The sequence below is a fragment of the Acipenser ruthenus genome, chromosome 1 (genome assembly GCF_902713425.1).
Source record: "Acipenser ruthenus chromosome 1, fAciRut3.2 maternal haplotype, whole genome shotgun sequence".
NCBI lineage: Eukaryota > Metazoa > Chordata > Actinopteri > Acipenseriformes > Acipenseridae > Acipenser > Acipenser ruthenus.
Genome location: NC_081189.1, coordinates 12,221,414 through 12,469,765, shown reverse-complemented (window position 1 = coordinate 12,469,765; position 248,352 = coordinate 12,221,414). Strand labels below are relative to the sequence as shown.

Sequence of the window (248,352 nt, the reverse complement as noted above, 5' to 3'; positions counted from 1 at the left end):
TTATATGCAGTACTGGTAGCATTCTGCCTGTGGAGTTAATGACTGTGTTGGAAAACACAGACTGAGATCTGGTGTCAAGTGCAAATGGAAGTTCCCCTACTTATCGATCAACACCAGTCCCCATATTATTCAGGCAGCTTCTCTAAACTGTCATTTCTGTTTGTTAGCCATGCATCTTGTGAGAATAAGTGAAGTGAAAACACAAAACAATTCCATTTCAGTTTTCATCTAAAAGCAAAATACTGTTATATACCTGAAAATGGCACCATGCATCAGATTCCCCTTTTATTTGTGATAAAGGATTAAAGGGTTGCAAAAACATTACTCTGTTTCTATTTCAACATATATACAAGGGGTATCCATGTATTATAAAAAATAATAGATGGGCCTCTTCAGTGAGTTACAGGAAAACAATTCCATCTCGGGTTTCTGTGACAGTTTAAATTACTTGACCTTCGGTCTCGTAATTTATGACGTCACAGAAACTCTAGATGAATTACTTTCCTCTAACTCACTGAAGCCCATCTATATATATATATATATATAGTGTATATACAGTGCCTTGCAAAAGTATTCAGACCCCTGACCAATTCTCTCATATTACTGAATTACAAATGGTACATTGAAATTTCGTTCTGTTTGATATTTTATTTTAAAACACTGAAACTCAAAATCAATTATTGAAAGGTGACATTGGTTTTATGTTGGGAAATATTTTTAAGAAAAATAAAAAACTGAAATATCTTGCTTGCATAAGTATTCAACCCCCACACATTAATATTTGGTAGAGCCACCTTTCGCTGCAATAACAGCTTTAAGTCTTTTGGGGTAAGTATGTACCAGCTTTGCACACAGTGTCGGAGTGATTTTGGCCCATTCTTCTTGGCAGATTTGCTCCAGCTTGTTCAGGTTGGTTGGACGACGCATGTGGACCGCAATTTTCAAATAGTGCCACAGATTCTCAATGGGATTGAGATCAGGACTTTGACTGGGCCACTGTAGGACATTCACCTTTTTGTTCTTGAGCCACTCCAATGTTGCTTTGGCCTTGTGCTTGGGATCATTGTCCTGCTGAAAGGTGAATTTCCTCCTAAGCTTCAGTTTTTTAGCAGACTGAAACAGGTTCTCTTGCAGTATTTCCCTGTATTTTGCTCCATCCATTCTTCCTTCAATTTTAACAAGATGCCCAGTCACTGCTGATGAGAAGCATCCCCACAGCATGATGCTGCCACCACCATACTTCACTGTAGGGATGGTGTGTCTTGAGAAAGGGCAGTGTTAGGTTTGCGCCACACATAGCGCTTTGAGTTTTGGCCAAAAAGCTCTATCTTGGTCTCATCTGACCACAAAACCTTTTCCCACATCGCAGCTGGGTCACTCTCATGCTTTCTGGCAAACTCCAGACGTGCTTTCAGATGGTACTTTTTGAGTAACGGCTTCTTTCTTGCCACCCTCCCATACAGGCCAGTGTTATGCAGAGCTCTTGATATGGTTGACTGGTGCACCATTACTCCACTCCCAGCCAATGAACTCTGTAGCTCCTTCAAAATGATTGTTGGCCTCTCTGTGGCTTCTCTCACAAGTCTCCTTCTTGTTTGAGCGCTGAGTTTTGAGGGACGGCCTTTTCTTGGCAATGCCTGGGTGGTGTGATGTAGCTTCCACTTCCTGATTATTGATCCAACTGTGCTGCCTGGGATATCCAAACACTTGATATTATTTTGTACCCTTTCCCTAATCTATGCATTTATATTGCTTTATCTCTAACTTCTGTAGAATGCTCTTTGGTCTTCATTTTCCTTCAGATTCACAGCCTGACCAATGACCCTTCAACAGTGGGGTTTTTATCCAGAAAATGTGACAGCAACTTTAATGGTTCACAGGTGGAGGTTGTAAGGTAATTGTGTCCTCGTTAGGGCAATTTCTTTCATCGGTGTAAACTGGGAGCTTCCACAGCACAGGGGTTGAATACTTATGCAAGCAAGATATTTCAGTTTTTTATTTTTCTTAAAAATATTTCCCAACATAAAACCAGTGTCACCTTACAATAATTGATTTTGAGTTTCAGTGTTTTAAAATAAAATAGCAAACAGAATGAAATTTCAATGTACCATTTGTAATTCAGTAATATGAGAGAATTGGTCAGGGGTCTGAATACTTTTGCAAGGCACTGTATATATATATATATATAGTGTATTGCCAATACAGATTTTCAATATGTACTTTTTCTGTAATGAACAATCTAATGATATTGCAAAACACTAAAACATAAGTTTGATAGTTTAAATGTTATTATTAATAAATATACTATGGCTCCTCCAACATTGAACCCATATCCAGCTACTCAACCTGCTCATGCATGACCAATCACTTGCTTGATAACCTCTACACCTTATGTAATACCATGTAATTTAACATTAAAAGGGCTATTTAGGTTTAGGTCAGGATTGTGTTGAGTTTACTGAACTTTGAGGGGAAGATTTGACGAATCCTGCCAGCCTTTGTCCAGTAACTTGCAGGAGTATTCATTTCAGTAAAAAAGAAAGAAAGAAATCGATCTCTTGATACATTATTCAAAACTTCCATCGCAGAAATGGAAAGACACTGCAGTCTAATGACTTGACCATGATGCGGGTGAGTGTTAAAGAGTAAATGAAACGCTTGCTTCTCACTCCCAGCTGGTACGTTGGTTGTGGCCCCGAGCTATGTGAATAACAATCACATGACAATAATCCACAGGTCTGAAGTATTAATGTGTTATAAATATACAAGCAATATAATGACTCTCTTGCTCAAAAAATGAAAAATGTTAAATTAGAAAAAAGGGCTTTCAAACTGGAGCAGGAAAAAGAAAGGACTTTATAAATAGTAATTTGGTGGCTTGAAGTCTTATCTGTATAAGCTGCAGTAAGCTGCTTACTATCTACTTTCAGTCATTCAAATCTGTTAGCAGTGGAAGTAATGTATAATAGGTACGACTAACACATCAATCGTTTTGCTTTTTACACTGGAAGTATCCTACCGACTTGACCTGAATAAAACGTTTGTTTTGGCATTGCTATAAAAACAGCACATTTCCAGTCAGTTTATCAAATGATACGTAATAAAGAGACTTGCCAAACTTACCACAACATGATCTTTATTGTCCATTTTGCAAAAGACAATAACACATATTAACAAATGTTTTAGGTACATAAAACACTTATTTACATTTTTAAACATATATTAAAAATTGTTTTCAATAAATGCTCACAACGGGCGGGGGGACTGCTGATTTCTCACAACGGGTATTTAAATATTTCATGCAACACAGGTCGGATTTGCACCCATTCTTTCTGGACTTGACATAATAAACCAAGGTGACAACAGGTGTGTGGTGGCAATTGAAATTTTCCTCCATAAGCTGATCACCGCCTATTTTCCTGCACCTAAGAAACAACCACTGTATATCCAAAAGTCTGGGAACCACTGGTAAGATATTTAACATTGCTGACACTACCCAGCCTCCACGTCTAAAGGATGCACCTTATGTTGGCCAGCTTAAACATTTGCACAGCTGTTAGCTAAATAGCAATAGAGATTTTAGTTTTAATCATAATGCCTGACTGGTTAACTGGTGCACTATGCATTACATAAAGTGACAGCTGAATGGATCCTTCACATCATCTATAATGATTTGCTGCAGTTACTATGTATACATGAGTGTATATGAATTATTAAATCTACTGCGCTACAAAGTCTGGGGCACATACATTGCCCATACCTGGGGATCTTGTTGTGTAAGTCAGCTGTTATCATTTTTGTCAGAACATATTCATAGTAAGCGTGACATAACTTCATAATTCCAGTAGGATACTACTTCTCACAAGATGCTTGGATATATTGTGAGAAGTGATTAATTTAAATCAAGGGAAGTAATGTTAAAACTCTACAATGCTTTAGTAAGACCTCACCTAGAATATTGTGTTCAGTTCTGGTCACCTCGTCACAAAAAGGATATTGCTGCTCTAGAAAGAGTGCAAAGAAGAGCAACCAGAATTATCCCGGGTTTAAAAGGCATGTCGTATGCAGACAGGCTAAAATAATTGAATCTATTCAGTCTTGAACAAAGAAGACTACGCGGTGATCTGATTCAAACATTCAAAATCCTAAAAGGTATAGACAGTGTCAACCCAGGGGACTTCTTTGATCTGAAAAAAAGAAACAAGGACCAGGGGTCACAAATGGAGATTAGATAAAGGGGCATTCAGAACAGAAAATAGGAGGCACTTTTTTACACAGAGAATTGTGAGGGTCTGGAACCAACTCCCCAGTAATGTTGTTGAAGCTGACACCTTGGGATCCTTCAGGAAGCTGCTTGATGAGATTCTGGGATCAATAAGCTACTAACAACCAAACGAACAAGATGGGATGAATGGCCTCCTCTCATTTGTAAACTTTCTTATGTTCTTATGTTATAGGTCACAACGCTCATTGTCAGATTTTATTCAAAAGTTGAGTTTAGAGCTGTAATAAGAGGTGCAGCCACTTGTTGCACAGCAGTTGGAACCATTCCATATTTCACTATGAGCTAAATTAATTAGGTAATAGCCAGATTGCTTTAAATGTGTTTTTTCTGAAATTTGAATGTTGTCTTAAATAAATGATGTGTTAACATTTTTTGAACATTGACTTTGCATGCTCGGGGGCCACCGGTATATCCAATATAAACATAAGTCTGATTTGCATTGTTTAAAGACATGTATGTGAAGTGAGATCACATCCCACCATCACTCTTGGTTTTGGTGCAAGGGAGAAGTTATGAACTGTATGACTGAAAATGCTAAAAGTCGCAGTCGGCAGCATGTTTATTTCTGGACAATATAGTGGTTTGCCTCTGATCTGTGAATGAATTATACACACTCCATCTGCCAACACTCAGAATTGACTTAAAGAGCTGCAGTCTTTCAGATAGGACTTACCAATTGACATCAAAAAGATACTTTTAATGCCAGACGAGAAATGCATCAACCCTCTCAGCACTACAGATAGTCTAATGCTTGGGAGGTATTTCAGAACTGACTAATAAAAGTCTGGCACCAAAATGCAGCTTCTGTCTTGTTGATATCAAACTCCACATCAAACCCTGGTATACTGGCCAAATGAACTGGAATATATTTTTGTGTGCAACCTAGCATGAAGACAATCTTTTACAGAGCTAGCCTGTGCAATAAATCTGTACCTTGTATTATCACGCAGCTATTCATACTTGAATACTATAAAGATTCAGCTGTTTGCTTTAACTGTGTTTAGGTTTCCCATGTCTGGATCTGAGGTTGGTCTGGCTCTAGTCTAGAGCAGTTCAGGTTCTCATTTTTCTTGCAGAAGAAAAAATAAACCCTGGTGAACAGCTGGTGAGAAATCAAAGCGCACAGAAGCCTGCATTTCCACAAAGAGTGGGTGGGGTGGAGTTTGCTTTGATCCCATCACCTCCCGCTCCATCTGACTAAGCAGCCAGCCTGGATTGTCTTTGCTAGACTGACATCTTCTGGCTCATTTGAATAAGCCATAAAAACTGCTAATGTGCTGCTCAACCAAAACAAATTGGTCTATGAAGCCTTTGAGAGCCTCCTGGATCTGTTGCACAGCCTGAGCTACTTTTCATGTGAGGTGCTAACTTTCCTAAATAAAAAGAGTTGGTTCTACCTGAGGAATGTGAAATAGTATAGTTAGACCTTCAGGCCATCAGGACAGCTTTGAAAATAAGATTTACTTCATTCATTCTATTTTGTTTATTTAATAAAAGGTGCAAAATAAATTGGCATCAAATTATCAGGGGAGATACTTCATGTATGCAACATGTATTTAACATGTCTAGGCATTATGTTAGCTATGATCATTGTTTTAAAACACTGTGTTTTGGTATTGGCAGAAAGTCTGAAAATATTGAAATACTTCAGTGTAAATCAGATACGCCCTTGTATTCTGTGCCATTTTTCAACAAAAAACTAAGTTATGGTGGAATCAATGAGCTGGTCATATGTCATATCATGTCATATAGAACACTAAAGCCACCATAAGTTTAAATGAACTCTACTTCGTCTCCTGTGTTGTGCATTCTTGCATGCTTCGTCCCCCTGCTGTCAAACATAGCAGGTGAGTCTTGGAATACTATTTGGCACCTGTTTGACCTTGAATGCAGCATGAATTACTGAACTGCGTTGTCAGTCTTCATTACATTCCACACAGCCTGATTGATTAACAGTTAGGTCTAACTTCTTTGAAGTTCATTTAGAAGTCCATAGCCACAAGTGTGCTAAGAGTATTTTTTCATTTTGTGGTTCTTAAAACACATGACTTCTGGGTTCCATAATAGCACGTCTGTGTTCACTTGAATTCTATAATCATGCTTGGCGAAAGACAGGCTCACATACGAAACACATCTGGATAAGCTATAGCCATAAAGACCAAAATCATAACAGCAGTTTAGGAACTAACAGTTCTTTGCCCATGGGGTTGAATTCTTGCCAGAGCGGAGGATGCATAGAAGCAAATCTGTACAGCCATGACTAGGTTATTTTAGAGTGATTTTTAAAAAAGCTGACATATAAAAGGTGAATCGAAGTGGAGTAGGATGAAAGGCATCTTTGCAGCTTTCAAAAAAAAAAAAAAAAAACACATGGTAGAGCATTCAGTTATAGGGCCCCAAAACTCTGGAATGGTCTGCCTAGCTCTGTAAGGGAAGCACCAAGTGTCACTGCTTCTAAAACAAGATCCAAAACACACTTTTATAATGTAGTGTCGTTATGCTAACATGATGTTCCTTTTATTCTCTGCCTTGTTTTACTATTCTATGTGTTTCTTTTGCTTTTCTTGCATTCTTTTATTAATATTTGTCAATGTTTGTATTCAGGTGAAGCACTTTTGCGGCAATTTTTATTGTGAAAGGTGCTATATTAAAAATAAAAAACAAAGATTAAAAAAAAAAAACATTCAGGGATGCCTTAGATGCCTCAGAGCTCCAACTCCAAAGCTGTGCTGAACAGTAGAGGCTATGAGGGACAGTGATTTAAAATTGCATTGGGATACTATTTTAATACCAGTGTATTGTATAAACTGAAGAAACACAGGAGCAAAGGCAACACAATGCATTTGGAATAGTGCTGTCACATTTATATTTAAATTTAAACAATGGGTGAGGCCTTCTAAACAACAACAACAAAAATTCATCCCTTAACAGCGGGGAATAAACAATGCTTACATTTACTACAAAATTGTACCCAATACACTATTCCAGTAAGGGAGAACACAATGAATCAGTTACTTATTTGGTGCTTCAGCAGTGTACCGTGTATTGGAAAAGCACATGACTAATCTGCATAGAACACAACGTTAAACACAAACCAACTGCTGTTTTTGCTTTCATCAATACTTCCACACTGCATCACTGTTTGGGTTTTTTACTGAATATTATTATGCGATTGTGTAATGGAGGTAGACATATACCATAATTTAACAATAACTCTTAATTAAATTTTTCATTTTTTTCTATAGTGTCTCCTTCAAATAAAGAGGGACAAGTTATATTTCTGCATCATTAAAGATAAGCAAGACAAATTTACATTCCACACATGTGTCCCATAGTATTAATTTGGCAGGAAGTTCCAGGAGCCCAGTCAGGTGCATTGTGGGTTCTAAAGTTTCTTAACAGGCGCTTGTGCATTTGATATACTGATGTTTATAATCAGTGTAGTATTAGTCAGAGTCATTTACAGTGTGTAATATTATCAGCATATACTGTATAGTGCCATGATCAGTATCTAGTCCATGCTTAACAGACTCGCTTTGACAGCTGGCAAAATAATACATCATCGTAAACAATTTTAATTTTACGCAGAATATATTCACATTTTTGGATTCCTGGTTTGTTATGTATCAAGCCGCAATCTTGAGAAACCTTGTATATCACACTTCTTATTGGCGGGAGATGAGTGTATGCCATCATTGGGTCACTATTGCAGCATAGGAGCAGTGCCTGAAGAAAGCATCAGTCAATTTCTAGAACAATATGGCAGGGTGATCAGGGGTAAAGTACACAATGTAAACAGATGTAAGTGCCACAACATACCCGGTGTTTGGAGGTTTGCTTCAGGCCTATGTGAGGCTGACTTCTGGACTGCGGGAGAGAAGAGGAGGAGACGTTAGTCAACACACTTCAAATATAGCCTTTGGAAAATGAAACTACAAAGCTGAGGTCTCTTGAAATACACAGTTGTCTTTTTATTTTCAAAACACATGCAAGCTGCTTACAGTATTTGTGGTCTTGCCTAGGCCACACATGCCTGCACTGGGCCTTTAATCACAGTACTGCAGAATTGAACACACATGATAACAATATAATGTATCCCAGAAGTCCTTGCTTCAGTGAAGCATTAATAACAAGCAGCTTTGATGCTTAGATACTGTCATCTACTCAATTAAAACAGTGTAGCATACAAGGATAAGAAAATGATATGGGGCACAAGAGGAATTCTAATTGAGCACCCATGCTTTGAGACATAATGATACATCTATTTAAGGATGCTGACTGAAAGAGTCGAAGCCTAGCAGTGATTACTGAGGTCTAGAAAGCTATGACAGTCAACTGTGGTTACTGATGAGAAGAAAAAAGTTGCTTAACGCTGAAATAGGACTAGTGTATAAGGCTTTTTATATTAAATGCAATTATTTCATTGTCATGTTGACAAACTTATAGTGATTAGCTGGTTTAAAATACTGGAACGCATTCTCTGTGAAACTGCCAGCAGCTGGACTAGATGGCCTTTTAGTTTGTACTGTACTTGTATGGTGTGCATTTGGTGTCCAGGACTTTTTGTGAAATGTCAGCGTTTGCAGCTCCGACAGGCCGGGGTCAGAGCTCAGGATCATAATGAGTTCCATATACCCAATGTGAATAACCAAGAGGCAAGAAGAGCCTTCCCATGAGACTTCATCATCATGATGCACCTGTGAATGAGGGCCAGTAGTAAGTGTGTTATTATTGGCAATGTGCAATGGGTTAGGGTTAGGGTTAGGGTTAGGGTTAGGGTTTCGTACATCATTACAAGACCTCGGTGTAACATACACAAATCAGCTCGGGAACCTCGACAGGAGCAATGCTATATACAATGGTAAATCGTTTTAGCTGTTATTTTAGCAATGCTATTTTCCATAGATTTCAGCTCAGTAGAGTGAATCTCAGTATTACAGTACGTTGTTAGCATGTATATTTTACCTCATGTGTGAGGCAAGTTGTAACAAGGGGTAAGCTCCCTGAGATCATGCTGCCAGTGCATCCCTTTTTTCCTCATCCACAAAAGCAAAACTTTTGCTACAAAAGATTTTTCCTAAAATTCTTTTGTTTTCGAGAAATTTGTAGAAATTATACATTTCCATTGGGGAATGTAAACTTTTGACTACAACTGTGTATATATATTATACTTAAAGGACCCCACGACCAGGATACAGTATTTGTCAATGATTCACTCAAAGAGTCAACTTCCCAATGTTTCGGTATCTTTAACATTGAAAATAAACATTGGATGTATTTATAGGCTTCTGATGCCATGGTAACCACACATATAATTAAAGGATATTGAATGATTGTTTGTGCTATATGGTTTTATTCACCGCAGGAGGATGTCCCAGCAAACCTCAAGCTCCGACAATCAGATCAGGGATTATTTTACCTGCCAGATCTTTACTGTCATTGTCAAGCCTGTTTATGGCTTCTTCACAACCGTCTTTTTACAGAGAATCCTGTGCTCAGTCTGTCAATTTGCAGTCTCTCTGGTGTTAATGAAGGGGCTGCAGACTGTTCGGATAAGTCAGACTCAGGCAGGTCGGTAACTGATATTTCTTGACTAAATTCATTCTCAAGGAAATTGGGGTCCAAATCAAAACAACAATAGAAACCTGAAATGATTTCAGATATTTTAAAGTGGTGATATCGGTGGTAGTATTGTTTGAACTACCAAAGCACAGCTCAGTCCTGAATTTCAGCAGAACCAGTACACCACTGGATTGGAATGTAAGCAAAGACACATTTGAAACTAGTCTTTGTAAGCATGTTATTCCACTTATGTTATCCCACTTAAGTGGAATAACAGTAATGCATCCCATGCTAAATATACCCCGTGTGTGGTATATACATATACATATATACACCAAGTGGTGCTGCATCGATAATTTCACAGTGGCCAATTAGCACCTACTCTCAAATAGATGGTCTTATCCAAAAAACCGCCCAGGTAAAGAGAAGATTGAGAAAATAAGCACCCAGTGCTATTTCGAGCAAATACGGTAATATCCAAAATTCAAATAAGGACAGTACAATTGCAAAATGGACATACTGTATCTGGTCAGTTATCACTTTAGTGATATTGGAACAATTTGTTTTTCTTAGAGATTTTATCACTGTGCCATCACTGTCACAAATGCATATTTTTAAATTTCAACACATAAAACTGTTGGCATGACAGCAACCAAAACATTTATTTGTTTGTCTCCTAGCCAGGGACCAGTCTAGTTAATTGACACAGAAACTAACAAACAAACACGCAGACAGAGTGTGAAGGTCTGCATGCGGCTTGTAGCTGTGTGACAATCTGCACCCCTGAAGTGTAAAGAGAAACGCTTGTGTAATTTCTCAACACCAGGGGAACACAAACAAAAATTTGGGGACTGCAGCTGAGCTCATTTAAGAAGGCGACAGATTTGACACCAGCTGCATCAACACTCCCACAAGGAGAGCGTCGCAGGGATACAAAGGACAGGCAGGCTTTTGCAGCTGTGTGGCTACTTGCACCCACCCAGCAGAATGCCAGTAACCCCAGATGTATAATTCATTATCATCTATTAAATGACTCCTCTTGAGACGGGTTCGATTTTAAAAACAATAATACGACCCCCCCCCAAAAATAGTTAGAGCTCAGCAGAGGTCCGCTTGACACGTGAAGGCCACTGCTTCCCATTGAAGAAAAACAAAAAGGATTGTTGTGTTTTATTAGCAGTAATCTGGTTTCAGTTTAATTATCTTTTTCTGAGCAAAGAGCCAATCAAGATGCCATGCAATAGCCTGTCCAGTCATTTAAAATTACAGAATGGTGTTTGGAAAGGCAACGGATACTGTTTATACTATGTTAATAATATACGTACAAACTCCAGCTCATAACTGCATATAAAACACCACGTAATGTGATACTGACACAACAAAAAAAATATCTTTAGTATGTGATACTTGTATTTCTTTTACTTGCAATACATCAAATAATCATGAGTTAGTTGCACCATGTGCCTACAGCCAAGCTTTAGACTGCGTAATTACTGAAAATGTGCTGATTGCGTCTTCAATCCGCAGCAGAGGAAAAACCCACACTGACAGCCTTTGGCATCTCACCCTACCTAATGTGCCTGTGCCACCTAGTGGACACAGAAAATACAGTTCTCAACACACTGTAAACTCATTAGTCAAATTTCTCACTCACTGGCAGTGCACTGTAAACAAAATGGCAGTTATATCAGGTGTATAGCGCGGTCACACAAGCATTGTCCTGGTAACAGTACAGTGAGGCGCTTCTGAGACAGCAATGGCAAAAAAAAATACAGCAACTAAAAGTACTACATTTAAAAAAAATATATATTGTGTGAAGATAAGCCATCTTGTATGGTCAGTCTTAGAAGAAAATAACCTCATCTACAGTGTCAACAGTGGGGGAGTAGGGTATTGTGTCTCAATGTCTTGAGAGCACCTTTTCAGAAAGGGATTTACTGTAGCATCTTGCTACCTGACTTTTTCCCCATTCGGTTTTCTCCATCAACAATGTATACATGAGAAGGTAATGCCAAAATCATACCAAGACAATGGGTTCCTTGTATTGGTAGCAATTCAATCGTTTCTCAGTTTGTTCTGTTCACAGCAGGCAAACAGAGAAAGAAATGGAATGCGTAAGAAATGGACATACTGTGTTTGTCTGCTCAGTGAAATGACTGTTGGCACTCACGTGCAGGGTAATAGAAGTCACATGAAACACACAAAGAAAAGAGTAGATCTCATCTATATTCAACCAAACAAAACAATCAAGCAAACAAAATCCCATGTTACTCAAAAATCACAACTGGGGTCATCAAAGGGACACAACCCCACTTTCTCTGATGTGAGAGGGAAAATCCAGGTCACATAAGGTTGTATCCTACAGTAAGTGTGGTGCTCCATTGTACTACAGCTCCTTTCTCATTGGTCATAGATATTTCCCAATGTAATGGGAGACTTCTGCGATAATATTTGTTGTGTACTCATGTACAGTCAGGTATAAGTGATCACCCTGAAATGAAGTATTTCTGAGCACAGGAAGCAATCCCATCCCTGTAGCATGGGATGACCCAGTTACAGGCATATTACCATGTGGTTGGGTGTGAGATACTCTTACTGACTGGAGCTGATATACAGTAATACGCTGGTACTGAATCTCTTTCACCCACTGTGCTCCTGCAAGACCATAACGCAGGGACAATTAGGGCAGGAGATGGAAACAGAGAAAACAAATGCCATTGCTGTGTCTCATTCAATAATTAATTCAGGGAGCACTGAAATAGAATCCCATCAGTCTCAGAAGTGAAGGAAAATAACCAAGAAAAGAAGGTTTCCTAATAATTTGAGTCATTTATTCTCTATGATAGGTACTGTATGAAGTAATGTACCTTTATTACTCTGAGTATCTATCCATCATTTTAATCATTTCTCTAAAAAGAGAAAAAACGATCCATTAAAAAGAATGACTGTGTTCACATTACAAACATAACAGTTATTAGTATCATTCTTTTTAAATGTCCAATCTCATTTTTTTTCTTCACTGCATGTCCCTGCAACACTGCCCATAATTTAACTGCATGAGCTGTGTAATGCATCTGAAGTCATTACCGGCACAGCAGGGACGCCAAAGGTCTGGTAGCAGAAGAGAAAGGGGAAATGCAGTCATTACTCTTCGCACAGTTATCCCTGTGAGCGGGGCTCCCTGGGGGGAAGATGAGAGGAAGAGGATGCCTCGTAGCTGTGGGATTCAATGGGGGAATGCACCTCCACAAGTGCCTGCCTGCACTGGTGCAGCAGCTCCAGATAAATGATCCTTGTAATAATCAAACCAAAGGGCATAGGGGCAGCAAGACAAATAGCTGCTGCCAAGGATGTTGTTGTTTGCTTTACAGCGTGGAACATTGAAACACTTTTACCGGAACAGGATATGTTCACTTTAAGTGCATCAATACTCATATATATATAGCATGCTCTGATGCTCTTATGAGTATTGATGCACTTAAAGTGAAAATAGTCTTACAACAATGTGGTTCAGTGCAATGGAACTACACATAGCAGGCCACTTTGAAAGGGTAGAACACTGTACACATTGATATTGTATATACTGAACTACTGGATCATTGATATTGTATATACTGGACTACTGGGTCATTAATATTGTATATAATGGACTACTGGGTCATTAATATTGTATATACTGGACTACTGTGTAACGATCACTCTGCACAACTGAGAAGCAGTTGCACTGTCCTCCCTAAGGAGAGACTACTGGCCCTATTCCTATAGCTAAATAAGTCAGCAAGAGTGACAGACAGCAAAAGCAGGGACGTCAGAGGTGTCAATTTCAAGAACAATCGGTTTATTATTGTGAACAATAATGTCAACAAATGAAAAAATGAACAAATGAATGAAATGAATAATGATAAGAAAGTAATTCAAATAATTGCAGGTAACAGGTAAGAAATAAGATGGTACAGATAAGTATGTAGGGACAAACAGAAGGCTAAACAGTATCACCAAACAGAAATTAATGTAGTGTCCGGAGGGTCTCCAATAAACCCACACTCACAAACACAACACACACAGATAGACAAAAGATGGTGGGTGAATGACAGGTAGGCCCAACAAGTCCAGTAAAGCAGGGTAATTGAAATCCATACAAAGTAACAAAATAACAAAAAATACAGGAAACAAAGTATCAAATTAAAGTAGAAAAAATCCAAACAAAAAAGAAATGATCTCACCCACAAATAAGGCAGTCCAGCAAAGTGTCCCGAAATGATGGTGATTGTAGAAGGTTGAAACCATTGAGTACGTTGAAATTGTTGAGACTGTCCAGTAGTGTTGAGTTGAATGGTGAACAGTTGTTTGGAAAAAATCAGGAGGATCAGGAAAAATTGGAGACTGTCACACATAAAACAACAAACACTAAACAGACCTAGAAAAACAGCTAAACTTAAACAAGTAACAGTGAAAACAAAAAGAGCAGCTTAGACAAAGCGCAGCGACAAAAGAAAATGAACGGATGCACTGGAATTATCTAAGGATGGTAATGGATTCACTGAAATTTAAGTAAAGAAAATGCTGTAGTTTAATGGATTCCGCTGAGAAAGGGAGTCTCCCTCAGGCCTGATTAGCCAGCTTTAATACAACTGCTGGCTACTAAGGAGCTCTGAGATTGGAGGGGTGGAAATCTGAATGAGCCAATGGGGAGAGAGGATGAACAGAGGGTGGTTGCAAGGAACTAAGGGAAATGAAGTTTTGACCTGGCCAGGCTACTGACCCTAATTAAAGGGACAGGTGGGTGAGACTTACACCCACATTATGTAGCATGGGAATTGCTACAACTGGATCATTGATATTGTATATACTGGACTACTGGGTCATTGATATTGTATATACTGTATTACTGGATCAGGAAAATAAGCTGTTGATATTATTGTCCTCGATACGGACCAGTATGAAAGAGTTACACTGTGTATCTGTAGCTGTTGGGTATTAGTCAATGAGATTATGATGTGGATTAGAATCAAAAGCAGTCTGCTGAAGTGCAGATCTGTCACAATAAAAAAGAAGGGTCTATCAAATACAATGTCAACCACATTTAGACTTTACCAGAATGTATTTGTTTATTTATTTCTGTGTTTGTTTGTTTTTAAACAGTGATGCCAGCCTTTTCCTTCATGCTGTTTGTCACGTAGTCATCGTACTTCTTTATTAATCATTCACATTTTGAAAGCCAGCGTCTCAGCTCGTTGGATTGTTCTATTGATTTATTGGTGGCAAACCTAAATCATTAAAAGAGGTCCCTTCTTGGCATTTTAAAGAAATGAAACACAATTAAATGCAATGTTAAAGATATAGGTTATCACAACCCTGCTATATAATGACAAAACCTGAATACATGTAGGGGTTACATCCTGCATGTGCATTTCTTATGAGAAGCTAGTCTGCATTGCTGGATATAGCTTATAGTGATTCCGGGTTCAATGGGATACCGGTATGTGTTATTTATATGGAGGGTTCGTATGTTGCTGGCATATCTTGTTTCTATAGGGAAGCTGATCTTTGTTGGAACATCTTCTAAATAATTAGAGGCACATGTGTCTTGTGTTACTTTCTAGCGAGGAGCCATGTATAATAAATAGGACGGGGTCATGGTGCTTTTATTCATTCTGCTGTTTCATTGCAGAGGATGGTAAGTGTTCCAAGGACACAGTTAATGACCTACAGAAAGTGTATTTTGATGAAACAAACATGAATACCTTTCTTCACACAATTACCAATCAACATGCATTGAAACTATGTGATTGCCATTCACTTCACTCACAGTCACGTTTTCAAAACATGAGCATCATCATCATCACCATCATCATCATCATCATCATCATAATAATAATAATAATTTAGGTAGTGTCACTAAGACACATATCACATTGCTGCTGTTGGTCTAAAACTGTGTTTAAAGAAAATTAAGCAAGCATAAGGTTTGTCACATTTTATAGCACTATTGATTTTTTAAAAAAGTGACAACAAGACAGTTCCATTCAAACACTTCCCACAATCTGACGGCTATAATATACAGTAATACAGAAGATTGCAAGCATCTGCTAATCCAGAATGACTTTGGCTAGGACCCTAACCTCTTGACCCATACACTTCAATCTGATTACACGGCTGCTAACCAATCTTGCAATGGTTCGATGGGTGGTGTGAAGGATAGGTCACAAGGACACCTTGTTTCATTTAAGTTCAATTTCCAGCAGTTCTGAATAAAGACCCATAGGGATAGGGCTTGCAACCAGGCGGTCCCCGGTTCAAATCCCGGCTAAAGGCATCTGCTAAATAATAATAATAATATAGGAAAACTGTTTGAACTGTTTATTCACTAATATCGTTTTAGTCCATTCACTTTTCACTTACTGTGTTCACAATAGGGAAATGAATCCAGAATGCATAGTGCAGTAAAGAAATATTTTCTTCCACACTAAATTAACATGATACTACATTACATTGGACATGGCCTGGACTAGGTATATACAGGATTGCTGAAGTCCTGTACACTTTTCAATGAATTCTTCTTTATTTCCCTTACAACAGTTTCCCATAGGAAATGCATAGCAATGTGTAATGAAGCGGAGTGAAAGCATGGTTATGATGAAGTGAATTTTCATTTAGATTTACATACGTTCAAACCAAACCATAACCTCAAGCACATTAGCTCTGAGTAAAGGTGGCTTCAATGGTATTTTTATAATTGAAAAATGGCAAGACAGGGAGACTATATTAATAGTGGTCTTTATTTTAAATTAAAAAAAAAAAAAAAAAAAAGTTTGACCGCAGGAAAAAATGTGGCCCCAAACATATTTCAATCAGCTATAAAACACCTCACATTGCCAGCAATCTGCTATGACGTCCCACACTGTTGCACTTTTTGAATAAAATGGATACAAATGAAACATATCTGATTCTTGCTCTCTTCTTCAGCAAAAGATACAAAAAATGGTATGATGAGGTGAGCTAAAGATTTGTTACATTTTGTTTTACCAACAGTCTGCAGTATGGCTAAAAGTTTAGCGTCACTGAGAATTTTAATGATTAAGACATCTTTTTTTTAAACTATATGAACATAATTTAGGTATTTTAGTCAACATCATGTAATCAAAGAAACTACTAAGTGATATCTCAATAGTATACTGGAAGCCATAATAGTGTACAGCATTTCATGTCACATGTTTCGTTAAGTATATGGGACACTACAAACCGTTATATAGTTCGATATGTTAACGTAACATTAATCAGCAGGTTTCATTCAACTTTATGAAGCAACATTTGTTAATTCTATAGGTTGATGCAAAACCTTTGGCCATAGCTGTAGGTGACAATACATATATAACCTCTTACTGGCAGCCAATTCTGTGAAATCACTGAACTTCTTTTTAATAAAGCGAATCTTCCACAAAGGTTGCATACCATTATTATACCAGTACTGGTCATCCCATTTTAAAAGTTGACATGCAGAATACATACTGCAGCCTGCAACATCACAAAATTAAAAAAAAAACTGCCATGTGACACAACGTGGCATTTCCATGGTCACTGAGGTCAGACCAGTAAGTTCAACTTCAATCTCTTGGTGGCTGGTCATTTTATTAATCAATTATCCCCAGTGACACAAATCAGCCTGGCACTACCCTGTTCACAAAATGCATTGTTCAAGCCTAATGTGTGTGTAAAAGAGTGACATTAAAAACATCCAGTTTCAATTTTGTCTCCTTCTTCAGTTGTGTCCTTGAACAGCACTGCTGTCATTCCACAAGGAAAAGCAATTCAGGTGCAGGTATACAGAGCGTCTAAATTGGAATGTATGACTGAGATTAATGGATTGTGACTCACTCGTAGTCATCTAGACTGAATAAAGGTCCCGTGCTTACCAAGGGTACTGCACTTCCTAATTGTCTTTACATGTTGTGCCGTGTGTCAGCATCCATGGGCTACAGAATGATGGTAATGGAATTCCAAGAGCATAGAGTTTTCAAAGTCGGTGTAATCACTGTTCTTACCTCAACCCTCAGCATGCCATCTTCTTTACCTGTCCATATGATTTTCAGGTAACCTATATGGACATAATTTAGATCTTTTATTCAACATTATGTAATCAAAGGAACTACAAAATGATATAGCAAAAGTCTACCGGAAGCCATAATAGTTGTACAGTATTTCATGTTAGATTTCAAAATGTCACATTTTTTTAAAATGTTGTCAGTTTTTTCAGTAAGTATATGGGAAACTACAGACTGGTATATCATTTGATATGTTAACTTAACATTAATCAGCAGGTTTCATTTGACTTTATGGGGCAAAATTAGTTAATTCTATTGGGTGATGCAAAACTTTTGGCCATAGCTAGAGTACCCTGGAGTACCTAGGTCATTTATTTTGTGATAATACTTTGAGAATGCATGGGGCTTAATTGATTATTGTTTAGTGATACTATTATCCAGTACCGTTCTACATAACTTTTTTTTTTCAACAGGAAGCAACGCAATATTTTAGAGTGTGCCCCTCTGGTTTGTGATTTATTGGAAACTGAGTCAGCGAATCACCCTCGACCTTTCTTGTTGCACATGCTTTACCATTCCCTCACTATGCTTTTTCTGTGCTTTATGTCACTTTTTTCCAACAATCACAGCTACCACATATGCAAATTGAATTTTTGTTATTAAATACACTTAATTATACCTTTAAATTTACTCGGATGTAAACCGATTTTCTCCAATGGATTACTATTTTACATTTAGCCACAGGCAGTGAGCACAAATGGTTCTCACAGCTGCCAAAAAACTACTCATCACAATGTTTCGCAAATGAGTATAATCTCCCTGTTACCCTAACCCTTTGCTTGTTTGTTTTTCAGAACACCAATGTCTGGGTTTTATAATTGGAAATGTGATGTAAATGATAATGGTGTCTTCAGTGTATTTCTTTATTCCACTTTCCCTTTGTCTTTGAATGCTGTTTGCAATCGTTGAGAGTGGTTCTGGGCTCTGATGATCCATTATTGCATTATTATCATTGTTCTTCACAGGCTTTGAACTTGTGTGAACGTGTGATTGAAAAGAGTTCATCATTCCATTCAAACCATGTGACAGTATGACCTTTCAACTCTGCTGTCCCAACCAATTCTACAAGCTATGACCAAAGGAATTTTAGGATTGAGACATAATTAAAAAAAAAAAAAAAAAAAACCTAATCTTTTATTCAACATCATGTAATCAAAGAAACTACAAAAGGATATTACACAATCTACTGGAAGCCATAATAGTAGTACAGTATTTCATGTCACATTTTTCATTTTGCGTTAAGTTTATGGAAAACTACAAAGTGGTATTTAATTGAATATGTTAACGTAACATTATTCAGCAGGTTTCATTCAACTTTATGAAGCAAAATCAGTTAATTATATAGGGTGATGCAAAACTTTAGTCCATAGCTGTACAGAGGTGTGTAGGTGGAACTAGCCAAGATGAAAGGCCAGTCATGATTTGAATGGAACGAGGAAGTCTATTCAGTCCTAGACAGTTAGACAAGCTTACAGAGAGTGAAAGCCAGATATAGAGAACTCACTATTGGATCAACAGAAGCCAGACCCACCCAACATAATGGCAAGAGAAAGGTGACAACATTAATACAATGATATCTGAAGCTACTTCCTCTTTAATATTTGGTACTTATGATGTTACTATTAAAGAATGGGAGTACAATTGCATTTTATTTTTATGTGTCAAAAGAGGGAAAAAAAATGTGCTAAAATGTTGCCTGGTCCTACTCACGTACTATATTTTTCTTGTTATGGGCCAAAAGCAAACCTTCTTCAGTAATATTTGATTGTATTCAGACTCCCTCCTCTCCCACAACACCAGCACTGTCTGTTTGTCTCTTTGAAATTTTAATTTAGTTGAGTGCTGGAGGGGTAAAGCACTTTGTTCACCAATTTGTTCCATGCTACCTATTAGCCAAGTCTTTGATGGCTGTGATGCATTTATTGAAGCTTGCAAGTTCTTCCCTTTAGCTGCACTAGCTATTTTAAAACATGCATTAAACCCGAAGCAGAAGAGTAAATTAATTTAGCTGCTGACACCTTTCCAACAGATTTTTTGCATTGTAATGAATCATTTTCTTATTAAAGGATACTTTCACCCTCAAACCTAAATGTTCCATCTTCCTACAAGAAACCCCCCTTACTTCAGGAGCAGTGAAAGCTCTGTCTTCAGCGTGATTATTTAAACAAATCTACTGCAGAGTGAAGAAATAGCAGTGATTCCTCGGAGCCTAATAACACTTAGCAGTAAAGGTCAAATAATTAAGAACCCTTCTGTTTACCAAAGGTATTATGCATTGCACCCTCTAGTGGACAAGCAGCTCTAACAATACTGCTTTCAGTTTGTAGGTTTGAAAAACTATCAGTCCAGAGTTACAGTAAGTTTGAGAAGGCATGATGAAATTAAGCAAAGTGGTGGTTATGGCAAGGAACTCACTTCAACCTTAGATCAAATCGCGTAAACATCAAGAATATTTTAGAAGCTTCCAATACCAGATGAAATCATCAATCGAGTAGCTAGTATCTTATTCATCCTGGATAAACAATACGTCTAGTCATCGGCAATGAAATGATTTATATCTTCCACAATCCACTACGTTCCCGCTGTGCACCAGAGTTCACCTCCTCCTCCCTAGCCTCCACCTGCTTTTTGGCTGTGTGCAACAGGGAAGGTAGCTATCCTGCCCCCTGCCTGTGGCTTTCCGATGGCCAGCCTCTCCACTTACATGCGAGCTAATTTATGGGCAGGGACCACAAGATGTAGTGTAAAATATGTATAATGTAGTAGTGTTGTCTAGTGTAGTCTTTGTTTTAATAAATAATCTAACGCATCAGTTTCTTGACTGAACCAAGCCTGGCTTTGACATTCATACTAAAGATTCAACTTTTCAAAATAAGTACATTGTCCAAGTCCCAGTCAAAACGTATACAACATTTTGTATCTGGATATTCTGTTGCACAAGGAGGCCATGTGTAAAGTAGGACACACATTTCATACAGTAGATTCTAAATTCATAAGGTGGGTGGCAATTAGGTTCATTCGTGACAGTTCAGGTTTTTTTTCTTTGCAATGCATTCTGATACCTTTGTGCTTTGGAGTTCATGTCTAAAAACCTGAACTGCCATGCATTGTCCTGGTGAACCTTATCAAATAGTCACCCTATAAATTCCCCAATCTGCCTTAACGGCTTTTTGCTCCCTTGATACACAAAGTGATGTTTCTGTTTTCTTGGTTCATGCTGTTGTATTATCACTGAGATTAGTAACCACTTTATCCATAATCCACAGACTCAAGTACGATTTCATTTTTGCAGAGCTGTTTTTATTTGCTCAATGCCGTTAACATACTTCACATATTGTAACATTTCTGAGTACTATTCTGTGTTGTTATTGGAGATTAGTTTGGAATATATTTGTAAGCTTTTGTGGATTCTGAGCCTTCTGGTGCAGTTCTCTGCGTACTGCAGTCATGTTATCTTCTGGGGTTTTACAGAACTCTCTCAGTAGTTGACTTCGTTGAGTGATGCCTGACAGCAATTTCAGCTGAGCCTGACTCTTCTGGTATAGCAGACAGCGTTGGTCTGAACCGTAGTCACTATTATTATATTATGGTAAGGATGCAGGTGTATCTTTCCAGATACAGTGTAATGTGACGGAGCCTATTTTAAAACAAAAGTACACCAACAGTTTTCATTACTGGCCTTTAATTAAACTACTGACGGTTGGTTTCACAGGCCCTGATTAGCGTAGTTAGGTAGTCCAAGATTAGTGCTAATCAAAATCTATGAAACCAACCGTGAGTTGTTTAGTTTTAGTCTTGTAAAATGGTACATTTATTTTACAGTGAATTACAGACAGGAGTAGCTGTGGTATTAAATATTAGTCATGATCACAATGTAAACTTCTTTACACTGTAATCTCAGTTAACAAACTCAATGAATTTAATTAAAACTAATCAAATTGTCTCATATTTTTTTGAGATTAGTTTTTTTTTTTTTATGAATAAATAGCATTCAACGAATTGTTCTACTTGTCACATTTTTTGCAGTAACTTTATTGTCTTTTATGTGCAGTACATATGATTACCTTCAACAGATCTCAATCCAGGGCTCCGCAGCTCTTTGCTTTCAAGTAAAATGCCCCATGAGGGCCAAGCTAGTAACTGGTTTGACAAATTCCTTATACATTACATTGTGTGTTCCCTTGTACTTTCATTAGTACATATTGTTTATTAAATGGTTGTTCAGACTAAAACCCTGTCCAATCCCTCACATGGGATTTGATTATCTACTTAACAAAATACTTAATAATTGGAGGATCACTGTGTGTATTTGCTGTAAAAACATTCAAGGGAGTCATACAGTGTATATATGCCAGCTACAATTATCTAACATCATAAGAAAACAAGAAGAGGTCATTCAGTCCAGTTCCTAGTAGCTGATTGATCCCATAATTGTTTTTTATGTTTTGTTTTGTTTTCAATCCCAATGACTCAGCTGCAACAATATAGTTTTGATTTAAAAAGTACCACAAAAGAAACATAAAACCTAAGACCTGGCTTTTCAAACCTACAAAATGAAAACTCGTTACAGACAAATGGTTTTATAAAAAATGCAAGCTTCCATAAATATGTTCCAGTGCTACAGAAACTCACTTATTTATTCAGACTCTGCTGGTTCTAGGAAAGAAAACAGTCTGTTCATTTCAGAATACATCTTTTAGTATTCCTCCAACTGTGTGCTGTTAAATTCTGCATGAGGTTATTTAAGCTTCAGTTAATTAAAAATCATATTGACAAGGAATGCTTACTGTGAATTTGAATTTGTAATGCAGGCCTTTTACACAGAAATCCTTTTTAATAAGCCAGTGTGGTTACAGCAACATGCTGTAGCTGGCCAATTAGAGAACTATAAATACCCATGACACAGGTCATTGTACATTCCAATCACAAATTATTTAGACACCTGCATTCCCCTGGTAGAAAACTGTAGAAAACCCAACATGTAAATCATGGAAGGAGAAAGAACTAAGTACACACTCACTATACTGGTATACTGGAATTAAGCAATACAGAACATTCAATTCTGTACACAACCTGTAATAGAGGAGGCTGTGTGGTCCAGTGGTTAAAGAAAAGGGCTTGTAACCTGGAGGTCCCCGGTTCAAATCCCACCTCAGCCAGTGACTCATTGTGTGACCCTAAGCAAGTCACTTAACCTCCTTGTGCTCCGTCTTTCAGGTGAGACGTAATTGTAAGTGACTTTGCAGCTGATGCATAGTTCACACACCCTAGTCTCTGTAAGTCGCCTTGGATAAAGGCGTCTGCTAAATAAACAAATAATAATTTGAGAACAAGAGGGATTTCACTCAATCCAATCTGAATTATTCATACAAATGTTATTTATTGCTTTATAGTCATTTGAAACGGCACAAAAGCACACTCAAAAAGAACACGAGTGAGCATTTGCTTATTTCTTGTTTCTAACAGGTGATAATGTAAAGTTATTTACATCTGCTATGGTTTAGTTTCTATCTAATTGGTTTTTTGTCATAAAATTCTCATAGAAAAACATTCTTGGTGGAGAACATGGAGAAATACCTGAGTAGCAAACAGAAGTTCTTTATAAATAGACTACAACACAATATTGGGATTTTGCCTGCACCAGGACACAGGAGACAGTCCCCATGTTACAGGGACTGTTGGCATGTATGTACATAACCTAACACTGTGCTCCATGGTGCGAAACTGATTAAACACAAGATTCCAGGAAATAACCTCTACTTCCACAGACACAAAAGTGCAGCTGCTTTTGAAAGCAGGTTCTGTAAATCCATATATCTTATCTTGAACACAAGGCAACTTGGTCACTTTTCTAGCAGATGTTGATGAAACTTTAAGCAAGGTTCAAGCAAAACAAAAATGTACTTGTGTATTCCAAAGGTTTAAGATTAATACCAGAAAGATTCCAGATTTACAACAAATACATAATCTACAGGTATTTCACGAGGCAGGAGCCAAACCTGTGTAAAGGGACTACTAGAAAAAAAGTGCTTGTGACTTTAGCAACAGAATAGGGGTTTCCCCTTGACTAATCGGAGAGGTGAGGCCAAACCAATCAACCTCCAAGGCCGGGAAGCGAGGTAACTTCCCCCAAGACGAAAGTAAGGAAGAATAGAGGACGAACTGAGGTCTCCCTGGCTTACTGAGAGGTCTAATTGAAAGAGGTCAGACTCGGCTGACGCTCTGAGGCCACATGGAGAGCCTCACTATCTATGCAGGGAGAGCAAAAGTGATGGAAAAGAGAATAAAGGAATAAACACATAAAGAGGGCCAGAGGTCCCCTATCCCCATCCCCCCCCCCCCCCCCCAGCTGTAAGAGCCACCTTCGATAAGTAGAGTCAATGACTAGCTCGAAAGCTGGGAGCAAGCTTTGCTCTCCAAAGGGGGAGACTGGCATGGGTGCAAATGAATAGATTTAAGCAAGAGAATGGAAAAACGAAATGTAGTTAGAAAAGTTTTGGTCGGGGATCCCCTCTGACCCGCGGGAAGCTTCCTTTTGGAGGGCGAGATGACGTTGTCGGCCTCTAATAATAATTTCATAGTGGCCCACCATCAAGCCTTTTACAGAGGTAGGCTGTGACAATGTCCTACTTACAATAGGACATTGATTTAACATCTCATCCACAGGATGAAGCACAAGGAGGTTAAGTGACTTGCTCAGGGTCACACAGTGAGTCAGTCAGTGGCAAAGGTGGGATTTGAACCGATGACCTTCTGGTTACAAGCCCTGAACTTTAACCACTGGACCACACTGCCTCCTTGAGGTTGGGAAGTGAGTTTCACTTGCCCCCAGAAGGGACCATTGCAGAGGTGACGCAGCAAAGTGGAGGAGGAAGGGAGGATGGAGGAAACTGAAAAGCAAGATGAGAATTAGGGAGTTGGCTACAGTTTAAGTAGGGTGACTGGACTGACAGGTCATTTTAGGGTGACTGACAGGTATTTTGGCAGGATGACACAAGAGAGGAGCCCCAGCTCCAGCCCCCCAAAATACACCAAGGTTCTACAAATATATAAGTACTTTCTAAAGAAACTGTATTATCTGCAATATATTCTGCATTGAGACAGCTATACAATTACATATAGTAAAAGATTTTAAATTTACGGAATGTACAATCAAGTTGATTCTGGGCTGATGCTAGTTTTCTTTCTAACAGTTGCCTTATACCTCTGCGGTTTGTGAGCAAAGCAGAATATTATCAAGAATTTATGCCTTATTAGTTAATGTGTAGAATTTCTCAGTATACCAAAGTGCACACATATCCACTTGCTCTCATTACCTTTAATTATCGAAATTAATAATTTAGTGCAGTTAAAGAGTTAATTTAAGTACAACTCTGTTGAGAACTCATTAATAAATTCAAATAGTGGATGCTTGTTAAATTCTAGACTCTGTAGCTACAACCTAAAGAAAAATAAATAAATAAAATATATGATTTTTTAACTTTTTAAATTAAAAAAATATATACTCTATCAACATATATTTTAAATATTCATCTTTGAAAAGCCCAGAGACAAACATGTTTTTGTTAGACACCCATTTCACACACTTAGGTGAACATAGGTGAACCAGTGTGGGTTCAAATACAGTTCTAAGTAGTTTCTTGCTAGTTTTAAATGATTCAAATTATTTTATTCCTCTTCAAAAAATTGCTTTTACGTGTTCTTCAAAATAGGGCCGAATATTATTTCCTCAGTATTTAAAAATAAATATGATAATGTAGTTTATCCTATTCTTGCTGGAATTAATGAACTTTGCAAAGTGATTATGAAGTAGAGTATATAACAGACACCACCCCATTCTAACGCAATGTACAAAGAGAGAACATTTCCTGGTTTTGGTTGTCTTTACTAGTTGCATCACCTGACATTTCATGTGATCTCTGTCTTTAAGCACCACTGAGGTGCTTACTGTGCAAACTCAAATCTAGACAGCAGCACTGATGGGGAAAAAATCAACCGGGTCACCATGTGTCAGAATCCGATTCATCAAATGTGCAGCAAGCATACTGGCTTCCTGGTACTGCAGGTAAGTCATTGAATAATCAACATCTTGGAGGCAAAGGCAAGTGTAAGCTTGTGTTCCTGGGGTTAGGGCTTCCCTTTAGCCACTGTGATCAGTGATTATTGTGAAATTGGCTTTATTAGCTAGTGGCTTGGGGACAGAATGTGTGTACCCCTGCACATGAAGAGTGGGTCTGTGTCTTTATATTGTAAATAGTATTGTGTAAAAATGTATGTACATTTATTGTGTGTAATTGTGTGTAAATAATTAAGGAAATACCTGACGCTCCATTGGAGAGCCTGTCTGCTGTGTGTGATTACCAGCTGTGGAATCTAATCAGCAGGTAGGTGTGTTCCAGCGGGGTGTCGGGTCCCGTTTATTCACTTCCAGGCTGCTGCAAAGCCAAGGACAACGGGTTGAATATCGTCCACGCTACACAGACAAAGAGACCTAAAGACCTCTGATTGCCATGAGAGTGACTCGGGTTCAGAACGAAAAGAAACCGAAACCGGAGTCTGGGTTTGCTTAGTATGGAACAGAGAAGATTAGTAAGGGATTGTGGATTCCACTAATGCATAGAGTGAGGTGAATATGCGGGACTTCCCATATATTAGGAGTAGCGCACACCATTTCCACTGCACCTTTTATTTTATAGTTTTTGTACAGTGTTTTATTTTGCCTTTTGTATGCCAAGCTGTATGTCCCATGTGAGCTACCATTGCTGGTAGTCAGGTGGGGTTTCTGTATGTTCTGTCGGTCTGTTAATAAAACCTGCACTTGTGCAGTGTGTCAACTTCAACCTCTGTCTCGATCTCCTGCCTGTCACTCAGCAGCGAATGCATGCACCCACATGCCAGCAGCCTGTCACAGGCCTACTCCAGTCTTTATTGGAAACAAAGAATAGAAAACATGTATTAATTTTAATCTACAACCATAACAATTCAACTGGAGTAATATTATAATAGTAATTTTAATACCTCTTCTCCAATTGTGATGGAACTTTGCCTAGCACTGGTTCTTGATGTTATGAGGTCATCCTGGCCTCTGATTGATTGAGTTCATTCTACATTTTCAGAATGACACCCCTGGAGTGTTATAATCTTCAAAATACTTCCAACCCACTAACTGCATTATATATATATATATATATATATATATATATATATATATATATATATATATATATATATATATATATATATATATATTGTCCAAATAATTAACATGGGATATGCACTATTTACATCAAAATAGATTAGAATATAAATCTGGAATGTTTAGCAGTTGAACTAGCACTGAATAAGAGTTTCAAATATTACAATTGCTGTAAACATTGGTGTCTCAAGACAAAGGTTATATCTTGTTTGTGTAAAACAGTAGGAAATATGTAATATAAAAGTGTATCTACAAACCTAAAATTGAATGTGGCTAGTCACCTCAATTGACCAGTCTGGCTCATAGAATAATTGTGTTTCCTATGAGTCAGCTGTCATACCTGACAAGAAAGAAAAAAAAAAACACATCTCAGGAATATTACTTGCTTGAGACAAATGTGCCATTCTTCCACACCGAGAGAACACATTGCATCTGTCACTCACTGTAGGATTGATTTGATGTGTTTAAGATGTTAATAAAATGTAGAAGATGAGAAAAATATATATAACTTAATAGTGTAGATAATACAGAGTCCAAGTCAGTGACACATAACTGCTTTCATCAAAGGGCATTACAGACAAATTGTTTTGTGATGAATCTCCAGCAATATACACCTGTCAGATGGAGTTAAATGCGGTCTGGGGAGTGCAGGTTTGAGTCCTGACTGTGCAAAGTCTTCTCCAGGGGTTTCACAGGGGGAACAGTGAATTGACCCTAGCGTTCCCATGGGTTAGGGACCCTACTGGCCATGCCGCGGTGAGCTTTAGTGGTCACCTGCTGGCCTTTGTCCTCTCTTGTGGAGAATTGCTGCATTGGGGGGATGCAATAGGACATTCCAAACTTGGGAGGGAAATGGGGACAAAATAATTGGGCACTCTAAATATAAAGGTTTGCTGAATTGGACCCTAAATGGGGCTGTATTAAATTGATGGAACTTGACTGAAAGAAGCATAGAAAACAGTTGTGTACTAACTGTGGTATATTCAAATGATCTTAATGGTAACGGATCTAAATAGAATCACTGTTTAAATAATGAATGAGCGACTCAAGGGTTTGAAAATCAAACATCCAGAATGCATGTTAGTCACTTTAGTATTTATTCCACATTTCATAAAAGCTGTACCTATCTAGTACTGCCAGATTAATAGCTGAAATGAATGTAACAATACTGGTATCTAAAGTGTATATAGGTTGATGGGATGCCATTCAGGGTTCATTCAAGGATTGGGGATTCTGGGAATCTCACAATAATTTAAGAGAATGAACTGCCTCATGTTCCCCTTCCCCAAGCGTCATTGAATCGTGTCTTCCTTTCTAAGGATAGAATACTGCAGTCTGTGATTCCACACCCAGTAGGGCATGTCTTACAGTTACTCCTGCATGAAATCTTGACTGGATTTTGAACCTTTACATCCACATCTGAAGAATCCAGATTCCAGATATAATCCACTGAAGGGAACAAGGAGACTGCAGTGGTTTTAATATTTAATGTGTTCCCATTGTAAATTCAACAATCATCTCCAAGTCTGCAATCCAGCTAGATTTCTGCAGACGCAGCAGGCAGGTTCTCATATAATCACTTAAAGTTATTTAACCAATGTGTACCAATGTAGCTTCTTATTGTTTGCTCATTAATTATTGGCAGTGTTTTGATTTAGTTTTGTCTCGTTTTCTAACATTCTACTGAAAGGAAATCGCAGGTCAAATCCATGCTGTATTGTGATAAAAACTCAAGTACAGGTAAGTGTGTGTGTAGGATTTTGGATGCTTAGAACCAAAAACATCAAAACAGGAGAGAAATGACTCATTTTAAGTGGCAGTTGACAGGTCAGTTCGTAAGTGTAGAGTTTGTAACTTCGTGGTTTTATTGCGTGGGATTATTTGTTGTGAAGCCTGTTCATCGTAAACTCCCCGTCACTTGAGTCCCAGTTAGACATGATGGCCAAAACCCAACAAGAAAGACACAGCCTACATGATTACCATTTAAACCATGTGCCCAAAATGTAGCTTGTTTTACAAGTATAGCCACTACCTATGAACCAGTATTAAATTTATCTGCCTCTTGCCAAGCCCACACCTTCTGACATAGAGGAGCACTTCTCTATGACAAGTTACATACGGCTCTGTCACATAGGGTTTATACATTTTACATTTTACAGAAGCTCTTCATCTGAGTTATGCCAATTGTCCAGCCCTTTCAAACCAGACTTAGCTCCCAATTTACAGAGGGGTGACATTCTACAATATATAGCAGAGAGGTTTGAATGGCATATAAAGACAGCATGATGCACACACAAACACACACACACACACTGATGAATGCAAATACACACATGCAGCATTCTCATTAAACACACACACACTGATGCATGCAAATACACACATGCAGCAGTCTCATTCATTCCTCCAAGGAGTCTTTGTGCTTTTCACACACTCCCACAGTATTGATAAAAAGGTCGGATGGCAAACGTTATTGCAGAGCAAAAATCATTTAGTTAGCTTAGTTAGTGATAGTCTGAGTCACATAAATAAATCTACCATGGAGCACTTAACACAAGCAAGCACGGCCTCACTAATTCCCCAGTCTTTCAACCACAGCCTCCACAGATGTAAAACCAGCACTTGCAAATCATTTAATTATCTACCTGTTTTTGAAAGGGATAAAGACCTCAAAGGCTAGAGGTGACAATTGGCTTTATGTATGCATATTCACACACTGTTCATCAAGGCTGTGTTAGAGGGGGCTGTATAAACACCACCGCCACTGAAAAAGCTAGCAGCCACTGCTGCTGTTGATGATGATGATAAGGGTCAGTGAAAGCCCATTAGAGGATCGCAAAAAACTCAACACATTAAAGCTAATTTAACACTTTCTGTGGTATTTAAATGTAGAAAATGTGTATAATAACATGTGTTGTAATAATTTTGCCATATCATTCTCAGTGGCTTCTGCTTACAGAACATTACTGAAAATCACAGGATAACCCACGTCCTGCAGCAATAAATACAGTAGCTACACGACTGTATATAAACAAAAAACCCATGTTGTGGCAGACTGGCTTGCAGTGGTGAGGTGTGGTGACGTCACGGACCAGGAAGTAACTGAAACCAAACAATGGATGGGCGGGTGAAGCTGAATGCAACGGCACTCAGCGTGTTTAATAAATCAAATCAAAAACAAAAGGTTTAAACAAACAACAAAACAAAGGGCACGAGGGCCAAACGAATCAGACAGACAAACAAGTAAGTGTCGTGTTGGCTAATCCACACATTTTAGCAATTGTTTCTAACTGTCGTTGTTTCTCCCCGTACTCTCCTCTGTACACTCCAACTCCAGCACGGACAGCGGCAGGTTCTTATACTCTGGCCGAGGGGTTAACTAGTTGTTAATTATCTTATTACCCCTCGGCCACAGTCTGCACGCGTTTGGTAAGGATGCATGACTGTCAGCTAGTTAAATAATCAGTAGCTGATCAGTCATGCATCCTCACAATGTTTTTAAATATAACTATAAAAAACAATAACAAAAGACGCGGCGCTTTTATCCACGCCGCAAACAAATACAAATAATAATAAATAAATACATAAGGGCGGGACACTCCGCCACCCATGTCTATCCACTAATATCAGTTCAGTGAAGAGATTCCACCTATGCCACTTTAGGTCAAGAATCCCCAAATCCCCTTTGCATTTTCATTAAGAGGCTTGTGTTTTCCTTTCATATTGGGTCATAAAAATGTTGACCGGATTTGGAACCTTTGCATCCACATCTGAAGATTCCAGATTCCAGATATAATCCAGACACTGAAGAGGACAAGGAGACTGCAGCAGCTTTAATATTGTGTTCATGAGCAACAACAATTTACTCAAAGCTTCTGCTAGTGTTTTCTACTATTATAACAACCTTGACTTGCATAAGAAGGAAAGATATTGAGTGAAATAGCTCGCATCACTTGATTTTCAAGGTGTGGTATCTGAAGCATAATCAACAAGTACAGAGAAACATCATCTGTAATTGACAAACCCAGGACTGGAAGACCCAACAAGCTGTCTAACATGGATGAGCAATACTTGAAGATAATATCCTTAAGGAATAGAAAGAAGACAAGCGTTGAATTGACAACAGAACTGGCAGAAGGCACAGGTTGTTGTCCATCCATCAACAGTCCAAAGCACCTTTGACCATTGTTCCATAGTCTCCTTTTAGGCAGTTGCCAGGCACCCATCCTGTTACACTATACAAAGAATAATTCTAGTCCAGGTAGCCTGGTTGAATTTCCCAAATTGTTTTAGGTTTGGGGTCCATATGGACTCCAGGCGTAGTGTATCGGTGGGCCCGACCTTCTTGCGTGAATATCTCAAGCACCGTGGTTCAAAGCTTGTTTGAAAGTACAGAATTAGAGCTTTCCAATGATGTATTGTATGTCCTGAACAGACATTCCTAAGCAAAATTACAGCAAACCGAGGCTGTGTGGTCCAGTGGTTAAAGAAAAGGGCTTATAACCAGGAGGTCCCCGGTTCAAATCCCACCTCAGCCACTGATTCATTGTGTGACCCTGAGCAAGTCACTTAACCTCCTTGTGCTCCGTCTTTCGGGTGAGACGTAGTTGTAAGTGACTCTGCAGCTGATGCATAGTTCACACACCCGAGTCTCTGTAAGTCGCCTTGGATAAAGGCATCTGCTAAATAAACAAATAATAATAATAATAATAACCGAAACTAAGGCTTGAGTCATGTGACATGAGTCAGCACCTAACTTTCATTTGTTGCCTATTACTCGGTCACTTCAACAGATAGCATTCTGGTTTCAATGTCATTTAAAAGCGCAGGCTTTGTGCTTTCCATTGATGTCAGGCATGCCCGTATGCGTACTTTGTACCACCCCCTCATTCAGAGCTCCAGTGCTGTGCCGCGCAGCAAATCGATAGGTGTGTTCAAGTGCCTGTAACTCAAAAACGGAAAGAGCTAGGAGCACAGCCAATATACCAAATGAAAGAGGAGGCTTGGGGCCCGTGACATGTTCCTAGAATAAACTACAGCATCCAGAATACAGTGGTGCCTTCACTTGCCAGGAGACAGCTGTGCGCATTGGGCGTCTTAACCATTTTTCATAGCATAAACAACACATTATACCAAACAATGGCTAGAAGTAAAGGAAAAGCAAAATAAAGTGTTCATATACACATTTTCATTCATTCATTTACTCCAGTTGTTAGTTATATGTTATTTTATTGCTGGGGTCCGCTTGCACCCTAGGTTACCAGGAAAGTCTGTTTTTGGTGTGTCCTTATGAGGGTTAAAATCAGCCACTATACGATCACATGTGTTGTTTATCACAATGTTGCTTATTGAAATGTTTTTTAATGCTTCTGTAAGCTAATTGAAATGTAAAATGGTGTTTATACCTTTATATTATTTTAATGCAGTTCACGATATAACTCTGAAAATAAGCTGTAGCTGGGAATGCAAAGGGGCAGCAGAATGTTGATTACTCTTTGTGTTTAACAGAGTTGCCAAATAAAGAAAAGAGGCTTGGTGAAGCTCCGCACCGTCTCCCTGTGTCTCTTCATCTTTACCCCCTTTCACACTGGCATGCTCTACTTGGGTTGGAACCTACCCAGGTCAGGACCCGGTGTCATGCGGGTCGGCTACGCGATTTCACACTGCTTTTGATAATCTGACTCATGGTGTGTCTCAAGCAACAAAAACCTTCCTTGCGGAAGTGAAACCTTCACTCGGGCGTGGCTGGGGCCTGGGTTAACCTGGTTACGACTCAGGTACGTGGTTTCACATTACATGGGATTGTGACCCGGGTAGCCAGAAGCCAGGTCTGGACCCGAGTAGACGTGCCAGTGTGAAAGGGGCTTTTGATTCCGGTGAAGGGGTAGGTGGTAAAGTGGAGTGACCCACGCAGAAAAAGGGACCCCACTGCAAATGCATCTGTCATTTTGTTTTTGTATCGAATAGTCCAAGAAACTAAATAAACAGCCTTATCTTTCAGTGATAAAATGAGATACTGCACATACACACTATTTATTTTCAGTAGAGGTTAGAACAGATCGAATACTAGTTATCAGCTGGTTTCACAGATCCACTAGTGCACTATTTTTGGACTACCTTACCTAAGGTAACACTGCAGATCAGGGTCTGTGAAACTATCTGAAAGCGTTTTTATCTAGCAATGTTATACCAGGACATCGAGAATCAACAGTAGGTAGATAGTTGCCTAAGGTGCACCCAGAGAGAAAACATTTAACTTCCAAAACTGCTAACAGTCTAAAAATTACACAGCTCTCAACATACTGTAAAGGTTTGAATTCCAAGCACTGTGATTTTTAGGGAATAGAAATAACCCCCTTTGTTGATCTTAAGCTTATGGCATATGACAATGTTAGACTCCATAGCACACTCATTAGGTATTGCGCAAAGATGTTTGTCCAGGGCTTGTTGGAGCTCTGGCTGCTGGGCACAAGCACTAGCCAGGTGAGCTAAGCCTCATTAGAGAGGTGATGCATGTAGATGAATACGTACTGTAATTAATAAGTCACAATCTACGAGCACAGCAGGTTTGGGGAGATGGGTGTTACTGGAAAATATCTAGCATCAGAAATCTAGTTTGTGGGTGGCTTTCTCCTCCATATCTTTATAATAAATCTTGCCCTAGTATGCATGTGCGCAATGTCATTGTCTGTGTTCTGTATATAATCACATTGATTTACCACACCCTAGGGCCATAAACTGGTCAAATGGAGAGATTACTATTAAAAGAATAAGGATCATTTCTATTGTTACAAATGCAACAACTCGGTGGGGTACTTACAACTACAATTAGTGCTGTGAAAAGATCCATTAACTTAAATGGATGATAATGTGTAAGAAGTAAATGATTCAGTATTCTGAAAAGTGTATGTTAACCAATATATTGTTGTGTTGCGTGGAAAAGAAGGAGGCTCACTCAGGATTGGCAGGTTCTCTAATTCACGGTTTATTAAGCCGGGACTCTACACTGGGCAAGTAAAAGCATGCTGCTTTACCAGCCAGTGGTACAACTACAGCTGAGCAGCGTAGTGCTACTCAGACTGACAAATAAGAAAAGAAAGAAAATACAAAAAACACACTGTTTCAGCCGTGAGCTACAGCCACTAAGTGAAGTCTATGGTTTCCCTTTGCTGTAGTCCCACTTCTCTTCTGCTCTCCTTGGTTCTGTCTTCTGCAGTCTTTGTCTCACTCCAGCTTGTCTCTCTGTTTCAGCAGTCCAGCAGCCCGTTACTTATTCCTGTGTCCAGGGCAAGCCCCTGGTGCACCAGCCACCAATCCCAAGCAGACACGGCTTCCCACTCTTGATCCCCTGATGGTTGCAACATCTCGTCCCTTGGTTTTGCCAACAATGTTGCAACTGGGTACCACTTCCACAGCAAGCTGGGTCCCTGATTGGTGGCGATTCTCCCATCTCTGACGTCCCCGAACACCTGCTGCATTGAACTGTTGAACCTGGGTCACAGAACCTTCCCGAAAGCAGTTACAGCAGACCCAGGATCGTTATAATATACAGTATTTATTTGTGGTTAATTTAGCACTTCCAAATACTTACAATTGATCCAAATACTTTAAGGGTACAATTTGCAAATATTTCGGATTTCGTTAAAAGATGTGAATACAGGCAAATTCTCTTTAATAAATAAATATGGAAATTCAATCCCAGACTCTCCAGGGGAGGTCTTTCAAGACACAGCATTGCTGCATATCTGCTTACAGATGTTTAATCTACAGGGGTCTGTAGCATTACATGAGTGGTTTATTATCATTCCTGATACAATTAGTCTTCACCAATGTACCTTCTCTTCTCTCTTAACACGCGTATTAAATGTCGGGAATGTTTCTAGAATGAAACCTGCCCTTTGTCTTTGGTTGTAAAATGATGAGATAAATACATGCAAATGTATGCCATGAACACAGCAGGACTTCTGACTGCGAGCTGCTTAGGGAATAGAAGGGCTTGCACAGGAAGCCACATACATGTTCATCGCTTAAAGGAGTCGACATAATCATGTCAAGAAAAAGAATGCCCTTGAACAGTGTCCTTGTGCAAAACCAACATGTTTATTTTTCAGCACCGTTTGTGGTTCTATGGGGTTCTGTGATAATACTTGCAGCTTTACAACACAGGGTGTTTTTTTCATGTTTTTAAACTTGGTCAACATATTTAGCAGTGAGGAACGACAAGGGATTGACAGCACTGCTGTCAAGAGCCCGCCCTTCCATCCAACTGCATCCCAACACAGTACTGTCATTGATCTCTGACCTTGAGGAGCAAGCAGCCTCTATGAGACAGGCAAGTGATTCAATGCATTTATCATGCAAGATAATCTGGGCTACCAAGAACTAAGCAGACCACAGACAGGGGCTATGGGCTCGATATCTAAAGCTTTTTACTCCAGATCGTTTATAAAACACTCGTTTGCTCAAAAGAACAAAAATACCTGACAACGAATACCTGACAACGTAAGACTACGTACAAGATAGATTACATGTCTGAGTTGTTTGTTTGGAGCACAAGGCTTTGAGTATCTATCTCAATGTTCTTTAAGAACATTGTTTAAAAACAAATATGGAATAGATTTGTAATAGGCTCAAATAATGCGACTATTACAAAATAGGTACATGTCAGCAATTAAACATTGTTTTATAACCATTCACGTAGCTTATGTTTTCATACTCATTTCAGTTCCCTAAATTCCATTTATATATTATTACTAATACTAGAGGTGCAAGTTCCTATATATTTAGTTTCATCCCATCTCAGATTGCACTGTAAAACCTATGGCTAGGCAATGCTATCTCAATGGGGGCTTTATTTTAGATGGGTGTTTACTGTTTAACTTTTAAATATGACATGTTGACAGATATGTTAACTTAAACCTTGTTCTTTTCCACAGGGTTCTGTTTTACCTACTAGGCTATACATGTGCAGTATCTGTATCTGTCAGATGAAAGAAGATATGTTAGTGTCTTAGTACTTTTAAAATACATTTAAGGACCCTGCTATATCATCTAAGGTACAGCTTTCTTTTTTCTCCAAACTCTGCAACTGTGAGTCAAAACTTGCAAAAGTAAAGACGATAAAAAAATAGGTGCTACTGTATTAATAGGAACTATTGTATATGCATGGAAATTAGATGTTTTAGATGAATTAGATCCACGTCTGTGCATAAATATATTTAGATTAAGTCATGCATAACTAAGAATGCCTAAAGACTATGTACAAGATAGATTACATGTCTGAGTTGTTTTTATTTGCCAAATTGGACAATACTGTGTACAATTATAAATTGATGAGTCAAATCTAGCCCAAACCACAATGAATGAAATCTATTCTGATGGCCAAACTGAAAGTCATTGCCATGTTGACAAGGACACCCTTGTAAATGAAGTGGTTTAATTACTGTATGTCTGTTTCAAAGAGTAAAGTGGTTAACTTCACCAGTGGGGAGAAAGAGCGATACCAGGGGTATCACATCGATATACTTTAAAGCAGGAGACGATTTGTTAACAGTAATAGTCCCCTTTTTAAATCCAAAGATAAAAACAGTAATTTACTGTTAGATTTTTACAATGCTTCAAAACAATAGCAGAATATAATTGGCCAATGGTCCTAACTGTTGAAGCCTACACATTGCTGCCTGCAGCCTATGGAATGAGCAGAATAGGGATCTTATGCCTGTACATAGCATGCTGTGTGGCAATGTGCCCCGTCCCTGTGTGCATTTGTGTGTTGCGTGCGTGTGTTAATGTTGGTGTATAGTCATTGGTACACGGGATATAAACGGGTCTGTGTTTCACGTGTATTTAAAAAGTGTAGATTTGTATTTAGGCACGAGGAGAGCACAAATCACTTCACGTGCTGGTTAAATGTAATATGCGAGCACGGGGTTGCACAGAATTAATTCACGTGCTGGGATTCAAGTGAATAATTAATTAGTAATTGAATCCCAGCACAACAGTATATATAGATGCACATTTCTGTCAGTCGGGGTTAGGTGTTCGGTGAGTGGAGAACGGGATTGGAGACGGAGGTAAAGAGAATAATAATAATAATAATAATAATAATTATAGGTAAATCTGCTCACCGTGTTTTGTCTGTGTAGTCCGTTTTGTTTGTCTTTTTATTTTGGCGTGTAGTGCCGTGTCCCGTGTTTTTGTGTTTAAAACCTTTTATTTTCTGTTTATTAAATGCTGAGCGCGATCACGCGCCCAGCTTATACCAAACCACATCTCTCTGTTTATTTATTTCCTGCATCTGGTCTGACGCCACCCACTCCGGCCGTCTTTGTGACACGTGGTGTCCTGCGTGGGATCGACAGCGCCTCCAGGACTCAGGCCAGAGCATGAACCGCATTTTTTGGAAAAAAAAAATATATATATATATATATATATAAATAATTAAAATGGGATGGAAGGAGGATAAAGAGGTGAAGGACAGGGAGGAGGAGTGCCGCCTAAGGGCCAGACATCCACGGCGATCTAACAAGCCAACGCCGGGGTGCCTCCTCTGCGACCAGGATCATCTGTTCGCCAACTGTCCCTTCCGCAATTATGGGGAGGAGCCTGAGCGTCCACAGCCCAAGTGGGAGGAGCCTGAGCGTCTACAGCCCAAGTGGGAGGAGCCTGAGCATCCTACGCCTGAGTGGGAGGAGCCCGAGCGTCCTACGCCTGAGTGGGAGGAGCCCGAACGTCCTACGCCTGAGTGGGGGGAGCCCGAACGTCCACAGCCCAAGAGGGGGGAGTCGGTGCGTCCACAGCCCAAAAGGGAGGAGTCGGTGCGTCCACAGCCCAAAAGGGAGGAGTCGGTGCGTCCACAGCCCAAAAGGGCGGAGTCGGTGCGTCCACAGCCCAAAGAGAGGAAAGTCGGGGCTTCCATAACCCTAGGAACCAAGCTGCCAGCAGAGGGAGAATGCCTGCTGGTCCCACCTCCACCAGCAGAGTGAAAATGCCTGCTGTCCCCATCTCCACCAGCAGAGGAAGAATGCCTGCTGGTTTCCCCTTCCGAGGCAGAGCCGCACCAGTCCCCTGCAAGAGAGGCAGAGCAGCACCAGTCCCCTGAAAAAGGGGGAGACTACATGCTGCTCCCACCTCCGTCACCAGGAGACTACACGCTGCTCCCACCTAAACCGGCAGGAGCAGAGCAGCCGGAGCTGTCTCTGCCTCCGCCACCTTCACCGGCAGGAGCAGAGCAGCAGGAGCTGCCTCTGCCTCCGCCACCTTCACCGGCAGGAGCAGAGCAGCAGGAGCTGCCTCTGCCTCCGCCACCTTCACCGGTAGGAGCAGAGCAGCAGGAGCTGCCTCTGCCTCCGCCACCTCCACTGGCAGGAGCAGAGCAGCAGGAGCTGCCTCTGCCTCCGCCATGTCCACCAGCAGAGGGTGAATGCCTGCTGGGTCCCTGTCCACCAGCAGAGGGTGAATGCCTGCTGGGTCCCTGTCGACCAGCAGAGGGTGAATGCCTGCTGGTATCACTTCCCCCACCAGCAGAGGATGAATGCCTGCTGGTATCACTTTCCCCACCATCACGAGGAGAGGAGCGGGAGCTGCCTCTGCCTCCATCACCATCAGGGGGAGAGAAGCAGGAGCTGCCTCTCCCTTCACCAGAAAGACCAGGACGTGAAGCTGGCGGCCCTCCGCAGCCCTTGCATAGGCTGCTGAGGGAAGCATGGGGAAGAATCGCCTGGTCGCAGAGGCCGAGAAGAGGGCCAACACCGAACCCCGACTGAAAGAAATGTGCATCTATATATACTGTTGTGCTGGGATTCAATTACTAATTAATTATTCACTTGAATCCCAGCACGTGAATTAATTCTGTGCAACCCCGTGCTCGCATATTACATTTAACCAGCACGTGAAGTGATTTGTGCTCTCCTCGTGCCTAAATACAAATCTACACTTTTTAAATACACGTGAAACACAGACCCGTTTATATCCCATGTACCAATGACTATACACCAACATTAACACACGCACGCAACACACAAATGCACACAGGGACGGGGCACATTGCCACATGCCTGTACATAGCATGCTGTAAGGAGGAGTAGGGGAGGAGGTGGGTAAACAAAACAAACCAACAAAAGAGGGTGGGATCAAGTAGGCATTTTATACCAGCTAGTTCATTCTAGTATGTTTTTAAAGTATAAAGTTCTCTACTGTTACACCAGTCGGCATTTCCTTCATTTCTAACGTCAGTAACAAATACGAATTTAAGCTTGGGCTTGATTTATCAGAGGGTTAATGCTCTTGTTTTAAAAAGTTGCTACTTCCATCAGCTTCAGTTCTGCATGTTCTATAGAAACCATTCAATAAAGTCTTGACAAGAAGATGGGTGTAGTACTGCTTACATTTTTAAACAATTCATCTAAGCATTTATGTAAAAAAAGAACACTGAATGGAAAATATGTGCTGGAAGTTGCATATTTGCCTGGCTAGCTCTATTATAATAGCCAAAATAGGTAAAATGCTAAAAAATATTATTATTATTATTATTATTATTATTATTATTATTATTATTTATTTCTTAGCTGACGCCCTTATCCAGGGCGACTTACAATTGTTACAAGATATCACATTATTTTTACATACAATTACCCATTTATACAGTTGGGTTTTTTACTGGAGCAATCTAGGTAAAGTACCTTGTTCAAGGGTACAGCAGCAGTGTCCCCACTGGGATTTGAACCCACGACCCTCCGGTCAAGAGTCCAGAGCCCTATCCAAAATATGGCGGAAGAAAACTGTAAATGCTAGTTGCAATGAAAGTTGTCCATTAAATTGGTGTTATTTAATGGGCCAGTGGTCGTAATTCCCTGCCAATTAACCAATTAATGCTCCAATCTACTAGCTTTGGATGGGAAAGGGCTTGTTTGTAATTGCCGTTAAAATCTGCAGCGGACCATTCTTTTCAAAACCCATCATCGGGATACCAGAAGTGATAAGCAGCAGCTTAACCCTGGCAGGAAGCAATCCTCACAAGCTGCCTGTAATATGTGACAGAATTGGAGGGAACAAAAGAGTCACGACTCTCCATTGCATTCCCAGGCATTACCTATTATTAGATTTCACTACAAGACAAGGTTTAGTATATCTAAAGGTGATACAGGATGCTTCTTCATTTTAAAAGAGCTTGCTTTTCAGGGTTTATATGTGTTTAGACACATCTATAAAGTGCAAATCAAAACCACATGATTTTGTGTTCTGACAAAATGCTATTTCCCAGGTATGGCTACTAGTGGGCTCACTGAGCTCAAATTAAAGCAGGTCCCCAATATATGTGTCAGACCTCTGCAATTTAAGAGACATAATTTAAGGGGTGTTCAGGGTAGAGATCGATATAGGATTCTGTTTTTTTTTTTGTATACAGGTACTTTGATACATTGTGGCTTTGATAATACACGTGTAAAATTAAGGGCACTTTTAAAATAATCACCCAGAACTATAAAACACTCAATGGCAGTATGTATAGCAATAGTAAAAGAAACTATTACAATTATTTGACGAGATTATTGTGAGATCAGAAAAGTAGTCGTGTTACCAGCGAATAGAGTATTTGGAACAAGTTAGTCATGCCATTCTGTACCTGTCGAGGTAACTGCCTTACATTGCTCTCCAAAGTGCTGAGTGATGTCACTGAGTATATGAAAAATGAACACAAAAACATCTGAACATATACGAATGACAGGAGGCTATTAGGCCCATCTAAGCTTGTGTGGTTCTTAGTAGCCGATTGATCTTGTCAATGAAATGGGAGAATAGCATGTAGAGATTGATGAGCCGCACAAATTGTCTGAGTCGGCAGGCTCCTTAAGTGTACATGGTGAGCAGACTGTACACGTGTCACATTACAACCACCTGCCATGAAAGGAATCACTTTACCGAACAGAAACAGATTTGTAAGTAAATTGGAACGATTTCCCAGCTCATTAAATTACACCTGATAGAGGTGATGGGGATCAAACACACAGATCAAAATGTGCCTCAGAAATTCAGAAAACTGTTCAGATTTTTAGTACAGTAACAATGATTACCATAACACACTATTGATTAAATGATATATATATATATATATAGAGAGAGAGAGAGAGAGAGAGAGAGAGAGAGAGATAGTTGTTTTACAGTAATGATATGAATGCATTAACACATTTTAGTAAAATTAAAGTGTTGCCTTATTTAATCTATCAGATGTAAATTGAAAGAGAGATATAAAATAACAACTGTAAAATTACCCATTTACTGTAATTGGAAGAGACATTATTATAAGCTCCCACCACAAAGCACAGGCTACAACCAGAAGAGTACATGAGCGAATTTGCATCCCTTTCATTCTCTTTTAGTGGTCTGGTGTAAACTAAGGGACACCGCCCCCTAAAACAAACTTGAACATTCATTTTGAATTGTACACAAAGCCCGTTTCAAGACTAAGTAGTCCCAAAATGAAGTGAATGTTTTGTTTTCTTTTTCTAAGGCCTATGGATACAATAGGTTGATATGTCCAGTACTGCAGTCATCCATCTTAATGTTACACACCCATTGCCAGTGTGCTCTACAACTAGAGCAGCTTCAGCCACAGCCTGAAGGCCAGGGCTCTTACCTGAAGCGAGTTCTGATATTTGTAGATAATACTGAAAAAACACAGCTCTTCATGAGTTAAGTCCCCGTGTAGACTCTTAACCAGCCTGTGTAGACAATAGTGGTGCTTTACTTATTTAATTGAGTAACAGGTGACACAGTGGCTAAAAACCCAGTACTCCAACGATGGTGTTAGAAACAAGTTAAATTAATTTCAATAACCTCAACTTACCACCTAGAAAATACCTAATGAACCATTGGACTAAACAAGCATATAAATTAGAATGAAAATGCATAGAAACTTATGACAAGAGCCTCATTACAACGACCTGTATTAAATTAGTTGTCACAATACTGAAAAAAGCAATCGCCGAAGGCTTCACAATAAGTTTTAAAAATGAAGAGCATGGTTGAAAATATCAAGAATATTATCAGAGCACATAGCAGAGCCCAGCAGCACTGACAGAATTATAAAAGATGATTTCAAATTGCGTGATTTGATTCAATGCTCTTTGCAGTACATTAAGGAATGGCAAACTGGCAAGCTAGTCGATATCAGAAAAAGCTTTCTTAACTTTAAAAGGAAAGCCAAGTGAGGGTTCAGGTACCCTTCCACAACATCCACATACACAAACAAAAGTATCTTATTTCCCAAACCTACCTCAAACATAGGAGAGTTGCCCTTCCCTGGCAATGTGCAGCCCAGAAGCTCTGCAAGAAACTTTGCCATATACAAACAGTGTGGAGGTTTCCCCGTACAGATTCTTAAAAACACTGAGCTGTATTCCTTACAAAGAAGTCGACAGGCAGACAACCAGCTCTCTAATAGGAAGGTCCTGTAATAATTCCTTTGTCTGATCAGCAAATCCAGTCTGCATGCCTATCTTCATGCACTCTAAATGTGCACTAAAGAAAAGTAACCCATTGTTCTGGCACCAGTTAGCTCCCACTGGCTAAATAGCTGGTAAATCAGAATGAATGACCAGCCCCGTCCCTCTGCTTTTCATATCTACTCCCAGCCTTTCCCGCTGAATGTCACTATTATTATAGTATAGGAAAGGGACCCTGCAAAGGGGCGCCAAGACATCCAACACAGAGTGGGCACATTTAAAGTGTCTGCCTCTGAACAGATGCAGCAGCAAATTAAGAGGGCAGTTAAAAATTTTAAATATTTCTTCTTCATGGAAGCATTTTATTTTGATAAATGTTTGAAAGTATATTTTATTTTTAAAATAGAATACTGTTTTTTTTGTTTCTTTTTTTAATGAGTGGACAAGCCTGGTACTACTAAGTAATGTGTTTCTTTCTCTCTTACTCAAGATTACTGACTATGTTACTATGTTAAAAAGACATTGTGAAACACATTAGGGTTATACTAATTGTGACAGTAAGAATGAAAGTGCTTTACATTTTTTTTTTTTTTTTTTTTTTTTTTTTTACCCAGCTTAATCACACACTGAGCTGTTGAATAGCAAAATAACACTTACAGTATAGCAATCTGAAAGCTGTCATGGTGGAAAAGTGACAACTCAGACACATACTGTAGCGTAGCACTGGGAGGAAATGCCCATGCCAGATTGTGGAACACGAAGGCTGAATGCGATATTACCATAACCATTTGACAAATTAAATCACAAGAGACCAGTAATCTGCAAGCCTCAGCAGTAAACCGTTACATCAGTTTGCAGTGCAGCAGAATTTCACACATATATTAGCAAGCAACATGTTTTTCTGTCCTTTTTCATACCTTTGTCTACCAGAGAGTGCCATATATTGCACAGACTGTGTATACTGACACACAATAAGACTATTCTGTATCTTAGCTTCACATATTGCTGCACACCTGCATGCTGTAAGAATTCCAGTATGTTATATTTAGAATCCCTTTCGTGCAATGCTCTCTTTTATTTCTTTAGCTGAAAATGCAGAGAACCCAGTGAAAATATCCTGCTGCTGTCTGGTCTATGTGTCTATTATAATAACTAAAGCAGTGGCACATCTAAATACGCCCTCTCAGAAACTGTATTAATCCTGCTGGCCTTCCCCACAAGGGCTGAGTCATTGTCTGACTTATTAAAATTTCTAAAAACAATCAAACATAATGAAATAAGGTCTATGGAACAGCATCCCTTAGTTGTTTCTGCTGCTGAGTAGGAAGGATGTGTCCCTGGGTGTAGGAAATAAGCTACAGAATACCACAGTAATAATAGTTTTAACTATTGAATACAATCATTTGTATTGTAGGACATAATTGCATAGTTTCAATAACTGGAAGAGCACCTTAATAATATATCAAATAAAAAAACCTACGGCATTCCTTTTTTTTTACTGTTATTTTCTGTTTATATGTCTTACATGAATAGATGCCTTACATGAATAGATGCAATTGAAGGCCATTAACAGCACCTCCAACATTATTGGAAAACCATGATAGAGATAATTACATTTCCAATCTCACACTATCTATTGTTGTACGCAGTTATATACAACCTAATGAAGCAGGGAGACCAGACAGAACTAGATTATTACCATGGCTTTGAAAGATAAACATAGCAGGGATGTGGGAGACAATTTAGAGACAGGAGAGGATTGTTTTGTGTCCTTCTGTGTCATTAGGCATTGGTAGCATAAAGCAGAACTTTGCAAAGATATATCTGCAGTATTAGTTTTCATAGGAATTTTTATTTCAAAGCTAAAGCATTTTTGCTCTTTCTGTAATTTCTGTATTTAAAGATCTTGGTGGAGTGGTGAATAAATCATCCTTGGTGAAAAACGCCAGCTGGATTAATAGGTCGAGCTAAACTGGTGTTATTTAGACCCTCCACTGTTTAGATTCTTAAAATAGACCCCTTTTACATGCACTAAACCAACACAAGTTTAGCATTCTCCTGATTATCTTTGTTCACTCTTCAGGTAGAAGTATTTCAAACATAATTACATGTATGGAACTGTGTATAAATAAACCTCACAGCCTATCATGTTAAGAGTAGAGCCGTCATTATCCTATATTTGATTACCTCAAAAGCCTACAATTCTTGAACCCATTCGCTTCATACTGTAGTCAACGTCAACCCTTCATTAACACTGAAACAAACACAAAATCTAAATGGCAGTTTATTTCAACATCCATCCATTATCATTAACTGCTTACTCCTTTACAGGGTCGCAGTGAGCTGGAGCCTAACCCGGCATACACAGGGTGCAAGGCGAGACTACACCCTGGATGGGATGCCAGTCCATTGCAGGGCACCACACACACAGAGGGCAATTTAGAATGACCAATCAACCTGGACAGCATGTCTGTGGACTGTGGGAGGAAACCAGAGTACCCGGAGAAAACCCACGCGAACACGGGGAGAACGTGCAAACTCCACACAGAGAGTACCCTAGGCCGGATTCGAACCCAGGACCCTGGCGCTGTGAGGTAGCAGCGCTAACCACTATGCCACCATGCCGCCCTTATTGCAACGTATCAGAATTTCAAATTTATGGTTTGCTGAAAACTTCAGAACTGATTTAGCTAAATAAAACAGCTGAAAACCAACATGTAAACAGTCCCGTCAACTTCACTGCTGCTAATAACATTTTTGTGCTGCGATTTAAAAAATGAGGAAAAAAAGGCAAAAGACAGAAGCAAGAACCATCCTTTCATTAGAGAAAATGACTCAAAGAAACAAAAAAAAATAATCAGATTCACAGTTTTGCGCAGTGTTGGTTCTTCACAATAATTGTGATGGTTTTGGCAAGAAAAATGTCTCTGGATCACGCACAGTATGGCTTTGATTCCATTACAGCTCTGTGAGTGCCATAATCTAAATAGAAATCATGTGCAGGGAGGATATTACAGGCAATCTTGGAAACTCATTGTCCGTATTACATTTTTAATTTAATATTTATGATGTAGGCTAAATTATGTAGTATAAAAAACAAAACAAAGCAAATGCATTCATGTTAAGGAAACCTGAGGCATTATAGTTTACATTATTGAGTAAAGCATCAAAATTCATACATGAAGCACATTATCACAAGAGCAAAGTGTTTAATATGTGCATTCTAACCTTGGCACTTTCCACTTGACCCTCTGGCAAAAGACCGATATTACATCACTCTGTCATGACAAGGCCTGATAGAGAAATGTCATCCATATCAATCAATCTAGTTTGTGCGTCTGGCTAGGCTTTGGGATTAATGAATCGCTCCATGGCCACAGTGGAAGATTCTGAGTATGATCGTTTTCTTCCTTGTCATGTAGTATGCATTCCCATAATTACATATCTAAGCATTTTAACAAAATATTGATACAAAACAATCACCCTTCCAGAAGAGCTTGGGAAACGGCAGTCATTTATATGATAAATTGTTCCTGTGGAAAAGCTTATGCTGAAGAGACTGAGTGGACTCAAAACATCACATAACATTGAATGGCTATACGCAGAGAGGACCAACAGAATACAATATCATATTTCACCTCATTGTATAGGTATAGTATTGAGATAGACTTGGACCAAAAAAAGGGACCCTCATTAGATTAGAAAACAACAAAAGTTGTTCAGTCAGAATACATTCCAAACTACATGGAACTCCACACCCCTCAGAGTTCCCAGAGGAATCTAAATGGAAATACATTTTAATTTGTTTGATCATTTACTTGAAGAAAATTAAGGTTATGTGTTTATTAATGTAATATTAAGACAAACAATCTCCTAGTTCCCCTCTCTCATACTCTTCAGTCTTGGAGAATTGTGTGCCCTCTTCTAATTACTGGTGTGAATATGCAATGTTAACGGTTGTTGAAAACCGTACTAAGATCAGCATATTCATTGAAAATGAACTTGAAATGTAGGTCTGGTTAATAAGCTATAAGCGAAGTTGTGAAGCAGCAAATAAAGTATGCATGCAGTAATGTGACCGTTTCCTGTAACACTCTGCCACTTTATCTTTAATAGTCACTGAAGACCGTTTCAACATTCAGTCCAGAAGACTTCCCATATGTTCCTCGTGCTGCAGAGCGATGAGTATATTAGATAGTGTCATCTCCAGCTTGTAGCACCCTACTGGGAAACATCCTCGGGTAAAATAACTGATAAAGACTCTTTTAGGGATGCTGAGCTGCTTTTAATATCTATTACGGCAGTAAATAAATACCCCTATTGAGCCCTGCCCTCCTCCCATGCCCTGTTCCTGCAATGAAATACTTAGTGTAAAAGCAAAACTGGGCATTAAACCTATACTATCATTCACTGTGCCATCTGGCAAAGCTGGATGATTCACCAAATAAAACGACTTTTCACAAATCAAGCTTTTTTTTTTTTTGCTCAATACATTATTTACTTTCTTGTCTACAGTTTGTCTAAAAAATATATCCCTCTCTCTCTTAATTAAAACAGAGAGCAAAAATTGTAATAATCATGCCTTCTCTATTAACCATTCTATATTGTATCTGTCTTGTAAAGTCATCAGTGTGTTAAATAAAACACAGTCAGACTTGATATAACAATAACCACTTCATGCTATTAACAGCCTTAAATGTCACAGATTTTTTCCCCATTGCATTATACATGCAACACTGCCTGAAAACTATGACAGATGTTAACTTGATATTGCAACAAAATTCAGGCGTTGATAAAATAAAAATGAAAGTAAATGAGCTCCAAAGCTCTTAATAACATCTTCAAAAGGACACATACACCTTGATAAAGCAGGCCCTTAATGTTTTATGTGGTAGTTCTACGGCTAGTAGACTGATAGGTACTTTCCCTTTTTAGGTCCTTTGAGGATGGTGTCTCTTCACAACAGACTTATTAAAATGTCTGAATTCGGTTGTTGACCTGTAGAGATCAGAAAACAATATTACAGGATATCAGATGCTGAGCACCTGTACAAGCTGTAAAATCCCAACAAGCAGAAGTGACCCAGCTGAGGCCTTGGCACAGGCCTGTTTCTATTCCACAAGTACCCATATAACCCACACACAGATGCTTACCTTTTTTTAATCTCGATTCTCAATCATACAGTATACTGCTTTGTGTTAACCAATTAGAAAACTAAAACCCCTAACATGCTGTTGCATTACAGCTATATGGCTGCTGAACCTAGGCAGTGCTTTAAAAAAAAGAAAAGTAAAATGTTAATCTAACCGCACACAATATTTTCCAATTCCCAATTCTGTCTCTAGTCTTTCATTTCTGGACCTCAGTGATGGATACAGCAAGTACAGGTGTGAGAGCTTGTGGCAAAGTGCCCCCCCTGTGTGTGTTATATGTTACGTGTTGTGTGTAAATGTTGGTGTATAGGCATTGGTACACGGGATATAAGCGGTCTGTGTTTCACGTGTGTGTAAATTGTATATTTGTATTTAGGCACGGGGATGGCACATCACATCACGTGCAAGTAAAAAGTAATATGTGAGCACGGGGAATTGCACTTTAATTAATTCACGTGCAGTTGTACCGAGATTCCAATTGAATGATTGACTAGCAATCGAATCTCGGTACAACTGCATAAAAGCTGCATGTTTTCACTCACTGGGGGTTGGTGTTCGGTGAGTGGAGAACGGGTTAGGAGACGGAGGGTATTATAAAGTAAAAGTAAAGTAAAATCGTAAAGATAAGTGTTTTCACTCACCGTGTTTGTTCGTCTGTCCTGCACTGTCTGTTTAGTGGTTAGTCGTTTTGTATGTCTGTTTATTTTGGCGCAAGTGCCGTGTCCTGTTTTGTGTTCTGTTTGTTAAACCTTTTTATTTATTTGTTATTAAACGCTGAGTGCAACCATCGCACTCAGTTTCTCATCATCACCGTCTGTCTGTGTGTTTCTCTCTCTGGTCTGAGTTCCTCCCTGCAGCCATCTTTGTCACACGTGGTGTCAGAACCGGGACAACAGCGCCTCCAGGGCTCAGGCCAGAGCGGGAACCGCAATTTTTTTTTGTGGAAAAGTAAATAAAAAAAAAAAATAAATAAAAAAAAAATGGAAGGCTGGAACTGGAGAGACGGCTGCAGTGAGCTGGAGGATCTCCTCGGCAGGTTGGAGGACCAAGGTTGGTGCCTTGCCTGCGGGGTGTATGGGCACACGGTGGCTGTCTGCCCCTTCCAGGAAGAGGAGGAGGAACCAGCCCAAAGGAGGAAGGTGAGCAGAAGGAGGCAGAGAGGGGGAAAAATGAGGAGGAAGCAGAGGGAGCCAAGGTGGTGCACCATGTGCATTGCATATGGGCATGAGGACGAGGACTGCCCAGAGCAGGAGCCAGGGGAGGAGGAGCCCGAACGTCCTGCGCCTGAGTGGGAGGAGCCCGAACGTCCTGCGCCTGAGTGGGAGGAGCCCGAACGTCCTGCGCCTGAGTGGGAGGAGCCCGAACGTCCTGCGCCTAAGTGGGAGGAGCCAGAACGTCCACAGCCCGAGTGGGAGGAGCCCGAACGTCCACAGCCCGAGTGGGAGGAGTCGGTGCGTCCACAGCCCGAGTGGGAGGAGTCGGTGCGTCCACGTCCCAAGAGGGAGGAGTCGGTGCGTCCACGTCCCAAGAGGGAGGAGTCGGTGCGTCCACGTCCCAAGAGGGAGGAGTCGGTGCGTCCACGTCCCAAAAGGGAGGAGTCGGTGCGTCCACGGCCCGAGAGGGAGGAGTCGGTGCGTCCACGGCCCGAGAGGGAGGAGTCGGTGCGTCCACGGCCCGAGAGGGAGGAGTCGGTGCGTCCTGTGTCCGGAGGGGAGGAGCTGAAGGCCCAAACCCCTATTTTTTTTTGGGAGGGACGAGGGCGTGAAGCTCAGGCTCCACAGCAGCCGCTGTTTTTGCTGCTGAAGGGAGCCCAGCGGAGACGCCCGCCACCAGCTCTACCCCCGCTGTCGGAGGAGCCGGCAGCGCCTCCACCACCACCCGAGGGAGAGGAGCAGGAGCTGCCTCTGCCTCCACCACCACCCGAGGGAGAGGAGCAGGAGCTGCCTCTGCCTCCACCACCACCCGAGGGAGAGGAGCAGGAGCTGCCTCTGCCTCCACCACCACCCGAGGGAGAGGAGCAGGAGCTGCCTCTGCCTCCACCACCCGAGAGAGAGGAGCAGGAGCTGCCTCTGCCTCCACCACCCGAGGGAGAGGAGCAGGAGCTGCCTCTGCCTCCACCATCTCCAGGAGCAGAGGAGCAGGAGCTGCCTCTGCCTCCGCCACCACCACCGCAAGGAGCAGAGGAGCAGGAGCTGCCGCTGCCTCCGCCACCACCACCGCAAGGAGCAGAGGAGCAGGAGCTGCCTCTGCCTCCACCATCTCCAGGAGCAGAGGAGCAGGAGCTGCCTCTGCCTCCGCCACCACCACTGCAAGGAGCAGAGGAGCAGGAGCTGCCTCTGCCTCCACCACCGCCAGGAGCAGAGGAGCTGGAGCTGCCTCTGCCTCCACCACCGCCAGGAGCAGAGGAGCTGGAGCTGCCTCTGCCTCCACCACCGCCAGGAGCAGAGGAGCTGGAGCTGCCTCTGCCTCCACCACCGCCAGGAGCAGAGGAGCTGGAGCTGCCTCTGCTGCCCGTACCTCCGCAGGGAGTACGGTGGCCAGAGCCCCAGAAAGGGGAGCTGCCGGCCACGAAGAAGGGGGAGGAGGTCTGGAGACCACTTTCCCCAGCAGCAGTTTCGCTGCAGGAGTTCTTGTGGCCGGAGCCCCACAGGAGGGAGCTGCCGGCTATGAAGAAGGGGGAGGTCGGGGGACCACCTGCCCCCGCAGCTTTTTCGCTGCAGGACGGGACCAGCATGCTGTCAGCCGTGCCACTACCGGCAGGGGAGCTGACAGCATTTCCAGCCATGGGCCCACTGAAGCCTCCCTTCCCAGCCCGAGACTTTTGCCTGGACTGCTGGGTATTTAAGGGGGGAGGTGGCCGTTGAGGCCATGTGTGCGTTGCACAAGGGGGGGTATATGTGGCAAAGTGCCCCCCCTGTGTGTGTTATATGTTACGTGTTGTGTGTAAATGTTGGTGTATAGGCATTGGTACACGGGATATAAGCGGTCTGTGTTTCACGTGTGTGTAAATTGTATATTTGTATTTAGGCACGGGGATGGCACATCACATCACGTGCAAGTAAAAAGTAATATGTGAGCACGGGGAATTGCACTTTAATTAATTCACGTGCAGTTGTACCGAGATTCCAATTGAATGATTGACTAGCAATCGAATCTCGGTACAACTGCATAAAAGCTGCATGTTTTCACTCACTGGGGGTTGGTGTTCGGTGAGTGGAGAACGGGTTAGGAGACGGAGGGTATTATAAAGTAAAAGTAAAGTAAAATCGTAAAGATAAGTGTTTTCACTCACCGTGTTTGTTCGTCTGTCCTGCACTGTCTGTTTAGTGGTTAGTCGTTTTGTATGTCTGTTTATTTTGGCGCAAGTGCCGTGTCCTGTTTTGTGTTCTGTTTGTTAAACCTTTTTATTTATTTGTTATTAAACGCTGAGTGCAACCATCGCACTCAGTTTCTCATCATCACCGTCTGTCTGTGTGTTTCTCTCTCTGGTCTGAGTTCCTCCCTGCAGCCATCTTTGTCACAGAGCTGCATAAATTGCAGGCTCAGTACCGCTAGATTCATTTCACGATGTGAGCTTGTCAATAAATGTACACAAAGTAGACAGAATAATGTTGGCAAATGTGTTTAGCAGAATGCAACAATTGAAAATTAACAAAGGAAAGATGGTGTATAAGAGTCACACACACAAAAAAGACATGATATAGATATACTGTATATATATATATATATATATATATATATATATATATATATATATATATATATATATAATGTAGTGGAACTGCCTGCTATTACTAATGTAGGAACAATGAACTTGTCTCAGTGACTGCCACAAAGATCTGGTACCTGTGTTTGATTACTATAGAGCAGGAGAAAAGTAATGTATCATGCCGCTGCTGATGCAGAGAATACTGGTCACAAAGTACACTGAGTGCATGCATTCCGATAGTGTCATTCCAGGCCTCATTAAGCTTGTCTAGCTAGCTGCACTGGGTATTATGTTGTTGCCTTCACAGTGTGCATGCTTTGGGAAGAGGCTTCAAACATATATGGAAATCCAGATCATCCCAGGGCTAATTATTCAAGTCATCACTGCCGACCTAATGCAATATTTCCCAGAATTGATATAAAAGGCCACCGCTGCGCTAATTGTATTATCTGCAATAATTTGTCTAGACAGCCTTTATTTTATATCCTAGCAGAATTGCAGGCGTTTGTCAACTGGATTCACAAGAAGAAAAAAAAATGCCATCAAAAGATGCCTGCAATGAGCAGGTGATTTCTGTGGTGATAACATGATAACATGTGCTATTGCCATTAGTAATTAACAAATTACTTTTATACAATCTACATTATCCTCTGAAACCAACAGCATTGTCAAAACTGTATTTTAAAAGGAACAAAAAACACTGAACAATTGCGCTGTTACACAATTAACTAAGCAGACTGGGGTACACACGACTTGCATACAAATTGAAAATAGGTCATTAAATTGCATTATTGTCACCACTTAACTCATGCTGTGTTGACTCCTGGTTCTTATGTATCAGCCTTATAATTGTTTTATCTTATCCAATCCATTTTCTACAAGGAATGCACCAGGGAGCACGTCCAGCTGTTTTCAGCCGGTAAAGATCTGTATTGCTTAATTTCAGGGTGTGACAGGTTGGCCGAGTGATGGCGTTCCCAGACCAGAAAGCTGACAGAGAAACAAACAGACAGGTACTATGGGTGAAAGAGCGCTCTGGTGCGTCGTTTTTATTAAAACACAATTCAATATTTAAACAAATACAATGCTCACCGAGCAAAACAAATCACAAACACATAAAAACAAAACAATACCTAAGTCAGGCTGGGCATTCGCCTTCACTGAACCTGTACTTGTACCTGTACCTGTACCTGTACCTGTTTTATTTTATTTTTAGTTTCATTTTCGATTTTCTCCAGTCTCCTCCTCTCCAACACCCACATTGAACACAGGAACAGACGTATACACGTGACCCTCTCCGAATTAACAACCAATTAATTAATTCAGAGACTGCCACATTCTGCACAGGAGTTTTAGTTTGCATGGCCGACAGTCAATAATCACGACTGCCGACCATGCATTCGCACGAGCTGTCTGACAGAGACGAGCTGCTAACACCGCCTCTGCCAGACCACATTTAAACCGAAGAATAACAAACCAAACACACACACACACACACATATATATATATATATATATATATATATATATATATATATATATATATATATATATATATATATATATATATACTTGTGGCAATGTGCCCCGCCCCTGTGTGCTTATTATGTGTTGTATGTTGCGTGCGTGTGTTAAATGTTGGTGTATAGTCATTGGTACACGGGATATAAACGGGTCTGTGTTTCACGTGTATTTAAAAAGTGTAGATTTGTATTTAGGCACGAGGAGAGCACAAATCACTTCACGTGCTGGTTAAATGTAATATGTAAGCACGGGGTTGCACAGAATTAATTCACGTGCTGGGATTCAAGTGAATAATTAATTAGTAATTGAATCCCAGCACAACAGTATATATAGAGACACGTAGCATTCACTCGGGGTTAGGTGTTCGGTGAGTGGAGAACGGGAGAGAGAGAAGGAGTAACTAAAAGTGAAAAAGCGTAAATATTAGTGTTATCTGCTCACCGTGTTTTGTTCATCTGTCTGTGCACTGTCTAGTCCGTTTTGTTCGTCTGTTTATTTTGGCTACAAGTGCCGTGTCCTGTTTTGTGTTCCAACCTTTTATTTTCTGTTCTGTTCTATTTATTAAATGCTGAGCGCAATCACGCGCCCAGCTTCACCAAACCACATCTCTCTGTTTATTTATTTCCTGGCTCTGGTCTGACACCACCCACTCCGGCCGTCTTTGTGACACGTGGTGTCATCGTGGGATAAACAGCGCCTCCAAGCGTCAGACCAGGAGAGGGGGTTTTGGATTACAAAAAAAAAAAAAAAAATAGTAAAGCGAGGATGGGAAGAAAGAGCTGCAGGAAGCAGCGGAAGCAGCAACAATAGCTGCAGCCCTCATCCTGCATGCCGGGCTGGGAGGAGGACAGCCACAACGGGGCAGTAGCCACCCCACTGCCACCGGGTTCCCCACCGTCCCGGGAAATATGGGACTGGCTGGTGCACCCAGAGGGGAACTTCGCCAGTGACCTCCCCTGGGTTATTCACGCACTGCAGATGCGAGATGGGAAACGATGGGAGGACTGGGAGCAACAGCACAACCCGGCATCCGTTCGTGACCTCACCATGGTGGTGCTGGGGTACCTAGCTGCAGACATGGGAGGGATGCCTTCCAGTGAGCAAGAGGGAGAGGAGCAGTCGCTGCCCTCTCCAGTACCTGAGCGGGAGGAGCCTGAGCGTCCACAGCCCAAGCGGGAGGAGCCTGAGCGTCCACAGCCCAAGCGGGAGGAGCCTGAGCGTCTACAGCCCAAGCGGGAGGCGCCCAAGCGGGAGGAGCCTGAGCGTCCACAGCAAAAGTGGGAGGAGCCTGAGCGTCCACAGCCCAAGCGGGAGGAGCCCGAACTTCCTACGCCTGAGTGGGAGGAGCCCGAACGTCCACAGCCCAAAAGGGAGGAGTCGGGGCGTCCACAGCCCAAAAGGGAGGAGGTCGGGGATGATGGCTGGGAGGTTTTTTTAAAGAACCTCGCGGCAGAGTTATGCCCTGGCTGTGGGGCTTATGGGCACACGTTAGCCATATGCCCCACCCAGTATGAAGAGGAAGAACTAGCGCCCAGACGGGGGGACCGCGAGCGTCCAGCGCCCAGACGGGGGGACCGCGGGAATCCGAAGCCTGAGAGGCAGCTGTTCCCACCTTCACCAGCAGAGGAAGAATGCCTGCTGGTTTCCCCAGCACAACCAGCAGAGGAAGAATGCCTGCTGGTTTCCCCAGCACAACCAGCAGAGGAAGAATGCCTGCTGGTTTCCCCAGCCCAACCAGCAGAGGAAGAATGCCTGCTGGTTTCCCCAGCACAACCAGCAGGCAGGAGCAGAGGAGCAGGAGCTGCCTCTGCCACTTCCAGGAGCAGGAGCTGCCTCTGCCACTTCCAGGAGCAGAGGAGCAGGAGCTGCCTCTGCCACTTCCAGGAGCAGAGGAGCAGGAGCTGCCTCTGCCACTTCCAGGAGCAGAGGAGCAGGAGCTGCCTCTGCCTCTGCCACTGCCAGAAGCAGAACAGCAGGAGCTGTCTCTGCTTCCCGTACCTCCACCTAGGGGAGTACGGTGGCCGGAGCCCCAGAAAGGGGAGCTGTCGGCCACGAAGAAGGGGGAGGAGGTCTGGAGACCACCAACCCCAGCAGCAGTTTCGCTGCCGGAGATCGTGGGGGAAGTCCGGAGACCTGCTCCCGCTGCAGCAGTTTCGCTGCCGGAGATCGTGGGGGAGGTCCGGAGACCTGCTCCCACTGCAGCACTTGTGCTGCAGAAGAGGGAGCTGCCGGCTACGAAGAAGAGGGGAGGTCAGGAGACCATCCCCCAAGCAGCCTTTCCGCTGCCAGGACTGCCCCGGCTGAAGGAGTCAGTCTGGGAGCTGTCAGCACGTTTGCTGACAGCATGGCCAGTAGCAGCCTGGCTACTGGCAACATTGCCACCTGTGGGCCCCTGGAAGCCTCCCTTCCCAGCCCGAGACTTTGGCCTGGACTGCTGGATTTTTAAGGGGGGAGGTGGCCGTTGAGGCCATGTGTGCTGCGCACAAGGGGGGGTGTACAGTATTGTCTTTGTGACAATACTGTACACATGTTTTATCATACTTTAATTAGTTACATAATAAACACAGGCAATTAAAGGACCTTCAAGGCAATTGAACAGCTGTGCTTTAAATACAGATTTTATTCGTCTTCAAAACCAGAACCCAGTTTTCATGAGGTTGTCATCATACTTTATTATGTTTTATTCTTCAAGCTACAACACACCTGCAGTCATTACAGCTCTGACAAAGGATGCTTTCTGCTGTCTGAATATGTTAAAGCATGATGGTCGTTAAGGCTCTCCAAGCCACGGTGGCTACCTGGACAGGTGCCTCATTTTAGCTGACAATCGTGTTCTTTGCTTGGGTCTATTTTATTTTCAGCAGCAACACTTTCATTGTCAGAAGCATCTGGTTTAAATTATAATTGTAATGATCCAAAATGCGAAACATCACCCACATATTCATGGTGATCTTCTTACAAATCAGCCATTTCTCCAAGATAATGCAAAATGTTTAACTAACCTGACTGTCCTCCAAATGTGAATGCAAAATCTTTATATAAAGGGAGCTATATCTAATAACTGATTGATAGGCACTAAACACGGTGCTTGCAAATGTGTGAGTCATTGGGCATGAAATTAATACTTTTGCAAAACATGCATTTGCAAGAGCATGTGTTAATAGAAGCTCTGAAGGACTAGCACACAGAAAGGAAAATGTTAGACAACTGGGATGATTTCTGCAGATACTTCACAGTGATTTTCCATGGACTTTTCATAAATATGTTTTGTTTATTATGCAAATTATATTTTGAAAAAGTTGTACACAACAAGTATTTATGTGCTAATTCTGTTTTAGATTTTAAAATCTAAAGTTATATTGGTTCACAATATATAACATCATATTCTAGCCAATTGAATACATTATAAACATAAATATTTACTGTACATACCCCTTTCTGTGCAGAGTTTCATTGAACGGCTACATGTCAAACAGCACTGAAACGCTTTGACATCCAGTTTTAATAATGTAGTAACTATGCAAGCATTAACCTGAAAGCTAACATCAATTTGAATGCCATCAAATGAAACTTTTCTAAGTTTCATATGACAATGATTTACTCAGGTCTATATACTGTAGCAGCCCAAACATCAGTTCCAGTCTTATGCATCAGATCAAATAGAAAAAAGAAAAAAAAAGTCTTTATGTCCATATGCAAATTCTTTTTTTTTTTTTTTTTTTTTTTATTGGCACCAGCCAGGCTTTCAACATTTCTTTCTTCAGGGGTCCAAAGTTCAGAATTGAGTTTTGGTTTTACTACTCAGGTTGAGGGTGTGTGGTTCACGGATTTGGTTCTGGATTCCTGCATAATGTAATGCACAATCAATTAATATATATATATATATATATATATATATATATATATATATATATATATATATATATATATACACACACACATACAGTCTTTTTTGTTAGTTACAGAAGGAAAAAATTTTATTTGGATCTGTAGGAGGATGGTTTGTCTTCCAGCCAAGCATCTCCAGATGCAGAATGTCAAGGGAATGGCAGATCAGATCAAAAGGTTTGGAGCTATGAAGTAAAATATATATGTGAAAAAGATCTGTATCATTGCTGGCCAGATGTAAAAGCAGAGCAAACTGTTCATTTTTACTGGACTACACCTGTAATAAAATTGTATTGTATCAGCGTCCCCCACTGAGCATCTAAGCGTCCCATAGGGGAGAAGAGCTGCCCTGGAGCAGCTGGACTGGTCATCGCTGCCCCAGGAGTCACTGCAGCCACTAGCGTCCCATAGAGGAGAGGAGCTGCCCTGGAGCAGCTGGACCGGCCATCGCTGCCCTGGGAGTCACTGCAGCCACTAGCGCCCCATAGGGGAGAGGAGCTGCCCTGGAGCAGCTGCAGCTGGTAACCTTGACACCATTACAGTCCTTCAGGGGGGTTTGGGGCAGAACCCTGATATTTGGTCAGGGCCTGGAGACAAAGAACTGCTGAGAAATTCACAGCTAGGTCCAGTGACCCAGAACCAGAACTGGCTACGTGTGCTGTGTAAGTGTGGAGAGGAACATTATTAATGTTGTGGTTTGGCAGGAATAGAATGTAAATTGTCTCCCTAGTTACCTTCCATTCAAGCCATGTGAGAACGTGACTGGAAGGGTGGAAACTGGTGCCCTGATTAATTAATACATTGCTGAGTTAAACCATATGCTAGGCAGCTAGTTATATACTGTAAAGACAAACTCAAAAGAAACTTAAGTCAGGCAGTCAACACATTTTCAGTGCTTTCATCACTGTATATAAAGGCTGCAGAAATCCCAGTCAAAAGAAAGGGACTGACGGCAGAGGTACTATCAGGCATATTTATTATTTATATGAAGGCAATGTTTTGATTCTGTTTTTGTTTAAGTTCACAACCCGTCCTTTCTTGCAGGGCTGATCATTCGACCCTTCTGCAATACATTTTCAGCAAAACATCCATTCAAGGTTTACTGTGGTCTTCTGTATATTGGTAAAAATATTAAAATGTAAACACTGTAACACATAGGAAAGCTTGGTGAAGCACTGGAAATTCATGGGAAAATGCACATATTATTATTATTATTATTTCAAACTTTATGTGGAGTTTATAATGGATACTGAATGCAATTCCATATGCAATTCCACCTTTTATAACATGTTAAAATTGTGTAGCATTCCTCAATTGTGTAGATTTAACAAAGGCATGTTTAATCTGTATGTGGTATTTTACATGAATCCAAGCAGTTTCTTATAAGGTATATGCAAACTATACTGACTTCAGCACCAATTAAATCACCAGGTATGATATCAATTTAGCCTGTTCTGGGTTGCATACATATATACAATTTCTAAATCATTAGAAAAAATAGGTAGAAGGCGTTCTCTTTAATTATATAATATCTTAGAAAATCGAGTCCTAATGAATGATTGCGATATCACACTGGTTTGTAATGTTTAGTTCAATAAGAATGACATGTAGTAATCACTGGTGTTATTTATAAACAGAAAATTCAAAGCCTAACAGCATCCATCATTGCAGATAACTCACTGCAAGCAATCCTTCAAGCACCTTGAGTCACCTTTCAAGGCAGGAGCAGACAAGCTACACTTGTAGAGTTTTGTCTTGATCGATAGAATAAATCAGACATAATTCATCACTGGTCAAATTAACACTGAAAGGATTTGTATCCATCTCCTGCTGTCAGTGTTCGCTCTTTAAACAGGATTGGATTACCCAACATTACCTTAAGGTAAGGAAAGGCACTGTAGCTCAAGATTATGGACATCATGTTTACTTGTTTTTAGGAAAACTAATAGCCATTAGTTGATGCGTTATTAATGTCATTATCCTTTAGGCCAGTTTAAATAGAACACAGCCTTCATTTTTGCTATTCCTATACCTCAGATTAATGCCGAGTAGACATATTGGAGTAAATGAAAATGGGGTACCTGTAAGTTGACCACCACTTAATGATCACCTTTATATTCATAAATATGTTGAATGTAATTTATTTAGGTCCACTTTCATGCTATTTCACCTAATCAGTAATGTGAATTGAGAGGTTGCCACAAACGAACAGTATTGTCAAGGACCGCTTCTGCTGCCAAGCTGATTGTGATGAACGTGTGTGGATTCCTTAGTTTCAACCACATTTACATAACAATGTGAATATAATATCTCTGATATTGGAATACTGTAGATTAATGTCCAAAAACTCAAAAGTGTACATTGAGACCCAATTCATGATGAAGACCCTATCTGGCTTCTTTGCACAGCACATGCATATTCATGAACTACTATCTGTATGATTATGATCCTCTCCATCGAAGCAGCAGCTGTACAATGTAATAATCATGAAGCTGTCATACTGCATCAGAAGGCACATCCTAGAATATTTTGCTGATGGTAGTCGTTATCAGCTAAGCCTCATAACTAACCAGCTATTAAGTAGTAAACTGTTATGAGATGCCCATGATAAACAATTTTCATTTGAATACAGACAAATACATCTCACCATGGTAAGGGTAAGCATACAATACTAATGTTTCTAATAAATAAATGCCCTGTAGGCCTGTAGTTAAAAGATGTGTCACTGTCATCAATAGAAAGCCCATGAATGCTATATTAGTATACAAAACTAGTATTGCTTTTATCATGATGGTGTTGATGATAATGATGTTGATGATGATTGAAAAAATAGCTGTAGCTGTCCCAATACACTTATTATGCAAACAAAGTAGGCTGAAAATTCAAAATAAATAAACACATTAAACAAAAATTGCAGAAAAGTGGGCCTATACAAATGGCAGCACTTATTTTTAGCCAGTACATTTCTTCAACTATTTTATCAATACTACTTCCTGTCAAATAAATTCACAGGCAAGGGCTTAAGCCATATTGTAAAATGTCAGAGGGGGTAGCTGCTAAGGTGAGTTTAAACAAGTGGGGCAATTTGGCTGTAGCTAGTCTCCATCCCAACAGGGGACTCATTTTTCTTGCTGGTTGGCCAAGAAATATGCAGGTTAGCCAGGGAACACACTAAGGGGTAGATGTACTAAGATGGGCCAGTCGCAGCGCAAACATACCTCAATTTACATGTTCGTTGCGACACTTAGCAAAGTAAACATTTTGTCGTATGTACTAAGAGAAAATATGTTAATGAAGAGAGCCGCAATATACTAATTTAAATATTTGTTGCGTCTTCGTAATGAGATTTCTAGCATTATACATTGCGAGAGTTGTGCGACATTGTTCAAATGATTAGCAGGAGTTGAGTTGTGGTTTGCTGGAGCAGAGGGTGCCCGAAGGATAACATCTATACATGCAAGGGTGCAAGAATCAAAATAACATTGTTTTTGTTAAATGTAAATGTCATCTGTACAATGCATTCTGTTCTGTCTTCATTTTACCTATGTTATTTTAATATTGTGGTGAAGTGGCTGTATGTTTACTGTTCTGCAATAAAGAGCTTGGAGACTGCCATCTGTTTTCCAACACAATACATGACTTAGGCTACTTTTATTATTTACAGCAGGGAAACCAAAACAAACAACAACCCGAAAAATAAACAAACCCTACCTCCGCTTGGAGCAATAACTGAACACAGGATCCCTAATAAAGTTTGACTGGCTAGTCCATTTATCCAACAACAACCCAGCGGGTACGTTTATGCTCCAGCTCACACTGAGCAGCTATATTACAGATCGTCTACTCACACGAAGTGCATTGAGCACAACTGGCAACGCACGAGAAAATGAGGACTGGGAAATGCCAGCAACAATTGCGACTGTTTAAAACATGCTTTCAAAAGTTCTTAACAAATGGCTGCAATTGTAAGTGTTGCAATTGCCGGGAGCTTTCGTACATCTCATTATAATATTTGAGAACCCTCATTTGCACTATCTCCGCCCCCTTTTTGCACATTTATGCAGGAATGCACATAAATGCATATTCATCTAAGCTTGAACCGCAAAGTAAAACTGCTGCCGCAAAGCATTCCCTAGAAAGTCTCATGTAGCATTGCGCTTGTTTAGTACATTTCACCCAAGACTTGTTTGCAACTGGTTTGCAACTATTGAGACAGGCACTGGGGAAGTTGTTAGTCATTGGGGAAGTGCTTGTACCTTTGGTGCTTCCAGGGGTTCTGATGCTAGTCACCTTAGGGGGGATGCTTTATTATTGTTAATGGTTTACTGAGGCTGTGCTGTTATACTAACACCTGAAATACCAGTTTTGTTGTTTTTATTTCTAAAAACCTTGGCAGCAGAGCATTCAGTTTTACTAAAATCATAGGAGGGTGGGATGGGTTGAATAACAGATTTTTCTTGACATCTGGTATGTCTTTGTTGTTTAGTGTTCTGCCGGTTCTGTGTTAGAGGCATTCTTTCTTGAGACTGGACTGAAACCTCTTTTCCAGAGGTAAATGTGACAGTCTTTATAAAGAGACAGCCCCACAGCAGGATCAATTCTCCAGGGAAACACAGACACTAATATACAAGCGGGCATTCCAGGTTTCCCAGGATGCTTAGAACACATCAATGTGATCTGGCAACAAATTCAATCATCTAAAAAGGAGAGGAAGGAGCTCCATGTGACATTCCTGGATTTGGCTAATGCATATGGTTCAGTGCCACATGAACTTCTTTGGGCATTTGATTTTTTCAGTGTACCGATGACAATAACAAATTTAGTGAAAGCCTACTTTGGAGATTTGCAATTTAGTTTTTCAACTTCAGAATTCAGCACTACATGGCAATGCCTAGAGGTTGGAATAATGGCAGGATGCACCATTTCTCCACTGGCTTTTACCATGACAATGGAAGTAATCATTAGGGCATCAAAATGGGTAGTAGGAGGAGAGCGCTTGGCTTCTGGAATGCGACTACCACCAATTCGAGCATACATGGATGACATGACAACCATGACTACAACAGTAGCCTGCACTAGTCAGTTATTGTGCAAATTAACCAATAACATTGAATGGGCCCCAGAGATGTACCCTACTTACAGATGTGCTCAAATTTGTTGGTACCCTTACGGCTCATTGAAATAATGATTCATTCCTCCTGAAAAGTGATGAAATTAAAAGCTATTTTATCATGTATACTTGCATGCCTTTGGTATGTCATAGAATAAAGCAAAGAAGCTGTGAAAAGAGATGAATTATTGCTTATTCTACAAAGATATTCTAAAATGGCCTGGACACATGTGTTGGTACCCTTTAGAAAAGATAATAAATAATTGGATTATAGTGATATTTCAAACTAATTAGTTTCTTTAATTAGTATCACACATGTCTCCAATCTTGTAATCAGTCATTCAGCCTATTTAAATGGAGAAAAGTAGTCACTGTGCTGTTTGGTATCATTGTGTGCACCACACTGAACATGGACCAGAGAAAGCAAAGGAGAGAGTTGTCTGAGGAGATCAGAAAGAAAATAATAGACAAGCATGGTAAAGGTAAAGGCTAAAAGACCATCTCCAAGCAGCTTGATGTTCCTGTGACAACAGTTGCATATATTATTAAGAAGTTTAAGGTCCATGGAACTGTAGCCAATCTCCCTGGGCGCGGCTGCAAGAGGAAAATCGACCCCAGAGTGAACAGAAGGATAGTGCGAATGGTAGAAAAAGAACCAAGGATAACTGACAAAGAGATACAAGCTGAACTCCAAGGTGAAGGTACGTCAGTTTCTGATCGCACCATCCGTTGCTTTTTGAGCGAAAGTGGGCTCCATGGAAGAAGACCCAGGAGGACTCCACTTTTGAAAGAAAAACATAAAAAAGCCAGACTGGAATTTGCTAAAATGCATATTGACAAGCCACAATCCTTCTGGGAGAATGTCCTTTGGACAGATGAGTCAAAACTGGAGCTTTTTGGCAAGTCACATCAGCTCTATGTTCACAGACGAAAAAATGAAGCTTTCAAAGAAAAGAACACCATACCTACAGTGAAACATGGAGGAGGCTTGGTTATGTTTTGGGGCTAATTTGCTGCGCCTGGCACAGGGTGCCTTGAATCTGTGCAGGGCACAATGAAATCTCAAGACTATCAAGGCATTCTGGAGCGAAATGTACTGCCCAGTGTCAGAAAGCTCTGTCTCAGTCGCAGGTCATGGGTCCTCCAACAGGATAATGACCCAAAACACACAGCTAACAGCACCCAAGAATGGATAAGAACAAAACATTGGACTATTCTGAAGTGGCCTTCTATGAGTCCTGATCTGAATCCTGTCGAACATCTATGGAAAGAGCTGAAACTTGCAGTCTGGAGAAGGCACCCATCAAACCTGAGACAGCTGGAGCAGTTTGCTCAGGAAGAGTGGGCCAAACTACCTGTTAACAGGTGCAGAAGTCTCATTGAGAGCTACAGAAAACGTTTGATTGCAGTGATTGCCTCTAAAGGTTGTGCAAGAAAATATTAGGTTAGCGGTCCCATCATTTTTGTCAATGCCTGTGGCGGAGTGTCCCGCCCCTATTTATTATTATTTGTATTTTTGTTTGCGGCGCGGGTAAAAGCGCCGCGTCTTTTATTATTATTTAAAAACCCCGTGAGGATGCATGGCTGATCAGCTACTGATTACTTAAATAGCTGACAGTCATGCATCCTTACCAAACGCGTGCAGACTCTGGCCGGGGGATAATAAGATAATTACCAACTAGTTAATCCCTCGGCCAGAGTATATAAACCTGCAGCTCTCTGCACTTGATGTTGGGGTGTTGGAGTAGAGAGTACGGGGAGCGGAGAGAAGGAATAATATTTAAAAAACAATTGCTAATACGTGCTGGATAATCCAGCACGGCACTTACTTGTTTGTTTATTTATTCGTTTGGCCCTCGTGCCCTTTTGTTTGTATTTTGTTTAAATATTTTGTTTGTTTGTTATTAAATACGCTGAGTGCTTTTGCACTCAGTTTCACCCGCCCATCCACTGTTTGGAGTCAGTTACTTCCTGGTCCGTGACGTCATCCACCACACCACTGCGAGCCAGACTGTCACATATGGTGTCCTGCGTGGGACAAAACAAACGCCTCCAATAGCCGGACCAGGAAAGAAAAGCTCGTTTTTTTGTTCGTTTTTTTTTCAAAGTGTTTTTGTGTGTTTTTTGGGGAAAAAAAAAAATATGGGAAGAAGCGGACGGAGGAAGCAGCAGCTACAGCAGCATGGGGCCGGTCGCAGGTCCCACTGTAGCTCAACCATGCTGGACGTCTGCCCCACCTGCTTGAAAGGTGAGGAGTGGTGCTTCGCTGTTGGGGAGGTGGGTCACATAGCACCCGACCAACCCCCTCCATGGCAGGAGAAAGAGGAGCCAGAGCGTCCAGTGAGGGAGGACCTGCATCCTCCAAAGAGGACGAATGCACTCTCCTCTGAGGGAGTCTGGGACTGGCTGGTGGAGCCGGGGAGGGATTATGAGGATGCCCTCCCTGCAGTGATCAACCTCCTGTGGGCAAGAGATGGGGAGCGCTGGGAGGCCTGGGAACAGCAACACCACCCAGCTTCCCTCCCAGACATTGCAGCCATGGTGTTCAACTACCTGGCTGCGGATATGGGAGAGACCCTGCTGCTGCCATCTCCAGCACAAAAGGGAGAGGAGCCATCGCTACCGTCTCCACCAGCAGAGGGAGAGGAGCCATCGCTGCCGTCTCCAGCGCCAGAGGGAGAGGAGCCATCGCTGCCGTCTCCAGCGCCAGAGGGAGAGGAGCCATCGCTGCCGTCTCCAGCATCAGAGGGAGAGGAGCCATCGCTACCGTCTCCAGCATCAGAGGGAGAGGAGCCATCGCTGCCGTCTCCAGCATCAGAGGGAGAGGAGCCATCGCTACCGTCTCCAGCATCAGAGGGAGAGGAGCCATCGCTACCGTCTCCACCAGCAGAGGGAGAATGCCTGCTGGTTTCGCCTCCACAGCCTGGGGAGGCGCCCGAACGTCCTACGCCCGAGTGGGAGGAGCCCGAACGTCCTACGCCCGAGTGGGAGGAGCCCGAACGTCCTACGCCCGAGTGGGAGGAGCCCGAACGTCCTACGCCAGAGTGGGAGGAGCCCGAACGTCCTACGCCCGAGTGGGAGGAGCCCGAACGTCCTACACCCGAGTGGGAGGAGCCCGAACGTCCTACGCCCAAGAGGGGGGAGTCGGTGCGTCCACAGCCCAAGAGGGAGGAGTCGGTGCGTCCACAGCCCAAGAGGGAGGAGTCGGTGCGTCCACAGCCCAAAGAGGGGGGAGTCGGTGCGTCCATAGCCCAAGAGGTGGAAGTCTGCGCTTCCACAGCCTTAGGACCCAAGCTGCAGTCCCAAGAGCCAGAAGGGGAGGAGTTACAGGCTCAACCCCCTGAATTTCTCTGGGGGGGAGAAGGGCAGGATGCTGGTGTTCCCCAGCAGCCTCTATTTATGCTGCTGAAGGGAGCACGGCACACACCAGCCCAGCCGCCACAGCAGAGGGAGCCAGCACCGCCACAGCCTCCCTCTGAGTGGCCAGCATCCGCCCCATCGCCTCTGCCTCCACCACCACCAGGAGCAGAGCAGCAGGAGCTGCTTCTGTCTCCACCATCACCAGGAGCAGAGCAGCAAGAGCTGCCTCTGCCTCCGCCACCTCCACCAGCAGAGGGTGAATGCCTGCTGGTTCCACATCCACCGTCGTGGGAGGACTGCTTGCCCCTCCCACCTCCACCAGCAGAGGGTGAATGCCTGCTGGTTCCGCCTCCACCGTCGTGGGAGGACTGCTTGCCCCTCCCACCTCCACCAGCAGAGGGTGAATGCCTGCTGGTTCTGCCTCAACCGTCGTGGGAGGACTGCTTGCCCCTCCCACCTCCACCAGCAGAGGGTGAATACCTGCTGGTTCCGCCTCAGCCGCCGTGGGAGGACTGCTTGCCACTCCCAGCTCCACCAGCAGAGGGTAAATACCTGCTGGTTCCGTCTCAGCCGCTGTGGGAGGACTGCTTTCCCCTCCCACCATCGCCATTGCCTGGGGATGGCTGTTCTGCATCGCCTGGGGCTGCCTTTTGTTCTCCACAGGACACAGGGTACGAGGGAGAAGTGGAGCTCCCGCTGCCGCCTCCATGGCCAGGGGCTCCCCTCCCGAGTTCGCCTCCCGAGGGTCCGCTGCGGCTGTCGTCGCCTTCCGAGGGTCCGCTGCGGCTGCCGTCGCCTTCCGAGGGTCCGCTGCTGCTGCCGTCGCCTTCCGGGGGTCCGCTGCTGCTGCCGTCGCCTTCCGAGGGTCCGCTGCTGCTGCCGTCGCCTTCCGAGGGTCCGCTGCTGCTGCCGTCGCCTTCCGAGGGTCCGCTGCTGCTGCCGTCGCCTGGGGTCGCCAGGGATCCTGCTTCGCCTGGGGTCGTCGAGGGTCCGGCTTCGCCTAGGGTCGCCGGGGATCCTGCTTTGCCTGGGGTCGCCAGGGATCCTGCTTCGCCTGGGGTCGTCGAGGGTCCGGCTTCACCTGGGGTCGCCAGGGATCCTGCTTCGCCTGGGGTCGCTACACGATGGCCGGAGCTCCATGAAAGGGAGCTGCCAGAAATGAAGAAAGGGGGGGAGGTCAGGAGACCAGCTCCCCCAGCCGCACTTTCGCGGCTGGAGATCATGTGGTCGGAGCCCCACGGAGGGGAACTGCCGGCCATGAAGAAGGGGGGAGAGGTCAGGAGACCAGCTCCCCCAGCCGCACTTTCGCGGCTGGAGATCATGTGGTCGGAGCCCCACGGAGGGGAACTGCCGGCCATGAAGAAGGGGGGAGAGGTCAGGAGACCAGCTCCCCCAGCCGCACTTTCGCGGCAGGATAGAGTGTGGCGGGAGCCCCGGAAGAGGGAGCTGCTGGCCACGAAGAATGGGGGGGTGCCAGAGATTCCACCATGGCCACCCCCCAGAAGTAACTTGCTTCCCCCTCTTCCGGGACTTTAAGACTGAGGGGGGAGGTGGCCGTTGGGGCCATGTGTGCTGCGCACAAGGGGGGGCATGTGTGGCGGAGTGTCCCGCCCCTATTTATTATTATTTGTATTTTTGTTTGCGGCGCGGGTAAAAGCGCCGCGTCTTTTATTATTATTTAAAAACCCCGTGAGGATGCATGGCTGATCAGCTACTGATTACTTAAATAGCTGACAGTCATGCATCCTTACCAAACGCGTGCAGACTCTGGCCGGGGGATAATAAGATAATTACCAACTAGTTAATCCCTCGGCCAGAGTATATAAACCTGCAGCTCTCTGCACTTGATGTTGGGGTGTTGGAGTAGAGAGTACGGGGAGCGGAGAGAAGGAATAATATTTAAAAAACAATTGCTAATACGTGCTGGATAATCCAGCACGGCACTTACTTGTTTGTTTATTTATTCGTTTGGCCCTCGTGCCCTTTTGTTTGTATTTTGTTTAAATATTTTGTTTGTTTGTTATTAAATACGCTGAGTGCTTTTGCACTCAGTTTCACCCGCCCATCCACTGTTTGGAGTCAGTTACTTCCTGGTCCGTGACGTCATCCACCACACCACTGCGAGCCAGACTGTCACAATGCCATTTTCATTTGTTTTCTTATTTACAATATTATGTTGAATAAAAAATCAAAAGCAAAGTCTGATTTCTATTAAATATGGAATAAACAATGGTGGGTGCCAATTACTTTTGTCAGTTTCAAGTTATTTCAGAGAAAATTGTGCATTCTTCGTTTTTTGTGGAGGGGTACCTACAAATTTGAGCACGTCTGTAGCTCAATCAAGATGGTTGTCATGCTGATGCGCTGGGGAGGCCGCACTGTGGTTGATCCCAGGAGCCAGCATCGCAGCCATTGTGTGTGCTGATGTGCCAGGGAGGCAAAATAAGCTGATCCCTGGAGCCAGCATTACACTTCAGCCATTAACACAAGACAGAAGGATATCTACATCATCATATGGAAGGAAGTGCAAATGGATGGAGACACATATGGATCACATTAGTTTACTGTAAAGCTACGTCTTAGTTGGTGTTTCTCTTGGCGAGAGCCGAGTTCAAATCAGCATGAAGTTTTAACATCTACTCTCGTGTAATGGAAATCAGGATTCAATTCTGCTTGTCATCTCTCTAAATGCAAGTCAGGAGTAGAATGGCCATTACATCAGCAGTAGCCAGGAACTCTGCCCCTTGAGCAATCAGAGCAAAACACAAAACAGCACCCCAGCAGTGAGCTGTAAAGTGGAATCTTTGCTACTCGGTAGCTAGCTGTCACAACATGATTGATTGAGATTTACCTCACTGCATATACTGCTAATGTTCTGTTCTGTTTCACTAAATTCATCATTCTGACACCTTCATAAGCTTCATATATGTGTGCTTATCATTCCCACTGTTGCTACTTGTGTAAAAATGGGTTACAGCTGGAATAATTAGTCACACATAACAATGACATTTGTGTGGGTGAGAATGTTGTTTCCTGTTATGCAGTACATCATTGAAGACTATTAACATGTTTAGGTTCTGTTGATTGTGTCTTTAGTAAGCATCTCCTGACTGATGTCTTGTCACCAACAGCTGTAATACCGATGAGACAAACACAGACTTTTACAGTACAGAACATAAGGGAACAAAATACAATATTCTGTATTCTGCTGGGTTTTATAATTAGCATAGCTAGACAGAAAGTTTAGAATGAATAGCTGCAACTGAGACTAATACAGTATCTGTTCTATATCTACAATGTTATAGGTGCTGAAGATCTGCAGAAGCAGGAACTAATGTAGCCAAAGTTTGCATCCTACAATCATTACACATTGCAGCGGCACACATGTTTTACCATCTGTGTCAAACCCCTTTGTATTGCATAACCCTCCAATTATCCACTTTCATATAAATCTGACTATAGAAACGTGTCTATAAAAGTGACACATAATAAGATTTACGCAAGGAAGCTTCAAAAGCACATGTTCTGCACAAGTGTGTTAGAACTTGCATGTCCCACGAAACTAATGGCATTTTGTTTGCCTAAATACATTAATTAGACATCACTAACTTCCTGAATTGATGACTAAATAAAATATACATTGTGCAAGTTGAATGGTACACTAAACTACATCAGTCAGAATTACATTTAAATATTTCCATGTCAGCAAAAGGCTTAAATTTTAACATTTTCAGGTTGGGAAGCACTTCAGGGTTTCTTCACGAGCAGCCATATTTGATGTGCTTGCTTAAACTGTTAGGCAATCCCTGAACCTGACACCATTTCTTCAAGAAATGATGCTCTGACTAATGAACGAAATTATACCTGACACAGTCTCTTCAGAAATGATGCTCTGACTAATGAACGAAATTATACCTGACACAGTCTCTTCAGAAATGATGCTCTGACTAATGAATGAAATTATACCTGACACAGTCTCTTCAGAAATGATGCTCTGACTAATGAACAAAATGATACCTGACACAGTCTCTTCAGAAATGATGCTCTGACTAATGAACGGAATTAAACCTGACACAGTCTCTTCAGAAATGATGCTCTGACTAATGAACGAAATGATACCTGACACAGTCTCTTCAGAAATGATGCTCTGACTAATGAACAAAATTATACCTGACACAGTCTCTTCAGAAATGATGCTCTGACTAATAAACAAAATGATACCTGACACAGTCTCTTCAGAAATGATGCTCTGACTAATGAACGAAATTAAACCTGACACAATCTCTTCAGAAATGATGCTCTGACTAATAAACAAAATTATACCTGACACAGTCTCTTCGATGATGCTCTGACTAATGAACGAAATTATACCTGACACAGTCTGTTAAAAAATGATGCTCTGACTAAGAAACAAAATTATACCTGACATAGAAAAAAAAAATCCATAAAAATGTAAAATCACAGATATGCTAGTATGTAATGTATGTTTTTACTTATTTTCTGGTGAGCAGTTTAAACCCAAAACAAATTGTTATTTCACTTCAAAATTACAACCTAACGATATTCCTGCCCCTTCTTGCCAATAAGAACATTGCTGTTATCTTCATATTTTTATTTTATGATCATTTAGAAAATGCAAGTCTCTGTTAAGAAACTACAGCCTCCACAATGCACCCGGCTTCCTTTGAGTGGTACTTCCTGCTAGAGGATTACTCTGAGACTCACTTGAGGAGGCTGCACAGGGAGGGCTGCATTGCCCTATGTGCTCCTGTGGAGTTAGGGAGGAAAGTCGTCTGGAGCTAGTTTGGGGTCAGTACCCAAGAAGTCGTGATGGAAATACCCGGCTGGACCCTTACCTCCATGGTCAGGAGTTTGGAAACAGTTGCTGTCCGGCTGGTGACAAGAGGCTTGAAAGTCTGTACAGAAATCACCCATTGATTTCAATCACCCCTAACAAAGAGATATATAAAATTGTATACGTTTACTGACATTTTCCCACTTCGGAAACATGCTTTTTATACCGCCCTCATATTATATAAATTGGATTGCAGCAAGAACCAATGAATTATTTAATGATCTTGTGAATGTATGTAACCCCGGAAGGAGCTAGGCAAGTTCAATGGGCCCTGGAAAAGGATTGTTCGAGATTATTAGAGAATAGCTTGTATAAACACAGTGCATTAGCCCTGTGGCAGGGCAGCTGATGATGCAGTGCCAATGCTTCATTAGTAAATGAGAGTGGGCCTGGGTAATGATGTAGAGATGAAAATTCCAGGAAACATGATGGTAGGGTGTTAGCTCACCATCAACAAAACATTCTCTCTTGGAGAAATTTTAGGCCTTATTCTTAAAGTTTTACTCACAGTATTAAAATGTTTTTTCAAAGTCTTTTTTGTTGAAATAATGTCAAAATGATAATGACATATAATATTGTGTTCTGTGGCTCCCTCTAATCGTATCAGAGGGGTATATCATGCACTCTTTGTATGAAAGACCCAACCGGAAAACTGCAGCCCTAACACTGTTAAAGTCACATCAGATTCCCCATGGGAAACTTTTATAAGAGTTTGCTGTTTACAGTGGTTGACAGCTATTTTGAACCTTTAATTTAATTGGATTGGTTTAGTAGAATTCTCCCTGGGAGTTTATTATAAGGGAGCACAAACTGATTGTCATTTGCTGAATTAAGAGCTGTGAACCTACCCAGTTAAAATACAGTACACAGTTCCTTCAACATTTTTTAAGGAAACGTAATCTGCAAAGTTACTCAATGATGTTGAACAAGTCTTATTAACACACATTTCATCAACCTCCTGCAGCTGTACAGCTGATTACATTGGAAGCCAGCAATAAGTGGACATTTCTGTGCACTCAGCCATACCCTTCAGTCTATTAGGGATCATGGTTAGTGTTCCAGGAAAAGTTACATCCATGCAGGGGATTAGCAACAAGGAAGAAAAGATCAAGTGGTATCAAGTTTCTATTTATCAGCCAATATGGAAGTTTACTGAAAAAGATACAGTAGGCATAACTATCATAATAATAATAAAGTTTACATTCTGGACAACCATGTTTGTTAACATTAGTATATATAGTATGACTATGTTGTGTTCTACTATACTTACCTGCTGTATAAGATAAGACTAAGCTACTGAAGTTCACTACGAAATGCAATTACTCTCCGTTCCTGAAGCTATAGTCCACGATTGACAGGATTAAATGTCTTTGTATATTAATCAATCCTCCACTGATGGAATCTCCCTTAAGAAATAAACAGGACCAGGGCATATGCTTGAGCAATAATTAGCTTTGTTCATTTTAAAAGACCAAAGAGAAGGAAAATAATCAGCTAAGACCCAGCCCTAATAGTTCAAAATAGAGTACTGACCACAGTCATTAAGTTCATTAAAATGGAGCCCATTATTACCAACTAACTTCTGCACATTGATATCGTCCAGGGTGAAACAAGGTGTTGTGATTCTTTCAGCTGGAAGAAAAAACTACATTGATTTATCGCTTGTTTTTGTTGGTACTTGACTGGACATGTCAGTCTTCCTTATGCTGCCAGAACGGTATCGACTTATGGTTGATGATGTGCTTTTAATCTAAGAGTTCTGTTGGGGGGAAAGAAAATCTGCTTTTTACTTTAGGGAATACGGCGCCAAATCTACATCATCAATTGATTCCTATTCTAGTTTACAATATACAGATAAGAAAATAAATGCTGATGGCAGATTACTGTATCAAAGTGCATCAGACATTGACTGCTGGCAGAGCCTCCTTGCAAGGGTATTTTAATAATCTATGTGTGAATAAAATGTTCATAATGAACAAATAATACCTGTTATCAGGTATTTCTCGATAGTTCAGGTGAGAATTATCCTCCTTTCTTCTTGGACCACATTAATCACCACAGCTTTTAATTGATATAACAAATAGTATGTTTAAAAAGAAAACTCTGCAACCAAATATTTCTACATTTGACTTACATCTTACACTATTATATGCTTTTAATTCTATTTGTTTTATTCATACTGTATGTTAAAAGAAGGTAAAATATATTAGTACCCTACACTCCCCTCGCCCACTCCACTCCTCCTCTACTGTCCGACTGGTCATGCCTTCCCTCCACTGCCATGCCCGCTCCTTCTCTTCCCTAGCCCCTCTGGTGGAACCAGCTACCGGAGAACTTCAGCACTGCTCCGTCTCTCACTGCCGTCTCCTCAACGCCCGCCTGTTTAGACTGCACTTGTAAAACTCTTGCTCTGCCGCTCCTAGTATGCACTGGACTTGCCTGACCTATGCACCACATTACTGGATCCTCAGATAATGCACTACCCTTGCACTATTATGTCACTGTAGATATAACTTGTTGTAATCCTAACTTGTTGCATCTTAGTTCATATTATATTGTAGTAGTATTATTTGCACTTACTGTAAACTACACTATATTTAAATATTAAGCTGGCATTGTAACCCTGTACTTCACTGTAACACCTGTAAGTCGCCTTGGATAAAGGCGTCTGCCAAATAAATAAATAAATAAATAAATAAATAAATAAATAAATAATAGTACATCATTTCAAGTCTGACCGGTACAATGCATAATGTTTAAGCAATAAGACCTGCTCAGAGATATAAGACAACAGTTAAAAGGGACCACAGCAAAGCGTGGAACCACGCAAATGATGTTATCTAATGTTTTCACTAAATGGAACACATTTTTTTTTAATATACACCTAACTGCGATTTTCTCATTCCAAGTTGACATTTTGCTTTACCAACTGTGTAACCCCTTACACAAGGGTATTACTCTATTTACCATCCTTTTCCCATGATAATGGGGCAGCAGTGTGGAGCAGTGGTTAGGGTTTTGAACTCTTGACCGAAGGGTTGTGGGTTCAACCCCAGGTGGAAGACACTGCTGCTGTACCCTTGAGCAAAGTACTTTACCTAGATTGCTCCAGTAAAAATCCAACTGTATAAATGGGTAATTTGTATGTAAAAATAATGTGATATCTTGTATCAATTGTAAGTCGCACTGGATAAGGGCATCTGCTAATAAATAAATAATACTTTGCATTTACCATCGTTTGCCATGTTTACTGATATGCTTTACCAAACCTTACTATTCTTTACAATGCCTACCTATGCTTGACCATGCTTCCTCTATCCTTTATTACACTTTGCAATGCTTTTGCTATGGTCAACTTTTATAAGGGACAGACTGAGCCTCGGTGAGAACTGTCGACAGTTCCCAAGTAAGCTGCTGTACAAAAGGGTCTCAGACTCGTATCCCATTACCTCACCTATCACACACGGTTCGGCAGTGTATGTAACAGCAGTGAACCACCTGATACACATGCATGTCTTTCAGGGGAAACAGAGGAAACTGTAGGAAACTGTAGGTAATTTATAAGACAGTACAACTTTCAATTCATGTTCTAATTAACACATTTCAAGGGTAGGGAAAAAGAATGAAAAGGGTAACAGGCAAACCCTTGAGAACATGCACATTCTCTCAATATCTCTATCATATCCCTGCTGACAGCTGCAGATGGCCACCCAGCAGCAGAGGATAAATATAGCATCCATTATAAATGTGCAGCTTTATCAATTAGACACCAAGTCTTTTCACTGTAGAGCATTTCCAGAAACGTGTACTAATAATATGTCAACAAACACAAGTTCAAGTGTGAGGTCAAAATGTATCCAAACACAGCTAGCTTCAGTGACAAAGCACTATGCAGGGTTTTACTTTACGGGCTGATTGTGTGCAAACATTGTGTGGATTAGTACACCGTCTCAGCAGCTTGGTTTTTCAAATATAGTTTGCTTGCATTAACTTGATTTTTGTTCTAAACGCATAGCTGTGCAGCTCACATAAACTTACTCACTTACATAAACATACCATAGTTGAACCTTGTTATTATCCTTTTCAAATGGCGGTGGTTTCAAGACATGGTCAGTGAAACCACTTTGTTGAGACATGAGGTGGTTGCACTGGCACCCACTAGCATGCCCCTTGTAAAGTCATTGGGTTCCTTATTCTTTCCCATAATTACTGCTGAATACAACTCTTAATGGTTAAATTGGTGTACCAGCTGAATGTGGAGAAAATACAAGAGCCTTCTTGAGGGCACATGGGTGCTTGAATCAGAAAATAATAAAAAGAGTAATTCTAAACAAGAATACATTAGTTTTTATGATATTTCATACACAGATGTATTATATATATATATATATATATATATATATATATATATATAGAGAGAGAGAGAGAGAGAGAGAGAGAGAGAGAGAGAGAGAGAGAGAGAGAGAGAGAGAGAGAGAGAGACATGGATTAGTTGAAATTGAGTTTACTGTTTGGGAAATCCCTGTGTTATTAATTGAAAACTTGAAAAATGCAATAATGCAAATAAAATATAATGTCCCAGCAATGGTCAAAATATGTACTGTACATAATCAGCGCTGTTCAGAGGCAGAGAGAGCTGGTTTAAAAAAGTCACTGATCTTGCTCTTAAAGTCTTTAATTGTCATAACTGCTCATCATATTCAGTCTGCTTTCTGCTCGGTTGTCACTGGTTTCAGTAACTACAATACAGTACAGTCCATTGGCTTGCACTATACTGTACTGAATTAAATTAAGTAATGGCCGTCCGCTTCCACACAGATACGCTGATTTCCGCACTAATAAAGTGTGCGAATATTCGCTTCTGCATAGATCAGATGATTTCTGCACTAATACATTTTGATAATGCACTGTATTAAACCGCACGGATTATCGAAACACGAATTATTGAAACACGGATTAACAGAAGTCTACTATATTTCAAATGAATCAACCAGCATTTTACTCTTTCATACTCAACAAACTGGCTATATGAGGCCTGCTTGCTTCATGCTTTAGAAAATGACATAGTGGGCTTTCAACTGCACTTATAACATGTATTTTGAACATGTTTGTTAATGTCCATTGAACACCATCTGCCACTTTAACTCTGTACCTTCACTTAGGGCTTTCTGGGATAACATTGATGTATTATGTGCCAATCCTGGCAGGAGTTATCTGCTGTGGAATCCTGTCAGCTACAAAACATGCTTCATCCAGAAGACTGTTTGTAAAAGGCCCCAAGCAGCTGTTACTATAGATGGCACACAGTGACTTGCCCAAGGTTTGAACCCTGGTCCCAAAGGTAAAAATACAGAATTATCTAACGGTAAAAAACCTGGACTCTCGCTCTCCTTTATTTTAACCAGGTTCAGCAAATTAGGTTTGAAAGCATTTGAAGTGAGGAAATTACCACCATTTACTGATCATATACAAATTGCATGACATACATTGTATAGTTCCCCCTTTTTGTATTTATTTTGAGGAAGTAGTTCCTTCCTTATGCAGATAGTTGGTTTTAACTTTGCGGTTTTGAAGCCGTTGATGTAACATGGGTGATTGTGCCATGTCCAGGCTGTGGCCTAAGCTTGCCCACACATTTCTAAGAACCATTCAAGATGTAAGCTTCATTCCTCAAACAACAGTTAGGTCAGAAGGGTCAGATTTAAAAGAAATCCCACCTCGCCTTCATATCGGACAGTGTACAGTGGTGCCAAGTATCCACTATGTTCTCATGTGAGACATTTCAAAATCTCATCCAAGGTCTAAAAAGCTTCCTGCAGTCAAATGTAAATCCATGTTTACTCCGTGTTTAGTACTGGAAAATTCCATTAACAAAATCCCGTTTTATAGATTGTGTACTGTAGCATAATCTGTTTTTGTAATGCTGTGAACCTGATATACTATTCTCCTCAGGATGCTATTTATTTGATTATTTTTACCTTGACTGGTTTGCTGTGTCTGCAGTGGAGCCTGAGTGACGCTGGCATTCTGTCCCATTCCAGCTGCTCCTGCTGCACCTGTAGACAGCTGCTGGAGGAAAAGAGTCCGCTCAGCACCACACTGCACTGCCTCTGCTTCTAGCCCTGAGAGCTCAGCCAGTGCACTGCACAGCCAGGAAGTCAATGCAAAGCTGCTGAAGTCCCACTGGACAGTACATTTATCCTTCTAACAGTTTACTATGGGGAATCGACAGTCATTTAGTTTGTCATGCTTTCCCAGTATTTATATTACAGATATAGTTTGGTTTACTGTGGGTAAAATGTAGTTTTACAATGCTTTACCATACGTGCTTTGATGTACCATGCTTGTCTGCACTTTACTGTGCTTTCACTATGCTGTATTATAGACAGAATGAAAGTAGCCAGGCAAACACAATCAGAGCATAAGCGTCCACATTTTACACAAGGACCCTAAAACCCTGGATTACATGGTAAAGAATGAGACAGACACTACTTCATAAATTTATATACTTTACAATATACTACTTTAAGCAAATTGGTTACTTTACACAGATTTTATTAAAAAGGATCAACCAGATGCAGCTGGACTATCAACCAAAAAGATCCTAATAAAGTGATTGGTTAAAATGTTGTGGGCTGTAGAAAAAGGGTTAGCTTGATAATTCTGAAATAAACAAAAACAAATGCTAAATGTAGTATGCCGATAGTCATTCTGTCAATCCAGTCATTTAACCACATTTCAGGGAGTTGGCCAAATTGATCCAAATTGTAGTTAATTTCCCTACAAGTATTTTATTCAATGTAAAGTGTTAGATGGCAGGGCAATGCGGGGAAGCAATCAAAAAAGTAAACAGAATGTTTGGGTATATAGCCAGAAGGAGGCTATGATGAGGTTGTACAGTATAATGCACTGGTAAGACCACACTTAGAGCACTTTCAAATCGTAAAAGGAGTTGACATAGTTAAGCCTAACCAATACTTGGTGCAATACAGAAACAAGGACCAGAGGGCACAGTTGGAAATTAAATGGAGATAGGGAAGGCTATCCATCTTTACACAGAGAATGTTGAGGGTGTGGAATGGGCTACCTAGTCATGTTGATGCTGAAACACTGGGATCCTTTAAGACCCAACCCGTTCTGAGATCAGTCAGCGACAGGGAACCGGACGAGCTTAGATAGGCCGTATGGCCTCCTCTCGTCCATAATTTTCTTATGTCTGTATGTTCAGTTGGTCAAATGTCTGGTTTAACTGAATGACTAACATATTTGCAGTGTTAGCATTTCACATCCTCTCATGAAACTGAAGAATCCTGGAAACCACCCTCTAAATCTCTCTCCCCTTTTTACTTTTTAACCTCTCATCCTATCACCCAAGCCAAACCCATTTATTTGTGCTTTGATAATGCAGGCTGGTGACCTAATCTTGACTCTTGCCCCATCTTTCAGGCTTATTTCTTCCTTCTACAGCACCACTTCATCACTCCTCCACATGTGACCCTTTTATCCCTCCCTATAAACAAAGCCCACTATTTCCCCCCTCCAACTAATCATGTCCTTTCCTAAATTTATAAATCCACATCATTGAAGCTGTTAAAAAGAATACATTTCAAGTAGTGTGTGTGTGTGAGTGTGGGGGCTTAATTGATAGAGGATAGTTGTTATAGTACCTGCATGAACAATTTGATCAATTTAAATCATTTCAGTACTGCTAGTAAATCAGTTTTTGTAACAAATTGGATGATATGTGTTACTGGAATATAGACCCCAAGGCTGTATTTGTGTGCATCCATGTCACTATGAAGTCATGTGTTTACGTAGGGTGATGTCTTATTAATGACTTTCAAGAAAGTCTGGCCTGCATAGGCCTTCTCCTTCATGTGTAATGGGCAGTGTGTGGCTGGCAAGCTGAAGGCAGACTGATTGAGGTGCTACTTACTGGAGAGCGCATCGGCAGTCACCTCTCCTGGCCCCTGCATCAAACACCCGTGGTAATGCTGCTGAAACACGCATGGAAGCATCACATTCTCATTCTTCTCTCTTCTTGTCCTGTGCAGTTCATTCCTCCTACTTTCCCAGAAATTGATCTGTAACCATACCTGCTGAAAGAGCACATGAAATGTATTAGATAGATGTCAAAACACAGATACTTTAAAGAGTAAGTAGCGGGTTTTCCGAAAAATATAGCATTACACGTCCCAATGTGTTGCTACAACTGTTTAAATAACATACCTTTATCCGCTCTAGTGCACTGATAGTGTAAGGATTATTGCCCACATTGTCAAACAGGTAACACAGCAATAATGATCCATGATGTGGTATGGAACAGAAAAGCCAGAGCACTTGTTATGATTTTTAAATCGCTCTTCCTGCAGTGATTTGTAAGACAGATCTCAAACCCCAGTGCACAAGATTCGACATTTTGAAAAGAGCTTTGAAACAGACTTTATACTTATAAGTGTAAAAAGTTGTCAGGATGTTAATAATGAAAAGAGAAATTACAGGTACATTGTGGTAATCTTGTGATAGCTTCTTTATAAATATGGGACATCCCAAACTGCAGTTACAGTAACCTCCAGTGCTGCTGGGCAGAACGTGCGGACTCCAAGTCAAATGGCTCCCAATGGAGAGGTGAATATACTGATCTAACTATTGTTTAAAAGCTAGTTAACTACTTTAATTCATTAGGAATTACACATGCAAAGTGTTTGTTAATCTGTATTATTTGGAACCAATGAACGCTGTCTAAACCCTGTTAAATATTCTGTCTAAATTCTCTTTAATAAAGTCTCTATCAATCAAAAGTAATCTGAATCGTGATTATGCTTTATTAATCATTGTTATGTTTAGGAGAATGTTTTAGGAGTAAGATGTAATTAATAAACACAGTCAATTAAACCACATTCTTTACACATTTAACACAAATGTTTGACAAATGATGTGGAGGATAAAAGTCACAATCTGTTTTACACTCATGTTGTTAATGTTGTATGGATCTCCAGAACATGTTTTTTTGATGTGTATTCGGTTTATTTGTTGTAAACTACCACATAAGTACAGTATTGTGTGCTGCACAACAGTTGTTGGCATTGTGTCTCAATAAATAATCACAATGATGACCAGTCAGTCATAGGGGTATCGCATCTTCACATCTCAAAGGGGATAATGAGTAGTATGTTTAAAAAAAGATAGGAAGAACCAGACTGATCAATAAGAGACGGTGGTTAGCAAAAGCGCAGGTGATAAGAATGATGTGGCTCAATCCACAGTCAATCTGAGGTGGATTGATCATAATCTTAGAGGAGAGGTCGTTTCTACCTCGTTAGAAAAGAATAATTGCATGAAGACCACTAGTTACAACTTACAATAAAACCTGGCTTCTGATGGAAAGATATGGGCAGCTCCAGCAATATAAGCATGCTAGAAACTCAGCCATTATTAAAAAAAAAATCACTTAATCATATTTATTTATACTAAAATAAACTAATAACATTATATGACAAATGTTCCAATGTTTCAAACTTTTATAAGTGTCATTTGCAAAGTTTTGGATGGCAAAATGAGATTGAATTTAGTATCTAATGACTTACAGCAGTTTCACATTGTCAGTGTCTTCCTTTTGAATTTAGTAACTGTTCAAAGCAGCACTAAATTGTATTGTCCTGTCAAAAAACTGAACCACTTGCCTCACTATAACAAGCAGAAAAGAAAGACAAAAAGAAGATTGAGGCCTAGAACTTCCATTCTGGGTATACACGCATACAGGCTCCACATAAACATTACAAATGACTTGCAATCTGACATCCAGATGTTTCTAGGGCACTTTAACCACTTGAATGAATTTGTAATGATTCCAGTGTGAACTGGTTGGTAATATATATAATTATTTAAATGTGGATTGAAGGCTTGCTTTGATTAAATGAAATGGTACTTGGTATAATTACTGAAATTAATCTTATGCCACATGTCTGAAATGCAAACAAAGCAAATATCATTTGCCATGACACCATAATAAAACCAGTCAGGTTACATTGTAGGTCTGCCTTGTGATCTAAGTAGTATTGCATGGCATTCCAAATGTAGGTTTGTCATTTCTATGCATTTATCTAGGATCTGTTATAAAGGATTTCCAGAATGGACTCATTACTTTGAGTTGCTTATTCCCCGTAATTCCTAACTGAACTGGAGCTCATTAAAAATAGTAGTTTACGATGCTTGAGTGGCTCACCAGTAAAGGCATGAGCACATGGCACCCAGGGTGAGCCATACTGTCAGAGGAGCACAGGTTTACATCCTGGAGAAAAATTGTCAGGGACTGTTTCATATTGCCATGCTTCAGCAGCCCCTACTGGCCAAGTGCCTGGTGACATTGAGTTGACACCTTCAGGACTTTGCCCTCCTAGGGTTGCTAGTTCTCTATTATCAGCTGTTGCCCTCCTGGGTGTAAGGAGGAAAATGACTTGGCCATGGAATCAGCAAACCACCGCCATTCAGTACTCCTGAGTTGTTGTGGGAAATTGCTACTGTGATGGAGCATGATTAGAAATTCTAAACTAGGGAGCAAAATGGAGGTCAAATAATTGGACACTAGAATTTGAAAAAAGATTTCTTCAGTTGGCTGACATGGGATTTGTTGAGTTGTATGGTTCACAAATCCAGTCTTCAGTTTATTGATGAACTAATCTTAATTAACAGGAAGATCATAGAAACCTTTCGAAATGAAGAAACATTATAATGGAACTAAAGTAAAACTAAACAAATTATATTTGTATCTGCTTAGAAATACAGTAATTTGGTTAATATGTTATAGCTAGCTGGAGATTCAGTAAGTGAACAACCCTTATAAAGGATATGAACATCTAATATGTTGTGTATTCTGGTTGGTGGTCTGACTTTGTGTGGAAAATAAGATGTGCTGACACTTCGTTCTGGAATTGATTTTGTAGAATTAAAGGACCACTCATCCATTACTAATCTAAATGAACAAAGCCTTATTCTTGTACACATTTTAGTAAGAGCATTACTGACAATTTACATTTTTAGATTTTTTTTTTTTTTTACTTATTTTACTTGCCTAGCTTCATATCTCCAATTAGAAATTAAAACATGATGTACTGTATACCTCTATTTCATATAGTTGTAGTCATTATACAATTCCAGCTTGATTGGTTTTTATTGTTCTTGTTTCATAATTTTGTTTTACATACTGACATGTACGGGATGAGAAAACAAAAAGGAAAAACAGACAGGAGGGCAAGGCTTGCTGTACAAAACCTCCCATCACAGAGTGCAGGAACCAGGCTCTTTTATTAAACTGGACAGGAAAAGGTTTACACACAAAGAGCTCAAGACGAGACCCTGATACTATCTTCTGAGCAGGCCACATAATGGAGCTGAAGACCAGAGTTACTGCAGTCTTTTTTCTACTCTTTTTCAGCTCTAATCTGTTTTGCCAACCTCCTGCCACCAGTGGTGTTAGGTACTGGAAACCAACCTTTATAGAACATGCTCAAACATCAGGATTCATTTAGCATCCCATAGTTGGTTCATGTCCCAACCTCTGCCTTCAACCACTAAGCAAACTACTACAATTCTCTGTTATTACTATTTTTATGTTGTCTTTAAAATGTTTAAAATATAGGGTACAAAGCTGCAACATTTCCATTACTGTAATTGACAAGAACACTGAGATGTCATGCGAAAATATTACACAAAATAATACATTGTTGAGATTATTAAATCTCAATGAGAGATTAAAGGCTGAGTTCACCTTCGCAAAGCTGCAGTATAACGGCTGGTGCAGATCTTCCAAGATTTTTGTAAACAATGCATTGCTGCTAAATTTATACTCAAGTCAAAACCAATGTAGGGCACTGAACCTTTACATTTGAGAAGGTTCAACCATAGTATTACATGGCATGTATCTGATTATTGAAAAGTGTAAGAGGTTAATAATCCTTGTAGTTAGTGGCAAATGAATGGAGTTTAACCAGCAGCTTTCTTTTGGCAAAAGTACACATCACATATTTATTTACTTTTAATTACATTTCTTTCCTTTCCTACAATCCCATCTGAACGCTCATTAAGGTGTGTTCCTGACATTATTGCCTCCAGCAATGTCTGGGGAATCTTGCAGAGAGAAGCTCCACTGGAATAGCTGCAAGCTTCCTCAGAGCTAATGCCTTTGAAAGTCTGCAGCCAGGCCAGCACCGAGCTCCTTACACAACAGCTTACCTCCCTCGGGAGAGAGCTGCTACAGAAACCAACACACTTCACAAGCACCCAGCAGTGCCAACGACGTTCCTGATGTCACCTCCAGTTTCCAAAAGATCAATTGAGGATATTTACTAGTTTCTGTTCTCCCGTGACACTTCCAAACCAGATCTCCATAAATGGTAGGTCTAAACCATCTCAGTGCAGAGAACAATTGCTTACTATTTAAATTTTGTTATAGAAAAATATTTGTGTATTAAAAATGGTCTTATTTAAGAGTAACTTTCTTGATATGGTGTTGAGAAATAGAACTGCTATGTCTCTTTCAGGAGACATGGCAATATTATATCATTGTAAAGACAATGACTCACAAATATGTGTATTTGTAGATTTATGACTGTTCAGCTCAGTTGAGCAGAGGACACAGAGGTAGCTTCTGACAAGTTGACTATTGTCCAGGCTTACATTCTGTTACATTACTTATGTTCTGACCTAGACAGCACTGCAGAAAGAGCATTCTTTCCACATCCTTCAAGACATACACTGAACATGGCATTTGCTTACGGTAAAAAATAAAAAATAAAATTAAAATGCCATTTTCACACAAACCACAGTATTCTACTGCAAACACACCATAAAAAACAGTATTTTCACATAAGAATATCTTTTGTGAGCTGCTTTATTTTCTTTTTACAATTAATAATATTAGCAATGACAATATGTTGCAATTAGCATAAACCTTACCTTATGGTACAGTTGTGGAGTTTGGTTATGATTGTATTCCAACAGAAGAATGTTAATTCAACGTGGTTTTAAACACTTCCAGCATTTCTAGAACCTAAATCTACTTACAATGTTATGTAAGGTCAGAAAAATAAAGGGCATGTGTTTTTCAACCCTTGCATGGCGTAACTGGTTCTGAAATGTGTAAAGTAATGAGGTAAAACCTGTAAGGAGTGATGCCCAGCTCTGAATAATGGCATTATTCACCTCAATGCAGCTCTGACAACGTACCATTTGGTAAATAAGTGATATATACTTTAATGGTTACACCTACATTGAAGTATTTAACATGTGTCAGCCTACATTGCTTATACAATGTATGGCATTCAAATTGTCTTCATGTGACCATAAAATAGAAATGCTTGAGTCTGCCAAGATTTACTTGACACAAGTGACATTTAAATGAGCTTGGAACTCTCAGGTGACTTTTGTCTGAACTGCCTACATGTTATCAGGTATTGTTCAGTTTTATGCAATAAAGTGTCATGCAGACATGGAATGGCAAGCTTTAGCTAATGCATCTTAGCCAACATGCCCACTACTTAAAATGTCCTAGGTAAAGTGTAATTTTTTTCTTGAAGCTCAATTATTTTTGAAAAATAGGTAATGGGCAAATAATTGAGCTGCTTGTTGAATGTATTTTTTTTTTTTGTCACCAGGTTCTGAAATTAGTTTGCAACCCCACTGATACCTTTTTTACACCCCCCAGGGTCTCTCTCTTCCCAGCCTGAGAACCCCTGGATTTGTGTTTGCTTTTTGATTACATTCTGTGGGATAGCAGCAAATGTCCACTTCACTTTTTAAAGACATGGACTAAATTAGATTCAGGTGTATCCTTATTAGGTCCAATTAATGTTCTGATGCTTGAAAGCACAAGGTCTCAAATTGCTTTATAATGAAATAAGGAGTTCCAGCCCTAGAGAAATACAAAGTATAAAATATTTAAATTGATCCCTTTGAAATCCCTAATAACACATTCATGGGGAAGGAGCCCAGGCTATAAGAATAGCTTGTTAGATCATAGATTGGGTTGGTTGAGGAGAGACCACTAGAGAAAACATATAAAAGGCTTGTCTTGCTTGATGAGAGGCGTGGCCTCCAAGACCGTGCACAGCATCCCTCGAGGATGGAATAGGTAGCAGATGCAAACCTGAATCCCTCGTGGATGGAATAGGTAGCAGATGCAAACCTGAATCCCTCGTGGATGGAATAGGTAGCAGATGCAAACCTGAATCCCTCGAGGATGGAATAGGTAGCGGATGCAAACCTGAAAATGAAAAGACAGGACAGGAGAGTAGTTACCCTCGCTATTGGGGAACTGCTCATGGTAGGAGCTAGCAATACTTTGTTGAGCTGTGGAAATGTCAGAAATTGAAGAGCGAATGTACAAGTCAACTGCTGAAGAAGACCAGCACCCCAGCCTCTTAATGAGATGCTGGTTGTTTCTCGCCATGTTGCTGCCCCGATCCTGAAGGAGTGAGGGTTGTAGAACTGGGGCGGGAGGCCTACCTTGGAGATCAGGGAGGCCAGGTGGGAAGAGAACCAATGTCTCAATACAACTGAACGGGAAGAATCCACGAACAGCGGGTCTGAAGTTCATTGTGTCCAGGGTGATGCCTAAGAACTCCAGAGCGTGTACTGGACTGACGGTTTTCTCCTCCGAGAGGGGGACATTGAGTGCAGAGAATAGTGTTCTGAATTTTGTAATTGCTTCTGCTGGGGAGTCCGAGGAAGGAGAGATCAGGAAAGTGGTTGAGCAGGTGAAGCAAAAATGGAATGTGGCAGGAGTTGAGTAGTAACCAGCAGATGGCTTCGGAAAGCAAGTCGAATATGTTAGGGCTGCTGTGGCAGCCTTTATGTGTCTGAGATTGAATGAGAGTGCTGATTCATTGAGGGTCTGAGGTTGCTGAGTGTAAGTTATTGCAAATATACGATGATACTGGGTAGAAAATCTGTGCTGCAGACCGTTGATGAGGTAGGTTGTGAAGAGCTGGTCTGGGTGATGTTCGAGGGCTTCAATCAGAGCTGGGATGATTATTGGGGGTGGAAACTGTGAGCAGTTTCGAACATTATTTCTTGGGGGCGCCTGGGCAAACTGATTGAGCGTGGGCGTCACCACAGTAGTTGCATATATAGAGATTCCAGCAAAACTTGGATTAGCAGACAGAGGAGTTGAAATTGTTAGAGTTGCTTGGAACCGGCAAATCTGATGTTACAGCCGTATTTATCTGGGTTCCTGGAAGAAGAAGGTGGAGCTGATGTGTGGCCTGCATGGGGAGCTGCAAATTGGGCCGCTATCCTGTCTCTGAAGCGGGGCGGAGTGGAAAGGGCTGCTCTGTGGGAGGTTGATGCTGAGGCAGTCTTAAGGCACAAGAAAAATGCGCTGTAGAAGTGCAGACTGTGCATGCGTTTGCCCTTATCCCCCCGAAGACTAGTGAACAAATCGGGATCGGAGGCAGCCCAGTTGATGATGATGTTGTCTGACGCTTATATGGAAGCTGCTTTTGCTGCAAAATCTTTGGAACATTTCAATAAATAAACTGTATGTGCTGAACAATCCAAAAATGCTAAATATACAATTATTATAATAAATATTAGAAACACATTTAAAAAATAAAATAATATTTGTTAGATGGTATCAGTTAAGCAGGAAATATGCTACTAACAGTCAACAGTGCCCCCTACTGTTCCTTGGCCAAAGTGAGTTGTTTGAGACTAATTCACAAGACATTTCAGGTCTTTACATCTTTACAAAATATTACTTTGTTAGCACTTATTGTAAGTTGAGAAAGACACACAGGAAGCATGATGAATGAATGTGTTTGCATTTCTTGCTAATTTCTTTAAATGTGTACAATCACAAATTTCAGTTCTATAAACCTAATTTGAATTTAATACAATCTAATTTTAAATAAACTGTGTGTGCCTCTCTCTCTCTCTCTCTCTCTCTCTCTATATATATATATATATATATATATATATATAGTTTACAAAAAGCAAACTTCACAGCATAATACCTACAGTTGTGTTTCTCCCACATGTGAAAAATATTGCACAGGATAAGACTGATAAATACCTTCTGGACCTGTAGAAGGAAAAACCTGATCTGGCAAGATATATTTAATAATATTTTAGAAGCATACAATTGGGCCTACAATATCCACTCAGTGTTCTGTCTGCTGGGGCTTTGTAACTCCAGTATTTAAAGAACATCATGTAATATGTGTTTCTTTATATGCTTCCTTGATGTTCAAGCAGCTTAATTTATAAAGATTGAAAAGGTTCAAAGATGCCCACGAGAAATGAATGAATTAAAAATCTATTAGTGAAATGTGTCTGACAGAGGGAAATTAAACACTGTAGCAAAATATAGTTGGTTTGCAGGAATGCCATTGGTTATAATAGAAGATTAGGCACTCCATATTCTGCAATTTAAGTTGAAGTTGGTCAGTGGCATTCATACCCTGCTAACGGTGTAAATTCAAACATATGACCCATTAGTAACATACAAAAGTTGATAAAAATGACGTATGGTGCTGGTGCTGAAGAAGTCCTGAATTTCCAGATCAAATTCCATCCCAATTGAATAAGCGCTTCTTTAAACATTTAAAATGGAAATGGATCATTCAACAAACACAAAGACAGTGTGCCTCTATCTACTTTCAGATTGGGTTGCTCTTCAGGATCATGATATTGTCATTAAGCTGAGTTAAATAAGGTCCTTAGCAAGATTCATCACAACTGGACAAGTAGCTCTATAGTTAAAATATGCAATAATAATAATAATAATAATAATAATAATAATAATAAACAGTTAGTCAGAAAGTTTTTTTACATTTTGAAAAAACTGTTCAGAAAACTCTAAAGTGTGTCTTAGGTACATCCAGCTTCCACTACAGCACTTACAGGAATATGCATTCACAGCTGGTACAAGTACCCATAATTTACCCACACAATTCAAAAGAAATAAAAAGACTGCCTTGTATAGGCCTAAGTGTACTGCATTGGACCAGAAATAGGCTGGGATAGTAGACCCCCTACAGACCTTTGGTGTCAGTTTAGTACATTGTTTTATAGTTTCGCGTTCTATGTAGTTTGTTTATATTCCCCTTTGAAAACTGTTTACCACTGTGCATCACTGCTACTTAAATAAGGACGTCTGGGCTGCTTTTGTGCGCAGAAATAGTTTAAAATGAATTAGGTTATGTCAATGCTCAACATACTGGTAACATTTTATAAGCACCAAATAATATTTTCAGTGCAGGAACTTACCGTGTAGAAATATTTTTAAAACCATGAGACACATCTCCTTTAATGTGCTAAACCCCCAGGCTACATTTATGTTCATATGACCACAGTCCCACTGAAATGCTTTAGAATGCATTTTAAAGCTACAAAATACGTAGTGTCACACAATATTATAAAAACAGCATTGTGGAAATGGTTTCAATTCACAATCTCAACAGATTCGCGGTGCAGCAATTATTTTCCTGTCTCTTTAATTAATTCACGCCGTCTTTATTGTGTCACTTCCTTTAGGAATCCTTCTTCCTCATAGGTCGTTATACTGCAGCTGTGTTTGTAAACAGAGGTCTTGCGTATAAATGTTTTCTTGAAGCTTGCTTAGACAGTTACAGATATAGTAATGGCAGAAAAAGAGGAGAATGAGATTATTGAGCACCATGTTAGTGAGGAAATGGAAAAGAAAAGATCCAGGACAAGAGATTCTCATTCATTTCTGGAGAGTGCCACCATCTCTGAGAAGGAGGGGCACAGCAGTACCCAGTCCTCACACCGGCTGCTAGCCTTCAGCGATGCACTCATCTCCATAATAGCTACTATTATGGTAAGATATAGAATGATTGATTTTTTGTTTTGTTTTGTTTTTTTCCATACTGGTGTATTTTGCGGTTTTCCTGTGACAACAATTCTGCCGCAATTCGGACACTCACGTGAGGGCATTGGTAGAACATATTTTATTAAAACAATGCACATCTTGTAACATGCAAACTATCTTGTTCACTACAATACAATAATATGCATACGTTATTACAAATGTATTGTTGTATTTTGGAGTCGCTCAGCATTCAACAACTAACACTTAACTTCTAAAATCTGATATGCATATTTTAATTTAAAACACCGAATCAGGTAAAACTACAGTATTTTAGAGGGCCAGGAAATCTCACAGGAGACCCTGCATTTACAGTACAGTAAAAATTCAACCCAACCCCTAGAGATGCACAGTATCGTTATAAGTAGTGAGAGGTTGAATGGATAGGCAGATCTATAAAATAGCATACTGGTAAAATAAACCAAATGCCTCCAGTACTGAGAATCACTGAGCTTTGTGCTAGTTCTGTTTAAGCCAGCTCAGCCCCTGACTCACTGTGTCATGGCGTACTGTGTGGCTTCTTGCCTACTGTGAAGTATATACTGTGTGACTTCCTTCCTCTATGGTTTTCATTTTACAACAGCAAGCAATCTATTGTGTACATTCTGATTTGGCATGGGCACATGCAATATCTGTCCAGCATGCTTATAGTCAGGTGGTGCTTTCAGTAGTTATATTGGCATTGAGTGCAGTACCAGTACATTTAAGCACAACGTTGGTAAACAGACTACACAGGTGCAGCTATAAGCATAATGATTCAAAGTTTGTTTTGCTGTAATAATCCAAACCTCCCTTTCTTTGTTTTCAGATTTTGCCTGTAGCACATACAAAGATAGAGCCAGACCAGGTAACATTTCATGCTTTCGTGTCAGTGCCTAGGACTGTAATGCATTCACTGGCATATTATGAATGCATGTGTTTAGTCATTCCTCCCTCTTTTTTGTGAGCCTAAATGCTAGTCACACCGTAGATGGAAACAGCGCTTGTGGTCCGAGTTCACTGTGAAACTGTTCCTTCCACACTAAAGCTGGCAGGACTGTTACAAATCAGTCAGGGCCAGCATGACCACACCCTCACTGGACCCAGCTGTCTGGCAAATCATGTGTCTGTATCAGAATCCCCCATCACCAAGATGGCAGCACAGTAAACAGTATCTGCCAGACAGAACTGTGGCTTTAAGAGGCTGTCAATGGGGTTTATATGCATGCTCTTGCTGTGTTTTAACAGATTTTTCTTTTCAATGACACTGATGTAAATGAGGTACTGCATTTCACAGAGATTACTTATTGAACGTTTTAACATACTTATTAACAGTATGTTTTATTTAAAAAAGGGCAATTGTATTTTAAACAAATCCAGTAGTATGCCAACATTGACTCATACAATGTGTTGCTATGAACAGACTAAAACACTACATGTATTTAAACAGGAACTACAAGAAAGTTTACAGCAGCTCCTGACAACAAAAATTGCTGTGTACCTAATGACCTTTTTAATAGTCACTGTGGCTTGGGCTGCACATATCAGGTAAGAAAATATCTGCTGTGCCTCTCAACAATATCCATTTTAGGATTCTGAACTTGTCTTTTAGTGTATGTTTGGCATGGTGCTGATAAACGTTTTAGTAACTAGGTCTTGCCATAAGCTGTGGGATGTACTGCTTGCTCTCATTTTCATTTACAGCAGTTAAAGGATGGTAAAAACATACTCGATATTTTTCTGTAGGATTATTAAATCTCAAGTGGGACAAAAATCTAGAAAGTGCAGAGTTTTTTTTTTTCACCGAATTGAATTTAAAGGATTTTCTTTTTAATGTGCCTTTTTGCAGATTATTCCAAGTAATTGAGCGAATAGATGACTTCCTAGCACTTCTTAACCTGGTGAGTTTTGTGTAACCTTTATTGTGCTTCATATTACAGTACAAACACTAGAACAGGGTACAAATAATATACAGTGTAGAGAGACATACATCGTAGCACTTAAACTTAATCACTTAAGAATTAAGAATTGAGTGGTTTAGGAACAAAAGAACAACACAATGTAATTTAACTATGTGCTTGTTTTTTTTTTAGGCATGTATGATGCTAATTACTTTCCTGCCATATACAGTGAGTATTCCTTTTTGTTTATAGCTATGTTTTTTGTTTAGTTGTTTAAATTTAATTTGAATATTTTGCTCAATATGAACAGTGCAGGAGACATTGTGCTGCTTAAGATCGTTTTAGCATACCAGAGATAAGGATCTCTAATCTGCACTAATTTAGCAGTTCCAACCTTCATAGACTATGTGATTAATGTGGTGTAGAAAAGGAAATTGCATTTTCATCCAAAGTGGATTGACAGTGTAAATAAAGCAGTACTTGTTTAATGGCTTTATGTTGAACATGACCTTGAGACTGGACAAGAAACACATTGATTTGATCTGCTCTTTTCTCCCAACCAGTGATGTGTATCTGGAATGTTAACCCTTGGAATACTGCAAGTCAGCGACAGCATAGTTGTCGAGTCCTTTGTGATGCAGTCTGATAAATGTTGCCCTCCATCCTAGAGTACCTAAATAAGTGTTCTTTTTTTTCTAGCTTGAGTTAATAGTTGTAATACTTAATACTATCCATAGCGGGGAGCAATTTCTGTCAAACGTGTGTATATGTGAAGAAGGTCAATTTACACTGAAATACCTCTAGGACAGTGGTGCACAACTCAGGTCATGGAGGGCCGGTGTCTCTCCTGGACCTAAATTAATTAATTGGACCAATTAAGCTTCTAAGGTCCAATAAAATACTTTAGAGTGCAGTTGGAATAAAAACCTGCAGGGACAACGGCCCTCCAGGACCGAGTTGTGCACCACTGCTCTAGAATGACCCTTAGAGAAATCGCTTTTGATACTGTACCTTCTGTGCTGCATTGAATCCGGAAGAGTGCTGTATTAAAAATCTCTTGGGAGATGCAGCTTTTATAGGTTACAGAACATGTATCTGTGATTCCATTTGCATAACAAATGTATAGATTATCTCTACAAGATCAAATCGGGATGAAAACTGCAATTTCCATGTTGTAAACCCCTACATCTAAAGTATATTGAATGAAGTGTAATACAAAAGCCCTAATTTCTAATTTGCAGTTGGTGAAAGTCATTTGGAAAGTTCAAGGGTGCTAAACGCAGGTATTGCTCAGTGTGTTAAGTGGTGTTGCAGGCTGATTCAGTACCCTCTCATGTCTTTTATCTCTGGTTAGGGCAGGTAAGGATAAATGTTAGTATCAAGTTAAATGGGTTCGGTGGTCTTAGCTTAGTTCCTGTAGAAACACAAGTCAATATAAAAAAATTACCACAAAACTTGCCTCAAGTGTCAATCTCAGCCTTCTCTGGAACGGAATGGCAGGGTGTACGTACCTGAGTGTATCCAGTGGCATTGTCTTTTACCTTTCATGATGTTATGTTTTTTTTTTGCTCGGTGTTCTTTGGATAAATGTAACTTTCTTTTGTTTTATGTAGTTCTCCTTGATGGCTACATTCCCAGAAGTTCCACTTGGAATTCTGTTATTCTGTGCTTGTGCAATAGTTATAGGTCTGATTCAGGTAAGATGTTCTATTGTTGATATTCATATAGCAGTGTTTAAAAATGTTTTTTATTATTGTTTAAACTTATTAAACATTCTTTCTAGTTAATTCAATTAAAAGTGGAGCCTCTGATTTCAGTTAATTTGTTAGTAGTTAAAACCATTTAACTATGAGAAACTATTAAATGAAATACTAACAGATGCTGCTGGTTACTCTCTGCACTGGATAACAGCAAGACATACCTGCAAACATGGACTATAAAGAAACAAATCATCAGGCTCATGTGAGCTGTGAAAAGCAATGCATCTCTACTGCATCACAATGTTGACTCACATGCAGCTCCTTGTGATTATGTGAGCTGTGAAAAGCAATGCATCTCTACTGCATCACAATGTTGACTCACATGCAACTCCTTGTGGTTTTTGAGAAGCCTTATTTCCAGGCAAAATTCATTAAATCCGTTTCATTAACAGAGCTACTGTGTAGAATCCTGGGTTATTTAACACATTGAAGTAATAAAACACTGAATCAAACAGATGTCCTGTCTTCAATTTTCTTATTACTTTTTAAGTAGTGTCAATCTGTCTGTATGTCACACTTACATTTTTACATGCACATACTGTACTGTTACTTTTTACATTTTGGATTCCTTAAGGTTTTCTAATAAATATATTTAAAACACATAACAAAATAGACTTCTGTGCCTTTAAATACGCCTTGCAATTCCTAGTCTTTACAGAGATACTCTTCAACAGCCTGCTGCCTATACTGTCTTGTGAATCATACAGACAGAACCTCCAATGAACTGACTCATACACTGCTAGTAGTGCTGCTAAAATAACCTACTCACCATAATAACTCACCATAACTCACCGTAATAACTGCAATAATTATCGGTACACAAATGGCCACTGAATTGCCCAGTATTAAACTGAGCAAGTTTATTTAAATCACCTTGTTATTTGTATGTCAGTATTGTAAGAAAACATGATTCAAGCCTGTCATGAATGCCATATTTGCATCTGCTAACCATGTCCCTCTGTTTGCAGGCTGTGATTGTCATATACGGATTTGGCCATCCTTACCTATTGAATGACCACATACAGATATCAGAAAACCAGACCTTCTACAAACGCCACATATTAAAGATTATTTTAAGAGTCCCTGCTTTCTGCTTTTTTGCAGGGATCTTTTCTTTCATATTTTTCCCGCTGGTACGTGTTTGTTTTAAACTGTTTATGCAGTCTTACACAAACAACATTTAAAGAGCTAGCTTGACATTTAAATGGGATACACTGGGGTATATGTCATTATCCCAAGCAGGTTGGTGGTATAGTGGAGGCAGTCATTCATACATCACACTGTACATGTTTGAGAATCACTGCAGTTGTAACAAAGCTTTATTTGCCTGAATTTTACTGAACTGCATAGACATTTATGCTACTGGTAGAAGTTTTTACACTTTCTGTCCTTATTGATTGTTAGGCATGTATGATGCTAATTACTTTCCCAATCCAAGGATAAAAATAAATAAATAAATAAACTGAGGTTTGTTCATGTTGCTTAGTTATGTGTAACGTGTTGTTTTTCGTTTGGTCCTGGTGTTTCCTTTGAATTTTTCTTTGCAGTCATACGTTCTCCTTGCCCTGGTCATCTTCCTTCCTTACATAACCCAGTCCTTAAAATGGTGTGGAAACAAGATTGTTGGTGAGTTAGCCATCTAAATATTTGGTACATATTGCTATAAATTCATAATATACTTTGATAATACATTGCTAATATATTTTATTAAAAAAACATTCTCAGCGTTGGTACCATCTCTGAGTGATTAAGTAAAAGGGGTGAGGCTGCACAACTCATGACAACAGAAGCTGTTGCTGTTTCTTTCTCCATATATTTTTGGAAATTTTCTTTTTTCTTTTTGAAGCTGCTGAAAATGTTCCGGGGAAGGTTGCAGCAGCTTTTGTCATGGTGATGTCATGGAAAATAAAGCTTGATTGTGTGTGAATTATTTATTTATTCAGATTTTTTTGAATGTGAAATATATACAAGTGATTTGCTTTCCCAAGGTCGTCAAGAGGAGCTTCCTGAGAGCATGTTGCTCTACTCATACCACCCAAGTGAGCCTCTCAGCAAAGAGCGGGTTGAAGCCTTTACAGATGGGGTATATGCTATTGTAGCCACACTTTTAATTTTGGATATATGGTAAGTCACATAGACAGAAGAAATATTTTCACCTTAAAGTATGCATACCAATTGCATAGGAATAGAATTTTCTATTTTCTATTTTAATATTTTAGTAATGTGTGGATACATTTTTAAATGTACTGCACCTGTATTTATTGATTTATTTTAGGAAGAAAGTATTCAGTATTCTTCCATTTTCCCCAAACTGCAATCTTCTTTTTACAGCGAGGGCAATGTTCCTGATCGTAACGAGGTGAAGGAGAAGTATCAAGGCAGTCTGATTGCAGCTCTCAGCGAGTTTGGCCCCGAGTTCCTGGCTTACTTTGGCTCTTTTGTGACTGTGGGGCTCCTCTGGTTTGTTCATCATTCACTGTTTTTGCACGTAACCAAGGCGACAAGGTTCATGGGCCTACTCAATACGTTTTCACTGGCGTGTGTCGGGGGCCTTCCTTTGGCCTATCAGCTTACTCACGAGTTCACAAAAAACTCACGCAACGAACTGGAGGCCATCCAGATCAGCTGCGTCATCATCTTTTTCGCTGGCATCTTCCAGCTCGCCATTTGGGTCACTGCCCTCTTCAATGAAAGGGAAACTCTGCATCCATACGTGAGGTACGGGGGCAGAGAACATGCTTTCATGTTTGCCAAGCTTGCCCTGTACCCCTCCGTCACGCTCACCACTTTCTTCCTCACTTGCATTTTGAGTAAGTTCAGTGCCCAGATTTTCCATCTCATGCAAATCATTGTGCCGTTTGCTTTCCTAGCCCTTCGTGTTCTTGTCAGCGTTGCCTTGTCACTTTTAAAGTTAGTGTTTCGTCCGGCCAAACCGATGCACAATGCATTAGAGGAAGATGAAAGTCGTTTGCCGTTCAATGATGTCGTGTCTTAGCCTAGATTTTAATAGAATTACAAGAAAAAAAATCTGTTGGGTTGGTTGCCTTTATTTTTCAACTTCGTTTTGAAATGGCTCTACCTTTTATGGTAATTGAAACCATTAGTGCAAGTACTTCAATAGTGACCATAAATATTGCTTGAAGGAGTTTGATACTATGACTCATGAAGCATCAGTTCTATCATTTAGGTAAAAGTAAAATATTTCATGAGACGAGAATGGACAGGTTGTGAAACGCTGCATTACCTTCGCCCCCCTCTACTTTCTGTTGTGTCAGAGAGAGGCTTTTAACTGTTCGTTCTTTGGCTTTAACAAATGGACATTATGAATGAACTCCATTCTCAAGAATGAAGTTCATTCATATTAAGGTACATATAAATGTTACTTTTGCTTTTAAAGAAAAGCCTACTGTAATTAGCCCATCCAGGAAAGCACAGTCACTTTAAGCTAATGCAACTGAAACTCACCTATAACTTACGTACAACTCACCTCATCCAAATAGTCTTTCCAATACCTTTTTATCTGTTTCATTACACAATTAATTGCTAGCTGACAGAAAAGCTTACCTAAGTCAGTTTGCTCTAGTCTAGAGGAAAGTGCCAAGACCTGTTACTTGGAGCACATTGCTTAATTCGGGAGATTTATAGCAATAAATAGTGCCCACTTTATTACACTGTAAGTTTAGAGCCAGTTCAACAGTAAATGCTGCAGTAGGATTTTATCCAATTAAAAAAAATATATATAAAAAATAATCTGGAAACATTCTTCATTTATTTTGTTGTTGATCGTTTTTATAAATGCTTTTATTTTAAATTCTATGATAATTTGTAAGTGCATTTTTATATTATTGTGCTAAGCACAAAGAGTTTGTCAACTGCTAATGGGCCTGCCAGTAGAAAACGGTCCATAAAATGGACTCTTTGTTGTTTATAATTCATTGGATTATTATCCTGAGATCCCTTCCTGCTGAATGTTGTTTTTCATTCATGTTCAATAAGGGTTAATGATTTCTGTAACATGTTTTATGATTGTAATGTATTTTTGTCAATCATCTTTTTTTTTTTTTTTTTTATTGTTGCATTAAATGCGTAATGCAGATTTATCCCATTAGATGGCACTGTTGTGTAAGCATTCTGTTACAACTTGTTTAACCAGTATAATTAGGCTGTGTATAGCAAGCGAAGGACTGGTTCCTGTTTTTCAGTTACTATACCTAGTACCAGGCTTGCAGTGTCATTGGCAGAACTGTGCATGTAAAAAAATGTTTAACCTTGTAGACTGCTGGCGAGTACACTGACTGCCACCCTACAGAGCTAGTACACTGACTGCCACCCTGCAGAGCTGACTGCCACCCTGCAGAGCTAGTACACTGACTGCCACCCTGCAGAGCTGACTGCCACCCTACAGAGCTAGTACACTGACTGCCACCCTAGAGAGCTATCTCCCTCTGTCACGCAAATTGATCAGTGAGCCACTGACACTGGCCTGTATTGCTGTTGGGTATTTGAAGGCATTTAGACCCTGGTATCTACATGCTGTTATAAATATGATACAGGAAGCCAACATAAGTGCACCTTCCAGTTACCTGTGCTATACAGCTCCTCTTTTTCATATGTATAAATAGTCCTGGTTCCATTTTCAAAATACCTCACTGGATAGCAGCCATTTAGGAAGTCATGATTGGGGAAGCCTATGTCTTATGTTAACTTTTGGGCTAATGAAGCTTCTTATTGTTGTTTTGCTTTCGTGTATAATTACAGTGAGTTGCTTTTTACAGTGGTCGACACACTTTCATTCCAGGTTCCCAGTCAAGTCCCAGTTTTAGCTGTCAGAATGTCCTAGTGCTAGTTAATAAAATACTTTTTATTAGCATGTAATTATATCTTTATTGATATGATGGTTGGCAGCATTGATGTTCACAGGGCACACTCCAATACCTACACTGCAACTCTACTATTTATAGGCAAACTGTATACAAGCTTGGGTAGTGAGCGGAACTGTGCTCGTATAAAAACTGAGCTGTTCCAAAACCTGAAACTGCAAAATGGAAGTTTTTATTTTGTTTGTTTGTTTGGGTCTGAATAAAACTGAATAACTGCTGTGTGAGCTTGATTATTATTAACACTCTCCAGCATTTTACTAAAGTATGAAATAACTTGCCGTAAGACGCCAGGAATCACACCTGTCCTGGGTGAAGCAGTTGAGTATTAACTTTTAATGGGTCATTATTCACAAAACTTAAAAGGATTGTTTTATTTTACACTGTTTATAGAATAAACCAACAAGCCTTCCCTAAAACAGCTAAAAAGGGTATCATGAAATGAAGCCGATTTAAAAAAAAAAAAAACTGTCAAGATTTGTGATTCCTCAAGGGAAAACATCAAGTGTAAGTCTACTGCTTGATGAAGGCAAAACTTGTCACATTTTTACAAAGCCTGTGAAATAAGGTATTGTAAAAGAAGAAACATCTGGTATTAGGGAACATAAGCTATTTACTGTTTATGTAATATAATGTGCCCTTTTGATTCAATATAGTTCCTCAAATCACTTCCTTTATACGGCTGTATTAGTTTTTAGTATTTGTTCATTGAAGAAACATATTTCACATGCCAAACATAAATGAGTCATTACTTGCTTATTGCACAATCAAACTGGCAAAATATTTAACACAGTTGCAACAGATACAGCATAAAATAAAGAAAAGTACTTGGTCACAATTCCAATGCTATCATGATCTTTACAGGAAAATATGCTGTTGCGATGTGTTCATAAGAACTTCTATTTGCTGTTTCATATTCCTGGAACTCCTGTTCTTTTAAGTTGGCTGCCACTGGAGTGCGGTCTTCGATAGGTTTGCCCATATAGCGAACATGCTCATAACAGGTCTGATTTCAAAATCTTTTGAATATCTTGAATGTTCTCTTATAGATGTTTACCACAGTATTTTTGCAGTTTTACTATGCTTTTCAATGCATTTACTATAGTTTACCCTGTAGTTTCAAACGGCACCCAGATTCAGGTTTCCTACTAACAGTGGTAAACATGCACCCGCAGTTATGCAATACAGTGTACAAAACAAAAATATTACACAAAACCCTGTTAAAAATAAAGCTAGGAAATAGAAAGTGGCCGTGTTTGACCCGGTCTGGCTAAATTACATTCCTCATTTTATTATTATTTGCTTATTTAGCAGATTTACAGAGACTAGAGTGTGTGAACTATGCATCAGCTGCAGAGTCACAAGGAGGTTAGGTGACTTGCTCAGGGTCAGACTAAACTACTGAACCACACCGCCTCCTTTATGGAGCGGTCACATTAGATTGGCAATCGATTATTTAATTTAGTCTGACCACATTCTGTTTTTATTTTTGTTTTGGTTTTTTTTCAGTGATGAAATTTTAACCCCATCCCTGCCAAATAACCTAAAATATAAATTTTAACATACTGGTACTTTCCTAACAACAACTAAACATTTCCTGCCAGATGTGTTTATGAATGTGGTGCTTATGAACAGTGACACAATCACACTGGCTACACTTTCACTTAGCGAGTCGGAATCAAACCCAGACTTCCATTTTGGGAGAAATGCTTTACAACTTTATTCACATGTACAAACTTTACTTATTTCATACATGTTTAACCCAGATTAAGCTCAGATCAGATATGTTCAGATTGAATGCCTCCCCACAATAAAATGTATATAAAAGTCAACATTAAAAAAGAGAAATAACAAAAAAATATCCTTCTTTTATTTTAATAAACATGAATAGATTAGTCAGCACTACTCGCCTGAACCCTAATTGTATGTGGGGTATGTACTGCAGTAGTCACAGAATCTATGGACTGGTGGTGCAGTGCTTTTGAACAATGTGCTTCCTCACTGCTATACTGTATCATTTGATTTATATGAGAGACTGCAATGCAGGGATCTCAGTTTGCTGTGCTGTTCCCAAGTGTTCCAGCAGCATGCACTGTTGTAATGGAACACAGCTCCCATCCCCATTGGAACCTATTAGCAGCAAATACACAGAATTATGCCGAGTGTAGATCTCACACTCAGAATGTCAACAACAAAGCATTCTAACCACAACAGGCTCTATAATATAAGCAGGGGTATCATCTATTTTGTATTTAGATTAAATGACTTCTGATATGTTTACAAGCGTGCGGTGGCTACCTCTAATCATTGTGAGTGTACTTTCTCTTGCACTCCTTGTATGACAGCCTGACACAACAAAGAGTGCATGAGAAATACACTCTGAACTTGGTTAGAGGTAGCCACCGAACACTTGCATTACTTGAAAGTGGTTGCACAGAGTACAGAATGTAGTATTTCTAATTGCAGCATTAATGCTGACACAACAACACACTCCTCAGCTTTATGAAACAGCATTGCCAGGGGGGCAGGGGGCATGCTCCCCAAATAATTCACATGTAATTAGTAGTTTTCCCATGACAGTAACTCACACAACTGAGAGGCAAGACATTTCTTACAGAAGAATATGTATACATCTGTAATATAACATTTTTTTGTTGTTCTACATGAACTAACCAGCTATGAAGAAAGATACCAAACCCTGGGATCTCCTATTTTGATTCTAACTATTCATGTAGGTATGATTTGTGCAGTGATTTCAATGTTGCTCAATAGCTAGCTAACCTTTTTTTTTTTTTTTGTAATTTATTTCTTAGTAGACACCCTTATCCAGGGCGACTTACAATTGTTACAAGATACCACATTATTTTTTACACATTATTTTTACATACAATTACCCATTTATACAGTTGGGTTTTACTGGAGCAATCTTGGTAAAGTACCTTGCTCAAGGGTACAGCAGCGTCCCCACAACCCTCCGGTCAAGAATCCAGAGCCCTAACCACTGCTCCACATCTCCTTCCTTTAACAAGGCAGATTCAGACCCGTAGTGGCCAAATAATTGCTATACTGCATTGGCTTGCTTTGAATCCCATTAGAATTACATTGTGAAAAGTACACATTGGATGTCGAAATGGACAGGGGCTTGTTTTATGCTGGGATAAAATTTGTACTTGTTTGGATTTTGTGAGTCACCATTTAATTGCTACTATTGCACATTGCACTTGTAACAGGCAGTGTGTGATGCACTGCTGGTATGGATTCTGTCCCATGTACGCGAGATTAGAGGAGATGAGGTTAAAAGCTCTATAACCACCAATGCAGACCAGCCGGCTCTTTTGCATTGTGTGCGGGGTCGCGGGTTCATACCCAACCTTTGCCCTGTTACACCCACTTTAAGTACTTTGTCAATGCCAGAATAATAAGACTCAAACTAATGTTCTGTCAAATTGTTCTTGCAATACCACTCACTATAAGAGTTGTTATATATACCATAAGACCATGGGCTACACTTCGGAATCCTATATCACACAGTGAGCCCTTGCTCGTTGGGATTTCTAAATGAATACGTTTGGAGCTAGTTTGGACTGAATTTAGGATTACATTTTAAGGATTACAGCTCTGTTCTTTGTTGTGTGCAACTACAACTATGGCCAAAAGTTTAGCATCACCTAGAATTTTTGGATTGAGACATCATTTTAAATAAAAAAAAAAATATGAACATAATTTAGATCTTTTATTTAACATCACGTAATAAAAAAAACTACAAAATTATATCGCAAAAGTCTACCGGAAGCCATAATAGTACAGTGTTCCATGTTATATTTTGAAATGTCACATTTGTCGATTTTTGTCAGTTTTTCGTTAAGTATATGGAAAACTACAAAGCGGTATGTAATTCTATATATTAATGTAGCACAGTTCAGCAGGTTTCATTCGCCTTTATGACGCAAAATATGTTAATTCTATAGGGTGATGCAAAACTTTTGGCCATAGCTGTAGAGTGTAGCTGGTTGTGTGTAACTAGTATGACATGGTTCTGAGCGTTTTGTCTTTTGAAGGAAGTTTTATTTCCTCGTACAGAAGATCAGTGAGAAAATGGAAAGAACAATCATTTGGAAAGTATTTAGGTCGTCAAAGGTTTGTCTGTCTTCTAAATGTTCTAGCTCTTCAACATATTCATCATAGGCTTGATGCTGCAGGATGTACAGGGAGGCTGCTGTAACCTGGTCAGCACACCCTGTACGTGTCTGTTGGGCTGCTTGAAGGTATGAATCTGCTTTACCTGATGTAGCAACATCAGCCTGAGTGAGCACGTCTGTCCATCCACTTCCTTCCAACCAGGTTCCTGCTCCTTTCCATGCTGCCATTGCAATGTGCAAACAAATGTGCAAACAAATATGCAAACAAATTTGAAAACTCCAGTTTGCAAGCTGTTTGGAAGTACTTGGGTTTCAGTGTATCTTTCACATACAGCATTACACATACAGTCAAATGAGCTGCAAATTCCAAGTTCAAACATGTTGTCAAGGAGTCCTCGTTTCCTGCTATGTGCATACACCATCATTCCAATGTAGAGTGGGAGAGGTGTCTCCTGACTTCGGTCATGATGCATAGTGGTAGATGATGATTTCCAACGTTGGTGCTTAATGCTGTTGTGCCGAACTATGTAAATAATTTGCTATATCTTTAATACATAAACAAGTAGTATTTCAAGTGGGTCAAATGTAACATTAATAATACTGTCCTACCTGAAACAACAACAATTTGGGGGGAATCAGTTTATTTACCTGCTGTCAATCTGGCAAACTCACAGACACTCCAGCCTCCTCCCCTGCCCTGTCTGGGGTGTGCCCCATGAGAACGGGTCCCCTGAAACACTGGAGACAGTAATGGGTTCCTAATCCCTCACTACGTATGTATAGATGGTGCTGCCGTTTATCCGAACAGTGCATGCATATGGAGTATACATATTGATATTATTCATCATGTAAAACTGAAGCAAATCTATCAATTTGACATTTAAATACTACAAATAGTAGATTCACATTTTTCTTAACATTTTGTGCCCTCATTTGATCAGATAAATTGATTTTTGCGTTTTATTCCATTTTGTGTCATTTTGAAAAACAAATGGGGGGGGTAAGGTTTTTGGCAAAATGGTAAATAGAGAAACTTTTGAAATGATAATATTGTATATCATTTTACTGCACAGGTATCAGTGCAGTTTTATAGTTCTTTACAAGTACCTAGAACTGTAACCTAAAAAACTAGAGTCCAAAATGTGCATGAAACAGATATTATGCTGCGATTTTCGCTCATTTTTGTGATTGTTTTGTTTGCCAACTCAAGAGCTGTACTCGCTATTGTTTTACTGATTTGTATGATAATCCTCACATTTATGCCAACATTTACAGCCATCTTGAGCCTTAATTGATTAATTATTAATGAAACTATGGTCGAAACCCTTCAACTGATAGATTGCTTGCTCGGGTCGGCCACTAGGTGGCGGTATAGGCCGCCAGGGGGCGCTGATCAATTGGCACTACATCAGAAAACGTTCAGCACCTAAAGCTGTATAAGTATGCAAAGTTTTACATCTGTATAAAAAAGTGCACAATCTTTTGTGCTTATCCACTGGACACTAAATACAGCAGGCAAGGCCAGTATAACCAGGTCTTCACACAACATAATCTAGTGCTGGTCATTCCTGGAATTTATGATTAGTCTAAACCTGCAGGTGTCTATCTGAACTCAGCTTCTCAGGTGCTGTAATTATAACCCACCAAATCCTTATTTTCTACCACAGAAAAGTAGTAATGAATACATAACAATTTTTTAACTGTGTATTTACAGTTAAAAACTTATTTTGCTGCAATTCAGTTGCAAGCAGAATTACATTATTGAGTTCCATGTTACAGTATAACTCTAATGCTGTCATGTCATTCCTTTTGGAAACAATGTGCTTCTTTGCCAGTGCTGGTTCCAGGGATCAGCTGTCCAAAACTCACTGGCACATCAGCAACAAACTAGCTATTCATACTTTGAAAGAGTCAACAAGTGTCAAATCCAGTCTATAGCACATATAACTATTCAACACTAAAATAAACTGTAATAAATCCAGTGACTAATATTTTGACTAGAAATCTTTCTCAATGTCTTAAATGTTGCAATCTACAGCAGAAGGCATTGTTAGTTGAAGAATGCTTGACAAATACAGACGTGACTATCAGTTTGACAAGCATGGATTGGAAAAACAATGTGATACCTAAATTGGATGACGTTTCTGATTATAATGTTATGCACATTGAAGCATCTTGCATACGTTCTGTAATATAAGCTACATCACCAGCTTCAGTCACAGTGGACAAGACAGCTTATCTAATGATACAGGGCTGAAAGTAGTTCCTCAGTTGGTAGATGCTGCTGTATCCAAGCCGGCACAAATTACTGAGGTTTCATAAGGCAAAGCGAAGGACCATTGTAAAGAACACTGCAGAATGGACACATAACATTCCTAAACTCTATTGATGGTGTCTATGAAACAGCATCACATGATTTCTTTGAAATCGGGAAGTTCTTACACACAGCTGGTAACTAGGATTCTACAGGCTCAGATCCACTCAAAATGCTTAGAACTACTTAAAACAATTGTAATGGTTAAAAAAAACTACTTACCTTTAAAGAGAATGTGTTCCTTTTAGTTATTAAGTCATGTCATGTTAGAAACTGAATTTCAATGATTAGAGGGGAAAAGAGTATTTAAATCCATATTAAACTGCTCTTGTTAGAATGAACTTCTCTTAGTTTTAATTAACAGTTAAAACTAAGAGAAGTCAATACATTGTACTACTTTTACAGTCACAATATTATCGGCATTAGGTGCTGCAAACCTTATCGAAGAGGTAGACTAATTTAAAAGCTAAACTACAAACTAGTCAAATAATTTTAGCAATTTATAATGGCGTATTAGCCCAATCACTGTAGACAAAGTGACAGCGCTAGCTCACTTTACCACAGTAATAATCAGATTAGCTAGCATTAATCAGTTTTAAAGTCTTAAGACGTATAAAATCCTAAAAATAATTTTTAAAAATCCACATAGGCACACTGTACTAAGGGTCAGGCTGCCAAGGAATATATTTACAGTCCTCTGAAAACAATAAAGAAGGTCTCAAATGTAGATGAAAATGAACAGCCTGATCGGAACATTGCAGCACTGAAGCCAGCGCCATGAGAAATGCATTGATTGAAAATTCCAAAGCATACGAATCGTGGAAACATACCGTAGACACTGAATGTTCGGCGAACAACACACAGCCAAGGCGAAATAAAATCTGCATCAGACTGTGTCTAGAAATACAGTACAACATTATTTCAAAACAGTTAGAGCCGTAATGGAAAAACGAATACCTGAAATACCGCACGTAAAAGTTGTTGAAGAGAGAACATGTAGTCACTACTGCCCTCCACACTTACGCGTCGCTGTGGCGCTGACAGAGCGCGGTCTTTGCCGCAGTGTAACGCTTTGGGTTTCCTGTAGGTTCAGATTGTGGCGTTTGTACAGGGCTGCGTCAGAAGCACAGAGAGAGAGGAGAGAGCTGGGATTAGACTGAGATCTGCTGCAAGAGCCTGGAGACAGCTGCCGCAGAGTTACAAACAAACGCAGATATACTGACAGGGAAGTGGGGCTTAACAATTACTGTCAGTACAGAATTGGCGTGTATTGGAGTGTAATTTACCTGGATAGGTGCTGTTAAAGTACTGACGTTTCGTGAGTTCATTATTTTCTGGATAATTCAGGAGTGACAAGGTGCTTTTCTGTAGATCATTTACAAGTACATACAGTGTTTATACTGTCTTCGTGAACTGACAGAAGAAATGACAGAGCTGAGAAAGAGAGGAGGCGGAGACCGTGATGCAGAAAACATCAGTGACAAGGTAGGACACTGAAAAGATGCAAGTTAATAGTCACTTTGCAATCACAGCTGACAATACAGCTTGAACCACGAATTTAGATCAATACAGTTCTAGTTCATCATCGCTTAGTAACTAAGAATGCGACTTTAGTAAATACCAGTACGTTTACAACATAGTGACATATTTCGATTAGAAAAGGTGACGCACTGCTTACATTACCGTCGCTATGGTTTGCTGTACTACTGGTAACATTTACAAGTTAAAATGATTCTCAAATCAGAACATTTAAAACATGTATCTATTAATATATCCACCATCAACATGTAATTCACAATCGTTAGAGTTAAGTTAAACTACGAAATGTACAACATTTCAAGGCCAGTAATGTTTTGCTAAGACTAGAATTTCCATGATGACTTGTTAAGAAATCTTGTTGTCAAACACGTGCAAGTTTACAGTTTGTTCAACCGTGAAATCCTCGCAACGTTTGTTATTTAATAAACCGATAATATCTGTAGAGAGGTGGTTTGTGTTAGGGATTTCTCTTTTTTTCACACAACACGGTCAGAACTGTGAACGGCCATCATCATATACGCAAGGTCACATATTATTGATGTGTTATATAGCATAGTAGTCTGTATATTTGATAGTATATACATTAAGTTACAGTAAACCATATCGGGTGTGGAAAAGTACCTGTTAGAACAGAGATAAGAAGTAACGTTTAACCTGTCGTGTACAGCCAGGTGTGCGCGCTGGAAATACACGCCCAGTCAAAGTACTGAAGGATCGTTTAACAAGTAAATAAATAAAAAAAACACGAGTAGTTGGTGTCTTCACAGAAGTAAACCACTATGAACAACACACAAACTTAATTTCTTATCCCCTACCTGTTCACGTGAAGACTTGTGTTTGTGTTGGTTTTCATTGTGAATAACTTTTGCACTGCTAAGGTACACAACACTAACCGCACCCCTTCGCAATGGGACTTAGTCATATACGAGTGTAACCATGGCTACAGTCAGTGAGCGTGCAAGGCCCTACCCTATAGTAATCCATTTTACTGTCGAGAGACAATAAAATAGTACACTTTAAACTTTGTGCAATGTCGAAGTTTGTCAGTGTATTATAGTATTTACTGTTAGAACTATACCTACGTTCACAATGATCCACGGTCTTATAGAAGCCAGGGATTCAGGTAGAGCAAGATAGAAAACCAGCGTTTTTAACCTAATTTAGAACACTGCAGTATTGCATTAACTGTAACGTTATACTAGTATTTTGCTACTGGTCCTCAAATAGGCTGTATTTTAATAATTCATAAACAACAGTTAAATGGAAGTACTGATTACTGAAAAGCAATTATGTTATACCAATTTATAGTTACATGCAAATCATATTTTTACATGTTCTTATTAATGTATTTCTGTTTTGTCCATAAACATTTTAATTAAAATAATTTCATGAGTTTAGTTTTAGGTTTTTTTCTTCTATAGGAAACAACAGATAGCCCTGTGCTTAAAACAGAGTACTCAACTGAGAAAGAAGATGCATTAGGTGTTCTTCAATGCGTTGTTTGCTTGGATTGAGAATGAATGTGTTTCTCATTGTCAATAGCCAAGGGTTTTAGTAAAATGATACATTGCATTGCCCATGACAGCCATTTGCACTATGCAGTAGCTGTCAGTTTTGCAAATGTTCACTGGGGATGAATTTGCCTTAGAGTAAAAACTTTGATGCAGCAAGTGACTGATTTCAGCTCCAATTGACCCATTTGTATTTGCTGCAGTTAATACTACAGTATACAGTACCGTCACAAATTATGGAAAAAACAAATGATTTACAGAATGCCAGTTTTATTGCAAATTTTTCCTCACTCTCTCCCTCTGTTTACCTACTAAATATCATGGTATCCCTGTATAGATAATTGTCTCCTCTTTAGAAATATGCAAAATATTTTAATGAATAACACATAAGCAGAATTGTACCACAAAATGTTCTCCTTTTTCTGTCACTGCAGTACAACTGGAGATGGGGAGTTTATTACCAGATAATCCGTACTGTATTTGACCCCCCAAAAAAAAACCGATTTTCATGTAGTGTTGTCCTTGGTAGTTTTGAGGCTGAAATGAAGGGGAAATGTCATACCCAGTCACTCTTCATCGATAGTAAGTGCATCATATACAGTACTTGTGGAAAAAACTGCTCATTAAAATCTTTTGCATATTTTTAAAGAGAGTATTTTCTTTTCAAGAATGTCAAGATATTTAGGGCCTGATTTTCAGTAAGAACTAGGTTGTAAAGTGATTTCAAAAACTTTGGGTCACTAAACATGTGACTTTCAAAGGGTTGACATACAATGTGTCATCATGTATCCACCTGTTGAACCCTTAAAATATAAATAACTTGATTTAGTTACATAAATCCGGTATTAAAAATAATTTTGTGACCTAGTTCTTATTTTTCCCCTTTTGAAAATCAGGCCCTAAGTGAGCAAGTAGTCTGAATGAAATCATCTGGCAACAAACTTCCCATCCCCAGTTTTACTGCTTACCAATAAAGAAAAAAGAGAATGTTTGGGGGTACTAGTGTACTTGAGAGATGACTTGCTCGTTAATGTCTTGCATTTTTTTTAAATAGGATATGATTATCAATTCAGAGATACCACAGTATTTTGGTAAGTAAGGGATCTGAGTGAAGAAAATCATTTGTTGTTTCCATTGTTTGTGTCGGTACTGTACATGGATCTTTACAATTGAATTATTAAAATAAATAAACCGTAATGCAAATTGTGACAGCAAAGGAAATAGTTTCAATCTTATCTATTACTAGTTAGTTGCTCAAGAACACTCCTGTGCAGAGTGGATAAATTATACACACTCTCTCTCACACACACATATATATGAGAACCGTAGTGTACTGTAAACTTACCTGTCCTCGCTTTAAGTGGATTTGCACAGGGTCTTGTGCCCCCAAATTCTACTGCACAGTTCAAAGTGCTGCATCTGTTTAGTAGCTGCCACTACTAGAATTGTAAAGTTAACAATTCCTTCACTTCTTCCGGTCTCCAATTACTACCTCGTTCTTGATCATCCATTGTATTTGAAAAAAATGAAAGCGTGTAACACTGACGACCTCGCAAGGTGGTTCAGAGACGGCATAAAATGTGACGGCTCTGTGATGGTATAGGCAATTCACACAGACCAAAGTGCTGCATCAGTGCTGGTTCTGAGCCGTCATAACTCATATGTGTGAAAGGGGTGTGAGAATGCTTTTGGGAAAGAACTAGATACTAAAAGAAAGATGGATTGCACCTAAATAGGTCAGGGGAAAGTAAACTAGCTGCTAATATTGAAAACCACTTAGCAAATTATTTAAACTAGGACCTGGGGAAGGGGAGAGAATCTAAAGAGCTGTGCAAAATAGAAGTTAAAGTATCTTACCACTCTCGTTGGCATTTAGTAATCACAGAGGTGCTTGTTACAGTAATCTTCTTCACATCCCTATTACCTCTGCTCAATCACATTCTCTTGCCTGGATTTATTTAATGTTACATCGTTTTCTAATAAAATCACTCTAAAAAGTGATTTTATTATATTATTATTTTGTCTTTAACTGAAACTTGGCTGGAACTGTTGATAATGTCTCCTTGACTGAGGCTTCTCCTCCAAATTATTCTTTTTTCCAGAAAGCACATGGACTTGCCACTATCTTCCACACTGAACATAGAATCAAACAGGAAATTGTTGAAGGTTATTCATCTTTTGAATTGTTAATTTTAACTTTAAATAACCAATTATCTGTTCATTGTATATCTTCCACCGAAGTCAAACTTGCCATTTTTGGCCAAATTTAGGGATCTGTTATGTATATTGTCTGTCAGTTACGTTAGGATTATTTTATTGGGTGATTTTAACATGCATGATGACATTGATTCTGATTCTAACTCTCTGGAATTTTCGAGGCTACTGGATACCCTCAATTATGTCCAGCATGTTAAAGGTCAAATGCATAATCGTGGCTATACTTTAGATTTAGTAATTTCTCACCATTTAGTTGTTCAACATTTCGTAACTATTGATCTCAGTATTTCTGATTATCTTGCCATTTTTTTCGATGTTTATCTTCCTTTAACTACAAAGAGTGTGCAACATACAATTAAAAGTCGGGAGTGTCTTTTTAAAAGAAGCTTGCAATGGTTTAATGATACGGCTCCTAAGTTGCAATGTGAGAGTTGTAAACGTACAGGAGATGGAAGGAATGTAAACTGCATGTTCATTACTTGGAAAAGCCATCAGGTCAAATATAGGAAGGCTCTGGTGTTGGCTAGATCATCATATTGTTCTAATTTAATCAAAACTGATAAAAGCAATCCTAGGTTTATTTTTGCTTCCCTAGATAAATTAGTAAATCCTCCCCCTAATACTCCCACCGTTAACATTGGCTCCTCTTATAGCTGCAGTGACTTAAATTATTTTTTAAATAAAATTCTAGACATCAGACATTAGATTCTACAGACTCTTTATACAGTATTATGGAGGATTACTTCATAATTCTACCAATTAGACCTGTTAAGGCTGCTGTAGGTTTTTTTCTTGATTACCTTACAAGAACTGAGAGAGCTAGTCCTGCATATGAGACCCACTACATGTGCTCTTAATCTTAGGGGAAATAATTATAGCCCAATCTCCAATCTGCCATTTTTAGCTAAGGTTCTAGAGAGTTGTTGGCAATCAATGACACACATTTCTAGCTCTTAATAGTGCATATGGAAAGTTTCAGTGTGGATTTCGTGCTGCACATAGCACGAGACAGCCCTTGTTAGAGTAGTAAATGATCTGTTGATAAGCTCTGACTGCCATCCCTCAATGTTAATCCTCCTAGATCTAAGTGCTGCTTTTGATACTATGGACCATTTTAGTGAATCGTCTTGGAAGCTCAGTGGGATTGTCAGGAGGTGTCCTATCTTGGTTCAGGTCTTATCTTTCTGATAGGTTTCAGGTTGTCTTTGTTGGGGAGGTGAAATCAGCATTGTCTGAAGTTGTCTGCGGTGATCCACAGGGCTCTGTTGTAGGTCCTTTATTAATTTCGTTATATATGTTACCTTTAGGTGCCATTATCCGCAGACGTGGAATGAACTTCCATTGCTGCGCTGATGATACTCAGCTATATTTGTCTTTAAAGCCAGGAAGTACTTCTGCTGGGGTGTTGTTAGCTGCTTGCCTTGCTGACATCAAGTGTTGGATGTCTCAGAACTTTTTAATGTTAAATTCTGATAAAACATAGGTTATGCTAATGAGCTCTCAGAACCAACTAAAAGAAAGTTGAGTTAGACTTTAGCAGTTTCTCATCAGAACTAAAAATAGAATTGAGAAATGTGGGGTCATCTTTGACCCTGATCTATCATTCCAGACTCCTATTAGGAAAGTTACTTTTATCATTTGGGAAATATATCTAAACTTTGACCTATTATTTCTGTAACTGATGCTGAAAGACTAATGTGTGCCTTTGTTCCATCTAGAATTGATTTATTGTAATGCACTTTTCTTTGGTATCGCAAAATATGTGGTGTCTCGCTTACAGCTCATTCAGAACACTGCAGCTACAATTCTGACTAAAACCAGAAAAAGTGAACATATTACTCCTGTTTTGGCCTCTTTGCAGTGGCTCCCTGTGCAGTTTAGAATTGATTTTAAGATTTTGCTTTTAACGTATAAGACCCTGAATGGATTAGCACCCAGTTACTTACAGGAATCGTTGACCCTGTATACTCCTAACGGCACTCTTAGATCACAGGATGCGGGGCTGCTGGTTATTCCAGGGTGAATAAGAATAATACAGGAAGAAGGGCCTTTTCATGTAAAGCTCCTAAATTATGGAATGCTCTGCCTTCTTCTGTCAGGGAAGCTGGGACTCTTACTGTTTGTAAGTCAAGATTGAAAACATATTTTGTTTAAAAAAAAAAAAAAAAGTTTTTCTATCTTGGTTTTCCTATTTTACAATCAAAACTGCATTTTCTTTTTGTCCTTTTTTAAATTCAAATTTTATAACATTTTAGTTTTAGACTTTTTAAATTCTGTATTAGACTGTTTTTAATTTAATGGTTTAATTGTTCATTTGTGAAGCGCTTTGGGATCCTTGTTATAAAAGGCACAACAGAAATTATTGTTGTCATTAAAAAAAAACTAATGGTGTTACTGTAAGTTAATTGTTCTGCTGCCTTCCTTTAAAGCTAGGAACCAAACCCCAAACCCCAAACCCCCTCTCCCACACTGGAAGCTTAATATACATTAGAAATCTACAAATACAACTTTCACCATTTGGTGATTTTTGTTAATTTTACAATATGTAAATCACATTTTGACCACCTTGGCCTTTAAAGCAACACATTTCTGAAAGTATGTGAAACCCACTTTTTTTTTTCCTTAAACGATATGGGACACTGTCCATTATAAAATTTCACCATACATCTTCTTAAGGACTAAGGATTTTTCCAGTGAACAAGGTGGCTGATTGGCCAATGCCTGTTTCTTATCTGTTTCACAGTGGCTTTCTCATTTAACCATGGCAGCTTACCACATGGTATTGATTTTCAAAGTCCAACTACATAGCTTTTGTTTTCAGTGTGCAAGTTCAGTTTATGTGTGCTGCACTAGTAGAGATACCCAATTAGGGACTTCTCCACCTCTGCAAAGGATTTAAATTGACCATACACTGAGATTAAAATACATTTTGTAGCTATAGTGCAGCTTGCTTGATAAAAGCTTTCCGTGCTACAATCAAACCGAATAAAATAAAATGCAATTTCTAATCTAAATGTATTGCTGTTTCATGCTGGACAGAAACGAAATTCCCTTCTTGATGACTGCTGCAATGTGAAATTGTGGATCCCTGTTGCTTGGGATTAGTGAGTCTTTTACTCAACAGCTGATACCTGGCCTGGCTGTTTGTCCACCTGCTCTGCAATCTGCTCTTCAACAGCAAGATGTTGAATCCCAGTGTGGACTACCCACAGTGAACAAACACATCCAATTTCAAACTAAAACATTGCTTCAGCATGTATTGTGCCTATGACATCACAGGCAAACACAATTACTCTTTTCATGACTTGGCAAGTAAAACAAAACAGGGTTCCAATGATGGCTGCCCATTTGATTTGCGGGATGCCCAATGCCAGCATCTTTTTCACAGCAGCATTGTAAATTGTTGTAATACCTACAAAACATAAAATAGACTCTTACATAGCTTAGCCTTGCACCGGCAAGATTATACACTCGATATAGTTTAAAGTAAATGGAGAAGTTGATCAAAATCAAATGTATTGTCCCTTATTTCCCTTACTCATATCAGAATGGAAAATATAAATAATAAATAAATAAAAAGTGACAAAATAAAATATACTTTAATATCCTCAAAAAAAATCAGACAAATGTGTTTTAAGAAAATGTATAATTTGCATTGAAGTATGTCTTACTGTACTGTTATTGTACTATTGTACAATTTACTTTATTGTAACTGTTTACTTTTTAAAACCATGAATAGGAGAAACTAGTACCTGTGTTACAGGTACCGGGTATGCAGTATGACTGTGGTGTATCAGGTTGATCATGGCAGCTTCAGGTCTTAAGTGTAATTCCGGATCTGACATGCACTAGCACTTACATTTTAATCATGGCGCTGCTATACTCATAACAGCTTTTATAAATAGCCACATAACAAAACAAACAACAGTATTGATAAAGGTAACTGCTGTTTTTGTATGCGGTGTTAGTGTTAATTCAGTAATTAAACACAGTTACAGTGTCATCATTTTAAAAGCTGCGGTACGATAGCGGTGTCATCATTCAAATTTAATCTTAGGATAAAATGCCAAATACCATTGTAGGGATGAAGTAATAAAAACAGGACAACAGGAAACAAATAAAGTGACATTTATTTCATGTCAGGTTATAGTACAGAGGTAGCCAAACCACGGCTCGCGAGCGGCATGCGGCTCCCGGTGAAACGCTGGGTGACGCACGCTTTGCGGCTCGAATGAACTGAAGAAAGAATAATAAACAAAAAGAGAGAAAGTAAAAAGTAAACACAGCAAGTTTATTATTTTTGTTCTCTGTATTAATTCGTGTTAATTATTATTTCTTCTCTTCTTAATTGCTTGTTCGTTTTGTGGAGACAATGGCATTGAGAAAACCATCCACGAGTAATAAATGAATATGTGAGGCTTTAAACCAGACTGGGAGAAAGTTTGCTTTCACTGAAAACAGTGGTAAGCCTGTGTCTCATCTGCAACAAATCGCTCAAACACTGTGGTCAGTACAAGGCCAGCAACGTCATTATGAGACAAATCACAGCAAATTTTTACAAATCTTACGTCTCGTCATGAGCAGGTACTGTTATCCCTTTCAAAATAAATGCAGTGCATTTGTCATCCACACAGCTCTCAAAAGTATTAATACACGCAGCAGTCATCCAAAGTGTTTTTCTTTTTTTTTTAAACCCAGCATTCAGATATTCGAGGGGTAAAAGTATAATCTGTGTAACCTCTGCGATGCTCTATCCCTTGTTCTTGTGTATTTTGTTGCCATCAAGAGGTAGCAGGGGCTCTCGACCATATGGAAATTTTGGTATGTGGCTCGTAGGGTCAGGAAGTTTGGCCACCCCTGTTATAGTACAAGACAGTATGATAATTACTTTGAGGATGTTTTAATCATACTACAAGCATTGTCACTGTCACAAATTTGAATCTAGAAACTAGATTTGTGTTGGATGGTTGGGTGGAGTTTCATTGGTGATTGAGTAACTGAAAGGGAAGCTTCTGGAAAAGCTGGTGTAACTAGTCCTGTGAAGCAGTTCCCTTGAGGGAGGGGGGTGGGGATATGGATAAGTAAACAATAACTACTTTACTGGTGAAATATGGTTTGATATTTCTGAAGTCTAAAGATGTTGTAATGTTTGCTGTAGTACTGCATTTCTGTTTACAGACTCCAGGCACTCCAGCCAAGTGGATTGTTGGAGGAATTGTGGCAACTGAGTATTTTAAAATAACTTATTTGTGTTAGCCAAGGTTTTCAAATCCATTATTAGCGCTATAAACATAATCACTAGACTCCATATCACTGTGCTGAATGCCTGTTGTTCTTTGCTTCTTTTTTTACTTTAAATTAGAGATATACCATGTTTTAATAACACTTCTAGTGATCTGTTGGTCACACTGTTTACAGCTAGACCATTGGGGTAAGACTGCCGTACAGCACAGGAAGTGATTAGATATTGGAAAAAAAAAAATGTCCACGGTGGAGTTCTTTTTTTTTTCTGATTTAGAATAGGTATCGCCTCTCTCACTAGAATTATCAAGGGACACCTTGGGCAACCTCTTCGAACCCCAGTTTGAGAACCACAGCTTTTAAATAAATACGTAAATATCTAAATAAATATATTCTATAAGAAAATGGATTTCAAAGCCGTGGTTACTTATCATTCTGTTTGCCTTATCGTTTATCATAGTTACTTTGGACTTTTTATACTGCAGGGCATCCTGGATGACCTTTGCCTTTTAAACATTGTTCTGGTTTGCTTTCGTAAGGTTTAGAGTAGTTGCGTGAATTCTGTATTGTAGTTTTAATTGATAATGAATACTGTCAGGTGAAAATGCTGCTTATATGATCAAAACCATTTTTAAAAATGGGAATGTGTTAAATTTAAGTTAAAGGTAGCATTGCTACTTTAATGTAGACTAACATTCAGGAAGACGGCTACAGTGAAACCAAGGCGAACAAAGTGAGCTGACGCTGGGGGGTCCACTAAGATTATTTAATTTGTCAAATCCAGTTCTCCAGCGTTGCTGCAGTATCCTGCAACACTTTACTGTACAGTGGCCAGGGAAACCTTGAGGATGTGCTGTCTCAGTGTTTTAGGACTCTGTTTTCATGCCGGTTTTAGGTTTGTCAGCAGAAAGAAGGAATTTGTGGCTCAGTTTAACAGAGTACTGTCAGCCTTTCAGCTCCCTTTCAAAAACACATGCAAATAAATATCACATTGTGAAATGGGACACTGCTGATTGCTGCTGTAGTGTACTGTAGAGGCAGCAGGCTGGAAGTTCTGTTTCATTTGTAATTATATACTATAATACAGTGGTGTGTGCAGGTGGTGCTGTACATTATCAGCAATACTAAGTCCATACTATAATTGTGATTGAGGAGTTGTCGAATGGGTGGAGCAAATTACTCTAAATCTGTAGCTGTATCAAAATGGAGTACGACAGAATGGACTTTCTATTGGACACTCGCTGTGGATTGTAACTGCTACTGTAACTGGAATGGTTTCACACCAAACCCTTCATTGCTGGGACGTATGCCCAACAGTGCCTTCTGTGTTGCAAGGTGTCCTATGGAGTGATAAATCACAGTGTTTTGAATGGATTGGTCACTTTCAGATTATTAGGACTGACATATTGGTAACCGTGTTGCTTCCAAAGTCACATGTGTCAGGGTTCAGATGCGACTTGAACACCCAATACAAATCCAGTGAGAGAGTGCTTCCAAAGCCCTTACCTGAACTCACCTGAGCCAATGTGCAGTACCTGAGGACTGGATGGCAATACCGTCTGTAACCTACCAAAATCTTTCGGACCAACAAAGTACTGAAAAACATTTTTGAGCCATTAGGCCAAGCTGGTGAAAATGCATGTTGCAGTTGGAGTGTGGTTGTACATATTATCGCTGTTTGAATTATTTAAAACAAAGGGAGTTTGCATGTTACAAAGCAAAATAATTTAGTATTTATGGGCAAAAGAGTATTTGTTTTTTTGAAGTTTGTTTTGATTAATTGATTGTAGTTTGTAGTTCATGACATTTTTAATGAAGGTTTCAAAGCACTGTTTAACCTCTTCAAAAAAACCCAGTCCTTCTCCCAAGTTTTGTGACTAGAGCCCTGTGTTTCCAGACACAAGGTTGTTGACATTTTCTTAAATGTCAGCAAGCGTTTCGAGTACAGCATACTGTATAGTAGATTCAGCTCTTGTGCATTGCAAATTTCCTACAGTATAACCATCGCTATGACTGATCAAATTTTATCTCTGGCATCAAAACTGCTGCTCTGTAGTCCTAGTCTGCCACCTGCTCAGTAAGAATTATACAATTATTTCAATCTTTTTATATTACCACAAATTGTTTTTCAAAATGTACAATTGTATTTTTTTTAAAAAAGGCCAAGGAAAACTTATATATAGTCTCATTAAATAAAATCCTACTTTCTACAGTAATTAGGAACCAAACAGCTGGAGAAGGGCAGGGGGGCCTAGCTGAAGCATATGAACAAATGACAGTAAACAGGTCTTCAACGCATTGTAATGTGAGCAACCAAAAAAAAATACCATGCAGGCGAAATGTTGACAGTGTTGGCAAAAACATGAATTAAAAAAAATCCAATTTAAATGGGGAAGGTAATGTGTTTTTATAAAAATATAAGCGATTAAAAATGTCAATGGAATTCAAATATAATCCCATAACATTTACTCTGTACAGTGTGCTTCTGTTGCTGTGCACTGTTATATACAGTACAGTACACTTTTTGTATCGATTAATATTATTCATCTTAACGCTGAGAAGACGACAAACCACCCCCTTCCTTTTTTGAAAGGGAGACAGTCTTCCAAAGGTTAAACATGATTAATGGAAAGGTTAACTTAAGATTGATTGATTTTTTGTGTTAAATAAATGCATAGATAAATATGTAAGAAATCTGACTTGGATGGCTGTAGCTTTGACAAGTGCTGTGCAGCCAGAATCCTCCAATACTGTATGTCTTTGTTTAATTCAACAGCTTTCAGTACAATCTAATGTAAATGGAATCATGCTGCAACACACTCTGGATCACTAAAATATTAATTAGAAGCTGTAGAGTATTTTTCAAGATACCACCAGTAAAGCTCTTGAGGTCTACCACGTGAACAGCCAGCCGAGTGTATTAAATCCACTGTAAATTTAGATTTAAATGTAATTATGCAGTAGATGGTTGAAGACAGTTAGTTAATTTGATTCCCTTTAGGAGTTGGCTAATTTGATTCCGTTTTAAAACAAAATTTATGTGCTGCCAGAAAAGAAAGCTCACTGTGATTATTTCTGTGTGGAGCCAAAACAAACCCAGCAAAACGTAGCAAAGAAAGGCAACCAAATATACTCAAGGTACCTTAACTTGAGGTTGCGGTTTCTGTTTTGTAACCCTGGAAATGTTTATTCTCAGTAACGGTTGACATGAGTATCTACAGTAATTGCGCTACTAAGCCAATGAGACCATGTACTGCATGGCGCGGGGAGTTACCTTCAGGCAACAGAAGGGCATGTCCATGTGGGACTATTATAGTTGTAGTAAAAGATTGAAGAAAGTGGAATACTTTTTATCACATTAACACTCATAACTTACCATACTCTTTTTAGTAATGCAAATGGAAAAAAACATCTTAGCCACGTTTAGCACTTTAGGGTGTTCGTTTATACTCTGACAGGTGCATTTGCTGTAAACTCAAAGGAGTTCCTGCATTTTCATAAGTAACATGTCCTTTAAATCTCAGCAGTGATTTGACATCCTGTACAGCATTTACAGACTTGGTCTCCCCGTACCTTCATTTCTATACATTCAAGGCATTTTTAATTGAATTGAGGAAAGTGTGGAGAGAAGATATTTCACGCTGAGGAATGATTGCAGGTGTCTAAGGTGCAAGTTGAAGTGCTCCTCGGCACTTGCACCTTTTGAAGATGTTTTGTATTAATGAACGCAAGGCTAGCTTAATGGGCAGAGACATGTGACTTTGGAAGCATTTCCTTATATCTGTAGTACATCTCTGTTTCTGCTTGGAGTTATGTAATCTCTACTGCTTAATAGCATATATTGTAAAGATTAGGATTTTTTTTTTTTTTTTTCTTTAAATCTTTGCTTGGAGGATGCATCAGGTTTATAGGCAGCCTTCTGTGCCATACAGTATACTACTGTACACGAAAGTGAAAAATGAAAAATGTTTGATGGGTGAAAAGAAGCAACTGGCTTGGCAGTTGGAAAAAATAGAAACTTGCCCAGTATGATCAGGTGATGTGAGTGGTGTTGAGGCAGTGTATCACTTCCCCCTCTCACCACATGACCTTGCAGCTCTGAAGCTCGGCCTGCCAGCCCACCTGTCGTTTTTTGTTCTCCAGTCCAGTGAATCAGCTTGAATATCAGCTGGTCTGTTTCCACTTGAACAGTCTTCTCCAGCCAAGTAAAACACTGCCCTAGCCTTGTCTCAGGGTTTGATCTACTAGAAGTACTGGAAGCACTGTATTGTGAAACTTGAATTTAGCATTTCACCGTCACAGGTGCCCCCATGACTAATGACTGCTTCTGTGACTACACTGTATAACAATTCCAAAACCCTGCTACTCTCCAACAAAAATATATGTGTTAGAAACTACAGGGAGTTCCAGACAACAGCAGAGCATAGAAAATACCTACTGCAAGGTGTATATTCTGTTGATTTCGTATTGCTTGTACTTGTACCAAAGCAACATTTATTTGATGTTCTGTTCTGCTGTCAGTGGGAAACTACTTTTAAGTTGTGGCAATTTTAAATTCTACACACAGCAAATATATATTACATTTTTTTAGGTTGCTATTTGGGTGACTGATTGGACATATTTGCATTACAACTTGCTCAATAGGATTATGGTGCATTGCCCATCTGTTATTGCTCAATGAAATTCTTGCAAGAAGAATATCTTTTGCTATTCAATTTCCACAGGATACCGATGGAGAGGACAGATTTGGACTGGGAGGAGAAGGAGACAGAGACTCCAAACCCGACACAGATACTCCAGAAGTACAACCCTCTGTAGATAACACTCCCAAATGTCTCAACAAAGCCCTGGCAGGGATGTCTTCAAGGTACCTTGAAGTCTGCATGCTACTCCTTTGTTTGTTAATATGTGTTGCTACACTATAATACAGTATTGTATCTCTTTAAATGTCATCAAATGTTGCATGCTTTTTCATTTGTTTTTATTTTAATGTGACCTGCATTACAGTGATTATGTTGGTTGGTGTGTCCAAAGGCATCACAGAAAGAGGAATTTCCTGTTCATGGTCCATTACAGTGCACCAATATTTAAGATGATCTATCTTACATTTACATTACTAATATATTCCTCATAAAAAAATATGTATGTTAGATTTCTTTACTGTCATACGGTTATAGAGGAAAACATCAAATATGTTGTTTCAAGTAGTACTTAAAGTGAGAATACAGTTTTGGAGCACTAATAAGAAGCAGATACTATTTGTACATCTATAATCCTTGTCAGCTTTGCAGGCGGGATATACTGGATGCCGTTCCTCTGCCCTGCCAGATAGAATTACAGTTAAAGTCAGTGCAAACTCTCGTGAACCACAAAGCCTTGAATAATATCCCTGCAGTTACTTCACAGAAGGTTCTAAGATGACACTGCTTTTTTTTTCTTTTAACTGGCAGACAACGGGCTTCTTTCACATGGTTTTAGAGTTGTGCAAATACTCATCATGTGCTTTATTTGAAATTCTTGCTGCCTGATTCATAATTTGTTTAACTCTGATGAGTTCATCTGTTGACTCAAATAGTTTTTTGCTAAATTGGGTAAAGGTTAAAATATATAGATATACTAAATTTCCTTTTCCTTTTTTTAGCATTTAAATTAGCCTTCATAAAATATTTTTTTGTCAATTACAATAAGCTAGGTTTCAAAATAAAAATGGTGATTATCAAGGTGCACTAAATGAGTAAAAGGGGTACTGTACCCAATAAAGTCCTTTTCTTATTTTTAAATAGAAGATTGGGAATCGGAGAAATGCAAACTACTGGAACCAGTACCCAGTTCTCAGGAAAACAATGTGATTGAACAAGACAGTGCAGGTCATATTCAGCTGCAATTCTGGATATGATCAACACACTCAAAAGAGCATCACTGTATTTGTATCAGTTGACATTTTAGTTGTAATTAATGGCCAGGTTGAAATGAAATAGGTTCTGGTATTTGTAATCTGTGTGCCAAGTGTTGTACAGAAAACGAGTCCTATCACTAATAAATGAATTTACAGCAGAGGAGCAACACTTTGAAAAAGCAAAATAAAAAGGTTTTCTTCAGCTTAGCAGCTTTTTTACCCAAAGCGTATACCGAAGCATTCGTATTTACTAATTCCGTTTTAAATTCAGCACCGTTAGGCTTCCAGTCCAGAGCTCTAGCAATATGGCTACAATGCATTGATTTAATTTTGAATGCCTTTTGCAACAGGTTCATTATTTGCAATGTATATCAACTGGGAGAAAATCCAATATAGTGTGGCAATCCAGGAATCTCATTAGGAGGCTGATACAGTACATTACCATCATTTTATGACTATAATGTCCACACTTTTTACAGATATTAGTAGAATTTCTGTGCGTTTTTATATATGAGCTGCACAAATAACATACGGCTAATAGCATTCTATAAAGTACTGTATAGTGTGGTGTTTTTGTAAGGTAACATACAAGGGGTACACATTATACAAGGGATGAAACCCAGGGCTGCTCAGTAAAGCACATTATACACAGAATGCCTTTAATTACAACAGATATACAGTGGTGGGTGGATATAAGGAATAGGACAATAAAATCATAAGATTACTGGCTCTCCCAGAAAGGTATCCTAGTCTTCTGTCTGAGAGCTAACCCTATTAATGTTAATATGGAAGAATGAGGACATCCTAGCCTGGTGCAGTAACAAAAATAGAAGAATATTCTGGTCCTTGGTTATAGTTAAAAAGGTTTTTGGAAAGGACATGTTTAACACTGTGCTTTTACCTTTGCAGGTGGAAGAACTGGTGGATTCGTGGGATCTTGACACTAACAATGATTTCTGGCTTTTTTCTAATCATCTACATGGGACCTCTTCCGCTAATGCTAATGGTACACCTGGGTATTTATGTACAGGGTTGTGTTGGAATTGCAGTTTTATAGATTGTAGACTGATGCAATGAGTTCAGTTAAACCAAAAAAAATCTCTGGCATACCCAACTGAGCTTTAGGTGTGTCCTGTTTTTTTTTAATGACAGTAGGTTGTGTTTGACACCCTGTGACTGATGAGAATTAAATTTACAGCTATGGCCAAAAGTTTTGCATCACCCTATAGAATTAAGACATTTTGCTTAATAAAGCCAGGTGAAACCTGCTGAATAATGTTATGTTAACACATTGAATTACATACTGCTTTGTAGTTTTCCATATACTTAACGAAAAACTGACAAAATTGAAAATTTTTAAATCTAAAGCCCCTTTCACGCTGGCATTTGTACCCGGACCCAGACCCGGGTTCTGGCTACCCAGGTCATAGTACCGTGTAGTGTGAAACCATGTACCTGGGTCGTACCCGGGTTGAACGAGACAGAATGCATGACGGCCTCCGAAATAACATACAGCCACGCCTGTGTAAAGGTTTCACTTCAGCAAGGAACATTTTTGTTTATTCTGTAGCCATATTTTTGTTGCTTGAGGCACCATGAGCCAGATTGCAGCAGGGATGAAGAAACATTTGTCAGTAACAAGCTGCTTCCAGGGCATTGATACGCATATTGTTTACTTGCACCTGTCATCCAGGTCAATCCTGCTTTATCAAAAATAGTGTTAAATCACGTAGCTGACCTGCATGACACTGTGTCAATGTCAAGAAATACTGAATGCTGTTATAAGGTTATATTTAGTTTAAGGATATTTAAACAAACAACAAAAAATACATTGCAATATATAACTAAACACACTCTAAATTAAGAGAAAAAGAGGGTTTAAAATGTTTACTTAATTACAACAAGGATAGTATTCTTTTCTTGTATGTTGAATAAAGAATTCTCTTTCTTTGTTTTAGGTCCTAGCCATTCAAATCAAGTGTTTCCAGGAGATTATAACTATCGGCTACAGAGTTTATCATTCCTATGAGCTTCCATGGTTCAGAACACTAAGCTGGTAAGGAAACAGGACACTTTGTATGAGCAGCATTGAACTGAGGGGAGGAGTCACCGTGTTGACCTTAAATCTGTAAATGTTTCTCCTTATTCTTGGTGTAGAATGACACTGCATTCCTCAGAAGGAAGGCTAGAACTCAAGTCTTGTATGTTGATTTAAAATTGTGTTTTTTGCAGTATCTTTTTTTGTTTCTAGAAATGTGATTTTGAAATTTCTGCAAATAAAATGTTTGTTTTTTTTCTGACAAGAAATACTTAAAAGAACAAAATTAAAAATGGTTCAATACAAGATTAATGTATAAAAAATATAATGTATGTCATAACTGATTGATGATAAGCTAGTATAAGTACCTGAAAAACTTCAGTGATGGGTAGTACAGTACTTGCTGAAAAAAAAAAAAAAAAACTCTTGGGGGTTACACCACTGTGTGCTTTTAAATCTCACTCTGTCACAGTATTAGGTTTCATCAAGGGACTATATGCAGGTTTGTTCTGTAAACACCTACAGCCAGAGAAATGATTAAAGCTACAGTAAACCTTTGTTTTGTGTCATCTCAAGGCCATTTATTATTGTAAACCTCTATAAAGTACATGGTTCAGACAAGGTGTTAAAAATGCTGCTTGGATACATTTTCATTATGTTGGTCACATCTTTGGAAAGGACAGAGCCATGTCGTGTACAGTGGTAGAAAATGGCTCATACTGCCGCAGTTTGTTTGTAAATGAATCCAAACAAAGTACATTGTATACAATGACTGCAATGGAAATTAGCCTGCAGAGCAACAGCCCAGTGGAGACAAAGAGAGAAACATAATGACTAAACCAAGCCTTCCATTCTAAACTAGTCTTGGGGGAGAATTTGCACTAAATACTAGAATTGTTTTCAAAGCTGAAGTGGAGCCAGTTAATGCCCAGTTCAAACGCTCCACAATACTCCCTGGTATTGCACATGGGCAAGGATATATTAAACACCCTGTGGGTAGTCTTTGGTGTGATTTACTGTACTTGCATGTACAGTATCATAGTAGTCGACTGGCACCAAATAATAGCGTTTATCTGATGCAGTCTGTAAGGCCCATATTTATCAGGGAGTATTAAAGACAAGATACATTGTTGTTTTGCAGCTGGAGAGCTCTGATACTAGTTCTCTGTGCAATGTTTTTATTTTTTTATTTCCTGTTGGTATACTGTTTCCTTTTTAAAATACTAAAATTATGAGTTTAAAGACTTCAGAAACATGTGCCAGCTTTTATATTTTTTAGTTCTAGATTTGTGCCTCCCTTACACTTGACTGGGAATTACGTTTAGTGTACAGTAGTTAAGGATCACTGCAGTGAACCGCTTGTCCTCCTTATTTCATCTTATTTGTACCTATTTCAGGTGGGAGACAAAGCTTTCTCCAGATTTCTAAACACTAGGAGATTAGTTATTGTAAGAACCAGATTCTAATTTGTACAATATGGGTACAGCAGGCCTTTATTTTTAGGATTAAACCTAAAAATGTTAAACGTTTTCATGCTAGCAACAAAAGATTCCACGAACGCTGTAGTTGGTTAAGAGGACTGTACAAACAATGTACATAAATACTGTCTTTTTTTTAAATTTAGGCTTTGGAACTTGGCAGTTTTGTAACCAGATCTATTTATTTTGTTTTTGATTAATAATAATAAAAAAGAAATCCATAAAAAATATATAATTGAAGTAATGACTGGGTGGGGCAATTATAACCAATTATAACCCTTGACTACCTTATTCTACCCTACTACTAGACAGTGAAAGAGGACTGTAGTTGAAGAGTGTGCTGCAGCATTACCACCACAATACCACGACAGCTTTATTGTGACACACTGTTGTAAAGTGGCGTAAGTAACTGGGAAGGACACTGAAATGTAAGGTAAAGTTTCATACCTGCCTCTGTTTTTTTCAAGGTACTTCTTGCTGTGTGTCAATTACTTCTTCTATGGAGAGACTGTGGCTGAGAACTTTGGGAATTTGGTCCAGAGAGATGAACCTCTACAGTTTCTGGTTCGCTACCACCGCTTCATTTCCTTCGCTCTCTACTTGTCAGGTAAGTGTTTGATTGTCTGCTTACTCTTACTCGCCTGCAGCTGGTAATTATCGAAGACAGTAGCAAGCAGTTGGCCTGGTAATCTAGACAGATAGCAAGCAATTATTCTAGTAATGATAACTTAACAAGCCGTTTAACCTATAAAGGGTTCTAAATATGAGCAGTAAGATGAATCGCAGTGCTTACAAAGGTACCCCGAAATGTTCCTGTCGGGACAACAGTCAGCACCTCCCATCACTTTTTTTTAAAGTAACAAAAACGCTTATTCACTGCCAAACATGAACTACTTTAGATGTGTAATGACTACAGTTTAGAATACTGACCTTAATGTTAGGGTTTCGGTGTAGGGAGAGGATTATTCATTGTTTTATTAACAATAATATGCTAGCCAATCAGAGTGCAGTGTTCTGACAGGAGAATTTTGTGTTACCTTTGTAAGCACAGCAAGATAATCGCAGCTAGTATTAAAGACTAATCACAGCTGGTATTAAAAATAAGTTACCTGTCCCTAGACTACCCGCAGCTGTATTGCTTAGGCAACCAACATAGGCCGTTGCAATTCACACTTGTCTCAGCGCACCTAGAAGAAATCTAAGACAGTTAGCAAGCAATTAGTCTAGTAATCTAAGACAGTTAGCAAGAAATTGGTCTAGATATCTAAGACAGTTAGCAAACAATTGTATTGTATTGTACTGAGAAACCATTGGCGTTGCAAGTATCTGATCTATTTCTTTCTTTTTTTTCTGAAAAAAAATATTCAAAGTGAATGCAAAATCCATGCAATAAAAACATAAGTGGGATTTAGATTTTTAAAAATCTCATTGCAGTGTGCTGCACGCCAACATCGTTCTAGGGTTAAAGCATTCAGGGGTAGATGTACTAAGATGGGCCAGGCGCAGCGCAAACATACTGCAATTTGCATTTCCGTTGTCACAATTCACAAAGTATACATTTTGTCGTATGTACTAAGAGAAAATATGTTAATGGAAAGAGCCGCAATATACTAATTTAAATATTTGTTGCATCTTCTTAGTAAGATCTCTAGCATTGTTCCGTCTTCATTTGACCTATTTTAATACTGTTATATAAATGAAAGGCATCAGATTCTATAGTGGGGGCTTCACCTTCACCCCTAAAAAGCTTTTCATAGTCATACAGTAGCTCCTCGCTAACCCGGACATGTTTGTCCGACAGAAGGAGGTGTCTGGTTTAAAAACTATACAATAAAATCGCACACACATACATTTATTGTGCTCAATGCATTTTAAATGTACATAAGTGCGCTGAAATAACACTAATGTGTCTTGGGTAGGCTACACATTACATTATGTAAAAATATAAATCTGTACAGTAAAATCAAATGAATACCTAGCACACTTAATTTTTACTTTAGCTGTAGGCTACCAGTAACACAAAATAAATCATTATGCTGCATTGTCATCATTGGTTACTTAATAGCTTAGACAATTAGCACAAAATAGATCACAGTCCTATACAGATTCTCAGAATGAGAGCTGTCTATTGCTCCCAACAAGTCGCTAATAGCATTGTGCTTGCTTAGTACATTTCATCCTAGACTTCCGTACATCTACCCCTCAGTGTGTTGTAGATATGACATCGAGAAACATATCTGCATATCTGTGGAGGATGTGTGCTGCTGTATGTGTTCAAGGTTTAATCTTCATGGGCCCTATTCACAAAAAACAGCCACCTGTATTTTATTCATAAAATGTACTTCATACAAATGTACTTGCTTTTAATAATTTTGTGAAGAACAGCTTTGTGAATAGGGTTGTGTTGTTCTGTTTATTCTTTTTACTAAAATGCAGTTTAGTCCTTTACTTCAGTTTATGTCATCAGAAATAGCCTCATGGCTGTTAAAATAGATTTAAAACCATCTGCCCATAGTCGGCCCAAATGCATTTCATTTAATTAACCATTTTCCATCCCAGTGATTCCAGGCTATATAGGCCATGCTACAATTACATATGTCCCTTTTTTCATAACACTGCAAAATGGTTTACAATGTTTTTTTTGTTTTTTTGGTTAAAAACTGCCCTCTTGGTTAGAAAAAAATCTGATTTTAAATGTTTGTTTTGTCCGTGTTGAGAAAACTGACTGCATGTTATTACTTTTTCAGGTTTCTGCATGTTTGTACTGAGTTTAGTGAAGAAACATTACCGCCTGCAGTTTTATATGGTGTGTATCAGCAATGTAACTTGTGCTAATTATACTAATCTGTTTGAGTTGCATTTACCATTGAGCTCATGGCTTCCTAGATTATAACAGTACCCGCATGGTAAACTTGACAGCTTCATACAGCATTCCTTTAGTCATGTTTAATAGAGTATGAATCTCATGATTGTGTTACAGAGTACTCTGCAAAGATATTTTCTTTGATAGTGTATCCTATATTTCTTGTGAAATACATTTATCCATACATGTTTTACAGTATTGCCGTTTAAAAGGAATCAATACTTTATGTAATCTGCTTTTACATACAAGTGTCCTGCTTAATATCCTGTTATGTGTTTTCGGAATGATTCTTTATGGCTCTTTCCGTTTACATCATTATTTGCCGTGCTTATTAAAGTATTTAATCCAAAAAAAAATGCTTCTAGATGACTAATTCGGACTGTTTCTAATTGCATGAAGCAATACCCAATTTAACTGAGCTGTTATCATTATCCAGAGAACACAAAATGAAATGGTCTCTAAAATGTTAAAGATAGATATTGAAATACATTTAAAGCATCTGCTTTGACTGGTATCTGCTTCAGCGCTTACGTTTTCTAATGATAGCTGTTGTGATCCATACAATGTGAATAGTCGTTCTCTTCCATGTCTAACTGGTAGAAGTGATTGGTTCCTGTTCTGTTCCACGCCACCATGTATAACATTTAGTTCTGTTTTATTTTTGGAAATGTGCAGTTTGCTTGGACCCATGTGACCCTGTTAATTGTAGTCTCACAGTCACACCTTGTCATCCAAAACCTGTTTGAAGGACTGATCTGGTGAGATTAAAACCCTTTTCCTGCTAAACCTGTTTTAGATGTATAGTGATGATGACTCAATAGGAAAACAGTAAATGATATATTACTGTATATAAACCCAAATCCTAACCCAAACTTGTTAATACCTGTATGTGTTTGTTTTTCTAACTGTAGAAATATAGTTAGTTCTGTATTCATGCCTGTTCATGTAAAATCCAGCTTGCATGTATGTAGGTTGTGTTCTTTGATTGCTGAATCTGTTGTTTTCCTTCATATAGGTTTATTGTACCAATCTCTACTGTCATCTGTAATGATATAACAGCTTACATTTGTGGTTTCTTCTTTGGAAGGACACCCTTAATTAAGGTAATATATTTTGATGCTGCTGATGGATCTCATACATTTCATTTAAAGAGTTGTTTTTGAGGTATGTTATCTAATGCTGGATTGGTCCCCAAGTTACATCATTCCTGAAATATTATATTGTATTATTTGTATTTTTTGTTTAGCTAATGTTGAAAAAATAAAACACTAATGTAATGAAAACAATATAATCATTCTCTGCAAGTGGATAACATTATGATCGCACCTGATAGCCCCATGTGCTGCACTACATTGATTATACAACCCCTGGACCTAGTTAGTTTGAATAATTGATGTTTTACTGTATATCACTCTTTTAAGGAGTGTGTGTCGTGGCTATATATTCAGTAGCAGGTGAATTGCTTGAATATATCTTGGATTTCTCCAGAAATGTTCAACAGATCAATTTCTTTACAGTTATCTCCAAAGAAGACTTGGGAAGGTTTTATTGGAGGATTCTTTTCAACAGTCATGTTTGGATTCATAGTAAGTTAAACAAATGTTGTTCCCTCACTAAGAAAATATACATATGTTATGTAACCAAGCCTCCCAGCTCAGGTTCTTTTGCGCCCTTATAAAGTACTGCCCCAGACACAGAACTGTAATTTTAGCGTGGGTTGTGCACTTTTATTAAGCACATAGACAAACAAAAACCTAACTCCCCTCGGAATACTAATTCAACTTTTGGTTTTCCTAACTAAAGGGTTGGGACAACTAAGCCGTTTTCCCAATATAACCATTCTTTTTAATTGAACCAGGCTGGGCAAAGCCTTCACTGGTTTTCTTCTATGGTAATACTCCCAGCACTTCCTCTCTTCCAGCTCCCTGGAAGCATCTGATAACTAATAACACAACCGGTCTAGCATGAAATGAAGTCACTGACATCTTTATTAACCTGACAAGGCTCAGGTCAATAGCTTTTCCAATCCTTATATGTGGGCTTGCGCCTTTTCAACATTTATTTTTCAGGGTCTTATAAAATACAATCGTAAATCACTCACCTGTAAGAGTGCATATGTGACTAGGTGGCATATGTAACACTCTGTTACTTATACAACAGGTGTGACACTTGTGTTTTCTGAGTAGGTTCTGACCAGCTGAGCTGGTGATGTCCTGTAATTGAGAAGCTGGCATCCCCAGGCTGCATTTGTTCAGTTGCTGGTCAGATAAAAAGAATACATTGAAAATGATCATATTGGATAGCAAAACCCCTGCAACGGGTTGCACAATTAACCGGTTTCGTGAGGTTTCAATAAATAACCCAAGTATGTTCAAAATACGTTATTCTTAGAGGTGAGTGATTTGTATTTAATGAGCTCTTGACAAGTTAGTGTTCAGAGGGAGCAAGCCTATTTATATTTGATTCTAATTAGTAAACATTTTGTGCACTTGTCCATTCAAGAACTGACCTCTGCGGTGCGATGCCTTGTTTGTAGATGTGTGCTGGTGGCAGCAGAAATAAAATTGATTGCCCTTTATACAAGTCTTTCACCTGAATAATATATATATATATATCTATATTTTTCTTTTTCAGTTCGCCTATCTGTTGGCACAGTACAATTACTTTGTGTGCCCTGTGGAATACAGTGAATCAAACAGTTTTCTAATCGATTGTGAACCGTCAGATCTGTTCGTGCTGCAGGACTACACACTTCCTTCAGTGTTGCAAACTGTGCTTAGATGGGTAAGAACATCATTAAATTAATAAGTAACAAGTATTCAAAGTGCTAAGTTTGTCAGTTGAGGTTGACACAAAAGTATGAGTTTGTTTATGCTTTACGATGCTTTGTATTTTTACAGAAAACAGTGAAGATCTATCCATTCCAGATCCACAGCATTGCGCTTTCTACTTTTGCATCGCTTATAGGGCCATTTGGAGGATTCTTTGCTAGTGGATTTAAAAGAGCTTTCAAAATCAAAGTAAGACGAGTATTTTATTATTTGTGCTTCTTGGCTTGTTAAAATATCCTGATTTAGCTCTGATCTTGGACTGCATAACCTTACAAGGTAATCCAAAGTTGGTGCTAATCAGAGTTGGTGAAACCAGAGAAACATGTTAGCCAGAGCTTTCGCTAAACACACTAGTTGTAATGAGGTGGGCCTGTGAAGCAGAAACCTTAAGTAACATCTCTTCATGAGGATTATGGTACCTGTACTGATTTTATACACACATTAAAGCTATCATGCAAGTAAGTATGATCACTGTACACAACAACAACATTGGCAGGAGGTAGATGCATCGCATTTATAAGTTCCTTTATACTGTATACCAATACTGTTTGCATAACAGTCGTATGTTTAATACTTGCCTGGTCAAGAAGGTGAAATATAATGAACACTGTTTTAGAAGTGCTACTTTGTTTTCTTTTTCATGGTGGTCTCCAAATAATATATATATATATATATATATATATATATATATATATATATATATATATATATATATATATATATATATATATTCATTCATTAGTGTTACTACAGAGTACTACAGTCAGATGGGCAAATCTGATGAGTTACTATATTATAGTGTCAACCAACCTACAGTCCTGCCCTTGCTAACACCAGGGAGACTTGGTCCTGTGTTTCTGCCTGTTGTAATTGGAGGTTACAGCAAAGGTAGATTATGTGGGACCAAGTTCATACAGTTTAATACTACTGCTACTATGAAAATAGTAAAATTATTTGATTTACCATTCAATTTTTTTACTTAAAACAAGATTCCATAGTTGAATTATTTACCTGCAGAGGCAGCAGGTGAGTGTATTAATGTATGAATGTAAGTTCATATCTGCCTGAAACTGCAGTATATATATTTTCTGGAAACAATAACCAAACTACTTTCTTCTCCAAAATGCAGTGTACAGCTATTGCCAAAAGAGTTACATCACCTCGAAATTTAGGATTGAGAGATAAAAAAAATAAGAACTATATAAACATCATTATGATTTTGTAGATTCTTTTATTTAACATCATGTAATCAATGAAACAACAAAATGATATCGCAAAAGTATACCGGAAGCCAAAATAGTAGTACAATATTTCATATTAGATTTAGTTTTTGACAATTTGTCAGTTTTTCGTTAAGTATATGGAAAACTACAAAGCAGTATGGAATTCAATATTTTATCGTAACATTATTCAGCAGATTTCATTTGACTTTATGAAGCAAAATGAGTTAATTCTATAAGGTGACCCAAAACCTTTGGCCCGTAGCTGTGCATGTCATCCAGAAATGTTCCAGACCAAGACTCCTAAAAAGCAGTAGTAACCTGGCCAGCAACAGCATGACTGCATTGACAGAGTTGTCTATTACATCTATTAAAATTAGGCTGCTTTAACACAGCATTGTAGGAATATCAGTTTGAACACCATCTGCTGGTGCAAGACTGCAATATAACAGCAATTTACAAAAACCCAGGATGGAAAGGGTACAGAATAACTTTTAGTATTTATACTAAAAGCAAAATCTATAGTTAATTGTGCATTTCAAAATGGTTTAATCAATCTGCTTTACAACCTAATAAATCCTTCTCCCCCCCCCCCCCCCCTCCCCAATAGGATTTTGCAGACACAATTCCTGGTCATGGTGGGATCATGGATCGATTTGACTGCCAGTACTTAGTGGCAACATTTGTCCATGTTTACCTCACCAGCTTCATCAGGTAAAAAAATGCATACCTATTAATAATACTTTAGTAATGCAATAATACATTAAGGAAACTAAATCTGTTTCTCCTGGATAACAATAAAGGAGGCATCCTCACTTGTTTCTTTGTAATGCAGAAACTGGAGTTCTGTGAGTAAGTTTAATATGGCAGTTTGTACTCTAGTTCTAAGAGGGTTATTCCAGTGTAGGACTATGTTGCAACCAGATTCTAAATATAATTGTTTCCAAGTGCAGTGCACACAGCACTTTAGTTTGCAATAGTTATGTTTGTGTATCAGTTACAGATGTAGCTTTTAGCTGATCAGTACTGTAGATGTGCTCATTTATTTATTTCCTTTTTTAGGGGACCCAACCCTAGTAAAGTGTTACAACAGCTTTTGGTTCTGCAGCCAGAACAACAACTAAGCATCTTCAACACATTGAAATCCCACCTAACAGAAACAGGAATGATCCCGCCTGCAATCAGGGGGCCGTAAGACTGTAAGACAAACCGAACGCTACGGCATCTCCACAATAAAAAAGGACCTGCACACTAAGACCGTCCTGCTGTAGCTTCATACCATTGCAGATTAGGATTTTAAGAAGACTGCTTATTCTCTAACATTACTGTGAAACACTAGTACTTTGACATCAAGAGTTCAAATGGGCAGCCGTCATGCTACTGTGAGTGTTGCATGAAAGAGTAAGCAATGGGAGACTACACTGGTGCCTGTGAAGAAGACTTTAAAAGCAATATCAAAATATTGCTGAGTGTGTAAAATGCTTCGTTCATATTCAGATATTCTGCTGAATCAAATTTAAGAAGGAAGGAATGGTACAAAGTATTAGTCTTTCCTACAGAAGGTAAACTTCATCTGAATGTAGAGGTAAAGTACATGGACCCTTTTACTCTATTTACATTGAACTGAACAAAACTTATTTGGTTATAATAGGAAGTCTGATTTTAAACATTTATTACTATTTATTGAATATTACTAAGTGAAGATGCATCAGACAGTTTGCAATAACCTTAATGTTCGCTCAAATAGGTACTGTATCTTTATTTGTCCATCACACATTAAGGGTAAAGGATACTGTAGAACATACTGGGGGTCTACTTCAAATGTTGTAGTTAAGCAGCTGAGTTCTTCTCCAGCAGCATCATAGCAATAGATATATACAATGTATAGTACATGCCCAAGTATATCAAATAAATACATAGAAATGATATACCTATATGTATATATGACTCATTTAATAAATATATATATTTGCAAATGTATTTAGGACAAAGGTGAATGGTATTGTTTTTAATTTGACTGTGTATGTAGCATGTATAAAACTTCGATACAAAAGGAAGATGTACAATACTAGTGATCCAGTTACTGCAGTAAAGCATCTGCAAGGAGTTTGAAGTAGTGCGTCACTGTAGATTTAATTGCAGTTTACTGAGATTGCACTGTGACCTGTGTGTTTACAATCCAGTAGGAAATGGGAAAGGAAACCAAATCATTTTGCAATTCAAGTGTGTTACTGCTTTAACCCAGACACTCTGTAAAATAAGTAAATACTGAGTGTTGCTTCCAGAATGAGCAAACCATGGGATTTGTTAGAAATATGTGCTGACTATCATAGTAACAACTATCGAGGATTTTGGTTAGGTTTGGTCTCTCCTGAATGTTCTTCACCGTTTTGTTTTTTTTTTTCTTTAATAATTTTAAAGCGTCTCATAAAGAATAAACATTAAACAATAGCTATGTCTGAGATTGGTATACAAATAAAGTATGTCAAACTCACCAGCAGTTCTCCCTGTACTGTTCTCTTGATTGGAAAGTTAAGTTCGCATTGTCTGCACAGTCTGCGTTTTTGCAAGTAAATGAAGATGGAATATATTGATAATCACTCATGTTGTGGCAGTAGAGAATACCTGTACAATGCAGAACAATTTCAAATCAGATAAAGTTTATGTCCATAGTCTTACAGTCAAACCTGCTTACAACAACTGCTTAAGTTTTAAATAGACAGGTGCATCACAGGTCTTTATTACTTGGCTGTATTTTTGTTTTCAAATTAAAAAGAGCAGTCAAATATTGCTTGCTAGGAATCTGACTATTTCAGTTCCACCAATTGTGTTTTTTTAGGAGTTTATCTAGGTAAACTGAATTTTCTAAAGACTTTTTCAGCAAGGTGCACTGGATTCACAAGCATATGCTGCAGCTAATTAGTAAATACCTGTGTTTAACCAAGACATTTGCAGTATTGTAGTTTCATATTGGTAGACAATTTCTGATTTGTAATTACCTTAGGCATATGATCCATGTGTTGTCCAAAGAAATAAAAGCCTCCACATTACTTCTAACTGAAATCGAGGGTCCTAGACAACAAGCTAAACAACAAGCTTCATTATCAAAATTTGTAATCATTCACACACCAAAAAAAATGTGTGTGTGTGTGTGTGTGTGTGTGTGTATATGTCCTTCTGGGTTAAGTACATACATGCACAGTAGGTGTGATTTAGGTGCTAGAATAGTGTCTCTAAGAATTACACATATTGAGCTAAATTCTCAAAGCTATTTACTCCAAATCGGCATTAGCACATTTTTTCAGAAAGGAGAAATGCACCCAATAAAGTTACCAAACCAGATAGAAACAACTAAGACTTTTTACTTAAGAACTTGTTAGTAGTCATACGTTGTTTCTTGTTCATTTTAGAATTACATTTTGGTGTTTGGTTTTTTTCCCTTTCAGAAAAAGATTGTGCTAATGATGATTTAGGATTAAATAGCTTTGAGAACCTAGCCCTTGTGCTTTGGGTGGTGTTGTACTGGACAGGAGTAATGTATTTTGCTGATGACTCTTAGTGGTATAGCATGCATTGTTTAGTTTTCATCATTTGTAGTTGTACTGTAGCTTGTTAAGTTTGGGAGGTTAATGGTTAAGACTGCTCCGTGGATATGGTAATGATTCTAGGGTGTACAGTATTTCATGTCACACAAGAACTGTTCTGTGCAATGTATTTTCAGCTGTTCTGTGCAATGTATTTTGAACTGTTCTGTGCAATGTATTTTGACACTGCTATACCCTAACACTTCTTTGTTAAATCTGTCATATATATTTTGTCACCTGCTGCTTGTCATACCCTGGTTGATCACATTATTTATATTTTATTGTGACTCATTTAAGACTGCCTATTGTTTTTCTCTATATTTTAAGATTGGTCTCATAGTAAGACCTTTAGTATTGCACAATCCAGACATCCTTTTCATACGAGCACAATCAATCTGAAGATGCCTTTTTTATTTTTGTGGCAGCGCTTATAGAAAATAATGACAATAAGAGTTGTTTTAATTATCCCTTCAAGTTATTAACTGAAGAAGCACAACTGTACTGTTTTATTTTTTTTAATGTATTTATTTATTTGCTTTTGAAGAACTAATTAAAATACATGTCCCTTAAAATATCCCTTGATATGTAATTCTTGCATATTACAAATAGGGTGCAAAATATAGAGCCGTTGGGTGGGAGTAGCCTGGTTTTAAGTCCTCTCTTTCACCACTTTAACATGACCTAGCTACAGGCAAGGTAACTGTCAAACCCTTCTGCTAACAGTGTGTGGCAAGGACAGTATAAAACACAAATACAGTCAAACGGTTTATACTGTTTTTATTAAATACAATGTAGGGAAACTTTTAGCTTAGTACACCTTACAAGGTAGCTTGCAATAACAATCAAATGTTAAATGTACTAATTGTTGCCCCAAAACTATTTTGGTGGGTTTTTTTAACACTCAAATTATTTAAATACCTCTTATATATGTGGAGCAGTGTGATTAACGCCTCTCTCTCCCAGGACTTGTGAAATGTGTCTCAAGTTTGGGGGGGGGGGGGAATATGACTTGTACGAAAATTGAGTTCTGCGTTCTTTACCATTTTATTAAATGTTTCAAGCTTGATCTGCAAGACAAGAAAGTCCCCAAGGGCTAGCCCTTGATTTTAAACTAATGAGTGAGTTGGAAACATAATAACACCAAATTTATTATTACAAATATGTGACATGATCTTTGAGATTCATCTGCTTTTATTGTTGCATTAAGGAAAGTGACCTGACTGTGTTGGAAACTGTGAGAACACACTGTAACCTGTTTATTGCATTTGAATGTTGTAAATCTGATTTGACTACTGCTTGAAATATTGTAACATTTAAACTTGACATATACACAATATTAAAGAAAACAAGTTTTATTTTTATACTGTATTTCTAGCAATTAAAAAATAAATAAAAAAATAATTAGGGTTATTGATAGCTGTCCTAGTAAACATGTTTATGGAAATGTGTTATTTAAGGGAGTTTGTTCATTTCATAAAACAAAAAAATACAGATGGTTTAGTGCCCAGGTGGCAAATGACTTCTAACAAAACGTAGAATCTCAATAATATGTAGGCATTGTACCATTTAAAATAGCCACCAACACACCAACTGTGGCCACAATTGTCATTTAGATTTATTTAGAAGCTTTAAAATGGGGTAAATTGAGTAAAATAATAATAAAGAATATTTTAAAAAGTCAAATTGACGGTCTGTGTTTTTCATTTAGATTATAATTTATAAAAATGGTGTTTTCTTGTGCACTATTTGCTGTAATTTCCCATGAATGTGTCTCGCCTGTTATGAATCTCGTTCACTTTTTTCTGCTTGATACCTTAAGAATTGTTTTGTGCAGCCTGTCCGAGGATGGATGCTGATTTCAAAATGAGTGCTGAAACTTTGTCTGCTGGACAGTTACAGCTTATGGATGATATGCATGTAGTGTGAAGTTAACAACTATCTAATATGACTTTTCTAATGTACATGGGTTTAAAGTTTCACTTTGGAAACATGTTTTCCTCCTACAATGCATACAGTCGGGAGTGCTGTTTCGCGTCTTGGCTGTGGGAAGTTGCCGTCTTCCCTGGGGATTCCAATTGGGGCGCTGCTGCGGTTAGGGAGACAAAAGGGCTGGGACTGTTTCTCCTCATCGTGCTACAGCGGACCCTGCCGGCCAGGCACCTAGTGAGCTCAGGTGGACACTTACAGAGCTGGCCTGTTTCCTCCAGAGGCCGGTAGCTCACTGACATACACTCTGGCTTGGTCGTGGGATCAGAGGGGGGAATTGCTGCAGTGAGAGTAAAAAATAAATGGACATTCTAAAATAAAAAAAGTTTTAAAGTAAGCATATCCCCCAGAGGACTTGTTATTATTATTATTATTTATTTCTTAGCAGATGCCCTTATCCAAGGCGACTTACAATTGTTACAAGATATCACATTATTTTTACATACAATTACCCATTTATACAGTTGGGTTTTTACTGGAGCAATCTAGGTAAAGTACATTGCTCAAGGGTACAGCAGCAGTGTCCCACACCTGGGATTGAACCAGCGACCCTCCGGTCAAGAGTCCAGAGCCCTAACCACTACTCCACACTCGAACTCGATGCATATTCTAGTTATTGCTTAAATCCAGTTGGTTTTGACCTCTGACCAGTTTAGGTACTGACACCGTTCTTCACTGGGACTACCATGCACAAAATGAAGAAATGAGTCAAGACTAAGCAGCAACAAGAACAGCTTTATTCAGCAATGGGTTGTAGGCCATGACTTGGAATAATGATAGATATTTCTATTGAATCTTGCATCACTCACCTGGAAAAGACAAAATAATTTGATTAATGTTTACTTTTCAAAGCAAGAATGTCTGATACATACAAATCCTTGCACACTACAATAAATTATTTGAGCAATCAATATCATGAGCTTCATCCAGAGCAAGTACAGAACAGCATATCACACAATAAGAAATGGCCATGCATAGCTACAGGAACACCAGGTAAAGGATTACCAAGACACCAATGAGCCAATGATTCATCTTTAACATCATTAAATATGTACAAATTCAAACAATCGGTTAGCAAGACAGTCTTTATTATCCCAACCTGTCAGAATGCAGGTTGGTGTCTTCAACGACAAGCAAAGTGGTAATGGCAGACCAGGGCTGTAAAATCCTTAGACATAGTTCTGCACAAAATAGGCTTCAAGACTTCAAGTCAAGCTATTTGTCAAATACTTCTTTCCTTCAGTATTTCTATGTAACTCACATTTAATTTCATACTCTGGCTTTAAAGTTTACCTAGTCGGACTTAAATTACTTAACTATGCCTTTTGCAGTGATTTCCCGTATCAGTGCGTACACTCGTGACTCTACATTTACTATGCTTTTCACTAGCAGAAAAAAAGTAGAAAAAACTACTTACGGAGAATATGAAACTCATCTGCAGACTCACAGAACCCTGCAAATGCAAGGAGATGGTGTTGTTATCGAATGTTACAACAGGAGGGCCCATATCAGTTGAGTGGTGAAGGGAGAAAATGAAGATCTGATCTGCAAACCATTTAATGTTGACTATAGACTGGTAAAGAGGAGCTTATTATTGTAATGTAGTCCTTTTCTGAACACCATACAATTGTGGGGAACCTCATCCCAAGAGTACCCAGTTACAAAGGTCATCTTCTCACCATATTTGGGGAAGTAGTAGATAAAGTCCTCTCCAATGTTTTGTTTAAGGACGGCCTCTTGAAATTTATCAATAATGTTGTCAGGGATGTCAGAAGATCTCCCTAGGGAAGAAGAAACACAGGGTTGTTATTAGCCTGTAATGATGCTGCTATGAGGCTATTTTCATCGGCCTTGCCATTTACTGTAAACACTGACCTTTAGATTCTCAACAACACACCATACTCCTTATCTGCAGGATCCCTGAACTTGTTTTCTGTTGAATACTATACTTGTAAATGAAACAAGTATAGCGGTATTAAGAAGCACTAAGATCAGATAGAGTGCTAATGGTTATTGAGTACATCAAGTAACTACAAGTCGTGATGTCCAAAGATATTTGGCAGGTTTCACAAACATTGATTACCACTAATCCTGGTCTACTGCTTATCGGGGCCTGTGAAACCAGCAGCTTGTATTTATTCAGAATTCTATAGGCCAGTGTTAATATGGAAAATATACCCACCATAGAGCTTGACAGTGATTTTGCGGCGTTGTTGATAGTACAGGATAGCATAACTCTGGTAGTCCGTTTCACCAACAACAATATCAACATCATTTCCAGAGCCACGGCCTGAACACAAAGGACAAGATTTAACAAACTTCTCTGCACTTACTTTGACCCATTAGCAAGCTATTAGACTCCTGGGCAGATTCACTGCTGTAATCGAAATTATAGCTCATTTGGCTGCTACAATTTAAAGTGAAACTCAACTGTAGCTGATGTTTATTCCACTTCCATTGCAGTTTAAGAGCTGATGTTAAGATGTGGTACACGAGAGACTTGTTCAATGATGGACTGACATTAAAACTGTCTCCGGGTGTCAGAGTTAAAGCCCTGGAGTGATTGACACAAACCTTTTAGGAGGAGCCTGCCATTGGTCTTTGTTGAGCAGTACTCCTGCCGAATGTCCCAGCACTGCAGATCCCTGAACAGAACAAAGAAGGGAGTTGAATCAGCTTGTAGACTTAGCTACAGCCATGACTGCTTCAACCTGCATTATCCTAAGTGTAGCTTTCCTGGCTGTTAATGTCCCTCCCTTCCCCTCTCAAGGTACTCACAGTTTCCTCAGTGTGCTCACATCTAGGGCGATCTTCTGGGTGGAGGAGCGGCTCAGCACCACGCTGGTTCCTTCAACCCGGAAGTTATTTTCTCTCAAATATTCGCACTTGGAGGCCACACCGATGAGGAACCACTTCCCTGTGAGCTGAAGAGAAGGGGGAGTGAAGGAAGGGCTGGCTGGTTATCAGGTACACTGCGGGGCAGATTGGTTTGGCAGTCACAGCACCTCTGTCAACAAGATCATGTACTGGAAGGCTTACTCAGTAATCCAGGTAAAAGTATCCTTGGGCCCTGTAACTGTAGCTCAGGACACTACCTGTATCTGGCGAGTCTATCAGACATTTTAGAATGTCTGTGTCAAGACAATCAGTGATCCCCATTGGACAATCTCAATGTACAGAAAGCCATCACAGAATATTCAATAAGTACTGCTACACAAAACTTTACAATTTTTTTTTGAGAAAAAAAACATTTGACAGAAACAGGTCTTGAAACTTTGCTGAAGCCCTTCGCACAGTCCTGGGTTTGGGAACTCCCCTTGTTTAGGTATCTTATTGAAATAACCAGGCACAGGAGGCCCTGGTAAATCTGCTCTGAATCAACTGATTGCACTTCTTATCACAGCATGAACAAGTCTCACCTGTGAGTCTGTAGGTCTACCTGCAGGAGCCACAGTTCACTTAACATTAAAATCCTGGCATCTGATCATTTCAATAATACACCGAATTGAGGGTAATTCTGAAACCTGTGGCTGGGTGCAGATCTAGGGGGAATTGCAAGCCCTGTAAAAGCAAGCTTTTTGACTTGATCCGTTCTGGTGCTCAGTCTCGCCTTTCTTTTTTCCAGGTGCTGCCTGGAAATATTGATTGACATCTTTTAGCCAGCTCTGAGAAATAGACAAGGAGGTAGATTCAATGAGATGGAGGAGGGGAGGAATCCATAGCTTGGCACACACTGAATACCATTGGTAACTGCTATTGATTGAAAGTTGACAAGAATGTGTGAGTTACCTCCTTAGTCCAAAGTTTGGTGAAGGTAGCAAGTGTGAGGAATCATTACTCAACGGTTAACCAATCAAACTGTGTCATTTTTATGAGCTGTGTGATCTTCTGTAAGTATCTCCTGCATCAGAAATGCCGAGTATAAATGACAAAAACTATTGTGAACTGTAAAAGTAAAAAAATAAGGGATTGTATCCTACAAACAGGCAATAGTACAAGTCCAAGGCTATTAACTGGCATAGGTTTTAAGCTTCTAGCTTTTCAATTTCAAGAGCTACAGTCCTCTAAACATCACAAAATCAAAGATTTGACTCTAATGTGTTGCCATTACTCCCCAAGTAACTGAGTATTTGATTTCAGTACCCCAGACAAACAAAACTGGCTGAGCGCAGGACAGTGGCCCTGAATCCTGAATACAGATATTATTAGACTTGCCTGGTCCAGGTTGAAGTTCTTCTGAATGGGGATTTTGTCAATGGGATTCTCCTTTATAGTGTTCTTTCTGGGTCCAGCAGAGTGTACCCCTGAGAGATGCAGCCCATGCAGGGCTGCGAGAAGGAAACACAGCCAGAGTCTGTCCATTGCTCTGCCTCTGCCTGTCCTTTCCTTAGGTAGTGTGGCTGGATGTAATGTGCTGCTTATATGAACTTTATCTGTCCCTGGCCTTTCCAGGGCAAACAACCCTGCCTGTTTACAAACTTTCAGGTTGATGATTAAACTAAACCAGTTTACTGGAAGTTATCCTTTTCATTTCCCTAGAATAGTTTACATGCTACATACCCTATCGCGCATGATACCAAAGATATCAAAATCACATATTTACAAATTAATATTATAATATGTATAGTGTAGGTCCAAACTGAGTTTTGCTCTGGCAGCATCCGGATTATTTCTGTATTTTAAATTGATTTTTATCAAATAAGATTAGATGGCAATCAAAGGTTGCCTTGGCTGCATCCATATTTATATATACATATTTACTGTATTTTTTATTTTCTCTTATTTGAATTTACTACTGACTGCATTGTATCTTATAACTGCTCTTATCTGTAATGTGATATTTTGTAACAACTGTAAGTCGCCCTGGATAAGGGCGTCGGCTAAGAAATAAATAATAATCCCATAAAGCTGCTGAAGAGAGTGGGCTGTGCAATGAAATTTCCTTTTCATAAAATCCATGATTGCCTAGAAATTCGGTATTGAATCTCCAGTATCAGTATTTTAGTATAGCTGTACACATATACACCATGCAGGGAGCTGGTAGATACAGACAGTTGTCAGCTTGTTTTCTGCTTGCACTTTATAATGAATGCAACATACACACAGACACATACTTTCCAGCACACCAGTCTTATTCTTTATATTTGCATGTTCACCAAAATTAGTAAACTCAAACCACACAGCCTGGAGTTGCAAAAAGCCTGGAATTCAGGATTCTTTTCAGTGAACTCAATGCCATGCAATTCTGATGAACCAGGGGTGCAAATCATTTTGAAAACTGGTGCTAAACTGTTCTGAAAGTTTAGTACTGGAGAGCATACTGGTGCTATCAAACCCACTCTAATCAAGCCCCCTTTCTCAACTTCCCACACGACACAAACCTTCTCTCTGTGTATGTGGATAAGTGGGCGGGTCATGTGAGTAATAGGGACCCAATGAGAAATCTATCATAATCTATGGTTGCTAAGGAATAAAAAACAAATGATTAACATGTCTGCTGGCAGAATTTAATGTTGCTGGTGCTATATGAGGTACCCTGGTGCTAGAATCTAGCTCCATTGCACCCAGTTTACACCCTTGTGAACACACTATTACTAAGAGGAAATGCCAGTGATAGCTGAAAGCACGACACAGGTCACAAGTGCAGGAAACTGTTTTTAAAAGAGCTGTGGCAGGTTTATGTCCCAAAGTTATTTTCAAATGTTTATATGTAATAAAATAAACTAAGTAAAGTTATTTGATGAACATATTGACAGTAAGAATTTCTATAGCACTATTGCTGCACTGATGTGTGTGTGTATGATGAATGTATTTTCAGTTAAATGTTGTGTTCCTGTCCAGTTATGGTAGTCTGATGCAGGCCTGTCAGTCATTGAACTGCACAGTCCAGCACGGCCTTCAGGAATTACATTGCATAGGCCAGCACTACCTTTATATATTAAACTGCACAGTCCAGAGGACACCCTGGAGACGAGTGACAGCTCCCCAGAGTAATGACTTCAACACAGCTCCATAAGTTGTGCAAGAAAAACACTTTATTTGCTACATATTTACACTCTGCACACTTTTTACATGTTAGATTTCAATATAAGAAATAAAAACTGCAATACACTTCTCAAGATATGCCAGAATAGAGTATATATTTTATTTGTAATTACTTTTTTTACAATGGGTACCACCCAGCAATCCCTCTGATCAGTCAGTCGAAACTGGTTTGAGGCTCTGAGGCTCTGTGGCACTAAAACTGCTGGTTCCTGCCTGGCCCTTGTGGCTGCCTGTTAGCCATGTGCATGAGCCACAGCAGGAAGTCACTGGCAGCACTGCCCATCAGCGTCATGTTCTTTTCTGTGGAAGTGCGTCTCTTATTACTGTCCTCGTCCAGGCAGATGGAGTCCAGCATGCAGCTCTCTAGAGTGACAACAACACAATTAGTATTGGAAGTGAGGGCTCTGTAAATGTTGATGGTTTTTAGTGATCATGACTGGCAAAAGACACACATGATGACTTCTCGGTTATTTAAGCTGCCCCACAAACCCCAGAAAAGCTTTTTCAATACACTGATAGGAATATTTCTGTGGCAGTTTTTTTCAGAGGACACTTTTTTATATGTTTGATGTATCCTAAATTAACAAAAGAACAGGACATAGATATTATCAAGACAGATCTTTCATTTTCTCATTTTAGATGTGTAACTGCATTGAAAACAAAACGTGGCAATGTAAAAAAGGTCTCAGCTACTCATGAACACATTAAAATCCATAGACAGCTATAAATGCTTAAATGCTACACCTGTCTAAAAATACAACTTGCATGCATCTAAACCTCATTTCTGCAGTCCACTAACAAAAAAATAAGATGACTGCAAACACTACTAGGGTTTCATTTACTGTATATATAAGATGCTTAAATCCTCATAACTAATTGAAAGATCGGTTTAAAAGTAAACACTGGGTCTATCCTTGAATGGAACATTATGCTCCAAAATCTTAGCCTCACCTTCATCACAGCAGATGCCGGGTGCAGCGCAGCGGCCCCCCTCCTCGACCCCACACACTCTCCCTCCAGCCTCACACGGAGATGGCAGGGAATTCTCCTCCAGACAGCGCTCAGTCTCCGGGGTACCAACGTAACATCCCAGCTCCTCCCCGCAGCAAATACTGGGGCCAAAGCAGCGGCCCCTGTTCCCAGGACCACACGCCATGCACTGAGGAGAGAGGGAGAATTTACAATAACACACAGAGAGGGGAGAGTTTACAATAACACACAGCCATGTACTGAGGAGAGAGGGAGAGTTTACAATAACACACAGAGGAGAGATGGGAGAGTTTGCAATAACACACAGAGAGGGGAGAGTTTACAATAACACACTGAGGAGAGAGGGGAGAGTTAACAATAACACACAGCCATGCACTGAGGAGAGAGGAAGAGTTTACAATAACACACAGAGAGGGGAGAGTTAACAATAACACACAGCCATGCACTGAGGAGAGAGGAAGAGTTTACAATAACACACAGAGAGGGGAGAGTTAACAATAACACACAGCCATGTACTGAGGAGAGAGGGAGAGTTTACAATAACACAAAGCCATGCCATGCACCAAGGAGAGAGGAGAGAGTTTACAATAACACACAGCCATGCACTGAGGAGAGAGGGGATATTATAAGATATTATTTTCTTATCGGAAGTATATGTAATCACTGAGCAATGAGAAATGTGTGTGAGAATGGATGATTTTAAATGTATATTTGTCTAGTTTTTGTTTCCCAGGTCCCTCTTGAAAGCAAGCTGGCTGTGCCAACTTAACAAGGTTTTCCTAATGTGTGTAAAATTTTAAAATAAAATGAAATACTAAACAGGTTGTTTTCCCAGTTCATAAGATATAATGGGGCGCTAAAAAGATTTTTATTTTAAAGTATGTTTTGTTCTGCTAAAGTATTAGAATGAGCCATTGGGTTACATGTATGTCTTTGTAATTATGTATTATTTTCATTTATGTAAGTATATCAGAAGTATAATGTATTATCCACAGTTGTGTTGCTGTTTTTCAGCATTTGAAAGTTCCAGAATTATTATGTATACACAAATTATATTCCAGTGAACTGCATGGTTGCTCCGAACATTTGTATTGCACTTGACTCAGTAGAAGAGATTTAGCATGAGGGAAGGAAGGATTTGGAGGTGACACAAAGTTCTTTCAGCAATTAAAAAAAAAAGTTACTAAACAACTAGAAACATTATTGGGTGGTCTCCTTGTTGAGACAGCTGTGGAGTTAGGTAGGGACCCGTAGTTTCTGATTAAACCTCATGGGAAGATTACATAAAATATATATATAAAGCACCGTTTTGCTTTGCTTTTTCAATAAAACATGTTTAATATTTAATATTAGCACTGGGATAAATACTTCATGATGTCCCCATATCTATAAAACGGAAGTATGTTAACAACTACTTAGTAGGACCCTTTTCAAAGTTTATCGCTGTGTTTTTGCAGTTTCTTGCAGTTTTTACGGTTATACTATGCATTTATCATAGTTTGCCACGAGACAAACCGTTATTTCCTTGGTTTCCATCATATGTTAAAAAGAGTATAACCCGAAAGTTCGTCCTTAGAATAAGTAACATATATTATAATTACTTACAAACTGAAAACAAGATACGATCATCACACCTTCATATCAGTCACTGGCTTAAATTTCATGGAAATGCATTCAGCCGTTTTGAAATATTATTGATACAGTAACAGGCGGGAGATGTGATGCTTTCCAATTCCCCGCTCGCTTTAGTGATTTCTTACAAGCGCGAGAAGGTATCCAAGAAGATCAGCGGGAAGGCACATATCTGCATACAAAACAGGGTTCGAGTTACCCAGACAAACCAAGAATGTAGTTATGTGCTTTAAAATGTCATATATTTCACTTCTATCCACACCATAAAAACACTGTAGTTTTAGCTGGTCCGTTTTACTACAACTGCGTCCCTTCAAGCGTAGCGTAAATCTCACAAATCCACACATAAAAAAGTAGGGCCGATTTTTTTTTTTTTTTAAATTGACTTTTGTCCAAGGTTCTGATCATCACTTTTTCTCTACCTTTTAGTCAAACAAACCTGACAGAGGGGTCTGCTTTATGTTTTCTTCTTTTTTTTTTCGTTTTTGAAATCATTTTTTTACAATTAGGCTGTTTAACGTGGTGTTTTCTTAAACATTGTATTTTTACATCAGGTGTTCTAAAAACAAAGTTTTTTCTAAAATCAATTAAACATGAATAAAAATAGAAATAAACTCGCAGTGTTAATTTAATTTCTCCACCTAACTTGTTTCTCACATGCTTTTATCTTTCTTTCGCTGAAGCAAAACCTAGTCAAACGGGACCATTGCAGAATATTCGTGTCTTGGTGAAATTAAAAATGTAATACCGCACTCAAATCCATTACCGGTACTATTAAGTTCTAACACAGCAATCCCTGGCTCTGAACACAGTTCTACTCAGACAGTGCATTTGCACTCTTCATGAATCTGAAGAGAAAAGGCGCACTCAACACTCCTCTATCCAAACTGGCAACCGGATTGCGCATCGGTACTTACCTGCCTGGCGCCGGCGTCCAGAAACGATCGCTTCCCACCCCTCGGGCAGTTCTGGATATAACAGGCAGAGGACAAAGCGAGAAGACCCAGGAGGCACAGGGGCAAGGCGGACTCGGGCATGGCGACAGGTCCAAAATCTTCTGTCTTTGCACTCGGTTCCTTTGAGCTCTTTAGCTACTGGCGACTGTGTTGCTTCAGGTCTTGCCTACCTATTTATACAACGCTTTATGTATTCTTTTTTTCAACGTCACCATAATTGTTTCTTCTTTACCCCCCACCTTTGTGTTCTTGTGCATTTAAACTAAGTGAGTCATTGCTCAATTACGTACCGTCTAATGCCACAATACAAAATAATTACTTCCAGCGTTTGTGTTGTGTGTTTTAATCATGAACAAAACATCTCAGCACAAGGCAACGGCATTCAAAGCCTGAAGGACACCGATAATAAAAAGGACAGCTTTACTTGGTCCAGCATAGCGTCTGAAGTGATCATCTCCTTCCCAATACAATAATGGAATTAACAATCTCCTTTGTGCAGAACAAATTTAGCAATAATAAATAAAAAAAAGAAACCTTCAGCGCAAAAATAGGAATAGAGAACAAAATGTACACAATGTCTTACTCATATTTTCAAACATTTCTTCAAAGGATGTGTCAGATATATATGTATGTACAACCCCTTTAACATTGTCCCAATGGCAGTTTGCATCTGTATTTGCATCAGCTATAAAAAAAAAAAAAAAACAGTTTGCTGACTTTTATGAAGTTACGCTGTCCAAGGTGCTGATCATCACTTTTTCTCTGCGTTTTAATCGAACAAACCTGACAGAGGGGTCTGCTTTATGTTTGTTTTCGTTTTTTAAATCCAGTTTTTACAATTAGGTATGTTTAACACTGTCAGGTGTTCTAAAATCAATTAAACGGCAATAAAAATAGAAATAAACTCGCAATGTTAATTTAATTTCGGCACCTAACTTGTTTCTCACATGCTTTTTTTTCTTTCGCTGAAGCAAAACCTAATCAATGATCATGTGTCCTTTAAAAAACTGCGACCATTGCAGAATACTGGTGTCTTGATGTAATTAAAAATGTAATACCTCAGTCAAATCCTTTACCGATACTATGAAGTTCTAACAGCAAGCCCTGGCTCTGAACACAGTTCTACGCAGGCAGTGCATTTTAAATTCAGGTTTTACTCTTAAGGAATCTGAAGAGAAAAGGCTCTCTGAACAGGCCCCTATCCAAACTGGCAACCGGACTGTGTGTGCATTGGTATTTACCTGCCTGAAACGATCGCTTCCCTGCCCTATTCTTATTTGTCTATTACCACCGTACACATTTACTGTGATAAACTTTTCTAACGATATACACACACTCGATGAGTTTTTGGCTATTAGTTTAAAGTCTCCCATATCCAGCCAGCTCTGAACTCTATTGAACCTCTATGCGCTACTCTGGAGAGGTGTCTACACTACAGATCTCCGAATGTAGGTTTTCCTCTAAAGGCACTGTAGTCGGTTGTCATTGGGAAATGGTCCATACAGTGATTACACCTTGACTAACTAACTAACTCCAAACAGCACCGCCTCAGTTGCCTTGGGATATTGACAGTATTAAGACAGAGTTCAATTCTTACTTTCTGGCAGTCAATCGACACATCTGGAGTGCACGCAATAATTACTATAGAACATGAATTGTTCATCTAATTTCCTTTCAGCTGGATGCACGCACAAGGAAGGGTTAAAAATGACTGTGGGCTTTCAACCTAATATTGTTTGATAGAAAATACATCATTTTAAGTCAGTCCACGCAAATACAAACACAAGTTTGCAGAATCACTGCTGGTTGTTTAGAATTAAACTCGAGGTGCACAGCAGGCAGAGGTCTCACCCAGAAGACGTGAAATGAATATGCAGTTCAGAATAAACCACCTAATAAATGCGTCAACAGCCTTGATTGGATTAGATCTGTTTAGTAGACAAATGCTATGAAACTTGTTTAAACTGCATGTTTATCAGGAATAGAGAAGCATGCTGTAGACTGGTAACATCCCTCTTAGTTTAAAGAAATACTTTATACTGCCATGTGTAGATACTCAGAGCAATTACCTTTAGCATGTTTTAATTGACAGGTGTTACTGACCCTGTACTGATCCAGTTACTCACCAGCCTTTCAAACTCTTCACCACTGGAGGTCCTGGTTCAAAACCAACTCAGGTTTAAAATGCAAAGAGTCTGTTGGCTCAAGTGGACATGAACACTAAATCTGCATCATATAAAAAATGAACACAGTGTGACACATTTACTCCACTTTAAAGGAGAACCGTTACTATGCTCATCATGATAAACAGAGCAGTCTCAAGAAGAGGTGACACTGAGCTGCAGATGTAAACCTGGAGGCATGCAGGAGGGAATTCCTGACCCCACGGCTGCTCCAAAGAAGCACTGCTGACCAAGCTGCAAGGAATAATTGCTGAGGAGACCCCTGATCCAAGAGCTTTGTGTGCTGAGAGGAACACATTCTTATTTTAATTACATTTCGAGGTAGAAACCTCACCAGGTAACCCTTGAAATGGGATATGTAATCCCAATGGGTTTTTTTCTTCTTTTTTTCCTGGATTAATAACGTTAGTGAACAGAGCCATCATATTTTATTGTGGTATCCATTTTGACTTCTACCCAAGTAACCAGTATCTATGGACCCTAATGTAAAATTCAGAGTTGGGACCCTTTAGAGTAGCTGAAAGGCTCAATTTAGAAGATATTTATTTTTCAAAGAGCAAAACCACTATAGTAACTAAATAATGACACCTTGTATGAATGGATTCCATCAACTTACATTTGTTTGTATCATTATTTAATATATTAATTTTTTTTATCTTTTTTTTGTTGCAAGTGAATATTCTTGATTTTACAAAGTCTAACAGAAGGAAGGAGGCAGGTGCCTGTGAACTGAGCATTGAGACTCAAAATCTCTCCCCTACAAAAATGACTCCCCACCTAAATTTCACTTTTCTCTGCCTGGCTCAAGGTCAGGAGCACAAATGAATCTATAATCAATATTTTCCATCTTTCAGATCACTTAAGTTATTTAAGCAATTACTCTCTGCCCATTCATGTCTCATTTCCTGACCTCTCGCAGGCTAGATATCCAGGAGCTTTACATGAATACTAATCAGAAAGAAACTGAGAGGGGGAGAGAAGAGGAGAGGAAGGCAGAAGGGGGAGAGAGAAGTGGAGAGAAAGACAAAGAGGGAGGGAACGAGAGGAGTGAAGAAGAGATTAATAGAGATAGAGGAGGTTGTGAAATAGAAAGGGGTATTGTAAGTGAACAGGATGAGTGCTTAGATGAAAGGAGGAAGAGAAGGTATGAAGAAGATGCAGAGAGAGGGAAATAAGTGTGCGTGACATTTCCAATCGAGTCGACTCTCGTTGAACAGACCCTGCTCAAATAAGTAAGAAATGAAGTAATATGTGCCATACAAGAAAACAACATGTGTAGTGTCATGTTTCTGATACGATCCCAAAAATCAATAATAAAAAGTGGCCCCCCAGTGGCTGACCTGATGAAGGCGAGGAGTGCAGGGTGAGTCCTGTGACCGGGAGCTCGCAGGTTCCAATCCTGTTAATGTAGAGTTCAATACCTTGCCTGGAATTACACAGGGAGTGCTGCATTGGCCTCTCCATAGAGAGGTAAACCGGATCATCACAGCACCCCCTACTGGTCAGTGGCCAGATAAGATCAGGCAGGGTCAGTAGTTTGGCAACATTTATTATCTAAGTACACTGACAATATTGACATGAAAGCAGGAGAATAGGATGCTTGTTATTCCTCAATCTTCCTGATCAGTATATGGATAGTAGTGCTGAGGCAACATGGGTAAAAAATTAAAACAATACAGTTTATACAAATCTGGGAACAAATTCCAGACAGTAAATGTTTTTTTGTTACTTTAATAGAGGTACGCTCTCACCAAGTTACTTGATGACCTGAGCTTCACTATACATTTGCTGAAACAAATACACATTTGGTTGGCAGCAATATCTAAATATCTAACATGTATTCATACACGTCACAAGAGAGACATTTCACAGTCTGGAGCTTGAGCAGCATTTGAAATACAAATCAGCATTTTCCAAAACAATTTTGAAACATGTTCTGTCATATTTTTTATGTATTTACTGCTTCAAAAAACTAATTGGACTGAATATTTATGAACGATCTAAACCACTGATGAATATGTATTTATTTTAAACTCCAGTGATGTTGTGACATTTCTGAAAATCTGTAATGTTGACCTAGTTATACCGCTATGGCAAAAAGTTTTGCATCACCCTGTAGAATTATTAATTTTGCTTCATAAAGTCGAATGAAACCTGCTAAATAATGTCAGTTTAACATATTGAATATCATACCGCTTTACAGTTCTCCATATTCTTAATTAAAAACTGACAAAATGTAAAAATGTGACATTTCAAAATCTAATATGAAATACTGTACTACTATTATGGCTTTTACGATATCATTTTGTAGTTCCTTTGATTACATTAAATAAAATACCTAAATTATGTTCATATATATATATTTGTTTTTAATCTGCTTTCTGGAATGTCGTGGAACACACAGTCACAACCTCTAACAAATCACATGCCAGAAGCCAAGGTTTGATGTTTGACCCACTTCAAAATTTAGATGATCAAAACCAGCATCAAGAGAATGAAAGGAACAACATCCAGGACCCTATAAACAGTGCTGGTCAGGCAACAAATAGAAGGGAGGTCATGATTGTCGGGGACTCCATACTGAGAAACACAACAAGTTCAGTATGCAGTCTGGACCCCCTTACTACAACAGTGTGCTGCCTTCCTGAGAACGTGGACAGGCTCCTAGAATGAACGGAGATGACCCGGTAGTATTTGTCCACATCAGTACAAACAACACTGGAAGAGACAGATCAAGATCCCTGCAGAACAAATTCAGAGAGCTGGGAAGATTAAAAGACAAGAGCAAAACTGGTATTTTCTGGGATACTGCCGATACCTTGCAAAGGACCATACGGACAACTGGAATGAAATAATCTAAATGCATGGCTGAAACCGTGGTGCACACAGGAAGGCTTCACCTTCCTTGAACATTGGACCACATTCTACAGCAAGGATTATCTATATAGGCAGGACGGACTGCAATTAAATAAAAAGGGAACCAATCTATTAAGAGAAAGGATCCTCAAGGAGGTTCAGAAGCATTTAAACTAGAAAGGAAGAAATCAACAAAAAAACAGAAAGGAGACTACACTAAATAAGGGCAACAGCTCAGGTAAGATATCCATTAAATGTATTTATCTAAATGCTAGAAGTCTCAAAAACGAAATGTTAGAACTTAAAGCTACTGCACTAACTATGATGTGATAGGTGTTACAGAAACTTGTCTATCGCAGAGAGATGGAGACGAATATAATATTAGTGCGTATACACTGTATAGGAAAGACAGGCAGGACAGAAGAGGCAGAGGGGTAGCGCTATACCTCAAAAATAGTCTTGAAGCACAGGTGTTAAATCTGGAAGAAAAAATCCATGCAGAATCAATATGGGTCAGAATAATGGACAAAAATTCAAAGGGCATAAGAATAGGGGGGATGCCTTGATTTAGTCTTTTCAAATAACAAAGACAGAATAACTAAAACAGAGGTCAGAGATCCACTGCCAAACTCAGATCACAACATGGTCTCATTTGAAGTGCTTTTTAAAACCCAAAAAGCAACGACTAAAGCTAAGGTTTACAATTTTAAAAAGGCAAACTATGAAGGAATGAAACAGAGACTAACAGAAGTAGATTGGAGTAGAATAGAGAGAACATCCACAGTGAAAGAATGGATATTTTTCAAAAATGAGGCGCAAAACAAATACATCCCAAAAGTAGACAAATCAAAATCTAAAACCAAATGGCCAAAATGGTTTAATAGATCAATTTAAAAAATATTCAGAGAAAAAAGGCACTTTACAGAGCATTTAAAAGGGCCCAAGGACAAAGTACACAGAAAGAGTACTTGAAACTGCAAGCGCAAGTCAAAAAGGAAGTTAGAAAGGCCAAGAGAGAGATAGAAATGAACAATGCCGAGGAGGCTAAAATCAATTCCAAAAAGTTTTTCCTATATTATAACAGCAAAAGTACGTTCAAGGAGGAAGTAAAATGTCTAAGAGATACAAATGGAAACATCATAGATGAAGAAAAAAAAGCAAATATATTAAATGATTACTTTTCACAAGTTTTTACAAAGGAGGATACGGACAACATGCCCCACATGTCGACCTGTTCCTATCCAGTTTAAAATAACTTTAGCATAAGAGAGGTAGAAGTGTTAAAGGGGCTAGGAGCTCTTAAAATAAACAAATCCCCTGGGCTGGATGATATCCTCCCAATAGTGCTAAAAGAAATGAAAGAAGTTATTTACAAACCGCTAACTAAGATCATGCAACAGTCTCTTGAGACGGGTTGTACCGACAGACTGGAGAATTGCAAACGTAATAACGATCCACAAAAAGGGAGACAAAACCGAACCAGGTAATTACAGACCAATAAGCCTGACTTCTATTATATGTTAACTTATGGAAACTATAATAAGATCCAAAATGCAAAATTACCTATATGGTATCAGTATCCTGGGAGACAGTCAGCATGGTTTTAGGAAAGGGAGATTGTGTCTAACTAACCTGCTTGCGTTTTTTGAGGATGCAACATCGACAATGGATAATTGCAAAGCATATGACATGGTTTATTTAGATTTCCAGAAAGCTTTTGACAAAGTCCCACATAAAATGGGCAGCAGTGTGGAGTAGTGGTTAGGGCTCTGGACTCTTGACTGGAGGGTTGTGGGTTCAATCCCAGGTGGGGGACACTGCTGCTGTACCCTTGAGCAAGGTACTTTACCTAGATTGCTCCAGTAAAAACCCAACTGTATAAATGGGTAATTGTATGTAAAAAAAAAAAAAAGAATTAAAAAAAATAATGTGATATCTGTATAATGTGAAATAATGTATAATGTGTGAATAACAATTGTAAGTTGCCTTGGTTAAGGGCGTCTGCTAAGAAATAAATAATAATACAATAATAAAAAGATTAATTCTTAACCTGAACGCAGTAGGGACTCAAGGAAATGCATGCACATGGATTAGGGTGTGGTTAACATGTAGAAAACAGAAAGTACTGATTAGAGGAGAAACCTCAAAATGGAGTGAGGTAACCAGTGGAGTACCAGATAGATCAGTATTAGGTCCTCTGCTCTTCCTAATCTACAGGTACTGCACACAGGCAATAAAAATGTCCATTATAAATACCATATAGGAGATCTATGAAAAAGATCTAGGAGTTTATGTTGACTCTCATCATCTAGGCAATGTGGAGAAGCTATAAAAAAGGCCAACAAAATGCTCGGATATATAGTGAAAAGTGCTGAATTTAAATCAAGGGAAGTAATGCTAAAACTTTACAATGCATTAGTAAGACCTCATCTAGAATATTGTGTTCGGTTCTGGTCACCTCGCTACAAAAAGGATATTGCTGCTCTAGAAAGAGTGCAGAGTGACCAGAATTATTCCCGGTTTAAAAGGCATGTCATATGCAGACAGGCTAAAAGAACTGAATCTGTTCAGTCTGGAACAAAGAAGATTGTGCGGTGATCTGATTCAAGCATTCAAAATTCTAAAAGGGGACTTTTTCGACCTGAAAAAAGAAACAAGGACCAGGGGTCACAAATGGAGATTAGATAAAGGAGCATTCAGAACAGAAAATAGGAGGCACTTCTTTACACAGAGAATTGTGGAAGTCTAGAAACAACTCTGCAGTAATGTCGTTGAAGCTGACACCCTGGGATCCTTCAAGAAGCTGCTTCATGAGATTCTGGGATCAATAAGCTACTAACAACCAAACGAGCAGGATGGTCTGAATGGCCTCGTCTCGTTTGTAACCTTTCTTATGTTCTTATAAACCCCACACGTGGAGAGCAAGACATCAGGCGCTTTCATTGAACAGCAGCAGGAATAGTTACAACACAGTAGTACAAGCCATGGCTCTCCATATGAGCGGCTGTATTACGGAGCTCCACAGCTCATTCAGTCCTTTAACACCACTGGTCCACTTCACAGCCGGCTCTATTCCAGCTTGGCTCCATTTATCCTCTGCTGTCTCCACCCCTTAATGACCTACAACACGGCCTAAACCCAGTCCGCACGTGTGCTTGTACAAGACAGAAACCACAAACTACCCCCCCCCCCCTTACACAATGATAAACCCCCACTTTAGACTGTTAAAAAACATTTGATCAATCTTTAAAAATGGCTGTAATTGACCAGTGTCATTAATTTTTAGACCTGCTTGAAATCCGTTAGTATGGGAACATACCTTATTAAACAAGATATCAGGAGACTAACGTGCTGAATAAGAAACTTTCACCAGTGTTACTTTTAAATGCTTATGGTTACCTGACATTAAGATTAAAAAAAAATATGTAAAAGTCTGATAGCTGGTTAAACGATCATTAATATTCTAATCATCAATCAACATTTGAGCTTGTTTAGCGAGTGTGTTACGAAGCAGTCTGCACTGTAAACTCCTATTAGGAGCGATTAAGCCAGTTAGCTCGAGGTGCACTAATGAAGCGCTAACAAATGTAACGACAAAAGGGCAGGACAGTGCCAGCCCCTCTGAACCCAGAGCAGAGCCAAGGGAGGCTTTACACAAATCAGTAAGTAAGACTTGTTTCCTGCAGTCAATTGCCTCTTTTCACCCACTGAGTCAAAGCTGCAGTCTACTAAACTGCCAGAATAAGCTTCATTTTCTATATTTCTAACCCTAATTTATGACTGTGTATAAGCTGTGTGTGTATCTGTTTGAAAACACATTGTTACAAGTCTTACTTTGTAAAATCTCTGCTTTGTATAACCAGTTTGGGTGGGGTCCTGTGTGCTGAGACTGTGTTTACATTTGGGGGAAAAGAATTAGAATTTGAAAGAGGGGTGATTGTTGGGGCGCATTTGGCAGGAGCTTCAGTGACCAAGACAGCTCAACTTGCTGATGTTTCACGAGCAACGGTGTCTAAGGTGATGTTGGCATGGAACTCCGAGGGAAAGACATCATCAGCAAAGGGCAACAGTGGATCCAGGATCGTGATATCCAGGCATTAGAAGTGCAAGGCAAAACAGGCGAGCAACTGCAGATCAATTGACTGCAAATTTCAACCTGGGGCGCGAGCAGCCAGTTTCATCAAAAAGGGTCCACCGAGAACTCCACAGAGCGGCATACCATAATGGCCCAACGTGCTATTAAGTGACTTTACATTTTTTTGTCCACTATCTGTATGTTAACAGAAAATGACGTGGGGTTGGGAGTTTCACAGCTCAGTGTCTGCTGTAGAGTGCAGGCTGTTTTCATTGTTATTGGTGATGGCTCAAATCATCTGTACATGGCAAGTCCTTATTTGGTTGGTTGGTTATTTGATTGAACAGGCATTAATACAAAGTCTCTATTCAACACAGCAGATATAATGATATCAAAATTTTAAAAAATGGGTTATTTTGCAACCACGCTGAATCCTTTGTGTGACCCCAGCTTTAATGGTTTCTGTTCAAGACAGGCTACAAAAACCACAAGTAGTAGCCCAGTTCTGCTTAGTGACAGAGATCCCTGCTGGTGTGCTTTCATGAGTGCGCACTTGTTGAGGAGCCAGTGTTCCCAGTAAATTAGAGATGGTAATGAGGCAGTCTGGGTGTGCACAGGCATCTCTCCCTCCAATTTCACTCATTAACTTCGGACCGTACAAGAAAAGAAGACAAGGGTGAGGGAACAGTTACTGATTTACCTGTTAATTCCGGATATGCTTGGGTGCCATAGCAACATATTAACATCAACAAAAAGACGTCAAACACAGGTCCCTAGTCGTTTTTTCTCCGGAAAAAGCTGAGAAAACCTTTCAATGGCTGAGTGAGACCCATAGAAGCCGGGGGCAAAAAAAAGGGGGGGGGGCAGGGGGGCGATCTGAGCAATACACATAGGCCTGGACCAAATCAAAACTTTGACAACCCGTTAATCGTACTTAACCAAACTGTATTTAATAGCGTTTTCTTATTTTTTTTGTAAGTATCTTATTTCTTCTACTCATAAAAAGAAAACGCTATTAAATAGTTTTGTTAAGTGCGATTAGCGGGTTGTCAAAATTTTGATTTGGTCCCAGCCATAGTCCCTTCACCACAGACAACACAGGCATAAACAAACAAGATAGCTGCTTCCGCATCCACCGCTCAAAGAATATGACAGACATTTGCCAAGCTTTTTGAGATGTTATAGTAATAAAATAACGACTTGGATCACATTATTGAGGAGTTTGGTGATAAAACGAGTGATCAGGAGATGATTTATCAGTATGCACTACTATGAAGAGATATGTGATAAATACAGTGAACAAGGAGTGGGGCAGGGCTGCAGTACTGAGTGTCCTGTTGATATGCAGTGCCTTTTAAACCTGTTTTACTGTGAAAAAAATTACTTTTAAACAGCGCATGTAAAATAAACAGCTCGTGTGAAAATACATTGGACCCGACGCGCCTGACAGACGCTGAATAAATGGACCGCAAAGGGTTAACACTCAATAGTGAATTTAGAAATGCTAAAGAGAATCATAAATTCAATGACAAACGTTCTGACAAAGTCTTTTTCAACGTCTTCATGGAGGGGTCATAGAGTTACCATGCAGTACATGGGAGAGGCTATGCTGAATAGCCTAGACCTGGTCTGTAAGAAATGGTTCAAAGTACATTTACTTGGAGAAAACAAAGAATGCTGTCCATCTAGACTATTTGAAACAGCTGAACAAAGACGCTGACGTCTGTTTCTCAGACACAGAAGGTCAAAGTGGTGGGTTGCAGAGTTTCACATCTAAACCAGCCTGCAGATTTAATTGTGCACAGTCGCACATACCATACAAATCATTCTGCATTAGATTCAGGTGGACTCAGGACCCAAGCAGCGTCAACCAAAGTCAAATTAGAACACTTTTGTGCACTGCGGAATCCTTGAATTAGCATTCCAAGCTGTTTATTGCTTTGACAAATAAGGACCCCTGTACAATGTGTCCATGAGAAGAGTGATTGCTGTTCAGTGCCACTGCGTTCGTCTTCCACGGTGCACATTTGAAAGTGCTTCTGAATAAAATCAGATGGAACTTTTAATTGTTCTGTGGCCTCGAATGCTGCTGCTGCTGCTAATGCCAAGCCCGGCAGCACAAACAATTTTCTATATGGTCCTTTGTTATTCGACAGAAGTACCCAACCTTTCAATGAATGTATTTTTTTTCTCTCTGCATACTCTTCAATATAAAAAGTGAACAAGCTGTATTGCAAGAATTTTATTTTTTTTCCTTTTATTTCCAAGCCATGGCTTTATAATGCAGCTCAACACAGAACATCTCCTCACATGGCTGAAACACCAATTTGCACAACACTGGGGGGACAGACACGGCTCCCCTTCACACTCGTAAGTGATGTCCCCAGTTGAGGCCGTGTCTTTATAAGATGGACAGACACCTCTCTGTGTCTCTTGTTTATTAGAAATAGACACGGGTAACATCCCGGGCTGGTACAGTGTCCCCGCAGGATGGACAGTGGACTGACTGGTGTGCGTGTCTCTGGGACAGGCAGGGTCGGCACAGCAGGTGGGCGCAGGGAAGCTGGAAGGTGGCAGTGGACAGCGAGTAGACAGACAGCGTCTGCGAACACGAGCAGCAGCAGTTGTGTCCACCAGCCATTGCCGGCCCACGATCTGTACAGAAAAAACAAGAAGACAAGCAACTGAACAAACATCTGCTGTGTGTATTCATAAGTGCCTACTGAGTTCCCAGAACACAATAAGAAAAGAGGCTCTGACAAAGCAAAGAATACAGAAAATAGGATATTATAACTCACTGTTAGGGCTCAGTGAATGGTCTTAGCCCTAGCTTGCTCTGAAACAATGTTTTGCCTCCTAGAGATTCAGGATTCTGACTCCAGTTTCTCTTTTCTTTCTGATCTATCGTTTAAGCACTCAGGGAAGCTAGGCCTCATCTTACTGTTAATCAAACTTGTCTCTCTTCTGGCTCCTGGGTGATGTTGTCGCATGCCAAAATTAACTCACATTGGCTCAACAAATACCCTGTGTGTGTCTGTGTCTGTGTGTGTCTGAGTGTTTAATACAAGGCTGCATTACAGTCAGAAGCACACCTGGTCAGGTCTAACCAGCCCCCTTGTCAGACCTACCTGGACTGGTCTGGCTGTAGCTGGAGGTCCCCTCGCAGACTCCTGGCATGGGCTTGTCCACTCCGAGCTGTACAGTGAATGATGGGAGGTTACGCAGTGCAGAGGTCAACGCTACATCCAAACTCTCTGATAGCCTCTGCTCATGGGAGGAGGGGCCTGTATAGGAAGACAGCATAGACACTTCCTTAGAGATCCAGACTACACAGGAAGAGAACACAGACACTTCCTGTGAGATCAAAGATATTCTATATTACCAAGATACTCAACTCTGCCTTTACTTCCATCATGAGGTACAGAAGGGATGATGTGATATAAAGAGTGCTCCGGGGCTATTTTTGTATTGAGTGCATGAACAGGGCATCATTTCAGTGCACGACTGCGAGAATCCCACATGTTTTTTTAAGAGATGTGCGCACAATTCCCGCAGTCTGTTAAGAACCCTCCACCCAAATAAAAAACTAAATCCAGTGTAAATTACAACTTAAAATCAAGTCTAGTACTAAAGATGTTTTGTGATTGCAGCAACATATTGACATGTAGCAAAATACTACGCTTACTGTAGTAGCGTGGTAATAAGCATTATATTTTGCTGTACTTAGGCTACTGCAGTTGCTACTTTAACCTTACTGTAATTGAATATTATGTGAAATATATTAAATTAGATTGATTCCAGAATTCACATTACTCTTATTTAAATTATATAAAAAAAACTTCAATAAAAAGTTGAAATATTGTAAAATGGAAATCATGAATATGGGTCTGATCCAAATGAAATATGAATAAACGGTAAAAAGAAAAACCTCAAAGTATATATAAACTGACGTCTAATACCAATAATAGCAGCATGTTTTCTGTTTGCCCCTGTCCTCTGTACTGTGTGAAATGCTCATCTCAGTTTTCTGTTTGCCCCTGTCCTCTATTCTGTGTGAAACGCTCATTTCAGTTTTCTGTTTGAACCTGTCCTCTGTACTGTGTGAAACGCTCATCTCGGTTTTCTGTTTGCACCTGTCCTCTGTACTGTATGAAATGCTCATCTTGGTTTTCTGTTTGCCCCTGTCCTCTGTACTGTATGAAACGCTCATCTCAGTTTTCTGTTTGCACCTGTCCTCTGTACTGTATGAAATGCTCATCTTGGTTTTCTGTGCATGTGCCATCTCTGGGACTGCATTCAGAAAAGTGCATTTCAATTACAGAATGTCATCATTACCAAGGGTTATGTTTTTCTTCAAGACACCCTGGGCAATAGTAAAACAGACTATTTTTATAGAGTTTTTTTTATTATTTTTAAACCTGGGTAACAATAGCTTAAACCAGCTCAATCCAATACCGTTCCATTGACTCTCAATAGAAAAACTTCCCCAGAGCTCAATTTGTATTCCACAACCCTTTGCGTGTAGCTTGAAGGAAGTCTCCATTGAGAATCAATGCAGTTGAATATCTTGGTGTAACAGATTATCTTTGGTGAGATCCAGACTGCACAGGAAGAGAGCACATATATTTCCTATTACCCTGTTCCAATGAGGGAGGCTAAAGCATGATTCACACAGGACTAAAAAACATATGCTGGAATGGCAGAGGGAGGCTAGGACAAACGCTGGCACAGTAGACGGGGGGCTAGGACAAACGCTGGCACAGTAGACGGGGGGCTAGGACAAACGCTGGAACAGAAGACGGGGGGCTAGGACAAACGCTGGCACAGTAGACGGGGGGCTAGGACAAACGCTGGCACAGTAGACGGGGGGCTAGGACAAACGCTGGAACAGAAGACGGGGGGCTAGGACAAACGCTGGCACAGTAGACGGGGGGCTAGGACAAACGCTGGAACAGCAGTGGAGGGCTAGGACAAACGCTGGAACAGCAGAGGAGGGCTAGGACAAACGCTGGAACAGCAGTGGAGGGCTAGGACAAACACTGGAACAGCAGAGGAGGGCTAGGACAAACACTGGAACAGCAGAGGGGTCTAGGACAAACACTGGAACAGCAGAGGAGGGCTAGGACAAACACTGGAACAGCAGAGGAGGGCTAGGACAAACACTGGAACAGCAGAGGAGGGCTAGGACAAACACTGGAACAGCAGAGGAGGGCTAGGACAAACACTGGAACAGCAGAGGGGGGCTAGGACAAACACTGGAACAGCAGAGGAGGGCTAGGACAAACACTGTAACAGCAGAGGGGGCTAGGACAAACACTGGAACAGCAGAGGAGGGCTAGGACAAACACTGTAACAGCAGAGGGGGCTAGGACAAACACTGGAACAGCAGAGGAGGGCTAGGACAAACACTGGAACAGCAGAGGAGGGCTAGGACAAACACTGGAACAGCAGAGGAGGGCTAGGACAAACACTGGAACAGCAGAGGGGTCTAGGACAAACTCTGGAACAGCAGAGGGGGCTAGGACAAACATCTATCTAGATGCAATACAGCAAAGGCATGTGAAAGATAAGATTTGATTCACACTACACAGAGTAAAGAATGGTTTAATTAAATGAGAAAACAGGACTTTCATTTCTTTAACACGACACGAGTGTTGCCATAGAAACCACACCGACCTTGGAACACATAAAAGACTGTAGCCTCCGTTGGCCTGACCCCTGACCAACAAATAACTGCAGGCCGGCCTGCGCATGATGGAGAAGAGAGCTAAGAGTAAAAATAATACAGAACTGAAATAATCCAAATTAAGTTGTACATACAGCTACTCCAAGAACACAAAAAAGAAATAACTGCAGGATGGCCTGCGCATGATGAAGAGAGCTCAGAGTAAAAATAATACAGAACTGAAATAATAAAAAATTAACAGCAAGCTGTACATACAGCTACTCCAGAACACAAAAAGAGGCTATAGAGGTTTCAAAACCTGATGGGTAATTCCCGGAACTGTTTTTCACCCCAAAGTCAAAGTTCAAAGAGTTTGTTAAGGGGTAATTTAGCTTCTTCAGAATATATCACGCTGTTCCCAACAAACACAAGCGCCTATCACAAATAGTAAAGGGCTGACAAATCTGACACCTATATAAAATGTCTACCCCTTGACGCCACCATCAGGCATCCTTGCCAGGAACAAGCCTATGTACTGAGATTGGAGTAAATTAGGAATGGTACAATTCTGTGAACCAGAGCGCAACATATTGCTAGATAATTAATCTTAACTGAGATTACTAAACCCATTACCATGTAGAAATCATGCTATATTAACCTCTATTATGCAATCACTGACGCGCAGATAGAGAACATGCACGAAAAGATGGGAATGCAAACCCCTCCATACTTTGAGATGTGTGAATTACGTTTCATTATCAACCACTAATGAGTTTTTTTCACTTGGCTCTTGTAGGCCTGACATTTTCAGCTTTTATTTATGCGTCGCGGTATAGAATGCTTCCCTGGAGAGGCTCCGATATGACGTGGAAATCTACAGGTGGCCAGACAGGACGCCAGAAAACCCGCTATTTATTTACCAACAAGTATTTTTTATATTCAACGCTACACAGTGAATACATTTACCAGATCTCATTCAGAAATCTGTGTATCTTGCATTCATTCAAATCCAACAAGAGTGTGACTGGGATAAACACACTGCTCCAAATTACACTGCGTTGCTATGCAGATGCAAAGCTCAGTATTAGCAAAGTAATTCCTGAATTCAGCTGTTTAAACCCGCCTTCCCCCATGCATCATACTTGTTATATGAAACAGTACACTGCATGACCGTTCATGGAGTGCTGTATTTCACTCAAGAGAAGGTGTGAGCCTATGATGACAATTCCAACCTCTAAATTATTACAGTTCTGTATTATTCTGTATATAAAACTTGCCTTTATATATAAAAAATATGCTTTTTAAGGAAGGTGCACATACAAGAGTATGACAGTATTCACCTGAGCTGGGAGTCTGTGAGAAGCTGGAAGCTCTTTCTGTTCTCAGTCTTTTGGACGGCTTTTCTGAGGCAGAGCTGCTGTTGGGGTCTGCTGCCGCCAGATTGGAGAGCCCCAGGTCCTGAGAGGCAGCCAGGGCACAGTCTCTAGAGGCAGGCTGGGCCTCACGGTGTGTGTAGGCACTGGGAGTAGCAGGTTCTCTGCAGGGCAGAACCAGTGCTTGAGACGACGGAGTGTCCTCACAGCCTCCTGAGGAAGTCTCAGAGTGGGTCTCCGAGTCTCTTGAGGGAGCCAATCTCTTTAGTTTATTGGAGGTAGTGAAGTGCCTTGGGTTGCGGGATGTTTTATCATTCACTGGATATCTAGAAGAGGCTGTTCGGCCCAATGTGACAGCAGAGACAGGGAGAAATGTGGAGTCTCGAGGGGAAACCTTGTGCTCAGGGTGCTCAGAGGCTGTGGGGTTTCTGAAGTCCTTGGAAGCAGCGAGTCCACTCTCTTCCACAGGCTCAACCTTCCTCTTCTCTGAGGAGGATGCTGCCGATACAGGTATTAATCTCGACGGGCGTGGCAGCTCTGACAGGCTGGCTCTGCCCAACACACCTACTGCCATTGCCTGCCTGTCTCCAAGCTGCAGCAGAAACCGGTCAATCCTGGCTTTCAGGCTGGGGTGAGGCAGGAGCTTGGAATGTCGGCTGAAGGGTACCCCTGTGAAGGGGTCGTTTGGGGGGCGCCCCCAGCCTGCCTCCCTCCGCTCGTACTCCTCCATGGTGCTCTGGTCCACCACCTTCCCAGAAGGCAGCAGCAGGGGCAGAGTCATCACTTCTTGGGTGATGGGATCTAGAAACTCCTCAGGAATATCAGACGTTCCATTGGCTTCCAAAGGCAGAACCGCTGCCGGAGGAAATGGAAGAGACAGTAAGGCTGGTACAGTTCTCTGGCTCTCCAGATGAGCATTCAACACTCTGTCTATCACATCTTGTGAGCAGGATCTCGAGGGCTGACCCCAAACTTCCAGCTTTCTGAGACCCACAGGGCAGGAGCCCCCAGTGTGGGAGAGACAGATCCTCAAGTGTGTCACACTTGACAGGGAGGCAGGGCCCTTGCTCCAGAATTCCTGATGTTGCACAGTACTAGAGTCCAGGGCTGGAGGATCACCGCTGTGAAAGGGAGGCCTATGCCTGTATCCTCGGTGGCTGAAGGAGGCTTGGCAGTGCTCCTTCAGGACGGCTTTCCCCAGCAATGTAAAAATATCTTTATCGGAGAAGGCTGGGCTATTGCTCGAACCTGACTCTGCGCTGTCAGACACTGGCTTGCAGGAGGTGGATGAAGTGAAGATCTCCAGTCCCCGAGACGTCTGTCCCCTGTCTGTCCCCCCCGTCATCATGTTCACATCCACTCTCCTGATCTCTGTGCTGAAGGGGAAGGACAGCGTGACGTGGACAGGAGGACGGATGAAGTACTCTGCCCTGAACCCTCGTCTCCGGAGGCTAGGGTCCTCGGAGATCAGGTTGGACACTTCATAGCCATCTGCACACACCTGGGATAGGACAGGGAGTACAGGTAATCAGATTAGATTTGTGTTAATCCTAAAAAACCTTTAATCTGGGATCCTTGTTCATAGTTACTTAATAAAACATCAATCAGAAAACACCTTCTTCTCATTAACACCTTATTCCATCTAACACATTCAGCCTTGTTCCCCTAATGTCACCCTAATAAATCTCTGTCCTTGAAAATGGAGGCTAATTGTCTGTGGTATAAAATATATAAAGAACCTCAAAGGAATAAAAAGTAATTTAACTGTGGCAGTAATAACCTTTACTCTGCTCATTGTCATTTTCTTTTTGAATTCTACAGAACAATAGAACTGTTTTTTCTTCTGAGAAGTTATTCACTCAAGGCAGTCTGAAAAAGACACCCAGTCTAATTTAGTCCATTCAGTGCAATTGTGTTGGAGGCGAACACAGGGTGGTGTTTAGTCACCTCCCTTGTGTAGAGATAGTCAGAGAGTGACGAGCCTAACAAACACTGGCACTTTGGATCAGGCCTCAAAAGCAGTACTTAGTTCAGGAAAGCCCTAAAAAATAATAAATAAATAAATACATACATAAATAAATAAATAAAAATGTGGCCAGTTTCACAGACCTCTATTAGGGCAGCAGTCTGGAGTAGTGGTTAGGGCTCTGGACTCTTGACCAGAGGGTTGTGGGTTCAATCCCAGGTGGGGACACTGCTGCTGTACCCTTGAGCAAGGTACTTTACCTAAATTGCTCCAGTAAAAACCCAACTGTATAAATGGGTAATTGTATGTAAAAATAATGTGGTATCTTGTAATCATTGTAAGTCGCCCTGGATAAGGGCGTCTGCTAAGAAATAAATAATAATAATAATAATAATAATAATAATAATAATTAGCTGTAATTGTGGAGTAACTTACTTAAGGTTACATTCAGTAGCCAGACACTCAACTAAATCTACATTGGAATAGTAGGCAAGGTCGCTGCTGAGCAGGATGGGTCCGGTATGGACCAGAGGAGCCTGCTCACACTGCCCTGCAGAGGAGCCTGCTCACCCTGCCCTGCAGAGGAGCCTGTTCACAGAGGAGCCTGCTCACCCTGCCCTGCAGAGGAGCCTGCTCACCCTGCCCTGCAGAGCAGCCTGTTCACAGAGGAGCCTGCTCACATCGCCCTGCAGGGGCCGTCAGGTTCATTTTAAGGAAAACCACAAATTCATCCCCATTTCACTGCTGCAAATTATATTTGGCTTTACTTTGAAAGTGTTACCAGGGGGCTCAGCAAATATATGGTCTAATGTCGAGCCCCAGAAAGACAGATTTTTCCAGCACCAATGCCTTGATTCGATATAGCTATTTGGTGAACAATCATGACAAAACGCCAACAAAATATTTTGGGAATCCTGTAGTTAATATGTTATAATATTTAAGACTGCACCATGCAGAAGTGGCTTCTAATATTTGATTTTATATTAAATTGTTAGTGTTTTTTTTTGTTTGTTTTTTACAGTTACTTTTAAAAAATCCTATAATGGTGCTGCAAGCTGCAGTTAGTTCACTGCTTCATTAGCACTGGTATAACCTATGCACAACAGCGACCTTGAGTTCTGTTATTTAATGTGGATATTTTGGAAACCACAGATTTTATTATATTACTTCCAATTCTTCAACAGGATTAATAGTTCAAAGCACTGCAAATCTTTATAGCACCTCCGCCTTTGCAGCAACCTGATGTGGCTTCACGGACCGCTTGCGTCAGAATTTGAGAAGGAAATCTTATCATAACAAAAGGAATCAAAATAAAGATACAGATACATGCTTTGATGGGTATTGTGTCTATTCTAAAGATATAAAGTACCTTATTGCAGTAAATGGAGGGTTTGAGGTGCAGTATCTCGCAGTAAACAGAGGGTTTGTAGCACAGTACCTTATTGCAGTATATGGAGGGTCTGAAGTGTGGCAGACAGAGGTTGATCACCATGGTCTCTCCAGGCTTCTTGCTCTCGTCTCTGCTTTGTACGGAAAAGGATACATGTGTGTAAATCATGCTGTAAACTCAAAACTCAAGAATGGCCTTTTTCTGTAACTGTAATGAACACAATGACAAAAATAATGTGATTTTTATAAATGTTCAGAACATCTAAGCAATAGACTTACAATATAAAAGTTTTTAGTCTAAAAGAAGACCCTGTAAATAAAGTCTTACTTTACTACTGGAACTGTTTTTATAATTGATCTTCTCACATGGTGCAAAATTGTACATGAGGGAGGGGCGAAGACGAACACACACAGTCAGCCGCCCGCTTCTTTACACACCACAGACTCACCATGCAGCTACCCAGAGCTACAACGTCGGAGGACAACGCAGCCCTGGGCAGCTTAAGGCAAGGCCGCAGGTGACCGGCCAGACCACAGGGGTCGCTGGTGCATGGTGAGCCGGGGACACCCTCCCCCCGGGCGGCACTCGGCCAATTGTGCGCCACCCCCTGGGAGCTCCCGTCCTTGGTCGGCAAAGTAAGAGCCAGGACTCGAACCGGCGACATCCAGACTATATGGCGCACCCTGCACTCCACGCAGAGCGCCTTTACTGGATGCGCCACTCGGGAGCCCTGGAAAAAAATATTTGATTGTACTATTATTTTGTCTTGTTCTATTATCTATAAAAGGAGAATACAAAGCTATGTTGGGTCCTGAATGGAAGACCTTGTGCTATTCAGACAGACTTACTACCATTAAGCACAGCAGCACAGGGTAGAACTGATGGGCTGACAAGGGCTCCAGGTCTACGTGACTCTTTTTAATTAAATAACACTACTGTTAACAAACAAACACACACTATATACAAAAGTGGAAGCGAATGTCTTTGTAAGGTGAAGGAATTATACTTTTTAGTTTTTAAAATGACCAGGCTTTCCTTTGTGTAAAAAACAAACAAAAAAGAAAACACTCATTTTAATGCAGATCCTTGTTTGATCATCATGTATACCAAACCAAGCACTCAGCTAGCCTAAATGAGCTGCTAGCAGAGAGATGGAAGAACCCTCTCAATATATCCTGGAGATTCCGAGTCAGCATGGAGGACAGCGACCTACACGTCATGACAAGACAAATGTGTGTCGGGAGAAGATGAACCTATCCGATTAGAAATGACCTGTGGTTGTGTACTCGCTTTCCACTGCAATTAAACAATGGCGTGTATAGCAGGCAACACAATTGTTAATGTTGATATATTCTTAGCTTATCAAAGCAGTAAGACTGTGGACTATGTTACAATATTACCCACAAAGCGATACGTGTTTAGGCATAGTGTTCTTATGATGTGTGACATCCATAGCTTAGCTCATCTTTTAATTACCATAAAAACACCCAGTGGCAGCAGGATGCATTGAAGTTTGTTGTTAACCAAGATCAGGAATAACTGTGCAACTATTACTGTGCGCTACCTCTAATTCTGTTTTATAAACCTTGCCAGTGATTCTGTTGAGACTGTATGGCTGGTAGTGCATTACGGTTTAATACCATGAGCTTGAAATCTCTGGCTCGGCAACATACGCTGTGTGGAAGACATTAAAAAAGAGAAAGCAACAGGCATCATTTAAATTGCAATTTGGCACTGGGAGGAAACTATGAGTTATACAACTTGAGGCCACAAGGGGGCTTTAACTTTCCAAGCTGCTCTTTAATTGAAGCGCTTGATCATAGAAATTGAACTAGACTTCTACTCAAAACGTCAGTCAATGAATGTATTAGGTTTATTTTAGTTTTTCAGAATGTAGCACTATTTAGGAGTGTTTCTGCTAATAAAGCTGTGGAACTGCACATCATTACCTAAACAACATAACTTAATTGAGCAAACATAAACACACGTACAGAGAACAGAAAAACGTGTTGTTTTTAGAAGTTGATGTTATTCTGCAATGAGCACACACATCTTAAGGACGTTGCGGTACAAATTCCATCACATTCCAAAAAAATCACTCAAAAGAAAACCCAAATCTTCATGTACAAGGTCACCAGAACCAGGGACACACATGAATTCCTGATGCATGTTTGCAAGGGGGTGGAAACAATGAACACAAAAGCATTATCCAAACAATCCTTCACTCAACAGTGAGGTATTCATTTGTACCAGCACCCGAGGGAGTCAAGGTATTCACAGTTTAATAACCGCAAATTACAATCTTCAAAGATCTTTCATCAATGTGAAAAATGATTTTAAGACGTTCTGTAAACTTTTGCTTAGACATTTATCTTTATCTTGGATATTAAAGACAGGCTTTACAGGTGAGAAATGTCAGTTATCTTAACAACTTGTTTGAATCACTTTGTGTATCATTTTCTGTTTCAGTCATCAGTGTGACCAATAACAGGTTCATATTGACAATGAAGATTGTAGAAATATGGGGCACTTCCCACGAAACTTTAAGGACCATTTGAATTAATAAAATCACATTTTCATTTCATGAAACCCTTTTCAGGTGTTTTTAGAGAGTGTTTATTAGTCCAATCTCATTTTTTCAGCACTGTTTAACCTTCATATGGCGAGAGCTAACTTAGCTTAACTTAACTGGCCCTTCTACAACACTGCATATTCCCTCCACTTACCAAAAGCAATTATTTTAAGCATCTGTATTTCTGAAAACATATTATTATTATTATTATTTTTGCATAACAGCCTCTACAAGCATGGCAATGTGATGGGATGTCTGTTGCACTGGTGTAGGGGTATTTCGGGCCAGCCTATAACGCCAGAGTGGTGCGGTCCATTCTTGGCTTCACTAGGGACACAGTTAAACACATCCAAGCTTCACAGTGCTTTACTCTCAATTACTGCTAAGTTTTGCATCACAAAGAAATTTTTGGATTGAGACATAAAAAATAAAAAAAACTATATGAACATAATTTAGAACTTTTATTTAACATCATGTAATCAATTAAAACCACTAAATGATATTACAAAAGTCTACCGGAAGCCATAACAGTACTACAGTATTTCATGTTTCAATTTTTGTCAGTTTTTCATTAAGTATATGGAAAACTACAAAGCAGTATGTAATTCAATATGTTAACGTAACATTAATTTGCAGGTTTTATTTGCCTTTAGCTGTATAACAAGGGTTCTATGCAGGACTCATTTTGGTGAAGACTTTGTTTGAGAATGCCATCAAATTTACCAAAATCATACCCAAAGATGAAAAGTGCTGAATTGCAACTATTTGGCTACAACCAGTTCAGGATTGTGAAAGACAGGCATGTTTGAGGTGTTCAAAATGTAACCAACCACAGCTTGAAATGTATTGTGCCTGCAAACCTGCCAATGCACCTAATGAGGTAGAGAATTCACAGGCCAAGAAACCTAACTGATACTATATCTTCATTATTTATGGCAGTTACAGGATGAAAATGTAGAGTTTAGAGATTTAGCATTTAAAACTCTGAACACATTTGAATGACAAATGCCAGATTTGTGGTACATATCGTGTTCTTTATTCCTAAACTTAGCTCAGAATATGCATTGGCTACAATATCCCCTTTCTATTGCCATCATTTTGAAATAAAGACATGAAGCTTATACACTGTATATGAAATCAGAGAAGGTCAGTATCATGTCTATAGCACAGCTGTTTGAATTCTGATCAGAGTAAACCCTGGAATGGCTTATTCCCTGACCCTGGAAGGCAGGTGCTTTTTGTGCCTGTTCAGTCAAGGGTCCCGTAGAGCTTGCAATGGAGATAGGCGAGTTTCTCAGAGCGTGTGCGTCTGAGCAGAGGGAACCACTCCCAGAAGGGCAGCTCCAGCACCGTGTAGCCGGCTCGGCTCAGCTGCCGTCTCTTCATGGCGTGAAGCCCCAGGAGGTGACGGGACCCGTAGCAGAACTGGTTCCGATTCGAGACCTGGACCGCCAGTCTGCGCACTCCGGTAAGGGGAGAGGGGGGCTCTGCTGGAGGGGAGAGGGGGGGTCTGGAGCAGGGGGACCCTGTCATGGCATCTAGGAGCCCCTCAGTCAGGACAACACCACCGAAGAACTCCCTCCTGCTCTCTTCTGCTGTCGGAGTCCTGGGGCCACCGCCCTCATCAGCTGCAGGCTCCGGGGTGCTTCTACTGCTCTTCACATTCAGGAGCTGAGACACTAGATCATCAGTGAGGGGCACTCCTGCGTGCTTCATCTCCCACTTCCTGATGCTCTGCTCCCGCTGTGTACCCAGGTCCAGGGCTGCGGCAGGCTGTGTGTTGAAGGGCAGGGCTCTGCCTGCGGAGTCCAGGTGGATCTCCAGGTCACTGGACCTCATGTGTGGCAGGATCATGTAGTTTTTCACGTACTGAGGGCCCCCCAGCATGGACTGCAGCAGGGTCTCAGCCTCTCGCACTTCTGCTTTCTGGCACACGTCCTGGCTGGCAAATCCCCACAGCATCTCGGTCACCTCTGTGCAAATTCCCTCTGGAAGACGGGAGCCAGCATATCCAGGCAGCTCCAGCTCCACTGTGCCATCCAGGGTGAAGAGGTCCTTCTTCAGCTCTAGCTGGGTGGACTCAGCAGCTAGTTTCACAAAGCCAGGACTCAGGGCAAGGTTTATGAGGTCATGTGGGAAGCGGCCAGCGAAAGCAAGCGCGAGAAGCCCAGTTAGGAGGTGTTCAGGGTACCTTTCAAACTCAGCGCTTTTCACACGCATCTGCTGCGTGAGGCTGGAGAAAAAGGATTCCGCATTGCTGGGCTGGTAGCTCAGGGAGGAAAAGGCCCAGAGCAACTTGGCAGTGTCTTTGCTACGGCAGTGAGCAGCTTTAACAGGCACCTCAGCAGCTATGGCTTCAAAGATCCTCTCGTCGAGATAGTGCAAGGAGGAGCAGGCCAAGGCAATGTGCATGAGTCCCTGAGCTCCCATCGAGGGGGCTCTCTCAGGGACCACCTCTCCCAGTCTCCTCAGGAATCCCACGTGATCCACATGGCTGTATCGGAGCATCTTGAGCACGTTCACCACAGCATAGCTGCTCATCTCCTCCAGCACGACCTCAGCTCTGTCCCCAATCCTGCGCATGGCCTGCTCAGAGAGCCCACTCTTGGATTTGAAGAAGCCCAGACACAGTGCTCCCAGCTCCTCAGGAGTCGTCTGATCCAAGAACCTCAGAACCAGGACCTCCAGGTTCTGCATTAGCTCCTGTGGGGCTCTCCTGCCCTCCCCTATGAGGTAAACCAGTTGTACAAGCTGTGGCAGGGTCAGCTCTCTGCACCGCAGTCCTAGCCTGCTGTAGGCAAGGTCCAAGTACTGTGGCACAGCCCGACCCAGACATCGCCACAGGTCCCCCACCAGCAGAACCTGAGTGGAGTCTAGATCCCAGACCCGTCTGCAAAGCTCTGAATCGAACACATTCAGTATGCTGTGTGTGGGGGGAATCCCCAGCCTTACAAAGGCTCTCAGCACGTCTATTAGCTGAGGGGAGGTGAACAGACGCAGGTTCTCCACAGCATAGCGGCACAGCATGGCAAACCGAGTGTCTGACTTCACCAGCACCTGCTGCTCTGTGGGAATCTGGCCCAGCTTCTCAAAAAACTCACTGATTGACTGAGGACTGAGAGTCCCTTTCAGCACGGTGACTTTATGCAGGACCAGGAAGCCCTCCTCTGTAGAAACTGGTTTGGGCGGCTCTGAGAGGTTGTGACAGAGAGCTCTGTACTCCTCCCTCAGTTTCTGGAAAGCCCTGGGATCTTCTTTGCTGTCATACAGCGCCTCTCTGTCCTCTGTGCCCCCGAAGCCGCCTGCCTTGCGCCCGGCCGCTCCCTGCTTATTCTCACCAGCCTTCCCGAAAGCGAGGTCCAGGAGCGTGTTCTTTGCACTGGAGAGCCGTCGAGAGCAGGACACAGTGTAGGTGTTTCTCGTCTGCTGCTGCTGTAGCTGCTGCTGCTTTGAGCCCGAGGCCAGGGGCTTGCCTTCAGGGGGCTCATCCTCATCCGCAGCACTGGGTCTATGTGTTGTTACCACCTGGCTCCGGCGTGTTTGGCAGTATGCGGAGGGGTTGTAGGGCACCGTGTACCCCGGTAAGTTGGGCAGCACAGCGTCAGGATTCTGTCCGTCCTCCTGATCCTCATTGCTATGGTTACTGCTCATCTGGACAGGGCCGCCCGTTGTCTCTTCACCTCTTGCTCTCCAGGACACCGCGGCAAACCTGCGCATCCCCCGCAAAGAGAGTCTCTGGCACAGCACCCCCGAGGCCATCCTTCACAGCACTGCTGCAGAAAGAAGCAGAGCTACAATCAGAAGCAGGACACGCCCCCTCCATCTCTCTCCTTATAAACAGAGCCACTGCTGCTTTAATCTTCTACAAAGAAAATACCCATAAAACGCACAGCACAGCGTCCAGCTGCTGTGCATGCAAGTGCTGCAGCTGAAGAGACCTGTGTCTTAAAACCCATGGCAATTTTAAAATACAAGAGGAAGGAATCTGTACTTTAAGGTTTTTTTTGTTTGCATACTCCATGTCCTAATCATATTCTTGCCACTCAGTTATTAAATATCTACACTATGCTCATATGCACACAGACTTGTTGAAAAGTCAATTTCATTTAGTCTGGATTGAAAAGGCCACGTGTCTACTTCAAAAGTAGGTTACTGTGTAACAATATCAACTCAGAGTCATTTTAGAACCCCTTTAGAATCTTTCCAGTATTAGAAAATTCTCCAATAATTTACCTGAGAGGTGAATCCCCCATGGGATGTCATTGAAGTCTGCCACAAAGAATGTTCTATAGAAGCAGCTTAAATAAAAGACATTACGAAGTTGAAATTCCAGGGAAAAAATGTGGGAAAGCTAGTAAAAGTGAACTTTAAGCATCCTTTCATATTCAAATAATTATCAAAAATGAAATGTTTCGCCATCCCTTTGGATACACACAATGTTCAAACAATGTGCTACCAGAGTACTGGAATACTGTGCTCTTCTCGTCCACATCATCGATTTTATATCTGAAGATTTACAATAAATAAAAAGATAATGTTTTTTATAGTAGCTTTTTTAAAACTTACATGTTTCTAATTTTTCAGTGGCCTATAATCCTCTAACAACATAATAACTCTAAATCATTCACAGATTTACATCACAATGGCAAAGGTCTAATCATCACCAACAGAATGCACAGTACTTGCATTCAGACATCTGTCACTCTCACTTAAGCATCACCTAAACTTGTAATAGCGGGTGATATTTGAGTATAGAAATTATAACAGCAATCCAATCCAATCCCTTCACTTAATCCAATTCCAGGTCCTAGAGCAGAGGTTCCCAAACTTTTGATTGCCGCGTACCCCCTTCCAGACCTGTCTGCGTACCCCTAGCATTCAGATTTATATGTTCATGTTGTTTTTAATATATGCTTTCATAATACACAGATTTATACACATACACAATAATATACTTACAATATAAATGACTATAATAATATAATTACGGCTTCTGATTTTAGGGTTTAACCGATAAAACACCCCTGATACAAAAAAAAATAAAATAAATCTGTGTACAATGAACACCAGAAAAACACTGGAAATATACTCAATTCACATAACTCAAAAACCTAATACATTAAAAACAAAAACAAACTACCTTTTCCTAACTTGTATTGATTAGTTCTGAATACTTTCTCGACTGGAGGCTTGTTCGCGGGATTTAAAGCTATATTACAGTTAAGATACGTAGGATTTAAAACAGAATTGCAAATTGTGGCGAAATGTAAAACAAATACCTAAACACAAAAATCCCAGAAGAATGTGTCCGTGACCACAGGGATTTCGTTGTGGAAGACAACAAAGGAAATAAGGTACAAAGTGTGGTACTGTACAGTTCCTTTGTGACAGAAAAAAACAAGCATTTTGTAAAGTACAGTAACAGAAAACAACAATTTCATACAGTACATAAAAATCGAAAGCTCTGAAAAAACGATTTACATAAAAATCGAAAATAGCTCATCATAACCACCAAAAAATGTAATTAATAAAAAACTAAAAACATACGTCATAAATATAATACATTTAATTCGCGTTGTACAGTTATTGGTGGTGAGAGTTCTGTACGTCACTGTCCCTGTGTATCTTTGTTCTCATTGTTACCTCTTGGAGGTTTGCAATAAACGAGCACACCACAGCGTTGATCCCAAGTGTCCCGCTGCCCGCGAGATTGTCTTGCACGACTCTCTGTTTGTTTCTCCATTTCACGGCAGAAATTGAAAGGAATTTCCAATGCGTTTTAAAGTTTTGTGTGAGTATGACAAGTCTTATGAAAATGCAAAAAAGTAAAAAATAAATAAAAAAAAAATGTACGCCATTACACAATTTGTCACGCATACCCCCTAAACACGTCTCGCGTACCCCTGGGGGTACGCGTACCACAGTTTGGGAACCTCTGTCCTAGAGGATCCTGCACTCAAAGCATGTGAAAAATGTATATTTTTTGCAACCCTTGCAGAGTGGAAAGGGGTGCACCCCAAAAATGTACCATGTGCACTTTGAAGAATGATTACTCCCGTTTAAGTCAGACAAGGACGATCTTGGTATCAAAGGTTATTGCTTAGCGTTTAACCACACGTAAGGATCTCCCGTGATCTTCAAGAGAGTTCTGGGATATGCTCACTGTAACATGGTGGAGGGCACTTCACCCCTTGCTGCTGATGAAGGGTTAAATAATACCTACACAACAACACACTAGCCAGGGTACTGCGTGGGGTTTGAAATTTCGTTTAGAATCAAAATATGATGCAGGTATATGTTGGTTTTTATTATTTTTTTTAATTTTACAAGATTGAACCGAAATAGCTGAATCTTATACATGCATCTGGCAGCTGTAAGATAGGCTGCACAAGGATTAGGCAGCTGGGTCCTTATACTGGGCAGACAATACAGGACAGGCATACAGGAAATAAAACCCAATACAATCAGGCAGGCGTGAGTCACTTCAAACACAATTACAAGATGCCTGTCTGAACAGTACCGTTGGAAAACGGCTTTACTGTGACCTTCCTCTCTCTTTGCTTTTTCATTCTTTCACAGGCGGTGCTGTTACAGCAGTGCCCTGTTTTCTATTCAATTCAGGTATTCATAGAGTAGAATATAAGAATATTAAACTAGTAGTGAACTAGAGGCCACTCAGTTGCTCATCTGGTGTCTGACAGAGCCCTAGAACATCCAGGCTACACAGCTAACCCTGCTCGCAGTGACTGCTGGGCTGCACGGCTAACCCTGCTCGCAGTGACTGCTGGGCTGCACGGCTAACCCTGCTCACTGTGACTGCTGGGCTGCACGGCTAACCCTGCTCGCCGTGACTGCTGGGCTGCACGGCTAACCCTGCTCGCCGTGACTGCTGGGCTGCACGGCTAACCCTGCTCGCCGTGACTGCTGGGCTGCACGGCTAACCCTGCTCGCCGTGACTGCTGGGCTGCACGGCTAACCCTGCTCGCTGTGACTGCTGGGCTGCACGGCTAACCCTGCTCGCAGTGACTGCTGGGCTGCACGGCTAACCGTGCTCGCCGTGACTGCTGGGCTACACGGCTAACCCTGCTCGCCGTGACTGCTGGGCTGCACGGCTAACCCTGCTCGCTGTGACTGCTGGGCTGCACGGCTAACCCTGCTCACTGTGACTGCTGGGCTATGCAGCTAACCCTGCTCACTGTGACTGCTGGGTCATTATTACTTTGGTAATACAAACAAACAACAAAAAACGACGAGTAATGAAGTTAAAAGACGTTTTCAGTTTTCTTAATATGCAAGTCCACGGGCGAAAAGCATACTAACTCTCTGAGAGTTTATATTACCTAAAGTTAAACTTGAAAAATAACACACAATAAATATAACTGTTGATACTGGATCTGATAAATCGCTGTAATACATTAATATCAAATGCAAACTCCTAAGATTACTGTCTAGTATGTAATAGCTCCAATCCTACACGTGTTTTCAGCAAAAGCCTGCCTTGCAAGGATAGGCCTTATGGTATCGGGGATCAGTAGCTAGCTACCTATCCCTGTGGTCCCGGTCCTACCTTAGCTTGGTACCAACAGGACCCGATTTCTATGTGAAGCGATCCCGGATATTGGAAAACATCAGACTCCAGTACTCTACTAGAAGGTCATCGGTTCTGCTACAGCAAGTGAAAGGGGACATTTCCTTGAACGCCTTTTACAAAAAATAAAAAAAATCTCTTTGGTCGTTTGGACATGTTACCACTAGGTGGGGCAGGACGAATAAAACAACATCCTAAAAATAAAAATAGTGTTAACTACTGACTGGTTTTGTCCACGAGGGGGTATACTTCAACTAAAAAATATATCCACAATTTTTTAGTGCCGTTTATACTTAGTTAAAATTGTTTTATCAAGGAAAATAAAGTTTAGCATAAATAAAATAATTGGAAACGATGTGACAGTAGTATTGATATGTATTTATTGCACCTAAATAGGTCAGGGGCAAGCAGGCTAGCTGATAACATCGAACATCACCTAGCAAGGTATTTAAACTAGGAACTAGGGAGGGGAAGGAATCTAAAGAGGCATGTAAAATTCAGGTTAAAGTGTCCTAAAATTCCTGCTACCCGCTGATTAAACACAGAGGTGTGTGCTACAGTAACCTCCCTCAAATTCCTATTACCCCTGCGCAATCATGTGCTCTTGATTGGACCAATTTACACCTAGGTTTATTTAATGTGAGGTTTCTGGCTAATAAGGCTCAGTTAATTATTGATTTTATTCAGGATTACAACATTGATATTCTCTCTTTAACTGAAACTTGCCTTGGACCGAATGACAATGTTTCCCTGATTGAAGCTTCTCCACCTCACTCTTCTTTTTTTCCCAGAAAGCTTGCTCTCCTGGGCAGGGAGATGGACTTGCTACTGTTTTCCACAGTGAACTTAGAATCAAACAGGAAATTGTTGAAGGTTATTCATCTTTTGAAGTTTCAACCTTGACATTAAACAGTCCATTACCTGTTAATATTGTAATTATTTATCGACCACCTAAGTCAAACCTGCTATTTCTGACTGGATTTGGGGATCTGCTATCTATATTGACAGTCAAATATGATAGTATTCTTTCATTGGGTGATTTTAACCTTCATGTTTACATTGATTCTAATTCTGCTACTGGATTCCTTAGATTATATCCTGCATGTCAAAGGTCCTACGCATAATCATAGCCATACTTTAGATCTGGTAATTTCTTGTGGTTTAGCTGTTAAGAACATCATAACCCCAGATCTTACTATTTCTGATCATCTTGCCATTCTTTTTTAGGTGAATCTGCCAGTATCTACAAAGACTGTGGACCGTACATTTAAATCCTGTATAATTAATTATTCAACTGTTGTTAAGCTTTCTGATGTCTTGAGTTCATTACCACTCAATGAGTCCTCATCAGTAGATGAACTGGTTGTTTTCATTATATTTGCTACCGTTGGGTGACATTATCCGCAGACACGGAGTGAACTTCCATTGCTATGGCGATGATACCCAGATATATTTATCCCTAAAGCCAGGAATTTCTTCTGTCTGTGGAATGGAGACCTGTATTAAAAATCAGATAGGCACGTGTGTGGAGACATGCATTAAAAAGCAGACAGGCACGTGTGTGGAGACCTGCATTAAAAAGCAGACAGGCACGTGTGTGGAGATCTGCATTAAAAAGCAGACAGGCACGTGTGTGGAGACATGCAATATAGGCAGGCCTGCTTTATATACAGGTAGTGGACAAACAAATGGAAACACCAATGTAAAGTCACTTAATAGGGCGTTGGGCCACTATGGTATCCCGCTCTGTGGAGTTCTCAGTGGACCGTTTTTGATGAAACTGGCTGCTCGCGCCCCAGGTTGAAATTTACAGTCAATTGATCTGCAGTTGCTTGCCTGTTTTGCCTTGCACTTCGAATTAATGCACGGATATCACGATCCTGGAGTATGCGCTTCCGCCCACTGTTGCCCTTTGCTGATGATGTCTTTCCCTCTGAGTTCCATGACGACATCACCTTAGACACCATTGCTCGTGAAACATCAGCAAATTGAGCTGTCTTGGTTACTGAAGCTCCTGCCAAACGTGCTCCAACAATCACCCCTCTTTTAAAGTCACTGTGCAAACATTTCAACACCCGGAAAGCATGCCCCATCCAGGGTGCACATGTGGTTAAACAGTACAAACATTTCAACACCCGGAAAGCATGCCCCATCCAGGGTGCACATGTGGTTAAACAGTACAAACATTTCAACACCCGGAAAGCATGCCCCATCCAGGGTGCACATGTGGTTAAACAGTACAAGCATTTCAACACCCGGAAAGCATGCCCCATCCAGGGTGCACATGTGGTTAAACAGTACAAACATTTTAACACCCTGAAAGCATGCCCAGTCCTGTCCTGGGGGACCATCTCTTAGGAGGTGAGGGGGCAGTCCTCTGGGCATGTAGAGAGACAAACACTTTAACGAGAAGTGTTTTTCAGTCGCTTGTGTGAGTAAAATATGCCCAGTGTCAACATTGTGGTGGTTTTGTGATCCAGAGCACTAACCCCTTAATGCTGCGGTCTTTCTGGGATTTTGCTGTGTACTTTACTTCTAACGTTTTTTAAATGTACTAGTCCTTTTTGTGGGATTTCTTTTGTAATTATTCTTTACTAATTGGTTACTGTACTTTAAGTAATGCATATAGTTCTTTAGCGCCACCTACTGGATTGAATGGAGGGTGGAGAGCTGTGTTGACAGGCCTCAGATATATCCAGAGTAACGTGGTTAACTAGCAAGCTATAGTACCTGACTCTGTGATATGTATGTTATACAATAAAACTGTGGAACGAGGCGCTGTATAGACTGAAGCATTTGACTACTAAAATGATCGTGCTCTGTGCTTGTACCTGCAATCCATGTCTGGACTCTCTATACTGCCCTCTGCCCAGGATTAACATCAAACCAGACTATGCATTGTTACACCCTGATCCAGATCTTCAAAGCCTCAATCATCAATACCAATATAAAACTTGTAAGTCAAAGAGACTGTGATTTACATAGGCACCCCATATTCAGAGATCCAGAATAGCCATCGATCGCTACAGACACAGATTTAAAGGCAGGCAATTTAGTTTTAAAACTACACATAGTCTTTAGTTAACTCCCAGGCATCCTTTATTGTGTTAAGAAAAGCTGGTATTAAAACAAAGACACAGTTCAATGCTCAAATCTAAAATAAATACAGAGAAAATGAAGCAAGAAATCATACAACAAAATAAACAACAAGGAAATGTAACAGAGATTATATCGTCTACATCAAGACATCATCCTGCACTCCCCTCAGTCAGATTCATCTGGAGTGGAAATACACCGGCATGCTGTGATGGTTAGTGTGTGTGAGGGGGGGGGGGGGGGGATGACCTGCATAGTGTGTATGTGTGCATGTGTGTGTACATGTGTGTGTGATAGAGGTAGAGGGTGTGAGATAGGTTGAACCTTTTCCATTTACCCCAGTATGGGGTGTGTGTGTAGGAGTGGGACAGCCTGCATGGTGTGTGTAAGCGAGAGAGGTTAGGGACAGCTTGGCTCTCCTCCATCTACCCCAGTATAATATGTGTGTGTGTGAGAGATAGACAGAGATATACCCCAGCAGGGTGTGTGTGTGTGTGTCTTTTCAAGGATTCCTAAAACATGGAGTCAACGAGGTGCCTTATAAAATACTGGGCATGGTTGGAACTCAGAGAGCCAGCGGGAATGCTCTGAATTCTGAAACTTTTTAGTAATCACAGTTCTAAACATGAAAAATAATAATTATAAAAAACATAGGTAGCATTTTGTTTTCTTCAAACACACATTTTGTGATATGATTTATTTCAGTACCATGTAGTAGATCAAAGTAAAGATATATTTTCTTTAAAAATAAAAGCTGAAATGTCTGTTAATTCAGTTATTCTCATAAATTATTCACACGCAATATCTTTGTATACCATTATATACTGTATATATACACATAAATAATCATTATATTTACATCCAAGTACACTTCTCTCTGTTTCCACTAGTAGTACATAGCAGCATATCTGAACACAAAGATAAGAAAGTCATTTTCTACAGTTTTAAGCACTTCAAATACAGACAGCATCTCAGTAAAGTCTTTATGAATGAACACTCCCTGTGCCTCTCGCTCCCCGTGTGTATTCCAATAATTCAGCTCCATGTATCTCAATGGCTGTGACTGGGGCGAGAGTCCGCCTACCATTGTCTTTAATAAGTAACGTCCCCAAATCCTGCGGCGCCACTAACCTTCACATAGGTTTTATTTATCAGAAATATGTTCTGCCCTCACCTCAATCCTCTGAGTTATTAGCAGGTCCATGGCAGTGGTGTTCTACCCGAGTCCTCAAGATCACCAACAGTCCAGGTTTCCTTTTCAACCACGAATCTCAATTTTAAGCCTGCCTTGTTTTCTGGTGCAGGTAAGACAGCCCTTACAGACAACGTCTGGAGTTACAACGACTACTCTAAAGGTGGGAGGGGTGGGGGTGGGGGTGGGGGGGGGGGATTGACTGTTCACAGCTTCACCGCTCTTTCTTTTTTTGATCAGTGTTTTTAATTTATTCATTTATTTCTTCTCTGCCCTGTGGTGAAAAAAGTTCAGTTAAATATAAAGAAATTGTGAAGAATGGTCTGAATTGTCCTGCGCTGTCAGTCAGAGTGACACTGGGAGCAAAACACTGGCTATGCTCGGAACTCCAGAGAGCCAATGAGGCGCCCTTTCACAACAGCGAGTGTCAGAGAGTGTCACAGCAATAACTGCCTTCATTCTGTCTGCGCTATTCCAGAATGAGAGCTCAACTGCTCTGCAGCTGTGACCAAGTCCAGATCTCTCACAGGGGAAAATGCAGAGGTGGGCTTCCGTTGGATTTAGAAATAATAACAGTCGTAAAGTCCTCAGCAGCAGGATCCAGGCTGCACAGAAGGAAGTGAAGTTACTGGTCACACAGCCAGACACACACACACACACTGCTGCCTCACACTCTTCAGATCTGCATGACACAATAACTGCAGCCAGACCAAGACAGCCCTGATCAACAGGTACACAGACCCTGATCAACAGCCCCACCCCCTGTTTTCTCTCCTGATTCACTCATGCTGGATTAAGGCCTGGGTAAGTGTCAGAGAAGGGACTTTAAAATGATTTTTTTTTTTTCTTAAACCAGCAGTTGTGAGCCCTGGGTTGGAAAGTTGGAGTTGACTGGAGCTTCCATTGCCATCCAGCCAGGATACAGAACGACGAAGTCTGCATCAGAACAGACTACTCTCTCCGTCCGATTGGCAGCAAACAGGGCGAAAGGAAGTGGGGATGAGCAGCTGATTGGTTAGTTACTGCTGCCACACTTTAAAAAGAGCTACATAAATATGTGGCTATTTTATTCTATTATTCTTAAAGAATGTGGGACCCAGGCAAGAGGTCCAGAGACACAGCTCTTTGGACGCTCACAGGACACAAGTGCAGAGGACTGGAGAGAGACCACTGTCTAACCACTGCACTGGGACTGCAGTCACAACTACAATTGGCCTGTGGAAACAGGGCTGTCCTGGGTGATTAGAAAGAATGCAGTATTTCTGGCAGCAGAATACCCTCTATTAGCTATAGCTCGACTTTATTATCTTACTGTAATGTATCAGCAGGGTTGGCAGCCTGGAAAGTCTGACTTCCGTAGAGGTACCAGAAAATGTTATTTAATTCAATACACCAGCAGCACTGTCAATGTGAAAAGATAAGCTTGTTTAGCACCAGCAATGCTGGCAATCTGCTGGACACACATGCTTGGCTGTGCGAAGATCCAGTCCACAGGAGCTCTTCAGTCCTAGTCAGAAGTGTTTCAGGGTGTGCGTGTGTGTGTGTGTGTGTGTGTGTGTGTGTGTGTGTGTGAGTCAAACAGTTCGTCATTCAGAGTGTATGTCAGTGTAAGTCAGTGTGTGTGTCCTTGTGTCAGTGTGTCTGTGTCAGTGTAGTCGATGTGTGTGTCAGTGTCAGTCAGTGTATGTGTGTGTGTGTGTCAGTCAGTGTGTGTGTGTATGTGTCAGTGTGAGTGTCAGTCAGAGGGTGCATGTGTGTGTCAGTGTCAGTGCCAGTTGATGTGTCAGTGTGTGTCAGTTGTGTTTGTGTCAGTCAGTGTGTGCGTGTGTGTGTGTTAGTCAGTGTGTCAGTCAATGTGTGTGTGTGTGTGTGTCAGTGTCAGTCGGTGTGTCAATCAGCTATATTTCGGTTGACTCGATCCTCTCGAGGCGGGATGGGCCACCCCAGGGTGGAGTCTTTAGCCTTTTGTCCACTCCAGGAGTGTGTGAAGGAGCAGGGGCAGGATTAGGGTTAGGTATAGGGGCAGGGTTAGGAGCAGGGTTAAGGGCAGGGTTTGGGGCATTGGCAGACGGGGGCAGTTTGGGGCCGAGCTCGTCCACATGCTGTTCCAGAGCCTGGTTCTTCTGGTACATCTCCACGTAGTTGAGCTGCAGCTGTGCCTGGTACTTGAGCACCTTGTCCTTCTCTCCCTGCCACGTGTGCCTCTCCTCTGCAAAGCTGATGGCCTGCCTCTCCCGCTGCTGCCTCTCCAGCCTCAGCTCTGCCTGCAGCGTCTCTAGCTGCCTCCGGAGCACGTCGGCCTCTGCCTCCGCCTGCCTCTGTGCCTTCACCTCGTCGCTCTGGCAGCTCTGCAGCAGCTGGTCAGACTGGCACTGAGGGGGCAGAGCCGGGGGGGTGTGAGGAGCTCCACCGCCCCCTCCCAGCCCCGCCAGAGCCTGCTTCAACCCCAGAACCTCCGCCTCAAACATTCCCAGCTTGTCTCGCAGCAGGGACACCTGCAACAGGATAGCAGGAGACAGCTCACAAAGAGGCAGAGGATGTGTGCATCATAATCATTATTCATTGTGTACCTCAATTAAGTTTCCACACTGGATCTTACATATATTCATGTGTATTTCGCAATGTGAGTAATTAGCCTGCACTCAAAGGGGTGGTCATCATTACTGGACGCTTTACTAATCCACTGCACACGAGCAATGCAATATCATCATCACACTAACATCAGGTAAACTGCTAGCAGAGCAGAGGTGGACCATAGAAGCCCTGTGCCTGGATCCTGACCCCTGGTGTTCAGCTGTTCAGCCCCCTGATGTTCAGCCTCCAGGTGCTGGTGACATTACCTCAGTCAGTGTTCTCTGCAGCTCCCCCTCACACCACTCCAGAGCGAGCTGGTCACATTACCTCAGCTAGTGTTCTCTGCAGCTCCCCCTCACACCACTCCAGAGCGAGCTGGTCACATTACCTCAGCTAGTGTTCTCTGCAGCTCCCCCTCACACCACTCCAGAGCGAGCTGGTCACATTACCTCAGCTAGTGTTCTCTGCAGCTCCCCCTCACACCACTCCAGAGCGAGCTGGTCACATTACCTCAGCTAGTGTTCTCTGCAGCTCCCCCTCACACCACTCCAGAGCGAGCTGGTCACATTACCTCAGCTAGTGTTCTCTGCGGCTCCCCCTCACACCACTCCAGAGCGAGCTGGTCACATTACCTCAGCTAGTGTTCTCTGCAGCTCCCCCTCACACCGCTCCAGAGCGAGGCTCTTGCTGCTGTAAGAATCCTTTAGACCCAGAATGGTCGCCTCGTACTCCCGCAGCTGAGCCTTCAACTCCTTCTGCTGCCCGCGCAGAGACACTATCTCACCCAGCTTCTGAGTCACCTCTGCCTGGGAGTCTCGGAGCTGCTGCTTGAGAAGAGAGATCTCTCCAGCCTTCTGACACACCTGAGAGAGAGGGAGAGTGTCAGAGAGGAGAGAGGAGAGAGGGGGGAGAGTACAACAACATGCACATTTTATGACATGCAATACCTGAATAATAAAGCTGATTTGAAACTGAAAATGGCGAGAGAGAGAGAGAGAGAGAGAGAGAGCCAGGGAGAGCGGGAGACATTTGGAAGTGTGTATCATTTTCACATTGGTACAGTATATCCGCAATCATAAAACAGAAAAGCTGATTGGTTGCCTAGCTGCTTTTTAAATTACTGGAGTTCTATGCCCGGAAAATGAATAGCTGCTTAAAAAGAAATAATACACTTTTTGTCTATGTTTTAAAAGAAGAAAGATAAAATCCAATTTTTCCAGTCACACGATGTAAAAGAACTATAAAACATGCAAAATGGGATTAACTGTGACCATGCTCAATTCAAACACACTCACAGAGAGCAGCACACGCCTGCATTCAGCATTTCATTTAACAGTGTTAGCAGCTGCTCCTTTCCAAGGATGCTCTAACTGCATTTACAAGGAAGGGAGGGTTACAGGGTGGGGACAGCGTATCACTGTGGGGCAGAATCTCCCCTGTCTGTAAGATTGAATTTGAGATAATTCCCATTCTGTACGGCCCCTTTGATTCCCTTTTCTCACATCTCGATTTACACTAACAGCACACTTGAAAATTCAGCTGTATATGACTGTGATATCATTAATGTTAGAAATCAGTACTCTTGGTTATTCCCCATAACTCCTCCCCCACCCAGCATCTTGGTTCATCACTCGCCAACTTTACTTCACCAAGATAACCACTGGGCATGTGCAAAGCAATAATACCTTGTCTGGGCAGATGAGCCAATTAAAATACTCACATGCCATCCTCTAATGACTCCTCTATTCAGCGAGGAGTAGCGAGTTTAAACTGTATTTAAAATAGACCTACTCTTTCTTGCAGTCCATCCTCTTAGTGGCTTACACCTGCCCCCCCCCCCCCCATCCCTCTCCATGGTTCACCCCAGTCCCCCCCTCCTCACCTCCCACTTGGTCTCTTCCAGCTGGGGCAGCATATCTGCCTGCTCTTTCTTGTAGTCTAGGCACTTCCTCTCGAGCTCCTCTCTCTGTGCCAGCAGCGTTGCGAGTTCGTCCTGCAGGCGGCGCTTGTCCTGCTGTAGCCTGGCGCTCTGCAGCTGCACTGCTTGCTGGGCGCGCTGGGTCTTGCGCGACACCTGCTGCAGCTTGTTAGCGTAGTTCTGCCGCAACTCCTCCATCTCGCGCTCCCAGATCCGCTGCTTCTCCTCAAACACCTGCACAATCGCAGCCTCGCTCTGGTCCAGGTTACGACGCATGTGCAGCACCTGCAATACAGCCATGCACAGTGACAGGGGGCTGGGCTGCACAGTGCACTGTTATTACAGTACAGGGGAACAGACTTCATAGTGCACTGGTATTACAGTACAGGGGGCTGCACAGTGCACTGGTATTACAGTACAGGGGCTGCACAGTGCACTGGTGTTACAGTACAGGGGCTGCACAGTGCACTGGTATTACAGTACAGGGGCTGCACAGTGCACTGGTATTACAGTACAGGGGCTGCACAGTGCACTGGTATTACAGTACAGGGGGATGCACTCTATGCAGATATTACAATATAAGGGAGGAGTTGGATCCGCACTGACCTCCTGCTCTTTCTCCCACAGGCGGTCCTCCAGGTCTTGGATGATGTCGTCGCTGGAGGGGGAGTGCTTGAAGGGCATCGCCTCGCTCAGGTGGCTGAGCTTGTTGAAGGAGGAGCTGCTCTTCCCCGATGAGGAGCGGCCGCTGTCCGAGGCGGAGAGGCCGTTGTTGTAGCCACTGATGCCCCCTCCTTTCTCGTAGCCGCCCGTGGTGCCCAGCCGATTGATGTGGCTTGTGGAGGCACTGAGCAGACCCAGGTGGTGTGGCTGGGTGTACCCACTGCCGGAACCTGAATAGGTGGGCAGACTGGTCAGGGAGTTCCTGCCTGAGTCTGACAGCCCCATCCCTTTCCTGCCCACCCCAGGCCTCTCCCTCCCTCCCCCCGTGCCTTGGCTCTCTATGTGCCCGCCTGTGCCAATGCTGTTACTGCCCACCGGCCCCTTGCGGCCCTCCCCACTGGACCCGTTGCTCTGTGGAGGGCACACAAGGTTCTGCATGGAATGGAAGCTCTTGGGCACCACTGGCTTGAAGGCAGAGGGCCTGACGAGTGTCTCGTTAGTCTGAAAACAAGAAACAAATTATACAAATACTGTAAATGAATGAGCTGTGCTGTGCTGCAACACTATAAACAAGTTTTACTGTGATGAAAGAGTGCTAAACTGTAGAATTAGTCTATAGTGAAGGCATGGTCAAAGCAAGGGTAGAGTCGTAAAACCATGTTAATGCATGTTCAATTACAACAGTAATGCACAAACTTAAATCTGATCTGAACATGAATAACCACCTACAAATCCAAGATCTTTCTACAGTACAATGATAAACATGCAGAAGAAAGAAAGACGGAACTGAACAGCCACTCAAAGCTTTGATGCAATAGCTTTTGAAGGGAAAGCTGAATGTGGCAGACAGACAGAGATGGACTGTACTCTACCTGCTCTAGTTTCCCAGAGACGGGCAGTATCTTGGGTGGGTGCTCCAGTTTGCTGTTGCCGGTGGTGTTGTTCGCAGAAATGGGGGGCGGTTGCTGGCTGAGGTCGGTGCTGGGGGGATCCCGGTACTGTAGGGGGGGCAGGTTGCCGGTACTGCTGTTTCGCTCGTTGTTGGTGGTAACATTTCCACACAGATCCACTTTAACCCTTCGCTCTCCGCTGCGTCGCTGCTCGCTGTTGATGTAAAGCGAATTGGAGACCAGCATCTTCTCTGAGCTGTAGGTCCTCTCCTCCCCAGAGTAGCACCGCTGGAACTCACGTGTCGAGAAGCCGTTACTGCGCACACCCCCGCTGCTCTGCTGGGTCCTAGTGCCCACGCTTTTCATGGCAAACTCTTGCTGGCCTGCCACTCCGCTGCCAACACTACCCATGCTGCACTGCGGCCGAAAGCGCTCCTGGCTTTGGAAGTCACTCGGTGCTGACAGGGCGCCCAGCTTCGCCATGGCAACAACTGGGGATCAAAGGCCAGGCACCGGGCGGAGACACTGCAGGGTAATAATGAGACACAAGGCGTTGTTGTCAAATCCCCTTCTATGCCCTCTCCATCACAGCCCACAGCAATTTCAAATTGCCAAATACATTTCACACTGGTAGTTTAATCACCACTCAATTTGTGACTAGACCACACTGTCTTCCAGTCCCTCAATTCTTATCACTAGAGCAGAGTAATGTCAGTGATTTGCATACAGTAAAATGCTGTGAAGAAGCAGAGATCCTGCTGAACTGGGTGTTGGAGATTAGCATTACAGAGTCAGCAGACACACGGATGTATTGTTCTCTCAATGAGATGAACCTGACAGCTACTCTATAGACAGCTCACTTAAGTCTAACCCATTACTATAGTGGCAAGTTCATTATTTTGCTCTCCAGCACAGTCATTACCCTGCACCTTAATAATAATGAGCACTAGTCTAAACACTCCATTCTCAGATCTCCAGTGCTGTCATTACCATTCATACATGTACTACAGTTCGAAAGAAAATAAACTATAAAATGCACGTGTCATGATTAACGCATACCCAAGAACACTCCACAAACACTCCTGTGTGTTATTAGACCGTCCTCACTCATGTAAATAACTCACTTGAATAATTTGTAAGCAGGTATTCAAGTCAATGTCTGCATTTGTTTGTTGTTTCTTTATTAAATGTGTTTATTTAAAGCATATGTAAAAAGAGAGGTACGTTGAGGAGCAACGCTTTGTTTAAAGCATTTCTGGTCATTGGTAGCCATGAAAATGTAAAGATATAAAACAGACACATGATAGAGTCACTAATAACCCCGCAGACGAGGGGTAGACACAAAATGATCAGTAATATATAGCAACACTACTATTAGAAACACCTGCAACATGCACTACATACATTTGTAAATGTGTCTGTCCCTGACAGGACTGATTCACTACCCTGCCGGAAGCATATTGTAAGAAGCACTTCAGTACCCCCCCTGCTTCAGGAATTGACTGTATCCCAGACTTCTTTAAAACACAGAAACGAGCGACAGCTGTACAAGCCCTTCTGCGGAGGGTAGATGCAGAGTGATGGCCTGCTTCACACGACATGACAAGAGAGGCTGCTCTATACTGAAAAACAAACTGGCTTTAAACAATAACAGTATAGTAGGGGTTGGACAGGCCCCTCCCTCCTGCCTAGGGAAGTTTCTTCTCATGCACAACAGCTACTGACAGAATCCTGCGTCAGTGAACCCACTCTCGAGCGAGATCAGTTATGGGAACAACTATCAAAAGGTGCTGTACTGTATAATAGTGACTGTCCGCTTGCTCTTGTCTAGTGAGGTGACAGAACTGCTCAGTTACCACACTGACTCCTAGCAGCTACTTGCCCACTGCCTTTGCGTAAGAGGGTTACTCTTCACAATTACTAGGAAGACAGACTAATGCAATATGACAGTGTCAATATTACCAATATACAAGCACAATGATACAACTGAAGTCTAATATTCGTATCTAGGGGAGTTCATTCCTCATGTTACAGTGTTGTCTATTCTCCAAAAGTTTTAAAAAATAAGATACTACATTTTAATGTTGTATATATTTTAAAAATATTTCTTTGAGCCAATACACACATATATTTTTTTATATTTAAGCCAATACACAGCAACAAAAAGCGAGTTCATTAAACAGAAGGATGCGACGCAAACACTAAGAAACAGCAGCAAGCAGAGAAATAATAGAGCAGGAGTGAGTGGGGCGTGAAGAGAGAGGCAGTCAGCTGGAGAGCTGGAGGGGGGTTACCTGTGCAGGTGAGACAGGCAGGTGCTGGCTTCACGTCTTCATCACTCGTAGCTCTGAGACTCCAGACAAACAAAATCACCTAAAGGAGGGAGAGAGTATCCCCTGAGCACTTCCTCTTCTCTCACTGTCAATGAAACAGACTCCGTCAGTGTGTCTTTCTGTTTTTGAAACAAGCTGGCAATCCAAGTACACTTAAAGACGTATGAACATACAGTCTGTGTACTGAGGATGTTTACAAAATGCAGCGCTGCCCCCTGGGCCTGTGTGAAACCAAGGGTGACTATCTGGGAGTGTGAAAGTTGAAATTAATACATAATAAGCAGGTTAATGTCAGTCTTTCTGTGTGTCCTGTGTCCATCCGTCTGTCTGTCCCTCAGGTGTGCTCTGAACATCCGTGGCTGTCTCATAATCCTTCTCCAGGGTAGTCGTGTCAAAGTGCTTCTCAAGCTACAAACATACAGACAGCAGATAAGCACAAACTGCACTTCCTCTCTCCGCGTCAGTTCTGAGGTTCAGAAATGTTGTGTATCGCGCCTGACTTCCTTGTTGTTTTGTCTCTGTAGGTACCTCTCAAGTTAACCCCACAGAAACTCCAGGCTTTGGTGTTGTCCAGCATGCGTGTTGTTGCTTTTGTTTGCTGTACCAGTGCTCGGTTTCCTCTGTTTGTATTTTCAGTTTCTTTGTTGCTTCAGCCTCAGGCAGTGTCTGAGATCAGATCAGTCTGCAATTTGCCTATCACAAAGACAAACACCACACCTGTTCAGGTAAGCTCTCAATGCTGTTCCAAGCTAAGCTGTAATGCTGTTTATGAGCCTTCTCTCTCCTCTCTCTTTCTGTTCACAAAGTTAAACAGATCACCCTGTCCTGTACTTTCCCCTGCAAGTTCGGTTCCGAAGTCCAGTCTGACTCTCTCTCTCTTTCTTTCTTCCTTTCTTTCTGCTCCCCCTATCTCTGTTACACAGTTCACCTGCAGATACGACAGCCCACAGTATAGTAACTAATCCCTGCTTGCAATCCGATTGGCTTGCTGTGCAGAACTATGCTCTCCATCTGACCCAGCCTTTATTAACCCTTCACAGACCAGGAAGAGGATCACTGTACTATGCAGTAAAGCACATACAAAGGCTTTTCCAAGAGGGGTCTACAAGTGTGTGCAGGGAGGGAGTAATGTGTCAAACAGTACATACGGTAGGAGTGCAAATGCAAATTAGGTCAAAGTGGTCTAGTGTTCAGACCTGAAGGGCAGGGAGGGAGGCTGTGTGGTCTAGTGGTTAGAGCTGAGGGACTGGGAGAACAGTCACCATAGAAGGGTTAAAAGTGAAAGTCTATTTCACACTTTTTTATTAACTCTTGCGGTAAGAGACAAAACGTGTCTTGACAGCACAGTGTTTAAACACCAGAAACTGATGACACGCTGACACCTCAAGACACAGACTCCTTTTTAACTAATCTAAAGAAAATCTGTACATATCTGAAGAAGGGGCGGGAGCAGAGGGGGGCTGTTAATGGAACAGCAGATCCCTCCACCACCCCTTACTCACCAGCATACATGATAACATTAGCTACTCAGGACTGGTCTAAAAACTGTCCGGAGAGAAATTGGACAAATTCCATTCCTAAAGAGAAAGAGGGAGCCTTGCTGTGTCACAGGAGCAGCGTGTGCATGTGTGAGGCGTGTGGGCTGCATGGAGGCTCCTCTCAATGGATCACATTCTGAGAACCGTAATTAGGGGGTTGGGCCCAGTACAGCGAGCAATGTATAAATATTATCTTTGAGACAGCGTGTAACTCTCAATTACTCGATTAAGGGAAGAAAACAGGGATTTTAATTAGAGAGATGGTAACTGGGTGGAAAGGATACATGCTTCCCCACAAAACCCAGAACTGCACAGATTTATAGGATACCTCACTAGTTTTCCTGCTGTGAAATTACTGGCAAATAATTGTTCTTTTATTTCCTTTTCCAAACACACATTACACTGCTCTTACCCAGTAAAGATACCTGAACCATGTCTTTGCTGTGCTTAATAAGCCTGCTCTTTAGCACTAACAAGGGTAGGGATAGATACGCTGTACTTACATTTTAATCTAAAGCACAAGCATATTAAACGTCTGCTTTGCTACATTAAATTTTGACTCACTGTATCACTGTATAGCAATGGCACTTAGATAGAATTGAAGTGTATTACAGTTTTAACCACATCCCTGATTGAATTCGGTTTTTTTAATGCAGTATATTAGCTGCTATTAGTTTTGTTGTGTTGCACAAGTTTTATGAAAAAAGTGCACAATTCGTACAAAAAAGAAATAAAACCAAGCCAATTCTGAGACCAATACAATCTTCTTGAGCCCGATGCAGTTTTGGTATAGAAACAATATCACAGCTTTACCGGTTCCTAACAGTATCTTTGTTGTTACACATTAACCTGGACCCTGTCATGTTGCTGGCTGGTAATAACAAGTCCATGGTGCTAACAAAACAACTCTAATAAACCCTATCTAATATATATTGCTATAATTTTGTTAGTCTCAGATTTTCCTATGTGAAAAACACACGCATTATGATAAAGGAGAATTTTTTTTTTTTTGTATTTGTTTCAATGTGATATATTTAATGAATGCTCTGTGCAGATACCTCAATGCTGTGCTTCCGGCCAACTTCCTAAAGTCGCGTGAAGGAATTAAGTCTATTCAAAACAGTTATAGGAAAAGCTGTGATTGGTACTCAAATGCATACCAATGTGTCCAGCTTATGGGAGTTTGAGTTCTTTTAAACAAAATTAATTGCAAACTTTTAGAATGTTTAGATTTTTTAAAATAAAATAATTCTGGAGAAATATATATATTTTAAAAAAAGCCCTCAGGAAGAGTCATTGTCTAAAAAGGCAATGAGTTCAGACCTGTTTTTTTCTACAGGTATTCAATGGCTATGTTGCTGTACAATGTGTATCATTGATTTTGTACAGTACAGCTGCTCATGGTTCATTGTATTATGGTATCTCAAGGCTGGTTCAGCAGGTCAATTAACATTACGCAACAATGTGTTTTTGCTCTCATAACGAGACAGTAGACATGAAAGCTGCAATAGAAATGTAGTCTTGTTGTTGTTTCTGAGAACAAGAGACCAAGCATGTAGGGTATTTGCAATGGCACTCCAAACCTTTGTTGTTGTTGTTGTTGTTTTTTAGATTAAAGCTTCTCATGAAAGTAACGATTCCTAGCCACTTCCTGCCAGGAAGAATCATAACATAAAACATTCCCTGAACATTCCCAAGTTCTGCCAGGCAGCAACAGCAAAGTGGCGGTGGTGGTACTGGAGAGCGTGCAATTCACTTTATCAGGCAAGCTGCACTGAACAGGGCCCTGAGATTTCACTTCACATGGGACCCACTCACTTCTAGGCCAATCTCTGCACCCTTCTCTCCCTGCTCAACCCCAGAAATCCTCACCTAAACCAGCCCCACATGCGCTGGCTGGGAGGACTGCTCTTCTAGTTCAATAAGCAGTGTGCTGGTTCATACCAGGGAACAGTTTAATGATTAACAGACTCTTAAGTGCCCTGATGTGACTGACTGTGGGAACCTCGGTAATCACTTTGATACGTTTTTATTAGAAGATATGGCTTTATTAGAGGATATGCACACGAGGGCTCTGCGAGTAACAAAAACAGCACAAGAGCGAGAGAAGCAGAACTAGCGAGGCAGGCTATGGAGTCCCAATACACTGCCTGCTAGTGTGGCTTTCATTTTTCACTGCATTGCCTTCAAGCTGGTTCCAGAAAAGCAGGTTCTGCAGCAAGCAACGCGGGGATGGAGATCCCATTCAACGTGTATTGTGCTTCTGAAAGAGTTACACTGTAGAGGCGCCGTGCCCAAGGGGCTTTGTTTCCTACACACCATTTAAATTTGTAAAAATGAAAGTCGTTCAGAGAACTTCTAAAGAAGGACACCGGGATCCTGCTTCTCTTGTGTGTCTGTGGTTGTCCCAAGGGGCTTGTACACATTTAACTCACAATAACAGCGATCTAGACCCGTCTTTGGTTACAATGATAGACAGAAGAGTGTAAGGGAATGAGCCCGGCACAGGGGGCTAGCAAAATGTTCAGAGGAGACAAAAATTCTGGACTTTTAGATCAAGACAAAGTAAATCATCTGTATCAAACTCACTTTTTACAACACAGTGGAATGAAATGTTTAATCCTGCACACTGCATCAAGTACACCCTGCTTATTGAGAAGTGCCAATTCAAATATGCACCTCTGTTAGTGGCCGTACTGAGCTTGATAATATGCACAAGGAAACACAATACTGTCACATGACCACAAGGCAAAAAACAAAAGATATGCAATGTCTGTTCACTCTCACTCAACTACTGCACTTTATACGCTATGACCCAGAGTCGCAGGAAATCTCCTCCTTCATTTCCATGGCAATCAACATCATGCTAAGGGGGAATCCTCCTGTTATCTTCCACACCATATATTTTGATCACATAACTGGGAGAGCACATCTGAAATCAACCTCCACAATAAGGCATGGCAATAGCATGATCCATTTTCATTTTAGGTAACAGTAGGACTAGTGCAACTTCCATATAACATGCACACACTACAACATGCACACAAACAGACCAGCTGCACTGCAGCATCACTGCACTGGCAAGTGTGCACATCCCCCCTTACATACAGGAAAACAACATTACAGGACTTAGTCTCACTATATTAAAGGGAACGTCTCAAGGTGCTTTACAGTAAACAGTAAAGTCAGTAACTTTATCCATCTTCCATTTTGAAATGTTAAAGGGGTAATAATAGCCTTGGCTTCACAGCATTCTCACATGCCCATTTAGCTTGACACAATTCTATAAAGTTCACTTTCTGTGTTTCATGCTCCTTACTGTAGCAGTGCAATTGCTTGGAAGGTAATGGGGAGAGTAACTCCATCAAACCTGTGGTGTTGTGGCAAAGTGAAAAGGAGGGCTGGAAAGAAAAGATGAACAGAAAAACAGAAATATTGCACTTGGCACAATTACTTGTATTTAGGGAAAGGAAGGAGTGGCGTTTGCACAGCGACTGGGACAATGATCTCGGGCTGCAGTCCAGCTGGCAGAGAAGAGTCATCGCAGGTGAAAGAGGAAACATTGTTCACAGAGTTCTCAGTACTACTCACTGTCACAGAGCAGAGAAGGAGAGAGGGAGGGAGAGAGGGACGAAGAGAGTGAGTGAGAGAGGGAGAGGGAGAGAGTGAGAGCCATCACAGATGAAAGAGGAAGCATTGTTCACAGAGTTCTCAGTACTACTCACTGTCACAGAACAGAGGAGGAGAGAGGGAGGGAGAGAGGGAGGAAGAGAGAGAGAGTGAGAGAGGAAGAGGGAGAGAGCGTGAGGGCCATCGCAGGTGAAAGAGGAAGCATTATTCACAGAGTTCTCAGTTTCACTCACTGTCACAGAGCAGAGGAGGAGAGAGGGAGGGAGAGAGGGAGGGATATGCCGTGCAAAGCTGTAAGAGAGAAAAGGGCTACACGTTTCCAGGTGCATGCTTGTACAATGAGCCCTTATTCATTAATTTACATGTCAATATGTTAATTCACTCTTAATGTGCCTTACACTCCTATCCACTGAGCTTCAATGATACTTTTAAACTCTCTGTCTTCTCAGAGTTTGCTCGTTGCCTCTGGTCCCACCCCACATCGCAGTGAAGGTACAGTCAGACACCTGGTTTGTGACAATTCTCGTTGTTTTGTTCTGTCAGACACAGGCTGCCCCACCCTCGTGTATTCACTGTATCAGGGTATTTCCTGTACTTCCTTTGACTCAGAGGATCCAGTTCTTATATTCTTATAAGTAGTCGTTTCACAAGATGCCCACAAAAACTCTGCCTCTATAAATCTTAGGCAGTCAAACTAAAACTAACTCCTTCCCATTGTTAACCTCCCTTGTATTCCGAAGAAAAAGCGTCTCTCTCAGTCTCAAAATAGCCAACAGATTTCTAGAAGGTTCTGAAAGGTGCTTGTGAACCTTCCCCTCTATCTCATTATCACTCCGCAGAAACATCCAGACAACAAATCAGATTGAGAGGCAATTGGAGGCTCTGGAACTCTCACTTCACACATCCAGACACTGGCTGTGAGAGAGAGAGAGAGAGGCAGAGCGAGGCAGGGAGAGAGCCTGAGCAAGCTGGAGAGAGAGAATGAATATATCCCAGATCCTCAGCCACATTCTCACTGCAGTGCTGAAATACTCATTACAATTGAGATGACTGAGAGATTATGTTTACAGGCTCTGGGTGGTTTTTGGTATTGTGTTCCAACATTCCACACTCTCATTTCTCCCTTCTTGAACGCCAACAGAAATGACCCAAGAAGTATTTTCACCAGCAGCTGTCACTGTTCACAGCTGCAAATATCCAGACAAAAAGTGACTTCATTATCAATGGACTGGAAAAAGCTATTTCAACAAGTTTTCTCAGAGGTAGATAAGGTTATTTCTTTTGACACTCATGAGCCATAAGGTTGGTTCTTAAATCTTTCACTGGGTAGCATGAAGCAGATTTGCAGAATGATGTAGTCTGAAGTGCTCCCTCTTTAGGCCAGCTCTCACTTGTCTCTTCCCAATTGTGAAGAAATATTTACTGTTAAATGTTTCATAATAAAGCCACGAGACTTGCAAGTACAATTAAAGTCCCCTTTTATTTGTAGGTGGTGATCAGTAAGCATAAGAGGATCTCAATGCAACTTCACACAAAGTCAGAGCGATCCAAATTTCTCAATACAACTCTGCAAATATGACAGTCAAGTAACAAGCACTCCGCAGTGTGACACTGTATTGCACCGCTCATTACTGCCACTCTCCTTTTCACAGACTCCCACAGCCTGATATTAAGCCTTGTACTCTAACCGCTACTTGGGTGGAGATATGAAAATTAGCCTCATGTCAAATATCAATTCTTAAAGGGGTTGGCCATGCATTAGACAGTGGTTCATTACACAATGCAGTGGTTCAAAGTCTCTACCACTGTTTCTGAATATGGCAGTAAGTTTTAACCCTACTTGCTGTGACTTCAAGCAAGTATCCCAAGAGTCTGAGCTACATAGACTCAGCAAGGCACAGGGAGGTTTGCCTCTCAACCCTGCATTAACCACCCAGCTGCCCTTTTATTTGGGCAATTTCCATGTCAAAAACTGCCTTTTTTGTCAGATTTTTGATTCTTAGCCCTCAAGTAAGCAATTTGGACAGTTTCCAAAACAATTTTTGCCTTCTTAAAAATACACACTTTGTTGTTTTTATGAAAAACTGAAATATATTATTTCAACTTAAAAAGGTGTTGAATGAAACACAGCTTATCTATACTGCAGCAGAGATGTGTAGTGGGCACTGCAACCACTCTGTGTGTTTGAACCAATTCTCAAATTCTTATGCTCCTATCACTTTTTATCAAAGGAATGTAAGCGCGATCTGTGATCAGAACTAAAGAGATTGCTATATACCGTTGCCATACTTTCTGTGGGTTTCTTTCCCAGTACACAGATACCACTGGGTTTCCTTTACTCTTTGAAGATCTCATGGAATTAAATCAAAAACGAGAAGGAAGTGTTTTAAATGTAGCCTGGGTCCCTGCACTGACTGCTTTAACTTGATTACAGCTCAGTGGATTCCTCCTGCATGAATACACTGCAAATAAAATAACCACACCCTGCTGAAAGTAAATCCCACACCGTGGTAGGCTGGGGAACAGGGGACTCCTCCCAACAAGACAGTTCATATGATTCCTATCTCCCTCACATATATTTCTAGTGGTAACACAGATGAATTCCAGTGAAACAGCTGTTATTGGTAATTTATTGTGGATATTTTTAAACTGTGATATTCTGATATAATGCATCTGCTCTTGAATTTAAAATCATTCTCTTCAGGTCTTGCATCGGTGCACACCTACCCCACCAGCCCATCCAGTAGCTTGCAGCACGACTGTACATGTGCACACAAACACCATTACATCATCATCACCAGATCTGCACTGGGTTTCACCTTCTGCTAAACCTGCCAGCTGCACAGAGGGGGAGAGGCACACAAACAATGAGCTCTCAGGAGCTCTGAACCAGGTACTGCACACATTCCTCCTTGCCAACCACAAACTGCACTGGGTTTGCTTGACTGTTTGTTTGCAGTACTGCCTGGGTGATGTCTAATACTTTCCAAACACAGGTTTAGTATGAGCCTAGTCTAGTGTAGTGTAAGAGGCCAAGCCTTTTCACCCCACATAATATAAGATGCATGGAATAACCGTCACATCACATCCAGGGGGGTCAAGGTTAAAGTCGTGATTTTAAATTATTTTTTTTTAAAAACTATTCCTAACTGAAGTACATACTGTAACACGGGATACTATTATTTTTGTATTCGAGACAATATATATATAGCGTTATAGTAAACGCATCGTTTCTGATACTGACGTCTATATGGCTTCATTGTGTAAACATACACAGTCACATTGGCAAACATGTATCTCTAAATTAAAATGCATTCGATAAACAGCTTAAAATGAAGAGATCAGATACACAATCAGCATATTTCATTACTGGCTCTCGCGCAATTGTTGTTTTGCAAATGACGAATACTGCTTTTAAAATCAACACCACGTCCGTGCTATTTTACCAGACAGCATTATCATGAGTAGTCGTTTTACTATGAAATTTTTGATCGTAAAGAATCGTGCATGCATATACTGCACCCGAGTCCTGTTTTATAATAAAGAACAATCGCGATGTTAACCATCATAATTAATCATTTTGCCCGCAGCATCCCCAGAGCAGCACTTACTGTTTGTAGAAGCACAAGTGGTACTGTGTGTGTGTATCTGCCGCAGCCGAGCCCCAGGATTTATCAGTCCTGTTCGGAGCAACTCTGCTTCTAGAATTACTTTCAGGGGATCCGGTTGGGTGTGTTGTTATTTGATTTTGGCTGCTTACTATTGATCGGCGTTAATGCTTACCAGCAGGATATTGTAAATACCGAGCGAGCGCGCATAATCATCACACAACACCATGACATCTTCACTAGCGAGCGATCAGCTGTGACACACGCCCACCTCCGCCCCGCCCCTCGCACGCCACCACAAGCAGCCGCCTTGAAACACAATCATATTTTTGAACAGGACTAAAGAAGCAATCCTTCCACATTCTAGAACAGGACTACATATACATGCCTTCCATATTCTAGAACAGAAGGCACTCTCTCTCTCAAAATTCTTGAACAAGCCTACAGACAAGCCTTCAAAGATCTAAGACCTACAGAGAAAGCTCTCTCAGAACTCTAGAACATCTACATACATTCCTTTCACATTCTAGAACACAGCAAAATGCATATTCTTCCCACCTTCTAGAACAGGGCTACATGTATGAACTTTTCCAGTATGATGGAAGATCACAATACAGCGCTTTTTTATAGAGCATGTACAGAATATAAACCATACAACCCCCCCTCCCTCCATCTATAAAGAATATAAACCATACAACCCCTCCCTCCATCTATACAGAATATAAACCATACAACCCCCTCCCTCCATCTATACAGAATATAAACCATACAAACCCCCCTCCATCTATACAGAATATAAACCATAGAACCCCCTCCCTCCATCTATACAGAATATAAACCATACAACCCCCCCTCCCTCCATCTATACAGAATATAAACCATACAACCCCCCTCCCTCCATCTATACAGAATATAAACCATACAACCCCCTCCCTCCATCTATACAGAATATAAACCATACAACCCCCCCTCCATCTATACAGAATATAAACCATACAACCCCCCCTCCCTCCATCTATACAGAATATAAACCATACAACCCCCCTCCCTCCATCTATACAGAATATAAACCATACAACCCCCCTCCCTCCATCTATACAGAATATAAACCATACAACCCCCCCTCCCTCCATCTATACAGAATATAAACCATACTACCCCCTCCCTCCATCTATACAGAATATAAACCATACAACCCCCTCCCTCCATCTATACAGAATATAAACCATACAACCCCCCCTCCCTCCATTTATACAGAATATAAACCATACAACCCCCCCTCCCTCCATCTATACAGAATATAAACCATACAACCCCCCCTCCATCTATACAGAATATAAACCATACAACCCCCCCTCCCTCCATCTATACAGAATATAAACCATACAACCCCCTCCCTCCATCTATACAGAATATAAACCATACAACCCCCTCCCTCCATCTATACAGAATATAAACCATACAACCCCCTCCCTCCATCTATACAGAATATAAACCATACAACCCCCCTCCCTCCATCTATACAGAATATAAACCATACAACCCCCCTCCCTCCATCTATACAGAATATAAACCATACAACCCCTCCCTCCATCTATACAGAATATAAACCATACAACCCCCCCTCCATCTATACAGAATATAAACCATACAACCCCCCCTCCCTCCATCTATACAGAATATAAACCATACAACCCCCCCTCCCTCCATCTATACAGAATATAAACCATACAACCCCCTCCCTCCATCTATACAGAATATAAAACATACAACCCCCCCTCCCTCCATCTATACAGAATATAAACCATACAACCCCCACTCCCTCCATCTATACAGAATCTAAACCATACAACCCCCCCTCCATCTATACAGAATATAAACCATACAACCCCCCCTCCCTCCATCTATACAGAATATAAACCATACAACCCCCTCCCTCCATCTATACAGAATATAAACCATACAACCCCCCTATCTATACAGAATATAAACCATACAACCCCCCCTCCCTCCATCTATACAGAATATAAACCATACAACCCCCTCCCTCCATCTATACAGAATATAAACCATACAACCCTCCCTCCATCTATACAGAATATAAACCATACAACCCCCCCTCCCTCCATCTATACAGAATATAAACCATACAACCCCCCCTCCCTCCATCTATACAGAATATAAACCATACAACCCCCCCTCCATCTATACAGAATATAAACCATACAACCCCCCCTCCCTCCATCTATACAGAATATAAACCATACAACCCCCTCCCTCCATCTATACAGAATATAAACCATACAACCCCCCCTCCATCTATACAGAATATAAACCATACAACCCCCTCCCTCCATCTATACAGAATATAAACCATACAACCCCCCTCCATCTATACAGAATATAAACCATACAACCCCCCCTCCCTCCATCTATACAGAATATAAACCATACAACCCCCCTCCCTCCATCTATACAGAATATAAACCATACAACCCCCCCTCCCTCCATCTATACAGAATATAAACCATACAACCCCCACTCCCTCCATCTATACAGAATATAAACCATACAACCCCCTCCCTCCATCTATACAGAATATAAACCATACAACCCCCCCTCCATCTATACAGAATATAAACCATACAACCCCCCCTCCATCTATACAGAATATAAACCATACAACCCCCCTCCCTCCATCTATACAGAATATAAACCATACAACCCCCCCTCCCTCCATCTATACAGAATATAAACCATACAACCCCCTCCCTCCATCTATACAGAATATAAACCATACAACCCCCCCTCCATCTATACAGAATATAAACCATACAACCCCCCTCCCTCCATCTATACAGAATATAAACCATACAACCCCCCCTCCCTCCATCTATACAGAATATAAACCATACAACCCCCCCTCCCTCCATCTATACAGAATATAAACCATACAACCCCCCCTCCCTCCATCTATACAGAATATAAACCATACAACCCCCCCTCCATCTATACAGAATATAAACCATACAACCCCCTCCCTCCATCTATACAGAATATAAACCATACAACCCCCCCTCCATCTATACAGAATATAAACCATACAACCCCCCCTCCCTCCATCTATACTAAACAGAATCCCCCACCCTGTCTACTTTAACAGTGACAGTAGTCAGTAACACTGTTAACTGATCCCAGTACAGAGTGTCTCTACACTGTCTCTCAGGCTGTGATAAAGCACGTGTCTCTACACCGTCTCTCAGGCTGTGATAAAGCACGTGTCTCTACACCGTCTCTCATGCTGTGATAAAGCACATGTCTCTACACCGTCTCTCAGAATGTGACAGGCACGTGTCTCTACACCGTCTCTCAGGCTGCGATAAAGCACGTGTCTCTACACCGTCTCTCAGGCTGCGATAAAGCACGTGTCTCTACACCGTCTCTCAGGCTGCGACAGACACGTGTCTCTACACCGTCTCTCAGGCTGTGACAGACACGTGTCTCTACACCGTCTCTCAGGCTGTGATAAAGCACGTGTCTCTACACCGTCTCTCAGGCTGTGATAAAGCACATGTCTCTACACCGTCTCTCAGGCTGTGACAGGCACGTGTCTCTACACTGTCTCTCATGCTGTGATAAAGCATGTGTCTCTACACCGTCTCTCATGCTGTGACAAGCACGTGTCTCTACACCGTCTCTCAGGCTGTGACAGGCACGTGTCTCTACACCGTCTCTCAGGCTGTGATAAAGCACATGTCTCTACACCATCTCTCAGGCTGTGATAAAGCACATGTCTCTACACCGTCTCTCAGGCTGTGACAGACACGTGTCTCTACACCGTCTCTCAGGCTGTGATAAAGCACGTGTCTCTACACCGTCTCTCAGGCTGTGACAGGCACGTGTCTCTACACCGTCTCTCAGGCTGTGATAAAGCATGTGTCTCTACACCGTCTCTCAGGCTGTGACAGGCACGTGTCTCTACACCGTCTCTCAGGCTGTGACAGGCACGTGTCTCTACACCGTCTCTCAGGCTGTGATAAAGCACGTGTCTCTACACCGTCTCTCAGGCTGTGATAAAGCACGTGTCTCTACACCGTCTCTCATGCTGTGATAAAGCACGTGTCTCTACACTGTCTCTCAGGCTGTGACAGACACGTGTCTCTACACCGTCTCTCAGGCTGTGATAAAGCACGTGTCTCTACACCGTCTCTCAGGCTGTGATAAAGCACATGTCTCTACACCGTCTCTCAGGCTGTGATAAAGCACATGTCTCTACACCATCTCTCATGCTGTGACAGGCACGTGTCTCTACACCGTCTCTCAGGCTGCGATAAAGCACGTGTCTCTACACCGTCTCTCAGGCTGTGACAGGCACGTGTCTCTACACCGTCTCTCATGCTGTGACAGGCACGTGTCTCTACACCGTCTCTCAGGCTGTGATAAAGCATGTGTCTCTACACCGTCTCTCAGGCTGTGATAAAGCACGTGTCTCTACACCGTCTCTCAGGCTGTGACAGGCACACACATATTAGGCGGCTAGCTCTGCTGTCTGCTCTCCCTCTCCTAGCAGGATCATCAATTTTTGAAAATCTCTCTCTCTCTCTCTCTCTCTCTCTCTCTCTCTCTCTCTCTCTCTCTCTCTCTCTCTCTCTCTCTCTCTCTCTCTCTCTCTCTCTCTCTCTCTCTCTCTCTCTCTCTCTCTCTCTCTCTCTCTCTCTCTCTCTCTCTCTCTCTCTCTCTCTCTCCTCTCTCTCTCTCTCTCTCTCTCTCTCTCTCCCCCAAACCCAACAAACCCTAACCCCAGGCCTCTCACACGTAGGCATGTCTCCTTCAGTACTCAGTATTTTATTTCTACACACACACACACACACACACACACACACACACACACACACACACACACACACACACACACACACACTCATATGCTGCACTGTATGGTAACATTGTAAATTAGTAATTGCTCCTACATTATCCGAGAATGGCAGATAAATGGAGCTTGTCATAATTCTGGAATACTTTCCACTCTGCTTGTCAACTCAAGCATCGTTTGTCTTCACAGGAAGAAGGCATGGAACACACAGCTCTGTGCCTGCCTGATGAAAGAATATTCACCATGAAGAAAATGTTTTAAAAGAACTGCAGAGGACAGATGAGATCAGAACAGCATACTTAAACACATATACACACATAGCACAACACCCAAGCAAACAACTTGTTGTGCACATATAACAAACACTCCCTCACTCCCAGTGCAGACACGGAGACTGTGCTGCTCCCTCACTCCCAGTGCAGACAGGGACACTGTGCTGCTCTCAGTGTGTTTTATAGTTGGTGGATAAATACTCTCGCTATTTTTTTTTCTTTTAATAAACTGGTCCATCATTAAATTACCATTTCATTTTATTTTCCATCATGTAAGTAGCCAGTCAGGACACTACATGCATCGTGAGATGAGTGTATTGTTACACCCCTAGTATTACATGATTTCCTATTCATTCTCAATGCATTTGAAAGGCAAGGTATTGCTCATGTTACAGGCTTCTTCACACTGGAGGTGTTCATGCATTTCTTTCAGTGTGAGATTACTGAGGATCCCTCCAGTTGTAGACAAGCACTCGCAGTGAAGCACCCTCCCTCCCTACCTCACGCTCACACACATGCACACTGTACACAGAGCAGCAGAAAAAGAAGCAATGGCTGAATGTCAGCTGAAGGAGAGAAAGAAAAAAGAAATACTGTGCTTCACATTGCTAAGAAGTGTTGATCCCCATGTCTCTCCCTCTCCCCATCTCCGCATCATTCTCACTGTACCTCCCCTCCTTGTAAGTACCAAACAGAGTGATATAACTGTAGTGTACTCACCAAGCCTGTGTGGAGCCAGGCTGTACCTTCCTCCCGATGCAAGCACACAGACAATGTTTCTCTCTCCTCCTCTCCTTCTCTCCCCTCGGGAAGTGTCAGTGTGTCAAGCTGTGTTCCTGCTCACCCAGCCCTGTGGGGAATCTGACGCACACACAGCACAGCGCGGCAGCCCTGATTCTGCTGCTACGGAGAGAGACTACAGTGTTCACAACACTCTCTGCTAACTCTTACAGCGCTGTGGTTAGAGCTGAGGGACTGGGAGGCAGCATGGTCTACTGGTTAGAGCTGAGGATGAGAGACTGGGAGGCAGGCAGCGTGGCCTAGTGGTTTGAGCTCAGAGACTGGGAGGCAGAGTGCTCTGGTGGTTAGAGCTGAGAGACTGGGAGGCAGGCAGTGTGGCCTAGTGGTTTGAGCTGAGAGACTGGGAGGCAGAGTGCTCTGGTGGTTAGAGCTGAGGGACTGGGAGGCAGGCAGTGTGGTCTAGTGGTTTGAGCTGAGGGACTGGGAGGCAGAGTGCTCTGGTGGTTAGAGCTGAGAGACTGGGAGGCAGAGTGCTCTGGTGGTTAGAGCTGAGAGACTGGGAGGCAGGCAGTGTGGCCTAGTGGTTTGAGCTGAGGGACTGGGAGGCAGACAGTGTGGTCTAGTGGTTTGAGCTGAGGGACTGGGAGGTAGAGTGCTCTGGTGGTTAGAGCTGAGAGACTGAGAGGCAGGCAGTGTGGTCTAGTGGTTTGAGCTGAGAGACTGGGAGGCAGAGTGCTCTGGTGGTTAGAGCTGAATGTGTCAGTGTGCTTTCTGTCTGCAAGTTGCAATGTGTTTGTTTCAGTGTGTGTGTGTGTGGTAATGCACTGTGAGAAAATGTGACACAAATCAAAAGAAAATGCAAAGACTGAGACAGGTACCTGATCAGAGTATGAATCCAGTCTTTTTACACAGCCATGTAACACCCCCCTTCTATCTTTCTAGCAAGCAGTGAGATTACAGCAAGACACACACACACAGCCTTTAGCCCTCTCTCTCTCTCCATTCACAAATTCACTGGTGACATCAACAACATGTTCAAGGTTACTATAGCGACGGTTTTCATCAAATCAGAGCCCAGGTAGAGGTCAGCTGACTGAGCTCTATGCAGTCCCTGGCTCCAGTGAGAATCAAGGGAGAAACTGCTCTGCTGATGAAGGTGTGTATCCTATATATAGAGGAGGCCATTTGAAAACTGCACGTCACATTGTGCAGCCATTGTTGACAGTTACTGCTATCAAAGTACAGAGACAATGGAAATATGCGTAAGAAGTTTCAGCAGGGCTGTTAATCAAAGGAATCCTAATGAGTGCTTTTTATTGCCTCTTATTAGCTTTATTAACATTATTAATTGACTCATGTACTGGAATGAGTTTAAACTTCAACAGTAATTAGGTACAAGGAGGCAGCAGCAACAAGGACTGGTAAAACATGGTTAGCACTCCTTTAACAGGGTCTATAGCCAAAACAGCGGTGTGTTACTCCTCTATTCTATTGTCATTTAATCTACCTTTCCAAAGGAGCACTATTAATCAGATACCAAGGCATGATCCTCCAAATGAGTGAGATTTGTGACAGTCCATTAACATGCATTATCATTTATTTTCTTTTAAGAGTGAGACTGCTAAAACTGAAAAGATTACCAATGCTGACACAGGTTTATGTAGTGACGTTTTCGGTGCATGTCCTTCTATGTCTGGAAGGTTTATTGAATAGAGCTGTAAAACAGGAAGCAGTGGCAGGGGTCTAAAACAGCACTGCATTTTGATTCAATCCCATCCTTCATGCTTGAATAATTGTGCTGGGAGAGGTCTGACACCCACACAAGTCTTCAGTTCTAGGCCACTTCCTTACTCTGTCAGCGATTTGGGTCCGTCGTGCCCTGCTTGCGACTGGAGTTGCAATGATCAGTGTAGCCGCTGTGTGGAGGGACAAGCTGGCTGCACAGGCACCCCTATCACAGGCCTTGTGAAGTCACAGGGATCCTCCTGCTTCCTCTTCATTGTAGCTGAATACTTGCACATGTAGGTGAAACAGAGCCAACTTAGGGCAACTAACAGTTATAAAGTGGAGATACTGATTCTGAATATCTCATTTGCAGTTCTTGCCGTTGACTGTTTTGTGCTCCTGTTGTCAGACAGCCTACACACTACGCTGGATGGATTTAATGTAACTCAAAACAGTACTATGAGAGCTGGGATCTCTCAAGTGCAGCAAATCCCCTGGTCTGGATTGCATCTACTCCAAAGGGAAGTTCGGCACAGACATGTACGGTACATGCACACGACATGCATGTGTTTTAAACACAGGAAGCAGAGAGTATATGTAAGGGAAGTCGTTTCTAGTTGGCCCATGCACTCAAGTTGAGGGGATCAGTGCTAGGACCCCTTAGTGAACCCCTCGCTTGTCACTGTCTCTTTCATGACATTGTCTGTCATTCTTCATGAGAACAGGCACCTCAGGTCTCCTCAGACGCTACAACACAAAGATATTAAACATTTGTATTTACAGACTTTCAAGGTGGTCACTTTACCCTCTTCCCACTCACTGTCTCAACGCTGAGCACAAACAACAAACGCAGCTCACTTTCAAAACATTTTTACTCTAATAATATGATCATTACATTCAAATTATTTCAAAGGAAGGCACAGAGATGTTTGAACACAGTGTAATACAAGTAGTCAATTCTAGAAACAACAACAGCGCTCTGTGCTTTCAGGGCATTGAAACTCTCCTTCCCACCCAGGCCTGTAAGACTGGGAGCAGGGGACGCAGTTGGCCTTCCCTCCCCGGTCTTCACATCCAGCCTGGGCAATGACAGGTGAACTGCCAGAGTTCTGGGGGTCACATAAAAAAGGAACACCAACACAAGAGGCAACTATAAGAAAGAACGCTCTGTAATTCTTTGGAAACCTTGAAAACTAGGAATACATGTGTAGTCCCGCTGCTTGTCCTCTGTACCAGTAAAACTAGAACAAAAACAAGGCATCCTGGGAGCATAATGAAAGGGGAGTGGCATATGTGATGGAACAGCTTCTAAACAGGAAGGAAAACGGATGTGATGGATATGGATAGTGGTTCAAATAATAAGGCAGTGGAATGGTTCATTTCTACTGGACAACACCAGTTATGGGACTTGAGTCATTGAAAGCACCAGAGTACTAAATATTACGACTATAATCAAAGTGTACCACCTCTATAACCAAGAAATGATGTCAATAATGCAGCTTTATGATATTATAGGTCAATGTCACTGACACATTTAGAATGCTATGTTTGTATGTCCCGTTAATATGAAGCCACCGCATCAGAGGTGTCTGAAATATGAAGCTCAGATACCTGTAATTGAACTTGACCTAGAGAATAAAAGAATACAGTTTTGTACCAAGCATGAAGTCAAAATGGTTTTCATCTGGAAACCAAAGTCACATGACCACAATATGGCAGCCATTTTAAGTTGCAGGTCAAAGTGAGTGTTCCATAGCACTGACATCATGAAGTCGGCACCTGCAGCGGTTCACAATGAGACCTTGGAGGGAGGCCTGTGCTGCAACACCATATTCTAAAGGGTACATGTCTATGGAACAGTTTCCTCGATGATATGAAAACCTTACAGAAAGGATGGAAAGTGCCCTTTCATGTGATTTACCCTGTGGGGCAGTGCTTTCTGTACTGACTGGTAGGACTGGTAGAAAAAGGGGATCCCGTGACTGCTGCAGATTCACCAGTCCCACCACATAGATGAGGATCCAGATTGAGAGACAAATTTAAAGCAGGTGCAAATTTAAGAATACATTATTTGGAAATGTTATTGTATAAAACTAGTAAAGAAACAACTTGATTCTGAGCAGTTACCCACAAGTTTTATACTGATAGCATAGGGGAAAAAGTCAAACAGACACAGAGAATATGCTAGCCTAGTGAAAAGGCAGTGAAAAATACAGCTGCATTAGAGGACAGGCCAGTGGAAGTGAAGGACTGGAGGGTTTGTAGCTGTAGTGGAATCTCTCTAAAACTCTGAGCAGCCCCTCTGCACTCACTCACTTGGTTTCCATACAGATCACTCTGCATCAAAAATGCTTTTCCAGCTTATTCAGCAGTTCTTGATAAAAGAGGTTTGATCTGGTTCCAGTTCCTGGAGTGATCCAGACCAGAACCCTTCAGCGATGCCTCTGACCCGTTTCAAGCAAAAAAAGCAACTCTGATGCAGGGGTCCAAAAGGGACCGTCAGCAATCTGCTCCGAACAACGAGCATTCAGTCAAAGCATTTATTAAGAAAGCTGCCCTGTGACTCCATTTAACACCACAAACTGCACATGACGTTGCCTTGCATTCAATTTGTTCTGTCTGCTGTGAGGCATCTCACTTAGCCTTCAAAAACTGAATGAGAATCAAAGTGGAGCAACTGAGACTCTCATCTCGAAACTCTTCTGAACTCAGTTTCTGTACTTGTGGTGAGTGTGACGCTTCTGAGACTGAAGCTGCGTTTCCACTGTCCAGACTGTGTTCTGAATTGTTCCAGTGGCAAGCGAAAAGGTTCCCAAAGGAGGATGGTCCAGCATACATCCATACGGCTTACAAGAGGCGAGGACAGGGCAGGCAGGGGCAGCAAAGCATTATCCACGCTGTCTCTGCCCAACAGCCTCCCATAGAGCAGCTTGGTTCTGGACAGATAACTGCAGTCAGGTAGAGAAGTGTGAGGCCAGCTTAAAGAGCAAGTAGCGGGGTTCCAAAAAATACAGCGTTACTCGTCCCCACGTGTTGCTACAACCGATTAAATAATGTACCTGTGATTTCTTTTCATTGGTAACATCCTGACAACTTTACACTTCTAACTTTAACGCTCTTTCCAAAATGTCTGCTCCAGTACACTGGGGTTTTGAGATCTGTCTTCTAAATCACTGCAGGGGAAAAAAAATATATATAACAAGTGCTCTGGCTTTTCTGTTCAATACCACATCGTGGATCATTATTGCAGTGTTACCTGATTGACAATGTGGGCAATAATCCTTACACTATCAGTGCACTAAGCAAACATTTTGAAAGGCGCTTTGAAACAGACTTTAAAGTTATAAGTAAAAAATGTGTTTACAATGAAAACAAATGGCAGTTAAACAGTTGTAGCAACACGTGGGGAACCCCGCTGCTTACTCTATAAGGGCTATGCAAAACATCACTTTTTATATGCTGATGACCAAATACCTTCTAGAAGCAGCAGTCTGTCCAGAATCAGGCAAAGCCTCCTGTCCATACCCGCCACATCCTGCAGTCTTGTGCAGATTAATGTGACAGTGGTTTGAAAGAGGCAGTGTAACTCCTCACACAGAGAGCCAGCCCACTTGAACTCTGCGAAACATCAGACAGACTTGTGCAGATTAATGTGACAGTGGTTTGAAAGAGGCAGTGTAACTCCTCACACAGACAGCCAGCCCACTGGAGCTCTGCGACACATCAGACAGTGGAGGCACAGCTTCAGTCAGTTGTCCCAGTTTGAGAAGTCGACCTCGCCTCCATCCCTAAGCAGGGCAGTGGATTCGCTGTCCTCTCCGGGGTCCTCGATGACCAGGTAGCTCCCCCTCTGCCTGCGCTGCTGGTACAGCTGACTAAGGCTCCAGCAGGACCCCAGGCAGGAGAAGAGCAGGGCGAGCACAGCGATGTAGAAACTCTCCCCGAACACGACGCGCAGATCGCCCTTCTGCTCCAGGTTGTTGGAGATCACTTTGAACACGGCTCCACTCAGGAACACCACGCACATGCACAGCACAGCTGGAACACACAGAGACAGGGTCAACTTTGCAGTGTGCAAGTGTGAGTGTGTACAATTTTTGTTTAACAGTCCACAGTTTTGTTTTGTGGAGTGGTACAGTTTGAATGGCAGGTCCTCATAAGGATACAATACTTGCCGTCTCTGTGTGCCTTTTTCTTGTGCCACACACTCTAATCCAATAATATCAAATTGTGTTAAACTGGCCCAGCTGGCTTTCATTATATAGAGACTTGTGACAGGATGCTATGCAATCAGATTAGTGCAGTGCTGTCCTCCTCACATGTCCAGTGATTAGCTTCTGAACTCTGACTAGTCACCTCTGCAAACAGGCAGAATAAGCATTCCTCAAGGCACAGTGTAAAGTGAGAGACACCTCCCACTGAATAGTCAGTGTGTGTCTCAGTGTCTTGGTTGCTGTGTCAGTGTCTCAGTGTATTACAGTACCTGTGGTGACATGCACATGCAGCTCAGTGTGTGTGTGTGTCTCAGTGCGTGTCTCAATGTGTGTGTGTGTGTGCCTCAGTGTATCACAGTATCTGTGGTGACATGCAACACACAGATAAGTCCTGTGTATCCATGTCTCAATGTGTGTGTATGTGTCTCAGTGTGCTTGAGTCTCACTGTGTCACAGTACCTGTGGTGACGTGCAGCATGCAGACCATCCTCGGCCACTTCTTGCTGCCCCCCAGGAAGTCGAAGAGGAAAGCCCCGCTGGAGACGAGGATTCCAGAGTAGCAGAGAGCGGCCAGGAGGATGAGGAGGTGAACCCCAGTCTTCTGCAGCGCCCCCAGCGGGTCTGAATCAGAAAGACAGCCTGTCAACTCGCTCCCACACACACACACACGACACAGGATCGGGGGGAAAGGAGAAGCTGGGGTGCAGTGTATACCTCTGTCAGAGACATTTCGGGACAGGTGCAGGGTGTAAGCCACTCCAAAGATCTGTGAGCCAGCCTCGTGTCCGCTGGTTATGTTGGAGACTTCGACCCAGTTGGGGTCGGCGATGGAGGTGCAGAGAGAGACCAGGGAGAAGCACTGTGACACGGCAGCGGGAGGCAGGCTGAGAGCCATCATCTGCAACAAGAGGAAGAAGAACAGTAACCTGGGGTTAAAGTGTGCTGTCACACATTCTTACATAGAAGCAGTTACAAATCAAAACAATGTCCTTAAGTTTTTGAAGCAGGGCAACACATGGTTAACAAGGTGAGTTTTTTTTTTCTGGAGATATAGAGCAGAGCTGTCTTGTGTCCTGCAGCACACAGAGCTCATGTCGGAACAGTAGAAAAGCTGAATCATTTTCATTACAAACTATTATTAATACTGTCTGAACATGATCATTGATACCATGCTTATAACTGACCTTGTGGTCTGGAGGAGACAACTCCAGTCTACTTGAGTGATATCCTTTGAAATATGTGTTCATTATTGATTGATTTAAGATTATTTATTATATTGGTCAATTTGTTTTTCACTCCCCACTGATGTATGGCTAACATTCAGTTTTCAGACATCAATGTCATCATTACTAACTGTTCTGATATTATAATTGGAATACTTTTTTCTCAAACCTTCATCCCATAAATCAATCTATAAAGTGTATAAAAATAACTAACATGCTGTGCAATTGCATAATGAAAACTGCATATCAGTGCACAGAGTAATTTTACAAATGTTCTGAAAATATTAGCTTCATCTATTCTATTCAGTCTGTGCCTTGCTTACAAATGCTGCTGTCTGTCAAATAATTTCTCCAGACGGTTTGTGAAAGCTTTTTTGCAAGTGATACTACAGCTTTAAGACCAAGCATCAAACCATGCAGGGCTGGAAGTAAGACTCCTATTGCATAGCAGTTTCATCCATTCCAGGTTTTAATACAAGCCTGATTAGCTACAGTGTATAGGTAACAAACTCAGGCGTATCTTATTCAACTTCTTGTAAAACCAGGAATGGGTGAAACTGCTATGTAGTGGGAGTCTTATTGCCATCCCTGTCGTGCTATATTAAATTAAATTTAGTGTGTTCCACTTATAATCGGTTCATATCCGATTTCTCAATCACAATACGGTCCTGTCAGGACAGTGGAAAACACAAAATACACACACACAAAAATACAAAGAATAAATCAATGTCCTAATGTATGAACTAAGAGTGCCCTACCTGCTTTCAGACGATAAAACAGTAATCTGAAACTGATGGGAGAGTTCCTAAAAGACTACATAGTAAGAGCTTTTCAGTGCAGCTCTTCTTACCCGGAGATCGTTAACCGTTATGTGCTGCTGGCTCCCAGCTATCCCTCTGCAGCAGGGCTGGCTCCTGGCGAGCAGTCCTCTTAACAGGGCTTCAATGAGGAGCATGAGACCTCACTCAATTCCATCAGCTGTTTAATTGGTTCATTACATTATGAAAAGCACATGCGAGAACATATATATATATATATATATATATATATATATATATATATATATATATATATATATATATATATATATATATATCTTCCATTGGACCTCCCTAATTTTACTGCAGATGTGTTGTACACATGTCCCTCAATCATATATAAAAGTATGATGTAATTTTACTGTAGCCTTTTTTTTTTTTTTTTTACTTACAGTAAGCTAAATATCAGCCCTATAGTCATTATATGCGATTTATGTAGATTTGCACCAACAGTAGTACAAAAACTTCCATTGGACCTCACACACATCTTTAAACAACGTGGAATCGTTCTTTGACTGTGTTACAATAAGCTATGTATGAAAGTGTATTTCATCGCTCCTTATATTCCAGTGCAGTTCTAAATCTCAGAGTGAAGAATTTTACTGCTTGAAACATGGAAGCGATCTATACAAGTTAAGCGTCTGATAGCTTGATCGGCATTTCAAAAATGTCTGATAGCTTGACCGCAGTATTTCAAAACTTGCTGACAGCTTTCAAAAATGTCTGGATAGCTTGACCGCAGTCTAATTGATGCAATAGAAAAGAAACGGATGTTATTTTGAGCATAATTTCCGTATTGTTTAAATATTTTATATATTCTGAAGGATTGATATAAAACGAATACAACAATAAACACAAAAAAGAAATTGATCCAATTATGAATTAATATAACTAACACTGCAAATTAATCTACAGACTGCTACTGCCCCGTTATGCGCGTAAACAACAATCGCCTCGTAGTATCTGGGTGTTGAAACATTAGCAGATAATAATAATATAATAAAAACAATAAGAAGCGGTTGAGTGAGACTCACCTGTCTTGAACAAGACCGACACCGCCGCTGCTGCTCGAGACAGCACCGAACCGAGCCGATCTCTTGTGGCCCGATTCACTAAACCAGGGTGCAGCGTCCAAAACTAGATTCCAGTCCGGATTAGACGGGGAATTTGGAAGAGGATAGTTCCAGATGAGCGCCCATTCTGAACACAGCAGAGTGATCCCTAACCCGCGATGCAGACCTGTCACTGGGGTTGTTTACCGTTAGGACAGCCGTGCTTCCTGTTTCTACCGGAAGTTCTCCTCCTTCTTTTTCTTCTTGAAAGGGCGGCTGCTCGAATCGCTGTGCTTACAAAGGTATCACCAAATGTTCCTGTCAGGACACTGCACTCTGATTGGTTATAATATTATTGTTAAAAAAACAATGAATAATCCTCTCCCAACACCGAAACCTATGGTCATTACACATCTAAAGTAGTTGATGTTTGGCAGTGAATAAGCGTTTTTGTTACTTTAAAAAAAGTGACCGGAGGTGCTGACTTCCTTAGTTGTCCTGACAGGAACATTTCGCGGTACCTTTGTAGACACTGCGCTCGAGTCACTCATGTGACTCATTGCTACCAACTACTGGTAACAAAACAACACAAATATTAATTTTAATTCTGAATGGAGTTGTATCTCCCTGTATCCTTCATGTGCTTAATCATTGTGTTTTGTGGTATGTGTTCCGTGGTAATGTTTGAAAAGGTCTAGGACTTCAAACCTTCCTGTCTCAATTTCCCCATCATCTTTCTTCTCTGTGGAATATATTTTGTACAATTACAACAATAACGTGCCATGGATTCTGTTGTCTTGCACTGGTCACAATCTCCACCGTCATGCTTGCCTGTGATATTAAGTAATTTAATAACAGCGCAATGTCCTATTCTAATTCTACTCCAGATTATTTCCTCTCTTCTATTTTTACACCTACTGTGTGCCTTCTTATCAACCACTGGACAAATGTTAAAACAATGCCTCCCTTTTTCATCACTATTCCACTGCTCTTGCCATGTCATCAAAACCTTCCTCTTGACAATACTGTGTACCTCTGTCCTACCCAATGAAATGTTCATGTCTATTGTATCCTGTGTTGCATTTTTTTGCCATTAAATCCACTCTTTCATTTGCCCTTATTCCGATATGTGCAGGAATCCAAATAAAACTCTTATTCCTTTATAAAACAACTCGTTATACACATGTCTGATTTTTCATACTATATCCTGTCTAGCTTTAGATACCCCTGATTCAATTGCCATAATAGAAGAGAATATATTATTACTCTGTCAGGTGTGACATAATGTATCCATTCCATAGCTGATGATATGGCAATCATTTCTGCAGTAAACACAGATAATTGATCAGACAACCTTAATGATTTTCCCAAATCAAATGTTGTCACATAAAAAGCTGATGACACTCTTCCACTATCAGTGTTCTTTGATCCATCCGTGTATATATTGTAGCAGCGGCAGAACTGAAGAGCCAATCTTGGCCGGGGTTACGGCATCAGCACCCTCCCAAAAGGGGTCATGGAATAAGAGAGCAGCAGGGAATGGAGGGGTGCTAGAGAAGAGGAGGAGTCAGCTCTTCATAACGAGAAGCAGGGGCAGATGTTCTCTCGCTGGAGTCCAACCTACTGAGACGAGCAGGACAGTGCTGAGAAATATAGAGAAACTGGACTAGACAGCGTGGCTGCAGCGGATAGCAGTCAAATAGAAACAGAGAGAAGAGGGACTCGGTTGCCTGTTAACCAACTCTGTGTGTACTTTAATACAATTTGAATTCAGCCCCTGAATTCCTGTCTCGCGGCCCTCATTTCTGAGATCGTTACAATATATATACCTCATTTTTTCGCTAAACCCTTCTACTCGCCTCTTCGCAGTTGTTTTTATCTTCCACCCCTTGTAATTTTTCTCTTAAGATTAATTATATATTCGGCTCTATTAACTGCCATGGTGGTTAATTGACGGTTAGCATTCGTCAATTTCATTTCATTTACTTTAAACTGCTCTACTATTTCTGAACTCCTTCTACCATATGCATTTAATTGCGCATCTCCAGTATAAAATTCCCAATGCTCAGTACCTGCTTTGTTGGATGGTTATCATACTAAGCATACTATTACTAAAATATCCAATAATTTATTCACAGTCTCAGTCTCCTCAGATTTAATGGCAACTCACCAGTTTCCACTTGTAATGCATTCATAGGAGATGTTTTAAAAGCACATCTCAATGCCTGATATTGAATCCTATCCCATTTTTCTTTCCTATCTCGCTGTGCAGTGCTTAGTCTAGCACTAAATAAATACATCATTTGAGTGCATATAGTACACATCTTATCTAATCTTACATAGCTTAGCAATTGTTAGTTTGCCATGTCACACTTTTATAAGAGTAAACAGCAAAGTGTAATAAAGCAAAGTAAAGCCTAGATAAGCATGGCAAAACCCAGCAAGGTATGGTAGAGCTTTTAAAAACATGGAAAATCATGGTAAACGCATACTAGAACCAAAATATAAAGTGCACATTTTAGAAGGCTACATACACTTAACACTAAACTATGAACACACAACACGGGCAGCAGTGTGGAGTAGTGGTTAGGGCTCTGGACTCTTGACCGGAGGGTTGTGGGTTCAATCCCCGGTAGGGGACACTGCTGCTGTACCCTTGAGCAAGGTACTTTACCTAGATTGCTCCAGTAAAAACCCAACTGTAGAAATGGGTAACTGTATGTAAAAATAATGTGATATCTTGTAACAATTGTAAGTCGCCCTGGATAAGGGCGTCTGCTAAGAAATACAAAATAATAATAATAATGAACATGGAAACATAGTATGGAGTATTGTGCAGTCAAAAATTAAAAGGCTTAAAAAAAAAGCAAAAACAATATGTTCAAATAAATAAAATATTCAAAATTTATTTTATATATATATATATATATATATATATATATATATATATATATATATATATATATATATATAATTTAAATCAACAGGTAAGAACTTGTTACCTGGGAAATCAGAGAAATTCACAAACTGGAATTGTGTTGATATCAAACAGGGGCATCAATATCACACTGAAAATAGTGCCCATCTGTTAACAGTGGTGTTGCTGGGGAGGCTGTGAGCAGAGCTCTGCATGTTGACAGGGACTCCCGCAGATCACAGGGAAATGGTGACATGAGTGTGCACAGACGTACTGCCAACAAAAACCCAGGGAAGCTGAAGCAGCTTTACAGGAGATGTGCCGAGCTGCAGTTCAGACTGTGACCTGTGGGGCGGCGCTGGTCTCAGGTGTCAGGTTGATGAGAGAGTTGCTGGCCTGGGCTAGCTCAGTGATGGACACTCGGCCACGCTGTCTGATAAACTGAGCGACAGCAGACAGCTCCTCCGGAGTGATGAAGATAAACTTCCCCCGGTCGTCAATCACACCTGCAACACAGACCCAGCATGGTTCATTCAGTGCATGTTGTACAGTCAGTGTGTGTCTGATGATACAAGAAAGCTTTCTCTCCATGTTAACACTTAGCTAACATCAAATTTAACAGGACTCTAGATAATCCCCATGAATCTTGTATTTTTCATAGTCAAGTATACAGTTAATGTAGTAACACCAGAAAGATTGAAAACCTACAGATTTGACACATAGTACCGACTTTGTGTTTCCAACCATACATAACAGACCCCTTCAGTTTATGGAGCAACAGACTGTAGATTCACAAGGAATCAGGGCTGTGTTCTACAGCCCAGTGTTCAGGCGTTTACTCAGTGCTGCAGTAACCTCAGACAAAATACAACATTTTACTGCTCAAAACATGCCGTAATTAGATCCAATAACATGAGCAGATTGTTGTATGCATGGCAAGGCAGTGTTAGTCTGTCTATTGACTGTATTCTTCTCTCTGATGTGAATAGGTCGCCCCCTAGTGGGTAACAAGCAGCATTTCAGGCAGGCCACACTGAGATAGGAGTAACTGGTTAAAACAATGCAGCAGTGAAAAGGTACATTTTTACTGGACAGCACAGGAACTGAAACTGAACTGAGACAATTAAATACAACTGTGCACCAAACAATAACACTCTGTCTCTCTTGGTGTGTTGGTGTCGTGGCATGTAAGTTTTATACAATGCTGCGAATACGTAGTCACTAACTCCTATGGTTTCTGAGATAGTAGGTTATGACACTGGTGCTGGCAGCTTTATAAAATGAGTGACATGAAAGGGTTTATTTTTCTTGTACGATACCCACAGAATCAGCGGAGTACAGCGGCCCGCAGCACTCAAACGTGTTATAACTCTGAGGCTGGTGATCTTGACAGGAGCTGTGGGCATCAGTTCAGTCTGCTTACCTGTCAGAGTCCCGTCAGCAATCAGATCCTGGAGTCTGTCGATGGCATCCTGAGGAGAGACAACAGAACACACACACACACACACACATGACTCGGGAGCCAATTAACCTGTCCTGTCCTCCACAAACACAGTGCCTGATTGTTACGAGGTGTCTGCGCGGACTGTGTGCAGTGCGACTCCTTCCTTACTCAGTTTAACCACACAAACAGATTAAGACAGGCATGCACATAGATGGACACGTTGAGAGAAAAAAAAAAAAAAAAAAATCACCTGTTGCAAATAGATTAATAAGTGAATTATATTTTTCATATCGCTATTACACGTTTTAATTTTGTATAGATGTAAACATAAAGGGACTGGGTGATTTTTTTTAGGGTTTTAGAATTGTTTTGCGTTATTAAAGTGTACATTTGGTCTTAGTGGAGCTATATATATGTTTAATAATTGGCTGTAGAAACTCACCTGTGTTCGCAGCCCAAAATGAGAGGCCAGGTCCTCCAGCAAAACTACCTTCGCAGCCTGGGGGAAGAGACACTGTTACTGTTTATCAGGGGGGCACACATAAAATACTGCTACTCTACAGGGGGCGTCGGCACTGATACACACACACACAAAGAGGGGCATGCACACTGACAGATATTGCTTCTGTACAGCAGGACACACACACACTACTACTGTATAGCGGGAGCTGAAGGGCTGGGAGGGAGGCAGTGTGGTCTAGTGATTAGAGCTGAGTGACTGGGAGGGAGGCAGTGGTCTAGTGGTTAGAGCTGAGGGACTAGGAGGGAGGCGTTGTTATCCAGTAGCTGTGCTCAGTACAGAGTGGTATTTTCAGGTTACTCACCTTGATGTGATTGATGAATTCCTGCAGAAGGTTGTGAGACTGGAATTGAAAAAGACAGACAGGGTGAGTTCCTCTGATCACATCCTCCTCCATACACTCGCTGCATTACAAAGAGAAGCTGTGGAGAGTATCCAAGCTGCTGGCCCGTAGAGAAGGGCACTCTGCTACACAAACTCCTCTTGGGTTAAAACAGAGAGCGGAACAAAGTCTTTAACTTTTAGTTTTAATTAAGGTAAAATAAATAAAAAACTGTGGGCAGTCAAATTATTACCAGAGATCAGTTCACAATATATTTCTGAAAATAATAATAATAATAATAATAATAATAATAATAATAATAATAATAATAATAATAATAATAATAATAAAACAGTACCTAGTATGAATATTTACTTTTGGCAAGACAGCCAAGTGTAGTAGATAATATATAATGGCACTATTTTTTCTTAAATCTATATTTTATTGTGGTCACACTACTTTTGTTGTTTCCGCAGAGTAATAGACCCCCAGCTCCTCACCTCCTCCTCAGTCATGTCCTCCTGCAGCCCCTCTTCCTCCACGCTGAACTGCTCCTTCAATCTCAAATACTCCTCCTGCTCCCGACGCTCTGCCTCCTCCTTTGCTCTGCGCTCCTCTGCCTCCTGCCAACATACAGCGAGCACAATGAGGATACACCACGCATTAACACAGACACACACAACAAGCACAATGGGGATACACCACGCATTAACACAGACACACACAGTGAGCACAATGAGGATACACCACGCATTAACACAGACACACACAGCAAGCACAATGAGGATACACCACGCATTAACACAGACACACACAGCAAGCACAATGGGGATACACCACGCATTAACACAGACACACACAACAAGCACAATGAGGATACACCACGCATTAACACAGACACACACAACAAGCACAATGGGGATACACCATGCATTAACACAGACACACACAACAAGCACAATGAGGATACACCACACATTAACACAGACAGACACAACAAGCACAATGAGGATACACCACACATTAACACAGACACACACAACAAGCACAATGGGGATACACCACGCATTAACACAGACACACACAGTGAGCACAATGAGGATACACCACGCATTAACACAGACACACACAGCAAGCACAATGGGGATACACCACGCATTAACACAGACACACACAGCAAGCACAATGGGGATACACCACGCATTAACACAGACACACACAGTGAGCACAATGAGGATACACCACGCATTAACACAGACACACACAGCAAGCACAATGAGGATACACCACGCATTAACACAGACACACACAGCAAGCACAATGGGGATACACCACGCATTAACACAGACACACACAACAAGCACAATGAGGATACACCACGCATTAACACAGACACACACAACAAGCACAATGGGGATACACCATGCATTAACACAGACACACACAACAAGCACAATGAGGATACACCACACATTAACACAGACAGACACAACAAGCACAATGAGGATACACCACGCATTAACACAGACACACACAACAAGCACAATGGGGATACACCACGCATTAACACAGACACACACAGCAAGCACAATGGGGATACACCACGCATTAACACAGACACACACAACAAGCACAATGAGGATACACCACGCATTAACACAGACACACACAACAAGCACAATGGGGATACACCACGCATTAACACAGACACACACAACAAGCACAATGAGGATACACCACACATTAACACAGACACACACAACAAGCACAATGGGGATACACCACGCATTAACACAGACACACACAACAAGCACAATGAGGATACACCACGCATTAACACAGACACACACAACAAGCACAATGGGGATACACCACACATTAACACAGACACACACAGCAAGCACAATGAGGATACACCACGCATTAACACAGACACACACAACAAGCACAATGAGGATACACCACGCATTAACACAGACACACACAACAAGCACAATGAGGATACACCACGCATTAACACAGACACACACAGCGAGCACAATGGGGATACACCACGCATTAACACAGACACACACACAGCAAGCACAATGAGGATACACCACGCATTAACACAGACACACACAGCGAGCACAATGAGGATACATCACGCATTAACACAGACACACACAGCAAGCACAATGGGGATACACCACGCATTAACACAGACAGACACAGTGAGCACAATGAGGATACACCATGCATTAACACAGACACACACAGCGAGCACAATGGGGATACACCACGCATTAACACAGACACACACACAGCAAAGCAGAACTGGGATACTAACAATGAGCACAGGGTTACAGCATGCAACACACACTGCAATGTTGTTCTTACCCTGTGCTGCTCATCCAGTCGGTTTCTCTCCTCCTCTCTCTTTCTTTCTTCATCTCTCTGCTGATCAGTTCGTTTCCGCTCCTCCCGTTCCTCCTGCTCTGCCTGCAACAAACCACAGTCAACTCAACCAGCCCCCCAACCGGCCAGCTTCTAAACACCCAGTCCCCAACAACCTAGCCAGTCCCTAACCACCGATACCCCAACCAGCCAGACCCCTCCTAACAGATGCCCCATCTCTACAGATCAGTCCCTTCTTTACACCTCTCTGGCCTTTCCTCCAGTTTCTGATTTCCTCTCGGCATGCATCTCCTCCAGTTTGCACTAGTTTCTCTCCCTCTCCTCCTTTCCCCTCTACCTCTCTCTGCGCCTTCCTGGCCTGCTTCTCCTCCAGTTTGCGCTGTTTCTTCGCTCCGATCTTTGCTCCAGTCTGACACTCTGTAAACTGCTCCTCTTCTTCGACCACCTCGTGTTCCTCTATGGAGAGAGGTGGAGAAGACAGAGAAGGAGATTGGTAAGTGGATTCAGCCTGTTTATATTCAACTTTTACCTGTTGAAATCCTTAACAAGCTGGGTGAGGGGGAGTGAGGGGTGTGACTTCAGGCTGAGCCACCATGTAACACAGTCCTGCACTGCACAGACACACGGATGAGGTAAAGCCCTGTGTACAGACACACAGTGAAGAGAGTCACAGACACAGCCCAGTGTACATACACACTGTAAACAGACAGACAGGCACAGTCCAGTGTACAGACACACACCCACAGGGCACTGTATATAGAGAGACACAGAGAGAGGAGTATCTCTTCCTCTCACTGCTGGTCCATTCCTGAACACACAGCTTGTACACGCACACACACTCACACATTCCTCTTACCCTCGTCCTCTTGCTCTTCTGCTCTCTGAGCTCTCCGCTGGGCCATCACCCTGCTCCCAAGGTTCCTGCGTCTGCGTGGCATCCCTGCACCACGCTCCTCCGCCACTAGGGGGCGAGCTCTCCCTGCCACAGCAGCTGAAACATCCTGCTGCTGCTGCCTGTCTGCTGTGTGAGTGAGAGACAGACATCACCACACATTTCCACCACTGGAGGATCTCCAGCCAACACATATCGCTACCTGTTTTTAATAATCTTACCTATATCCGGATAGCAGAAAAATAGTTCTCTTGATATCATACATTATTATTTTTTTAACACTTAAAATGTATATTGCTGTTTCAAATTATTTGTTTTCAAAAATGATTTTGTTATTCTTGGTATCATCACTTGTTATGTATCTGTGATTCAATTCTGATATCAACAAGAAAATGACATAATATTGGCATAAGTAATGACATTTTTAACATTACTAACATTTCATAAAAGAATAATTACAATTATTAGCCTTACAAAAAGCGACATTACCGCATGTCTGTAAAGAAGATTCAATGACCCTCATTTCTTTTGTTTGCTTTTCATTTTGCACATTTATTCAAAAACAGCACAAAAGAACACCTTTCTGACAGTACCAACTAAACCCAGTTGCTTATTGTCTTCGTTTTACAACTAGAAAAACTACTGCATTGGGATCAAATTGACTCCCAGGTTACCGTACAGTACGTGGGAAAGACAATTATATTAATCAAACAGAGCCATTTCCATAACCCCACATAGAAGAACAATTACTCAATGTGTTATAGTCAGGGTTCATCTGTAAACACAAAGGTACCGCATCATATCATTAAGGAAGTGGGACAGCATGTTTGTTTCTAGACCTAAGGTATTGATTTTGAGTTGAACTAGCTTCCATACATGCTTCAGGTTCTTGCTTTTGGGTTTCATGCCTTATTGCTGGTGTTGGTAGCTGCATGCCGACTTTGCCTAGCCATGTTTTAACATAATCTTCAGGGCTGCACTAATCTGATGAACAGGAGCGACAAGTGCCAGTTTTTTGGTGTTTCACCGCTTCAGTTGCGAAATAAAACTAGTAATTTTCCTACTTATAGATGTTGCATCCTAAAATATATTGCTATTCTCGGCTGTCATAGAGAAAATGGTATGGCACAAGCGAACCCCTGGTTATAGTCATTCTACTGTAGCTTCACAGATACAGTGCCCCTTTTTTCTAATATTGTTCAGCACATTTATAGATGGGATTCTCTCAACATCCCCTAATCATTTCAGCACAGTCACATTATAAGGATTAGCCACATGAAGTAATTTCTTTTAAAAAAGGATGTGCAGCGCTATAAATATGGTGCAGCCCGAGGTCTTGGTTCCAGGAACCATGTACACTTCAGCAGTGTGCTATTGACACATACAGACACTAGATACACAGGGCACGGTCCTGACATTTAGGAGTTTTTTTTATTATTTTTTATTCAGTCATATGACGCTTGACTCCAAATATGAACACATCATCCTGGATATTGTAATTTATTTTAGCAAGCTGATAGATGAAACTGTGCAGTAATATGTGTGTACCGGTATAATACATTCGTTTCCAGCGCTGTACTTGATGCATGCGTTCTTTGGTTTACAATACCTTGCTTATTACTGTTAGTACAGTATAGTGAAAATGTTATTTAACTGTTTTCGTCTTCCTTGTGTTGACGACGGCTAGCTGTATTGGCATTCTTTTTGTTATGTATCATGCTCTCTTTGTGCATTTATTTTTTTGGTGGTGTTTGTATTGCATAATGCGAATGCATATTGAAGCAAAGGGATGTGTTATAACATTTTTGTTTGTTTGTTTTTGTATTTACTAGATTTTGGACTTCTTTGCCGCTGACTAGTGCTAAAATACTCTAGGGACTCAAATGTCGTAAAGTTACCGTTTAGTACACCATTGGCTAATCCACTTGTGCAGTTGCAATTTGTACACTTGACTGCAAGCCTAGCCTCTTGTATCTGAAATCGTTCAACTAAAAAGGTGCTGAAATCGGGCTTCGGATACTTGTTGAGGTTTTGCTGAAAGCCTTACCAGCGCGCGCAACTCCAGTTTGCACCCATGTAACGTTGCCACTTCTAAGTTAAAGTTAAATGCCTGTTGAACACCCTTTGAATACGGTCCATGATTTTAAGTAAGCCTTACGTGTGCAGAACTAGCTGGAACTTGCGGTGCACGATCGTACTGTAACAACAACACGTTCATGATGTAAAAAGCGAGTGTGAAACAGCTGATATGATGACATAGGTTGTTAAGCGTTTTGTAAGTGCGATCGAGAATCGAATTCACAATACTTGGGTTCCCATTACAGTAGCAGATCCTGAAATGAAATCACAGCACATCAGTACCCTCACCTTGCTCTGCCTGCCCTCTCACTTTAGTGATGAAGAAAATCAAAACTGCTAAGATTACAGCCGCCACAACATACAGTACAGGATCCATCTTGGAACACCCCCGACACGTGACCTGAGCGCACGAAGGACACGTATACAGACTTCAAGCGCTCTCGACACGTGACGGGTTTTGGTTAAAGGCGCAGTGACCCATTTTGTTTTAAACTTTGGAAATATCGCAACTATTGGCAGTTGGTATAAGTGTGACAAGTCCTCTTTCTGTTTTATTTTCTTATAACGAGCGTGATGACGGCTTCTTGTAATACTAATGTAGGGTCAAGAAAGCACATACCCTAAAACTAGTTACAAGTTTGTGTGATTTAAACAAAGTACATTGTGTGATTTAAACAAGTAGATTGAAAAAGAGATGCGTTGTACAAATCTACCGAGCATCCTCTAGAAGCCACCATTCCAGCCCAGTCCCGAGTGTGCTGACTGTCACATACAGAAATATGGCCAACAGAGCAGAGCCCCTTACTGAGCTTAACCAGAGTGGGATGCAGTTCCTGGCTTTCCACGTGCTTATTCGGTGCTTTACCTTGCTTATTTTTACTTTCCTCTGCTCTTGAACACATTGCTATACGTTTACCATACTACACTGCACTATCCTATAAGGGTCTGACAGTCTGAATTTAGCTGTGATTGATAAGCGTGAATGAGCACTACACACAGATCCAACAAAAAAAGGCCTCGTATATATTGTGAGAAGTGTTAAATTTAAATCAAGAGAAGTAATGTTAAAACTTTACAATGCATTAGTAAGACCTCAACTAGAATATTGTGTTCAGTTCTGGTCACCTCGTTACAAAAAGGATATTGCTGCTTTAGAAAGAGTGCAAAGAAGAGCAACCAGAATTATCCCGGGTTTAAAAGGCATGTCGTATGCAGACAGGCTAAAAGAATTGAATCTATTCAGTCTTGAACAAAGAAGACTACGCGGCAATCTGATTCAAGCATTCAAAATCCTAAAAGGTATAGACAATGTCGACCCAGGGGACTTTTTTGACCTGAAAAAAGAAACAAGGACCAGGGATCACAAATGGAGATTAGATAAAGGGGCATTCAGAACAGAAAATAGGAGGCACTTTTTTACACAGAGAACTGTGAGGGTCTGGAACCAACTCCCCAGTAATGTTGATGAAGCTGACACCCTGGGATCCTTCAAGAAGTTGCTTGATGAGATTTGGGGATCAATAAGCTACTAACAACCAAACGAGCAAGATGGGCTGAATGGCCTCCTATCGTTTGTAAACTTTCTTATGTTCTTATGTCTTTCTTCAGCTAAGGACAAATCCTGGAACATATTGTATTATTATTTATTTCTTAGCCGACGCCCTTATCCAGGGCGACTTACAAGATATTACATTATTTTTACATACAATTCCCCATTTATACAGTTGGGGTTTTCCTGGAGCAATCTAGGTAAAGTACCTTGCTCAAGGGTACAGCAGCAGTGTCCCCCACTGGGGATTGAACCCACAACACTCCGGTCAAGAGTCCAGAGCCTTAACCACTACTCCACACTGTAGCGTTTCACAAGCAGGCAGGAAGAAAGGAGACAACACGCTTGATTCAGGTTCAATTGCTTTAATTACTCAGAGATCACTGCTTTGGTTGCGTCACTGCAATCCTGAAACTATAACCAGCTTTCAGAACACAAACATAATTGCGGTGCAGCGGCTTTAATAACGTAGCCCCGCCCCTTAGCAAATCAAATGCCGACCCCCTACACGCATCCCATTGGTCCTCAGCCACTCACCCGGACCAATAGGCACAGACAAAAAATAACCAATCACAGGGGATACATAGACGGCACCATGCGCAGGCTACGGGTGCGTTCACGGAGATCATTCTGCGCAAATTCTGTGCAGAATCTGACCAGTTTAGCCAATGGTCGTCTATGAATTGGTCAGATTCTGCACAGAATCTGCGCAGAATGATCTCCGTGAACGCGCTCTACATGTACACGCAGGGCAGACTCTGAGCATGCGTACTTTGAAGGGGGGGGGGGGGGGGAGAAGCAGCTGACGCCATGCTGTCGTGACGACATAAACGAGCACCATCATTAGAAAATATCTCCTGTGTAAGCAGTGGACTTTGCGACTTGAAATAAATTTAGAAAGGTGAGCGACAATTAACCTTATTTTACTGGTTATGTGTGTCAGTGAATATTTAATAGGAGGCTGTGTGGTCCAGTGGTTAAAGAAACGGGCTTGTAACCAGTAGGTCCCTGGTTCAAATCCCACCTCAGCCACTGACTCATTATGTGACCCTGAGCAAGTCACTTAACCTCCTTGTGCTCCGTCTTTCGGGTGAGACGTATTTGTAAGTGACTCTGCAGCTGATGCATAGTTCACACACCCTAGTCTCTGTAAGTCGCCTTGGATAAAGGCGTCTGCTAAATAAATAATAATAATAATAGCATTAATTACTGATTAACTACCTTAAAAACGTATGGCAGAAATTGCTTTGTTGAATACTGTACCTTAATCGATCGATCGTTAATGGGAGAGGTTTGTTTGTAAATCGCACTTTTCAAACATATATTTTGATACGAGTAAGTTTACATGTGGACAATCGAGTAATCATTATAGTGCTGCAACATAATTTGACATCCATTGAACTCCGTTAATTCGGTTTTGAAACTGCTCTTTGGTTCTCTCAGAGCCCAGCTCCGTCATCTTCCCTGCAAACCCCCGGAAAATGTGGTTATTGTATTTTTCTGCTGCCCATTTAGTGCTCATTGGATCCTGCCTTTGCTCCAGATAGATATTAAAACCCTGCTTTCTTCATCAGGGATTTTGCACAAGCGTCCTTCAGACATTGTCCGACATCTGTAATGTGTGGAGTAGTAGTTAGGGCTCTGGGGCCGGTTGCACAAAAAAAGTCTTAACTTAAGTCTAAGACTTAGTTCAAGTCCAGTGAAATTGGTCTAACGTAAGACCTTGAGATAAGTCTGTTGCACAAAGCAAAACTTAGCAGGTCTTACTCTTACGTAAGACTGGGCTTCAGCTACTGTTGCTAAGCAACGAAGACCGGTCTTATTTTTTCAAGTCTGTTTGAAAAAAAAAATGTCTGGTGACGGCAAAGTGAAGAAATTTAATTTTAGCGAAGAATAAAAATTGGCAATTGTAGAAGAAGTAATTATTAAAAAAGAAATAATATTGGGGAGGTTAGGGGTGTCATTAAAAAATTCGAACAAAAATAAAGCCTGGCAAGAAATTACTGGACGGGTAAATGCCATCATCCCAGCCGTAAATCGCACTGTCAATGAATTTTTTTTTTTAAAAATGGAAAAATCTGCTGTCTGAGGCCAAAAAAGAAACCAAAAACTGCAGGCGGCCTTTTTGAAAAACTTTCCAAGTTAACATCTTTAATAATAGATATTTATGGGGAAACAAGTCCCATTTTCAATGGAATTGAAGGGGGTGTAGAGACGGGAATAGAGGGTGCCACGGTGATGGTTACAGCAGGTAAATTAAAATAAGTTAGTTTGAGTCTATATTTTGAAATACCTTTTTAATTAAAAATGTATCCAGTCAGTAGTATTCCTATATTCAAAATCCCACTCTGTTTTAGTGGAGGTCTTGTGAAAAAAAAATCTGGTAATCACTGAATTTCAAACAGTATAAATCTGGTTTTGGTAAATACAATAAATACATAAATGAAATTCATCGTTTTTTATAGAACCGTGCAGTGAAATCATATATACATTACCGTGGCATCCTAACGACTCAGTGGAACTGCAGCAGGAGTCCTTCGATATCGACACTGTGCTAAGTAAGTTTGTGTACAATACAAAGCACACGTAGCCCAAGAAATGAAGTGCTCATTTTCACTGAATGTTGTATGTTTTCTTAATTGGTAACGTTTTTGAAATACTTTGCCTACGCGTCCCCTTGTTTATCAACAGTTAAACATTTCCACAATAATACAGGCTTTATGTTTCAGGTACTCGGCACCCAAACAAATCACCTGAATTCTACATACAAAAAAACGGAATATTTAAAAATAAGTTATTTATTGATGTGTTTATTTACAGATTTTGAAGATGACAGCCCCGTTCCCACCAAAAAAAGAAAAACCAAAGTACAAAAAGAAGACATTTTTATTGAAGTGCTGGAATTGCAAAAGGGAAATCTTTTGTTGGAAAGGGAAAAACTCGATTTGGAAATTAAAATGCTAAAATTAAAAATAGCCCAATTAGAACAGGGTCAATAAACGGGAAGGAATTGGTATAGGGTCACATTATTATTAATAATAATAATAATAATAATAATAATAATAATAATAATAATAATAATAATAATAAGAGTTGTTATATTGTGAATGTGTATAATTAAATAAAATATTTTTTGTTCCTATTGGAAAAAATGATTAGTGAGCACAGTTCTTGTTGCACTCCCTGCTTCTGCATTGCATGGACATGTATCCTGTGGTACTGAGTCATCAGGGAGAGGGAAATCTGCAGGGTCTCCAAGATTTCGTAGTCTGTAATAAAGAAGGAACAGTTTTGTCCTAGCCATACATACATGTTTATAATTGTAGAGTTATATCCTACAAAAACACGGTAAAACATATTGTAAATTGAAAGTTAAACAGCTTTGCATTCGACAAACATCACAATATAACTTGAAAAAAAAAATCATCCATACCTTGCAAAATTGTGTAGTGCTGCTGTTGCACATATAATTGCACACATCCTATCTGGAGCCATTCGGATCTCTCCGTGTAGGATGTGAAAACGCCGCTTCTACACCCCGATGCATCTTTCCACTGTGTTCCGTGTTTTGGAATGAGCCTGATTGTAATTGGCCTGTGCAGGACTGTGAGGGTGGAGAGAGGGCGTCGTAAACCACGGTTTTAAGGCATAAGCACTATCCCCATGAAGAAAGCCCTGCACAATTCCGCTGTCAAAAGCGGTGTGGATTGAACTGTTGAGCAATATTCTTGAGTCATGGGTGCTGCCTGGCCACTGCGCTACAATGTTGCTAATAAGGAGGCTAGGATCCGAAATTATTTGTACTTTAATTGAATGATAACCCTTTCTGTTGACATATATATTCTCATTCTGATATGGAGCCTGAATTTTAATATGTGTGCCATCAACCGCACCCACAACAATCCAGCGTTCTCATAAAACCTTCCTTTAAGTTTCCGCAGTTTGGACGGGTCTGTTGAAAACGTAATGAAGTGGTTCCGTTTTCTTTGCAGCGACTGAGATACGCGGTGGACAATCCTGCTGGCTGGCGATTTGTGAATTCATGTGAAGTCTCCAACAACATTTAAAAAACTTCCAGTGGCATAGAAACGAACTGGCACACAAACTTGAATGATTGCGGGGATGCTGTGGCTTCTGTTAGTTGCAGGCTCCAAGTCATCTTTTTACATTTCCACTAAAGTTAGTACGTCCTCATTGTGGAAACGCAGTCATTCAAACACAGCAATGTTATTTAAATTCTCTAAGGGATTGTGTCTGTCCTTAAATACTCTTTCCCTACGAAATGCCCTTTCATTTAAAAATTCAGCAAAAGCTATTACTGCTGCTGCCATGTTGGCTTCTATAGCAACAGATACTTTTTTTCCATTTAAGCTTGGTGAGAGGGAGGCTTAAAAAAGGACTTAAATTTAGGACCAGGCTCAAATTAAGACTTTTTGTGCAAAGGGTCTTATTTATTTTGGTCTTAAATTTTAAGTCTAAGTCCAAGAAATGGTCTTAAATGCATTTAAGACCTTTTGTGCAACCGGCCCCTGGACTCCTGACCGGAGGGTTGTGGGTTCAATCCCAGGTGGGGGACACTGCTGCTGTACCCTTGAGCAAGGTACTTTACCTAGATTGCTCCAGTAAAAACCCAACTGTATGAATGGGTAATTGTATGTAAAAATAATGTAATTGTATGTAAAAATAATGTGACATCTTGTAACAATTGTGTCGCCCTGGATAAGGGCGTCCGCTAAGAAATAATAATAATAATAATACCAAACAATTAGGTTTAGCCAGTAGTTGCTACACATAGAAAAATGTAAACTACATAACAAAAAAACATGTAGCCACCACTGTTAATTGACATATGACACATATTATCAATACTTAATATAAAAAATACAGAAATGTATTACCCATGCTACGAGTTGGAGTTTAAATTTGCTTATGTTCCCGCTTTTAATTCCAGTGCTTAAATGAAAAGGCAGCACTGTGATGACGTTGCTGGTTAGCGTGCAGTGCCCGCTGGGTGTTTTCTGCAATCTTTCCAAAATACGTCCTCAGGGCGTTTAAAATGAAAAAAAGTGACTGGAATCCATCCTCTTGTCCTCACAGTCTGGAATACGAACTCAACATTTGAGAGGCTAAGAGGACGGATTCCGGAACATGCTCAGTAGTGTTTACACTAGCAAAAAGATCCGACCTCTTATCCTTTTGATCCGGAATATTTGTGCCAGCGTAAACGCACCTAGTGATTACCCTGTTACGAGTTGCGCACACAGCGCTACCCTGTGTGAGCTACACTGTGGGAGCCTTTGTTTTGCAGCAATACCCCTCTCGATTCGCGAGGTGCATTGTGAAATCTGAAACGCCACGTCACTTCGGAGCCAGCCTAGGCAGATCACGAATGTTCCTTAGTTTGAACGTACTTGGTTGTATTTGTTTCCTGTTCTTAAATACTATTGCTATTTAAAATCAAGCTAGAAGTATCTCACATTCAATTCGCAGGAAAACACCAGTCAGAGATGCAGACCAACGATGGCAGGACGGGAAACGCGGATCTCGGAAAGGCCCTGTGCATCATCACCGGAGCATCCAAAGGCTTTGGCAGGAGCTTAGCCCAGCTTGCCAGCACCCTCCTGCGGCCCGGCTCTGTGATGGTGCTGGTCGCGAGATCGGGGGACAAGCTGCGGGAGGTGCAGTCTGAAATCTCAGGCACTATCCCAGCCAAAGACGGTTTAGAAATTAGATGTGTGGAAGCGGACCTCGGGAGAAAAGAAGGGCTGCAGGAGGTAGTGAGAGTGGTGTCTGGAATCGAACCGCAAGCCATCGACCACGTCCTTCTCATCAACAACGCATGTGAGTATGTTTGGTTCGGTTCTGTGTGTGGAGTGCTGTTTTTCATTACAGTACTACCTGCAACAAGGCGTCGGTCGGTAGCACTGGCTTGGCAGTGACCAGGCCCACTGAGAGGACGGGGAAATTTCCCTGGGGCCCAACGCCCCGAAGGGGTGCCCTGATGAAGGGGGAACTTTTATTTATTTATTTATTTTAAATATATATAAAATATTTTAAAACAGCTAGTCCTGCACAAGACCCTTTGCGTTCCCACCACCACATTAAAAAGAAAAACTCCCGTACTGCACACCGAGCCGATGTGCTTCTGTTGTGTAATGATTGTGTATCCAGGCGCTGTCAAACACTTCCTTTCACACAATGATGTTAACTTTCGCATTTCATATTTTACTACACCAAAAAGCTGAAAAAAAGGCATAGCAATTTTATGTATTTTTTTTAAAGACTTTTAAAAACTTTAAAAGAACCCTAAAGTTGCACAATATATACCACAGTATGATTTATTCTATTATAAAGGTCTATGATTTGCTCAAAACAACACGGTGCAGCAGTTTGTTAAAAAAATTGTATCGTGTAAAATAAACAAAGTACAATGTCGGGACATACCAGTCCTTCCCCGGGGCCCATGACGGCACTCGGTGGCCCTGGCAGTGACTCTCACAGAAAGCAAGTAATCAATCAATCTTTATTTTATATAGCGCCTTTCATAGTGGACCACCATCACAAAGCGCTTTACAAGATGCAGTAACAACAAGAAAATACATAATACTTTAAAAAATAATGCAGACATAAAAAGTAACTAGTTTCATTACATGGCATTAACATTAGCTAAACAGACTGTTTAGCTTATCCAGATGAATAAATTCCATAGATTCTTTTGTAACTGCGTCATTATTGTAACAGCTTATTAGAGCTTGTTCAGTAATGGCAATTTTGAACCCCTCTCACTGCTTCTCCCCCTCCCCTGTCTTTATTTCTCCAGCTGCACTAGGAGATGTCTCCCGTTTCGCTGCAGATTTCACGTGCCTTGCCGAGGTGGACTCCTACCTTTCCTTCAACGTGAGCTCTATGCTGTGCCTCACTGCCTCTGTGCTGAAGGCGTTTCCACGGCGAGACGGGCTGAGGCGCAGCATGGTCAATGTGAGCTCTCTGTGTGCTCTCCAGCCCTTCAAGTCCTGGTCTCTGTACTGCATGGGCAAGGCTGCCCGGGAGATGCTTTTCAGAGTGCTGGCAGAGGAAGAGCCTGACGTGAGAGTGTTGAACTACGCACCAGGTATGTATCTGCCACAGCAAAACAAACTCAATGAAAATAAATAGTGCTGTATATGCTAGGGAAAATGTATGGCTTGTAGTACTATGAAACATGTCTGGTATTGATAGCTGTGCTGTATGTTGTAGTTTATCAGTGACAGTGTATTAGTGACAGTGAAGGCTGTGCTGTTTATCACAGTGTATTAGTGACAGTGTAGATTGTGTTGTTTATCACAGTGTATCAGTGACAGTGTTTTCTCCTCCTCGCAGGTCCTCTCGATACAGACATGCAGCTGGAGGCTCGCTCACTCTCTGGAGACCTGGAGTTGCGGCAGACCTTCAACAGCTTGCATGCCAGCGGCCAGCTGCTCTCCTGCTCCCAGTCCGCCACCAAACTGATGCAGCAGCTACTGAGAGACGAGTTCGAGTCAGGAGCCCACATAGACTACTACGATGTGTAGAGCCCAGTCTGACAGGAGTGCACGTGCGGGCCAGGCCTCTGGACTGACCTGCATATCCTAACAGGTTTTCATTTTGTGAATCTATTGAAAAGTACAAGAAAGTGAGAGTGTGTACCTCAGTCATAACCTGGACACCCCTGCCTACCTGCCAGCCTGCCTTCCTGCTATTCAGTCCTGGGCATCTCTCTAGCAGGGATAGCCAGTTGTGCCTTGTTATTGGATAAAGGCATCTGCCAAATAAACAAATAATAATATTGGGGCTAATGGGAATTGAGTTTAGTTGCACTGGCACTGAAATACAGTTAGCACAAATTCGAATGTTTGCTGAGTTCACTAACAGGGGGTGTCTATCATCCCTCTGCTGTTTGTAAGCAGTACTCACTTTTTTTAAGGGGAAGTTTTTATGTGCAAAATCTACATTCCATTAAATACAAAAATAAAAAAAATCCTTAGCAGCCTCAGTTTCCATTTCTAAGGAGATATTGAATAAAATGTGTTTTAAATGAAGCGCACATAGAAAACATTTACGTTTTTTCTTCCCTAATTCAGTGATGCAAGTTTGATTTATTATTGCCATACAACAGGAAATACCGTCAGTCTAAAGCAGCGCTGAATTATTTTGACTGAATGAACACCTCTGATCTTTTAAAGCAAACCCTTAAAAGGAATGTGTTTATTCAGGTCCAGTGATAAGTCTAATAGGTGTGTCCAGTTATCAGGTATGCCTACACACAAAAAAACTAAACACTAAGAAACAGAACCCTGTGTCTGGAAATGTTTCATTTGTTTTCAGGTGGGGTGTGTAGGTACCGAGCACAGTGAAAATGTCTTTGCTGTGTATGGTGGAATAAACCAAGCCCTGTTTCTGTTTCCCTGCTCACTGTTGTACTGCTCTGTATCATGTCTAAGTCATGCATTGTTGTAATGTGCCTTTCCCTGATGTAAAGAGATGATTTTATCTGAGACACAATCTAATATAAATGTTTTTAATAAAATGCATTCTCATCATTATCCTAGTTCTGTGATCCATGCAGCAATACACTCCTGTTATTCCAGAACACGTTATTTCAGACAGGGAGGATCGCAGTCCTGAGGTACATAAAGTCCTGGTGTGAGCCAACAGAGGTGGGCTGAATCAAAGACTGTTGTTAATCTTATAGCCAGCAAAAGAGCTTGGGAATTCTATTATTCTATCGTATCTTCTGCATGAAATACAGGGTTTTGAACAATGCGTGTTTCTTGAACAGATGTAATAGATTTTTTTTATTTGAAGTTTTAAAATTAATCTCATCCATTCTCATACCTCTTTATTATTATTATTATTATTATTATTTGTTTATTTAGCAGACGCTTTTATCCAAGGCGACTTACAGAGACTAGGGTGTGTGAACTATGCATCAGCTGCAGAGTCACTTACAATTACGTCTCACCTGAAAGACGGAGCACAAGGAGGTTAAGCGACTTGCTCAGGGTCACACAAAGAATCAATGGTTGAGGTGGGATTTGAACCGGGGACCTCCTGGTTACAAGCCCTTTTCTTTAACCACAGGACCACACAGCCTCCTATATCTTTATCACTGGGCCCTCTTTAATGTAAATACTGCTAATAAGATGTTAGGAAATTGATTTTAAAGTTTAGTTACTCCTCTTTTAAATCAAAACCAAACATTGGACACACTTTGCAGTCTTTTTTGTGTTTTCTCTTTCAAGATATGTTGATATATTATTATTTATTTCTTAGCAGACGCCCTTATCCAGGGCGACTTACAATTGTTACAAGGTATCACATTATACATTATACAGATATCACATTATTTTACATACAATTCCCCATTTATACAGTTGGGTTTTTACTGGAGCAATCTAGGTAAAGTACCTTGCTCAAGGGTACAACAGCAGTGTCCCCCACTGGGGATTGAACCCACAACCCTCCGGTCAAGAGTCCAGAGCCCTAACCACTACTCCACACTGCTGCCCAATATGTCAGCAAAAGAAATTGCACGGCTGCATCATGTTCACAAACAGTGCAATTAACCTTTATTTGCAAAACCTGTGCACTCGTTAAGACGCAGCAGGGTACAGCTGTTGGCGTATCTGAAAGCGCTGCTGCATGGTCCCAGTGCACAGGTGGTATTGAGACATTGCTATTCAGGTTGCTGGTCTTACTGCACCATGTATCCTCAGAAGCACTGTCAAGGCAGCTGGAGTCCACGAGGCAGCTCACTGTGAGAGGGAGAGACACTGTTACAAGAGGGCATAGCCAGGGCAAGGGCACTGCTACAACATTATTAAAGTTATTATTTATTTATTTTGCATTTGTGATAGTATTTTCAGTGAGTGTAAAAAAGCTCCCAGCTGCTATACTCCAAGTATATTAAAAGCAAGGGCTTCCACACAGGTGTGGCTCATGCGTTAATTAAGCAAATAACATCCCAGCATGCTTAGGGTCATGTGTAAAAATGCTGGACAGGCCTGGTTGCCTATAATTATGGCTAGCATGGCTGCAAGAGGATACCTCAGTGACTTTGAAAGAGGGGTGATTTTTGGGGTGCGTTTGGCAGGAGCTTCAGTGACCAAGACAGCTCAACTTGCTGATGTTTCACGAGCAACGGTGTCTAAGGTGATGTCGGCATGGAACTCGGAGGGAAAGACATCATCAGCAAAGGGCAACAGTGGGCGGAAGCACATACTCCAGGATCGTGATATGCATTAATTCAAGGTGCAAGGCAAAACAAGCGAGCAACTGCAGATCAATTGACTGCGAGCAGCCAGTTTCATCAAAAACGGTCCTCCGAGAACTCCACAGAGCGGGATACCATTGTGGCCCGACGCCCTGTTAAGTGACTTTACATTGATGTTTCCATTTTTTTGTCACTACCTGTACATTTCACTTGTATTTCTTTATCTATACATTCCCCCAAACCTAGAACAAAACTCCTAAGATTAAAAGCATAATTAATTTATATATCATGATAATAGAATTAATAAAATATTGTTTTTGTTTGTTCACCTTCATCACAGCATCCCTCCCTCCTCCTGCTACTAGTTAAAATTGCTGTTGCTGGGGTAACTATCCCTGCCTTTAAAAATTGTAATTTAAGTTTTGTAAACTGTGCTGGGCTGTGCCTACAGGATAGTATAAATTGGCAAACAGTGTCTTAGAACGCCAGTCATTCTAAGCACCAGCCGTCTAAGGGCCACACGTCCAAGGGCAGTCTGAGCTGTGGCAGTCTAAAGACCACACATCCAAGGGCAGTCTGAGCTGTGGCAGTTTAAGGGCCACACGTCCAAGAGTAGTCTGAGCTGTGGCAGTCTAAGGGTCACACGCCCAAGAGCAGTCTGAGCTGTGGCAGTCTAAGGGCCACACGTCCAAGAGCAGAGCTGTGGCAGTCTAAGGGCCACACGTCCAAGAGCAGAGCTGTGGCAGTCTAAGGGCCACACGTCCAAGAGCAGTCTGAGCTGTGGCAGTCAGAGCAAGGACAGGTGGAGTGGCTACTAGAGGCCTCATTCCTACATTGACACCTAACGTCTGGATCCCCTGGACAAAGCGAGCTCACTCTTTCTCCACTCCCAGAAAGAACACTGGCAAGTACCTGCTGCACATACCGTTACGAACTCCTTCTCCCTCTACGTTGCCTGCTACAAATTTGAAAATCTCCTTTTTCAGTTGTCATTCTCTGACTAATAAATCTCTGCTTCTCAGCTAACTTATAACTGATACCAATCTTGATCTTCTCTGTCTAGCTGAAACCTGTCACTCTGTAAACGACATGCACTCGCTGCATCTAGCCACCACAAAGGGCTATTCCCTCTTTGACAAACCTCGCCTCACTGGCCGAGGCGGGGGCACCACCTCCCCCCATCAGCTTTTATAGGTATAATCTTTTAGAGGGGTCTCCTATCTCATCCAGGTAGTGGATCCTCAATCCAAGAGGGTTTGATGCCAAAATTGTTTATGTTTATCGCATACTCATCAATAAAAGTTTTCTTATCTCACAATTTTCATGTCATGGGGTTTGTCCTGAGCATCATATTTCTCTACAGAACCTTTTAGGTTGACTTGCCACTCTTCCCACAGTGTAAATGTCTGTTATTAGGGGTAAAGTGAGGGTTCTATGGCCTTACTGACTCATCAGAGTCAAAGACGCTATTTATGGGTCCCTTCTGACACGCTGCAAACCCTGAGTTCCACAGAATGTGTCCTCTTGGTAACCTTTATGTAATAACTGTCTGATTTTTGTATCATAATCAATGTCAGTTATCAGGAAGGGATGAAACATGGAAAGGAGGAGTGTTCACTTCTCTACATCATCTGGCTGGATAAACTTTAATTGGATGATTCCAAACAACGACACACCTCTGCAAAGGTGTTTAAGAAGTGCTGCTTAAAAAAGAACATGGGCTCCATCTCTCTCAGCAGCTGATAGGAAAAAGCATTATGGCAGCAGTCATATAGGGGCCCAGAAAATTCACTGTATTTTTAAAAGAAATTCACGAATGACAATAAAAAAAACAATGCATTTCACGTAGTTTCACGAAACTGACATTTTATTAAAAAAAAATCTATTTACATTATATTCTACTGCTTTAAGTTGCCTAAAATGTGTTATCACTGATAGTTTATCAAGAACATCACCCAAAAACCAATGCTGAAAAATTTTAGCCTAAAATGCACACTGCAATTCAATTCTCTAAAAATGTAATAAACTTCTGCTGGAAACAAGACGTTTAAAATGGTCTGTGTTGACTGCGAAAAAAAGTAACAAGCAGACAAAATAGATTTTTTAAAAAAAACAACCTTGAATGACAAATTAGGCAACATTTTCAAGTTTTGTAAACCTTTAAAACTTATGTTGACATATCACTTAAAATGATTATTCCCATAGCCTATTTTGCTGCCTCTAATCCCAAAATACAGGTATTAAACATGGGAGAAATGTTAACTGCAAAACCTGAAATGACAAAAACATTTGTGTTTTTCTTTATACACACTGTACATTAGTAGTATGTAGAAATGGAGGCTGTGTGGTCTAGTGGTTAAAGAAAAGGGCTTGTAACCAGGAGGTCCCCAGTTTAAATCCCCCCTCAGCCACTGACTCATTGTGTGACCCTGAGCAAGTCATTTAACCTCCTTGTGCTCCGTCTTTCGGGTGAGACGTAGTTGTAAGTGACTCTGCAGCTGATGCATAGTTCACACACCCTAGTCTCTGTAAGTCGCCTTGGATAAAGGCATCTGCTAAATAAACAAATAATAATAAAATTCATTGTACAGTATGAGGAATTCACCAATCATGAAGCTGGTATTTGCTTGACCCCGTTGCTGTAGTAACCAAATGCATGGCATTGAGCCGGACCATGTACAGCTACTGTAACGCGGCTTCTACTTGATAAAGTTATTGAAATCAACAGGGGAGGTGAAGAGTACAGTAATGTAAAATACTGTAAGGGAAATAAAATGCATATTTTTCACGAAATCTGTGATATCGTGCATTTTCAGAGGCATTTCTTACGACGGAAAGTGCAGACCCCGAACCTTCCTAATCAATTTCTTGAATCTGCTGATCCTCATTGATTGAACCTAAGAACGCAATATTAATTTGGGCCAAGTATTGAACAATAATATTCTTCATGAGTTCTGACATGTTGGAGGCATGTCCTAAAGGACAATAATATTCTTAAATAGTTCTGACACTCAACACAATACACACTGTTCACACTCAAGACTCTTGACATTCGTAACACTGGAATATTACCACACATTCATTATAAATAAATATTTATACCATCTGAACCGTTCTTAAAGCACATTACTAGGAACACCTGAATATCTGCACTGCCCTAGTATTTTGTTAGCTACAACTTTAACACCCTATTGAAGTTCAATTAAATAAAAGAACCTGATTGGAACAAAATCTTACAATGGAATGGACTAGAAGGGTTAAGACTGTCTACTGTTGAGCTATGTGATATTTGATAGATAACACACGGCAGACAATAAAAATGTAAAAATAAAGTCAAAAGCAGAGATGTCACAGGATAAGAAATGAAAAGCACAGCGCGTAGAGGATTTAGTAATTTGAGCGAGGGGGATTTTAAAGCTGTTGTAGTGGCTAAAGGAATGCTTTTTCGTAAGGCAACAGAAAAAACAATTTTCTCAAAATGTTTCTCTACTTCAGCTCTAAAACTCATTGGCTGATTGGCTGATGTGAAAACCACCTAATTGGTCATATCTCTATGAGGGCGTGGCTTACCCTAGTAGTTAGACAGTCCTGTCCCTGGTGTTCAGAATCTCATTCTAATGGCAACAAAGAGGGTTTAAATTGTTGATTCCTGCTGACAACATCATAACATTGTGGTAAGAGAAACTGTGTTTAATATCTGTTTAGAGAATGTATATTTAGTGCAATATTCTTGAAATAATGTTAGATTCTAGTCTTTGCAGGTATTTCATATTTAGCATTTTCTGTAGCTTTTCTCTTCATCTGAAAACGCAACTGATCTTAAAATGTTGACTTTGATGTTTTTAATGTTTTCACTCACATTAACAAAAACGTAATTACTATAACTACATTTTTTAGGTATGTTGGCTTAAAAAGCAAAAATTCATGTAAAAATCTCCCATAACATGAAAACTTAGTGGATATGACCCACTCTACAGTGTAATAATGTAGAAAGATATTGTATATGTGTTGTTAATTTTAATCTTTCTCTAATTAGAATATCCTTTTGGCCAGTAAAATTCCTTGCTGGATCATTCAGTACGCAATGGATTCATTTTCCACAAACTCTACCATGGTCCCCAACATCACCACGGCTCTTTATATCAATGACTCGCTGGTATGCAGAGACAAATATGGACATGCATTCCAGGCCGCTGTGGGTGTTATAACTACAGTTCTGGGTTTGCCAGCCAATATGATGGTGCTGTGGATTCTACTGAGGAAACAAACTGCCATCTCATCTGCTGAGGTGTTTGAAATCAACCTGGCTGTCATGGATGCTTTGTATTGCCTAAATACACCCCTTGATATATATCATTATTACTTCGCACAACAAAATGGAATTGTCCGCATTATAGTATTTTTTTTCTATGGCTTCAATGCATATGGAGGGCCCCTGTTCCTTTGTTGTATCTGTATGGAGCGTTACATGGCGGTGGTGTATCCAATCACCTACCTGGGGTTCAAGTCACTCACGTACAGAGTGCTTTGCTCTGTTGCTGCTTGGGCCATTACTTTGGCATTCTCCATCTACTCAAGCATGGAAGCATTTGATGCCACTATTTATGTATACACAGGTTACATTTCTGCCTTGTTTATTGTCATGATTTTCTGTAACATCTCCATCCTGAGGGTCCTGAGGAGATCTTCACCGGGGAGAGACGAGATCCATCCCATGAAGAAAAAAGCCTTCAGGATGGTTTCTGCAGTTTTAATGATTGTGTTTGTTTCCTGTTTTCCTGCAATAGTCATCTTCCCATTGAAACCATATTTCAATGTCATTACATTTAAATGTTCTGTCGTACCAGTAGCGTTTTGCTTTGTTGGCCCCAGCAGCTGCATACAGCCTTTCCTCTACCTGTCCAGTGTGGTTACATTTTCTTTTCGAAAGTACCCATGCAATGGGCCATGTTGTTTAACACTGAGTCCATGAAGTCAGCACAAAAGGTGTCCTAACCCCCTTTCTCAAATAATGAGTTAGAATTATATTTTGGTATAACCTGAGTAAGGGTTTTTTTTTTTTTTTAATTTCCAGCTCTGACCCAATATGTCAAAAATGTCTATGAGCTCTGGAAGTTCCCTGAAAATAAGTAATTGGCTTTCTACTGATATATTAAGAAAATATGTCATACTTGGCACAGATACTCATTAATGGATCCAACCACACTATTTGCATAATTATATTGTAATACTTTTGCATCTGCATAAATCTTGGTGTCTAATGAAAAAAAAGACTGTTTCATCATAAACATTGCAAGTAACAATGTTGAGGCTGTGAGACAACGCTCATGTTTAAAACTTGAATTATTGAATTATAACTGTCGATAAAAATAGCATTACCAGTTAGGCAACATGAATCTTTTTTTGTGTCCTGTGAATGATCCCACTCATTATCCAGAGGCGATAAATGTACACAGGTGGTTGTCTGAGTGGATTTTTCAGGGGGTGTTAACAGAGTGATTGTGTTGTGAGCTGACACCAGTTTAACAATAGCAGATCAGATAAATTACCATTGAATGTGTGAAAGGTAAAGATTATTATTATTATTATTATTATTATTATTATTATTATTATTATTAAGTTGTGAAACTCATTCTGGATGTGTTATGTTTCATTGGTATTTATTTGTGGATTTGTTTAAAGCCCTTTTAATGCAGACTGAAAATAACAGATAATCTGTAAAAATACCTGGTTGCTTTTTGGATAAAATATTCTCTTGCTGAGACTTGGTATTGTGGGTCAGGGGTGTATGATGCACTAATGTCACAATCTGATATGTATCGTTGTATGCAAGTCAATTGTATCACAATGCATGTAATAGTCCTGATGGGCCACTTGTATGGTGCATATTAAGACCGAATGATCATGTAAGACAATAATTAAGGGACAGTATGTATCCATACCAACTCTAAATACACATATTCTTCATGCGAACCACCTGGTGAACTGCAATGAGCTCTGTATTTTTGAATTTGGGACACTCGGGACAATTCAGAACCACTGTCCTTTTAACAGTGGAACAAAAGCTATCAGATTCACAGGTCCAAATATAAGGTAAAACAAGTGATTTTTGCTATATACAGTAGCATTACTGCAAATTGCAGAAGGGTTATGGGTAACACACCATTGACATGCTAGGTCATGTTACACATTTCTAAAATCCTTATTTTGTGCAGTTTCAAAAGAATGTATACTTATGTCAGGGTATCTCATTCTTTGGTGGCGTACTGGGCACATGAAATTGGGGGGCGGGTACTATGGACCATGGGCTGCATATTTCAAAGTGGCAAGGTCAAAGTGGCCTGCTGTCTGTCTAGAGCAGGGCTTTTCAAACTCTGGGGACCCCCTTTGGCTGCTGGTTTTCATTCCAACCGAGCTCTCAATTACTTAACTAGACCCTTAATTGAACTGATCATTTGCTTAATTAGACCTTTTTATTGTTTTCAGCTCTTAAACAGTTGCATATTTCAAGTTAGCTATTTGATAAGTAACTTGAACTGCAACTGGTTAAGAGCTGAAAACAAGTAAAAATGTCTAATTGAGCAAATTATTAGTTTAATTAAGGGTCTAGTTAAGTAATTAAGAGCTTGATTGGAATGAAAACCAGCACATACAGGGGGTCCCCAGGACCGAGTTTGAGAAGCCCTGGTCTAGAGCATGTAAACCCCCCAAAACTAGTTCCACATAGGCACAGGCACATCCAGCAGCTTAAAAGTTTCTACATTTTCCATCAAACATTTGCATTATAGTGACTAAATGTGATGCAGGTATAATACATTTTATGAAAAAGCAACTTTTTTTTTTTTTTACAATGTATTTTGTGGTCACATGACCAAATAAACCACAAAAATTGTGTGACATTATATATATATATATATATATATATATATATATATATATATATATATATATATATATATGGTTTGCCAGGAGTATCTGAAAAGGAAAATAGAATAATTTTGATGTATAATAAGCAAGTCCCAAAATCACAACATGCCTGTAGGGGGCCAGGGTTCCACTCCTATCTATAAAGTAGATGAATCTCCTGTTTAGTGAATTACTGGGCTACTGCCATCCCTTGGTTTCAGATAGAGTAACTCCCCTGCCAATTTTTTATTATTTTGATACAGAGACCTTAAAGGTTTTAACTAGATGAATCTTTTGTATACGGTAAGAAGTGTATGCATTTTCTAAAAAGTGCTTGTAAAACCTTTCAAACTATGAGAAACTAATAAAAAGAAACAATAAAAAAAATAGTTTTTTATGACTTTCGTGTTGCTTCCTCACTCACTTTTAAGAACCTGTTTACAAATTATTTTATGTATTTAGAGTGTAAGCTGAAATACAAGATCTGCAGTGCCTGTGTTTTACCATTTAATTAAAACATAACACTCAATTATAAAATCTCACTCATTCCAACAAAACTGTCTGAAACTCAGACAGATACCTTTTCCACACATTTATCTACTGGAAAAGTTTAGTTAGTTTTATTCATGTATTTGTCATATAGGAAATGTACTATAGCAGCAAAAATCCCACCTGGATTTGGCACTACCAGTCAGTGCTGCTGAATGAGGCGATTCAGCTGGCAGAGGGTTATCTAACCATGATTCAACAGGAGGTAGGCCCAGTTGATTGACACCTGCGAGGGAGGTGAAGGGACACACATGGGTCAGGGAAACGCTTGGACTACGGGTGATCCGGGCTCAGAAGCAATAGCAGTGTGGGCTATCTCTTGTTCTGCTGCTGCGCCGGTCCTGGGACTCCTGGACCTCAAACCATGTCATCCTCCCTTGCTGGTAGGTTTAGTAGGCTGCATAGTAGCAGTGCAGTGGTGCACATTCCTGTGCTCTAACTTAAAAAAATAAATAAATAAATAACCAACAAAGTGTTTATTTGCCAGTTCAGGTCAGCGGGGGGAATCTGTGCAGCTTTTTTAATCTTCAGTCCAGTGTAGCAAGGTAGAGGCTGTGTTTAGCTGAGAGACCAGAGAGAGTATTCAGTTGCCAAGAGCACTTACAGTGCAGTATAGGCTTAGTTAGTTAGGGAGACAGCAAAAACAGAATTTGTGAACACAAAAGAAATCGTGCTATAAGAAATCGTGACCTTAAATCATCGGTAGTGATACATTTTAATTTCATGGAACATGACATCTGCTCCCTCAGATTCCTGGCCATTGAATTGGTTAAGATTCCAAGGAGAGGTGGTGATCGTGATAGAATACTTTTACAAAAAAAAAAGCAAAGTGGATACATACGCTTCAAACAAAGGAGACTAAGAGGGGATCTGATTCACGTATTCAGAATTCTAAAAGGCATAGACAAAGTCATCCCTCAGGACTTTTTTTGACCTGAAAAATGAAACAAGGACCAGGGGTCCCACATGGAAATTAGATAAAGAGGTATTCAAAACAGAAAATAGGAGGCTTTTTTTTTTTTTTTTTTTTACAGAAAATTGTGGGAGTTTGGAACAAACTCTCCAGTAATGTTGTTGACACCCTGGGATCCTTCAAGAAGCTGCTTGATGAGATTCTGGGATCAATAAGCTACTAACAACCAAACGAGCAAGATGGGCCGAATGGCCTCCTCTCATTTGTAAACTTTGTTATGTTCTTATGTTCTAATTGTTCATTTAAATATGTGTTTCGGCTGTGCAGATTTTTGATATGATGTGCTTGAATAAAACGTTTGAGTTGTATCCGATAGTTTGTCTTTCATTTTAATATTGATGTTGTTTAAAATGTACCGTCATAATGACTGCCGGTGGTGGTTTTAGGTATGAGCAGCAGTTCTGGTGTTAATATATGAATCAGTCAAGAAAATGTTTTTGAAGTCCATAGCGCATAGTTAAAGTCTTTTTGGCGTCCAGCTCTCTGTCTGTTTACATCTCCGTCTGTTGTTTACATCGTTGAGTGGAATTTGTTTGAATTTCAGAAAGTCAGAAAACAGTGACAGTGATGTTTTAATTGCCATTTTAGTGTTTGGAGCATCTTTCTTTTGTTGTATGTTTTGTGATTCATTTTCTGTTAAGTCATAGAATCACATTTCAGCACGTCTTCCACGTTAGGCCATTTTCTCTTGTTGTGAGGAGTGCAGGGAAAGGGCGGTGCGGTCCTTTGAAAAGGAGCAGGACTGACACTGATGTGAACCAATCACATATGAGAAGGGAGACTATTGCCCTGTGGTGTAGGGATGTAGGAAACTATTACCCTGTGGTGTAGTGATGTTAGGGCAATAGTTCAAACTAATTTTGGTTGTATGCACTGGAAGAAGTGGAGCTGTGTTGTTCCTGGGACATCTTAAAAGAATAAATAATAATAATTAATAATAATAGCTTCAAATGCCATTGACTGCTGAAATCTCGTGAGATACGAGCACGAGTCCGGCTTCGCTTCACTTGCCATTTTTGAGCTATTTTAAGTGTGAGAAAGTGATTGGCCCTGCCCTACCCAGCTGAGCGATGTCATTTTGCTATATCATGAGGAATGCGTGTGATATGTGCTACGTCACAAAGTCATGACGGTGGAGGCATTTTGTAAGTGCATGTAAACCCAGCCAGTGTTAAAAATTATAATAATAATAATAATAATAATAATAATAATAATAATAATAATAATAATAATAATAATAATAATACCTTTGTTCCCCCCCAAAACTAAGAAAATAAAGTACATTTTACGTTCGATGCACTGGGTGCATTAACTCACTTTAACAGGACTACAGACAAATATGCTTTTCAGCACTAACAGTCCTTTGTAAGTCAACATAGTAAAGCAAACTTTGGAAAAATACAATTATTTTATTTTATTTTTTTACAAAAACAAGTAGAGTTTGCTTTCAATGCAAACTGTGAACAAAGAACACACCACAAGGATCAGCAAAGCTGTTGAAAAGGTATGGCAAGCTGTTTAACATTTAATCCTCAATTTAACAATTACATTTTTTTTTTAATTAAATTCAATTAGAGTTGTTGATACCAAAAAATCTTTTTTTGATATCAAGACTTCTACTTTTGAGAACAATTTTATTTTTGATATCAATTTCTATATTGGATATCAATATTGAGAATTGTTGATATCAGAAATTGAGGAATAAATGTTAAAATGGCTTGCAATAAAAAGGGTTAATATGATGCATATCCTTTTGATCCATATTTTAGTGCAACATCAGCACTGGTCTTAAAGCCACAATAATCAGAGGAACTTAGGCACAGTCAGCTCACACAAGCAAGACTGGCTTCTGGGAAGCTTGCTGTCAGGCCAGGTGCAAAGACAACAGAAAGGCAATCTTCCAGGGACAGTGTCTCACATCCTGTCCAAAACATGGTCAAATCAGAAAAAATAAACTAGGCACGTTACTTTTTGCCAAACTCTAAATAATTTGTTTTAGGAATATTTAGGTTAAAAATGTATTTCCAAAATGCAACATTAATTTGTATGTATGTAACAAAGGTATGTTGATAATATTTCTTATTTGCACAGGGTGCAAGTACAAGACTGTTAGGTGGTTTGGTGGTTCAGTGTATTGCTGCTCACCTGTCATCATGGCCATTCATACTTTAGAACTTCAGAAATTTAGAACTTTAGAACATACGAACATGAGAACTTAAAAACATAACAATTTAAAAACATAACAACATAAGAAAGTTTCCAACAGAGAGGAGGCCATTCAGCCCAACTTGCTTGTTTGGTTGTTAGAATCTCATCAAGCAGCTTCTTGAAAGATCCCACGGTTTCAGCTTCAACAACATTACTGGGGAGTTGGTTCCAGACTCCCACAATTCTCTGTGTAAAAAAATGCCTCCTATTTTGTTTTGAATGCCCCTTTATCTAATCTCCATTTGTGACCCCTGGTTCTTGTTTCTTTTTTCAAGTTGAAAAAGTCCCCTGGGTCGACATTGTCAAAACCTTTTAGAATTCTGAATGCTTGAATCAGATCGCCGCGTTGTCATCTTTGTTCAAGACTGAATAAATTCACTTCTTTTAGCCTGTCTGCATACGACATGCCTTTTAAACCCAGGATAATTCTGTTTGCTCTTCTTTGCACTCTTTCTATAGCAACAATATCCTTTTTGTAGCGAGGTGACCAGAACTGAACACAATATTCTAGATGATGTCTTACTAGTGCATTGTAAAGTTTTAACATTATTTCCCTTAATTTAAATTCAACACTTTTCACTATGTATCCAAGCATTTTGTTGGCCTTTTTTAATAGCTTCCCCACATTGTCTAAATGAAGACATTTCTGAGTCAACATAAACTCCTCATAGATTCCATCTTCAATTTCAGTATCCCCCATATAGTATTTATAATGGATATTTTTATTGCCTGCGTGCAGTACCTTACACTTTTCTATATTAAATGTCATTCAGATGCAGGGAGCCAGGGGTCCATCTCTTGGGGGGAAGTGACTATCACTTCCCAGCCTTAAAGGTTCAAGCACACTTGCCTCGTACTCCGAGAGGAAGGTTCTTTGTGAGCCAGAGGGGACCCCCGGCCAAACCTATTCTGAATCTTCAATTTCTCCTTTTCTGAGTATGCTACTCACTTTATCTTACTTAAATCTCTCCTTGACACTTCCTCATGCATGCTCACTTGTCATCACTTTTCAATACTCCGGTCTCCCTGCAAGGGAAGTGAAGCTTTTGCAACCTTGGTTGTTCTGCCGAGACAACCTTCCAGCAGGCGACCCCTGTAAGCCAAAGAGACCTAGTTTCTCATCGTTTGACTATCTATTCTGATTTCAGCTTTCCCTTGGGTGAAGTAACACATGCTTCCTGGCCTTGGATGCTGATCGGTTCAGTCTCACCTCTGCGCGGGTGGTTCTTCACCGAGTCAAGGGAACACTCTATCCTCTCTCTAAGTTACAAGCATTTACCTCATGTTTCTATCCCTGAAACCCTTGAATCAGCATTGTAACCAGAGCTGACATTCTAGCGAGGTCAAACTGAGGTTTCAAGCTATAACTGGTAGTATTTATATGACTGCTTGGTATTTACTATTCAACCTCCAAATCTGTGTTACACGGCAAACCAACAGAGAAAATTAAAGAGTCTTTTGTACTTTACCAGAATTTTTACATGAGCATCAGCATTGATAATGCAAAAAACAAAACAACCGAAGACATGACCTCGGTGTCCTCATAGTTAGTTACGACCATGCCTTGCATGCAGCCCTTGCTCCTGTGAATAAACTGGAATGTTGAAGATGAAACAGGTGCCATGTTTCTTCAATACAGATGAAGAATGCAGTGCTTTTTGGAAGTGGAATTTCCCATTCATGGTATAACAGATTATTTATACACAACACATATAATGAAAGATAACTATATTGTAGACTTGGTCTGGGTTAATGGCAACGTCTTACCAGTTGATTTAAACCACTAGTGGGTTTTTTAAAATTTTATTTTAGGGAGGACAACTTAAGAGTTATGCCATTTTCCCTGTAGAACTAATGAGGTTTAAGGACGCTGCCCTGAGCCAAAAATGGCCTTACTGATACATTACTTATTGGATGCAAATTTCCGCAGTGGTCAAATTCCCAATATCATGCATTAACTATAAAGAGGAACATCTGCACACAGTGTAAAATAACAACCCTTAGCAGTCATTTGCAAGCTCATATCAAAACAATGTCATGGGACAGGTGCCTTGCATATGCAAAGCATTTGATTAATGGCTTATTCTATGTGTTTAGTGTAGCTGTGGTACTTCCTTCCCTTATTAACAAAGTATAATTTGAATAATAAAGCTGGGTTTGATGTGCTGCTATACACACACATCTGTTTTAAAGCAAGCTTTTGAATATATTTTTTTTTTATTAACCTCCTGCTAATTTGAATGCCATTAACTTCATAAATATACAGACTGCCCTCTCTGACCTGTAATAATTAGACCTATTTTCATGTTTAAATCTAAATTACCCGAATTAATGTTACCTTGTTACAGTTTCCTGTAATTAAATCACATTCATAGGAAATGATCATCATCTCCATTTTCAAATAGCTCATCCTTAGATTACTCTAGATTTGTTTTAGGATCAATTGCTTTTATAAAGTTGATGTCAGTCACATAGATATTACAATTATTAGTTAGTTACTTATATAATCATTTGATCATATCACAGCAGCTGAGTATACTGGTAGTTCTCAAAAGCCATGACTACCTATTGAAGGATACTGAGGTCATCTAGAGGCGCGCTGAGTGGACGAGGCATTCCTAGCTGAAACTCCTCACCAGAATCTCCAGGAATGATGTTGCTAGCTGCTTCAACTACACTTGACACCTCCTTCAGGATCTTACAATGATGATAAATGAAAACACCCATGAGGAAAATTGAAATAACAACATTATAGTACATGTACATACACATAAGAAACTCAATGTACTTCTCTTTATTCCTCATATTCACTTTAACATAAATTATTAAGCTCTCACTAGTCGACTAAATACAGTTCTGCAGATTATATACATGTGTCTGTAACGGGCCATTTTCAATATAACATGTTTTAGATTTTATGTTATTTAGACTCCTGTAATTATGACTTATAACAAATTGATTGTAGCTGCTTGATTGACATTTCATTATGAAAATAAAATATTAAACAACACAGTCTATAGCCTATGTATTAAACACCACAGTCTATAGCCTATGTATTAAACAACAGTGTCTATTGAGGGTTTTCATGTGACGTCACATTTTCTCCGCCGCGATATTGGCAGTCAAAAAGCGCTGCATATCAATGTGTCAATGGCGGATTATTATTATTATTATTATTATTATTATTATTATTATTATTATTATTAACACGGTTAATTGTATAGCCAATTTTTTCATAAAAAATATACACTTAAATAGGTTGGTGATTCTTGTCCTTTAAAAAAAAAAAAAAAAATCCTTCATCATGAACAGAATCCTAAAGGCACTGCATTGTGAATGACAATTTACTAACGCGGCTGTACAATAATAATAGGCCTGCAGAGTGCACATGCACAGGAGAGAGACCCAAAGGTAGGGTCTGAGAAGCTGCTGCCATCAAGCCCAGAAGCTTCTGGAACTTCATACCGTGAGCGCTCTGTTGAGCTAACAAGCTCTAAACAAGCGGCTATTCTCTGCACTGCTGTCTGACAGAGTGGACAGCATTGACCTGGAGTCCAAGCACACTCCTAGATAGGAGGCTGATCGGGAAGGCATGAGCTGGCTCTTCACATGATTCACTGTAAGGCCCAACCGTTGAAGGCTGGATACTGGGCACAAAACAAGAACAAAATAACTCCAGCCGGAGTTATTGCAGCCTGGGGAGAGAGCACAAAGTCAGCTGACTTATGTTGCTTGATCCTTGGGAAGGGGTGACTCAACTCACCAGCTTCAAGCGTGGCACAAGGCTGCAGTGGGATGTAACAAACAACAGGCTGTAGAGCACAATATACACGTAATTAATTTTTACAAAATCACCACATAAATTATGTAAAACACAATAATTAGTGAAAAGCACAGAGTCGTAAGCACCTAGTAGTCATCTGGCTCCTCCAGTCAGGTCAGTTCGTGAAAGTAAAATGGTGTCTGTGACCGCAGTGTTTTTATGTCCTCGGGGGCAGGCCCTGACACAGGCTCGTCGAGCAGCTTTGATGTATCTTATTCAGGTTTCAGGTCTTTAAGAGGTAAATACCCATTCGGTAATGGTTACATTTCGTACTTGAAAGGGAACCTAATCCCCTGAACTAAAACTGCCTGTGATGTTAGTTCCATCTTTAGGATACGTCTTGGTTCGGTTCTTGAGACCTTTAAAAGATCCTTTGTGTCTGACACTAAGCTTCTGACTCGCTGTGCATCCAAATTGTTTGTCTACTGCTGAAAGAAAGAGTGGAT

The 248,352-nt window shown here is 40.7% G+C and overlaps 11 protein-coding genes across 20 annotated transcripts in view; 3 read left to right on the top strand and 8 right to left on the bottom strand.

Annotated features, from left to right (window-relative positions):
- The window catches only part of LOC117403557 (ras-GEF domain-containing family member 1B), a 138,693-nt gene extending 95,938 nt beyond the window's left edge, over positions 1-42,755 (bottom strand). Inside the window, exons 1-2 of the mRNA XM_034925301.2 lie at positions 42,417-42,755; positions 8,105-8,152 (exon numbers count right to left, since the gene is read on the bottom strand). Of these exons, the coding sequence (XP_034781192.2) occupies positions 8,105-8,152; positions 42,417-42,485 (117 nt within the window). The 5' untranslated portion in view covers positions 42,486-42,755. The remainder of the gene's footprint in view (positions 1-8,104; positions 8,153-42,416) is intronic.
- A 44,967-nt stretch (positions 42,756-87,722) lies between these two features.
- LOC131701945 (endosomal/lysosomal proton channel TMEM175-like) lies at positions 87,723-96,809 on the top strand. Its single transcript, XM_059002901.1, has 10 exons — positions 87,723-88,023; positions 88,880-88,918; positions 89,501-89,598; positions 89,900-89,951; positions 90,144-90,179; positions 91,565-91,648; positions 92,680-92,844; positions 93,259-93,337; positions 93,700-93,835; positions 94,043-96,809. Exons 1-10 carry the CDS (start codon positions 87,823-87,825, stop codon positions 94,704-94,706), a joined length of 1,554 nt encoding a protein of 517 aa, XP_058858884.1. The 5' UTR covers positions 87,723-87,822; the 3' UTR covers positions 94,707-96,809.
- Positions 96,810-104,028: 7,219 nt separating this feature from the next.
- Positions 104,029-135,142, top strand: LOC117963154 (phosphatidate cytidylyltransferase 1-like). The gene is made up of 13 exons (XM_059002813.1): positions 104,029-104,526; positions 118,274-118,416; positions 120,355-120,451; positions 121,404-121,501; positions 123,429-123,568; positions 125,709-125,767; positions 126,500-126,582; positions 126,840-126,927; positions 127,342-127,410; positions 128,459-128,608; positions 128,725-128,844; positions 130,486-130,589; positions 130,938-135,142. The coding sequence occupies exons 1-13, from the start codon at positions 104,467-104,469 to the stop codon at positions 131,068-131,070; spliced, it is 1,344 nt and encodes a 447-aa protein (XP_058858796.1). The 5' UTR covers positions 104,029-104,466; the 3' UTR covers positions 131,071-135,142.
- An 875-nt stretch (positions 135,143-136,017) lies between these two features.
- LOC117404138 (complement component C8 gamma chain-like) lies at positions 136,018-139,861 on the bottom strand. The gene is made up of 7 exons (XM_034006894.3): positions 139,661-139,861; positions 138,224-138,369; positions 138,020-138,090; positions 137,628-137,735; positions 137,125-137,226; positions 136,863-136,898; positions 136,018-136,254 (listed from the first exon to the last, which is right to left on the bottom strand). Exons 1-7 carry the CDS (start codon positions 139,805-139,807, stop codon positions 136,247-136,249), a joined length of 618 nt encoding a protein of 205 aa, XP_033862785.1. The 5' UTR covers positions 139,808-139,861; the 3' UTR covers positions 136,018-136,246.
- A 1,603-nt stretch (positions 139,862-141,464) lies between these two features.
- On the bottom strand, positions 141,465-145,241 carry LOC117404099 (vasotocin-neurophysin VT-like). The gene is made up of 3 exons (XM_059002713.1): positions 145,030-145,241; positions 142,442-142,649; positions 141,465-141,853 (listed from the first exon to the last, which is right to left on the bottom strand). Exons 1-3 carry the CDS (start codon positions 145,147-145,149, stop codon positions 141,684-141,686), a joined length of 498 nt encoding a protein of 165 aa, XP_058858696.1. The 5' UTR covers positions 145,150-145,241; the 3' UTR covers positions 141,465-141,683.
- An 11,168-nt stretch (positions 145,242-156,409) lies between these two features.
- Positions 156,410-174,847, bottom strand: LOC117403501 (RING finger protein 37-like). 2 transcript variants are annotated; one of them, XM_059002561.1, is made up of 5 exons: positions 174,716-174,847; positions 164,625-164,706; positions 161,188-162,721; positions 157,311-157,466; positions 156,410-156,837 (listed from the first exon to the last, which is right to left on the bottom strand). In XM_059002561.1, exons 2-5 carry the CDS (start codon positions 164,676-164,678, stop codon positions 156,623-156,625), a joined length of 1,959 nt encoding a protein of 652 aa, XP_058858544.1. In that variant the 5' UTR covers positions 164,679-164,706; positions 174,716-174,847; the 3' UTR covers positions 156,410-156,622. The 2 variants fall into 2 exon arrangements, with proteins under 2 accessions (XP_058858544.1, XP_058858611.1); XM_059002628.1 differs by having other exon boundaries at positions 164,625-164,709; positions 174,716-174,806.
- Positions 167,591-174,848, bottom strand: LOC117404093 (FAST kinase domain-containing protein 5, mitochondrial-like). Of its 3 annotated transcripts, none has more exons than XM_059002404.1 (2): positions 174,716-174,848; positions 167,591-170,921 (listed from the first exon to the last, which is right to left on the bottom strand). In XM_059002404.1, the coding sequence occupies exon 2, from the start codon at positions 170,905-170,907 to the stop codon at positions 168,397-168,399; it is 2,511 nt and encodes an 836-aa protein (XP_058858387.1). In that variant the 5' UTR covers positions 170,908-170,921; positions 174,716-174,848; the 3' UTR covers positions 167,591-168,396. The 3 variants fall into 3 exon arrangements, with proteins under 3 accessions (XP_058858387.1, XP_058858431.1, XP_058858474.1); XM_059002448.1 differs by having other exon boundaries at positions 167,591-170,918; positions 174,716-174,841; XM_059002491.1 differs by lacking the exon at positions 174,716-174,848 and adding an exon at positions 171,382-172,932.
- Positions 174,849-177,798: 2,950 nt separating this feature from the next.
- On the bottom strand, positions 177,799-202,119 carry LOC117403641 (leucine zipper putative tumor suppressor 3-like). Of its 3 annotated transcripts, XM_059002286.1 has the most exons (7): positions 196,182-196,429; positions 187,364-188,095; positions 185,052-185,594; positions 184,123-184,680; positions 183,481-183,801; positions 182,231-182,461; positions 177,799-181,519 (listed from the first exon to the last, which is right to left on the bottom strand). In XM_059002286.1, the coding sequence occupies exons 3-7, from the start codon at positions 185,550-185,552 to the stop codon at positions 180,923-180,925; spliced, it is 2,208 nt and encodes a 735-aa protein (XP_058858269.1). In that variant the 5' UTR covers positions 185,553-185,594; positions 187,364-188,095; positions 196,182-196,429; the 3' UTR covers positions 177,799-180,922. The 3 variants fall into 3 exon arrangements, with proteins under 3 accessions (XP_058858269.1, XP_058858309.1, XP_058858221.1); XM_059002326.1 differs by lacking the exons at positions 187,364-188,095; positions 196,182-196,429 and adding an exon at positions 202,044-202,119; XM_059002238.1 differs by lacking the exon at positions 187,364-188,095.
- Positions 202,120-204,643: 2,524 nt separating this feature from the next.
- On the bottom strand, positions 204,644-211,387 carry LOC117973321 (transmembrane protein 127-like). The gene is made up of 4 exons (XM_034925265.2): positions 211,079-211,387; positions 208,718-208,901; positions 208,463-208,624; positions 204,644-207,827 (listed from the first exon to the last, which is right to left on the bottom strand). Exons 2-4 carry the CDS (start codon positions 208,899-208,901, stop codon positions 207,538-207,540), a joined length of 636 nt encoding a protein of 211 aa, XP_034781156.2. The 5' UTR covers positions 211,079-211,387; the 3' UTR covers positions 204,644-207,537.
- Positions 211,388-213,976: 2,589 nt separating this feature from the next.
- LOC117403935 (DDRGK domain-containing protein 1-like) lies at positions 213,977-222,104 on the bottom strand. 2 transcript variants are annotated; one of them, XM_034006435.3, is made up of 9 exons: positions 221,956-222,104; positions 219,553-219,717; positions 219,034-219,152; positions 218,679-218,780; positions 216,800-216,922; positions 216,282-216,320; positions 215,900-215,956; positions 215,437-215,485; positions 213,977-214,519 (listed from the first exon to the last, which is right to left on the bottom strand). In XM_034006435.3, exons 1-9 carry the CDS (start codon positions 222,041-222,043, stop codon positions 214,347-214,349), a joined length of 915 nt encoding a protein of 304 aa, XP_033862326.3. In that variant the 5' UTR covers positions 222,044-222,104; the 3' UTR covers positions 213,977-214,346. The 2 variants fall into 2 exon arrangements, with proteins under 2 accessions (XP_033862326.3, XP_033862327.3); XM_034006436.3 differs by having other exon boundaries at positions 219,553-219,714; positions 221,956-222,081.
- Positions 222,105-223,982: 1,878 nt separating this feature from the next.
- Positions 223,983-231,774, top strand: LOC117403601 (sepiapterin reductase-like). 4 transcript variants are annotated; one of them, XM_059001979.1, is made up of 5 exons: positions 223,999-224,117; positions 225,682-225,774; positions 228,707-229,057; positions 230,037-230,327; positions 230,576-231,774. In XM_059001979.1, the coding sequence occupies exons 3-5, from the start codon at positions 228,724-228,726 to the stop codon at positions 230,764-230,766; spliced, it is 816 nt and encodes a 271-aa protein (XP_058857962.1). In that variant the 5' UTR covers positions 223,999-224,117; positions 225,682-225,774; positions 228,707-228,723; the 3' UTR covers positions 230,767-231,774. The 4 variants fall into 4 exon arrangements, with proteins under 4 accessions (XP_033861712.3, XP_058857962.1, XP_058857912.1 ...); XM_034005821.3 differs by lacking the exon at positions 225,682-225,774 and having other exon boundaries at positions 223,983-224,117; XM_059001929.1 differs by lacking the exons at positions 223,999-224,117; positions 225,682-225,774 and adding an exon at positions 227,260-227,395.
- The last annotated feature ends 16,578 nt before the right edge of the window (positions 231,775-248,352 follow it).

What these genes read in the sequence shown, in the direction of transcription:
- LOC131701945 (XM_059002901.1), top strand. Translation starts at nt 87,823, where the DNA reads ATGGCAGAAAAAGAGGAGAATGAGATTATTGAGCACCATGTTAGTGAG. An exon ending in TAGTTATAGGTCTGATTCAG is followed by an intron (nt 91,649 to 92,679) that starts GTAAGATGTTCT and finishes CTCTGTTTGCAG; the next exon opens with GCTGTGATTGTCATATACGG. An exon ending in CTTTCATATTTTTCCCGCTG is followed by an intron (nt 92,845 to 93,258) that starts GTACGTGTTTGT and finishes TTTTCTTTGCAG; the next exon opens with TCATACGTTCTCCTTGCCCT.
- LOC117963154 (XM_059002813.1), top strand. Translation starts at nt 104,467, where the DNA reads ATGACAGAGCTGAGAAAGAGAGGAGGCGGAGACCGTGATGCAGAAAAC. An exon ending in CAGAAAACATCAGTGACAAG is followed by an intron (nt 104,527 to 118,273) that starts GTAGGACACTGA and finishes CAATTTCCACAG; the next exon opens with GATACCGATGGAGAGGACAG. An exon ending in ACCGCCTGCAGTTTTATATG is followed by an intron (nt 125,768 to 126,499) that starts GTGTGTATCAGC and finishes GGAAATGTGCAG; the next exon opens with TTTGCTTGGACCCATGTGAC.
- LOC117404138 (XM_034006894.3), bottom strand. Translation starts at nt 139,807, where the DNA reads ATGGACAGACTCTGGCTGTGTTTCCTTCTCGCAGCCCTGCATGGGCTG. An exon ending in GTGAGCACACTGAGGAAACT is followed by an intron (nt 138,091 to 138,223) that starts GTGAGTACCTTG and finishes TGTTCTGTTCAG; the next exon opens with GGATCTGCAGTGCTGGGACA. An exon ending in TGGCAGGCTCCTCCTAAAAG is followed by an intron (nt 137,736 to 138,019) that starts GTTTGTGTCAAT and finishes CTTTGTGTTCAG; the next exon opens with GCCGTGGCTCTGGAAATGAT.
- LOC117404099 (XM_059002713.1), bottom strand. Translation starts at nt 145,149, where the DNA reads ATGCCCGAGTCCGCCTTGCCCCTGTGCCTCCTGGGTCTTCTCGCTTTG. An exon ending in TGGACGCCGGCGCCAGGCAG is followed by an intron (nt 142,650 to 145,029) that starts GTAAGTACCGAT and finishes CTCTCTCCTCAG; the next exon opens with TGCATGGCGTGTGGTCCTGG. An exon ending in CGGCATCTGCTGTGATGAAG is followed by an intron (nt 141,854 to 142,441) that starts GTGAGGCTAAGA and finishes TTGTCACTCTAG; the next exon opens with AGAGCTGCATGCTGGACTCC.
- LOC117403501 (XM_059002561.1), bottom strand. Translation starts at nt 164,678, where the DNA reads ATGGTGATCAACCTCTGTCTGCCACACTTCAGACCCTCCATATACTGC. An exon ending in CCTCCATATACTGCAATAAG is followed by an intron (nt 162,722 to 164,624) that starts GTACTGTGCTAC and finishes GTCCTATCCCAG; the next exon opens with GTGTGTGCAGATGGCTATGA. An exon ending in CTCACAGACTCCCAGCTCAG is followed by an intron (nt 157,467 to 161,187) that starts GTGAATACTGTC and finishes CTTCCTATACAG; the next exon opens with GCCCCTCCTCCCATGAGCAG.
- LOC117404093 (XM_059002404.1), bottom strand. Translation starts at nt 170,907, where the DNA reads ATGGCCTCGGGGGTGCTGTGCCAGAGACTCTCTTTGCGGGGGATGCGC.
- LOC117403641 (XM_059002326.1), bottom strand. Translation starts at nt 185,552, where the DNA reads ATGGCGAAGCTGGGCGCCCTGTCAGCACCGAGTGACTTCCAAAGCCAG. An exon ending in TCTCTGGGAAACTAGAGCAG is followed by an intron (nt 184,681 to 185,051) that starts GTAGAGTACAGT and finishes TCTTGTTTTCAG; the next exon opens with ACTAACGAGACACTCGTCAG. An exon ending in TGTGGGAGAAAGAGCAGGAG is followed by an intron (nt 183,802 to 184,122) that starts GTCAGTGCGGAT and finishes GCTGTATTGCAG; the next exon opens with GTGCTGCACATGCGTCGTAA.
- LOC117973321 (XM_034925265.2), bottom strand. Translation starts at nt 208,901, where the DNA reads ATGATGGCTCTCAGCCTGCCTCCCGCTGCCGTGTCACAGTGCTTCTCC. An exon ending in CCGAAATGTCTCTGACAGAG is followed by an intron (nt 208,625 to 208,717) that starts GTATACACTGCA and finishes TTTCTGATTCAG; the next exon opens with ACCCGCTGGGGGCGCTGCAG. An exon ending in CATGCTGCACGTCACCACAG is followed by an intron (nt 207,828 to 208,462) that starts GTACTGTGACAC and finishes TGTGTGTTCCAG; the next exon opens with CTGTGCTGTGCATGTGCGTG.
- LOC117403935 (XM_034006435.3), bottom strand. Translation starts at nt 222,043, where the DNA reads ATGGATCCTGTACTGTATGTTGTGGCGGCTGTAATCTTAGCAGTTTTG. An exon ending in CCAGGAAGGCGCAGAGAGAG is followed by an intron (nt 218,781 to 219,033) that starts GTAGAGGGGAAA and finishes GGTTTGTTGCAG; the next exon opens with GCAGAGCAGGAGGAACGGGA. An exon ending in GACTGGATGAGCAGCACAGG is followed by an intron (nt 216,923 to 218,678) that starts GTAAGAACAACA and finishes GTATGTTGGCAG; the next exon opens with GAGGCAGAGGAGCGCAGAGC.
- LOC117403601 (XM_034005821.3), top strand. Translation starts at nt 228,724, where the DNA reads ATGCAGACCAACGATGGCAGGACGGGAAACGCGGATCTCGGAAAGGCC. An exon ending in CCTTCTCATCAACAACGCAT is followed by an intron (nt 229,058 to 230,036) that starts GTGAGTATGTTT and finishes TTATTTCTCCAG; the next exon opens with CTGCACTAGGAGATGTCTCC. An exon ending in AGTGTTGAACTACGCACCAG is followed by an intron (nt 230,328 to 230,575) that starts GTATGTATCTGC and finishes TCCTCCTCGCAG; the next exon opens with GTCCTCTCGATACAGACATG.